General features: G+C 45.9%; 7 protein-coding genes, 2 long non-coding RNA genes, 1 other non-coding gene and 7 pseudogenes across 36 annotated transcripts, besides 15 other annotated features; 10 read left to right on the forward strand and 7 right to left on the reverse strand.

The window, feature by feature from the left end:
* Positions 39,200-45,735: a meiotic recombination region, noted in NCBI's record as "this region was identified as a recombination hotspot within the HapMap CEU population". NCBI's record gives the evidence for it as "EXISTENCE:nucleotide sequencing assay evidence [ECO:0000219][PMID:20981099]".
* Positions 40,631-44,849: a meiotic recombination region, noted in NCBI's record as "this region was identified as a recombination hotspot within the HapMap YRI population". NCBI's record gives the evidence for it as "EXISTENCE:nucleotide sequencing assay evidence [ECO:0000219][PMID:20981099]".
* Positions 40,851-40,866: a nucleotide motif, noted in NCBI's record as "nucleotide motif; similarity to the predicted 16-mer PRDM9 C-type binding motif, CCNCNNTNNNCNTNNC".
* Positions 43,415-45,114: a meiotic recombination region, noted in NCBI's record as "recombination hotspot mapped from sperm cells of men of northern European descent". NCBI's record gives the evidence for it as "EXISTENCE:polymerase chain reaction evidence [ECO:0000082][PMID:15885980]".
* Positions 43,708-44,992: a recombination feature, noted in NCBI's record as "meiotic double-strand break mapped by DNA meiotic recombinase 1 chromatin immunoprecipitation followed by single-stranded DNA enrichment and sequencing in the germ cells of some male individuals with the PRDM9 A/A and PRDM9 A/C genotypes". NCBI's record gives the evidence for it as "EXISTENCE:chromatin immunoprecipitation-seq evidence [ECO:0000229][PMID:25395542]".
* Positions 43,912-43,947: a nucleotide motif, noted in NCBI's record as "nucleotide motif; similarity to the predicted 16-mer PRDM9 C-type binding motif, CCNCNNTNNNCNTNNC".
* On the reverse strand, positions 52,588-68,767 carry HLA-DPA1 (major histocompatibility complex, class II, DP alpha 1). Of its 4 annotated transcripts, none has more exons than NM_001242525.2 (6): positions 68,699-68,767; positions 61,490-61,612; positions 57,660-57,905; positions 57,038-57,319; positions 56,657-56,823; positions 52,588-53,366 (listed from the first exon to the last, which is right to left on the reverse strand). In NM_001242525.2, the coding sequence occupies exons 2-5, from the start codon at positions 61,587-61,589 to the stop codon at positions 56,669-56,671; spliced, it is 783 nt and encodes a 260-aa protein (NP_001229454.1). In that variant the 5' UTR covers positions 61,590-61,612; positions 68,699-68,767; the 3' UTR covers positions 52,588-53,366; positions 56,657-56,668. The 4 variants fall into 4 exon arrangements, with proteins under 4 accessions (NP_001229454.1, NP_001229453.1, NP_291032.2 ...); NM_001242524.2 differs by having other exon boundaries at positions 61,490-61,688; NM_033554.4 differs by lacking the exon at positions 68,699-68,767 and having other exon boundaries at positions 61,490-61,668.
* On the forward strand, positions 64,009-77,715 carry HLA-DPB1 (major histocompatibility complex, class II, DP beta 1). The gene is made up of 6 exons (NM_002121.6): positions 64,009-64,160; positions 68,691-68,954; positions 72,969-73,250; positions 73,798-73,908; positions 74,238-74,261; positions 74,558-77,715. The coding sequence occupies exons 1-5, from the start codon at positions 64,061-64,063 to the stop codon at positions 74,255-74,257; spliced, it is 777 nt and encodes a 258-aa protein (NP_002112.3). The 5' UTR covers positions 64,009-64,060; the 3' UTR covers positions 74,258-74,261; positions 74,558-77,715.
* On the forward strand, positions 67,417-67,928 carry RPL32P1 (ribosomal protein L32 pseudogene 1; annotated as a pseudogene).
* HLA-DPA2 (major histocompatibility complex, class II, DP alpha 2 (pseudogene)) lies at positions 79,501-81,333 on the reverse strand (annotated as a pseudogene).
* Positions 91,712-95,163, reverse strand: COL11A2P1 (collagen type XI alpha 2 pseudogene 1; annotated as a pseudogene).
* Positions 100,535-117,132, forward strand: HLA-DPB2 (major histocompatibility complex, class II, DP beta 2 (pseudogene); annotated as a pseudogene). Its single transcript, NR_001435.2, has 5 exons — positions 100,535-100,634; positions 104,976-105,239; positions 115,837-116,117; positions 116,653-116,763; positions 117,084-117,132. The product of NR_001435.2 is annotated as a major histocompatibility complex, class II, DP beta 2 (pseudogene) (transcript).
* Positions 104,598-105,200: an enhancer, noted in NCBI's record as "H3K27ac-H3K4me1 hESC enhancer chr6:33084356-33084958 (GRCh37/hg19 assembly coordinates)". NCBI's record gives its function as "activates a minimal SCP1, AML or CMV promoter by ChIP-STARR-seq in naive H9 embryonic stem cells {active_cell/tissue: H9 hESC(naive)}" and the evidence as "EXISTENCE:reporter gene assay evidence [ECO:0000049][PMID:30033119]".
* Positions 105,804-106,406: an enhancer, noted in NCBI's record as "OCT4-NANOG-H3K27ac-H3K4me1 hESC enhancer chr6:33085562-33086164 (GRCh37/hg19 assembly coordinates)". NCBI's record gives its function as "activates a minimal SCP1, AML or CMV promoter by ChIP-STARR-seq in primed H9 embryonic stem cells {active_cell/tissue: H9 hESC(primed)}" and the evidence as "EXISTENCE:reporter gene assay evidence [ECO:0000049][PMID:30033119]".
* A 1,633-nt stretch (positions 117,133-118,765) lies between the features above and the next one.
* LOC105375021 (uncharacterized) lies at positions 118,766-131,453 on the reverse strand. The gene is made up of 5 exons (NR_190905.1): positions 131,243-131,453; positions 127,646-127,768; positions 122,099-122,256; positions 119,216-119,361; positions 118,766-119,118 (listed from the first exon to the last, which is right to left on the reverse strand). It is a non-coding gene; the product is annotated as an uncharacterized LOC105375021 (long non-coding RNA).
* HLA-DPA3 (major histocompatibility complex, class II, DP alpha 3 (pseudogene)) lies at positions 119,216-119,362 on the reverse strand (annotated as a pseudogene).
* On the forward strand, positions 131,343-136,834 carry HCG24 (HLA complex group 24). Its single transcript, NR_138084.1, has 3 exons — positions 131,343-131,613; positions 132,873-132,965; positions 135,234-136,834. It is a non-coding gene; the product is annotated as an HLA complex group 24 (long non-coding RNA).
* COL11A2 (collagen type XI alpha 2 chain) lies at positions 150,713-181,538 on the reverse strand. Of its 16 annotated transcripts, XM_017010250.2 has the most exons (67): positions 180,602-181,027; positions 180,178-180,325; positions 177,339-177,488; positions 176,997-177,207; positions 176,381-176,543; positions 174,646-174,837; positions 173,720-173,797; positions 173,011-173,073; positions 172,164-172,343; positions 169,130-169,189; positions 168,983-169,024; positions 168,687-168,749; positions 168,277-168,351; positions 167,738-167,824; positions 167,450-167,506; positions 167,250-167,303; positions 167,092-167,145; positions 166,939-166,992; positions 166,698-166,751; positions 166,454-166,507; positions 166,327-166,371; positions 166,151-166,204; positions 165,681-165,725; positions 165,431-165,484; positions 165,200-165,244; positions 165,011-165,064; positions 164,740-164,784; positions 164,452-164,505; positions 164,278-164,322; positions 164,035-164,088; positions 163,593-163,700; positions 162,546-162,599; positions 162,184-162,237; positions 162,030-162,074; positions 161,892-161,945; positions 161,720-161,764; positions 161,521-161,574; positions 161,367-161,420; positions 161,079-161,132; positions 160,549-160,656; positions 160,308-160,397; positions 160,069-160,122; positions 159,732-159,839; positions 159,486-159,593; positions 159,290-159,343; positions 159,133-159,186; positions 158,829-158,936; positions 158,576-158,629; positions 158,345-158,398; positions 158,066-158,119; positions 157,850-157,903; positions 157,402-157,509; positions 156,974-157,027; positions 156,725-156,778; positions 156,538-156,591; positions 155,818-155,871; positions 155,445-155,552; positions 155,283-155,336; positions 155,089-155,142; positions 154,739-154,846; positions 154,532-154,585; positions 154,190-154,225; positions 153,950-154,003; positions 153,568-153,835; positions 152,871-152,983; positions 152,286-152,492; positions 150,713-151,837 (listed from the first exon to the last, which is right to left on the reverse strand). In XM_017010250.2, exons 2-67 carry the CDS (start codon positions 180,257-180,259, stop codon positions 151,697-151,699), a joined length of 5,211 nt encoding a protein of 1,736 aa, XP_016865739.1. In that variant the 5' UTR covers positions 180,260-180,325; positions 180,602-181,027; the 3' UTR covers positions 150,713-151,696. The 16 variants fall into 16 exon arrangements, 15 of the variants coding, with proteins under 15 accessions (XP_016865739.1, XP_047274139.1, NP_542411.2 ...); XM_047418183.1 differs by lacking the exons at positions 180,178-180,325; positions 180,602-181,027 and adding an exon at positions 181,044-181,156; NM_080680.3 differs by lacking the exon at positions 180,602-181,027 and having other exon boundaries at positions 180,178-180,486.
* Positions 151,919-152,420: an enhancer, noted in NCBI's record as "H3K4me1 hESC enhancer chr6:33131677-33132178 (GRCh37/hg19 assembly coordinates)". NCBI's record gives its function as "activates a minimal SCP1, AML or CMV promoter by ChIP-STARR-seq in primed H9 embryonic stem cells {active_cell/tissue: H9 hESC(primed)}" and the evidence as "EXISTENCE:reporter gene assay evidence [ECO:0000049][PMID:30033119]".
* Positions 181,607-188,872, reverse strand: RXRB (retinoid X receptor beta). Of its 6 annotated transcripts, none has more exons than XM_047419239.1 (10): positions 188,261-188,684; positions 187,188-187,435; positions 186,327-186,380; positions 185,781-185,960; positions 184,453-184,625; positions 183,926-184,055; positions 183,589-183,721; positions 183,382-183,485; positions 182,964-183,069; positions 181,607-182,848 (listed from the first exon to the last, which is right to left on the reverse strand). In XM_047419239.1, exons 4-10 carry the CDS (start codon positions 185,791-185,793, stop codon positions 182,701-182,703), a joined length of 807 nt encoding a protein of 268 aa, XP_047275195.1. In that variant the 5' UTR covers positions 185,794-185,960; positions 186,327-186,380; positions 187,188-187,435; positions 188,261-188,684; the 3' UTR covers positions 181,607-182,700. The 6 variants fall into 6 exon arrangements, with proteins under 6 accessions (XP_047275195.1, NP_068811.1, NP_001257330.1 ...); NM_021976.5 differs by having other exon boundaries at positions 183,382-183,473; positions 186,327-186,483; NM_001270401.2 differs by having other exon boundaries at positions 186,327-186,483.
* Positions 185,676-185,876: a silencer, noted in NCBI's record as "fragment chr6:33165434-33165634 (GRCh37/hg19 assembly coordinates)". NCBI's record gives its function as "represses an EF-1alpha promoter that drives an FKBP-Casp9 reporter gene in an ReSE screen in K562 erythroleukemia cells {active_cell/tissue: K562}" and the evidence as "EXISTENCE:reporter gene assay evidence [ECO:0000049][PMID:32094911]".
* Positions 187,620-187,711, forward strand: RNY4P10 (RNY4 pseudogene 10; annotated as a pseudogene).
* Positions 188,413-188,914: an enhancer, noted in NCBI's record as "H3K27ac hESC enhancer chr6:33168171-33168672 (GRCh37/hg19 assembly coordinates)". NCBI's record gives its function as "activates a minimal SCP1, AML or CMV promoter by ChIP-STARR-seq in naive H9 embryonic stem cells {active_cell/tissue: H9 hESC(naive)}" and the evidence as "EXISTENCE:reporter gene assay evidence [ECO:0000049][PMID:30033119]".
* SLC39A7 (solute carrier family 39 member 7) lies at positions 188,886-192,456 on the forward strand. Of its 3 annotated transcripts, none has more exons than NM_001077516.2 (8): positions 188,886-188,957; positions 189,261-189,675; positions 189,764-189,932; positions 190,091-190,144; positions 190,282-190,446; positions 190,579-190,719; positions 190,929-191,125; positions 191,560-192,456. In NM_001077516.2, exons 2-8 carry the CDS (start codon positions 189,265-189,267, stop codon positions 191,830-191,832), a joined length of 1,410 nt encoding a protein of 469 aa, NP_001070984.1. In that variant the 5' UTR covers positions 188,886-188,957; positions 189,261-189,264; the 3' UTR covers positions 191,833-192,456. The 3 variants fall into 3 exon arrangements, with proteins under 3 accessions (NP_001070984.1, NP_001275706.1, NP_008910.2); NM_001288777.2 differs by having other exon boundaries at positions 189,261-189,407; positions 189,780-189,932; NM_006979.3 differs by having other exon boundaries at positions 188,886-189,675.
* Positions 188,915-189,416: an enhancer, noted in NCBI's record as "H3K27ac-H3K4me1 hESC enhancer chr6:33168673-33169174 (GRCh37/hg19 assembly coordinates)". NCBI's record gives its function as "activates a minimal SCP1, AML or CMV promoter by ChIP-STARR-seq in naive H9 embryonic stem cells {active_cell/tissue: H9 hESC(naive)}" and the evidence as "EXISTENCE:reporter gene assay evidence [ECO:0000049][PMID:30033119]".
* Positions 189,417-189,918: an enhancer, noted in NCBI's record as "H3K27ac-H3K4me1 hESC enhancer chr6:33169175-33169676 (GRCh37/hg19 assembly coordinates)". NCBI's record gives its function as "activates a minimal SCP1, AML or CMV promoter by ChIP-STARR-seq in naive H9 embryonic stem cells {active_cell/tissue: H9 hESC(naive)}" and the evidence as "EXISTENCE:reporter gene assay evidence [ECO:0000049][PMID:30033119]".
* Positions 192,504-193,386: an enhancer, noted in NCBI's record as "H3K27ac-H3K4me1 hESC enhancer chr6:33172262-33173144 (GRCh37/hg19 assembly coordinates)". NCBI's record gives its function as "activates a minimal SCP1, AML or CMV promoter by ChIP-STARR-seq in naive H9 embryonic stem cells {active_cell/tissue: H9 hESC(naive)}" and the evidence as "EXISTENCE:reporter gene assay evidence [ECO:0000049][PMID:30033119]".
* HSD17B8 (hydroxysteroid 17-beta dehydrogenase 8) lies at positions 192,674-194,850 on the forward strand. Its single transcript, NM_014234.5, has 9 exons — positions 192,674-192,739; positions 192,921-193,138; positions 193,240-193,356; positions 193,466-193,558; positions 193,659-193,744; positions 193,847-193,931; positions 194,153-194,195; positions 194,394-194,468; positions 194,657-194,850. Exons 1-9 carry the CDS (start codon positions 192,688-192,690, stop codon positions 194,671-194,673), a joined length of 786 nt encoding a protein of 261 aa, NP_055049.1. The 5' UTR covers positions 192,674-192,687; the 3' UTR covers positions 194,674-194,850.
* Positions 193,387-194,267: an enhancer, noted in NCBI's record as "H3K27ac-H3K4me1 hESC enhancer chr6:33173145-33174025 (GRCh37/hg19 assembly coordinates)". NCBI's record gives its function as "activates a minimal SCP1, AML or CMV promoter by ChIP-STARR-seq in naive H9 embryonic stem cells {active_cell/tissue: H9 hESC(naive)}" and the evidence as "EXISTENCE:reporter gene assay evidence [ECO:0000049][PMID:30033119]".
* A 1,003-nt stretch (positions 194,851-195,853) lies between the features above and the next one.
* On the forward strand, positions 195,854-195,963 carry MIR219A1 (microRNA 219a-1). The gene has a single exon (NR_029633.1). It is a non-coding gene; the product is annotated as a microRNA 219a-1 (primary transcript).
* Positions 195,964-196,518: 555 nt separating this feature from the next.
* Positions 196,519-200,735, forward strand: RING1 (ring finger protein 1). Its single transcript, NM_002931.4, has 7 exons — positions 196,519-196,663; positions 196,784-196,919; positions 197,645-197,805; positions 197,934-198,149; positions 199,177-199,566; positions 199,748-200,021; positions 200,317-200,735. The coding sequence occupies exons 2-7, from the start codon at positions 196,842-196,844 to the stop codon at positions 200,416-200,418; spliced, it is 1,221 nt and encodes a 406-aa protein (NP_002922.2). The 5' UTR covers positions 196,519-196,663; positions 196,784-196,841; the 3' UTR covers positions 200,419-200,735.
* ZNF70P1 (zinc finger protein 70 pseudogene 1) lies at positions 203,593-204,202 on the forward strand (annotated as a pseudogene).

Here is a 229,032-nt window from a genome sequence, read left to right on the forward strand (position 1 = left end):
ATTATTGAAAAGCACTTCATGAACTCCTAGCTTTGCAGGTAGGAGAGAGAACCTGGGAAAGGCACATTGTTTCCATGGTTTTGGACCAGAAACTATTTGCCATCTCTGCTCACATTCCATTGGCAAGAAGTAAACAATGACCCCACATAGGCGCACGGGGATGGAAAAATGTACGTTACCTATGTGTGCAGGAAGATATAATGGTTTGGTGAGCACATGGCACTGTCTTTGCTGCATTCTGATTGTGTTTATTGTGAATATTGATGCACTTGGGCTTGTTTGTAATACCTTATTTATTTCAATATTTCTATTTTTTAAAGTTTTTTTGTTTGTTTGTTTGTTTGTTTTTGAGACGGAGTCTCGCTCTGTTGCCAGGCTGGAGTGTAGTGGCATGATCTGGGCTGGCTCACTGCAACCTCTGCTTCCCGGGTTCAAGCGATTCTCCTGCCTCAGCTTCCCGAGTGGCTGGGACTACAGGTGCATGCCACCATGCTTGGCTATTTTTTTTTTTTTTTTGTATTTTAGTAGAGACGGGGTTTCACCGTGTTGCCCAGGCTTATCCTCCTGAGCTCAGGCAATCTGCCTGGCTCGGCCTCACAAACTGCTAGGATTACAGGCGTGAGCCATCACACCCGGCCAAGTTTTCTTTTTTAATCTTCATTGCCTTTTTTTTTTTTTAAGTGTTACCGATACCTTCTCCATCTTCCCTCTGACTGGATAAGAACTTTAGCATGCTTTCAAATTTATTCACATATTTTCTCCTTCACCAAATTATTTGGTCAACATTACTTTTCATATCTTTTGGCACCTTCTAGAATGCGTTCTCTGATTAGAATTCTTCTTCCAAAAACTTTCAGATGTGGGAATTTGCATAGCAAACCTTCTAAAGTCTTGTATGCTTGATAATTTTTTAAAATTATACCAGCACTTTTGAATAAAGTTTAGCTGTGTATTACATACTATTTGAAGTATTTTCCCCTTTAATATTCTAAATAACATCATTCCAAATTTTTTTTTTTGCATCCAATGTCACAGTTAGAAAATCCCATGTCAGTCTTTCATGCTGGAATCTTCTAGAATTTTCTCATTGTCTTTGATATTTTTAAATTTTGCTAGTGTGTCTAGAGTGGGTTTTTCCTTCTCTCTGTAAGACATTATGGATCTTCTCTATCTTTTAATTCTGGGAATTCATCTTTTTATTTCTTTAACTATTTTTCTCCTCTATTTTTTGTCTTTGTGAAACTCATATAATCTATATTTGGATAATTCTCTCCTCCTTTTCCCCTGACTTTTCTATTGATGACTTCTCAATTCTTCCCTCTTTTGTTCTGAACTAGCTCCTCAGTGTAGTCCTCCATCTTTCTGTTTTGTTTTTCAGTTGCATCTCTCCCACTATTTATCCCATTAATGTGGCTTTTACTTTGACTATTATATATATTTTTTACACCTAGAACTTCTAGGTGTTTTCCCTATATTCTCTATTTTTTCATATTATAATAGCTTCTGACTTTTAAAGTGCACTTTTAATGCTCATTTTAAGCGGCTGGTCTATATTTTCTACCACTTCTTTCAAGGACATAGATGGTCCTGTTTGCTGTTTTTCTTTTGAGGTGTCGGCACTCCCTAAAGGTATTATTTTGACCCACTAGTGGCCATCTGTGTTGGTGTCATGTGTGTAAAGAGAAAGGAGGGCCAGCTGGAGTCCTAGGCCAGCGCAAAACCATAGTCACTACCCTTTGGGTGTCACTTCAGGTCAGGACTTCAGGGTGGGAGCACTAGGAGGCGTAGGGAGCACTGATAGCTGGGGTGGCAGAGGAGGCAATGACTAGGGCAGTCCCCAGCTCCTCCCACTCCAGCAGGATTTCAGCTTGGATTTTCTCACCCACCCCTCAACAGCTGGACAGGCAATCAGGATCTTGCCATCGTTTTTTGCAGCAGGGAGCAGGCAGTGATTGCTCAAGGCCAACACCGGGGAGGCAAGAGCAGAAGGTTCCAGGAACCTTCTCATAGCCACAGCCAGCAAGCAACCCAGTTCAGAACACCTTTCAGTCTCACCAGGGCTTCCTCATTATTTGTTTTCTTGGAATGTATATGTATGGTCCACATTCCCTCCTAGATGGAAAGGGCCTGTAAGAAGGGATCATGGATGATTGAATCTTTGTTACACAATCTTCCTTTTCCCCCTAAACGCTAGCACGTTATTAAATAAATAAGTCAATGATAACAAATAAAAGTGAATAAAGTGGATAACCCTGACTCTAGGGAGAGGTACTGTTATTGGGACTAGAGTCTAATAATGAGGCAAACACAGATTCGACAAAAACTTACTAAAGTGTCCTTTAAAAATGACACAAATCCAGTTGTTCTAAATTGTCTAAAATGCTGACTTTGAGGTAAAGTTGTATCTGTCATGTTCTTTGGAGCATGACAAGTTCAGGTAGGTGTTGGGGGATATTCTTCATTAAATACATGTTTATAGGACACCTGATGTGACTTAGGCACTGTGTGCTGCTCTGGGAGCACAGAAGAGCAGGACATGATCCCCTTCCTCAAGGACTGTGCTGTCCTGTGCAGTAGCCACAAGCCACCTGTAGCTATTAAGCCAAAAAAAACTCTAAGTATAAAATGCCCTGGGATTTGAAGACTTAATTAAATGTATATACATAATCTCAGTAATTTCTATATTAATTAATGTTCAGTTTGCAATTTTTTGTATATTTGCGGTTTAAAATATGTATTAGATTAATCTCACCTGTTTCTTATTGCTTTTTAAATGTAGCTACTAGAAAATTTGAAATTGAATTAAGAGGCTCCCATTATATTTCTACTGGACAGCGCTGCTCTGGGTGCTCTTGGTTGGCTACCAGTTGGCCACTGGCTCCTTTTCTGAGATTTTTACATTTAAGTAGCCAGCTTGCCAGAGTCTTCAAGTCCTTTCCTGTTACTACCTAGATATTCCACCAGAGGGCGACCTTACCATTGAATTTTTCCATTCTGGACCTTAGATCTGACTGTTTGCTGGTGCATCGCTCTGTTTTAATCTATTTTGCTTTAAGTGCCGTGCTAGGCTTTGGGACCACAATTATGGTTCCTGCCAACAAGAATGGCTGTCTTGGAAGTCTGTACACAGAACTAAATACGTGGTGGAAAAAGGAGAAGGTCTATTAATGTGCAATATAAATGTTCATGTGGCCTGCAACTTTCTGGGGCAATCCTTTCCCTAGTAATTAAGCAGTTTCAAGTGCCTGTCTAATTGCAGGAATTCAAATGGCTCACTGCTGTCACCAGAATGTCTGATAATTCCTGGACAGAGAAGTGATGCAAATGTGTGCTTACGTATGGAGTTGATGGCATCTCCTGCACCAGCCTCCTGCCCTGGGCAGACTGTTGTGGTCATTTGGGGGCAGCTCCCCAGCACAGCAGATTTCTTGCTGGCCATCACTTTTCAAACTCTGGACTTCTGCCCTTTGGCTGGGAACTGCTCACTTCCCTTAGAACTTTCCCCTCCCGTCTCCTGACTTCTCTAAATGCCAGAGTTCCAACCTCTGTCTCCTGGGAAATTCTAAGCTAAAATCACTCTTCCTTTATATCTGCAGATAGTTTGAAATTTATACATCAAAAAAAGTAACTTTAAAAATATATAACTGGTCTCATTACACTCTGGAGCAACAATTCCAAATGATGGTAGGAAAACCCCAAAATTGGCCATCGAAAGGCATAGATACAGCCCTTCCTGTTTAAAAGAGGTATTTTTGAAAAACTTCAAATGTCTTCTGGGAAAGGCACAATCTTTCACGGTTTCTTCTCTTCCCCCTCTCCCTCCCCCTTTTGGGAATGACATCCTGGGGCAGAGGATGAACTTACAGAGCGTGCTGGCTGTGGGAAGCTGGGTCTAGGTGGCATTTTTTCTCTTTTCTGATGGTTCTCTGCCCCCAGTTCCTTGGCCTGTCCCCATCGCTCGCCAACATTTCCGTGGCTGGTCTAATCTGCGATCGATTATCCCTGACGAAGGCAGTGGGGCTCAGCCACCTTGCCTGCTGGTGGCCCCAGCGTGGCTCTGCTACTACTCACATCCTTCCAGTTTGGCGAGGCTGCAGCCTGATCCTGGGCCCGTGTGTTCTGGGCTGTGGCCCCTGGCTCCAGGCCAGTTCAAGCCTCTCCATGACCATCCTGAACACCAATTTACTGCACGTCAACTCACTAAAATCAACCCATCAACTAATCAGAAATTAATACATCAAATCATCAATTCCCCAATTTTATCAATTTGCCAAAAACTTGACTTTAAAGTTTTGTCCTTTTATATTGAATTTAATGGTTTTTACAACTTTTGAAGACTTCTGAAAATGTTGGTTAATTTGCCTTTCCTTTTGTTTTCATAGTAGCTTATAAGTAATATTCGATTTGTCAGATGTTGGTGATACAGGGAGAAGATGACAATGGTGACAGAGTGTTTTTCATCTTCCCAAGTGTCCTCACAAAAACAGAGAGTGCAATTGGGATAGCAAAGGAAAATATCCACAGGCAGTGTCTCTTTATCAGACCAGGGATATCCCTAGAAGATCCCGTGAGACTCTAGAATGTGTGTGGGTAGATCCAAGCTGTAGATCCAAGGTAGATCCTGTGGGCTCTAGTGCCATGTGGAGGTAGCAGAGGGTTGAGAGGAGAGGGTTCTGGTGTTTCTAAGATCTCAGGAACACAGAAGTGGCCAGTGAGTGCCCACCTCCCAAAAGAGGTGATCTCAGTCTAGAATGAATCCCCAGCAGAGAGCTCTAAGGACCTAGACTTTTGTAAATTTAGAAACTCCCTTTTCTCTTACCAATGTCTAATTTTTAAGACTATGACTTTGATATAGCTGTCAATATTCTGTTTTGGAATATTGTTTGCTTTTGGTCTTCTGTGATAAAAATCCAAATTTTCCCCTGGGTGAATAGGCATAAGGTCACATCTAAAGAAGTGCAAAAGGAAAACATTAAGACCTCTAGTAAATTAATGTTTTTATAATAACATATATCTCCATATGCTTCACAGAAACATGTAACTTCTGTCTATACAAGCTTTGGGTATTTCATTTATAATGAAATGGCGCATTAACGTGTTTTTCTAAATCAAAAGTCAATTTCCTCCTTGAGATTAATTACATCTCCAGAATATGAAAGCAGCTTCTGACACTATGTATTTGAAATAGCAATTTCCCATGTTTGCTATAACAACAATAAATAAATTGTTGTGTAATACACAAAAGGGAATTCTTAATTCTGCCCTAGGTAGGAGAAGCTAGAGAGAAGATGACGTTTGAACTGTGCCTTGGAGGATAAATACAAGTCTACTGATGCGGAGAAGAGGATGAGAGCCTTGCAAGGAGAGAAGATGGCCTGGGCAAAGGCACAGAGGCCTCAAAGTATATGGTGGGCAGGGGACTGCTGCATGGCCAAGTAAACGAGGAGCCGGAGGAGACGAGGCTTAGGAAACAGGCTGGTGTCAAATTGTGAAAGCCGCAGATGTCCTGCTAAGTAATAGGGTTGTGCCTTATCTATGATTAATGGCAAGCAGGCACAGTTTTTGCCTTGGAGCCCGGTGAAAGCAGGATTGACTTGAATTGATAGAAAGAGAAAAGAGGCAGCAAACCATTTAATTGATTGACTGATCAATTAATTAATTACCCGAGTCTCCTTGTGAAAGTTCCAAACCTTCTCACTCTCCTCTCACTCCACATTCAGTTCTACATAGCAGCAGGAATTCCTTGGCTCTTACTTCATCAAGAAAATTGGTCAGGCACACCCTTCATCAGCGACATTCTGACCATTTGGAGACCCTGGTTTCTCTTTCTTCTTCTTCCTGAAGTCTCAGAGGCTGGGGCTCTTCCTGCTCCAGGCTAACCCTGACCTCCAGTTATGCGCTCGAGACCTTCACTCCTGCCTCCACTGGGAGCTTGTCTCAGCTGTCCTCCCTTCTATCTCTCTGTTAACTCTAATCAGCCCCCTGCTGCCAGATCCTTCCCTTCAGTTTAGAATTTAGGCTCAAATCTTCCTTGTCCCTAATGCTCTTCTCATCTCCCTAGCTTCCACCCTCATCTTTCTTCTTTACTCTTCCCATGTTCCTTAAAGAAAATGTTACACTTCTGTGTTTCCTCTTTCTCCCCTCCCACTCATTCTCAGCCCCACTGCAGTCTGACTTCCTTGTCCATGACCTCAGTGGGACAGAAATTGATTGCCAAGGTCACCAAATCTTTATCTTTGTGGAGTTTTCTGCTGCTTTCATCACAGTAGATCATTCCACTTTCTTGAAATCTCTCCTTATTCAGATTTCAAGACATCACACTCCTCTGATTTTCCTGACACCATTCAGATCATTCATTCTGGGGCTTCTGCTCCTCTGGGAATCTCTAAATGCAGAGTGCCTCTAGGGATCTGTCCCCAGCTAACAATGTCTCCTTGATCAAACATTCATTTGTATAGCTTCAATTCTTAGTCATCTAATTATACCTAACATAGCAAAGAACAATCCTTGGCATCTACTAGGTGCTTAGTAGCTGTCACATCTTTTCTTCTTCTCAGACCTTTTGAATACAGCAACCTGGTCTTCTATTAATGGAGAGCAAAATCTAACCATTCCACCTCCTCTCTCCTCAGGGCCACAATTTTATTCTTCTAGATATCTCTTCTTTCTCTACATTAATCCACTTCTTTTTCCATTTCTGTACACTCACTTTCCTTCTTTGGCTCTCTTCATCTGATCAAAATGAAAAATTAAAAGATATTTCAATGTTTTTGTGTAATAGCTAATCTATTATAAAATATTTATATTCTTAGACATGCAGCTTTATTATGCAATCACAAATGTTTTACACGTTTGACTTTTCTCAAAACCAAAAATCAGTTTTTAAAATTGCTTTTTACCTATATGTGGTTCTTGCTTGATGAAAACAAGCAACTAGAAAAAACTGGTCTACTTCCACTCAAACAGTGTCTCCAACTATGTGGCTTGCCCGGCTACCAGACCCTTCTTGAGAAATATTCTGCCGGACACAAATGAACACTCTTAGTTCACACTGCCCATTGGCACACGAGGGCATGGAGAGTGTTCTCTATGGAGAAGTAGGTGCTTACAGCAGAAATAGCCTTCCATGAGGTTGCGTCGGTTCTGCTTTCACTTTCCCGTCTCATGCAAAGTGGCCCAGAAAACAGCAGCCCCTCCCTGGAACTATTTCCTTCCTTTCTCAGAGAGTTGCATCTCCTGCTCTCTGGAAAGTTTCATGAGGAAATGGATTGCCTCTGTTCTTGGTGAAAATTAACTCCATTACTAAGTTCTTAATCTTTTTTGTTTATATAGCTCTCATTCCAAAAGACAATCTCCCTGACTGGGCTAGAAAGTCATATGTTTGTAAATAATCAGAGAGAGGCCAAGGAAAAGGACAGAGCTGGCCACTGAGCCCAGAGGGCTCTGTTATCAATCCCATGGCAATTCACTGCTAGTCTTCTGCAAAAGACACATGACCCAGAGGAGACCCTCAGACACAAGGAAAGAGGAACTCTGTAGGGGACTTAGAGGCAATCTCTTTAATTGGAGGGGCTAAATAGCTTTCCTCTCATGGTTTGCAGCTCAGTGTAAGGCCAGGCAAGCTCCCAGGAGGCCATCCAGGCTGTGAGGTCCCTAGAGAATCTCAGAGACCACACCAAAGGGTCACTCCTGTCTTAGCAACTGAGTAGGAAGCATTGTTGCCACCAAACTGTACAAATCTGAGAAACTTAGTCAAGGAGGGAAGGGAGGACTTTGGGGCTTAGAGTTAAGCAGACTACTGCCCAGACAGGCGATGGCAAGGACAGGCAGAGTCCAAAGTGTCCTTTGAGACAGAAGCAGCATCAATGGTGTGGTGATAATCCAAGGACATGATAGAACTTCAGGGGATAAACACACACGGATTCTAGAGAAAAACTGTATACACGGCCAGCGTGGATTAGTCTCAAAGCCAAGGGGAGGTTTGATGGGACTGAGATGTCTTCATGAGGCCAACCCGGAGTGGGACTGCCCTCATTTCCAGAGGATTTAGTAAGTAGGTTTGGGCAGAGAGTCAGGCTGGGACCAGCTATAAAGGCTTTGCCAATCTGACTTGACTTAGTGCCATAGGAAAGTGAAGGCAGGAAACTGATGCTAATTGATTCTGGGCCTCTTGTTTTCTGCCTCAAAATAGAGAGCTCTGGGATTGAGGAGGGAATCATACTAGCACCATAAATGGTTTGAAGGGGAAAATGTGAAAACATTTTTTATATGTCATGTCAAAGTCCAGTCTTTCTGGAGCACAGCGTGTTTGTAAGGACACAGAGGGAGGTCAGGCTGAGGAAAGACTGTAGACAACTGCAATGCCAGGCTCAGGATGTGGGACTTTGCAGGCAGTGGAGAGACAGTGATGGTTTTTGAGGAGGAAGTGAGATGATCATGGTTGTGTTCTAGGATTATTAACCTGGCACTAGTGTAGCAAATAAATTCGATCTGAGGGTGGCAGGAAGGTTAAAGAAAAAATAAGAACAGCCTTAGCCAACTGCTTTGGAGAACAACAGGGTAAGCTCAGAAATGCCCAATTCGATACAATAATTATCACAAAAGGAGTTGCATTTGTAACGTACGTATTACTTTTTAATGTGCCTTTTCATCTGTCACATCATCTGGTGCCTCTGGTGTGACCTTCCAAGTCCATCCTCCTTCCTGACCCTATCCATCCAGGCTCAGCCCCTGGGAGTGTGCCCACTGCTCCTACAGTGCCTTCCACCACTGGTCCTGAGTTTTGGAGAAGACATAGGGAGATGACAAAACTTTAGAAACAACGGAAACAATTTAGGGAATGGGGTGGTCACTATGAGAGGAATAAAAGATGTCCACTGTAGACAGCATATATGGTGCAAGTCTATAATCTTGGAAAAAGTCAGACTACATTAATCTTGTTCACCAAATCCTGAAATACACAACAGGGAGAGTCTTTTAAACTTTGAAGATGGTAAGTTTAACATAAGTAGAAAAGCAGACTCTCTCATACCAAGGCTAACAAACCTATGGGAACCTGTTAGTCCCAAAAGTGAAATGTGTAAATTCTCAAAACATGTACATATATATATATAATCTACTCACACACACACAAGGGTGACAGAAACTTGAAGGACTGCTAAGAGAGCTCAAGGATATTTATGGCCTATTTAAACTTATGAAGCTTCTGTGGAGGAAATCTGTCCTTCTACACTTTGTCCCTGATGAAAGAGAGAAACCCTATGCTTACAGCAATATCCACCAGGAGTGATTTTGCCTCACAGGGGATATTTGCCAATGTCTGTAAACATTTTTGTTCTCACACTAGGAGAGGGGAGCACTATTGATATCTGGTGGGTGTAGCCCAGGGATGTTGGATGTTGCTAAACATCTTGGAATGCGTAGGACAGCCCCCAGCACAAAGAATTATTCAGCCCTAAATGGCAATGGTGCCAGGTTGAGAAACCATGGCTTAGGGTCATGCTCCTGCCCTAAAGTGCCATTGCTATTGTTTGCAAGTTTAATTATTCCAGGAGCTATACCTCTGTTAAGGACTGAATTTTATCCCTCCCCACAACTCGAAATTCCTATGTTGAAACCTTAACACCTAATGTGAATGCTTTGGAGACAGGGCCTTTAAATAGGTAATTAAGGTGAAACGAGGTTATCCAGGTGGGGCCCTAAGGCCCCTTATAAGGACTGGTGTCCTTATAAGAAGAGGAAGAGACACCAGGAGAGCAAATGCACAGAGGCCCTGTGAGGACACAGTGAGAAGGCAGTCATCTCCAGGCCAGCGAGAGAGGCCTCAGAATGGAACCTACCTTGCTGGCAACTTGATCTTGGACTTCCAGACTCTGAGAAAATAAGTTTAAGTTTAAGCCACCCAGCCTGTGGTATCTTGTTATGGTGGCCCTGGCTAACTAATCACCCTTTCTCACTTACCTTTAGCTCTTCCTTACTCAATAAGTTTCCACTGAAAACTAGATGCTGGTGTGGTCCCCCTGCCCGATGTGCACACGTGGCCCACTGCAGATGGACCTACACAAGTGGCGCTGGAACCCTGAGGGGCTGAGGGGACCCCGCGTCCAGGCCACCCAGGTGCGGGGTGAGGGGGCACCCCAACTTCCCTGGATCACATGGGCTGCGGTGGCCGGTGGATCAGGGAGGAGAGGCGCGGGGAGCTTGCTGCAACTCCTCACCAGGGCAGGAGGGAAGATGCCCCCCACCTCCTCTAGTTCACCCTCTGGATTCAAGTTTGTCAGCCCCTGCCGCTGAGATCAGGGGATGGCACCAGATAGAATTTTAATTCAAAAGGAAGCAGAACTTAAAGATTAAGAAAATTCTTAGCCTATCCATATTGTGAAAACTAAGAAATCATGTTCAGGACAGAACACCAGTGGTGTGTCTATGTAACCATCGGATGAGGAAATTAGTATGGATCAACCATCTCAGTGGAATCTGGGTGCTATTCATCAAGGCAATGAAAGAATGACCCAAAGACATTTCAGATCAGGGCTGCCACTCCTATCCGAGGTGCGGAATACAAGGGCATGAGGGACAGAATGATTTCAAAGGAGGGGCTGCAGGTACTTGTGGGGCTTCAGCACTCACTATCATGGGCCACCTTGAGGCTCTGCTCTCCACATTCCATCACAGGGCTCCTAGGCTACCCCAGGTATGGCTCCAACAGATCCTGGTTTAGTGAGTGCTGTGCTCTGAAAAGCTGTGCGGGCATGGTAACCTCCACCTAGATTTCAAAGGATGCTCTGGAAAGCCACAGTGCGTAGGCAGAAAGCCACCATGTGCAGGGCCACCATGGAGAGATTGCACTGCGCAATGCCCAGTGAAGCAGTAGGGTAAGGCCACCCCTGAGGCCCTAGACCAATTGAACCACTGGTATACAATTTCAGCCTGGGAGAGCCTCGGGCACCCAGCTGCCTCAGAGGTAGGGCCACCAAAGGGAGCAACTATGAGGGCAGGGCTGCACAAAGCCATGAGGCAGAGGCCACCTCCCCAGTGTGCCTGGAGGGCAGAACCTTGATTCAAAAAGATTATTCTGGAAACTTGACTTGCTCAGGACCTGGTACACTTTTCTTCTCTCCCATTTCTTCCTTTTGGAATAAGAATTTCTATCCTATGCCTGTCCCATCATTATATTTTGGAAGCAAATAGCATATTCGATTTCACAGCTGGAGAGCAATTTGCCTCACAATGAATCATACCTTGAGTCTCATCCATATCTGATTTATCCTCTTAACCCTTTTATGTGTATAGCTCAGTTGGGTAAATAATATTCACATTGTTGTGTGACAACTCTAGAACTTTTTTATATGCAAAATGAAACTTTATCCTCAGGGAACAACTCCCTATTTCCCGCTCTTCCCAGCTCCTGGAAACCCCCACTCTGTTTCTATTATTTTGACTTTAGATATCTCTTATAAGTGTAATCATACAGTATTTATCTTTTTGTGACTGGCTTATTCCACTTACCATAATGTTCATCCATGTTGTACCATGTAAGAGGATTTCTTCTTTTTTTAAGGCTGAATAATATTCCACTGCATATACATATATATATATATACACACCACATTTTCTTTATTCATTTATCTGTCAATAAACTTTTCGGTTGTTTACACCCATTGTCTATTGTAAATAATGCTGCAATGTACATGAAAGCAGAAATATCTTTATTAAATGCTGATTTTGTTTCCTTTGGGTATGTATCGAGACATGGAATTGCTGAATCATGTGATAATTTTATTTGTAAACTTTTTAGGAAATCTCATACTGTTTTCCATGGTGGCTGCACCATTTACATTCCTACCAACAGTGCACCAGGATTCCAGTTCTTGACATCCTCGCTAACACTTGTTATTTTTTTTGTTGGGTTGGTTTTGTAGTGGCCACCTTAATGGCTGTGAGATATCTATCTCATTGTGGTTTTGATTCATGTTTCTCGAATAATTAATGGTGTTACACATATTTTCATACACTTGTTGGCTATTTGTATATATTATTTGAAGAATTATCTGTTCAAGTCCTTTGCCCATTTTTAAACCAGGTTATTTGCTTTTTTAATTGACAAAGAAAAATCATATATACCTATCATGTACAACGTGATGTTTAAAATATGTATGCATTGTGGAATGGTTAAATTGACCTAATTAATATATGCATTATATACTTCTATGGTGAGAACACTTAAAACCTACTCTCTTAGCAATTTGCAAGAATACAATGCATTGTTATTAATTATATTCACCACATTGTACACTAGGCCTCTTGAACGTATTCCTCCTATTTGGCTGAAATTTTGTAACCTGGGACAAACATCTTTCCAACCAGCAGCATTTTCAGCTCCTAATAACCACCATTCTATTCACTATTTTTATTAGTTCAACTTTTTTGGATTCACATATAAATGAGATTATGTGGTATTTGTCTTTCTGTGGCATATCCACTTAACATAATGTTCTTCAAGTTCATCCATTTTTGTTGTGAGTGACAGGATCTTACTCTTTTTTAAGGCTCAATAGTATGCCATTGTGTGTATATACCACATTTTCATTATCCATTTATCTGTTGATACACACTTAGGTTGTTTCCATATCTTAGCTATTGTGAACAATGTTGCAATGAACATGGAGCATAAGTATCTCTATGAAGTGCTGATTTCATTTCCTTTGGGTGTATGCTCAGAAATGAGATTGCTGGATCACATGGTAGTTCTATTTTTAATTTTTTAAGGAGCCTCCATACTGTTTTCCATAATGACTATATAATTTACATTCCCACCAACAGTGTACAAGGGTTCCCTTTTCTCCACACCCTTGCCAGCACTTGTTACCTGCCTTTGGCAATAGTCATTCTAACAGTTGTGAGATGGTATCTCACTGTGGTTTTAATTTTCATTTCTCTGATTAGCTATGTCGAGCATTTTTTTCATATGCCTGTTGGCCATTTGTATGTCAACTTTTGAGAAATGTCTTTTCAAATCCTTTGCTCATTTTAAAATCAGGCTGTTTTCTTGCTATTGAGTTGTTTGGATTCCTATACCCCTTATCAAGCATATGGTTTGCAAATGTTTTGTCCCATTCCATATGTTGTCTCTTCACTCTATTGATTGTTTCTTTGGCTGTAAGAAAAACAAGGTTTTTAGTTTGATATAATCCCATTTGTCTATTTTTGCTTTTGTTGCCTGTGCTTTTGGGATTATATCAAAAAATTATTGCCCAAACTAATGTCATGGAGCTTTTCTTCTATGTTTTCTTCTAGTAGTTTTACAGTTTCAGGTCTTATGTGTAAGCCTTTATTCTGAGTTGATTTTTGCATATGGTGTGAGATGACAGTCTAGTTTCATTCTTCTACATGTGGATATTCAGTTGTCCCAATACCATTTATTGAAGAGACTATGCTTTACCCATTGTTGGTTCTTGGCACCTTTGTTGAAAATCAATTGACCATGAATGTGTGGATTTGTTTCTGGGCTATTTTGTCAATGCATCTGTTTTTATGTCAGTACCATGTTGTTTTGATTACTATGGCTTTGTAGTATATTAGTATATTTTGAAATCAGATAGTATGATGCCTCCAGTTTTGTTCTTTTTGCTCACAATTGCTTTGGCTATTCAAGGTCTTTTGTGGTTCCATATGAATTTAAGGATTTTTTTTTCTGTTTCTGTGAAAAATGTAAGGAAATTTTGATAGGGATTGCATCAAATCTGCAGATCACTTTGGGTAGTACAGACATTTTAACAATATTGATTCTTATAATCTATAAACACAGGATATCTTTCCATTTGTTTGTGACTTCTTCAATTTCCTTCATCAGTGTTTTATAGTTTTAAGCGTATAGGTCTTTCACCTCCTTTGTTAAATGTATTATTTTACTTATTTACTTATTTTTAGCTATTGTAAATGAGATTGTTTTATTGGTTTCATTTTCAGATAGTTCTTTGTTAGTGTGATGCTACTGATTTTTGTATGTTGATTTTTGTATCCTGCAACTTTACAAGATTCCTTTATTTTTTTTTCAGTACAATCTGTATTCTGTTGCAACTAGATTTCTTTATTACTTCATAGTTTTTAAGTGGAGTTATTATGGTTTTCTATTTATATAATCATGTCATCTACAAACAGTGACAATTTACATTTTTCCTTTCCAATTTGGATGATTTTTATTTCTTACTCTTGCCTAATTGCTGGCTAGAACTTCAGTACTATGTTGAATAGAAATGGTTAGAGTGGACCTCCTTGTCTTGTTCCTGGTCTTAGAGGAAAAAAATTTCAACTTTTCACCATTGAGAATGATATTAGCTATGAGTTTGTCATATATGACCTTCATTGTGTTGAGGTGCATTCCTTATTTGTTGAGAGTTTTTTTTTAAATCACGAAAGGATGTTGAATTTTGTCAAATGCTTTTTCAGAGTCTATTGAGATATTAATATGGTTAGTATTCTTCATTCTGTTAAAGTGGTATGTCACATTTTTAGATTTGAGTATGTTGAAACATCTTGCATCCTTGGAATAAAACCCACATGATCATGATAAAAGACCCTTTTAATGTGCTGTTGCATTCATTTTGCTAGTATTTTGCTGAGGATGTTTATAGGCTATTTGTCATTGTTGCTGCTGTTGAGTTGTAGAAGCTCCTTATATATTCTGGATATTAACTTCTTACTGAAAAGATAATTTGCAAATATCTTATTTCATATTGTTTTTCACTCTGTTGATTGTTTTCATTGATGTGCAGAAATGTTTAAGTTTGATGAAGTTGGATTTGTGTATTTTTTGTTGCCTGTTTTTGGTCATATCCAATAAATTGTTGCAAAATTTAATGTCATAAAGTTTTCTTCTATGTTTGATAGAACTTCTAGGAGTTTGATACTTTTAGCTCTTACATTTAGGTCTTTTATCCATTTTGAGTTAATTTTTGTATTTGCATATGGTGTCAGGTAAGAATCCAACTTCATTATTTTCCATGTGGATATCCAGTTTTCCCAACGCAATTTGTCGAAGAGATTGACCTTTCCCCATTGTATACTCTTGGCACCCTGGTGGAAGATCATTTGACCATATACTTGAGGGTTTACTTCTGGAATAGACAGTTGACATTGGGGTACTCAGAAAACAGCAAGAATCTAAGAGTGTTTGAGGGTCTATTCTTAGAAAAAAACCTTTTTCATACCTCATAATCTCTGCTTTTGTGAATCCTTTCTATCTTTGAAAACAAAATCCATACTTATTCATTCATTTATCATTCATTCATTTACTCACTTACTTAACTCGATTTTATTGAGCACTTAGTGGCAGGATTCAGAGTAAAGACCCCCCTGTAGGACTTACGTCCTTCAGTTATCCTCAGTTTTTAATGATTCATGTTTCATCTTAGCTCCTGTAACTCTTCCATATGGTCGTTCATTTACTGTACCCATAGTGTCCCGTATTTGCATGGGACTCAAATATATATGTCTTGAATCTAGACAAGGGATATTGTGTTTTAAGAAGTTATAACAATGAACAAATTCCATTCGCCCAGAGCAACTTTCTAATGGATTATATATATATATATATATATATTTTTTTTTTTTTTTTTTTTTTTTTTTTTGAGACAGAGTCTCGCTCTGTCGCCCAGGCTGGAGTGCAGTGGCCCGATCTCGGCACACTGCAAGCTCCGCCTCCTGGGTTCACGCCATTTTCCTGCCTCAGCCTCTCGAGTAGCTGGGACTATAGGCGCCCGCCACCGCGCCCGGCTAATTTTTTGTATTTTTAGTAGAGACGGGGTTTCACCGTGGTCTCGATCTCCTGACCTCGTGATCCGCCTGCCTTGGCCTCCCAAAGTGCTGGGATTACAGGCGTGAGCCACCACGCCCAGCTCTAATGGATAAATTTAAGACACAACTATAAGATGGGAGTGGCTGAAAAAGCAGGGACTTCCTAATGCCCTGAAATCATGTGATAACTTTTTATCTTCTCTAAGACTGTCTGGCATGGTTTTCTCTTCTATTATTTTTGACAAATGTGGTACCTCTAGGCGTGAGTTTTTCTTTCACTTCTCATTTCTCCAACCACAAATGCTGTCACAGGCCAACAGGGAGAATTCAGTGATACATCATACTCATCCCTGAGCTGTGATGTTGGCTCTCCACCTCTATCAGCCATCAGATTTTCATATTATCTTGCCTCTCTCTTCCTCTTTCCTTACACCAAACATTGATTCATCAAGGAGTCTTACCACTTTACTATACTTCCATTTCAACTCACACTCAAATTCATCACTGATAATGTCTACTTTATAAAATATTCCTTCAAAGCAGCCATTGGCCTAATCCCCAGATGATGCCATTGATCCATGACAATAGGGAGAATAATGTCTCCATCATTACTTTCTTCTCATAGTCTTTTAATTCCTTATACAGAGGCTAGTTTCAACTGCAGAAGTAACATGGGGTCCTTTGTCTATCAAACACTCCCCTTGTAACATTCATATCTGCTCTGGGACAGAAATCTGTCCTTTGGACACCAGAGTAGGAGGTTTAAGAAAGGCCAAACGTTGATACAATCCAACTGATGTAGAGTGATAAGGAAGGCAGTCAGGCAGCATGAGGAAGTGGGAGGATGGGAGTTACAGAGAATTTCTGATGTAGACAATGAGCTTCTTTTCTTTTTCTTAAGGGATTTCCACAATCCTCCACTTTGTGGTATTGGGGACAGTGGTAATGACAGGGTGGGAAGGGCAGAAGAGGCTTATTTCAAGAGGAAGCAGTAAAAGGTGGGCCTGTGAGGACCTGTTTAGCAGGCTTTAACATCCTATGTACAAGTCCTTATCTTTTGAAGTGCTCTCCTGATCCAGGCCCTGCTTATCATTATTCACAAATTTCAGTGTCTGAAATAATCCAGAAGGTGGACAATCAGACATCCACAGATTAATTGATGATTTATACTTATTCTCCCTCTCTCCCCACTCTCTCTCCCTTTCTCTTCTCTCTCTCCTCCTCTCCCTCCCCTCCCTCCCTCCCCCTCTCTCCTTCTCCATCTCTCCCTCTCCATCTCTCCCTCTTCATCTCTTCCTCCCCTTCCCTCCCCTCCCCTCTCCCTCTTCATCTCTTCCTCCCCTTCCCTCCCCTCCCCTCTCCTTTCTGTCTCTCTCAGCTCCAAAAAAGAATGATACAGAGATGCATAACACTCCTCTCTCTCCCATCTGAAAATTTAGGGATGGGGTGGGGTCCTAAGAAGCTAGCCTTAGAATCTCTTCCTCTTACTGTGGTTTCCTTAACCCTCCATCATCTCATAACTAATGATAAGTCTGAAAATGAGCTTCCGTATTAATTCTCATTATTCTGACAACAGACTCTAGAATCCAGCCATATTCTACTGTTTGGAGCCAGCCAGGGACTTTCCAAGTATTCACAGTGAAACACTGGCTTCCATGCCTGGGTCTCCCCACCCACTGCCTCTGCACTTGGTGCCTTTGAACCTCTCTTGTTCCTCTTGCCCTTGCTACTTCTGTATAGATCACAAGCTCCCTCCACACAGCTTCAGTTACACACATCCGTGCAGCAGGACCTTCTCAGGGGCTTAGTCTGCCAGAAACTAGTGACACTGCCTTTCACCCACTTTTTATTGGATAGAGAGAAATGTTACCAGAATTTCCCAGGAAAAGAGCTTCTTTGAAGTCTCTACATGCATTCAGATAAATCCTTTCCCCTGATATTTTCCCTCCATCCCCCTCCTCACAGCCCTGTTCAGAAGCCTGAACATGTCATGATGGCTGGGGCCTCAAATCCAGGGGACAATATGAGGTGAAGGTGAGCAAGGAGACAGTCTACAAAGAGGCCGTGGAAGCTGTCGGGGAAGGAGAATGTTCAAGTAGCACAGGCAATCAAACACTTCCTATTGCTCCAGGTGCCAAAGCAGGAATGAAAACCTGTCCCCTCTGTTGAATACTCTTCTTCTTCACTCCTAAAACTACACACCTGATGTTAGTCGTCAGCCCTCTTCTTATCACTCTACACCTGCTGCTCTGGAGAACTCATCCAGGCCTGTGGCTCCCTGCACGTCTACACTAGTAACCTCTGAATCCACGGTCTCCAGCACTCCCTCCTGCTCCCATCCCCAGGTGGCAGTCAGGTGCCTGCACTTGGCTATCTCAACATCAACATCACCCCAACACCTGTTTTTTCATGCATTCAAGGGAGATTTTTTTTCTCCCCAAGTTTCTTTCACCTTCCCTTTGGGGTTCCTGGAATAAATAATACAAAACTTGAGGTTCTCTTGTGATGCTGTTTGGAGTCGAGAGAGAGACAGAGAGAGAGAGATACCCCCAGGAGGGAGTTGTCCCGATTCTTTTCCATCACTCGGGAGCTAGCCCTACATCTAGTCTTACTGTTTGGAGCCTTATAAAAAGATCTCATGAGCAGCCCCCTGGGAATAGCATGTCTTTGTTCTCTGAGAGGCAATGATTTTTATCTGGACCCCACATAACTTTTCCCCAGAGAGCATCACAGTAAAAGCACATGTTTATCTTCTCTCCTTAACTTCTGACATCCTTAAATCCCAAGGAAGGGTATGGAGGGAGACAGATTGATGATTCTGTGTATTTGGGTAAACCAGGTTCCTGGCTAAAATCACTTAGTCAAAAATGCCAAGCATGGTCAAGGGAGAAGGGTTAGAGAGTCTAAAAGAATGAAATTTGGAGACAGGTAAACTTGAAATTTATTCTTTCCTTCACCTATTATTGTGTATGTGATTTGGGGTCATATTCTTAACTATAACTACCTATTGCCTCATCTTAGAATAAGGATAAATAATATCTATGTTGAAACACTGCTGTGAGCATTAGTGCTCAATAACTATTACTACTGTACTAATGCAGGTTCTTGATTTTAAACAATAGAATGCAAACTTGAATAATTAAGCAGAAAAGGCATTTATTGGAAAGGAACTAAATAGCTCATAGAGGATATGACAAAGGCAGGAGTTCTTCATAGTTGATATTGTATCTCCGTGCATTGAATCAGGAGACACATGATGTTGATTTGTTCTGTTATCAGTGATGCTAATTTTGACTACTTGATTTTAGTGGTAACTGACAGATTTTTTCAACCATAAAGTTACTATTTTCATTGCTTGATTTTCGTATATTAAACTTACCCTGTGATGCTAATTTTGACTACTTGATTTTAGTGGTAACTGACAGATTTTTCAACCATAAGTTACTATTTTCATTGCTTGATTTTCATATATTAAACTTACCCTATGTTCATAGAATAAACTCAACTTGGTCATTATTTTACCTAGTGTTATATTTAATTGACTAATAGATCTTTTAGGAGTTTTGTATCTGTGTTTAAAAATGAGATGAGCCTTACTTTTGCTTTTTTGTTTTTGTTTTTGCTTCATGCTTATGAGGATTTGGCATATTGCTGCATGAGTTGAGAAATGTTCCTTTATTCCCCCGTCTTTTGGAATCGCTTGTGTAAGGTTAGCAAATGCCTTCACTGAATATTTAGAAGAATTCACCCAATAAGATCATCTTTGCCTACAGATTTCTTTGTGGAAAGTTTTGTAATTACCAACTCAATTTCTTTAATAGATACAGGATTATGAAAATTTTTCTATTATTTCTTGAGTTCATTTTAGTAAGTGGTGTTTTCTAGAATATGTCTATTTCATCTAGCTTTTCAAATTTGTCAGCATAAAGTTATTTATAATATTTTCTATTGTAATTTTAATGTCTACAGGACCCATAATGACAGTACCTTTTTCATTCCTGATATTGGAATTTCATGCCTTCTGTCTTGTTTTAAAATCTTCCACAGTCTTGCTAAAATTTTATCAATCCTATTAGTCTTTTCAAAGAAACAAGCCTTTAGTGTTGTTGATGTTTTTCTACTGTATTATTATTTCCTATCAAATTATTTTCTTCTTTTATGTATATAATTCCCTTACTTTTACTTTTCTTGGGTTAAATTTGACATTCTTTTTCTAAGTATATGATTGATTTTCAGTATTTCTTTCTTTCCAATTAATTATATGCACTTAAGGTTGCATATAATTTTTGTCTAGACCTGACTTCAGCTTCATCTTATGTTATAATATTTTGTAATGCAAGTATAATTTGCAATATTTTCAATTTTCTTTCTTCCTTCCTTCTTTTCTTTTTCTTTCCTTTCCTTTTCTTTTCTTTCAAGACAGGGTCTCACTCTGTTGCCCTGGCTGGAGTGCAGTGGTGCTGTCATATCTCACTGCAGCCTTGGACTCCTGGGCTCAAGTGATCCTCCCACCTCAGCCTCCTAAGAAGCTAGGACCTCAGGCATGCAGCACCACACCAGCTAACTTATATTTTATTTTTCGTAGAGATAGGATCTCATCATGTGGTCCAGGCTGGTTTTGAACTTCCTAGGCTCAAGCAATCCTCTTGCCTTAGCCTCCCAAAGTACTGGGATTACAGGCATGAGCCACCACACCCAACTGATATTTTCAATTTTTTATTGTCAGGGATCTGATAATAATTAGATTTAATCTCTGATTATCTTCTTTGATCTATGGATTATTTTAATTTGTATTTCTTAATTTCTAAACTCTTCAAAATTTTTTGGTTATCTTTCTGTAATTGATCTCTAGCTCTGTTCTATTTTTGTCAAAGAACATTATAAAAGATAAAATACTTTGAAATATTGTATTCTTTTTCATTGTTTTAGTAGTTATGTTTTTCGAGAAATTTGTCTTTTTTTTTTTTGACAGGTTGCTATGTTGCCCAGGCTACAGTGCACGATAACCCCATACTCCTGGGTTCAGGCAATCCTCCTGCCTCAACTTCCCTAGTAGCTGGTACTACAGATGTGTGCCACCCTGCCCAGCACAAAATGTGTCCATTTTATCTAGATTATCTAATTGTTGGCACGCAATTGTACACAGTATTCCCTTATATTGTTTTTCATTTCTGTAAAGTGGTAGAAAGGTCTCATCTTTTATTCCTGATTTGAGTAATTCAATTCCTTTCTTTTTTTTCTTACTCAATCTAGCTAAAGTTTCCTCAGTTTTGATTCTTTAAAAGCAAAAACTTAGTTTTGTTGATTTTCTCTATCTTTTTCTATTTCCTAGTTCATTTATTCCCATTCTAACATTCCTTTCACTAGTTCTGGTTTGTCTTACTCATTTCTAATTTCTTTTCTTTTCTTTTCTTTTTTTGTTTGTTTATTTGTTTGTTTGAGACAGGGTTATTTTTTTGAGATGGAGTCTTGCTCTGTCACCCAGGCTAGAGTGCAGGGGCCTGATCTCCACACACTGCAACCTCCCCATCCCGGGTTCAAACGATTCTCCTGTCTCAGCCTCCCGAGTGGCTGGGGTTATAGGTGCCTGCCACCACGCCAGGCTAATTTTTGTATGTTTAGTAGAGATGGGGTTACATCATGTTGGCCAGGCTGATCTCAAACTCCTGACTTCAAGCAATCCACCCTCCTTGGCCTCCCAGAGTGCTGGGATTACAGAGTGAGCCACCGCACCCGGCCTCTTTTCTAATTTCTTAAAGTGGAAGGTTGTTACTGATTTGCAATTTTTCTTCTTTTTTAATGTAGGTATTTACAGCTATAACTTTCTCTTTTATCATTAAAATGTCCTTACTTTTCTCTAGTGGTATGTTTGTATTAAGGTCTATTTTGTCTGGCATTAGTGTAGCCACTCCAGCTTTCTTTTGGTTGCTCTTTACATGGTGTATCTTTTCCTGCCTTGTACTTTCAACCTCTTTGTAACTTTGTATCTAAGGTTTGTCTCCAGCAGAGAATATATAGTTGCATCATTTTTATTTTATCCATTCTGCTAACCTGTCTAAATTGAAATGTAATGTATTTATATTTAGTGTGATTACTGTAACATATTTTTATGTCTGCCATTTCATTGTTTATTTTCTATTTTTCTTATATCTTTTTTGTTCCTCTATTCCTCTATTACTGCTTTTTGTTGTGTTAAATAGACATTTTCTATGTATCATTTTAATTCACTTATCATTTCTTTTACTCTACATTTTTAGTTCCTCTACTTTTTTGTCTTAGTGACTACCCTACAGATTAAAATTAGCATATTAATAATCTAGTTTGTATTAATACCAACTTAATTTCAATAGTATACAAACACTTTATTTCTATACAGCTCTGTTCCCTACCCCCGTGCTGTTATTGTCATACAAATTATACCATTCTTACATGTGTGCCTATCAACACAGATTTATAAATATTGTTTGCTGAAGTTTTAAATTAAATAGGAGAAAAAGTCATTAAAAAGTACATTTATATTGTCTTTTATATTCACCTATTTCAGTTACCTTTTTGGTGTCTTTATTTCCTTACATGGATTTGACTATATTACACTATATTCTAGTGTCCTTTCACTTCAGCCTGAAAGTATTTTAGTACAGCTGTCTTGCTAATGATGAAATCTCTGTTTCTTTTTACCTGAAAATGTCTTAATTTCTCCTTCATTTAGAGTTTTTGGCTGACAGCTTTTCCCCTCAGCACTTTGAATAAGTCTTTCAATTGCATTCTAGCCTCCATGGTTCTCTTTCTTTCTCTTCCTTCCTTTCTTTCTCTCTCTCTCTCTTTCTTTTTATCTTCCTCTGTCTCTCTTTTTTATGTTTTTACTTTTTTCTTTTAAATAGGGATGGAGTGTTGAACTCCTACACTCAAGCAATCCTCCCACCTCAGCCTCCCAAAGTGCTAGGATTAAAGGCATGAGTCACCGCACCTGACCCTCCATGGCTTCTAATGAAAGATCATCTGTCAATCTTCTTGCTTGAATGTGATAAGTCATTTCTCTCTTAATGGTTTCAAGATATCTTTGTCTTCAACTTTCAACAGATTGATTACAATGTGTGTAGGTGTGGATCTCTTTGAGTTTATTCTACTTATAGTTCATTAAGATTCTCAGATATGTAGATTAACATTTTTTATCAAATTTGCAAAGTTTTCAGCCATTATTTCTTCAAATATTTTTTCTGGCACCCTTTTTTTCATTTTAGGACTACAGTTATACATATTTTGGTCTGCTTGATGGTGTTCTACAGGTCTCTGAGGATCTGTTCATTTTTCTTTTCCCATTTTTCTTCTTCTTCCTCAAACTGGATAATCAAAATTAACCTACATTTAACTTTGTTGATTATTTCTTCTGCCTTGCTCAAATCTGCTGTCAAGCCAGTCTGGTGAAATTTTCATTTCTGTTATTGTATTTTTCAACTCCAGAATTTCTATTTGGTTCTTTTCTTATATAATTCCTGTTGCTGTAGTCTCTATTGGGTGGTGAGACATCATTCATATGCTTGCCTTTAGTAAACATGATTTCCTTCCATTCTTTGAATATATTTTAAATGCTTATTTAATGTCTTTGTCTAGTAAGTCTAAATGCTGGGCTTCCTTAGAGACATTTTTTATTTATTAATTTCCCCCCTATGTACAGGCCATGCTTTATTATTTCTTTGCATGTCTTGTAATTTTTGTTGAAAACTAGATATTTTGTGTAATATAATGTGGCAACCCAGATAATGAGATTCTTCCCTCGCTTTCCCTTCTAGGGTTTGCTTTCATTGTTTGTTGTTGTTTTATTTTGTGACTTTTCTGAACAAATCTTGCAAAGTCTGATTCTTTGTTATGTGTAGCTATTACATTTTTTCTCAGTTAGCTTAGTGGTCACCTAATGTTTGAACAAAGGTTTCCTAAAATGCCTGGAATAAACATATCTCCTAGTCTTTCCTGGGGAGCTTTTTCTTTGTTTTGTGTTCCTATAAGAGAATACCTGAGATGAAGTAATTTATAAAGAAAAGAGGTTTATTTTACTCATGGTTCTGCAGGCTGGAAAGTTCAATATTAGACAGCTGATTTGGTGGCTTCTGCTGAGGTCCTTGTGCTGTGTCAAAACATGGCAGAGAAACAAAAGGAGAACGAGGTATATGTGAACAGGACAAAACAAGAGAGGCAAACTCACTTTATAACAACCCACTCTCAAGGGAACTTCATAACTAACCCAGTCTTTCAAGAAAGACACCAATCCAACTTAATGACCTAAGCACCTCTTAAAGGCACCATCTCCCAACACCACCAGATTGGGAACCAAGCCTCAAAATAAGTTTTGATGAGGACAAGCCATATTCAAACCACAGCAGGTTCTGTGTGCATGTTGGTGATACCTTCAACACTCAGCCAGACAGTTGACAACTCCACTTTACCCTTTATTTCCTCCTTGTACAGAGCACCAAGGCCAGTCCAAGAAGAAAGCTTACAATCTTCTCAGGTCTTTCCTAAGTATGCACCCCATCCTACATATGTACATGGCCTTCTAGATTTCCAGGAATATGATGGAAATAATCAAAGCCCCTTGGACATCTCATTTCCCAGATTTTCCCTTTAAGCTTTTTATTTAATCTCTTGTTTTCCTCAACTGTTATCCACTGCCTCAGGCAATTCGGTTGCCTTTAATTGTTTCCAATAAATATTTTCATGGAAAAGGATTTTTGCACCGGGCAAGTTCCCAATCAGGTCAAATGAGAACTACTTTGCAAATTGGGTATTCCAGGAAACCACCAGACAGGTAAAATAATGACAATTCTCTGATCACAAGATTTTGGAAAAGCCCCAGCTCTGTTCTGCTCCCTCCAGGCTGCTGATTTTCACCATGATTACAGCTTGTTGGTTCTCAAGTCTACTGCAGAACCCGAGAGGACAGAATGGGAATTGTACAAGTTAAAATGTCACAAAACTGTTCTTATTGAGATTGCACCATTTTTCTTTAGTAAATGTTCTCTGGATTGCTGCAAGACTTTGGTTAATTTCCAGAGTTCTGAAAGAGTTGATTTTTTTTTCAATTTTTGTCACTTTTCTTGTTGCTTTTATGGAGAGGAGAGTTTTTGGAGGTTCTTACTTTGTTATTTTTGCCAATATTGACCCATCTATAGGAGTTTTTAAAAATTTATATCATCATTTTTTAGTTCTAGAATTTCTATTAATTCTTTTCTATACATTCTATTTCTTTAATAAAATTTTTCATTATGATTTCTATTATCTTTTTACATATTCATTATAGCTATTATAAAGTTTATCTCTAATCCAATAATTAAGTTATTCATTATTTTTCTCAGTGATGCACTTTTCTTCCAGAAGGAATTAGCCCTATCCTCTGTTAGGCATATAGAGTAGAAAATGATCCTTATTTTAATCTGGAATGGATCTGACTTGAAGCAGAGTTTAAGCTTTTTCTGGCTGTCATTGTCTACTGTTTCACTGACATCCTGATCCCTTAAATTTGGCAGCCCCAGATACCATTCTTTGTCTCTCCATGGCCATAAGTTGTTTGCTAGAATTATCAGTCTGTTGCTCTGCCCTAAAAATAAGATAATCTTTAGGAGTAAAGCAACTGGAGAATGTTGGCTCCTCTCTTGTTATCTTCTTTTCATGATCTTGTCTTCTCAAGCTGTCATCACCTTGAGAGTTTTATGATTCCCTCAAGCGTATATTTTTTGTAGTTTTTTTTCCTTTGAGAGGGGGTCTTGCTCTGTCACCCAGGCTGGAGTGCGGTGGTGTGATCATAGCTCACTGCAGACTCAGCTTCCTGAGCTCCAGTATTCAAGCAATCCTCCTGCCTCAGATTCCCAAGTAGCTAGGACTATAGGCATGGGCCACCATGCCCAGTTGATTTTTTATTTTTATAGAGTCTGGGTCTTGCTATGTTGCCCAAGCTGGTCTTAAGACTCCTAGGCTCAAGTGATCCTCCTGCCTTGGCCTCCTGAAGTGCTGGGATTACAGGTATGAGCCACTGTGCCTGGCCTATTTTTTGTGTTTTATCTGGCTTTACTCATTATTATTGGAAGGAACATTAATATTGTACAAGCTATTCCATCATAGCCAAAAAGAGGAAGGCAATCTACGGTATTGTTTTTTATTGACAACTGGGGATAGAATTGGAAACTCAGGTCTTTCTACTAGTCTCTTCCTTCATAATCTCTTATTTCAGAAGTGGAAGTTGATATTGGACATCTTCCAGTAGCCAAGTGTATATATTGCATTAATATAGTATGGATCTGGGAGATAACCGAATGATGTGTTATGACTACCATAATCTACCACTTTGACCAGCAAACCATAGTCACTCCTTGTTGGGAGAATACAATGGATCAAACATACATTATGTCTGGGACTAGAAGAAAAATAATTTTATTCCTCTTCAGTTACTATACGGTAATCATTAATCTTAGATACTCCTAGAATTAATGACACTCATTAACCAGTTTATCATTGATGTCATTGTTGTCATAGTAAATTAGAAATGAGGGATTATCTTCATCAATGTCAGTATTTCAAGTAATACCAGCAAGAAATTAATAATAACCTGTATAGATGTGCTTGGGCAGATTCATTTGAGGCTGGGGAGAGAGAATAGCCAAGTACATCAAGTACATGGTCTGGTAAAAGTAAGGCGTCCAGTATGGCTAAAGTGTAGTGTACAATAGCGTGACAGAGAGTAAATGACTAGAATAATGAGTTGATGCCTTTTATTTACTACTTCTCTGCCTCTCACTGGGTAGAGAGGAGGTAAACAATATCAAATGTTGGCAAGTAACAATATCTTATTATGGCTTTACATTGAAGAATCAAGGCCTATAGTGATTAGTAAGCACATAAAACACAATATTGAGAGTTCTAAGATCATTAGTATAAGAATCAGTCATCCTTAGTTTAAACCTATCTATGTCCCTGATTAAGCCCGTGTAATAATTTAACTATGCATGGAGTGAATGTAAAGCCATAAATACATTTTCTACCTTGTGTATCCCCAACTTAACTTTCCCTTATTTGAATCTCTGAAATATCTATGGTCACTCTATTGCCGCCTAACAAGGGGCAAAATGTATGATGGATGAGAAGTCAGAATGAAGAAATACAACAGTCTTAACAATTTGCTGTTAAATTATCTTACTTTTTGCAGATTGTACAAAAATATATGATGTTAAAAGGCTCCTGCAAGAAGGGGTCCCGAATATTAAGTCTTTTTAGATTAAAGGTAAGTCAGCCTCTGTATAAGGACAATTTCATTCCTATACTTGCTCTTATTTTCTTTCCTTTTTCTCTGGATTTGGCTCTCTCCTATCTTCTTTTTCTTGTCACTCTATTTATTCATCTTTTTTTTGCCTATTTACCAACTGGTTGTAATTTAGAAATGAAAAATATGTATCTTAATATTTTGATGTATTCATTTACGTAATAATGTAAGTTCTGAAGATTTGGAATGTATAAGTGAAAATGTCATTATGCTTTGTTTCTGTAAAATAAAAACTAAACTACATGTTTGGGTTGGGGGCTTTGGTTTTTGTTTTTAGTTCTAAAATTTTTTGATACATTATATTTGAACATATTCATGGGTTATATGTGATATTTTGTTACATGCATGCAATGTAATGATGAAGTCAGGGTGTTTAGGGTATCTATCACCCACAATTTATCATTTTTATGCATTGAGTACATTTCAAGTCCTCTCTTCTAGTTTTTTTGAAAAATACTACACATTGTTGTTAACTATAGTCACCCTACTCTGCTATCAAACACTGGAATTTATTCTTTATATTAGTATAGGTTCATAACCATTAACCAACATCTCTGTATCTCCGTCCACTTCCTAGTCTCTGGTATCTATCATTCTACTCTCTACCCTGATGTGATCAACTTTTTAAACTCCCACATACGAGTGAGAACATGTGATATTTGTTTTTTTGTGCCTGGCTTATTTCACTTAACATTATGACGTCCACTTCCATCCATGTTACTGCAAATGACATGATTTCATCTTTTTAAATGGCTGAATACTTTCATTGTCTATATATACTACATTTTCTTTATCCATTCATCCATTCATGGACCCTTAGGTTGATTCCATATCTTGGCTCTTGTGAATAGTGCTGCAATAAAGAATGTGTGTATCCCTTTGATACATTACTTTCTTTTCCATTTGGATAAATACTAATTAGTGAGATTGCTTGATTGTGTAGTAGTTCTATTTTTAGTTTTTTGAGAAATCTCCATATTATTTTCCATAGTGGCTGTACTTACTTACATTCCAAGCAATGGTGAATAAGAGTTCCCTTTTCTCCATATCCTTGCCAACACCTGTGGTTTTTTTGTTTTGTTTGTTTGTTTGTTTTGTCTTTTTCATAGTAGCCATCCCAACTGGGGTAAAATGATATCTCATTGTGGTTGTTTGTTTTGCTTTTGTAGTGATGGGATCTCACTACTTTGCTTAGGCTGGTCTCAAACTCCTGGCTCAAGCGATCCTCCCACCTTGGCCTCTGAAAGTGTCGGCATTACAGTCATGAGCCACTGTGGCCTGACTTCATTGTGGTTTTGATTTGCATTTCCCTGATGATTAGTAATGTTGAGCATTCTTTCATGTACCTGTTGACCATTTATATGTCTTCTTTTCTTTCTCTTGCTCTCTCTCATTTTTCTTTTCTCAATGAAGAGAACAAATGCCTGTCTTCTTTTGGGAAATGTCTGTTCATGTTCTTTGCTCATTTTAAAAATGGGGTTATTAATTAATTAATTAATTAATTTAATTATTTATTTTTGAGACTAGATCTTGCCCAGGTTAGTGTGCAGTGGTCCCATAGTTCACTGCAGCATCAAATTCCTGGGTTCAAGCTATCCTTTTGCCTCAGTCCTTCAGCTGGGACTACAGGCTCATGTCACCATACCAGGCTATTTGGTTCTTTTTAATTTTAGTAAGAGACTGAAGTCTAGCTATGCTTCCTGGGCTGATCTTGAACTCCTGGACTCAAGAGATCCTCCTGCTGTAGGCCCCCAAAGTGCTGACATTACAGGCATTAGCCACCACACCTGGCCAGGATTATTTATTTTTTTACTATGAAGATGTTTGATTTCCTTGTATATTCTGGATATTCATCCCCTGTTGGATGAGTAGCTTGCATATATTTTCTCCCATTTAAGAGGTTTTCTCTTCACCCTGTAGATTGTTTCTTTTGCTGTGCAGAAGCTTTTTAGTTTAATATAGTTCCATTTGTCCATTTTTGGTTTTGTTACTGGTGCTTTTGAGATCTTAGTCATAAAATCTTTGCCTAGACCTATTTCCTGAAGAACTTTTTCTATGTTTTCTTCTAGCAGATTTATAGTTTCAGGTATTACATTTAAGTCTTTAATCTATCTTGAGTTGATTTTTGTATATGGTGAGAAGTAGGGGTCCAGTTTCATTCTTCTGCATATGGTTATCCAGTGTTCCCAGCACCATTTATAGAAAAGGATGTCATATCCCCAATGAATATTCTTCATAGCTTCATTGAATGTAAGTCAGCTATAAATATGTGGATTTATTTCTGGGTTTTCTATTCTGTTCTATTCTTTTTTAAAAAAAATTTATTTCTATAGGTTATTGGGAAACAGGTGGTGTTTGGTTACATGAGTGAGTTCTTTAGTGAAGATTTTTGAGACTTTGGTGCACCCATCACCCAAGCAGTATACACTGCAACCAATTTGTAATCTTTTATCCGTCACCCCCTTCCCACCCTTTCCTGCAGAGTCCCCAAAGTCCATTGTGCCATGCTTATGCCTTTGCATCCTCATAGCTTAGTTCCCACTTATGAGTGAGAACATACAATGCCTGGTTTTCCCTTCCTGAGTTACTGCACTTAGAATAATAGTCTCCAATCTCAAACAGGTCACTGCAAATGCCATTAAATCATTCCTTTTTATGGCTGAGTAGTATTCCATCATATATATATATTCCATCATATATATATATATATTCCATCATATATATATATATATTCCATCATATATATATATTCCATCATATATATATATATTCCATCATATATATATATATATTCCATCATATATATATATTCCATCATATATATATATATTCCATCATATATATATATATTCCATCATATATATATATATATATATTCCATCATATATATATATATATATTCCATCATATATATATATATATATATATATATATATATATATATATATATCAAAGTTTCTTTATCCACTCATTGGGTTACTTCCACATTTTTGCAATTGTGAATCGTGCTGCTATAAATATGTGTATGCAAGTATCTTTTTTGTATAATGACTTCTTTTCCTCTGGGTAGATACCCAGTAGTGGGATTGCTGGATCAAATGGTAGTTCTACTTTTAGGACTCTTTAAGGAAACTCCACACTGTTTTCCATAGTGGTTGTACCAGTTTACATTCCCACCAGCAGTGGAAAATTGTTCTCTGTTCACCACATCCTTGCCAACATCTATTATTTTTTGATTTTTTGATTAAGGCCATTCTTTCAGGAGTGAAATGGTATTGCATTGTGGTTTTGATTTGCATTTTCCTGATTATTAGTGATGCTGAGCAATTTTTCTTATGTTTGTTGGCCATTTGTATGTCTTTTTTTGAGAATTGTCTATTCATGCCCTTAACTCATATTTTATGGGATTGTTTGTTTTTTACTTACTAATTTGTTTGGGTTCATTGTAGATTCTGGATATTAGTCCTTTGTCATATGTATAGATTGTGAAGATTTTCTCCCACTCTGTGGGTTATCTGTTTACTCTGCTGACTGTTCCTTTTGCCGTGCAAAAGCTCTTTAGTTTAATTAAGGTCTCAGCTATTTATCTTTGTTCTTATTGCATTTACTTTTGGGTTCTTGGTCATTAAATCCTTGCCTAAGCCAATGTCTAGAAGGGTTTTTCCGATGTTATCTTCTAAAATTCTTATAGTTTCAGGTCTTAGATTTATGTCCCTGATCTACCTTGAGTTGATTTTTGTGTAGAGTGAGAGACATGGATCCAGTTTTATTCTCCTACATGTGGCTTGCCAATTATCCCAGCTCAATTTGTTAAATAGGGTGTTTTTTTACCACTTTATGTTTTTGTTTGCTTTGTCAAAGATCAGTTGGCTGTAAGTATTTGGGTTTATTTCTGGGTTCTCTATTCTGTTTTATTGGTCTATGTGCCTACATTTATACCAGTACCATGCTGTCTTGGTGACTATGGCCTTATATTATATTTTGAAATCAGGTAATGTGATGCCTCCAGATCTGTTCTTTTTGGTTAGTCTTGCTTTGGCTATGTGGGCTCTTTTTTGGTTCCATATGAAATTTAGAATTGTTTTTTCTAGTTCTGTGAAGAATGATGGTGGTATTTTGATGGGAATTGCATTGAATTTGTGACTGCCTTTTGCAGTATAGTCCTTTTCACAATATTGATTCTACCCATCCATGAGCATGGGATGTGTTTCCATTTGTTTGTGTCATCTATGATTTCTTTCAGCAGTGTTTTGTAGTATTCCTGGTAGAGATTTTTAGCCTCCTTGGTTAAGTATATTCCAAGCATTTTTTAAATTTATTTTCGGGAAACTATTGTAAAAGGGATTGAGTTCTTGATTTGATTCTCAGCTTGGTCATTGGTGTATAGTAGTGCTACTTATTTGTATACATTTATTTTGTAACCTGAAAATTTGCTGAATTCATTTTTCGGATCTAGGAGCTTTTTGGATGAGTCTTTAGGGTTTTTGAAGTATATGATCATATCATTAGTGAACAGTGATGGTTTGACTTTCTCTTTACCTATTTGTATGTCCTTTATTTCTTTCTCTTGTCTGATTATTCTGGCTAGGACTTCCAATCCTATGTTTTGTCTTTTTTTTTTTTAATTTGTAACTTCCCTTTTCTTTTTCTTTTTTTATTTTTATTATTATTATACTTTAAGTTTTAGGGTACATGTGCACAATGTGCAGGTTAGTTACATATGTATACATGTGCCATGCTGGTGTGCTGTACCCATTAACTTGTCATTTAGCATTAGGTATATCTCCTAATGCTAACCCTCCCCCCTCCCCCCACCCCACAACAGTCCCCAGAGTGTGATGTTCCCCTTCCTGTGTCCATGTGTTCTCATTGTCCAATTCCCACCTATGAGTGAGAACATGCGGTGTTTGGTTTTTTGTCCTTGCGATAGTTTACTGAGAATGATGATTTCCAATTTCATCCATGTCCCTACAAAGGACATGAACTCATCATTTTTTATGGCTGCATAGTATTCCATGGTGTATATGTGCCACATTTTCTTAATCCAGTCTATCATTGTTGGACATTTGGATTGGTTCCAAGTCTTTGCTATTGTGAATAGTGCCGCAATAAATATACGTGTGCATGTGTCTTTATAGCAGCATGATTTATAGTCCTTTGGGTATATACCCAGTAATGGGATGGCTGGGTCAAATGGTATTTCTAGTTCTAGATCCCTGAGGAATTGCCACACTGACTTCCACAATGGTTGAACTAGTTTACAGTCCCACCAACAGTGTAAAAGTGTTCCTATTTCTCCACATCCTCTCCAGCACCTGTTGTTTCCTGACTTTTTAATGATCGCCATTCTAACTGGTGTGAGATGGTATCTCATTGTGGTTTTGATTTGCATTTCTCTGATGGCCAGTGATGGTGACCATTTTTTCATGTGTTTTTTGGCTGCATAAATGTCTTCTTTTGAGAAGGGGTGAAAGTCAGCATTCTTGTCTCCTTCCAGTTCTCAAGGGGAATGCTTTCAACTTCTCCCTGTTCAGTATAATTCTTTCTGTGGGTTTGTCATAGATGGCTTTCATTAAGTTGATGTATGTCCCTTCTATGCCAATTTTGCTCAGGGTTTTAATTATAAAGCGATGGTAAATTTTGTCAAATGTTTTTTCTGTGTCTTTTGAGTTGATGATGTGATTTTTGTATTTAACTGTGTTTATGTGATGTATCACATTTATTGACTTGCATATGTTAAACCATCCCTGCATCCCTGGTATGAAACCCACTTGATCATGGCGTATTATCTTTTTGACATGCTGTTGGATTCAGTTAGCTAGTGTTTTGTTGAGGATTTTTGCACCTATGTTCATCAGGGATATTGGTATGTGGTTTTCCTTTTTTTCTGCCTATTCCCAGTTTTAGTGTTAGGGTGATACTGGCTTCATAGAATGAATTAGGGAAAATTCTCTCTTTCTCTATCTTTTTGAATAGTTTCAGTAAGATTGATACCAATTCTTCTTTGACTGTCTGATAGAATTCAGCTGTGAATACATCTGGTCCTGGACTTTTTCTTTTGGGCAGTTTTTAAATTATTATTTTAATCTCACTACTTGCTATTGGCCTGTTCAGAGTTTCTATTTCTTCCTGATTTAATCTAGGAGGGTTGTATATTTCCAAGAATTTGCCCATCTCCTCTAGACTTTCTAGTTTGTCTGCATAAAGGTGTTCATAGTAGCCTTCAATGATCTTTTGTATTTCTGTGGTATCGGTTGCAATATCTCCTGTCTCATTTCTAATTGAGCTTATTTGGATCTTCTCTCTTCTTTTCTTGGTTAATCTTGCTAATGGTCTGTCAATTTTGTTTATTTGTTCAAAGAACCAGCTTTTCATTTCATTTATCTTTTGTATTCTTGGTTTCAATTTCATTTATTTCTGCTCTGAAATTTATTTCAATTTCATTTATTTCTTTGCTATTTATTTTATTCTGATGGGTTTGGGTTTGGTTTGTTCTTGTTTCTCTGGTTCCTTGAAGGGTGACCTTAGATTGTCTATGTTGACTTTTTGATGTCTAGATTGACTTTTTGATGTAGGCATTTAATGCTATGAACTTTCCTCTTAGCACCACTTTTGCTGTCTCCCAGAGTTTTTGTTTTTGTTTTGTTTTGTTTTTTTGAGAGTTTCGCTCTTGTTGCCCAGGCTGGAGTACAGTGGCACAATCTTGGCTCACTGCAACCACCACCTCCTGGGTTCAAGCAATTCTCCTGCCTCAGCCTCCCGAGTAGCTGGGATTATAGGCACACACCACCACACCCGGCTGATTTTTGTATTTTTAGTAGAGATGGGGTTTCATCATGTTGGCCAGGCTGGTCTCGAACTCCCGACCTCAGGTAATCCACCCACCTCGGCCTCCCAAAGTGCCAGGATTACAGGTGTGAGCCACCGTGCCCGGCCTTCCTAGAGTTTCTGATAAATTGTGTCACTATTATGGTTCAGTTCAAAGATTTTTAAAATTTCCATCTTGATTTCATTGTTGACCTAAAGATCATTCGGGAGCAGATTATTTAATTTCCATGTATTTGTATAGTTCTGAGAATTCATTTTGGATTCAATTTCCAGTTTTATTCCACTGTAGTCTGAGAGGGTACATCATATAATTTTGATTTTCTTAAACTTATTGAGACTTGTTTTGTGGCCTACCATAACGTCTGTCTTGGAGGATGTTCCACATGCTGATGAAAATAATGTATATTCTGCTGTTGTTGAGTAGAATGTTCTGTAAATATCTGTTAAGTCCATTTGTTCTACAGTGATATGGTTTGGATCTGTGTCCCCACCCAAACCTCACCTTGTAGCTCCCATAATTCCCACGTGTTGTGGGAGGCACCCTGTGGGAGATTACTGAATTATGGGGGTGGGTCTTTCCAGTGCTGTTCTTGTGACAGTGAATGGGTCTCAGTTGATCTGATAGTTCTGAAAACGGAGTTGCCCTCACAAGCTCTCTCTTTGCCTGCCACCATCCAAGGAAGATGAGACTTGCTCCTCCTTGCCTTCCACCATGATTGTCAGGCTTCCCCAGCCATGTGGAACTGTAAGTCCAATTAAACCTTTATCTTTTGTAAATTGCCCAGTCTCAGTTATGTCTTTATCGGCAGTGTGAAAACAGAATAATACAGTAAATTGGTACCGGTAGAGTGGGGCACCACAGAAAAGATACCCAAAAATGTGGAAGTGACTTTGGAACTAGGTAACAGGCAGAGGTTGCAAGAGTTTGGAGGGCTCAGAAGAAGACAGGAAAATGTGGGAAAATGTGGAACTTTCTAGAGACTTGTTGAATAATGATATGGACAATGAAATCCAGGCTGAGATGGTTTCAGATGGAGATGAGGAACTTGTTGGGAACTGAAGCAAAGGTGACTCTTGTTATGTTTTAGCAAAGACACTGGTGGCATTTTGCCCCTGCCCTAGAGATTTGTGGGACTTTGAACTTGAGAGAGATGATTTAGGGTATCTGGCAGAAGAAATTTCTAAGCAGCAAAGCATTCAAGAGGTGACTGGAGTGCTGTTAAAAGCATTCAGTTTTAAAAGGGAAACAGCATAAAAGTTTGAAAAATTTGCAGCCTGACAATGCGATAGAAAATAAAATCCCATTTTCTGAGGAGAAATTCAAGCCAGCTGCAGAAATTTGCATAAGTAACAAAGAGCCAAATGTTAGTGCCCAAAACAAGTCCCTTCCGCTGCTTCCTCTACCCCTGTGTTTCCCTCAGCTTCTAAATGGACTCAGCTCCAGTTCAGGTCAGAATCTTCTCCCATGATCTACACCTTCAGGTTCCCCAGTGAGGTATGCATTCAAGGGTGGAAGATCCCCCTTTCCCACCTCCACAGTTTGGGCACTCACAGTATTTGGGATGTCTCCCAGGTCCTGCAGGAGCAATCTGCTCCCTTCAGAGGGTCTGTGGGTTCTCTCAGCTTTCCCAGTCATTCCTGCAATAGGTCTGGAGCAAAAGTTCATGATGCAAGACTCCACAAGCTGCTCTGTCCATCCAAGTTGGAGGGGCAATGTATAATGCCTCCCATCCACCATGATTCTGTCCCCTATTCTGTTGTATTCTATTGGTCTATGTGTCTGTTTTTTATACCAGTACTCTACTCTTTTGGTTACTACAGCCTTGTAAAATGTTTTGAACTCAGGTATTGTGATACTTCCAGCTTTGTTCTTTTTGCTCAGGATGGCTTTGCCTATTCAGGATCTTTTATGGTTCTATACAAATTTTAGGATTGTTTTTTATATTTTTGTGGAAAGTGACATTGGTATCTTGATAGGGATCACATTAAATCTGTAGATTGCTTTGGGCCATATGGTCATTTTAATGATATTAATTCTTCTGATCCATTAGCATGGAATTTCTTTCCATTTGTTTGTGTCCACTTCAATTTCTTTCATCAGTGTTTTGTAGTTTGCCTTGTAGGGATCTTTCATCTCTTTGGTAAAATTTATTCCAAGTATTTTATCATATTTTTTGTAGCTATCATAAATGGAATTCTCTTCTTCATTTCTTTTTCAGCTATTTCATTGTTGGTGAATAGAAATGCTACTTATTTCTGCATATTAATTTTGTATCCTGCCAAGTCTACTGAATTGGCTTATCAGTTCTAAGAGTGTTCTGGTGGAGTGTTTGGTTTTTCTAACTATAAGATTATTTTGGAACTTGCTTTATGAGCTCTTGCCAGGAAGATGGCAGATAGGAGACAGGGCTGATGTGCAGCCCCCCTTGGATAGATAGAATAGTACTATGTTGAGTAGGAGGGGTGAACATGTGTATACTTGTCTTTTCCCAGTTCCTAAAGAAAAAGCTTTCAACTTTTCACCATTCTGTATGATGTTAGCTGTGGGTTTTGTCACATAGAGCCTTTATTATATTAAGGCATGATCCTTTTATGCCTAGTTTGTTGAGAGTTTTTATTACGAAAAGGTGTTGAATTTTATCAAATGCTTCTTCTGCATTTATTGAGATAGTCATATGGATTTTGGCCTTCATCATGTTGATGTGATGTATCACATTCATTGATTTGTGTATGTTGAAATATCCTTGCATCCTTGCTGTAAATCCTACTTGATCACATTATATTATTGTTTTGATCTACTGTTGGATTCGGTTTGCTCCTATTTTGGTAAGTATTTTTCCATCTGTATGTATCAGGATATTCACCTGTAGTTTTCTTTCTTGGAGCATCCTTGTCTGGGTTTGCCATTAGGGTAATGCTAGCCTCACAGAATGAGTTTGGGAGAATTCCCTCTTCTTCAACTTTTTGGACCAGTTGGAGGAAAATCGGTGGTGGTTCTCTGAAAGTTTGGTGGAATTCATCAGTGAAACTATATGCTCTTGGATTTTTCTTTTTTGGGAGATTTTTTATTACTGATTCCATTTCAGTACTCAGTATTAGTCTGTCCAGATTTTCTTTCTTCCTGATTCAATCTTGGTAAGTTGTATGTTTCCAGAAATTTATCCATTTCCTCTTGTTTCTCCAGTTTGTTACCATATATTTGTTCATAATGGTTTCTGATTATCTTTTGTATTTATGTGGGATCTGTTGTAATAGCTTCTTTTTCATTTATGATATGGTTTACTTGGGTATTCTCTTTTCTTTTCTTGGTTAGTCTAGTGTGGGGGTTCAGTCAGGATGGTGGGAGAAATTGTAAAATTATAGGATATAGACACAAACCTTCTTGGAAGGCCGGAAGGTATTTGCAAAAGTCTCAAGATAGGGTTATGGCTGAAAGCAGCGTAATCCTTACCTTGAGTTAATTGCTTGGGGCACAGATACAAAGGAACATTTATCTAAATAGCTTGTTTACTCATGTGGTCGTAAGACCAACATTTGTTCAACTGCAGATGCATAATTGCTCTCTACTTGGGGGGGTCGGCAAACAGGTCAATTGCCCTCTAGTGGTGTGAACAAATGCGAGCTTTGCTGGTTGATCAGGGCCATAGATGCAACTCTTTACAGCACCTTCCTTGGTGTCTGTGTGTGGCCTGGACCCTCAGCTGAACTGACAAGCAAGATATCTGTGTCAGTGTACACCTCTCATCCATTACTGGGTCAGGGTCTGTAGGTCAGACTACCACAGCTGGTGCCCCGCGTGAGGAATGCTGCAAGGGGAGATTGATGAACCCCCTGAAAATGAAGGTGAAAAAGGAACTGCGCAGTCAGTGAGTAATCAGTAAGTCATTGGTACTTGCTTGGGATTTCCAAGTTCGGGGCGGGGGATTGTTCAGGCTAAGGTTTCATCATGGGACAACAGTTATCAGCTCAACAGAAACAGTATATAAAAGTATTGAAATGGCTGCTTAAAGCTAGCAGAGCCTCAGTTTCACAGGTTTAATTAAGGAACCTAATGCAAACTGTTGTATCCCATAACCCATGGTTCCCCCAAGAAGGCATGCTAGACCTAGAGCTCTGGGAACGAGTGGGAAAAAATCTTAAGCAACATCATGTTCAAGGGTAACGGGTCCCAGTATCATCTTTAATGCTATGGGCCTTAGTAAGGGCGGCTTTGGTCCCATTATACACAGAAGAGCCTAAAAAGGGGAAGGACAAGGCACCATCATGTATTTTACCACCCGCAAGTTCCTCAGCCCTGATATCACCAGGCCAAAATAACAAAGAGGAAATGGAGGTTTTGCCTGAGCCCCCTCCTCCAATAGATAGGAAAAAAGACAGGAGACATGCTCCAGCTGTGGGACCTTGTCTTAAGCAAGTGGCATTAGAAGGGGAGCTCTTAGCCTGCCTGGTAATGCAAGACCGACAAGGCAATCAGGTACATGAACCCATTTCTTTTAATGCTTATAAGGAGCTAAGAAAAAGCATTAAAGAAAACAGAGCTGCTAGCCCATTTATGAAAGGAATGATTGAGGCCTTGGCAGACCACTTTTCTATGACCCCATGGGACTGGGCAATGCTAACTAAAACAACTTTGGAGCCTAGCCAATACCTCCTCTGGAAGGCAGAATATGATGAGCTGTGTGAACAACAAGCTAACCAGAATCAGGTGACCGGGCAAGACCTAACAGCTGCTATGCTCCAGGGGAAGGATCCCCATGCCTATGTACAACAACTAGATTTTGATTCCCCAGGCCTAAAATCAAGTGTCTTTGTGTGCTCTCAGGGCTTGGGACTGAATTCCTGAAAGTGGAGTTTAGCAGGGATCTTTTATAAATGTTCAACAAGGGCCTCAGGAGCCATTTGTTGAGTTTTTCAATTGGTTAACCCAGGCAATTAAGAGACAAATTAGTCACGCCCAGGCTGCTGATATCTTATTGTTGCAATTGGCTTTTGAAAACTCTCATGTGGATCACCAGCAGGCAATGCAGGCAATCAGAGGAAAGGCAGCCACAGTCGGGGAACTTATATGAGCATGTCAGCTGGTGGGAACTGAGACACACAAGCCAAAATATTGGTTATGGCATTAAGGCCTCCTAAAGTGAAAAGGGAGAGAAGCCAAAGTTGTTTTCTATGTGGAGAGCCAGATCATATGAAGAGGGAATGCCCCCATAATAGAGACGAAGGTAACTCAGGGAAAGAACCCCCTTCTATATGCCCCGGATGTAAAACGGTGAAACATTGGGCAAATCAATGCAGGTCAAAATTTGATAAAAACAGAAACCCCATAAGTAACCAGGTGGGAAACTTCATGACGGGCTGGCCCTAGGCCCTGCTTCAAACTGGGGCAATCCCAGCAGCTTTCCTCGGTCTGATGGAGAGCTCACAGTCCTCTCTCTCAGAGCAGCCACCACTGGGAGTGCAGGACTGGACTTACTCTGCCCCAACAAATCAGTGCTGAAAGAAGGAGAAGACCCTAAAAGGGCTGCATACGGGATCTGGGGCCAGCTGCCTCCAGAAGCAGTGGGATTAGTCCTAGGGCGGTCTAGCCTGTCCAGTAAAGGAATTAATGTGCTCACTGGGGTAATTGGTAGTGATTACCAAGGTGAGATATTGGTTATGATGGAATGTAAAGGTCTGAATATTCTTCCCCCTGGATCAAAGATAGCTCAGTTACTGATTTTGCCATACTGGGTCCCCAGTGCCCACGGAAAGGAAAGGGGAAAGGAAGTTTTGGGAGCACAGGAGCCACAGGAGTATATGGGAATCAATTAATCACTGATCAGAGACCCATGATTATCTTAAAAATTGGAAATAATAATTTTACTGGCTTATTGGACACAGGGGTGGACGTTTCAATCATTAGTGATCAAAACTGGCTAGAAATTTGGCCTTGGGTCACTCAGAAATAAAAAATTGTCTGCATCAGGGAAGCACACAGAGCCAAGCAGAGCATGCACTCCCTAACCTGTTGCAATTCAGAAGGAAGAAAGGCAGTTATACAACCCGTAAGCATGCGCATCCCTGTTAATCTTTGGGGACAGGATTTATTAGCCCAATGCGGGAGGGGTGACTCTCAGCCCCCTTTATAACAATGGCCACTGTTATTATTCCTCCCCTACCCCCGTCGTAGCTCTCTCAAGATCCAATTTGAGTAGAACAGTGGCCTCTGAAGGGAGAGAAATTACAAAAAGCCTGTGAATTAGTTGAAGAGCAATTAAAAGCTGGGCATGTAGAACCATCTATTAGTCCTTGGAATTTGCCCATTTTCATCATTCCCAAAAAGTCTGGGAAATGGAGATTTTGCATGACCTATGTGCTGTTAATGCTAATTTGCAACCTATGGGACCCCTTCAACAGGGCCTCCCATCCCCTGTGGCGATTCCTCGAGATTGGCCTATAATCATTATTGACTTAAAGGACTGCTTTTATATGATTCCCCTAGCAGAACAGGACAGAGAAAAATTTGCATTTACAATACCAGCTATCAATAATGAAAGGCCAGCTTGTTGATTTCATTGGAATGTGCTTCCTCAAGGGATGCTAAACAGTCCTACCAACTGTCAGTATCATGTAAATCAAGCTTTGCTCCCAGTAGAAAAGAATTTCCTAATTGCAAGATTATTTGTTTTATGAATATTTTACCAGCAACCCCAACAGAGCCAATACTTTTAAATTTATATACCTCTGTCATAAAGAATAAACAGCTAAGAGGTTTAATCATTGCACCTGAAAAAGTACAACTTTCTCTCCTTGGAAATATATCTTGGGTACATGCTAACTTCCTGGTCAGTAAGACCTCAAAATGTTAAATTAAATACTAGCAACTTACATTCCTTAAATGATTATCAGAAATTACTAGGTGATATCAACTGGCTCTGCCCCACTTTAGGCATTCCTACTTATAAGCTGCAAAACCTGTTTTCTATCTTAAAGGGCAATATAGCCCTGAATTCTCCCAGATATTTAACCCCTGCAGCAAAAAGGGAAATTGAGGAAATAGAACAAGCCATCTCTCAGAGGCAACTAGATCACATAGACACCCATTATTCCATCCAGTTGTTTATTTTCCCCACCAAACACTCCCCTTCAGGATTAATAGGACAGATGACCCCAAGACTGCACTTTCTAGAATGGATTTTTTTTTGCTCACATACCAGGACTAAAACACTCTTTCCCTATATTCAGTTAATTAGTAAAGTCATATATTCAGGCCTCAAACAATGCAGTCAGTTGCTAGGCTATGATCCTGATATCCTGAAATCATCAGGATTCCTTTAAGTAAAAAGCAATTAGAAGCAGTTTTGTCCCTATTGTTAGATCTGCAAATAGCTCTCTCTGATTACACAGGACAAATAGAGCATGTTCTTCCTGCTGATAAATTCCTTCATTTCTTATCTCATACTCCTGTGATCTTGCCTACAAAAATAGTTCATTCCTCCATACCTAATGCTTTAACATTGTTTACTGATGATTCAGGCAAACATGGAAAGGCAGCAGTCTGGTGGAGACCACATAATTCACTCACTCGATCTGGGTTTACTAGCATTCAGAGAGGTGAGATCGGGGCCCTGATATTGGCCTTGGAAACTTTTTCTACTCAGCCATCAATATAGTTAGTGATTCTGCCTACTTTATTTATTTATCGCAAAATCTTGAAGCAGCCGTAATTAAGTCCACTCTGGAGCCCGCCCTGTGTGCTCTTTTTCTCTGATTTCAGCAATTGCTAAATCAATGTACACATCCTACTTTTATTACACACATTCGAGCCCACAGCTCTCTGCCTGGCCCATTGGCTTATGGCAATGATCAAGCAGACCTTCAGGTGATGACATCACTGCTTGATCAAGCCACCCAATCGCATCAATTTTTCCACCAAAATTGGAGAAACTTATCTAAGCAATTTCAACTTACCCAGAGACTGGCTAAACAAATTATCCCACAATTCTCAAATTGCCAGCTAACAGGCATGTCTCCTCCTTCAAAAGCTGTTAACCCTAGAGGATTAGAACCTAATCAGTTATGGCAAACAGAAGTTACATCCCTGAATTTGGAAAACTAAGATATGTACATGTATCCATTGATACTAACACTCATCTAATTAGTGCACACGCTCTTCCTTGGAGAGTCCACTCAATATGTCATTAAACATCTTCTTTCAACTTTTGCATGTATGGGGCGGCCCATAAAAATTAAAACTGATAATGGTCCAGTTTATGCCAGCTCACAATTTCAACAATTTTGTCACACGTGGAATATCCAACGTTCCATAGGCATCCCGTATAACCCCCAAGGACAGGCCATAGTAGAACGTGCCCACTCCAGCCTTAAAAATACGCTCAAAAAACAGAAAAGGGGGAGTATGGGTAAAGACCCTGCAACACTATTGGCACAAGCCTTATTTACCCTTAATTTTTAAAATGTAGATGACAAATTTCAATCAACTATAGAGAAACACTTTTTGCTAAAACCTCTCAAGACATAAAACCTGCAGTTTTATGGAAAGATGTAAGCAGTAATGTATGGTGTGGTCCAAATGAATTGTTAACTTGGAGAAGAGGGTATGCTTGTGTCCACACCCTCTCAAGTCCTCTTTGGATTCCAGCACGATGCATCAAACCATACCATGACATGGCTAGGACCCAACCCGGTACCAGAAATGAAGGAACTAACCCTGCAGGACCCACGGTCCCGGATGATGCAGCTTCCGTGGATGACACAAACCCTAGACATTACTGGGGAATGCTGAAGAGGACAACTCGGGAGGCTGAATGAACCCTGCTCTGGACACAAACACCATTCACTCCAGATAATTTGCTCCTTGCTATGATTTCTGTTGTACATTGCAACTCATGTAGGGTATTGATCCTTTTTATGCTCGTGCTTTGTCTGCAACCTGTTCCTGCTACACTCTATTGGGCTCATATCTTAGATCCGCCTTTCTTTCACCCTGTCACCTAGGCAGACACTCCCTTCCCAACTTTTAATAACATAACTGCTTGGCTAGGAGGGATAGATTTACCCCCAGTGGGGTCCCTCGATAATGGCACACATTGGACTAAGGTGCCAGAAACACTGCATATCACTCCACTATCCTCCCACTGTGTGTAAGTTATAAAGATTATAACCCTTACTGTGTACCTGCCCAAACACAATTATGGCTACATCATGGCAAAAGAAATGCCTTTAAAGTCTTAGCTGCAGGTAGCTTCAAATCAGGTAATGCAATCAATGACTCTTTCCCAAACATTCCTTCCTGTGCTAAAGAACAAAGCTGGGAAAGTAATGGATTCCACTTTAGCTGGGAGGTCTGTCACGGGGAATAAGCTTGTAGCCTTCAGCTAGGCCATTATAATACCTTAGACTGGAGCCCCCACGGCCATTTTCAGGGCATCCTTACTGATGTCCTCATCCATCATGGTGTCAATCACAGTTTCGTAGCCTCATCACGTTCCCCTATGATTTGGGCCAATAGGGGGGATGGGTTATCCCATACCCCAAGTAAAGTCCATGCTACCCAAGACATTTTATGGTACCTGAGACATCTTAGCACCTCCTTTTCACCTGGCATGGACATATCATAATTCCAGTGGCAAATACACTATAACCTTTATTCATAATCACACTGATCAGTGCCTAATTTACACTACCCATACATATATTTTCCTTATGGGAACTGATATTTCCATTACACCCCAAAACTCCTCATTTGTGACCCAGGTGCAGAAACAGGCTTGGTTTGCCTCATGTATCACTAATTATAATACATCTAATTTAAATATTACTAGTGTCATGGTATTAAGGAGACAATCTGAGGCATTCCTACCCAGTCAATTTGACATGCGATTGGCAAAGTTCCTCTGCCCTTGCCACCTAAGAATGTGCCCTGTCCTAGGCCAGACCCAAAAGATACATAGGCACACTTACAGCCTTTATAGTCTCAGCCACAGTCATCCTAGCAACTGCTAGTGTGGCTGTAGCAGCTATTACTGAATCAGTACAAATAGGTGCTTTTGTAGATAATTTGGCCAGAAATGTGTCTAATGAACTTCTCTTACAGCAGGGTATAGAGCAAAAGATTCTTGCACGTCTGCAAGCCCTTGAGGCCCTTGAGGCTGCCCTGGAATATATGGGGGAGTAACAAGATGCACTGGTATTCTAACAGCAACTAAACTGCGACTGGGCGCATAAACATATCTGCGTCACTTCTCTATCATAGAATCAATCAATACATAGTTGGGATGAAGTGAAACAACACCTCTGGGGAACATTTCATGACAATTTAATAGCAGATGTAAAGCAACTTCAAACTAAAATTTTAGAATCCCTTCCCACTATAGATCTACACACCCAACAAACAGCCATATGGAAGGGTGTGCAAGATCATCACTCCTGGTTAGACCCCCGCTCCTGGGGTTCACTCTTTGACTGGAAAAGAATATTGCTAATTATTCTCATGATTGTCTTATGTTATTTGCTAATTCTAGGATGCAAAGCCGGAATGAAAGCGATGACTGCCTTGCCTGACAGACGTGTTGCTGCACACATCTGTACACTTCAGTCAACAGAAGAGCGTGTGCACTTATTAGATGAGTGTTGGTATCAATGGATACATGTACATATCTTAGTTTTCCAAATTCAGGGATGTAACTTCTGTTTGCCATAACTGATTAGGTTCTAATCCTCTAGGGTTAACACCTTTTGTGTTAGAACCTGTGAAGTAGAAGTAACTCAGAAGTGCTCCTCAGAGAGTAGACAGCTCTTTCTCTAACCGTTTCCAGCTCAGTAGAATTTAGAAAGGCTTCTAGGAGGCCAACCAGTCTTTTTGATCCAACATTGAATTGTAAAACCGGATATGGAAGCCAAATTTCACAGTGGATCTAACAAAGTAGCTAATGGGTACTATGCTTCTGAGAACCTGAACAGGCATCTGAGAGCTGTAACTAGAAGAAAAGTAAAGACTCCGGACTCCAGCACCAAGCAGGTTTTCCTTAGCAATTTACAACCTGAAGCTCCAAGGAAAAACTATTTTAGCATACACCAAAACTATTCCCATGTGCCAACAGGTAAGGAGACTTGTACTTATATTCTGTTTTATTCTTCTCTAACTCGTTTCTGTGCACTATTTCTATGTTTTCTCCTTAGTTTTACCTTGCCTGGGTTTGCCCATTTGTTATTCATATCTATTTATCAATCCCAAAATACTAAAAGGATCCAGGCAGGGCAGCTTTAATTGGTGGCTGCACAGAGTGCTACTTCCTGTGAGGCAGCAATTCTAACCCTAGTTGGCATACACTTCAGATTTTCTCAACAGCAGAAGATGTAACCTTCCCAAGAACCCACTTCAACCCTCAGTTCTCTCACTTCTATGTCCACGTGACACTCTGATACATTTTCCCACTATGAAAAGAACTGTTCTCTTGATAGCATGCCATACCTCTCCCTTCTCTGCAACTCACTCAGGACAATCTCAGTACCTTTATTACCTGGTCACAAGTGAGGATGCTTCACACTCAAATCTCATTGGCTGGAGGGAAAGTCATTAAGCAGAAGTGATAATTCTTGTCATCACAGCTTTCTCCAAACCTTCTCCATCGGCATTTTACTCTCACTCTTAGAGCTTAGCTTCAACCATCAAACAGACAGTTGAGTGTTCAACAGTCCCTTTATGGGACAGATTTTTTTAGTTGACTGTGTATTCTAACCCTGAGCAATGGGGCCCCTGGCTAAGAGAGAGAAGGGAAAGCAGAGAGGGAAGTGTTGCAATGCTACCTTTTCAGAGAGGAAATAGAGACAAATAGTTTTTATGGGTGTAATACACAGCCTCCACTGTCCCACAATAAGAGCAATTGAGCTTAAATACCAAAAAGGGCTTTTCTATGTGAGCTGAAAACAGAAAGAGAGAGCAAATGGGAGGATGGGCTGGAGTAATCTTGTTTGAAGTTCTCTCATCCTAAGGAAGAACCTTTTCTTCCTCTGTCATACACGAGTGCTTAGGGCTTACATAAGCCCCATCTGCACGCTGCTAGGAGCAGATCATCCTACTCAAGACAATAAAAAAGGAATCATCATGTACCTTACATATTTAGAGATACGTGCGTACACTTTTCTCATAAATAAAGCAACACACCCCTGCCTGACCTCCTAGGACCTCCATAGTTGAGGTATAGTTATTTGGAGTCAGAGATTCTTAAACCAATCCTGGTTCTGCTTTTTTCACTTCACCAAACCAAACTTGACCAGATTCTTTAATGGCTCCAAAATCACAACCCTTTGAACTATTTTACTCCTGTTTTCCATTTTCCTTTATACCTCTGTCCAGGTGGTACAGATTTTTCTTAAAAATCTATGTCTGAGTGTACAGAGCTTCAAGTAAAGTTCAAGAAGGGAATAGGAGATCTATCACCTTCCTTATTACAGAAATATTGCTGATATTAATGCAGGCTAATGTTATATTAAGTCCCTTGACAGGTATATCAAACTATTTGGTCTTATCCAGTTGGTGGTCAACCAGATAGTTATAAGTGAGATGGAGAGACAGGTCATTCTCTTCCCATAGCCCTCTCTTCCTTACCCTATTTACCCCAAAACGCTGAGGCAGGAAATAATGCATACTCCTTTGTGCACTGCTCCTCCATTTCCCATTTTTAAATGGAGACATACTTAAGGCATAATCTTCAGCCCTTTGCTCATCTCTCTACACTCATTCTCCTGCAGATCTCAGTCACCCTCATGGCATCAATCATGATGCCACAGAAAAACCCATTAGTGTATAGTCTCTGGCTTCATCTCAGTATATGTACTGGGCACATCCGTCTGGATGTTCCGTCATTACCTCAAACTCTGTCCTTAATTTTTTTGTTAGAAACATCTCTTCTCTACAAACCATGCTTTGTGTTCAGCATGCTCATCTGGCATCCAGTTTAAGAAGGATATCTTCTGGCCATGATTTGATTTTTGTATGAAAAAAATCTTTGTTGTAGAAATCAGCATACTATTTTTTTTTTATTATTATTATTTTATTGATCATTCTTGGGTGTTTCTCGCAGAGGGGGATTTGGCAGGGTCACAGGACAATAGTGGAGGGAAGGTCAGCAGATAAACAAGTGAACAAAGGTCTCTGGTTTTCCTAGGCAGAGGACCCTGCGGCCTTCCGCAGTGTTTGTGTCCCTGGGTACTTGAGATTAGGGAGTGGTGATGACTCTTAAGGAGCATGCTGCCTTCAAGCATCTGTTTAACAAAGCACATCTTGCACCACCCTTAATCCATTCAACCCTGAGTGGATACAGCACATGTTTCAGAGAGCACAGGGTTGGGGGTAAGGTCACCGATCAACAGGATCCCAAGGCAGAAGAATTTTTCTTAGTACAGAACAAAATGAAAAGTCTCCCATGTCTACCTCTTTCTACACAGACACGGCAACCATCCGATTTCTCAATCTTTTCCCCACCTTTCCCCCGTTTCTATTCTACAAAACCGCCATTGTCATCACGGCCCGTTCTCAATGAGCTGTTGGGTACACCTCCCAGACGGGGTGGTGGCGGGGCAGAGGGGCTCCTCACTTCCCAGTAGGCGCGGCCGGGCAGAGGCGCCCCTCACTTCCCGGATGGGGTGGCTGGCCGGGCGGGGGGCTGACCCCCCCACCTCCCTCCCGGACGGGGCGGCTGGCGGGGCAGGGGGCTGACCCCCCACCTCCCTCCCGGACGGGGCGGCTGGCTGGGCAGAGGGGCTCTTCACTTCCCAGTAGGGGCGGCCGGGCAGAGGCGCCCCTCACTTCCCGGATGGGGTGGCTGGCCGGGCGGGGGGCTGACCCCCCCACCTCCCTCCCGGATGGGGCGGCTGGCCGGGCGGGGGACTGACTCCCCCACCTCCCTCCCGGATGGGGCGGCTGGCCGGGCAGAGGGGCTCCTCACTTCCCAGTAGGGGCGGCCGGGCAGAGGCGCCCCTCACCTGCCGGACGGGGCGGCTGGCCGGGCGGGGGGCTGACCCCCCCACCTCCCTCCCGGAGGAGGTGACTGCCGGGCGGAGACGCTCCTCAATTCCCAGACAGGGTGGCTGCTGGGCGGAGGGGTTCCTCACTTCTCAGACGGGGCGGTTGCCAGGCAGAGGGTCTCCTCACTTCTCAGACGGGGCGGCCGGGCAGAGACGCTCCTCACATCCCGGACGGGGCGGCAGGGCAGAGGTGCTCCCCACATCTCAGACGATGGGCGGCCAGGCAGAGACGCTCCTCACTTCCCAGATGTGATGGCGGCCGGGAAGAGGCGCTCCTCACTTCCTAGATGGGATGGCGGCCGGGCAGAGACGCTCCTCACTTTCCAGACTGGGCAGCCAGGCAGAGGGGCTCCTCACATCCCAGACGATGGGCGGCCAGGCGGAGACGCTCTTCACTTCCCAGACGGGGTGGCGGCCGGGCAGAGGCTGCAGTCTCGGCACTTTGGGAGGCCAAGGCAGGCTGCTGGGAGGTGGAGGTTGTAGCGAGCCGAGATCACGCCACTGCACTCCAGCCTGGGCACCATTGAGCACTGAGTGAACGAGACTCTGTCTGCAATCCCGGCACCTCGGGAGGCCGAGGCTGGCGGATCACTCTCGGTTAGGAGCTGGAGACCAGCCCAGCCAATACAGCGAATCCCCATCTCCACCAAAAAAATACGAAAACCAGTCAGGTGTGGCGGCGCGCGCCTGCAATCGCAGGCACTCGGCAAGCTGAGGCAGGAGAATCAGGCAGGGAGGTTGCAGTGAGCCGTGATGGCAGCAGTATCGTCCAGCTTCGGCTCGGCATCAGAGGGAGACTGTGGAAAGAGAGGGAGAGGGAGACCGTGGGGAGAGGGAGAGGGAGAGGGAGAGGGAGACCGTGGGGAGAGGGAGAGGGAGAGACACTATTTTTTAAAATATGGAGAGAAGATATTCTGGTGGCTGAAAGTGTGGTCTGGTGTCAGATATAAATGTGCAAATGCCTTCTTGCTGTCCTGTCGGTCTCAGTACATTCACCTTGTAGCTGCTGGAAATATCGAAGGTTCCTTTTTTGTTTGTGTAAACTCTAATTTCTATCAAGGTGTCATGGACTTTTAAAATTAGTATTTCATTACAAATGTCTCAGCATTGGTCAATTTTTGCCAGGACCATTATTGATCAAGCAAATAAATTCAACAGCCATTAGGAAAAAAAAAGAAGGCCATCTTCTTTTTTCAATAAATGTATTATATAGTTAATAGTTTCATTTATATAGAATGCATAGAAACTGTTCACAGAATGTCCAGCATTTTGTATTTTTGCAGTAGGGAACATTTCTTCACTGAATTCCACTTTCACATTAGATAATTTAATAGTTTTATGGAGAAAGTAAAATGCCCGCCCCCCTCCCCCACCCAAAATTGAAAATTTCAGTTGTTGGTTTTCATGGACACACCTTATCAGGTAATTCCTTTTTATTCCTAGTTTTCTAGGACTTTTTATCATGAATGAGCAAATGCCTTTTTCTGCATCCATTTACATAATTACATAATTTTTCTTTGTATTCTGTTAAGATGTGGAATCACATTGATTTTTTGCATGTTAAACATGCCTTCCATTCCTGGCATAAACTTTTATGATCATGTTATATCATCCTTTTTAATATATTATTGAATTCAATTTTAAAAAATATTTTGTTAAACATTTTCATGGCTATGTTTGTGTGTCTTTAGTTTCCTTTTCTTTTAATGTCATTGTTTGATGTTAGTATATTGGACTTGTAAATTATTGGGATGTGTTTTCTTCTGCTCTTTTGTTGAAAGAGTTTGTATTGAGTTTGTATTGTTTCTTCCTTAAATGTATAATAGAATTAATCATACAGACATTAAAAGTATTATGACAGTATTATGACAGAATACTATGGATTAATCAATGAAGCCATCTGACCTGGAAACCATTTGGCCTTCTCTGTGAGAAGGATTTTTAAAATTACAAACTTAATTTCTTCCATTGACAGAGATTTCTTCTTGATTTAGTTTTGGTAATTTGAATCGTTCAAGAAATGTTTCTATTTCATGTTGTTAAAATAAAAATTTTAGAGAAGTTGAATTTAACAGAGTTTATTTAGCAAAGAACAATTCATGAATTGGGGAGCCCTCAGAACCCAGAAAGATTCAGAAAGCTCTGTCCAGCAACATGTGAAGGCAGTGTTTATAGATAAAAACAGGAAGTGATACTCAAAACCAGCCAATTTATTACAGCTCAGTGTTTGCCTTATATGGGCATGGCGTGATGAGGCATTTGCCTTATGGGGGACATAATATGATCACTTGGCAGCCTGTGATTGGCTGAGACTCAGCTATTTATTACAACACTCTTAAGTTAGGCTGTAGTTTGTTTGCATAACGCAGTTATGTTAAGTTGGGTTAGTTTGCTATGTAGGAATTTAAGATATGGAGAAAGCTTTACACCAAATTTAATTTAATTTAACAATGTAAATTGTCAAATTTATTGTCATTTTTGTTTATTGGCATTTTCATAGCATTCTGTCATAATACTTTTAATGTCTGTATGATTTGTTGTGACGTACCCACTTCCATTTCTGATATTGGGGATTTGAGTCTTATCTCTTTTTCTTGATCCATCTACCTAGAGATTCATGAATGTATTGAGCCTTATTGAAAACCAGCAATTGACTTTGTTTATTTTCTTTATTGTTTGTCCATTTTATTGCATTTATTTCTGATCTTATTAATCTTGGGATTCATTTGACTTTTTTTTTCTAGCTTCTTAAGATGGGAACATAGATGGTTGATTTTAGAGTTTCCCTCCTTTCCAATTATGTAAAGTTATAAATTATTCTCTAATTAGTGTATCATACTAATTTTGATAGTGTGCTTTCATATTCACTCAGTTCAAAATATTTTCTAATTTTCCTTCTGACTCTTTTTAAATCCAGGTGCTGTTTAGCAGTATACTTTTTAATTTCTAGGTATTTGGGACTTTCAAGGTATTTTTCTGTTATTGGTTTCTAATTTAATGCTATTGTGGTCCGAGAATGTATTCTGTATGATTTCAATAGAGACATTTATTTATTTAGACATTTATTTATATGTGTTTATGACCCAGTGTATAGTCTGTCCTGTGGAATATTCTTGAGCATTTGAAAATAATGTGTATTCTGCCACTATTGGGTGGAATATTCTACAGATCTTGATTAGATCACGTTGGTTCATTGATAATGTTATTTAAATCTATCATGTCCTCATGAAGTTTTTTCCTAAATATTTTATTGTTTACTGAGTGCTAGAATACTAAAATATAATTGTGAATTTGTCTATTTCTGATTTATTTTTATCATTTTTGGTATAATGTGATTTAAGACATATTTTCTAAGAACAAACACATTTAGGATTGTTATATGTTGATAATAAAATGATCCTTTTATCATTATGAACTATCCTTCTTTCTCCTTGGTAATATTTCTGAGTCTTATATTTCTGATATTAACACAGCCACCAATACTTCCATGGTTGGCATTATTTTCGTTTTTTTTTTTTTTACTTTAAGTTCTGGGATACATGTGCAGAATGTGCAGGTTTGTTACATAGTTATACATGTGCCATGTGGTTTGCTGCATCTATCAACCCATCATCTAGGTTTTAAGCCATGCATACATTCGGTATGTGTCCTAATGCTCTCCCTCCCCTTGCTCCCCATGCCCTGACAGACCCTGGTGTGAGGTGTTCCCCTCCCTGTGTCCATGTGTTCTAATTGTTGAACTCCCACTTACGAGTGAGAACGTGTGGTGTTTGGTTTTCTGTTCCTGTGTTAGTTTGCTGTGAAGGATGGCTTCCAGCTTCATCCATGTCCCCACAAACAACATGAACTCATTTTTTTATGGCTGCATAGCATTCCACGGTATACATGTATTTTCCCATTCTTTTACTTTTTACCTGTCTTTGCCTTCATATTTAAAGAGGGCATTATGTAGAGAGCATGAAGTTGGCCTGTAGATTTTTTTGTGCATTCTGACAATCTTTCCCTTTTCATTAGAATATTTAGGCCATGTGCATTTAATTCAATTATTAGTATGGTTGTTTTAAACTCTACCATCTTACAGTTTGTTTTCTTTTTGTCTTACCAGACTTTCCCTTTTTTATTTCTTTATTTTGAATTAATTATGCTTAGTGTTCTATTTTATCTTCTCCATTGGCCTCTTGGCTATACCTCTTTTTTTTTCAATAGTTATCAGGAGCTTAAAATATTCATCTTAATACATTCTACCTTCAAATAATAACACACCACTTAACATGTATAAGAAACTTACAACATTATACTTCCATTTCTCCCTTCTATTCTTTGTGCCATTGTCATCATATTTTACTTCTGGGTATGTTATAAACCCCCAAATAATTTTTACTTTAAACAATTCCTTTTTTAACTTAAAAAAAACTAGAGAACATGTTTTTATATTTATCTGAATTTTTACCATTTCATGCTTTTTTCATCGTAATATCTAATGAACACTCATAAAGAAACAAAATCCTTGCTCAAATAAGATATTTTTCTTCATAATCATCACTATTCTCAAACCTTTGAAAGCTCTGGTAATCATGATTTAAGTTCTCCCACATGGAGTGACTATGGCTGGTAAAAATTGCAATGAATTAGGGCATTTTAAAAATTTTATTTCTTGGCTCTTAGTTTATCATGTAGAAAAATCCTCCATGAAATATTGCTATAATTACAATACAGCCTTGGGAAGGAAGCTCAGGGGCTGTGAATGGAATCCTAATCTGCCTGAAATCTTGATCCAGACAGACCAAATCTCTTCCCTCAGAGACTTCAAACACTGCAGTCTTCAAACTACATCCAAGAAAATCTTCATCCAAGTAAAATTTCCCCCAAATATCCTTTCTCTACCCCACCCTATCCTGTAGTTAGGGAAAAACCCAGGACTGAATCAATATCCTCAGACCTTTCCGTTCAAGTGGGATCAGAACCTTTAGTAACCACATCGGCAACAGAGGTTGAAACCACACCTTCAAGAAATAGTATTCACATGTGACCTGGTCCTAGACTTCCAGTAAGAATGACTCAGAGTCTCCCCGCTCTGAAATACTGAAGTATTTATTGGTCTTAGGGTATTCTCGGGAAGGTGACAGTGAGGGGTTCTTCAAAGGAGAACAGAGGATAAAAGGCTCAATGAAAGGATAATCTCCATATTAGTGCTACCAAAGTGTCATTAATTTCTATTTGTTGGAAACTTTACTAAGGAATGACTGCTTTGAGGTAATGGATAAGGACAGAGCTTGAAGGGTCAGCAATTCAGTCAGCCACTGGAGTAGTTTTCACATGAAGTGAGAAGAAAAGCTGAGATGGAGTTTGTAGGGCAGCTGGAGTTCAGATCTCTCCTAAGTCCTCTTCTGTTCAGATATTTTGTCACCTGCAGCAACACACACAGTTATTGTCATTCCTGGGTTCAGTACTGTAAGCCCGGACCCATCTTCCCCACTCCCTTTGCACCCGAGCTTCCCATTTCTCTGCCCTGTTCAGGTCCCAGGGAGAAGGTGGTCATCCCTGCACATGCCCTGGTCCTCCAGGTGAAGAGCACATAGGAGCCAAGGAGTTCACGAAAGTCATTGAATTTCACCCTCAAACCCCAGCTGACTGTGAGGCCATCCCACATGCTTCATGTCTCCAAAATATACAGACAAGGGGAAGGGCCACATTACTGAGGGCAGAGAAGAAGCTTAACCCTGGAATGAGAATTGGAAGGGACAAATATCCAAACCATATCAATGACGGCAATGAACGAAGGATACTTGCTCACATTGTGTATACTGCTCTTTGAAAGGATTTCAAAAACCAAGGTAAATTTTCTAAAATGACCTCTGTTGAACATCTGACAGCAGTACTTCCTCCTTCCTGAATTCTTTAATTCCTTGGCTCATGTGACAGCATATTCTCCTAATTCTTCTGCTTCTCTGCTTCTCCATTTTTGTTAAATACTCCTCTTTGGATGTTTTGTTAATCATGTATCTTTGCATTAATTTTGCCTTTTCAAGATATTTCATTAAAATATGATTTATTACTGAGTTCTTTTGGTATCCCCCAAATTTTGCACCTAAGCCAGGTGCATCCCCTACATCACCCTAGTCCCAGCCCTCTTTTCCATTCTTCCTCTTAACATCTGACATTCTACATTCACTTCACTCTGTTACAAATCATTATAGATATAATTATAAATGTGTGTGAACTAAGAAAAATAAACAAGAATTTGTCCTACTGGATACTAACACACACTACAATGTCATAGTAATCAAAATACTAGGACACTGGCACAAGAAGAGACAAACAGAACAGTGGAACAAGATGGAACTCAGACACAGGCCCACCTATAATGGGAGCTTTCAGTATAGCAAAGGAGACACTACTAACCTATGGGGAAAAGGTGAACTATTTAGTAGTTGTGGGAACACACTGGCCCATTATATAAAGAAAAATAAAACATGATCCCCATCAAACACAAAGATGAATCCCAGATGAATTAAAGTAGTAAATGTGAAATTTAAAACTGTAGGAGATGTTTTAAGAGTATCTTTGATATCTCAGTATAGGGAAGACTTCTTTTAAAAAAGACACACAAACAAAAATACAGTTGATGGACTTCATTACAAAATATTAAGGATTTCTCTTCAATAAAGGAAACCAAGGAGACAGTTGCCAGAAGTCAGATTAGAGGAAAACATTTGCAATGCCTAAAACTGACAAGGGACTACTAGCAGGACTATATAAGGATCACCTGCAAATCAATAAGAAAATGATGGAAGCACATAGTACAAAAATGGACAATGAATGTGAACAGGCAATTTATAGAAAAGGAACCCCCAAGTGGCTAATCAGTCCTAATTATAGCCCCAATTATTAGTAATTAAAGAAATGCAAAATAAAACAGCATATTTCTTTATGCACATGAAATTGGCAAAAGTTAGAAAACTGGATAATGTCCAGTGTTGAAGTCCATTTAGGAGTTGCAGGACAATTAGAGTACTGACAAAGGAAGTTCAGATGAGTACAGCCATTCTGATGAGAAGATGAGCAGTGTTTAGTCAAATTAAGGAGCTGCATCTCCAGCAACCCTGCAACCCCTTTCTAGGATACATACATTCCAGGGATGCAGGTCAGGCCCACATGTATATGCAGTTCCATGTGAGATACAAGCATTGCTTGCAATAGTAGAGAACCAGGAATGATCCAGGTATCCCAGGAGCAATGTAGATATGTGGATTAATATGATTTGGATATTTGTCACTTCCAAGTCTCATGTTGAAAATTGATCCCCAGTGTTGCAGGTGGGGCCTGGTGGGAGGTATTTGAATCATGGAGGAGACCCTCATGAATGGCTTTGTCCCCTCTCCGGGTAATGAGTGAGTTCTCACTCTATTAGTGCACATGAAACCTGGTTGTTAAAAAGAGGCTGGCACCTCTTTCTATGTCTCTTTCTCCCTCTATGACCATGTGATGCACTGGCTCCACTTGCCTTCCACCATGAGTAAAAGCTTCCAGAATCCCCCAACAGAAGCAGATGCTAGTGCCATGTTTCGCGTACAGCCTGCAGATCTGTGAGCCATTTAAAGCTCTTTTCTTCGTAAATTAGGTAACTTCAGATATTCCTTTATAGCAATGCAAAATGGACTAATGCATGGACATATAAAGTAAAATACTATGGAAGATTTGGAAGAAACAAACTGGATGTACAAAATTAGATCTATAATTTAATGCCATTTTGGTTAATTAAAAATACATGTACACTGGACACTACTACATATTACAGAGGATCTATGCAAATAAAAGGAAACATCAAATTCATTAAAATGTTTACCTATGAGGTAGGGGTAAGAGGTTAGATATGGGAGTAAGGACTGGAGATAAAAGGGACCAAATAAATCAAGGGAGAGAGAGAGAGCTCGGAGGCACCAATGATGATCATATAATGAACTGAGAAGTTCTTAACCTTTTGTACCTGAGGTCCAGCATGAATAACAATAATAATAATGAATTAGATGTGGTCATCTGCATGGAAGTTCACTGTCTAATGCTAAGAGAATTCCCAAAACATATAAAAATATAAAGCATGGTGAGTGTTATGATAAATAGAAACCTGTAAGATCTCTGGAGGGGCATTTTTTGTGTGAACATTGCCATGGAATGAGTCCAAGTAGAGACAGTAAGTAGTTACAGGCACCCACCACACTGTGTTGTAATTATGTATAGAAATATAGATCTGACTCCATTATTTGGCAATGGACTCTGGAGAATTTGAACTTGGTCTTTTCCTTCACAAAATAGGGTGAATAGGACAGTGGATAAACAGTCTTGGATCCAGACTTTCTGGATTGGAAGCTAGCCCTACTACTTCATAGCTGTGGGAACTTGATCAAAGTGCTTAAAGTCTCTGTGTATGTAAAAAGATGTAAGTATCTCTCATGTGAAATAGTGAAAATAATAGTACCTACCTCAAAGACTATGTGTGAGAATAAAGTGAGTTAATAAATGTAAATCCTCAGAATAGCGCCTGACCATATTAACTACTCAGTTAGTTATCGGTGTTGTTGTTGTTATGTGGCTGAATGCTTTTAACCCATTAGAAGATCAATGAACACTTATCAGATTGAATTTTTCCTCCCTTCCTTACATTCTACAAATCCTAGGGCCTCCTCTTTACATTCCCACCTTTACAGTATTTCACAGGGTCCCCTGGGCCCGGGGGTCATGGCCAGAACGCAGAGACTTTATGATGAGGACGGTGCCCACGATGATGCCGACTAGGCCCAGCACCAGGCCCAGGGCACAGAGCACAGTCTCCGTTGTCTCAGGCATCTGGATTGGCTCTTGGGCCTCTGGGGGAAGAATGAAGAGATAGGGTCAGGAGGTGCAGTGAGGGTGGTGATGGCCTGGGATGGTTGTGGGAATTGAAGGTTATGGACCAGTTAATTGGATGTTAGGACGAGGAGAGGACTGAGACCCAGCCAGTGCGGAAAGCTGGTGCAGAGGACACCAGGTCTTTGGAATAGAGGATGCCAGGAGATTATGGAGAGAAAAGCAGTTGCATACCCCAGTGCTTGAGGAGCGGCTGGTCCAAGCCCCAGTGCTCCACCCTGCAGTCATAGAAGTCCTCTGCTGAGGGCACAAAGGTCAGGTAATGGAACTTGTGGAAGCTGTAATCTGTTCTGGGCAGGAAGAGGCTCTCAGCGACACCCTCAGTGACCAGCTCCCCGTTGCACAGCCACGTGACGTTGAGCACTGGTGGGAAGAACTTGTCAATGTGGCAGATGAGGGTGTTGGGCTGGCCCAGCTCCACAGGCTCCTTGGGAAACACGGTCACCTCAGGGGGATCTGGAAGGAGACAGCACCAGGTTAGGCCCCTCTTCTGGGATGAATCACAAAGGCTCCACCTCTTAGGGGAGGGTGGTCCTCTACCTCAGCCTTAGATTTTATGGCAGCTCTGAATCACAGAGAGGGGTATCACACCACTGACCAGCCTCACTCTGCTCACCTTTCTCTCTCCTGAGAAGAGAGGATGCAAGCCCTTGCTGTAGTGGGATCAGCCCATGGCCACTAGGGGAAGAGGATCACACAGCAGGGGGCACTTAGGCTTCCTAGTCTGAGGGTGGCAGAGAGGCCCTCTCATCCCTTCCAGTTGGGCTACAGAGGAAGAGGCAAAGATAGGGCGTACCGTTGGTGGCCTGAGTGTGGTTGGAACGCTGGATCAAGGTATTCAAGTTGTTGTTCAATATAGCAATGTTAGCCAGCCCGCCCTGAGCCTCAAAGGAAAAGGCTTGGCCAAACTCCTCCAGATGCCAGACGGTCTCCTTCTTGTCCAGATCCACATAGAACATCTCATCTTCATCAAATTCAAACATAAACTCCCCTGTTGGTCTATGCGTCTGTACAAACGCGGCATAAGTTGACACATGGTCCGCTGCATAAAGACAGTAGAGAAAAACACGACAAAATGTCAGTTTGAATATGCAAGTGGTCAAAGCTAGAGAATGAATAAAGACTTATGAATATAAAAAGGAAGAAGGTAAGAGGTCAAAGGAAGGACATATGGGGAAGAAGAAGGAGCAACACCATAAAGGAAATAATACAGAGCAGATGAGCAGTTATAAAAAGAAAGGAGCAAAGAACAAAATGAAAAGTTTATCACTGATAAGTCAAGCTGCTTCCTGGTCTTTGAAAGTCTGGGCATCCTGACCCTACACAATAGTAATAGTAACAATGACAGCTAACATTTGTTGAGCACTTACTTGTGCCAGGCATCCTTCTAAATACTTTACATATTTCACTCGCTGAATTGTCACAATAACCCTATGAAGCAAATACATATCATACATTTTACAGGTAAGGAAATGCAGGGAAGTTACATATTAATAACTTGCTAAGGTCATACGGCTACTGGCGGAACTAGTAGAGAGGTTTTCTCTCCCATTAAGATCTTAATTTTTCTATGACACAGATGTAAAATTGTTTTTAGAGTCATGGGGGTGGGGGAATGGACATTTTCTTTTTCTTATTATAGAAAAGGTAGAAAAAAATACAAAATTGAGAGGAAGAAGAAAATATCCTTCAAATTTTAGGGCTCTTGACAGTTTTAAAGTTTCTGTCTTAGTTTATGAACATGAAACTGTAGAATGTATAGCTTTGTTGATAATATTTTTCATTTGGGGCATATAAATTCAAAAGTACAGTACAGTTATTTTGGCATTTGTTCCAAACTTTTGTTTCCTTTTTAAAAATATTTCAACATTTATTTTATGTTCAGGAGTACATGTGCAGGTTTGTTGTATAGGTAAACTCATGACTTGGGGGTTTAGTGTACAGATTATTTCATCACACAGGTACTAAGCATTCTAAACTTTTCTTACATTTATATTTTGATTTTTGTTTTAGAGGCCAACTAGAAATTATTGCTGAGTTTGGAACACCTGTAGGATTTAATTTATTTTGTTTCTTAGTCTTTATTAGTTTGTAAGAATTAGCAAAGATAAGAGGATAAAAGCAACTATTATCATGAAAGAAAACGATGAATGTGTATGTGAAAGTCTGGGTTTAGAATGATAAATGCATCAGAGTGAGAAGGAACTACGGGACTCTTCTGCTCTCACCTCCCAACTCACAGATTTCCCTGTGAGTTTTCAGCCCTGACATGTGGGGACCCAGTCTGTGCTTGGCCACTTACAGTGACAGGAGAATGACTCCTTGCCACTGTAATTGTAAGTGTCTAGAGGGTATGACCTGTGTCTTATTTTTCACTGAGAATGACTCCCTGACACAGTAAGTGGCCAAGCAAAGAGTGGTATTTGAAACTAAACAAAACAAATCCTATAGGTATTTCACTAGGAAACTTAGCTTGCTCCTCAGTTTAAAGGACTCAAAGGACTCATCAGGAAAAAGAGGGTAAAATAAAAAGACACAAAGTCCTCTAGCAGTTATTGGAAACTCATCTTCTTAATACATGAATGTCCCTTGTACTTTTTAAAATGCTTTTTAAAAAACACTTTCACAAGTTCTGCAGTCCAAAGATCAGCCAGCTATGGAACAGATTATTTTTCTTCAAAATATCATTTCCATTCAGACAAAAATATGTATTAAAAGACTACTATATGTCAAACACTGTTAGATGCTAAATACCCAAATAAAAATAATACATACGTCCTGTTCTGCAGACGCGTATAAGTCACAGAAGGAAACACAAGTGACAGGACAACAGCAGGTTCAGAAGGATAAGTGCAGATACGTAGGTATACACAAGATGCGACCAAACAGCACATCAGGGAAGGCTTCCTGGGGAACAGATGGCTTCAATGTAGGCATTCAGAAAACAGGGCAAAAGCCACTTCTCTCAGGGAAGACAGCCTGACCGGGAGAAGATACTGAGTTTACTGTGGGGCTATTGCACTTAGAAGACCTGAAAGTCATCTAAGGAGAAATAATACATAGATATTTGTGGATTATGGGTGGTCTCAGGAGAGGAATTTAGGCCATAGAACTGAGAGTCATTAGTGGCAGGTGCAGGTTAAATAAGATTTTCCAGGAAGAGTGCCAAAAATCAGAATTGCCGAGATCTCAGGGTATAATGAGAGAACATGATAGTTAAGAGGTGGTTTAAAAGATGATAAGGAGGATCCAGGTAAACAGGAGAAAAATAAGGACAGGGTAGTTCATCAGAAAGAAGTGGATTATAGTGCAAATGTTATTAGTAACTCAAGTCAGAGGCACTGAGAAGAACCCACTGAATTTGACCTTCTGTAGAGGTTCCTGATGGCCAAGATGAGAGGATCCTCAGGGATGTACCAGAGACAAGTCAGAAGCTTAGCTCCACGTGTGAGGACACAAAGAAAGTGTCTCTGGGACAGGATGCAGACTGAAGGCAAGGTTGTTTTTTATCAGTTGGTTTGCACTTATGTTTTTAAGGTAAATGACATGTTTAAATGTTAAGAGACTGGGCAGGGAAGCCCTGAAGAGACAGCTGAGCTCATTAGGAATTTCTACCAAGAATACTAAAAAGTATTTGCATCTATGAAGAGAAGCCTATTGTGGTGTTTATTATAACATAACATTAGAAATAACTCAGGTGACCGCGAACAGGGCAATAGATACTTCTGGTTCTACCCAGCCTGACCTCCTCTTTATTCTACACATCTTAAATAAAACTGTCTGAAGCCAGTGTGCATCTTGTACGTTATGGATTCTAACCTTCCCCATCACTAGATTTTGGAATGACAGCATCATGCACAGGCTTGATGTCATTCTCCCTGATTTCAGCTACAGGAAAAAGGAGCATTCACTACGGTCCATCTCTGGCTGAGTCCTTGCAGCTATCAAAAGTCTAGGCCTCCCTTGCAGTCCTGAATCTCTCAGAACCCGAATCACAAGGCTATCAAGACCATGCAACCCTGCTGTCTTGAGAGAGGAAAGCTTGTGACCACCCACAAAGACCCAGGAAGAGCCCTAGGGTCCTAGAAGAGAGGGAGGATACAGAAACACTCTTTGCACTTCGTCTCCTAATGCAGAGTCCATAGCTCGGAGTTCCTGTAAAGCAGCCACAAAAGATAGAGGCTGGGGATCCCAGAGAGATAGGAGGGCCCTGATAGTAGGTCACTGTGTGCAGGAATCTGGGGAAGGCAGTGTATGACCCTCAGAGCTGGGTCTGGACTTCAAACTTGGCTCGTTGATCTGCTGTGTAACCTTGGAAAACTTATTCATCTTTTTGAGCTTCAGTTTTTTCAAAATAATTTCTAAATAAAAGGAATAATTTCTAAATGAATGGAATATTATCTTCATTGAAGATTCCTGTGAGATGTAAATGGGGAAAGAAACTATGCAGGAGTCTCATAAATTCTGGCTGTTATTGCTGTTATTATTATGAGGGCCAGAGGGAACATAGACTATGAGGACCAGATAGATCAATGAGCCCCTAAAATCTGTGATCCCTGAAGCAGCAATTGATGTGAACCACCCCATCACTCACCCCGACGCTCCTGCGTCCTCCTGAGCACTCACCCTTGATGGCCCCAGCTCCTCGGAGACTCAGCAGGAAAGCCAAGGAGAGGGCTCTCAAGATCACAGCTCTGATATGGAACATTCTGTCTTCAGGGCGCATGTTGTGGGGTCTATAATTGATGACTGTGAGCACAGGAACAGTGATGAGGAACTGAGGCCGAGTGGAGGCAGATGAGACTGAAACTGTGGGCCTCTAGCACTGGAAATGGGTGGAGAGGAATCAGCATGGCTGGGATTCACCTATCAGAGAAATCATAGAGCTGACATTCTCTGTTGCTGGGTAAAGAGGACGCTGGAAGGTGCTGGGGAAGAGATGGGAGAATTTTAGGTACCAGCGTGGTCAAGAGAGCTCCAGTTCACAGTTCATTTTCAGAGTTAGAGAAAGAGATGTAAAAAGATAAGTTACACCTTCTTCTGACGGCAAATGTTTTCCATTATGTTCCTTCTCCCGAGCCCCACCCCCATCCCAGACAGTCAGATGATCTTTGATGTTTTTTGGTCACTATATTTTAAATCATGTTTTATGTTATGTTGTCAATATTTTACAAAAATATTCTGCTGATAATTAAGAATGAATGTGCTATCTAATAAAATATATAATTAATCTTTCTTTCAGGTCCACCTCCCTGAGATACCTCCTTTTTATTTAATCATTTCTGCAGAAGTGTTATAATTTCTATTTAGAGGTTTTAATTAACTTGAATGAAGTTGATCTTTAATTGTTTATCTATTCCTGGTTACCTTTGTTAGTGAAATTTCTAGATAATTTTTATTTTTCAGATTTCTTAGTATTTGATTTTTCCTGGTATTTAAACAGTGTAATAACATTTTTATCTTTAAATTACTAGTCTTGTTATTTCATTTTCATATAAGAATACCCAGGACAGCATTACCTGTGGTAACAATGTGCGCCCATATTTTGATCTTGTTTTTAAGAAGGGTTTCTCTAATGTTTTTCTGTTACAGGTAATGTTAATTTTTTATTTTATATTCTCTTTACCATATTTAAGAAATACTTTTCTAGTCTCATTTTAAATATTTCAATTTTGAGCTATTTATTTGATACTCATAGAGAAGGTCACAAAACATTTACTATTTAATGTAATGATGAAGTACATATATTACGTTAATATTTTATCTTATTTGTGGTAGCCTTACCTTGCATAAATAATAATTACTAACAGATTAGGACATGAGAGATTCTGTTATTAGTGCTTTGCATGCATTACCTCATTTAAACCTCATATTAAACCTGAGGGAGGTATTATTAATGTCTACTGTAAAAATAAATTACCTGAGACATCGAGGAAGTATTTGTCTAATTATCTATGGCAGGTAAATGACAAGGAGAAAAGTCCCACCCAGGCAGTTACTAAAAAAACTGAGTTTTTCTCCACAATCCTCTCCTGGCCCCTTAATCCTACTAGACACCTTCTACTACATAATTATTTTCTTCTCTTGCATTTTACATGCTAGCCTTCTATTTACATTTTAATATTGATTTAAAGAAATGATGCCAATTTGATTTTTTTTGAAATTAGAATTGGTGGTCCAACAGGATCACATTTATAAGTGTCTAAAGTAAGAAGTAATGTTCTTTGAAAGTTTGTAAAAATATTCACTCTAAACAAAATAGAATCAGATGCTTTGAAGGAGGTGGGGTCTTTGATGATTTTTTTTCACTTTCTTCCTTATTTACCAGTCAATTTATATTCTCTATGGACTTTATTTTTCCAAAGCAATTTCAGACCTATTGATCTCATTTGATCTTAAGAGCTTTGCTATAAGGCAGGTTATATCATCCCCATATTGAAGACAAGGAATCGAAGTCCAAGAGAGGCAGTGTCGTTAAAGCTGCATATTTACATGGTAGGGTAGGTGGTGTGTCCACGCTCCCAGTGTAAGGTCCCTAGACTGAGCCCTCCTGACCCTGATGACAGTCCTGTGGAAGAACCTGGTAACTCCTGCACATCGCAGGACTCACAGACCTCTGGGAGAAAGTAAATATGAATGGGTGCTAATCTTAAACACACCCTTGGACAAAGGCAAGACAGACAGACTCAGACCTCATTTGAGTTCTGAGATGGGTACTCTAATCCCTCTAAGTCATGCCACTGAATGACCTTTTACACACTAAGATAGCACTTTTTCCACAACAGACCATGTCCTGTGGGTGTGTGAGGTGTGGCAGAATTGGGGAAATGATAATCCCTGTAGATGGGCCAGCAGAATATTTGAGATCACCTTCAGAGCAAAGAAAACGCATAATCTCCCCAAACATCATGACTTATCTGACTGGTTAAAATGAGTATCACTGTCTTTCCTCCGTCATCTTAAGTGCATCACAGGCTTTATATTTTCAGACCTTTCATACTAACTTTCTGCCTAGTGAGCAATGACTCATACAAAGCTCAGTGTCCATTGGTTCTTTTCTCAGACTCTGTCCAATCCCAGGGTCACAGAAGACTACTTGGGTTCATGGTCTCTAATATTTCAAACAGGAGCTCCCTTTAGCGAGTCCTTCTTTTCCTGACTGCAGCTCTTTTCATTTTGCCATCCTTTTCCAGCTCCATGATGGTTCTGCAGGTTTCTGCGGCCCCCCGGACAGTGGCTCTGACGGCGTTACTGATGGTGCTGCTCACATCTGTGGTCCAGGGCAGGGCCACTCCAGGTAAGAGCCGAACTGCCATTCTTGGAGGGTCTGGCTCAGGGAACAATTCCTAGGGGACGTTATCTTTAAGGGATCAAATTCTGAGACAGGCTGCGGGGGCTCCTGCCCTAAGGCAGTGTCCTCTCTTCCCAGCTAGAGAAAGAGGTTCATCCCCTATAGGATAGCTTGCTACCCTACTGGCCTATTCTCTCTCCAAGGACATGGGTACAGTAAACAGAGAGAGGTGCCCAGTGGTCAGTGTCTTTGGGGAAAATGGGACCAAGAGGTCCTGGATAACCTTGGACAGACAAGGTTTGCAGAGAGAGAAGTTGGCAAGTGCAGGCTCCTGGGCGTGTTCATGTCTGCATCCAGCCTGGAGGGGACTCAGGCAGAGAGCCCTAAGCTGGAGTGTCCAGGCTCTGAGGATCACTGAGGATTCAGTGCTCACGAAGAATGCCTCTTATTCCCCAGGGTGGAGCAGGAGCCCACATCCCTTGGACAATTAAGGAGAGAAGGGAGGGAGGGGGATAGGTTTTAGCCCCTGAAGGCATTCTCATTAAAGGTACTTCTCCCAGCCTCCCCAGAACTTGGTTAGGGTACTAGAGTGGGTTGCGACTTGTAGGAAGAATGAGATGAGGTTGTGTGGGTGCATGACAGGGATTGAGTGTAGGTTATCAGACAGCCAAGGAAGCAGTAACCAAGTGAAAAATCTCTTCTTCCTGCTGCCTCCCTGTGGCTGGTGTAATATTATGGCATCTATGATCCATTGTTTTTCTCTCAGGATACTCTCAGGATATTTCTTTTTATATATATATATACTTTAAGTTCTAGGGTACATGTGCACAACGTGCAGGTTTGTTACATATGTATACATGTGCCATGTTGGTGTGCTGCACCCATTAACTCGTCATTTACATTAGGTATATTTCCTAATGCTATCCCTCCCCCCTCCCCCCACCCCACAACAGGCCCCGGTGTATGATGTTCCCCTTCCTGTGTCCATGTGTTCTCATTGTTCAGTTCCCACCTATGAGTGAGAACATGTGGTCTTTGGTTTTTTGTCCTTGCAATAGTTTGCTGTGAATGATGATTTCCAGCTTCCTCCATGTCCCTACAAAGGACATGAACTCATCCTTTTTTATGGCTGCACAGTATTCCATGGTGTATATGTGTGCATTTTCTTAATCCAGTCTATCACTGATGGACAGTTGGGTTGGTTCCAAGTCTTTGCTATTGTGAATAGTGCCGCAATAAACATATGTGTGCATGTGTCTTTATAGCAGCATGATTTATAATCCTTTGGGTATATATCCAGTAATGGGATGGCTGGGTCAAATGGTATTTCTAGTTCTAGATCTTTGAGGAATTGCCACACTGTCTTGAGATACCATCTCACACCAGTTAAAATGGCGATCATTAAAAAGTCAGGAAACAACAGGTGCTGGAGAGGATGTGGAGAAATAGGAACACTTTTACTCTGTTGGTGGGACTGTAAACTAGTTCAACCATTGTACTCTCAGGACATTTCTAGTCCAAATTTACACCAACACTCTGAGAGGAAGGACTGCAAAGTAGGTACCTTAGTTTTCCACTGACTTCCACTTTTCCTGCTTACACCCTTCCTCCTAGACCTCTCCACACCCCTCCTAGGACACACCTAGAAGGTACTGACATCATGTCACCTCCTCATCTTTCAGGGTAGCAAGGTTGGAATCTCCTGAATACAGCCCCTCAAGCCCTAAAACCTCTTATCTATTACCTTGGGTTCATTGTCCAGGAAGGGGAGGAGAACTTGAACTTGTAGTCACAGAAGGGTGCTGAGAACTAACCAGCAGGACGGCTCAGCCCTGGGAACTGCAGAGGGGTGAGGCTGGGGAGAGAGGAGGCTGGAGCAGCACTGGTGACACTGAACAGTGTCAGGAGGAAGTGACGGATGCAGCGCCCCCATCCCATAGGCAGAGCTGTCATGTGGGATGAGGGACAGTGTTGGGAGCCACCAAGGAAACCCAGAGGTGGGGGAGCAGAGAGCAGAAGGGGGCATGTGATGCTGGGCAGTGAAAGGGAGGACGGGCAAAGGCTGGGTTGAGGTTTGTAGGGGGAATGAGATGAGGCAGTGGAGCCATGTGACAGGGACTGAGGGTAGATTACTGGAGCTCCCTGCGTAGAATGAATGTTCAATCAAAACCTGCTGGAGGGAGAGCTGGAGCCATAGGGGAGTGGGTAAAGTGGGCAGGGCTGATTCCACAATTCCCTGCATGCTCCCCCAACTCCACACACATCCCCAACCTCAAACAGGGCACAAGACCAAAGGGCTGAGGAGCCAGGCTATAGCTTAAAGAGGCTGGGGGAGAAAAGCTTGGCTGAGACAACCCATAGGGAGCTAGAGGTTTTTAATATATCCTATTCTGAATAAGAGACGAATTCATTCAGATCAGTGGTTTCAAACCGTGCTCTGGGCAACTCAATTGCTAAGGGTTCCACAAACAGGATAAAGTTTCTTATATACAAAAAAAAATGAAGGTTTCAAATTACACCATAAAACCCCTCATTGCTTATGTCTACTTGGCAGGTAAAATTCCATTTCAAAAGTTAAATGTACTTAAAAAATTACCTAAGACTGGGTAAATTAAAAAAATTAAATGTTGCAAAGAAAAAATTCAAAATTCTTATTCTTGAATGAAAAACGTTCTCTTACTGGTGATTGAGGAGGAGAAACAAAGACTAACAAATGAAAATGGGAGAATCCACACTCAGAGTGGGGCAATTGAACAGGCAGGGGCGGATGGATGGCAGAGGAGGAGGAATCTGGACTCAAGGAGCTGGGGGGCTCTGGGCCTGGAATTTTAGGGTCTGGGGCCCAAGGCACCAGGAGAAGAGGCAGGTCAGGATATCTGAGTCAAGACCTGGGATCTTGCCTTAGCAATGACACTGGAGACTAAAGGTGGACTCCATGGTGCCCTTGAGCCCAGCCCTACCCCATCTCCACTATCCTCTGCCACCAGCTGTGCAACTTCTGCTAGGGGTGAGGTTAATAAACTGGAGAAGTTAATTTGTGGAGCATGAAACAGATGAGCAGAACAATCACAGCACCTTAATTTCCCCAGTGTGCCCAAGAACAGAGCAGGCCTGAAGATACTCAAACAGAAACAAACATGTGCCGTGTCACTGATAATTCTGTGTAGACACACACCTGCCAGACACTGCTCATGGCACTCCCTAGGAAGAACAGCATGTGGGAAAGGCTGCCAAAATTGTTCATGTAAAAATTACATCAATGCTGTCTTCCTCGGTGCTGCCTATGCAGCTGGCAGCCATCTCTTCCTCCACATCATGGCCTCCCTCAGACTCCTCATGAAGGATAAGATCCTCAAAAAGAGGACCAACAAGTTCATGAGGCACCAATCAGACTGAAATGTCAAAATTAAGCATAACTGGCGGAAACCCAGAGGTCTTAACAGTAGGGTTCGTAGAAGGTCCAAGGGCCAGATCTTGATGCCCAACATTGCTTATGGGAGCAACAACAACAACAAAAAAAACATGCTGCCCAGTGGCTTCCAGAAGTTTCTGGTCCACAGCCTCAAGGAGCTGAAAGTGCTGCTGATGTGCAACAAATCTTACTGTGCTGAGATCGCTCACAAAATTTCCTCCAGAACTGCAAAGTCATCATGGAAAGAGTCACCCAGCCGGCCATCAGAGTCACCAACCCCAGTACCAGGGTGCACAGCTAAGAAAATGAGTAGAAAGTTCATGTCCACGTTTTGTGTGTAAATAAAACCATAAAAACTGCCAAAAAAAATTACATCAATGCCTCTAAACCCAAAGGACTCTACCCCCACAGGTCCCTGGTTGTTGTGGTGATTTTCATTGTGTAAAATACTTTCCACATCTTTTGACACCAAGTCTTTCTGCAGCCATGTTTGAAAATTAACTTTCAGGCTACAGAGTCTTTCTTATACCAAAGTTGAAGAAAGTTTTAAGAAATATATTTCTACATCTCCTACATGCAAAACAACAGGAGCAAGTTGAGGAATTCTCAAGAAACTGGTCGAGAAGAGAGAGCGCTTAGCTATGGAAAAGAGAAAGAAGGAAGGGAGGGCTTCCTGGAGGAGGTGGCATTTGAACCAGGACTGACATCAGGATGGAAATGTCAGTCAGGGAGTTAAGTAGGGGGAGCAGCTCCGCCCTCCACGTCCCCAGCTCCTCCCGCCCCTGTTTTTTCTCCCAGTGACCCCACGTGAAACGTCTCCGCCTCCTCCAGCCACCAGCAGAAGGGACTGCCTTCCCCTCAGTGCTCGCCCCTCCCTAGTGATCACTCAGTGCCCCTGAGCTCATTCTTTTCAGTAAATTCTCTCTCTGCGTGGTGAGAAAACAGGCCTGGAGAGGCTCTGCGACCCGCTTAGGACCACAGAACTCGGTACTAGGAAAACTCCTATTTTAAAATCCAGCCCTGGGTGGGAAGATTTGGGAAGAATCGTTAATATTGAGAGAGAGAGGGAGAAAGAGGATTAGATGAGAGTGGCGCCTCCGCTCATGTCCGCCCCCTCCCCGCAGAGAATTACCTTTTCCAGGGACGGCAGGAATGCTACGCGTTTAATGGGACACAGCGCTTCCTGGAGAGATACATCTACAACCGGGAGGAGTTCGCGCGCTTCGACAGCGACGTGGGGGAGTTCCGGGCGGTGACGGAGCTGGGGCGGCCTGCTGCGGAGTACTGGAACAGCCAGAAGGACATCCTGGAGGAGAAGCGGGCAGTGCCGGACAGGATGTGCAGACACAACTACGAGCTGGGCGGGCCCATGACCCTGCAGCGCCGAGGTGAGTGAGGGCTTTGGGCCGGCGGTCCCAGGGCAGCCCCGCGGGCCCGTGCCCAGGGCGCAGGAGCAGCCGGGTTGGCCTAAGGGACCTTAGTGCCGGGCGGAAAGGGGACTTTGGGTTGGGGATTCATGGGGGGAGCCCATCTGGAGCTTGTCAGGGGAGCGAGCGCGGGGACCTGGACTGGGCTGAGCATGGAGTGAGGAGGACGAGAGCAGAGAGACCCCCGGGACTTCATCAGGCCTGGCAGCTGACTGCATGTGGGGTGAAAAAAGGAAGCCACAGGACAGCGCACAAGGGTATGGTGTGGAGATGGAGGTGGAGATGGCACAGCAGGCCACACAGAGAAGAAACCTACAGGGAGGTAGCTGGGTTTGAGGTGCTTGAGGGGCAGATGGGTGGTCTGATGGGCAGGTAGACAGAAGGGTCTGCAGCCGGGGAGGAGACTGAGATACATGAGACCATCCAGGGAGAGGGGACCCAGGGGGAAGAGCAAAGGACCGGATCCTGGGAACTGGACAGTTGTGATTTGGCCAAGACAGAAAAGCCTGTGAAAGAGACCAAAAAAACCCAAGTGCAGTGTGAGGAGAGGCCCGCAGAGAAGAGTCTTGGAAGCTGAGGGGAGGTGACCTCAGCAGCACAGTGGACAGCGGTGCCAGTGACTTGGGAAGGTCAGAAAACAGAAGATGGAAAGTGGGTTTGGAAACCAGGGAGACCTGGGGAGAGCAGGTTGGCCGCAGCGGCAGGAGCTGGAATGGGAGGGGGTGCATGAGGCTGAGTGTGGCGCATCCTCCTCGGGGCTGAGATGGATTTTACTTGTCTTGGGTTCCCCACGGCTGTCACAGGGCAGTGTCTCAGTTCATTCGTCTTTTTCCTTCAGGAAGTCTGGGTGTAAAGGGATGGAGAGAGGTGAGGTGTGTGCAGTAAGAGGATTTCTCAAGGATGGGACAGGAAGGCCTTGGAGCTTTGGCTTCCTCCTGTGAACTTGTGGGGTGGGGAGCCTGGTGCACCAACCTGAGGGACTTGAGGGAGTAGTATCAGGATGTGGGATTGAGCCCTGGACCTTTTTTCTAGAAAGAGGAAAAAAATGAAGGGAGGAGGAGGAGGAAGCTGGGGAGATCACACCTTTGATTTTCTTGTTCCTGGAAAGTGAAAGGAAGTTCACCTGCTATGAGTGAGAAGGTGGACACACTGGGTGGGGATGAGGTGAGTGACATGAGCTTAGGAAAGTTGCTGAGGTAATTGGTTGAGAGAGGTGTTCAAATAAAAATAACGCAATTGGCAAAAACTGTTACTAAGACTTTGTAGAGGCACCAATCAGTGACATGGCAGCATTTTCTTTCACAGTAATCAACTGCCAGATTGCAGACAGCCCTGATGCCAGCCTAAGGAGTGTGGGTTTCTCCTCCAGGCCCGCAGGTCCCCAACCTCACTCCTCTGAAGACTCTTCTGGAGATCCTCTGTGATGCACAGATCTCCAGACTCAGTGCCCCCAGACTCAGATTCCCTGGGTGGGGAGGTCTGGGGATCTCTGCTTGTAATCAGCTCCCTAGAGGTTCCCATGTAGCCAGATAAGTATTGTCAGAACACTGAAGATTTTTGAAAAATGAAAAAGAGAAGGTTGGAGATGTGTCTTCAGAAGACTACTAAGGGTGCTGGCTAGAGGAGGGACCAGAGGCAGGGAGATGAGGTAGGAAACTGCTATTATTTGTCAGGGAAATTGCAATCAAGGCATGAGTTAGAACAGGGAAAACACAGAGGCAAGGGAGAGGTGGAAGGGGGAGGAAAGAAGTAGTGACAATTCCAGGGTGGATGTCCACCCAAATCTAGAAGTAATTGAGCAAATGTTTTCTGGGCATTAGAGAAGGCAACTAGAACAAACAGGAATCCTTGCCTTGGTGAAATGTATTTGAACTGGGTCAGAAATGAGGCCATTGGGTATCAGGCCTTAACTCCAGCGCACCCTGGAGGTCACTGATGTGGCTCCAGGCTGACCTGCTCCTGTCAAAGAATATTGAGCAAGATGCCTCTCGTGGAATGTTCTGGGACCTTAAAACAGATACCCAAGTATTCCCCCTGATTTCATGGTTCCCAGAAGCTCTATGGGGAAGAAATTGTAGGTAATTCACAACTGAGATTTAGACATAAGTTGAATAGTGTAATGGACATTGAGTTAACCGAGGTAATGAAGTAGTGAGACACAGGTGCCCCTGAAATAAACTCACATTGAGGGAAGAGGCTGACAATGTGGATCAGTCTGAAAACAAGGCAAAAATACAATAGGGAGTAAGGGTTGTGTGTCAGTTCAAGACTGTACTTTTACCTGGCCCAGCGCCATGTTAGGGTATTTGTGTTCTCCAGGAAGTAGAAAGGAAAGAACTGAGTGATTAGGGACCTAGAAGACTAATTTGAGACATTCCTCTTGATGAGCTGTTCTCTAGGGTAGTCCTCTGAAAGAGCTGTTCTCTAGTGGATCTCCCTGAATGAACTGTTCTCTAGGAGCACTTGACCCTTTTCTGTGTTTGTTTTTTGTTTTGTGTTTGTGTTTGTTTTTGAGACAGGTTCTCACTTTGTCTCCCAGGCTGGAGTGCTGTGGCACCATCATGGCTCACTGCAGCCTCAACCTCCTGGGCTCAAGTGATCCTCCTGCCTCAGCCTCCCATGTAGCTAGAACTACAGATACACGTACCACCATGTCTGGCTAATTTATTTTTCTTTTTAGAGATGGGTTCTCACTATGTTGCCCAGGCCGGTCTCAAAACCCTGGGCTCAAGTGATCCTCATGCCTCAACCTCCCAAAGTGCTAAGATTATAGGCATGACCACCATGCCTGGCCTTTTCTGCTTTCTGAGGAGGAAAAAGGTACTGGTGGCAGAGATCCAAAAGAAAAGTTGCCAGTGGCAGTGTGGAAATTCACCTGAGAACAACAGGACAAGCTGGGGCACAAATGCAAAGATGCAGAGGGAGGCAACACCTGGTCATCTGTGAGACCTTCATGGGACCTGAAGACGCAGCACAGAGGAGGAACTTGAAAAAGGACGGGATTTCTACTACTCAAGCATGTAGGAGCTCAGGATATTCTGTAAATATGAAGATTTTGAGTTTTTGTAGGTGAGGTAAAAAAATACATAGGTTTTTTACAGAATAAGACATGTAAAGCTCTCTTCATTTTCTTTGTATTTTCATGAAGTTATTAGATTCACAGGCCACCATAATGCCATTGTCTGTATATCTTAATTTCAAGATATTATTTGAGTAAATTTTGCTTCCTTTGTATCAAGATAGAACTTTGAAAAGGTAGGTAATTTCACAGTTGATCAAATATTCTTTGCCCAAATTACTTTTGGTTAAAATTTCTCCTAAATGTGCTACAGAGTGCAAACTCTGTCTCCCTGCCATTCCGCTATATACTTACTAACTATTATTTTATTCAAGATCATGCATGCTCTACTTGAAGGTCTATTTCTATCTTTTCAATGCTACCCTTACCCACTAGCCTAATCACATTATTCCTATTTTCAACATCTAGGAATCAATTACATAGTGAACATGCCTAAGAAATAATAATCTGGGCAGATGCAGTGGCTCAGGCCCGTAATCCCAGCCCTTTGAGAGGCCGAGCGGGTGGATCACTTGAGGTCAGGCGTTGGTCAAGTGCTCCTAGAGAACCAGGCTGACCAACATGGAGAAACCTTGTCTCTACTAATAATACAAAAATTAGCCAGGTGAAGTGGCAGGCACCTATAATCCCAGCTATTCGGGAGGCTGAGGAAGGAGAATTGGTTGAAGCCCGGAGGTGGAGGTTGCAGTGAGCCAATATTGCGCCACTGCATTCCAGACTTGGCAACAGAGTGACACTCCATCTCAACAAAAAGAAAGAATGAAAGAAAGAAAGAGCGAGATTATGTCTCAAAAAAAAGGAAGGAAGGAAGGAAGGAAGGAAGGAAGGAAGGAAGGAAGGAAGGAAAGAAGGACAATCTCAAATTCTATTTCATTATTTTTCTTCCACGCTCCTAGTCCAGCCTAGGGTGAATGTTTCCCCCTCCAAGAAGGGGCCCTTGCAGCACCACAACCTGCTTGTCTGCCACGTGACGGATTTCTACCCAGGCAGCATTCAAGTCCGATGGTTCCTGAATGGACAGGAGGAAACAGCTGGGGTCGTGTCCACCAACCTGATCCGTAATGGAGACTGGACCTTCCAGATCCTGGTGATGCTGGAAATGACCCCCCAGCAGGGAGATGTCTACACCTGCCAAGTGGAGCACACCAGCCTGGATAGTCCTGTCACCGTGGAGTGGAGTGAGTCTCTGATGACCCTCTAGACCCCACCTCTGAAGAGCAGGGGACTCTCTGGCTCTGGGGTCCACTCATCTTATCTTCTGCATCTATACCCTGGGGCCATGTCCAAACCCCATCTTTCTTCTATACCAGCTCCTGAGCATAGTTTGAAGCCAGGGAAATGGAGACTTCCTGACCTTGGCTTAGGGGTTCCTGAAGATTCATAGTTCTCCCCCTTGTCAGAGAATCTAGGGACACTGACTGGTCTCGAAACCCTCACACTTAGGAACTGACCTCACACATAGGAACAGTTCTCTTCCTTCAGCATTTTAGCCTCTTCTCAGGCATTTTGAGAGGCAACTTCCAGAATCAGCATTTGCCACCTTGTTGAGGTCACACCCCTGTTCCAGATATGAGGGTGGCTCTTTCTGAATTTCCTCTTAGCAAGCTTTTTCCGCTGCACTGTCCTCATCCCGATATGCTGCATCAGGCTCCAGAATCTCAGACAGGACATGAGTAGGGATGCAGCTGGTGGAGGTGACACTAAACCTGGGTCTGTCCTTCCCAGAGGCACAGTCTGATTCTGCCCGGAGTAAGACATTGACGGGAGCTGGGGGCTTCGTGCTGGGGCTCATCATCTGTGGAGTGGGCATCTTCATGCACAGGAGGAGCAAGAAAGGTGAGAAAGCCTGCAGGGTGAGCGGGACTTACCTTCCCCTGGCATATTCACACTTATTCCACGATGAGGGGTTTGACAGAAAAGAAATGTCAGAAAGCTCTAGAGGCCACTGATATCAGATAATCGGGGAACAAACATGACCTATAGCGAGAGAGGGATCCCAGGCTGGGATCTTAATGCAGCCAGATGCATGAGGTCCCAAGTACTCAGGCTCCTGCGGAGCGTCCATTGAGTGATGGGCAATGGAATTTGGTGGGATGGAAATGTTTCTCTAATTATCTGAGGTGGTTTCAATGGCTGATTATATAACCTTTCGTCTTTCATTTCAGTTCAACGAGGATCTGCATAAACAGGTAATATTCCTGCTTTGATTTCCTTGTGGGGTGGGTTGCAGGAGGATATGAGTCCTTTCTGTGCATTGTAACACTGAGGCTCCTCCAGGAAGGGAATCTCAGGCATGAACCCCTCTTTCAATGTCAGCCTTCAGGCAAGTGGGGAAAGAGCATTGCTTGGCTCCATTGCTGAAGGAAGCAGAGATCAACTCTGTTATTTATCAGCCTGAGACGCATCCTCTCACCATAATTTTTCTCTCCTGGACTTACAGGAAGGAGGCTGGCAACCTGGGATAACTTGTCTTTTACCCCCACAGGGTTCCTGAGCTCACTGAAAAGACTATTGTGCCTTAGGAAAAGCATTTGCTGTGTTTCGTTAGCATCTGGCTCCAGGACAGACCTTCAACTTCCAAATTGGATACTGCTGCCAAGAAGTTGCTCTGAAGTCAGTTTCTATCATTCTGCTCTTTGATTCAAAGCACTGTTTCTCTCACTGGGCCTCCAACCATGTTCCCTTCTTCTTAGCACCACAAATAATCAAAACCCAACATGACTGTTTGTTTTCCTTTAAAAATATGCACCAAATCATCTCTCATCACTTTTCTCTGAGGGTTTTAGTAGACAGTAGGAGTTAATAAAGAAGTTCATTTTGGTTTAAACATAGGAAAGAAGAGAACCATGAAAATGGGGATATGTTAACTATTGTATAATGGGGCCTGTTACACATGACACTCTTCTGAATTGACTGTATTTCAGTGAGCTGCCCCCAAATCAAGTTTAGTGCCCTCATCCATTTATGTCTCAGACCACTATTCTTAACTATTCAATGGTGAGCAGACTGCAAATCTGCCTGATAGGACCCATATTCCCACAGCACTAATTCAACATATACCTTACTGAGAGCATGTTTTATCATTACCATTAAGAAGTTAAATGAACATCAGAATTTAAAATCATAAATATAATCTAATACACTTTAACCATTTTCTTTGTGTGCCATCACAAATACTCCTTAACCAAATACGGCTTGGACTTTTGAATGCATCCAATAGACGTCATTTGTCGTCTAAGTCTGCATTCATCCACCAGCCTAGGCCTCCTGTCTTAATTTTCATACAGACAGAAATGACTCCCCACTGGGGAAAGAGCAAAGCAATACATGTAGCACTCTTTTTCAAACACTGGTCTTTTTTTTTTTCTTAACAATCCAACATTGTTATGTGTTTTGCGTCTCATATTGACACCTTTTGGTCAAGGTAGAGGACATGTTTGTTGTAAGCTTTCTTTTTCGTGTAGAGGATGGATTCTTCACTCCTGATACACACAATCAGTGCACAGCAGCTCTCTTATACATCCAGTTGATGCCTTCAGTCTCCCTGGCTTCTTACAAGCATCTTCTGGGCCTTGTGTGTCCCTGGGCACCTGTCCCTGGTCAATTCCCGAAAGCTACTGTGCTCCTCTTGCCCATCTCCCCTTGCAAATAATATCTTCCATCGGGGGACCGGCTTCCTCCAATTTCAGGAGAGGTGGGGCTGAAGGCACAGACTTGGGCGTCACTGGCACAGATATAAGTAAATACAGCTGGAGTCTGCAGAGAGGCTGGACTGAGTCAGGGAGTCAGGAAAGAGAAGCCACACACAAGGACAACCAATCATGTTTCTCATAATCTTCTTAACCTAGGGAATAGGACACAATCATTTTTTCTTTTTAAAACATCTTTATCCCTGATCAGCCTCATTTCCTCAAAAACTATAAAGGAAAATGCTGCTGACTTGTTTTTGCGTAGTAATTTCAGCTGTCACATAATAAGCTAAGGAAGACAGTATATAGTAAATAAGGACCCTTTATCTGTCTTATTTTCCCTTTTGGCTTCACAGGAAACTTGTGAGAAACCTATGCAGCATAAAATTAATATGATTTCAATCCAGGGATTCAACGATGGAAGGAGGTCATGAGAATAGCAGAAAGTCTTCAAATCGAGATCATTATGAAATCCTCAGACCCAGAGCACATAAATCCTACCCTCAGAGTCACTGAGCAGTTAACATTACAAATTACAAACCATATCCAGTCAGAGTCATTCTCTTTCCTGCTTGTCTCCTGTACTCATGTTACAGGTTAGGGCAGTACCCCGAGTGGAGTGAACAATCTCTGGACTAACACTTGTCAGGATCAGAAGCTGAGGTATCTGCACCCACATTACAGGAACAGGATATGTGCTCCTAGGGAACTGAGGGTGTCAGGAGATGAGGAATGTCCCTGGAGTCACAGAAAGAAGGTATCAGATGTGTCTCACTCTGACATATGCAGGTGTTTATGAAACTCTGGGATTTCTAAGGAAGGATGCAGTGCAGAGACAGGTCCCAGAGGAGACAAGAGCTGAGAGACCATCCAAACTGGGACCACCTTGTCACTAGACTTCAAATTTTCAATATTGATAGAGTGTTTTCTAAGAGTCAGGCCCTTTGCTGAGTGCTATGTGCAGCAGGATCAAAGGCAGCCAGGAGGTAGAGGAGTCTTGAGGTACATCAGTCATTGGAGTTGAAGAGCAGAGATTCAAAGGAAAGTTGGAACTGGAGCTTTAAAGGAGATGTGAAGTGGGTGACTCAACCTCTGACTCAGAAAAATTGATACCTGCAGAAGAAAAAACCCGGCGGGCTTAGGACTCCCAGCTGAGTGTTGTATCCTCCATCCCTTTCCACCTGGTCCCTTCATTTTCTACCCCTCACAGTTCCCTAACGAGAAGGTGGTCCACCCAACAGACAACACTGCCTCAGATGGTTATCAAGGGGTACCCTAAGAAGAAATCATCTCACCCTCTCTTTGTCCCCATTTGTCAAGTAGCAGTGAGGCCGAGCCAGGGGATGGTGAAAGTGGAAGGAGGTGGGAGTTGGGCATCGGGTGTGAAGATGCTCTTGAAAGGGGTTTTAATAACCACTTGCTACCAGGCCAGTGAACACTTACCATAGTTGATGCCTTTTGAGCATGTTGCATTGTAAACTGTCCCTGAAATTACTGTGCACTTGGCTTATGGGATGAAACATCCTCCTAGTTCTTTTGTCTCTCAGCTTCTCTGAAGTCTCATTGAGCACCTTCTCTTCAATTTCTTTTACACAGTAAGAATAGGATCAGCTGTGCTAAACTAACAAATACCCAGATATCCAGGTTTGGCTCATGTTACACGTCCAAAGTAAGTCATGCAGGAAGCTCTGCTCATCATCGTACTCAGGAAGTCAGGCTGACAGTCTTTCTCCTGCACATCTGCTCCCAGAACCTCCCCAGCAGAATGAAGGGAACCTAAGAATTTATTCACTGGCTTTTAATGATCCCTCCTAGAAAGAACACACTTCTCGCATTTCATTTTCCAATGTAAATCATATGGCTGCAACTAACTTCAAATAAGTGGGAATACTTGAAGGTGGAAAACATTTAAGAAGTACACACTAAATAAATAATAAAATACTTCTACAAGAGATATTTATGGAGGACCTACTGTGTACCAGGAGCAATGCTAGGCATTATGGATATCAGCAGCCTTTGGCTCCTGAAAAGCTTACACACTACCTCCTGGCCTAAGGAGGGGCACAGGGATGCTGGCAACAGTCTATTTCTTCACCCGGGTACTAGTTACATGGGTGCTTGCGGTGATAACCATTCAACGTACATTCTATTGGTTTGTGTGTTTCTTCCAAATGTCCCCTAGTTCACAATAGAAAGGGCTTAAATAGAGAAGTAAAGGAGAATTTGGGAATTTGAAGCAAAAGCAAGAAGCCACTGAATCAAGCACAAATATTGAGCTTTGATAAAGATTGGAATAAGAAACATAATAAATGAGACAAGAAATAGGACTTTTGCAACTGAAGTGTAATTAATAAACAAAAAGCCAAACTGAGAAACTGTCCCAAGGACAATATGATCGAGTAAACAATAGAAAATGTAAAGGACAAGTGAAGAGAAATGAAGGATAGAAACAGACATCTGACATCTTAATAATTAGACGTCTAGAAAGTCAGGGAAATAGTGGAGGAAGAGGAAATAACTGAAAACATAATAGATGTTTAGTCTTTATAGAAAGATGAAATAAGTTCATTCAAAATGCTGCATAGAATGTCAGACTGTTAAACAATTTTGTTAGAGTAAAATGACTGTAAACAAATGAGCTAATTATGTGAATTAAGAGGATGGAAAAGCAGAAAAACAGCAAAAAGAAAATACATGTAAATAATAAGGACAAAAGCTGAATTCAATGAAATATAAAAATAGAGAAGATAAAATCAAATTTTGAGGCAATGAAAACTTTAATGAGACCTCTGGCAAGACTCCTAAGGAAAATACAGGAGATTCAGAACGAAAAGGGTAAATGACATTTATACACATTTTAAAATGCAAAATCTTACGACCAACTCTATACATATAAATTTGAAAATTTAGATAAAACGGATACGTTTCTAGAAAGATATAAAGGTCAAAACTACAGGAAGAAATAGAAAACTAAAATAGAGTAGAGAATATCAAAGAAATTGTCATGGGAAGCAAAGAATCGCCTTCCAAAGGGCCCTGTCCTGATCTTATTGCAGATGAGGGTGTCCTCCCACATTTCCAGGAGCAGATCATGCCTCTTACACGTGTGATTCTAGAACATAGAATGGAACAGAATTTTTGAGATCATTTTATGAGGTTGGTTCATTTATATTTCCAGAGCCAGCTAAGAATAGTACAGGAGAACAGGATTGTGGACTAATTTTAGCCATGTCACTGAATCCAACAGTACATTATAAAAACAATACGTTTTGACCAATTTTAGATTTATTCTAGGAATGCAATGATTCTTCAGTGTCAGAAAATATATAATGTGGTTAACACATTAGTGGACTCCGCAAAATTCATATTAATTTAAACTGAATTCAGCTCAAGACATAGACAGAATTTAATCAATTTCATGACATGTTAAAGGTAGTGAACCAAAAATCTATAGCATATATATTTCAAAGAAATGAGGTGGATTGCCTTTGAGATTGTGCAAAAGATAGGATGTCCTTCGTTGCTGGAAATGTTTAACATAGCATTGGAAGTTCTGAACATCACTCTGCGGGCAGAAGAAAATTAAGGCTGTGTAAAATGTAGGAAGACAGATAGTGACTGCAGATGAAATAATCTAAATACTGGACAAGACTGCAGCCACTGCAGGCCCAAAGCCTGGGTTTAAATCCAAGCTTTGCACTTTGAAGCTGTGTGGTCTTCACCTCTCCCGGTGTCTGATTCCTGCTCTGTAACATGAAATAAATAAGAACCAACCTCCAGATGTAAATAAGTGAACACATGAGAAGCACTTAGAATAGTGCCTAGAACATAGTAAGCAACTCAATGAATGTCATTTCTCATTACATTTGTTAATGTTTTTATCCAGCCCAATGGCAGTAAAACATCAATGCTCAAAGAGCCCCTGGTGAAGTGTTTCTCTTTCCCACTCTTCACCCCTAACTTGTTACCTCGTCTTTTCCACTCTGTCCCTAATACACCTATAGGATGACTCATAGGAGCCCCTGGACCCGGGGATGCTGTCAGATCGCTTGGTCTTTGAGACAATGGTGCCATTAAGGACCCCCGCCAGGCCCACCAGCAGGCCGAGGGCACAGACCAGCATCTCCATGGTCTCAGGCACCTGGATTAGTTCATGGACCTCTGGGGCACCAAGGGAAGACAGAGTTATAAGGTACAGAGAGCAGGGGCTGGCCTTGGATGTGGGAGGTGTTGGGTATTCGAAACCATGAGATGGTGAAATTTGGATAAAGTGACCATAAAACATGGGATTGAGGAAGGCAGGTGCTGAGGGGCGATGGGCCCAGGAAATAAAGGTGGTGCCAAGGCCGTGAGGGCAGAGGGAGGGCGCTCCATACCCCAGTGCCTGAGGAGAGGCTGGTGCAGGCCCCAGTGCTCCCCCTGGAGGTCACAGGTGTCCTCGGCCATGGGAACGAGGGTCAGATAGTGGAACCTGTGTAATCTGAGTTTCTTGCTGGGCAGGAAGATGGTCTCTGCAATACCCTCAATGACTGGCTCCCCATTGCGCAGCCACGTGATGTTCAGCACTGGTGGGAAGAACTTGTCAACATGGCAGACGAGGGTGTTGGGCTGGCCCAGATCCACAGGCTCCTTGGGAAAGACGCTTACCTCGGTGGGGGCTCCAAAAGGGGATAGAACCCAAGGAGCCTACTGCCATTGGCTGATTCTTAAAGGTTCCACCACCCCAAGTCCTATATTCACCAGATTAGGGGCCACCTCTCCCAGGCCCATCCTCCTGCTCCCCTAGGGCTCCTGGACAGGGTCACAGCTTCTCGTGCTCCTGACCTGGCCCCCTCAGCCCAGCCTTTCTCTTGAGTAAGAAGAAAATGCCTCCTCCTCTGCTGTCCTAAGAACCCAGCTGTGTGGACCCAAGATTTCTCGCTCTCAGGGAAGGGGCTCATTCATGAGTGGGCATCATGGCCTCTAGTTCTATGTGTGGCAGAGAGGCCCTCCCATCCCTCCAGCTGGACTCTAGAGGAACAGGCAGCTATAGGCAGTGCCATTTGTGGCCCAAGTCTGTTTGGACCATTGATCCGGGTGTTCAAGTGCTTCCTTGCCATGACGATGCCAGCAATACCCCTCTGAGAGGAACAGGCAGCTATAGGCAGTGCCATTTGTGGCCCAAGTCTGTTTGGACCATTGATCCGGGTGTTCAAGTGCTTCCTTGCCATGACGATGCCAGCAATACCCCTCTGAGCACCAAAGTCAAAGGTGTGAATAAACTCTGGTAGAGGCCAGACCATCTCCTTCTCATCCAGGTTCACGTAGAACTGCTCCTCCTCATCAAATTCAAACATATACTCCCCAGAGGGTCTGTGCGTCTGCACAAACTCCGCATATGTTGACACATGGTCTGCTGCATGAAGGAGAAGATGGAGAATGGGTGAATACGTAGGATGCTACACAGAATGCAGGAAGCAAACAGGTAACAGGAAGGTTATTGGGAACATGAAGGAATAACACAGAAAATGAGAAATGCAAATGAAAGAAAAGAAAAGGAGTGAGAAGAAACAAAGACAGAAATGACCCATGGACGATATAGGTTGTTTCCCTTGTCCCTGAAGACTTAACATCCGTCTATGATAATGGTAATGCTGAATACAGTAAGATAATATTTATTGGGCACTTACTATGTGCTAAACTTACTCATTGAATCTTCACACCCCCATGTAGAAGAACTTATTTTCCATAGTAGGGAACTGACCCCAGAGGTAAAGTAACTTGTCCAAGTCACACAACTCCTGGTAGAAACAATATTGAGTAGTCCTCCTACCTCATTCCTGTAGGATCTCAGAAACCCTACAGGACAATACATTAAAAATTACTGATATAGCCATAAAGCAAGGCAGGGAAGTGGAAGGATGGAATAAATATTTCAGAGTGGAACAAAATCGTGAAGGACATGAAAATACCTCCAGAGTCTTAGTGACATTTATAGACTTCAAGTTACATTCTTACTTTTAGAAGAAAAATGATACCTTCTATAATTTTATCCACAACACTTACATTTTAGGCAGAGTAAATTTAAAAGTATTATCATTCACATAACATTCACAAAATTGTCTTGTGGAGTGTAGTTTTCAAGTGTAGTTTCACCTGGAAATACAAGTTGTTGGCATTTGAAAGACCTATGGGATAGTATCTTAGCTTTACCTGATACATAAGAAGCAGCAACTGGTTGATAACAAAAAGTGAATTATTATTACAGTGAATTACAGAGAGTTTAGGGTTCGGCCTGGAAGAGGAAGTGAAGCCAAATGACACTGCATGGTTGGTGGTCCCTAAGTGAGGATTTCCCCTCCCAGCCCAGCATGGGGAGAACCAGTCCTCTACTTAGATGCATAGTGTGACAGCAGGTTCAGTGCCGCACACGGATGGTGAGGGTCCCCCACTGAGTTTAGGGTCTAGAGGATTACTCACCTACAGAAATGAATCCCAAAGGAAAAAGAAAAATACATGGTGTATAGACTGGGCTACACAGATGTAATTGGTTCAGCTTAGGTTACTTTGTATTTATTATATTTACAAAATCTGAAAACTAAAGGTTGGCACATTTTGAAGCAAATTCCACACTTCAAATGTTAATTTTCATTCAGTTAATAAATGCTTTTTGTGAACTTTCACTCTCTAGGTAATAAGGATGAAACTCTAAAGATGGGAACTTTGTCCTTAATCTACTTGAAATTCAAGAATAAAACAGACAAAGAAAAGATGATTGCTACATGTGTGGTTTGATCACCACTGAGTATCACAAGGTATACACAAGAGCTACTCAGGAGCAAAATTAAAATACGATTTAGGAAAGGTTCCTAGGGACAGTGTTCACCTGCAGATAGCAAAACAGAGAAAGGGGAAATGGCATTTCCAGCAGGAGAAGCAGGCTCAGGAGCAGAGAGGCATGAAGTTGCAAGGAGAACTGCAGTTCTTCAGTGTGACTGAAGCCAGGGGAGATGTGGGCCAGGCAGCACTGTAACCTGCCTTGTGTGCTGATGGCAAGTGTTTGCATTTTATCCCACAGGACATAGGAAGTTGTGAAGTATCTTAAGCAGGAGAGTAACACGGTCAGATTTGTGTTTGGATGGGGCACCTGTAGGAAGGATGGGCTGGAGGAGGCGGGACTCAAGGCAAGACCAGTAGCACTTTTAAGCCCTCTGGTGGGAAGTAATGAAGGCGTAGGCCAGGGCAGGAACATGGGGTGAGGAGGACAGCAGATGGATTTGATGGCAGTAATGACATGAGAGGCCACAGGAATCACTAAATCACATGCCAGAAGTAGGGATATGAAGAAGTCGAGAATAACCACGCAACGTGGAGAATTGTGGCATCCGTGCCTGCAAAGGTGATAATTAAGTGATTGAGAGAAGGTAAAATTTTCTGTTTGAGACATACTGAATTTAAACTTCTAGGGGAAAACATACAGTTGATTTGAAGGCAGTGAAATAAATGGATGAGTGTCATGCTACATTAGGTTAGTGACATAAACTGGAAGGAGGCTCATGGTGGGTGAAGTTCTAATTTTGGGTCAGGTCACTCAAGAAAAGTACACAAAGTCAGGATAGCAGGGATCTGAGTGTGTGCTCCTGCATCCAGACAAACACAGACATGAAGAAAGAGGCTGAAAAGCAGAGGACTAGAAATTGGTAGGAAAACAGAGAGGAAGTGGGTTCATAAAAGACAAGAGACAGGAGAAAACTTCCAGGAAAGAGGAGAGGGGGCATCTCAAACACACTAATGACACACATAAGACAGAAACAGAACAGTGACCACTGGCTTGAGTTGTATAAAAGTCATTAGTTGCCACCCTGAGAGGAGCATCAGAGATGAGGGAAAGAAAAAGAGAGAGTACATTGGGTTGAGGACTGAATGAAATGGGAGAAAATCGATAATAGGCTGGGCACAGTGGCCCATACCTGTAATCTCAGTGATTTGAGAGGCCGAGACAGGAGGATCACTTGAGGCCAGGAGTTTGAAAGCAGCCTAGGAAACATAGTGAGAGTCCATCTCTAAGAAAACAATTTTGGATTCCCTGCCTTCCATGAGCAACACAGCAAACATAAGCTCTGCAGATGTGCTCAGACTTGAGCCTGACTCACTGAAGAGAGTGTGGTGCTGCCAGGCCTCAGACACCAGATTATAATCAACCTCTTCCCAGGCCCTGCACAGGAGAGGCCCACTCTGTGGGGCATACAGTGCCCAGGGGTGGTACAGGCCCTGCAGAGACCACAGACTGTTCACCTGACAAGAAATATCTTGAGGAACTCACTTCACAGATCCCTCAAGAAAGGAACCACTGCAGGAGAATACCCAGAAAATCGAAAGAATTCACAGATCCTTTTAAAGAAGGGAGGGGCCACTGCAAACTCCACCAGACAAGTGAAAAACTGTGCGTTCCCAAAGCGTGAGAGGGGAAAAACCTGCCTCCGGACCCATGTCCCCACTGGGGAACTCGAAAATCCAGATTACAGGAAAAGGATTTAACTTTACCTAGACCTGAAACAGATTTAGCATGAAATACAAAAGTACGCCGGGCGCTGCCGCTCACACCTGTAATCCCGGCACTTTGGGAGGCCGAGGCGGGCGGATTACAAGGTCAGGAGATTGAGACCATCCTGGCTAACACGATGAAACCCCGTCTCTACTAAAAATACAAAACAATTAGCCAGGCGTGGTGGCGGGCGCCTGTAGTGCCAGCTACTAGGAAGGCTGAGGCAGGAGAATGGCATAAACCCGGAAGGCGGAGCCTGCAGTGAACCGAGATCGCGCCACTGCACTCCAGCCTGGGTGACAGAGTGAGACTCCGTCGCAACAAAAAGAAAAAAAAAATATATATATATGGTAGATGCAGCAGTGAGAAGAGCCTTGTAGGCACGCCCAGTCTTTAGCTCAAGCCCAGGGAAGCCACCCCTGACTATATCTCACAAGGGCCCTGGGGGAAGGCAGACGGCAAAATTTGGAAGGGGTCACAGTGTGAAAGGAGCGTCCAACTGAAATTTGTTATAATTCTGACTGGGCACAAATCCTCTGGAGCAGAATCTGGGGGCGAACGGAACTGCTGGAGAAAGAGCAGAAGTTACTGCCAACATTGTGGGCAGACAGGGAGGCACATGGCCTGAAAGCTGTGCTTGCTTTCTCAGCAGGAAACTTATAGCCTGGAGTGAGGTCTGAGTCCATCCTGAAGGCTGCAGGGAGATAAATTCAATGCTGTTAGTGTGGCACAGCAGGAGCAAAACCTGCCTCGCCAACTGCATGGGAGCTGGGTGAAGCCTATTGCTACCAGGTTTCCCCTACTTCTCTGGTGACAGAGGCAGCCATAATGCCCTCTGGAACATAATTCCATTGGCTGGAGAAAAACCCTCCGCCCCATCCCTCACAGTGGCTGCCGCAAGCCCCCCGCCCGAGGAGAGTCTGAGCTCAGACCTGCCTAACCCTGTCCACACCTGAGGGCATTTCTCTACCCACCTGGTAGCCAATCACAAAAGACGTAAACTCTTGGGAGCTTTATGACACCACTCATTGCCTGAGAAACTGAATATTTATCTTGGCCAACTTAGGGCAAGCTTATATCCACCTTCTACTATTGTAGCTGGTGCCCTCTTGAAAGCACCACATCCTGGCTGGAGGCCAACCAACTCAGGACATTACAACAATTCACGACAGAATAACTGCTCTAAGAAAGGAGAAAACAGCTAATTCCACTGGCTGAAAAATCTTGACTAACCAGTGGTCTTCGGTCTGTTCACATGACAACTGCACTGCTAGCATAACCAGCATTTGAGAAAGCCACCACACTAAGTCTATCTACAACCAAGGATTCTCACAGAGTCTACTTCACTCCCCTACCACCTCCACACTGGACCCCAGCAATAGATCCAAACTAAGAAGAAATCTCTGAATTGCTAGATAGAGAATTCAGAAGGTTGATTTTAAGCTACTCAAAAAGATACCAGAGAAAGGTGAAAAACAACTTAAATAAATTTTTTAAAAACACAGGATATGGATTAAAAATGCCCCAGGGACGTAGATATCATAAAGAAGAAACAATCCAACTTCTGGAAATGAAAGACACACTTAGAGAAATACAAAATGCACTGGAAAGTTTCAACAATAGGATCCAACAAGTAGAAGAAAGAACTTCATAGCTCAAACAACAAGCCTTTCGAATTAACCCAGTCAGACAAAGACAAAGAAAAAAGAACTTTAATAAATAAACAAAGCCTCCAAGAAATTTGGGATTATGTTAAATGACCTAAGAATGATTGGCATTCTTGAGGAAGAACAAAAATCTAAAAGTTTGGAAAACATATTTGAGGGAATAATCAAGGAAAACTTCCCTGGCCTCGCTAGAGATCTACACAACCAAATACAAGAAGCTCAAAGACCACCTGGGAAATTTATCACAGAAAGATTATCGCCCAGGCACATAGTCATCAGGTTATCTAAAGTCAGGACAAAGGAAAGAATCTTAAGAGCTGTGAGGCAAAAGCATCAGGTAACCTATAAAGGAAAACCTATCAGATTAACAGCAGCCTATAAGCCAGAAAAGACTGGGGTCTTATCTTTAGCCTCCTCAAACAAAATAATTTCCAGGCAAGAATTTTGTATCCAGCAAAACTAAGCGTCATAAATGAAGGAGAGATAAAGTCTTTTTCAGACAAACAAATGCTGAGAGACTTCACCGCTACCAATCCAGCACTACACAAAATGCTAAAAGGAGTTCTAAGTCTTCAAACAAAACTCCAAAATACACCAAAATAGAACCTCCTTAAAGCATAAATCTCACAGGGCCTATAAAACAGTAATGCAAAGGAAAAAAATAAGGAATTCAGGCAACAACTAGCATGAGAAATAGAACAGTACTTCACATCTCAATATTAACACTCTCCACTTAAAAGATACAGAATGGCAGGAAGGATAAAAATTCAGCAACCAAGTATCTTCAGTCTTCAAGAGTCATCTAATGTGTAAGGACTCACAAAAACTTAAGGTAAAGGAGTGGAAAAAGATATTCCATACAAATGGAAAACAAAAGCAAGCAAGAGTAGCTATTCTTATATCAGTCAAAACAGATTTTAAAGCAACAACAGTTAAAAAAGACAAAGAGGGACATTATACAATGATAAAAGGATAACTCCAACAGGAAAATATCACAATCCTAAACATATATGCACCTAACATGGGAGCTTCCAAATTTATAAAACAATTATTACTAGACATGAGAAATGAGATAGACAGCAACACAATAATAGTGGGGACTTCAATACTCCACTGACAGTACTAGAAAGTCATCAAGACAGAAAGTCAACAATGAAACAATGGACTTAAGTTACACTAGAAGAAATAAACTTAACAGATATTTACAGAACATTCTACTCAACAACTGTAGAATATACATTCTTCTCATCAGCACATGAAACATCCTCCAAGATAGACCACATAATAGGCCACAAAACAAGCCTCAACAAATTTAAGGTAATCAAAATTATATCAAGTCCCCTCTCAGACCACAGTGGAATAAAATTGGAAATTAACTCCAAAAGAAACCTTCAAAACTATACAAATACATGGAAATTAAATAATTTGCTCCTGAATGATCTTTGGGTCAACAGTGAAATCAAGATGCAAAATTCTCTGAACTGAATGATAATAGTGACACAACTTGTGAAAACCACTCGGACACAGTAAAAACAGTCCTAAGAGGAAAGTTCATAGCATTAAATGCCTATATCAAAAAGTCTGAAAGAGCACAAATACAAAATGTAAAGTCACACCTCAAGGAACTAGAGAAACAAGAACAAACCAAACCCAAACCCAGCAGAAGAAAAGAAATAACAAAGAGAGCAGAAGTAAATGAAATTGAAACAAAAAAATACAAAAGATAAATGAAACATGAAGCTGATTCTTTGAAACGATACATAAAATTGATAGACCATTAGTGAGATTAACCAAGAAAAGAGAGGATCCAAATAACCTCAATTAGAAACAAAATGGAAGAAAATGCCACTGATATTACAGAAATATAAAATATCATTCAAGGCTAATATGAACACATTCACAGGCACAAACTAGAAAACCTAGAGAAGACAGATTCCTGGAAATATACAACCCTCCTAGAATAAATCAGGAAGAAATAGAAACTGTGAACAGACCAATAAAAAGCAGAAAGATTGAAATGGTAATTTTTAAAAAACTGCCAACGATAAAAAATCACAGATTCACATGGACTCACAGCTGAATTCAATCAGACATTCAAAGAAGAGAATTGGTACCAATCCTACTGAAACTATTCCAAAACAGAGAAGGAGAGAATCCTCCCTAAATTATTCTATGAAGCCAGGATCGCCCTAATACCAAAACCAGGAAAGGACATAATAAAAAAGAAAACTACAGACCAATATCTCTGATGAAAATAGATGCAAAAATCCTCAACAAAATACAAGCTAACATAATCCAACAGCATATCAAAAAGATCATACATGGTGATAAATTGGGTTTCATGCCAGGGATGCAAGGATGATTTAATACACACAAGTCAATAAATGTGATAGATCACATAAACAGATTTGAAAACAAAAATCATATGATCTCAATAGATGCAGAAAAAGCATTTGACAAAATCCATCATCGCTTTTTTATTAAAACCCTCAGCAAACTTGACATACAAAGATCATAACTTAAGGTAATAAAAACCATCTATGACAAACCCACAGCCGACCTTATACTGAACGGGGAAAAGTTCAAAGCATACCCCCTGAGAACTGGAACAAGATAAGGATGCCCACTCTCACCACTTCTATTCAACATAGTACTGGAAATCCTAGCCAGAGCAATCAGACAAATCAGTAAATAGGAAGTCAAACTGTCACTGTTCACCAATGATATGACTGTATACCTAGAAAACCATAAATACTTATCCAAAAAGCTCCTAGATCTGATAAATGAATTCAGTAAAGTTTCAGGATACAAAATCAATGTACACAAATCTGTAGCACTGCCATATACTAACAGTGACCAAGCTGAGAATTAAATCAAGAACTCAACCCCTTTTATAGTAGCTGCAAAAAAATAAAATACTTAGGAATATACCTAACCAAGGAGGTTTACTGGGGGAACCAGCCCCCAATATTTCAAAGTATGTTCTTTTCTATTTTCCCTAAGTGTGGGCCAGTCTGAGAAATAAAGAGAAAGAGTACAAAAGAGAGAAATTTACAGCTGGGTCTCCGGGGGTGATATCACATGTCAGCAGGTTCCATGATGCCCACCTGAGCCGCAAAACCAGCAAGTTTTTATTATGGATTTCAAAAGGGGTGGGGGTCTATGAATAGGGAATGGGTCACAGGGATCACATGCTTCAGAGGGCAGTAAAAGATCACAAGGCAGAGGGCAAAACTAGAATCACTGATGAGGTTCCACATCCCGCTGGGCACACATTGTCATTGATAAACATCTTAACAGGAAACAGGGTTCGAGAGCAGAGAACCAGTATGACTAGAATTTGCCAGGCTGGAATTTCCTAATCCTAGCAAGCCTGAGGGCACTGCAGGAGACCAGGGCATATTTCATCCCTTATCTTCAACCATGTAATTCAGACACTCCCAGAGTGGCCATTTTAGAGACCTCCCCCGGGAATGCATTCTTTTCCCAGGGCTATTCCTTGCTGACAAAAGAATTCAGCGATATTTCTCCTATTTGCTTTTGCAAGAAGAGAAATATGACTCTGTTCTGCCTGGCCCTGCAGGCAGTCAGACCTTATGGTTATCTCCCTTGTTCCCTGAAAATTGCTGTTATCCTGTTCTTTTCAAGGTGCCCAGTTTTCATATTGTTCAAACACACATGCTTTACAAACAATTTATGCAGTTAACGCAATCATCACAGGGTCCTGAGGTGACATACATCTTCAGCTTACAAAGATGACAGGATTAAGAGATTAAAGTAAAGACAGGCATAGGAAGTTATAAGAGTATTGATTGGGGAAGTGATAAATGTCCATGAAATCTTCACAATTTATGTTCTTCCACTGTGGCTTCAGCCGGTCCCTCCATTCAGGGTCCCTGACTTCCCGCAATAGAGGTTAAACACCTGTACGAGGAAAATTAAAAACACTGCCGAAAGAAATTATAGATGACACTAACAAGTAGAACCACGTCCCATGCTCATGGAAGGGTAGAATCAACATTGTGAAAATGACCATACTGCCAAAAGCAATCTACAAATTCAATGCAATCCCCATCAAAATGCCATCATCATTCTTTACAGAGCTAGAAAAAAACAATCCTAAAATTCATATGGAACTACAAAAGAGCCCACATAGCCAAAGTAAGATTAAGCAAAACGAATAAATCTGGAGCATCACATTACCTGACTTCAAAATATACTGCAAGGCTATAGTCACCAAAACAGCATGGGAATGGTATAAAAACAGGCACATAGACAAATTGAACAGAATAGAAGTCCCAGAAATAAAACCAAATACTTACAGCCAACTGATCAAACAAAAACATAAAGTGGGGAAAGGACAGCGTATTCAACAGATGGTACTGGGGAAATTGGCAGTCCACATGCAGAAGAATTAAACTGGATCCTCATCTCTCACCTTATACAAAAATCAACTCAAGGTAGATCAAAGACTTAAATCTAAGACCTGAAACCATAAAAATTCTAGAACATTGGAAAAACTCTTCTAGACATTGGCATAGGCAAAGAGTTCATGACCAAGAACCCAAAAGCAAATGCAAAAGAAACAAGATAAATAGATGGGACCTAATTAAACTAAAAAGTTTCTTCAAAGGAAAAGAAATAATCATCAGAGTAAACAGCCCACAGAGTGGGAGAAAATATTCGCAAGCTATACATACAAAAAAGGACTAATATCCAGAATCTACAAAAAACTCAAACAAATCAGCAAGAAATAAACAAATACTCCCATCAAAAAGTGGGCTAAGCAGAGGAACAGACAATTCTCAAAAGAAAATATACAAATGGTTGACAAACATATGAAAAAATGCTCTACATCACTAATTATCAGGGAAATGCAAATCAAAACCACTATGTGATACCAACTTACTCCTGTAACAATGGTCATAATTTAAAAATAAAAAAAAAAATAGACGTTGGGGTAGGTGTGATGAAAAGAGAACACTTCTATGCTACTGGTGGGAAATTAAACTAGTACAACCTATGGAAAACAGTACAGCGATGCCTTAAAGAACTAGAAATAGATCTACCATTTGATCCAGCAATCCCACTACTGGAGGAAAAAAGCCATTGTATGAAAAAGACACTTGCACACACATGTTTACAGCACCATGATTCACAATTGCAAAAATATGGAACCACCCCAAATGCCCATCAGTTAATGGGTGAATGAAGAAAATGTGATATATATATATGTGATATATATATATGTGATCTATATATATATAGATCTATATATATATATATATATATAGATCACATATATATATATATGATCTATATATAGATCACATATGATATATATGTGATCTATATACCTTAGAATACTACTCAGCCATAAGAAAGAATGAAATAACATTTGCAGCAACCTAGGGGGAATTAGAAACCATTATTTTAAGGGAAGTAACTCAAGAATGGAAAACCAAATATTGTATGTTCTCACTTATAAGTGGGAGCTAAGCTATGAAGACACAAAGGCATAAGAATTATATAATGGACTTTGAGGACTTCCAGGTATGAGTAGGAGCTGGGTAAGGGATAAAAGACTACACACTGGATACAGTGTACATTCCTCAGGTGATGGGTGCACCAAAACCTCAGAAATCACCACTAAAGAACTTATCCATATAACCAAACACCACCTGCTCCCCAAAAACTATTGAATTAATTTTTCAAAATGATTTTTTAAAAAACTTTTATTGGAAGGACCCTCCGGAGTTCTGAGGAGGAGGCCTGAGCATATGTGGGGAAGGCACAGATGAACACATAGGAGGGATCTCTAAGAAAACAATGGCCACCAGGTCACTGCTAGACTCACCACAGGGCCTTCTAAACCAGGGGGCCCCTCCACGAGCATACCCTGTGGAGTCAAAGGTTAAAACTCACAGGTGACAGGGCCAGCACACTAAACCCCACTTGCTTCTCCTCTTTCCACCACCTCAGCCCTGTGACCAGCATGACTTACAGGTTCCAGCACTGCAGGCTCTCTCTTCTCTCCCTTCAGCCCCCGGGGCCCATGGGCAGCCTAAGGGAGACACACATGTAACCCCAGTGGGGCCCATGAGCAGCCAGGACACCAGGCCTGCCCCCATCTCAACTCCAACCTCGATTTTGGGTCCTCTGGAGACCAGACCAGCCCTACCCACAAGCCCCACAGGCTTCCTCTAAATACTTCTGTTCACAAAACTCTCATGCCTGCCAAGGAGATCTCAGGGTTCCCTGCACCCCAGTTCTCAGTCCCACCTCAGCAAACACAACCTCTCCAAATCCTGAAGAGCCTCTTTCAGAAAGAGGACTTTGAGTCTTTCAGTCTTTCTCCAAAAAAGAAAAGGTATATGCCCTTATGCACAAAATTTTATTTAGAATTTGAAGGAGTTCAAAAATGTAAAAACCCTGCACAGGTTAAGTATCCATACTCCAAGTAAATTTGGAGAGCATTTCCCAGAGATATTCCAAACTCAGGCCTCATAACTGCCTTTTGCAAAACATACAGTTCTTGGGCTCAGTTATCCAAGCCCCAGAGCAGCCCCCTACAATGCACCCCACAGTTCCTCTCCCAGCAGGATGCTTTGCCCTTCTTCTGGCCCTCATGTACACTCCAAGCCAACCAGTTCCCTCCCTTGCACACCTCCATTCAGATGCCTGTTCCCAAATCCAGGCCATAGCCAAGATAAGGGTGGGGAGAAGGTGAAACATTCACCACCACCCCAACTCCCCAAAACAAAGATCTTCAGAATGCCCCTCTCCACCTTCATCCTGACAGCAATGATCCGTTTCAAAATTCTCCCAGATCCCACATCAACCCCAAAGACCCAGACAGCAGCATAAAGGAAAGGCAGCAGAAGCTCACGGGTGCCAAGAGCAGGAGGTGTGGGATGCAGCAGCAGGGTAGAAAAGGCAGCCATAACTGCAAGGCAGGCAGAAGATGTAGCAGAGTAGACAGGAAGCAGTCCAACTGACAGAGAATACTGGAAGATATGAGAACAACTAAGGGACACAAAATAAAATGACAAACACTTGGATGCAAGAGTGATGCCAGGGCCAAGGAAAATTAAACATGGCCAAGATGGCCACAAAACAAACTGGACAAACAGGAAGTGGCTGTACAGACAGGAAGCAGCCAAGAAAAGAGGATCTGGGAAGTGAACCTTCAACAATATGGCTACCATGACCCAGAGTGAAAAGAAAGGCACAAAACAGGTACAATGGGACTCCTGCAGAGGGAATTATGCATGCAAGGCTTAGTGGGTAGATGAGCGGGAGGTACAGAGTAGATGGAATCAGATGAGTGAATAGATAGATGGGTGGAATTGAATACATGGTTGAGTGAACGGTTGGATGTGAAGTGAGTGGGTGAGGAGATGGGTGCATGAGTGTATTGAAGGAGAGAGTGGTTGAGTTCCAGGAAGGATAATGGATAGATGGGTGGCTGAACAGATGCATGCATCCTTGTATGCATGGGTAGATGGGGTGTGTGAGTGGGTGGGTGAGTGAATAGATGGATGGATAAGTTGAAGAGGACAGATGAACAAAAGCATAGTCGAATAGATGTGTGTAAAGAAGGGGAGAGTCATTAAGCAGGGGGAGGATGGACAGGTGAGTGGATATAAGCCTTCATGCATGAGTAGATGGGTAAGTTTGTGATGCATAGGTGGGTAAATGGTTGCGGGAGTGGGTGGTGGATGTGTGCGTAGGTGGACTGGTGAATGAGTGGATGGATGGGGTGGATGAGGAGAGAGATAGGTTCAAGGGATGGATAGATGGAGAGATGAAGACTGAAGGATAGAATAAGTGGCTGTGGACAGTCCTGCCACATAAGTGGACATCTAGTTATTCTGCAGAGATCAGCAGTCCTGAAGATAGGAAATGCAAATCAAAATTCACAAGAAAAAAAATGAAGGCTTAGGAAATAGGAACATTGCATACTGGGGCCAGAAGAGGAGTGGGCACAAAATAAGGGACCAGAAGTCACTCCTTTCTCTGATTTTTGTGGTAACCTCAAAGACTTTCTTCATCTGGGATACAGGCACCAACAATTATCACCCCACAGGTGTCCAACACTGGACTAGTTCTTCAGGGGAGAGGCCGGGTGACTCACATCTTGCAGTCAACAATGAGGGTGACAGACTGGCCCTTCATGGCCATAGCCACAAGGTGCCACCTGGTCATGGAGTGAGAGGTTCAAGTGACTGACTGAAGCAGGGGCGTCAACAGGGTTGGAGATCTGTTGATGAAAGTTGAAACCAATGACGATGAGAGCAGTAATCACAATAGCTGCCATTTATCAAGTGCTTACAGTGCAACAAACACTGTGCCATCACTTTCTCACTTGTTTGTGCCAATTCTATTTACTGTCCATCCTAAGATGTAGAAACTGAGGCTCAAAAAATTTAAGTAACTTGCCCAAGGTACAGGCTAACACAACTTGCAGAGAAGGATGCACTCTAAGCCCAAACTCTGGGCTAGAAGTGACTGAACTTTGGGCAGTGCGTAGGTGTGTTGTGGCCAAAAGAAGGAACAGGGTTTCACAGTTTAGAGCGTACAGGTTCTAGGGCACTTTCTCACAAAAGTGTGGGCCAGGCAGACCAGAGGAGCAAATAGACTTACTTGCCAACTACTAGGGTGAGGCCTCAGAAGACGGGCTAAGCAGGTTGAAGTCGTCCAGTCTGATCCTCATACAGGAAGCTGACAAGTTGGCCTGGCTCCAGGCTCAACTGTTGGACACCTGGGCACTGCAGAGAATCAGGAGGGGAGCTTGGAGACCAGGACGGGTCCAGAAAACAGTCAGGAGAAAGAAATCTTTAGGAAATCCTCCTGGTACCCGAGAGAAATACACACAGAGTGAGAGGCAAAGAGAGCCACCACCCCTTTCCTCCTGGTGTCTGATTCCAGACCCCACCCCATTACCTCCCTCACCGTGTCACTACACTTAGGAAGAGGTAGAGGGTGGGTGTGCTGAGTTGGGCAGTTTATGACACTCAGTAGATAGACAGATACCCCTTGCCCTCCAGACACCATCAGGGAAGTAGGGGAAACTCAGGCCCAGGAGCAAATCCACAGGGGGTGCACCTGGGAGAGTCCATGAGGGTCAGGGGAAGGGACACGCCCTCAGGAGGGAATAAATGGGGGACTTTGTCTCAGAAGGGAGTGCAACTTGCACTTGTGGTCACAGAGGGCTGCTAAGAACTCCTCAACAGGACAGTTCAGTTATGGAAACTGGGAAGGGGTAAGACTAGGAAGAGAGGAGGCTGGAGAAGTGTGTGATGTCGCTGAACAGTGTGCAGCAGGAGGGAAGGGGTGCAGATGAGAAGAGAACTTGAAGGGTCAGCAATTCCATCAGCCTTTGGGGTAGAGAGCACATGAATTGAGAAAGAAAGCTGAGATATAGCTTGTAAAACAGCTGGAATTCAGATCTCTCCTAAGTCCTCTTCCTTTCACATATTTTGTCACCTGCCTCGAGACACACACAGTTACTGTCATCCCTGGGTTCAGTACTGTAAGCCCAGACCCATCTTCCCTGCTCCCTTTATACCTGATCCTCCTATTTCTCTGCCCTGTTTAGGTCCCAGGCAGAAGCTAGGTGGTCATCTCTGTGCCCTCTCTGGTCCTCCAGGTGAACAGAACTTAGCATTCAAGGAGTTCCCTAAAGTCAATTAATTTCACCCCCAAACCCCAGCTGACTTTGAGGGCATCCGCATGCATCATGTCGCCAACATATCCTGACAAGGGGAAGGGCCACATTTCTGAAGCCAGAGAAGAAGCTCAATTCTGGAATGATGGGGATGAAGGAGAAATAATTGCTCACATTATGTAAAACTGCTCTCTGAAAGGATTTCAAAACCAAGGTAAGATTTCTGAAATGACTTCTGTTGAACTTCTGACTCCACTCTACTTCCTCCTTCCTGGAAATCTTTACCTCCTTGGCTTATGTGCCAGTATATTCTACTAATTCTTCTGCCTCTCTGCTTCTCCATTTTCTTTGAATAGTTCTCTTTTGACATTTTGTTCATTATATATTTTCCATTAATTTAGATTTCTTAAGATATTTCATTAAAATATGATTGACTTTTATTACTGAGTTCTTTTGGTATCCTCCTAAATTTTGCACCTAAGGTAAGTGCATCCCTAGTCCCAGCCTGGCTTTCCACACTGTCTCTTAATATCTAACATTCTCTATTTATTTCATTCATTTCATGTAAATAATTGTAAATCCTTATAGATAGAATTATAAATGTGTGTAAACAATGAAAAATTGAAAACAGAGAGAATATATCCTATGTCCTACTGGATATTAACATATACTACAATGTCATAGTAAAAAAATAGTATCAAAAGCCTACTATATGTCGAACATTGTTAGATGCTAAATATTCAAATAAAAGTAAGACATAGGTCTTGTCCTCCTGATGTTTACAGTTCACAGAAGAGAACACAAGTGACAAGACAACAGCAGGCCCAGATGGATAAGTGCAGATATGGGGCAGGCACAAGATGCTGCTGTCAAGGCATCAGGGAAGGTTTCCTGGGGAACAGATGGCTTCAATGTAGGCAGTCCGAAAACAGGGCAGAAGCCACTTCTCACACAGGAGGAAGCAGGTTCAAAAGTGTGGGCCCAGTGTGGCAATGACATATCTGAAGAACTTCAGCTGCTTCAGTATGAATGGAGCCAGCTTTGGATGTGGAACAGCAGCAAGAAAAAAGGAAAAATAGACAGGCAGGGGCTGGATCATGACAGATGTTACATGCAAAGCTCAGGAGTGGCTACTCTGTCCTGGAAGTCATAAGGAATCATTGAAGGATTTTAAGCAGGAGAGTGATGGCGCATTTGCAATTTAGGAAGATCACTACGGCAACAGTGGGCAGCATGAGTGAAAGAAGTTGGTTCAAGAGGCAAGACTAATAGTGCCTGAACAAAGAGTGAGGAAATGGGCATAGGAGTAAAATGATGGAAGAAGAGGACTTAATTTGATTGACATTAAAGGGATTATTGGTGAGTGATGTCGGTGGCATCCGACTTAGAAAACTCCCAGATAACTCTTATTCCTAGACTGGCCAATGCAATCATCTCTTTTGTGTGTGTGTGTGTAAGTGTGTGTCACTTTTCTAAATTATTTTGATTGACAAAAATTATTTATATTTATCATGTATAATATGTTGTTTTGAAATGTATGTACATCATGGACCGGCTACATCAAGCTAAAGAACTTATGGCTCACCTCACATACTTATTTTTTGTGGTGAGAACACTTAAAATCCACCCTTTTAGCAATTTTCAACAATACATTGTTAGCAACTATAGTCCATGTTATACAATAAAACTCTTAAAATTATTCCTCCAATCTAAATGAAATGTATCTTTTGAAATGTATCCTAAATGAAATGAAATGGATGTATCCTTTGACCAACATCTCCCCAACCCAATGCAAACATCTTGATTCCATTCATTAAAAAGGGTAATGAGAGAAGACAGCCTGACTGAGAGAAGAGACTGAGTTCAGTGTGGGGCTATTGCACTTAGAATGTCTAAAAGTTATCTAAGGAAAAATAATATGTAAACATTTTTGTATGATGGGTGGTCTCAGTAGAGGAGTTTAAGCCAGAGAACTGAGAGTCATCAAGCATAGGTGCAGGTTAGATGAGCTTTTCCAGGAAGAGTGCCAAAAATCAGAAATGCAGGGATCTCAGGGTATGATGAGAGAACATAATAATTAAGAGGAGATTTCAAAGGATGATAAGGAGGATTCAGTAAATAGGAGAAAAATAAGGACAGAGTAGCTCATTAGAAAGAAGTGGATTATGGTGCAAATATTATCAGTAACTCAAGTCAGAGGCACTGACAAGAACCCACTGGATTTGACCTTCTACAGAGGTTTCTGATGGCCGTGATGAGAGGATCCTCAGGGGTGTACTGGAGACAAAAGTCAGAAGCTTAGCTCCAAGTGTGAGGACACAGAGAGAGTGTCTCTAGGGTAGGATGCAGACTGAAGGCAAGGTTGTTTTTTATTAGTTGGTTCATGGTTATGTTGCTTTTTTCCCCCGTAGGTTATAGTGGTACAGGTAGTATTTGGTTACATGAGTAAGTTCTTTAGTGATGATTTGTGAGATTTTGGTGCACCTATCACCTGAGCAGTATCCCTTGCCCCCTCCCACCTTTCCTCTCAGGTCCCCAAAGTCCATTGTATCATTCTTATGCCTTTTCATCCTCTTAGCTTAGCTCCCACATATCAGTGAGAATATATGTTTAGTTTTCCATTCCTGAGTTAGTTCACTTAGAATAATGGTCTCCAATCTCATCCAGGTCGCTGCAAATGCCATTAACTCATTCCTTTTTACGGCTGAGTAGTATTCCATCATATATATATCACAGTTTCTTTACCCACTCGTTGATTGATGGGCATTTGGGTTGGTTCCATGATTTGTGATTGTGAATTGTGCTGCTATAAACACGTATGTGCAAATATCTTTTTCATATAATGACTTATTTTCCTCTGGGTAGATGCCCAGTAGTGGGATTGTTGGATCAAATTATAGTTCCACTTTTAGTTCTTTAAGGAATCTCCTCACTGTTTTCCACAGTGGCTGTACTAGTTTACATTCCCACCAGCAGGGTAGAAGAGTTCCCTGATCACCACATCCACACCAATATCTACTGTTTTTTTATTTTTTTATCATGGCCATTCTTGCAGGAGTAAGGTGGTATCACATTGTGGTTTTGATTTGCATTTCCCTGATCATTAGTGATGTTGAGCATTTTCTTATGTTTCTTGGCCATTTGTATATCTTCTTTTGAGAATTGTCTATGCATGTCCTTAGCCCACTTTTTGATGGGGTTGTTTGTTTTTTCTTACTGATTTGCCTGTGTTCATTGTAGATTCTGGATATTAGTCCTTTGTCAGATGTATAGATTGTGACTACTCTGTGGGTTGTCTGTTTATTCTGCTGATGGTTCCTTTTGCCGTGCAAAAGCTCTTTAGTTTAATTAAGTCTCAACTATTTATCTTTGTTTTTATTGAATTTGCTTTTGGGTTCTTGGCCATGAAATCCCTGCCTAAGCCAATGTCTAGAAGGGTTTTTCCAATGTGATCTTCTAGAGCTTTTATAGTCTCAGGTCTCAGGTTTAAGTCCTTAATCCATCTTGAGTTGATTTTTGTATAAGGTGAGAGATGAGGACCCGGTTTCATTCTCCTACATGTGGATAGCCAATTATCCCAGCACCATTTGTTGAAAAGGGTGTCTTTCCCCACCATATGTTTTTGTTCGCTTTGTCGAAGATCAGTTGGCTGTAAGTATTTGGGTTTATCCCTGGGTTCTCTATTCTGTTCCCTTTGTCTATGTGCCTATTTTTATACCAGTACCATGCTGTCTTGGTGACTATGGCAGGGAACGTGAGCTTTTTCCCCGCAATCCTATACTGGCCCCTTCTACTGCATAATTATTTTCTTCTCTTGAATTTTACATGCTAGTCTTCTATTTACATTTTAACATTTATATAAACAAATGATGCCACTTTTACATTTTCTTTATTAGATTAGGAGGTCGTACAGGATCACATTTATAGGTCTTTAAATTAAGGAGTAATATTCTTTGAAAGTTTATGAAACTATTCAGTATAAACACCACAGAATCAGATGTTTTGGAAAATGTAGGGTCTTTTATGACATTTTTTCATTTCTTCCTCATTCACTGTATAATTTTTAGTCTCATTTTTCCAAAGCAATTACAGATCCGTTGATCTAATTTGACCTTAAGAGCCCTGCTGTAAAGGCAGGTCATATCATCCCCATACTGAAGACAAAGAACTGAAGTCCAAGACAGGCAGTGTCCTTCAAGCTGCATACTTCCATGGTAGTGTAGGTGGTGTGTCCATGCTCCCAGGTGTAAGGCCCCTAGACTGAGCCCTGCTGACCCTGATGACAGTCCTATGGAAGGAGCCAGTATCCCCCGCACATCTCAGGACTCACAGACATGTGGGAGGAAGAAAATATGAATGTGCACTAATCTGAAGCACGGCCTTGAACAAAGGCAAAACAGACTCCAGGCCTCATTTTCAGTTCTGGGATGGATACTCTAATCTCTCTAAATCATGCCACTGAATGACCTTTTACACATTGAGATAGCATTTCTTCCACACCAGGCCATGTCCTGTGGGTGTGTGAGGTGTGGCAGAATTGGGGAAATGATAATCCCTGTAGGTGGGCCAGCAGAATATCTGAGATCACCTTCAGAGCAAAGAAAACACATCATCTCCCCAAAACTCATGACTCTGACTGGTTAAAATGAGTGTCAGTGTTCTCCATCTGTCCTCGTAACAGCATCACTGGCTCTATATTGTCAGATCTTTAATACTAACTTTCTGCCCAGTGAGCAATGACTCATACAAAGCTCAGTGCCCATTGGTTCTTTTCTCAGAGTCTGTCCAATCCTAGGGTCACAGAAGACTGCTTGGGTTCATGGTCTCTAATATTTCAGACAGGAGCTCCCTTTAATGAGTTCTTGTTTTCCTGACTGCAGCTCTCTTCATTCTGCCAACCTTTTCCAACTCCATGATGATCCTGCAGGTTTCAGGGGGCCCCTGGACAGTGGCTCTGACAGCATTACTGATGGTGCTGCTCATATCTGTGGTCCAGAGCAGGGCCACTCCAGGTAAGAGCAGAGCTGCTATTCCTGGAGGGTCTGGCTCAGGGAACAATTCCTAGGGGACTTTCTCTTTATGGAACCAGACTCTGAGACAGCATGTGGGGCTCCTGCCACGGCCTAGTGTCCTTCTATCACAGCTGGAGAATCAAACTCACCTCCTATAGGATAGGTTGCTATCCACCAGGTCTATTCTCTCTCCAGGAACATGGACACAGTAAATAAGGGGAGGTGCTCAGGGGTCAAGTTGCTTGTCTATGGGGAAATGGGGCCAAGAGGTTCAGGATAACCTTGGACAGACAAGGTTTCAGAGAGAGAGGTTGGCAAGTGCAGACTCCTGGGTGTGCTCACATCTGCATCCAACCTTGAGGGGACTCAGGCAGAGAGCCCTTAGCTGGTGTGTCCAGACTACAAGTATCACTGAGGATTCAGTGCTCACAGAGAATGCCTCTCATTCTCCAGGGTGGAGCAGGAGCCAATGCTCCCTGGACAATGAAGGCAAGATGGGAGGGAGGGGGACAGGTTCGAGCCCCTAAAGGCACTCTTGTTGAAGGTATTTCTCCCAGCCTCCCCAGAACTTGGTTAGAGTATTAGGATGGGTTGAAACCTGTCAGAAGAATGAGATAAGGATGTGTGAGTACGTGAAAGAGATTGAGTGTAGGTTATCAGACAGCCAAGAAAGCAGTAACCAAGGGAAAAACCTCTGTCTCCTGCTGTCTCCTTGTGGCTGGTGTAATATTATGGCTTCTATGACCCATTGTTTTTCTCTCAGGATGTTCTTACTTTTCTGGTCCAAATTTACACCAACACCCTGAGAGGAAGGACTGCAGAGTAGGTGTCTTAGTTTTCCACTGACTTCCACCTTTCTGCATAGACCCTCCCTCTGAGACCCTTCCACATCCACCTAGGACACCCCTAGAAAGTGCTGTTCTCATGTCACCTCCTCATTTTCCAGGGTAACAGTATTCGAATCTCCTGAGGACAGCCCCTCAAACCCCAAAGCCCCTCACCTATTACCTCAGGTTCATTGTCCGGGAAAGGGTGGACAAACTGCACTTGTAGTCACAGGGGTGCTGAGAACTAACCAGCAGAATGGCTCAGCCCTGGGAACTGGAGAGGGGTGAGGTTGGGGAGAGAGGAGGCTGGAGCAGCGCTGGTGACACTGAACAGTGTCCAGCAGGAGGTCCATAGCAACAGTGTCCATAGGCAGAGTTGTTTGTAGGATGAGGGGTGGTGTTGGGAAACGCCATGGAAACCCTCAAGGTGCGGGGTAGCAGAAAGCACAGGAGGGAGCGTGATGATGGTGGGCAGTGAACAGGTGGACGGGCAAAGACTGGGTTGAGGTTGGTAGGGGAAATGAGATGAGGCAGTGGAGCCATGTGACAGGAACCGAGGGTGGGTTACCAGAGCTCCCCGTGTAGAATGAATGTCCAATCAAAACCTGCTGGAGGGAGAGCTGGAGCCATAGGGGAGTGGGTAGAGTGGGCAGGGCCAATTCCACAATTCCCTGCATGCTCTTCCAACTCCACACACATCTCCATCCTCAGAGCACAAGAGGAAAGGCACAAGGAGCCAGGCTGTGGCTTAAAGTGAGAGAGGGGAGGGTGGAGAAAAGCTTGGCTGAGACAACACCTAGGGAGCAGGAGATGACACGGCAGGTGAAAAAACCAGACTCCTGGAGGCAACACCCTTTTGTCTCTGACAAGCTTTAAAATGGGCTTTTTACAGCTGAGTTTCTTACCTCACCCCACCCACTACCCCAAGCATTAGGGCCACACTCCCGAGTCCTCCTGTCACACCAGCTGGGCACTTGCAGAAGCTCATTGTGCATTTGAGTCTTTGGGTACTCACTCTTCTGTTAATCTAACTCCTCAAATAAAATCCCTAGCACAAAAGAGAGGGGGGAAGATCCAGTCAGCAAACAGCCAACAAACACTTTTCAACCATTAAGATCTGGTGCCCATGGAAAGTCTTCTTGAGGTTTTCCAGTAGCTCATAAGCTGATCCAGTTCCTCTTTCATATGCATTTATTTAGAATTTTGCTCCTATTCAAACAGGTCACACAGTGAAAAGAGGAAGGGAACTAAGATAGATTGAGCAGTAACAGATACAATACTATGTATTTGACATATGTGAGCTCATTTGGTTCTCACAGCAGTTTTGCAAGGTAAATAGTATTATTACTATTTTGCCTTTCAAGAAATGGAGAGTTAGAAGGTTGTTTCTTGTCCAAGATAACTTAGTAATCAGTCGTAGTGCAAGAACTGGAATCCCTACCTGTGACATGTTCCTTTTCTTACCCATATGGACTCCATTATATCTTTCTGCAATTATATTTTAATATAACCTATTCTGAGTGAGAGATGAATTCACTCAGATCATTGGTTTTCAAATTGTGCTCTGGGTAACTCAATTGTCAAAGATTCCGCAAACAGGATAAAGTTTTCCATATACAAAAAAAAAATGAAGTTTCAAATTCCACCATATACTCATCACTTATATCTGCTTTGCAGGTAAAATTCCCTTTAAAAAGTTAAATGTTGCAAAAGAAAGTTTTGAAATTCTTACTCTTGACTAAAACATGTTCTCTTATTGGTGAATGAGGAAGAGGAACAAAGACTAACAAATTAAAATGAGAGGATACACACTCAGAGTGGGGCACTTGAATAGGGAGGGGCAGACTAAAGGGGCTGGGGGCGATGGGCCTGGGTGTTTAGGGGGCTGGAGCCCAAGGCACTAGGAGAAGAGGCGGGTTAAGATATCTAAAGTCCTGGGATCTTGCCTTAGAGATGACACTGGAAACTACAGGCCGAGTCTACGGTGCCGCTGTGCCCAGCCCCACCCCTTCTCTACTGTCCTCTGCCACCAGCTGTGCATCTTCTATGAGGGGTGAGGTTAATAAACGTGAGTTGCTAATTTGTAGAACATGAAACAGGTGTCCAAAACAAACCTTAATTTGCTGTGTGCAAATCACAGCACCTTAATTTCCCCACTGTGACCAGGAACAGATCAGGTCTGAAGAGGCTCAGACATGTGCTGGGTCATTGCTACTTCTGTATACACATGCACCTGCCGGACACTGCCCATGGTGCTCCCTAGGAAGAACTGCAGGTGGAAAAGGCTGCCACATTTCTTTATGTAAAAATGACACCATCAATGCCTCTAAACCTAAAGGAGTCCAGTCACTTAGCTTTCTGGTTGTTCTGGTGATTTTCATTGATTAAGATATTTTCCAGGTGTTTTGAGATCAAGTCTTTCTACAGCCATGTTTGAAAGTGAAAATTAACTTTCAGGCTATATAGTCTTTCTTATGGCAAACTTCAAGAAGTTTTAAGAAATGCATTTCTGGCCAAGTGCGGTGGCTCACGCCTGTAATCTCAGCACTTTGGGTGGCCGAGGAGGGCAGATCTCGAGGTCAGGAGTTCGAGACCAGCCTGGCCAACATGGTGAAACCCCATCTCTACTAAACATACAAAAATTATCTGGGCGTGGTGGCGCACACCTGTAATCCCAGCTACTCAGGAGGCTGAGGCAGGAAAACTGCTTGAACCCTGGAGGCGGAGGTTGCAGTGAGCTGAGATTGCACCACTGGACTCCAGCCTGGGCGACAGAGTGATACTCTGTAGAAAGAAAGGAAGAAAGGAAGGAAGGAAGGGAGGGAGGGAAGGATACTCCATTGAAAGAAGAAAGAAGGAAGGAAGGAAGGGAGGGAGGGAGGGAGGAATGCATGGAAATGCATTTCTGCATTTCCAGCATGCAGAGATGTCCAGCATGCAGAACAGCAAGAGCAACTTGAGGTATTCTCAAGAAACTGGCAGAGAAGAGAGAGAACCTAGCTGTAGAAAGGGAAAGAAGGAATGGAGGGCTTCCTGGAGGAGGTGGCATTTGAGCCAGGACTGACATCAGGATGGAAATGTCAGGCAGGGAGTTGGGTAGGGGGAGCAGCTCTGCCCTCCAGGTCCCCAACTCCTCCTATCCCTACTGTTTCTCTGCCTGAGGGACCCTCCCCCTGATGAGATTCTGCTCCTCCCTGAGACGTGAAATGTCTCCCCCTCCTCCTCCAGCCGCCAGCAGAAAGGGCTGCTTTCCCTTCAGCGTGCGCCCCTCCCTAATGATCACTCAGCCACCCTGAGCAGTGAGTCTCATTCTTTTCAGTAAATCCTCTCGCTGCGTGGTGAGAAAACTGATGCCTGGAGTCTGTGACCTGCCTAGGACCACAGAACTCGGTAGTAGGAAAAATCGTATTTTTAAATCCAGTCCTGAGTGGGAAGATTTGAGGAAATAGCTAATATTGAGGAGGGGGGTGTTGTTGGGAGTGGCACCACCCCCATCTCTCCCTGCTCTTCACAGAGAATTCCGTCTACCAGGAACGGCAGGAATGCTATGCGTTCAATGGGACTCAGCGCGTTGTGGACGGGCTCATCTACAACCGGGAGGAATACGTGCATTTTGACAGCGCAGTGGGGGAGTTCCTAGCAGTGATGGAGCTGGGGCGGCCCATAGGCGAGTACTTCAATAGCCAGAAGGACTTTATGGAACGGAAGCGAGCCGAGGTGGACAAGGTGTGCAGACACAAGTACGAGCTGATGGAGCCACTCATCCGGCAGCGCCGAGGTGAGGGCTGTGAACCAGGGCTCCTGGGGCAGCCGTGGGGGCCGGGCCCAGGGAGTAGGGGCAGCCGGGCCGGCCTAAGGGACCTTAGTGCCAGGAGGGAAGGGGACTTTGAGCTGGGGATTGATGGGAGGAGCCCAACCGGAGCTTGTCAGGAGGGTGAGCACGGAGATTGGGCTGAGCATGGAGTGAGGAGGATGGAGGGAGAGAGACCCCTGGGACTTCATCAGGCCTGGCAGCTGACTGCATGTGGGGTGAGGGGAAACGAGGCCACAGGACATCGTGCAGGGGTGCGGTGTGGAGATGAAGGTGGAGATGGCACAGCAGGCCACGCAGAGAAGAAACCTGCAGGGAGATGGCCGGGTTTGAGGTGCTTGAGGGGCCAGATGGGTGGTCTGATGGGCAGGTGAGAGAAGAGTTTGCAGCGGGGGAGGGGCCTGGCCTACATGAGACCACCCAGGGAGAGGGGACCCATCGGGAGGAGCATAGGACTGGATCCTGGGAACTGGACATTGTGATTTTGTAACGGCTCCATTGTCTGGGGTATATACCCTGGTTCTTTGTCATGGCCGAGAAAATTCACGACACAGACACACGTGAGGAGTGGGTTTGGGAGTGGAAAGTTTAATAGAAAAGAAAAGAGAGAAAAAATCCTTCCTCATGCTGAGAAAGTGGGTTGCCCAAAAGAGGGTCTGCGGTTTGTGGTGGAATGCAGTCGGTTTTGTACAGAGGTTGAGGAGGCGGTGATTGATTTACACAGCGCTCAGGGAATTGGTTTGACCAGTTGTGTCATTTACATAGCCCACGAAAAGACTGACTCTCCCACCCTAGTCTTTTATTATTCAAATACGGTCTCCAACTGGTGGTGGACAGGATACCTGTACATGTGGTTTTACCTGGAGGCTGCCATGACACCTGTAAACGTGGTGACAAGGAAAAGAGAGTGGGAACCGCCATATTGGATGTACCTGACTTCCAGGTACAGCTGCCAGCATTTACATATAAAAGCTTCTAGTTTGCATATCTATGCCTGAGTTTTCAGGCTGCTTCCTGTTAGAGAAGAAATGGTTTGGGGCTGCTTTTTATTAAAGGAAAATTCCACTGAGAATTTTTACCCTTTCTAGCTGCCTAAAAATAATTTCTTAATAACTCCTGTATTATTTCCTCCCTCAGGAGACGTAACCATAACTGCTGTTAGGGGGTGTTGGACGACGATTCTTTCTGGCTACTTCCTGCTGAAAAGGGGCGTCGTGTCGGGGGGCTGCAGTTGGGGCTCCTCCTGAGGTTGATCTAAGGCTTCTTGGAAGAATGGCATGTCCATGTGTGGCTTTGTTTGCAGCACCATTTGAAGTTTGATTGCTTCTAGGCAAAAAGAGATAAATTTTACAAGAAGGTTTAAAATATAGGGTTACCATATGAGTATTAAGATTACCACCTATAGACTGTAACTATGGCAGTAGAGTTTGATACCTGTTACACCAATGGATTGTAATACTGGTTTGTCTCCACTAGATGTCGCTGTACATTACCAGAAACGTTAATATAAAAGCATCATTTCCTTTGAGAAAACATGTTTCCCCCTTGACTTGCTATTAGGGCATAATTTTTGGTTTAGGCCATTCTTTATAACTTATGATATGATTGGGAGAAAAACGTTATTGGGTGGCTAAAATAACTTTGGTGTTAATCTTGGCAATTCCTTTCCTTTAATTATTAAATTTCTTAATTATTAAATTCTTTCATGACTTTCACAGACCCTCTTACAATGTACTCAACTTTCTGACTTGTCTTAAACAACCAGTCATTTCCTTTTAGGACAAGAATTTACTATACAAGATCCTTTCTTATATAAAATCCCTTTATTTGTAACCTTCTTTCCATAGCTTAGAGTGCACCATTTACCAATCTTCAATAAAAAAGTCCTATCAAACTTAGTGATAGTAAAATTTTCATGCTTACTTCTTGTCTGTAACTATTACTCCTGCTATAAGCAAAACAAACTTGACCAAATCCTTCCTGCAATTATTAATTCTGTCATAAAGATGATAATTAGGCAAAATATTACAGGAATTAGAATTTTACAACCAGAATTCCACATTGTGGGTGCCACAGTATACAGTTCTATTGCAAATAACAGCATGATGATAACAATTCCCACAAAAGTGACGTAGTAAATAATTTCCATTTAAAACTTTACTTGCCAAGATATAATGTTTCCCTTTGGGGATTTACAAAGTAACAAATGCAGTCCCATGTATAATTAAAATCTCTCTGCAAATATGCATTAAAAAAAAGTTCTAATACTGAGCAGTGAATTTTGAGAGGAAAGGTAGAAATGATAAAGAGTACCTGGTGAGGTAGGATTGGCGCTAAGGCGAGTAGCCCTCACTCATTTACTTACCTTTTATGATTTTCAGCTTAAGATCTTCTATATCTCCACATTGATATTCAGGATGTTCCTCTGGGCTGTCAAAGGTTGCTCCCTCAGCTTTTCAGGCTTTGACTTGAGTGTGATATATTCAGAGGTTGATACTTGTAACTTTTACTGCTGGGGGGGTTGAAAGAAGAATTGTGTAGGGCCCTTCCCAGCCTGGCTTAGGGAAGGAGAGAGAGATGAGTTTTCACCAATACCAAATTTTCTGGTGGTCCAATTTCCTGGGGTTGGCCTTTGGCTAGTTGTGTCAATTTCTGTTGGAAGTGAGCTAGAGAGGTTACATTTTTAAACAACTTAGAGGTTTTCTGCCTGAAAACAATCTCTGAGCACACTGATGATAAGTTTTATCCTTTCCTATGTGAAAAAGCTTGGTGAAGGATTTTAAGGACTTTCCATTGACTGGAGGCCAGTAAATGGAGTTTGTCATCCTCAGGGCTGGAATACCCTTAAGAAGTGGCTTATTTTATTTCTGCAGGGGAATACTGAGGTTTAATTTCTTTTATGGAGGCTTCCGAGATTAAAAGGGCTTGAAGTGTGTTAATGCCTTGAGGCTTCCCTGCCGCCTGCTTAGCTCCCTGCTCAGCTAACCTATTTCCTTTGGCTACTTCATCTGTTCCTCTTTGATGTTCCCTATAATACATTACTGCTATTTTTCGTGAAAGGAAAACTGAGGATAATAACCTGTTAATTTCCTGGTGATATTTTATAGGAGATGCTTTAGTGGTAAAAGAATGTCTTTCCTTTTAAATAGCAGCATGAGCATGGAGAACTAAGAAAGCATACTTGGAGTCAGTGGAAATGTTAGCTATCTTTCCCCTGCTTAATTTAAGTGCACTTGCAAGAACTATTAGTTCAGCTAATTGAGTGCTTGTGTCTGGGGAGAGACATTAGAGTGACTATTGCTTGTCCTGCCTTATGTATTTCTTGCTTTACCTGCTGTTTGTTAGCTAAAGTCTCCCCTAGAGGACAGTAATCCTGCTACATTATGTGGGGTGTAAACAGTTAAATTATTTCCTAGGGTTAATTTGGAGGCTTTTTTGACTAGTAGAGCCACCGTGGCAATGGCTTGGAAGCATGTGTAAACAATAGGTCCTCCTAACTGCAATTAGGAGGTTGAGAAAAATATTGGAATAGAGTTTTTCCTGAGACACCCCTTACACTCACGCTATGGGAAGAAGAGAGGCCTGGATTAAAGAGGAGAAAAGAGAGAGAGACTGGCTCGAGTGTTTAGAAGGAGGTCTAGTTTCCTTCCTTCAATTTCCAGAATCACCTGGTGGCTCCCGTGCTGTAATGGCAGTTTGAGCCACTGGAGCTGGGGTTTGAGCCCCAGGACCCATCAGTCCTGCTGGACCATCTGTGAGACTGGTTCTGACTCCAGTGACCTCCGTCTCCGGGGGCAGTTTGATTTCCAGTGGTCTCCACCACAGGCTGGATAGGGTTGAGGTGGCTTCCTCTTGCTGTTTGGGCACTCCTTTTTAAAATGCCCTGGCTTGCCACACTGATAGCAACTAGCGGATGCACCTCAGAAATCTTGGACTTTGCAAGCTTGCAAAGCTGCTACTAGAGCCTCTGTCTTTCTCCTGAGCTTTCTCTCTTTCTGGGGGGCCTCCTCCTGGTCCCTATTATAAGTGGCCACCCTCAGGAGGTTCCCCAAGGTGCTATCTGGTCCTATAGCGTGCTTCTACAGTTTCCTTCTAATATCAAGAGCTGCCTGTGTAATAAACTTGTCTTTACAATGAGCCATCCCTTGACTGAATTAGGGGCTAAGGAAGTGTGCTCTATTAGTGCCTCTCTCAGCCTTTCCATAAAAGCTGCAGGATTCCCATCTGGCTTTTGGTCTATCATAGACAGTTGAGAGGAATTAAGAGGTCAGGCCTTAGTTCTTCATAGACCCTCTAATATGCATATTTTAAAAATGCTTCCATTTCTATTCATTTGCAGAGCTACTGGGGTCCCAGTTGGGGTTGTCGAGAGGAACTGCTTCCCTTCCTACTGGGAATGGTGTTTCTGTTATTTTTTTCACTTTCCCTATCTCTTTTCTTCCCTTTTGGTGTATTATAGGAGATATGTTGCTCATCTCCAAAATTATCTGCTGCCTGCAGAGCTGCCTGCTTTTCAACTGCGGTTAGAGTTTGGTTTAGGAGCAGCATAACATCCTTCCATGTGAGGTGAAACACCTGAGTTAAATTCTGGACAGCTTCTATATACCTATTGGGGTTATCAGAAAATTAGCATAAGTCTTCCTTTGTTTGCCTAAGGTCCTGTAATGAAAAGGGAGCTTGAGGTTGAAGGGGGCCAGCCCCTCCACACCTGTGGGTATTTCTCATCAGGTGGGACGAGAGACTGAGAAAAGAAATAAGACACAGAGACAAAGTATAGAGAAAGAACAGTGGGCCCAAGGGACCAGTGCTCAGCATACAGAGGACCTGTGCCGGCTCTGGTCTCTGAGTTCCCTCAGTATTTATTGATCACTATCTCTATCATCTCAGTGAGGGGGATGTGGCAGGACTATAGGGTAATGGTGGGGAGAGGGTCAGCAGGAAAACATGTGAGCAAAGGACTCTGTGTCATAAATAAGTTTAAGGAAAGGTGCTGTGCCTGGATGTGCACATAGGCCAGATTTATGTTTGACTTTACACAAACATCTCAGTGCAGTAAACAGCAGTATTACCACCAGCATGTCTCACCTCCAGCCATAAGGCGGCTTTCTCCTATCTCAGTAAATAGAATGTATGATCGGGTTTTACACCGAGACATTCCATTCCCAGGGATGAGCAGGAGACAGATGCCTTCCTCTTATCTCAACTGCAAAGAGGCCTTCCTCTTTCACTAATCCTCCTCAGCACAGACCCTTTATGGGAATCAGCCTTGGGGACGGTCAGGTCAGGTCCCTTCCCACAAGGCCATGTCTCAGGCTGTCTCTCTCAGTGGGGGGAACCCTTGGACAATACCCAGGCTTTCTTGGGCAGAGGTCCCTGCGGCCTTCCACAGTGCATTGTGTCCCTGGGTACTCGAGACTGGAGAATGGCAATGACTTTCACCAAGCATACTGCCTACAAACACATTTTTAACAAAGCACACCCTGCACAGCCCTAAATCCATTAAACCTTGAGTCAATACAGCACAGGTTTTCTGCGAGCACAGGGTTGGGGCTAGGGTTACAGATTAACAGCATGTCAAGGCAGAAGAATTTTCCTTAGTACAGATCAAAATGGAGTTTCTTATGTCTTCCTTTTTCTACATAGACACAGCAACAGTCTGATTTCTCTTTACTTCCCCCATATTGGCAACCCTAAATAAGGGGAATTCTCAGATGGTTCCCTTGGAAATTGCCTTTCTAATTCTGGGGGATTATTTTCTATAGGCCTACCTGATATGCCTATTTAAAAAGCTGGGCTGATCTTACAGTGCTTGCAAAGGTTTAGTAAAAAAGCCATGCCCTTGTGCAAAAGAAAATGAGTCACTTTTCTCTTCAAAGTCCTGAGGTTAAAGGAGTTCCAGTGTTTCAGAGTGCACTCCAGAGGGGTGCAAGCTGAAGCTGGTCTGTCACCCATCTAGAAAAAGAAGTGAGAATAAAAGTATCCTTTCGTCCCCATTCTTTCATTGTGACCCAGGGTGGAGGAGAAGACAGTGGAAGTGTCCTCCCTACTGTTTTCTCTCCTTGGTTCCTGGGTCCTGGCAACGTGTTAAATGTACCACCCATGGTTGTAGGCGTGGTCCTCCAAGCCGTGGAACTGGATAAACTAAGTGATGGGATTAACCATACTTTACCCACACAACCTTAGCTTATCCACCTTATGTGATCCCCTTTGACGTCCTAAATTTGTGTGATCTGCCTGGCTCCCAGAAAAATGGATCTCCAGAGAGACTATGTCATCTTTGGGTAGGCTCCTTTAACGGAGGCAGTGTGCTAGATTGCCTGCCATTACGGCCCATGCTAAGACATTTACCCTTAGCAAAATGGCTCTGGTTAACTTCCGAACCTAAAATCCCCTTGCTAATTAAGTACTATCCTAATTGGAGACGGAAATGAACGTAGGAACCTAATGGCTGTTTTTCCTGCTGATGAGACAGTATCAGAACTAAAATTTCACTACAGAGGACATTTTACTCCAAACTGTTGAAGACAGTGCTTTCTCGTTCACAGAAGAGGCTTTTCTAGCGGCACGAAAGAATTTGGAAGCGGCAGTGTTACGGTAAAAAACCGACAAGGTGCCTGATGAAGAGGATTTTTATTTCCACTAGGTGGTGCTGTTGGCTTAGCACTACCATGTGCTCGCCAGAGAGGATAGAGAGTAACAGTTACTGCCTGTGGCATTTGCCGATCTTCCCTAACAGGAGTGTTTCCCTGAACTGTAAAACTTCCCGCAAATTGCACACACAGAGAGAGAGGACAGGAGACATAGTGACCACGGATACAAAGGAAAGGAAAATTTTGCAACGGGTTAGCTGGAGATCCATTACCAACACCTGGACAGGCTGTCGGAGGCTGCGTTCAGTCCAGAAGCCTTTGAATAACACCAGGGTGTGCCCTGGCCAGAAATTTTCAGTTGCCCCAAGACTTTCCCAGCCTCATGCGATGGTGAAGTTCTCCATGAAAGGAAACTGGTATGAAGAGATTCTTGAGATTAAAGAACAGATTTGACGTTTGCTCTATACTCACCACTCCGATGTTTCTATCTTCCATTCTGATTTGGATCCCGGATGAGCTCCCAAAATGAAACAGCTCCACTGTCTAGGGTATATACCCTGGTTCTTTACCATAGCCGAAAAGAATTCACAGCACGGACACACACAAGGAGTGGGTTTAGGAGCGGAAAGTTTAATAGAAAAGAGGAGTGAGAGGAAAAGCTTCCTAATGCTGATAAGGCAGGTCACCCAAGAGAGGGTCTCCTGTTTCTGGTGGAAAGCAATTGGTTTTGTACAGAGGCTTGAGGAGGCAGTGATTGATTTACATAGGGCTCAGGGGATTGGTTTGACCAGGTGTGTCATTTACATAACCTGCAAAAAGACTGGCCTTCCCACCCTAGTATTTTATTATACAAATGCGGCCTCCACCTGGTGGCGGCCATGATACCTGTACACGTGCTTTAACCTGGAGGCTGCCTTGACACCTGTAAACGTAGAAGGGAAAGAGGGTGAGAATAGCCATATTGAATTACCTGACTTCCAGGAACAGCTGCCAGCATTTACATAAAAGCTTCTAGTTTGCATATCTATGCCTGAGTTTTCAGGCTGCTTTCTGTTAGAGAAAAAATGGCTTGGGGCTGCTTTTTATTAAAGGAAAATTCCACCCAGAACTTTTACCCTTTTTAGCTGCCTAAAAATAATCTCTTAATAACTCGTGTATTAATTTGGCCAAGAGAGAAATCCCGTGAAGGAGACCAAAAAGCACCAGTGAGCCTCTCACTAAACAAGGACCTTTGTCCTAGAGAAAGAGGAAAGAATGAAGGGGGAGGAGGAGGAGGCTCAGGAGGTCACACCATTGATCCCTCTGTTCCTGGGAAAGTGAAAGGAAGGTCATCTGATAAGAGGGAGAAGATGCACACATTGAGTAAGGATGAGGAGAGTGACATGGGTTTAGGAAAGTTGCTGGCGTAATTGGTTGAGAGAGGTGTCCAAATAAAAGTAATACAATTTGCAAAATCTGTCACTAAGACTTCATAGAGGCCCAAATCAGCGACATGGCAGCATTTTCTTTCATGGTAATCAGCTGCCAGATTGCAGAGACCCCCTGATGCCAGACTAAGGAGTGTGGATTTCTCCTCTAGGCCAGCAGGTCCCCAACCTCACTGCTCAGAAGACTCTCCTTGAGATCCTCTGTGAAGCAAAGATTCCCCCAGACTCACTGCCTAGAGATTCAGATTCCCTAGGTGGGGAGGTCTGGAGATCTGTGTTTTTAATCAGCTCCCAAGTGATTCCCATGTAACCAGATAAGTGTCAGAACACTGAAGATTTTTGAAAATCTTCAGAAATCTTAAAATGACAAGGCTGGAGGCCGGGCGCGGTGGCTCACGCCTGTAATCCCAGCACTTTGGGAGGCCGAGGCGGGTGGATCATGAGGTCAGGAGATCGAGACCATCCTGGCTAACAAGGTGAAACCCCGTCTCTACTAAAAATACAAAAAATTAGCCGGGCGCGGTGGCGGGCGCCTGTAGTCCCAGCTACTCGGGAGGCTGAGGCAGGAGAATGGCGTGAGCCCGGGAGGCGGAGCTTGCAGTGAGCCGAGATTGCGCCACTGCAGTCCGCAGTCCGGCCTGGGCGACAGAGCGAGACTCCGTCTCAAAAAAAAAAAAAAAAAAAAAAAAAAAAAATGACAAGGCTGGAAATCTGTTTTCAGAAGACTGTGAAGTCAGTTGGAGAGAGCAGGAACCAGAGGCAGGGAGATGAGATAAGAAACTGCTATTATTGTCCAGGGAAATCATAATAAGGGCATGAATTAGAATAAAGAAAAACACAGGGGTAGGGGAGACGGAGGAAAGAGGAGGATAGAAGTTCTGGCCATTCCAGTGTGGATGCCCACCCAAATCTAGAATTAACTGAGCAAAGGCAACTAGAACAAACAGGAATCCTTGCCTTGGTGAAATATATTTGAACTGGGTCAGAAATGAGGCCACTGGGTATCAAGCCTTAGCTGCAGCGCCCCCTGGAGGTCTCTGATGTGCTCCAGGCTGACCAGCTCCCGTCAAAGAAGATGGAGCAAAGTGCTTCTCATGGAATGTTCTGGGACCTTAAAACAGACAACCATATATCCCATGACTTTCATGCTTCCCAGGACACCTATGGGGAAGAAGTTCCACTTAATCTACAGTTGGGATTCAGACATGGGCTGACCAGTCTGATGGATGTTGAGTTTATGGAGGTGGTTGAAGTAGAACGAGAGCCAAGTGCCTCTGAAATAAAATCACATCGAGGGAAGAGGCTGTGAATGTGAATAATCCTGGACACAAGGCAAAAATGCCATAGGGAGTAAGGGTTGGGGGTTAGTTAAAGACTGTTCATTTACCTGGCCCAGGCCCATGTCAGTGTATTTGTGTTCTCAAGAACAGAGTAAATAAGGACCTAGAAGCTCTGATTTGGAACATTCCTGTAATTGAGCTGTTCTCTAGGGGCAGTTGGCCCTTTTCTGCCTTCTGTGGAGGAAAAGGGTACTAGTGGCTGAGGTCCAAAGGAAAAGCTGCAGGTGGTAGCGTGGAAATTGATCTGTAAGCGGCAGAAAAAGAGGGGGCAAAAATAGAGAGGTGCCAAGGCACAGCCAACACCTGGTTATCTGAGAACCTCAATGGATGTGACAACACAGTGCAGAGGAGGAACTTAGGGAAAAGGATGGGATTTCTACTATTTAAGCATGTAGGGGCTCAGGATATTATGTAAATAGGACGATTTTGAGTGTTTGTAGGCGAGGCCAAAAAATCCATAGGTTACTTGCAGAATAAGTCACGTCAAGCTCACTTTATTTTCTTGATATATTTATGAAATATAGTTATTGGATTAATAGACCATGAGAATGTTGTTTATATATATATTAATTTCAAGAAATCATTTGAGCAAATTTTTCATCTTTTGCATCAGGATAGAGCACTCAAAAGATAAGGTAGTGTCGCTGCTGATTAAATATTCTTTGTCCAAAGGCTGTTAATCAGTGGCTGATAGATAAGATTTCTTTTAAATGTGCTACAAACTGGTAAGTTTGTGTGCCTCCTATTCTTCTCAATACTATTTCTATAGTTTCAATACTCCCCTTATCTGCTGACCTAATCACATCATTCCTACTTTTTTTTTTTTTTTTTTTTTTTTTTTTGAGATGGAGTTTCACTCTTGTTGTCCAGGCTGGAGTGCAATGGTGGGATCTTAGCTCATGCAACCTCTGCCTCCGGGGTTCAAGCGATTCTCCTGCCTCAGCCTCCTGAGTAGCTGGGATTACAGGCATGCACCACCACACCCAGCTAATTTTGTATTTTTAGTAGAGACAGGGTTTCTCCATGTTAGTCAGGCTGGTCTCGAACCACCTGCCTCAGCCTCCCAAAGTGCTGGGATTACAGGTGTAAGCCACTGCGCCTGGCCATCATTCCTATTTTCAACATCTAGAAATCAATTCCATAATGAGCATGTCTAAGAAATAATAATCTCAAATGCTATTCCACTTTTCCACTTCGCCACTCCTAGTCCAGCCTAGGGTGAACATCTCCCCTCCAAGAAGGAGCCCCAGCAGCACCACGACCTGCTTGTCTACCACGTGACAGATTTCTACCCAGACAGCATTCAAGTCCGATGCTTCCTGAATGGACAGGAGGAAACAGCTGGGGTCGTGTCCACCAACCTGATCCGTAATGGAGACTGGACCTTCCAGATCCTGGAGATGCTGGAAATGACCCCCCAGCAGGGAAACATCTACACCTGCCAAGTGGAGCACCCCAGCCTGGACAGTCCTGTCACCGTGGAGTGGAGTGAGGGTCTGATGACCCTCTAGACTCCACCTCTGAAGAGCAGGGGACTCTCTGGCTCTGGGGTCCACTCATCTGGTTTTATGTGTCTATACCCTGGGACCATGTCCGACCCCATTTTTCTTCTATAGAAGACACTGAGTGTAGTTTTAACCTGGGGACAATGGAGACTTGCCTGCCCCCGGCCTAGGAGGTCCTAAGGATTCATAGTTCCTCTCCTTGTCCAAGAATCTAGGGATGCAGACACCTTCCTGAACTGACGTTACACATGGGAACTGTTGTCTTCCTTCAGCCTTTTAGCTTATTCTAAGTTATTTTGAGAGGCAACTAATTGAATCTGAATTTGTCTGTTGTTGAGGTCACACCCTCTGTTCTAGAATTGAGAGAGTGACTGTTTCTCAGTTTCCTGTCATGCAAGGTGTATTCCCCTCGCTCTCCTCGTGCCAATATTCTGCATCAGGCTGCAGGATCTCAGACAGGACATGAGCAGGGGTGCAGCTGCTGGAGGTGACTCTGAACCTGAGCCTGTTCTTCCTAGAGGCACAGTCTGATTCTGTGCAGAGCAAGATGCTGACAGGAGCCAGGGGCTTCATGCTGGGGCTCATCATCTGTGGAGTGGACATCTTCACGCACAGAAGGAGGAAGAAAGGTGAGAAATCCTGTGAGGTGACCGATACCCACCTTTCTCCTGACTTGCTCACCCTTCTTCCATGATGAGGGGCTGAGACAAAAAAGCAATGCCAGAGAGCTTGCTGAAATCACATAGTCAGGAAACAAAGACAGCTTCTAAGGAGAGAGGAATCCCAGCCTGGCATCTTAATGCAGCCAGATGCATGAGGTCCCAGTTACTCAGGCTCCTGCAGAGCGTCCATTGAGTGATGGACAATGGAAGTATGATGGAAACGTTTCTCTAATTGTCTGAGGTGGTTTCAGTAGCTGAATACATTCTCTTTCTTCCTTTCATTTCAGTTCAACAAGGATCTGCATAAACAGGCAATATTCCTGCTTTGATTTCCTTGTTGGGGGAGTTACAGGAGGACATAAGTCCTTTCTGTACATTGTGACACTGAGGCTCCTCTAGGAAGAGAGTCTCAGGCCTGAACCCCTGTTTCAACCTCAGCCCTGGGGTGAGTGGGGAAAGAGCATTGCATGGCTCCATTGCTAAAGGAAGCTCAGATCAACTCTATTCTTTATCAGCCTGAGATTCAGCCTCTCACCGTTATTTTTCTCTCCTGGGACTTAAAGGAAGGGGGCCAGCAACCTGGGATTACTGTTTTTTACCTCCACAGGGTTGCTGACCTTGCCTAAAAGACTAATGTACCTTGGAACAAGCATTTTCTGTTTCTTTAGTCCCAGTACCTGCTTCGAGGACAGACCCCCAGCCTCCCAAGAGGATGCTGCTGCTGAGTAGTTGCACTGAAGCCAGTTTCTATCATTCTGTTCCTGGATTCAATGCATGATTTCTCTCATGGGGCCTCCAACCAAGTTCCTTTCTCCTTAGTGCCATGAGTAATCAAAACCCAACATGATTGTTTTCTGTTAAGAATATACACCAAGTCATGTCTCATCACTTTTTTTTCTTGAGGGTTTTAGCAAACAGTAAGAGTTAATAAAGAAGTTCATTGTGGTTTAGACATAAGAAAGAAGAAAACCATGAAAATCCATCCAAACTATTGTATAAGGTGGCCTGTTGGACATAGACCTCTCCTGGATTTACTATATTTCAGTGAGCTGCCCCATCCTCATGTTTGGTGTCTTCATCCATTTAGGTCTGAAACCACTATTCTTAGCTATTCAGTGGTGAACAGACTGCAAATCTGTGTTATAGGGCCCATATTAACATAGCACTGATTCAACATATAACTTACTAAGAGCATGTTTTAGCATTACTGTTAAGAAATTAAATAAGCATCAGAATTTAAAACGATAAATATAATCTAACACACTTTCAACACTTTCTTTGCATGCCATCACAAATACTCCTTAACCAAATGTTGCTTGGCCTTTTGAATGCATCAAGTAGACGACATTTATCCTCTAAGTCTGCATTCATTCACCAGCCTAGACCTCCTGAGCTAATAATTCATACAGTGAGAAACGCCTCCCCATTGTTGAAAGTGCAAAGCAATAGGTGTGGCACTCTTTCAAACACTGATCTTTTTTTTACAATCCAAAATTTTTATGTGTTTTGCATTTCATATTAAGTTACTGTAAATCAAGGTAGAAGACATGTTTGGTCTAAGCTTTCCTTTTCGTGTAGAGGATGGATTCTTAACTCCTGATACACATAATGAGCACTCAGTGGCTCTCTGATACATCCAGTTGTTGGCTTCCTTCTCCCTGACTTCTCACAAGCAGCTTCTGGGCCTTGTGTGCCCCTGGGCGCCTATCCCTGGTCAGTTTACCAGAGCTACCCGTGTTCCTCTCACTATCCAATCAGAGTCATCTCCTTCCATTTTTGTCCCCTGGACGCATGCTGTAGGTGTCAGCCGTACCCAGAGTGGAGTGAACAATCTGCAGACTAACTCTTGCAGGATGCAAAACTGAGGTATCTGCACCCATAATGCACCTGTATCCTACAATTACAAGTCCAGGATATGCATTCCTAGGAAACTGAGAATATAAGGAGTCACAGAAAGGCATCAGATGTGTCTAGCTCTGACATACACAGGTATTTATTGAACTCTGGGATTTCTCAGGAAAAATGCAGTGCAGAGAAAGGTCCCTGATGAGACCACAGCATACAGACCATCCAGTGTGGGCACCACCTTGTCACTACACTTTAAATTCTTCATATTGATTGAGTGCTATCTAAATGTCAGACCCTTTGCTGAGTGCTAGGTGCAGGAGGATCATAGGCAGCCAGGAGGTAGAGGGGTCTTGGGGTACATAAGTCATTGTGGTTGAAGAGCAGAGATTCAAAAGAAAGTTAGGCCTGGAGATTTAAAGGAGACCGAAGCTGGTGACTTCCTTATGTCAACTTCTGACTGAGAAAGTTTGACACCTGGAGTAGAATAAACACACTGGGGTTAGGACTGCCAGCTTAGTGTTTTGTCCCCCATCCCTTTCCATCCCTGGTCCCTTCATTTTCTGCCCCTCACAGTGTGAATAAACTCTCACAGATGCCAGACCATCTCCTTCTTGTCCAGGTGCACAAATAACTGCTCATCTTCATCAGATTCAAACATATACTCCCCAGAGGGTCTGTGTGTCTGCACAAACTCTGCATACGTTGACACATGGTCTGCTGCTTGAAGGGGAAGAAGACTGCAGAATGAGGAACACATAGGAAAGTACACAGAATACAAGAAGCAAGCAGGTAATGGGAAAGTTTTTAAGAATGCAAGGGAATAACACAGAAAATGAGAAATGCAAAAATGAATGAAAAGAAAAGGAATGGGGATAAACAATGATAGAAATGACTCATAGAAGATTTCAGTTGTTTCCCTGGTCTCTGAAGACTTACACAACCCTCACATCATTCCAATAATGATAACACTGAACACAATCAGAAAATATTCACTGAACATGTACCATGTGCTCAACTTATTCATTGAATCCTCACACTTCCACGTAGAAGTGTTCAAAGAAGGCCAGGCGCGGTGGCTCACGCCTGTAATCAGCCGGGCATGGTGGCAGGTGCCTGTAGTCCCAGCTACTCAGGAGGCTGAGGCAGGAGAATGGCGTGAACCCGGGAGGTGGAACTTGCAGTGAGCTGAGATCGCGCCACTGCACTCCAGTCTGGGAGATAGAGCGAGACTCCTTCCCCAAAAAAAAAAAGTGTTCAAAGAAAAACTTCTGGCCAGGCACGGTGGCTCATGCCTGTAATCCCAGCACTTTGGGAGGCCGAGGCAGGTGGTTCACTTGAGGTCAGGAATTCAAGATCAGCCTGGCCAACATGGTGAAACCCCTTTGTCTCTACTAAACCTCTTTGTCTCTACTAAAGATACAAAAATTAGCCAGGCATGCTGTCTGTAGTCCCAGCTACTTGGGAGGCTGAGTCAGGAGACTCACTTGAACCGGGAGGAGGAGGTTACAGTGGGCTGAGATTGCGCCACTGCACTCCAGACTGGGTGACGGAGTGAGACTCTGTCTCGAAAAAAAAAAACAGAAAAAAGAAAAAAAGAAAAACTTCAGCTGAATTCAATATAAAAGAGTCAAATTGAGCAATGAACGATTCGTGAATCAGGCAGCCTCCCGAGGCAGAGTAGGCTCAGAGACTCCATTGCAGGCATGTGGTGGAAGATTTATGGACAGAAAAAGGAAAGTGACATACAGAAAACAGAAGTGAGGTACAGAAACACCCAATTGGTTACAGCTGGGTGTATCCTTATTTGAACACAGTTTGAACAGTTGGCTACATATGATTGGCCGAAACTTGGTGATTGACACAAGTGTAGGCTGTTTACACCTCCACTTGTTATAGTTCACGATGTACAGAGAAACCTTTAGGCCAAACTTAAAATATGTAAGGAGGCAGCTTTAGGCTAAACTTGATTTAACAATTTTCCTCTTTTGGTAATCTTCTCAATTTTTAGAGATTTACCAAAACTTTAGTCATCGATGCCACTATCACCATTGTAAATGTACTTATTTGGTCTTGAAACCCCCTGGGAAATAGCAGAACAATGAGTTTTGTAAGGGGGAACAAGGATTTCAGGTTATTTTATTTTATTTTAATTTTATTTTTGTAAGGGTTACCTCCTTTTGTTGGAACGTTCTGTTTATAGGAGAAAAAAACAAAACCTGGTCTGTTTTAGGATCTATGTGTTTCCTTAAAGTCTTAGTTTAATCATGTCACATTTAGCACAAGTGACTCCATTTTGGTTTGGTCTGGTCTGTTGGGGCTTAGTGCATTTAGCCTTTCATTAAAGTCCAAAACAATGGCCTCCCATGATTTTGTTTAAAAATGTCCCCTTTTTGGTCAGGTTCTCACTTAGGTGAGAATGTGACCAAAGCTTAGGGCCTTAGCGCCACTCTCAGTTACCATCATTTTGGGTTTCCAGTCTCAACACATCATTCATAGGTTAAAATGCCATCATGGTCACACATTTCTTTCAATCTTGTCATTCTAGTTGAAGAGAGACAATTTGACATTCTAGAGATGGCTGCATGCAAACATTTAAAACTTTCGAGAGAATACAGTGCACCAGGTAGACTACTATTATGACTATCAGGAGGATAATACCAAGAGTTTGGAGTATGCTCCTTACACAGGGTCCCCATAAACCAAACCACCCAAAATTAAATAGATCAAAGAATGAGCTAAATAAAGAGTTTACTCATTTAAGCAGTCTCTTCATTAATTACCTACAACTGAATCTCTGTACACCTGACGTGATGTATTTCTCCATAGGCCACAAGTGCCAGCAGCTGCACAGATACTTCTCTGTTTAGCCAGTAAGTAATCTACAGCAATCCTACTATTAAGCATAACTTTCACAAAAGAATGTAAAATCTGTTGTGTAACCATCGCCCTTACAGTAGACTCTGTTTAGAGCCTATCATGAGGGATACATTTCTAATCATTGCCTGTTTTACTCCAAATCATGGTAAAAAGGACCTAAGGAAAAATGCCCTTCTAGAAGACTGAAGGCCTCCTGGCAATGTTCTCTTTAACCCATGATGTGGAATAGGGGAGTGAATCAATGTTCTGTTTCTGACTGATTATGAGGCAACCTATGTACCATTAAAATTTCTCACCTACACTGGGCCTTCATCTTTCATCTATCAAGGTGTGAGGTTATCCATGTATAAGGCTGGCTGCAAAACCCTTCACCAATAAAAGTATACCTACCCCATAAGTGCACACAACAGACCCCCTTTTCACTTCTACTGTTCATAGAGGCATCAGCAAGGGAAAAAATACTCAGAGATAAGAGCCTCCATATAGCAGAGAAGTCTTGATCTGTGATCTTGGTGAAAGCTGTTCACATCAAGGATACCATCTTCTTCTGGGAAGAAACTTCCCTGGTTAGCTTTACCTTACGGGTTCCAATGGGTGTATATTTCCAAGAATGTGGAGGGATCCTTCTCAGTTGTGAGATCATGAAGCCAAAGTTCACGGTTCTGATGTTTACTGCAGTGTGGATGGCAAGGGCAGTCTTTCTCTGATGTTCTCAGAAGATCCAATCTTCAGGTTCTAGATTGTGAAGGGGTTGATTGTCCTCAGTCAGTGAACCATAAAAAGCTTTCTTTACCTGGTGAAAATACACTGTGAAATAATAATCTACTGTTATAACATCAGTTCACTTGTATAGGAAAGCTTTTACACAACCAGAAAACATGCATTGAAAATGACAATTGACTGAAATCTCTTCATAAATGTTTAAATGGCTCATGAGGTAGCAGAATGTACCTGAAGCTTTGATTGTCTTCCCAGGAATATGGGTTTGGCAAACCAAACATTGGTCATAAACTATTTTAGCAATTTAGAAGTCACCACACCAATATGCATTTAACTTGGATCATTTTATCTTTTCCATGATGAGTCATGGAATGCAGAACTTTAAATTATAAAAGCTTTAAAAGCTCAGGAAGGATAAGGCAGCCACCTTGGTTCTCCATGAGTCCATGCTTGACACGGTTGTTTCTCCAATTGAGGTGCATAGCACTGATAACTGATGGGTTATCATAGGTAATTTGAGTTAGACCACAGAGTTTCTTCAAATTGTGTATCTAAACAATTTCAGTATTGGGTGATTTAGCATGAAAGACTTGCAAAGTATTTTCTTGGTATTCAATTAATTTGTGTTCTACTTGGGATGGCAGTTTTATAAACCAGTCAGTCTTTTAAGCTCCAGGAAGCAGGAGAATGGCGTGAACCTGGGAGGCGGAGCTTGCAGTGAGCCAAGATCGTGCCACTGCACTCCAGCCTGGGTGACAGAGTGAGACTCCGTCTCAAAAAAAAAAAAAAAGCTCCAGGAATTCTTACCCAGTAAAAATGATATGATTCTAAAGTTATCAGAAACCTGTAATCAAGAATACTTTTTGGGGTCCTTTCCATCCTTTCAGGAACCTCCTAAAAGACACCATATTCTAGAATTGTGCCTACTTGTGAAGTTTTCAGAAATTGCACCAGCATTAAGCAATTAACTGTGGAAATGACCTTCCTTCCTTCCCTCCTTCCTTCCTTCCTTCCTTCCACTCTCTCTCTCTCTTTCTTTCTTTCCTTTATTTTGAGACAGAGTATCACTCTGTCACCCATGTTGGAGTGCAGTGGTGCAATCTCGGCTCACTGCAACTCCGCCTTCCAGGCTCAAGCAATTCTCATGCCTCAGACTCTCCAGTAGCTGGAACTGCAGGTGTGCAGCACTGCACCAGGCTAATTTTTGTATTTTTAGTAGAGACTGGGTTTCACCCTGTTGGCCATCCCCAAAAGGATATTTAGCCTTAGATTTTGAGAGGGATCTATCTGCTTTTGATTCCTGGTGTTTCAGGAGGAAAACCGAGTTATATCCCAAAGCAGGATCGTAGTGCCTCCTCTGTTTTTCCCAAGGAGTCCCAGGCTGTTAGAAGTTACCTTAGGTCCTCTCATGTGTGCAACAAAAGTGGCAAGAAGACAAAATGGAGAAAAACAATTCAGTTGGCTAAAAAGAAAAAAATAATTAAAAAAAAACAAAGATCCAAGAAGAGAAAAAACCAAAAGGCCCTTTAAACATACCTATAGCTTGGATATCCACTTTTAATTAAGCTGACTTTTAACTATAGCGCTCTTTCTAAAAAAAAAAAAAAATTATTTGATTGTTTTTAGAGACGGAGTCTTGCTCTCTTGCCCAGGCTGGAGTTCAGTGGTTCAATCTCAGCTCACTGCAACCTCCGCCTCCCAGGTTAAAGCGATTATCCTGCCTCAGCCTCCTGAATAGGTGGGACTACCAGTGCGAGCCACCACATCCAGCTAATTTTTGTATTTTTAGTAGAGACAGGGTTTCTCCATGTTGGTCAGGCTGGTCTCAAACTCCTGACTTCAGGTGATCCATCCTCCTTGGCCTCCCAAAGCGCTGGGATTGCAGGCATGGACCACTGCGCCCAGCCTAAAATAATCATTTTAAATCTCTTATTACTTGACTTTAGCCAGGCCAAACAGCCAATATGTCTGGCTTTTGAACTTTACCAAAGGTAATCTCCCAGGTGAAACCAATAAGCTTTAACAAGGTTATGACTTAACCACAAGTGTACGAAGTATTTTCAAAAAGGTAGCAAGCAATTTTTACAAACTCTAGAATTTCCAAACGTAGCTCAGAGAAAGGAAAATTCAAGACGAGAGTCAGAAGTTGTTCATGAGGGGAAGAGAATCAGCAAATAGCAAAGATCAGAAAGATATCAAACCAAACAGGTCTCATTCCCTGAGCTGGAATTGAACCCTGCCTGGCTGCCATCATAAGATGGCAAAGCTTAGCCACTAAGCTACACCGTTGGTGGTTTCCATTGTTCCTCCCAGAAGGAGGAGCCTAAGAGCAGCCAATTTTCAGCTTGCAAAGGCTTTTAACTGCTCAAGATAATTTTTAGAGCTAACTATGACATGAACTCCAAAATTCCTGTCCTCCAGAGGGTGGAGACCAAAAGAAAGTACCATCATGTGATTATAAGGTCAAGCTCCCAATGACATAAAACAAGATGACAGGGAAACCTTATCCAGTGTTTTTTTGTTTCAGGGACCCGCAGTTTGTAACTGACCAGTTTGCCAGGCTGGCTTGAACAGCAGACTTCTGGGAGTCCTAGGCCCACATTTTATCCTATTTAACCCCTTTTATGACCAAATGACACAGAAAGACCAATTCATAGCACAAAGTACACCAGGTTTGCTACAGCTTAAGATTGGCTCACAAATACCTTTTTTTTTTTTTTTTTTTTTTTGAGACGGAGTCTCGCTGTCGCCCAGGCTGGAGTACAGTGGCGCGATCTCGGCTCACTGCAAGTTCCACCTCCCGGGTTCACGCCATTCTCCTGCCTCAGCCTCCCGAGTAGCTGGGACTACAGGCGCCCGCCACCTCGCCCGGCTAATTTTTTGTATTTTTAGTAGAGACTGGGTTTCACTGTGTTAGCCAGGTTGGTCTTGATCTCCTGACCTCGTGATCCACCCGCCTCGGCCACCCAAAGTGCTGGGATTACAGGCGTGAGCCACCGCACCCAGCCTCACAAATCCTTTTTATCATTAATTAAAACTTTGCAGAGGAGACAGTGATTTTTACTACTCCTACAACCGTTTCCACACAGAGAGAGGCCAGAAGCCTGACTGCTAAGAAATTCTTACCCTTTTGCCAGCATGCCAGGCTTCTGGGTTCCCTCTTTCTGAGTGGCCCTAGCGACCCTGTTAGCTGCACATAGCCTGGGGGCCAAGCCACAACACAAAGGAAAATCATCTTTTCTGATTTCAGGGAACCATAGGCAAAAGCCTCTCAATTTTGTAAGATGCTGCCCAAGAGATTGCATGAGGGAACTGAATTAACATTTTCCCTTCCAGCCACAGCAAAATACATGTGACAAAACATAGACATTAGCCACTCTGCTTAGTGCCCAATATTGAACTGGTAAGGCTTAAACTTGCCCCTGGTGGGGCTCTGCTATCTTTAATCTATTCAAAGTGGGGTGGAATGGCCTCCAGCCAGAAGTTTCAACATGTGATCTCTAGACAAGATATAATAGAAAGCTGGAAAAAGGAGGCCGGGCGTGGTGGCTCACGCCTGTAATCCCAGCACTTTGGGAGGCCGAGGTGGGCAGATCACGAGGTCAGGAGATCGAGACCATTCTGGCTAAGACGGTGAAACTCCGTCTCTACTAAAAATACAAAAAAAAAAAAAATTAGCCAGGCGTGGTGGCGGGCGCCTGTGGTCCCAGCTACTCCGGAGGCTGAGGCAGGAGAATGGCATGACCCTCGGAGGCAGAGCTTGCAGTGAGCCGAGATCGCACCACTGCACTCCAGGCTGGGTGACATAGCAAGACTCCGTTTCAAAAAAAAAAAAAAAAGAAAGATAGAAAAAGGAAAGAAGAGAAAGAGAGAAAGAAAAGCATTGTCTGCAGCAGGGTGGGGAAGGCAAAGAGTTCAGGGAGGACAGAGAAGGACCCACCTATTGCAGTGACACTAAATTAAAAGTTCAGGGCCAGGTGCGGTGGCTCATGCCTTTAATCACAGCACTTTGGGAGGCCAAGGTGGGCGGATCACCTGAAGTCAGGAGTTCGAGACCAGCCTGACCAACATGGTGAAACCCTGTCTCTACTAAACACAAAAAATTAGCCAGGCATGGTGGTGGGCGCCCGTAATCCCAGCTACTCGGGAGGCTGAAGCAGAAGAATCACTTGAACCCAGGAGGCGGAGGTTGCAGTGAGCTGAGATTGTGCCACCGCACTCCAGCCTGGGAGACAGAGTGAGACTCCGTTTCAAAAAAAAAAAAAGTTCAGGCAGCTGCTTGTCAGTCATGAAGGATCTTTTCCAGCCATCTCATCAGCTCTCAAGTTTCCTGCTTTGGGGAGAAAAAAGTTCCCCATGTCCCATGATCCTGTACATGCCTAATCCTGTCACACACAGCCATCAGCAAAAAGCGCAAGGCAGATTTAATTTTTTAAATCAATTAGTTGTTTAAGCTTTTTAATTCTTTTTTGTAAAGTCTTTAAATGCAAATATTGAAATTTTTTAGAAGCTTCTGCATATCAATAGGCATCCCTACATGAGACTGTACATGAGACTAATTTGGGAGCCCTCATTTTCAAATGCACTTCAGTGCAGTGTTGTTCTTTTGGAATGTTCTACTGCAAGTTATCTTTAGTAAAAAAAAAAAAAAAAATTTTATTTGAGACACAGTCTCTGTCACCCAGGCTGGAGTGCAGTATTATGATCTCAGCTCATGGCAGCCTCCACCTCCTGGGTTCAAGTGATTCTTGTGCCTCAGCCTCCCGAGTAGCTGGAATTACAGGCACATGCCACCATGCCTGGCTAATTTTTTTTTTTAATTTTTAGTACAGACAGGGTTTCACAGTGTTGGCCAGCCTGGTCTCAAACTCCTAGCCTCAAGCAATCTACCCACCTTGGCCTCCCAAAGTGCTGGGATTACAGGTGTGAGCCACCACGCCTGGACAATTTCTGTAAGGCGTTGCTCCTTCCAGGGCCTAATACTTATGCATGTATAATCCAGAAGGAACTCAGTTCTTCAGAAATTCAGTATCACATTTTTTACCTCAAATACTGGCTTTGCTCTCAGGTCCCTTGTTCAACTTAGCCAATGATTTTTTTTCCTACCTAAGTGCACAAGAAAAATAAAGGAGTAGAACATAAAAATCTCTGTGAATTTCCAAAAGCCAAATTTTACACCTTTGCAATATTGCCATTTAATACTGGTTTCTTTCTGATCCAGTTAGATGTAAGAGGTCTCTAACCGGATCCAAGCCAGTTAATTACTGGAGCCAATCCGATCCTGGACTCAGTTCAATTTCTTTCGCGACTTTCAAACCCAATCAGGATCAGAAATTTACTCAAAGAAACTCAGAGAGCTCAACACACAAATCTGTGGAGCTTCGGAATCTGCAAGAGAACTTACCACGATCCCCAGCTGCTCCGAGAGAGAAAGAGACACAATGGGCCTGGAGGGTACCTCGCTAGGTCACTCAGCACTTCTGGGGGTCATTAGAAGCTCTACTTCCAACCCCACTTCTGACACCACCTGATAAAAGAAAAACTTCAGCCGAATAAATTTTAAATGAGGTTAATTGCGCAATAAACAATTCACAAATCGGGCAGCCTCCCAAGCCAGAGTATGCTCAAAGTCTCCAGCACAGCTGCGTGGTGGAAGAAAGTTTATGGACAGAAAAAGAAAAGTAACATACAGAAAACAGAAGTGAGGTACAGAAACAGCCAGATTGGTTACAGCTCAATGTTTGCCTAACTTGAACACAGTTCAAACAGTTAGCTACATATGATTGGCCAAAACTCAGTGATTGGCACAAGTGTAGGCTATGGTCTGTTTACACCTCCACTTGTTATAGTTCATGATGTACAGAGAAACCTTTAGGCCAAACTTAAAATATGTAAGGAGGCAACTTTAGGCTAAACTTGATTTAACAGAGGAAATTATTTTACATATTGGGGAACTGACCACAGAAGTAAAGTAACTCACCCAAGTCACACAACTCCTGGTAGAAACAAAATTGCGTAGTCCCCCTACCCCATTCCCATAGGATCTCAGAACCCCTACAGGACCAGACATAAAAAATACTGATATAGCCACAGAGAAAGGCAGGGAAGTAGGGAGATGAAATAAAAATCTTTCAGGGAAAAAAATAATGAAGGACATGAAAAGACCTCCAGAGTAAGTCTTAGTGCTATTTATAGACTTCAAGTTATGTTCTTACTTTTAGAATAAAAATGGTACCTTATATAATTTTATCAAAACACTTTCATTTTAAGTCATAGTAAATTTAAAAATGTTGTCATGCACATAACATTCACAAAATGTTCTTGTTGAATGTATATTTTCAAGTGTAGTTCTACCTGGAAATAAAAGTTGTTGCATTTGAAACACCTATGGGATAGTATCTTAGCTTTACCTGATGTATAAGACGCAGCAAAAGGTTGACAACAAAAAAGTCTATTACTATTACAGTAAAAGAATAAAGATGAGAGAGCATGGAGTCCAGCCTGGAAGAGGAAGTGAGGCGAAATGACACTGCATGGTTGTTGGTCCTAAGCAAGGATTTCCCCTCCAAGCCCAACACGGGGAAAACCAGTCCTCTCCTTGGATGCGTCAAGTGACGGCAAGTTCAGTGTCACACACGGATGTTGAGGGTCCTCCACTGAGTTTATGGGCTAGAGAATTACTCACCTACAGAAACGAAGCCCAAAGAAAAAACAGATGAAAAACATGATATACAAGCTGTGCTACAGAGATGTCGTTTGTTCACCTTAGGTTACTTTGTTTTTATTATATTCACAAAGCCTAAAACTAAAGGTCCGTGCATTTTAAAGCAAATTCCACCTTCAAATGTTAATTTTCATTCTGTTAAATAAACACTCATTGTGAATTTTCACTCTTTAGGCACTAAGGATGTAACTCAGAAGACCTGGGCCTTGTCCTCAAGCTGCTTGAAATCCAAAATCCAAAGAGACAAAGAAAAGAAGATTGCTACATGTGTATTTTATTTTGTGTTTTTTAATCTTTTATTTCCATAGGTTATTTTGATCACCACTGAGTACCATAAGATATACACTGGAGCCACTCAGGAGCATAAAGAGGGCATTTTTGAAAAATGAGATTTAGGAAAGGTTCCTAGGGATAGTGTTTACCTGAGGTTAGCAAAACAGAGAAAGGGGAAATGACATGTCCAGCAGGAGAAGCAGGCTCAGGAGCAGAGAGGCATGAAGTTGCAAGGAGAACTGCAGTTCTTCAGTGTGACTGAAGCCAGGGGAGATGTGCGCCGGGCGGCACTGTAACCTGCCTTGTGTGCTGATGGCAGGTGTTTGCATTTTATCCCACAGGACATAGGAAGTTGTGAAGCATCTTAAGCAGGACAGTAACATGATGAGATTTGTGTTTGGAGGGGGCAGCAGTAGGGAGGATGGGTTGGAGGAGGCTGGTTTGAAAGCAAGACCAATAGGACTCTTCAGCCATCAGATGGGAAGTCATGAGGGTGTAGGCAGGGGCAGGAACATGGGGTGAGGCGGACAGCGGATGGGTTTGAATGGCAATAATGAAACGAAAAGCCACAGGAATCACTAAATCATGTGCCAGAAGTAGGGATATGAAGGAGTCCAGAATACCCAACGTGGAGAACTGGGGCATCAGTGACTGCAAAGGTAATGAAAAATGAAATAATCGAGAGAAGGTAAGATGTTCTGTTTGGAACATGCTTAGTTTGAATTTCTGTGGGAACAAATGGAGTTAATCTGAGGATAGTGAGCTAAATGGTTGGGTCCCAGGGTACACTAGGTTAGTGACACAGACTGGAAGGAAGCTCATTATAAGTGAAGTTCTAAATTTGGATCAGGTCACTCAAGAAAAGTACATAAAGTCAGAATAGCAAGGGTCTGAGTGTGTGCTCCTGCATCCAGACAAACACAGACATGAAAAAAGAGGCTGAAAAGGAGAAGACTAGAAAGTAGGAGGAAAACAAAGAGGAAGTGGGTTCATAAAAGACAACAGACAGGAGAAAACATCCAGGAAAGAGGAGCGGACGCATCACAAACACACTCATGACACACAAGAGATAGAGACAGAGAAGTGATCACTGGTTTGGGTTGTATAAAGGTCACCCTGAGAGCAGCATCAGAGACATGGGGAAGAAAAAGGGAGAATGCAGTGGGTTGAAGACTGAATGAAATGAGAGAGAGTCACTAACGGGCTGGGTGTGGTGCCCCACACCTGTAATCTTAGTGCTGTGAGAGGCTGAACAGGAGGATCACTTGAGGCCAGGAGTTTGAGACCAGCCTAGGAAATACAGTGAGACTCCATCTCTAAGGGGAAAAATATATATATATATATATATATATATATATAATTATCCAGGTGTAGTGACAGACACCTGTAGTCCCAGTTACCCAGGAGGCTGAGGTGTGAGGATCCCTTGAGCCTGGGAGTTCAAGGTTGCAGTGAACTGTGATCACGTGATTGCACTCCAGCCTGGGCAACAGAGCAGGACCCTGTCGAGAGAGAGAGAGGAGAGAGAGAGAGAAAAGAAGAAGAAGAAAAAGAAGAAGAAGAGGAGGAGGGGGAGGGAGAAAAGGAAGGAAGGAAGGAAGGAAAAAAACCCACATTGCAGACTCCTATTTGAGGAAGCTGACCTCTACAATCTACGAGAGAATCTCCAGAGGAGGTTGCCAAGCCCTGGCTCTTCTCTCTTCAGCGAGAGGACGTGGGGGAAAGGAGACATTTATGAATCTCTTTGAGTCTCAGTCTTTTCATTTCTAAAATTGTGTTAATAAAAGCCTTTCTGAAAATGGTGTTGTGAGGAAGGACATGAGGTTTGGCACTTAGGGGGTGTTCAGTAAATGGTGGTTATTATTGTTAGAATGAGAGAAAGCAAAAGAGAGCCTCAGGCAAAACAGTAAAGAACAGAGAAAACAGAACAGGAAAGAAAACAGCATCTGTGGGCTCCAGAAGCGCCCAGAGCCCCCACCCTCCCTCGCCCACCTGCGCACTCACCCCTGATGGCCCAGGTTCCGAGAGGCTAAGCAGGGCAGCCAGGGCCATGGCTCACAGGAGGATCCTGGCTCTGCGCTGGCTCCTTCAGTCTTTAGGGTGTATTGCAATGGCCACTGTGCGCCAGACCCCAAGGAGAAAATGAGGCGGCGCAGGGACGGAGGAGCTCCGAATCCAGCACTCCTTTCCCTACCCCTGTCCAGGGAGAAAGGCTGGAGATGAAACAGCCTGATGGGGCTCAACCAACCAGAATACATCAGAAGGGACGCCTCTGTGGCTGGGGAAGGAAGATGCTAGAGCTGCTGGGAGGAAGTGGGAGAATTGTCAGGCACCAGCATGGCCCAGGAAGCCCCTGACTACTGCAGAGTGTAGGGGTAAGTGAAGAAAACGAAAATTAGGACATCATAATCGCCTTCTTCTTAATGAGGAAATACATTACGCAAGTTGGGATTTTTTATTTGTAGTTACTTCTGTGAATGGATGATATTTCTTCACAATTTTACATTGATTCTTTGCATCATAAAGGAATTAATTTGTTACCATTTGATATTATATTGACTCTTTTATAGCTATGATAATTTTGGAGAAAATCTTTGATGTTTTCAAACATATAAGGAGAAGGAAATAATATTTAATTATTTAATTAGTAATTATTATTTTATTTCTTCTTCATATAAAAATGTGGTGAGGCTGGGCGCACAGCTGAATGAAATTTAAAAGAGTCAGCTGGGCATGGTGGCTCATGCCTGTAATCCCAGCACTTTGGGAGGCTGAGGCGGGTGGATCATCTGAGGTCAGTAGTTAGAGACCAGCCTGGCCAACATGGTGAAACCCCATCTCTACTAAAAATACAAAAATTAGCTGGGCATGGTGGCACGTGCCTGTAATCCCAGATACTCGAGGGGCTGAGGCAGGAGAATTACTTGAACCCAGGAGGTGGAGGTTGCAGTGAGCCGAGATCACACCATTGCAGTCCAGCCTGGGCAACAAGAGCAAAACTCCGTCTCAAAAAAAAAAAAAAAAAAAGAATGTGGTGATACAAAGAACCCCACTTTAAATTTTATGTTTAAGAACAATTTCTTTTTCTCCTTTATTTTCTGTGTGTGTGTGTGTGTGTGTGTGTGTGTGTGTGTGTGAGAGAGAGAGAGAGAGAGAGAAAGACAGACAGGGTCTCATTCTGTTAACCAGGCTGGAGTGCAGTAGTACGATCTCAGTTCACCATAGCCTGCACCTCCTGGGCTCAAACAATGCTGCCACTCAGCCTGCCCAGTAGCTGGCACCACAGGCACATGCCACCATGTGCCTGCATGTTAATTCATGTACTTCCTCTTTCCCAAGTTCTCTAGTTTATAGCATGTCCTTTCCTGAGGAACATAAATCACATGTTATTGTCTGCCTTTCATCCTGAGAGGAAGGAGATAATCACATGGCCATTTTATGCTTGAAGGATTTGGTGATCACTGGGTCCAATGAAGAGCCTCAGGATGAGTCAGTGTGGTTTTACCCAGGCATGGAGAAATTAACTTCTTGATGATGATCAAGTCTTCTTATTAAATAGGAGTGCAACTGATAGAGGATCTTCTTACATTTGCTTTATTTCATGGTGCTGCCCAAATTCATGCTGTACCCTCAGCAGCAAGGAGTGGGACCATTACTCCTGGCGTTCCCAGATGGAACAGACACCAAGCCTGGCTTTGCCACTGAACACAATACAGGACTGATAAAGGTCAGTTCTTAGGAATATGCTTCCCAAATGTAGAAATCAACATAAGATCCCAATTTTAAATAATAGGTATAATAGCATAATATATTATTTTATTTTATTTATTTAGAGATGGAGTCTCACTCTATCACCCAGGCTGAAATGCAATGGCATGATCTCAGCTTACTACAACCTCTGCCTCCAGGGTTCAGGCGATCCTCCCATCTCAGTCTCTAGAGTACCTGAGAGCTAATTTTTTGTTTTTGGTAGAGATGAGGTTTTACCATGTTGGCCAGGCTGGTCTTGGACTCCTGAGCTCAAGTAATCCACCCACCTCAGCCTCCCAAAATGCTGGGATTGCAGAAGTGAGCCACCATGCCCAGCCGCATAATACATTATCGTTCTCTTTATATATAATTTGTACTAAGTTATAGATACACACTTATTCCATAACTCTATGTTCACCAGATCACCTCTTGCAGGTTGTACAGTGAAAACACATCCTTAGTTTCAAAAGATGTGTGTATACCAGATTTTTCAGACATAGGCTTGGTTTTAGAATACAGTTTACTATGATTTTTGTAATTCATCTTAATTGATGTTTAATACCGAGAGAGAAGTCATATTGTCTCCAGTCATTTCATGTTATGATGTGCCACTAAGTCCAAATTTTATATAATAGTAATCAGGAGGCTGGGCACAGTGGCTCACGCCTGTAATCCCAGCACTTTGGGAGGCCAAGGCAGGCAGATCACCTGAGGTCGGGAGTTCAAGACCAGCCTGACCAATATGGTGAAATCCTGTCTCTACTAAAAATACAAAAATTAGCTGGGTGTGGTGGTGGGCGCCTGTAATCCCAACTACTTGGGAGGCTGAGGCAGGAGAATCGCTTGAACCCAGGAGGCGGAGGTTGCAGTGAGCTGAGACCACACCATTGCACTCCAGCCTGGGCAACAAGAGCAAAACTCCATCCCCCACTCCCAAAAAAAAAAAAAAAGTTATCAGGAAAACTTATAGTTGCTACAATATTATTAGATTAATACGAATTTTCAAAAATGGCAGAGCCTTAACCAAGCTTAAAGAGTTTTTCTTTCTTAACTGAACTTCTTGGATGTGACTACATGAAATTTTGATGAAATATGGTCATAAATTATGATGACAAGTTAGTTTTGGGGGATTTTATATATTACCAGATACCAATGCCAGAGGAAGAGCTATGTTAGGGGTCCTCAGAGCCACCCCAGGTGAGATGATGCCCTAGGAGGACTCACAGGGCTCATCATATGGTCCTACTCAGGGCTCTGATTCATTACAGTAAAAGGATGCAAAGCAAACTCAGCAGAGGGAAAGGCACACTGGGCAAAGCCTAAGAGAAACCAGGCTCAGGCTTCCAAGGATCCTGTCCCCCTGGAGCCACACAGGACACACTTAATTCCTCCCACAAGGAGCTGGGATGCCATGTGTAAAATATTGTCTACCAGGAAGTTCGTAACAGACCAGCACTAGGGCCTTTGGGGGCTTTGGGGGCCTTTGGGGGCCTTTGGGGGCTGAAGAAGTCAGACTTCTTCAGAGAAACAGAATTTATTGGATATATATAGGTAGATAGATGAGTGGGGATTTATGCTGGGGATTCACTCCCTCAACTATGGAGGCTGAGGAGTTCCACGTTAGGCCTTCTGCAAGCTGCTGAGACAGGGGAGCCTGTAGCATGGCTCAGTCCAAGTCTGAAGGGCTGAGAACCGGGGGAGCTGGTGGAGTAACTCTGAGTCCAAGACCAAAAACCTGGGGGGCTGCTGGTGCAAGTCCCTGAGTGTGAAGGCCAGAGAACCTGGAGATCTGATGTCCAAGGGGAGGAGAATATAGGACTCCCTACTCCAAAACAGAGAGAGAGTGAATTCACCTTTTTTCTGCCTTTTTGTTCTAGCCAGGCCTTCGGCCGACTGAATGATGCAGTGAGCTGAAATCACACCACTGCACTTCAGCCTGGGCAACAGAGTGAGACTCTGTCTCCAAAAAAAAGAAAAAGAAAGTCATATATTGGTACAGAAGATACTCTTAAATCCTACTTTTCTGGAAATATTGGTTATTATAGAAGATATAGGACTAAATTCATTTTAAAATTTTTATTTTGAAATTATTATTACAAATGTTTTATGAATCATATTAGCATATAGGCAAGTTTTGGAAAGCCAAAGTTACAAACCAGGGATTCAGATGAGTGTTCTGTGAAATTTTTAATTTTTGCAGAACACCATGAGAAATTACACATTTTCTATTCTATATTTCTTGTAGGAAATAGAGGCTGCCCATCTCTCAGTGCCACATATGAGAAAGGGAAGTTGTCATTTTATATATCCACTGTCAAGCATCTTGGTAAAACAGAAGAAAGCAGGCTGGGCCTGGTGGCTCATGCCTATAATCCCAGCACTTTGGGAGGCCAAGGAGGGCAGATAGCTTGACCAGCATGGGCAACATGGCAAAATCCTGTCTCTACAAAAAAATAAAAAAAAACAAAAAATAAATGTAGTCCCAGGTACTGAGGAAGCTGAGGCAGGAGGAACACTTGAGCCTGGGAGGTAAAGGCTTCAGTGAGCCGTGATAATGCCACTGCACTCCAGCCTAGACAACAGAGTGAGACCCTGTCTCAAGAAAAAGAAAAACAAGAGGGAGGCAATCTACTTTATACCCAGAGAATTTTACATGCAAGGAATTTGACTATGAATAAGCCTCCATTGCTTAAGAGAGACTTCACTATTTGGGATTTTAAGAAAGAAATACACAAACAAGCAAATCTCATCAGCAGAGGACTGAGAAACCAGTGTTTATAATACCCAGTGATTAATGTAATATTGTCTTCAGTCATCATTAAAAGGGACTTAGTTTAAAAGTCATTTCGATTGATCGCCAACTCAGAGTCCTCAACATTTCACCTTTTGCTTTATGAAAAGAACTAGTAGATTAATTTAGAGTTTGACAAGGAGAAGCAGGTCTCCCTTGATTTTCTGTTTGGCCAAGAATTTATCCTAACATGGTACCATCAGAATACTGTCAGAAAGCTGTGAGTCAACTCAGATTTCTCACCATTGAGTCAAGCCGTGAAGCCAGCTGTCTTGGGGGTAAGGATTTCCATACAGAAACACTGTAAGTAAATAATTTAGCACTTGTTTCCTATTCCTTTTTATTGGATAACTACAGAGAATTAAAACTGTGGGTTGTTTTGAATTCACAAAAGAAATGTTTTAAAGCTTTCGAGGAAAAAGCCAGATTATCCATTGCAAAGCATCGAAATTCAAAATCATGTTAAGGCTATAGAGAAATAGGATCCTATCCCCACCTAGTGGCCAACACTGAAATCTGGGCTTAGAACAGGAAACAAGGGAATTTGTCAACAATTTGGGAATACTCCAGCATTCTTTACAAAAAAAAGTTAGAGAAAAAGTTAAGCACACAAAAAACACAAGTCAAAATAAATACGACCAAATACATAGGTTTTGGCAGCACATAGATTTCTGTGGTTTTGCTATGCTTTTAGCAGCGGCTGTAAAAAGCATTGCACACTAAGCATTGCTAGATTGCCAAACAAACCTAATTACATTTTTTGTTTGGTTTTTTGTTTTTTTCAAAACCTCCTAACCTCTGTGACCTAATTATGTTTTTAATGAGTTGATTGTAAAAACTAACATCAGCGAATACAAAATTTCAGTTAGACAGGAGGAATAAATTCAAGATATGTACTGTACAACATGGTGACTCTAGTTAATAACAATGTACTGTGTACTTGAATATTGCTAAGTGAATAATTTTAAGTGTTCTCACCCAACACAAAAAATATGTAAGGTAATGCACATATTAATTAGCTTGATTTAGCCATTAAACAATGTGTGTGTGTGTGTATATATATATATATATATATATATATAAACATCATATTGTATACCATAAACAGATTCAATTTTTGTCAATTAAAGAATTAAATGAATACATATATTTTTGTTGCACAGATGTATGAGAGATTGATCAATAAAGATTCTAAAATATTTGTTAAAAGTTACAAACTGAGGGAAAGCCTTCGACATCGTATTTGCAAGAAAGAAAGTGTACATAGTTAGACAGTCCTAGTATCTGTAAAGTGGGTGTGATCATCGGAGAGCAATCCCTTGAGCAGTGCTGTCCTATACAATGTTCTGCTGTTAGGGAAATGTTCTGTATCTATCCAACCGAGCCGCCACTAGCCACAGGTGGCTCTTGAGCACTTAAAATGCTAGCAGCTGGTGAGACGAAGGGGCTGAAGTTCTCATTTAATTTCAAATTAAGGCAGAACCGCCTATAAGAGAAAGTGCTAAAGAATTGGAAAAATGAAAAAGAATTTGAGAACCCAGTGGGAATGGAGCTAACGTGTATGGTCATGGCTCATTAGATTTGGGGATATCGGAATCCCAACAGCACAATGGGCTCATTAGAAAATTAACAAGGTTACAAAACAGGTTAAAGGAAGTATCAAAAATAGTCCAATTTTAGCAGATACAGAAGCTGCAAATTTAGCAGTAGTTTTGGCAAACCCTCAATTCATGTAATTTAACAGTGCTAGGGACCAAACCGAAGGGGAATGCCAAGACAAAAAGCTTATAAACGTTAAGAGCTCATTTCTCTTAGAACATACAGAAACAGGGCACTTCCACACCTTCGATTCATTCTCCAAGCTTAAAGAGCTTTGCCCTAAAACCAGATCCTCTCATACGATGGGACAAACAGCCCCAATGTTCTTCCCTCCAGATCTGTTCCAACCTGTGTCTGGAGACACTCTGCACTCACGTTAAAACAGTTTAGACAAAGGACAATGTTTAGGAATTCCAGAAACTTTGGGATATAACATCAATGGCAACTTTTAATTAGGAAAACCCAATCTAATAAGAAGGGCTATTTTGAATACCAGGGTATGTGGAGGGGAAAGTATGAAGGTGGAAGGTTATGAAACATTAATGGGAGATACAGAGAACCAAGAAAGCTTCTATGGTGATTTCTCCTGCCCCTGGGCATGTTATCTGAACTTACGATTGCAACTGTGGGAGCTGGAAAAGCTCTTAAGAACCTCTAGAATTCCACTTCCCCACAAAACAACGTAATATGAAATAGTGACAAATCCCTAGGAGAATATGTAAAATAACAATTATGATAACATTGTTGGAGAAATCTGAGATAAAGAGTAGGACTCTTTAACAACTCATTTTGGCCAGTCAAAAGGGAGGTGGAGCTTGGAAGTGAATTGTGAATTACACCGATATTAAGAAAAGCAGCTAATTCTGAAGTAGTATTAAGTGGCAGTGACTATTCTAATCACTTTAAATATTTAACTCAATTATGAAAAAAATGTGATTAGCACTGTACATGATATTATTTCCTTAGTAGAAGATCTTGCTAAATCAACCCTTGATTAGCATTCATGCATCAATCTGGCTGATGTATCCTTTTCAATCCCAATAAATTATATTCACCAACAGTCTGCCTTCACTTGGCAGCCCCAACCTTTACTAAGTTGCCAGAGTAAATTCTCCCACCTCCGAGGTACAATCCATTGAGCAAAATTTAAACAGCCTAAATCCAATTCAAGAATTAACATTGTTTTATTATCCTAATGACACATTAACCAGGAGTGACTTGAAAAAAGCTGTGTCCATGAGGAAACTTTTTGGGGTAATAGAAATATTATCTTCATTGTAGTAGTAGTTACACAATGAATATGTTTGTCAAACTCATAAACAACTGTACAGCTATGGTTTCACTGTATTTAAATTATATCTCAGTAAACCTGATTTTATTTATTTATTTATTTGTTTATTTATTTATTTATTTATTTATTTTTGAGATGGAGTCTCACTCTGTTACCCAGGCTGGAGTGCAGTGGCGCAATCTTAGCTCACTGCAACCTCCCCCTCCCAGGTTCAAGCAATTCTCCTGCCTTAGCCCCAAGTAGCTGGGATTATAGATGCGCACCACCATATCCAGCTAATTTTTGTATTTTTAGTAGAGACGGGGTTTCACCATGCTGGCCAGGCTGGTCTCAAACTCCTGACCTCAGAAGATCCGCCCACCTCAGCCTCCCAAAGTGCTGGGATTACAAGTGTGAGCCACTGTGCCTGGCCTGAACCTGGTTTTTTTTAAAGCAACTGCATCAAAAACCTCTGTCTTCCATTATTAATTTTATGAGTTAAAAGAAACAGACTATAAAAGAGCACAAATTTTGGTAAAATTTTGGGGAGAAAAATTCTGCCCAAGACCAGGTAAAAGCCTTTGTGCTTGAAAGCCCCCAACTTGAAAAAGAGGAACAGAAATTAATTGGCGTGTTTGAATTATGAAGACTGCATATCCCACATCTGTATTAAACTTGGGTCTCTTCATTGAATTATGTGGGTCCTTAAAAGAGCCTCAGAGCTGTGCTGTCTAATATGGTAGCACTAGCTAGCTACCTGTGGCCATTTAAATTAAATAAAATTAAAATTGAATTTCAAATTGAGTTTCTTAGTGCACTAGCCATGTTTCAAGTGCTCAATAGCCACATGTGAATAGTGGCCACCACATTAAATTGCATAAATGTAGAACATTTCCATCATCACAGAAAGTGCTCACAGACTTAGAGGCCAAACTGTCTTAGAGGCCAAACAGGTATATAGACCACTGGAGTTTAATGACTTAAGTATTGAATACAAAATTAGGTGGCATATGTCTCTGAAAATTCAATTGGCTGATATTTCTAACCATTAAAACCATCTTGAGATGGCCAGGTGCAGTGGCTAATGCCTGTAATCCCAGCATTTTGGGATGCTGAGGCGGGTGGATCACCTGAGGTCAGGAATTCGAGACCAGCCTGGCCAACGTGGCAAAACCCTGTCTCTACTAAAAACACAAAAAAATTAGCTGGGCATGTATCTGGGGAACCCACCCCTAATATTTCAATGCAGGTTCTTTCTATTTTCCCTAAGTGTCGGCCAGTCTGAGAAATAAAGAGAAAGAGTACAAAGAGAGGAATTTTACAGCTGGGCCGCCAGGAGTGACATCACATATCAGTAGGTCCATGATGTCCACCTGAGCCACAAAACCAGCAGCTTTTTATTAAGGACTTCAAAAGGGGAGGGGGTGTACAAACAGGGAGTAGGTCACAAAGATCACATGCTTCAAAGGGCAATAAAGATCACAAGGCAAAAGGCAAAGCAAAGATCACAAGGCAAAGGGCAAAATTAGAATTACTGATGAGGGTCTATGTTCAGCTGTGCACATATTGTCTTGATAAACATCTTAAACAATAGAAAACAGGGTTCGAGAGCAGAGAACCGGTCTGACCTCAAATTCACCAGGGTGGGGTTTTTCCCCACCCTAGTGAGCCTGAGGGTACTGCAGGAGACCAGGGCGTATTTCAGTCCTTATCTCAACCGCATAAGACAGACACTCCCAGAGCGGCTGTTTATAGACCTCCCCCCCAGGAATGCAATTATTCTCCCAGAGTATTAATTATCAATATTCCTTGCTAGGAAAAGAATTTAGCGATATCTCTCCTACTTGCACGTCTGTTTATAGGCTCTCTGCAAGAAGAAAAATATGGCTCTTTTAGCCCAACCCCACAGGCAGTCAGACCTTATGGTTGTCTTTCCTTGTTCCCTAAAATCGCTGTTATTCTGTTCATTTTCAAGGTGCACTGATTTCATATTGTTCAAACACACATGTTTTACAGTCAATTTGTACAATAGTGGCCCTGAGGTGACGTACATCCTCAGCTTGTGAAGATAACAGGATTAAGAGATTAAAGTAAGACAGGCATAAGAAATTATAAGAGTATTACTTGGGAACTGATAAATGTCCATGAAATCTTCACAATTTATGTTCAGAGATTGAAGTAAAGACAGGCGTAAGAAATTATAAGAGCATTATTAGGGAAGTGATAAATGTCCATATTAAAATGAAATCTTCATAATTTATGTTCCTCTGCCTCGGCTCCAGCTGGTCCCTCCATTTGGGGTCCCTGACTTCCCGCAACAGGCATGGTGGCAGGCACCTGTAATCCTAGCTACTTGGGAGGCTGAGGCAGAAGAATGGCTTGAACCTGGGAGGCAGAGGTTGCAGTGAGCTGAGATTGTGCCACTGCACTCCAACCTGGGCGACAGAGAAAGACTCCATCTCAAAAAAATAAAATAAAATTAAATTAAATTAAAAAGTCTTGATCCACGTTGCAAATATCCTAGTGGTGTACTAACAAAGCCAGAGGCCTCCTCAGACAGCCAGACACCTCAGAGGCAGACATATATGCAGAGGTAACTAATGGTGGCCTCACGAGGAAAGGGGGCAGCTACTCCATGAGCACAAGCTCTAGATACTTAGCCTTCAAATACTTCAAAAAACAAAACAATCCCTCGGGGAGAGATTTCCGAGCAAAACAAAACAGCCCATTTGTTTTTAGACTCCTGCTATAATGCTTTGCCTAAAGGTATTGGCCAAGGCGGGTGGATCACTTGAGGTCAGGAGTTTGAGACCAGCCTGACCAACGTGGTGAAACTCCATCTCTACTAAAAATACAAAAATTAGCCAGGCATGGTGGCACATGCCTGTAATCCCAGCTACTCAGGAGGCTGAGGCAGGAGAATCGCTAGAACCTGGGGAGCGGAGGTTGCAGTGAGCTGAGATCCACTACTGCACTCCAGCCTGGGTGACAGAGCAAGACTCCCTCTCAAAAAAAAAAAAAAAAGAAAAAACGAAAAAAAAGAGGGGTTGTCCTTATTTCCCCTTTCTCCTTCAGCTGACTGGAACACAAACATGAAAGCTGGAATTCAAGCAGTCATATTGGACCTGAGAGAGAAGAGCTATGTTGAGGCTGGTGGAAGAAAAAGATAGATAGAAGGAACCTGAGTCTCTGACACTTAAACACTACACCAGCCCTAGGGTTGCATGTGAGAGAGAAATGAACTTCTATCTTGGTGGAGACACTGTTGTTTCCAGGGTTTTCTGTTTCTCACAGCTGAAGCTAATCCTAACCAAGCAGAACAAGCACAAAGTCATCAAAACATAAACTGGAGTTTGCAAAGCACATGTCACTTCCAAGCATCAGATACAGTAAAATGATGAGATGTTTTTCCCAAGCCCTGGCTCAGGACCCTCCCTAACAGCTCCCCGACAAGCCCTTTGTCTTCTTAGTAATCATGCCTTGCATGGTGCCTTTTCCAACATCATGCCCCTCCGTGGAGCTCATTAGTAAGGAGCAAGTGAGATTCTTTTTATTTATCTAATCAGTGAATTCCAAAAACTGACAAACAGGATAAAGAAGGAATACCAGCCACTGTTATGAATGTCAATAAGACATTTGTTCAGTTCAGGACCATCTCAATTTCAGAAGGGACCTGCATAGATTTATTTGCAGTAATAAATCAATAACAATTCAGTGGCAATTATACTTCCCAGTTTCCCACACTGCATCTATAGCTTCCAGGTACAAGTCTTAGTATCTTCAAAGCATTTGCAATAGCCATAAAATGGCTCTTTCATGACAGCAAAGTGGTGGCAGGCATTTCTACAGCTAAGGGGTGCCGAACACGTCTCATGCGTCTTTTCTTTATTGGTGAATGTCATGTTTGACAGTGATGTAAATGGAACAGCTATTATGAAAAACGTGCTTATAGTTTAGCCAAAGAAAATATGTAAGGGTAACATTGTAGGAGGGTGGAGTGTAAACATATGAAGAGTCTGGAACCCTGATGGCATCATTAAATGCTCAAACCAATGCTGGAAGCTGTCATCCTCAGATTTCTTATGAGAAAAATGAATTCCTGTTTATTTTAGCCCCTGTTTTTTGGGTTGTCTGGGCCTGCACTTGCAAGCATTTCTGCTGGATGCAGCAGGTCCCAGGAGGCCCTTTCAGACCTAGGGCATTTGGTTGCCTTTCCCACTCTGTGCCTTTGCTTATTTCTTTTTTTTTTTTTTTTTTTTTTTTTTTTTTGACAGAGTTTCACTCTTGTTGCCCAGGCTGGAGTGCAATGCCGTGATCTTGGCTCACCGCAACCTCTGCCTCCCAAGTTCAAGCGATTCTCCTGCCTCAGCCTCCTAAGTAGCTGGGATTACAGGCATGTGCCACCATGCCCGACTAATTTTGTATTTTTAGTAGAGATGGGGCTTCTCCATGTTGGTCAGGCTGGTCTCGAACTCCTAACCTCAGGTGATCCGCCCGCCTCAGCCTCTCAAAGTGCTGGTATTACAGGTGTGAGGCACCACACCCGGCCATCTTTGCTTATTTCCTTTTTTTTCTTTTCTTTTCTTTTCTTTTTTTTTTGAGACAGGGTCTCATTCTGTCTACCAGACTGGAGTGCAGTGGCATGATCTCGGTTCACTGCAACCTCTGCTTCCCTGGTTCAAGTGATTCTCCTGCCTCAGCCTCCCCAGTAGCTGGGATTACAGACACGTGCCACCACACCTGGCGAATTTTTTGTATTTTTAGTAGAGACAAGGTTACACCATGTTGAACAGGCTGATCTCGAACTCCTGACCTCAAGTGATCCACCTGCCTTGGTCCCCCAAAGTGCTGGGATTACAGGCATGAGCCACTGCACCTGGCTGCTTATTTCTTACGGGATCTCTCCAGTTTAGAGCAGAGGTTCTCAACACAGCCTGCACTTTGGAATTGCCTGGGGAAATTTTACACAAGTCCCTTTGCTCACGCCCCAAATGGGTTGAATCCAGATCTCTAAGGGTGAGCACAGGTGGGCATGACTATTTTTAACAGTTCTTCTAGATTAGTGATTCCCAATTTTTTTAAATCTCAATTTGAAAAAAATCTCTCAATGTTTTAAGAGTATAAACCCCTTAAATTACTGAAAACACTGAAAAGCTTTACTTACAATATTGTTATTGATATTTACTGTATTCAAAATTAGAACTGAAAAAGATTTTTAACATGTATTAATTCTTTTTAAGATAGCAATAACAGGCAAGGCTCAGTGGGTCACACCTGTAATTCCAACACTTTGGGAGGCCAAGATGAGCAGATTGCTTGAGCTCAGGAGTTGGAGACCAGCCTGGACAAGATGGCAAAACCCTGTCTCTACAAAAAATACAAAAATTAGCCGGGCATGGTGGCTGGCGCCTGTAGTCCCAGCTACTTGGGAGGCTGAGGCTGGAGCATCGCTTGAGCCTGGGAAGCGGATGTTGCTGCAGTGAGTTGAGATCGTGCCACTGTGCTCCAGCCTGGGCGACAGAGCAAGACCATCTCAAAAAAAAAAAAAGCAATAATAAACCACTTTTGTATATGCTTAAATTTGTCCATAATAAAAGTAAACAAAAAGGACTTTAAATAAATTACGGAAAATGTAGATCTTTAAAGAATTAGAAGACCATCAGCTTTATTTGGATCATGAGTCAAACACACACACACACACACACACACACAAAACCTACAAAACAATCTTGGAAATCTGAACACTGACTGGATATTTGATGACAACAGGAATGATTATTAAAATTGTGGTAACAGAATTGTGATTACATTTTAAGAGTAAACCAGTAAAATCTTTAACAAAGACACAAGGAGGGCCCATGGATCCATTATGTACAGTAGCCACAGTGCCTAGGGCCCACAATACTCCCATGGCAATGTTTACATTTCTTTTAAAATAGAAAAAAAATTAAGGTTGAAGAAAATATTTTAATATATAATATTAATATAGTTGCCTGTGTATCAACACAATCATAAGTATGATTTCAAATTTATTGTTTAGAAAAGTGCATAGGGCCCGCAGAAGTCACAATGCAGCCCTGGATATAACGGCCATGAAAGTTTATGTGCTGAATCACAAAGTGGCAAAATATGAACTGGCAGAGATGTCGGCCTCTGAGGTTAGAGAGGTCATGGCCACAGCTGCTGAATGTGACTTTGGGTTGCCCATCCAGGAGATTGGGTGGCAGGGAGAGCAAATGTGATCATGAAGGGGCTGGTTGTATCACGCTGGTCAAATGCATACAAAGGAGTCTGTTTAGACAGAAGCGAAGAAGGGAAAGCAAGCGGACACCTCCTGGGGGCCTCAGGATCCCACATTATCTGGAAACAGTGCCCCCAACACCCCTCCACCTCCACCAAAAGGCATCCTACATACCTCTTGGTTGGTACACTGGGCCCTCAGCCACAGAAAATTGGTTCTCAGGGACAGAGATAACCCAAGCTAAGCCAATCAGATTGTCTCTCCATGACTTTGAACCATGGGGCCCAGAGACACAGAGGTCAAGAGCAGCTCTGCTGAGCGGTGAGTATCCACACTCCAGGGACAAAGTCCATGAGCCCCTGAGGTTCCCAGAACTGCTCTCAGTCTTCCCTATTGAGTCAACTCTGTCTTCAAATCCTGAGAAACCCAATATTTTTACAATCAATTCCTTTTGGAGCTTAAGCTATTCTGAATCAGATTTTGCGATTTGTAACAAGAAAATAATAATAGTAAGTATAGAGTTTTAACAGCACTAAAATCAAAAGTGGAAAAGGGACAGCAGCATGCCCCAGACACCCGTGTGTCAGCAATAACCAAGACATGGAGATGGAACCAAGACAGCTTGTCAGGTCCCTCCCCTCACTTTCCATTGCAAAGGCTGTCAGTAAAGGGGGAATTATTCCTTTACAGAGCAAGTATTATCCCACTTTGCAGGTGAAGAAACTGATGCTGAGGTTAAGTGTGCAACTCAGAAGCAAAGCATCCCTGACAAGCTAAGGGAAGGAGAACTCTCAGTTGGAAATACAGAGAGGCCCGCTGCCAGCTAGAATCAGTGCCACCTTTGGCCCTAAGTCTGCTCAACCCACCCAAAACTAGACCACCTGCCACTCAAACTCTTTTGTCTGAGTCCCTCTCTCCCCAGGGCCCCAATCAAACAGGGTGCTATTTCTCATCTTCTCCCTAACCCTAATGTCTCTGAAACATGTTTGTTGGGTTTGGGGTTTGTTTGTTTCTATAGATTTGCAGTTCTAAAAGTAAGGAAAACCTGCAGGTATTAATACAAATAACCACAACTGGGAAGGGATGGAATTATAAGAAATCTCTCCCAGCATTAGTAATACCAGTATGCCTTATTTCATGAGGAGAGCAGGCCGATTACCTGACCCAACAATATAGCCCAGGCCCGGGGGAGATGTGAACACAATGAGGAAGATATCTCTATGACCCACATTCTTTGGCCTGAGGCTCTGCCGGAGTCCAAGCCTGTTATAGGTGAAGTGGCCAAGACCTGGAACATGACCTTTACATGAGCTGCTGTACAGCCAGTGTGGCTTTTATCTGTTGTACTTTGGGAAATCATCCATGCCTCAGGAACCAAAAGTCCTTCAACCTAGAGTAAGGCGTTTTTAATAGAAAGAGAGGCCAGATAGGCCAGGCGCGGTGGCTTACGCCTGTAATCCCAGCACTTTGGGAGGCCGAGGCGGGTGGATCACGAGGTCAGGAGATCGAAACCATCCTGGCTAACACGGTGAAACCCCGTCTCTACTAAAAATAAAAAAAAATAGCCGGGCGTGGTGGCGGGCACCTGTAGTCCCAGCTTCTCAGGAATCTGAGGCAGGAGAATCGCTTGAACCCGGGAGGCGGAGGTTGCAGTGAGCCGAGATTGTGCCACTGCACTCCAGCCTGGGCGACACAGCGAGACTCCATCTCAAAAAAAAAAAAGAGAGGCCAGATAATCCCAGCACTTTAGGAGGCTGAGGCAGGGGGATCTCTTGAGCCCAGGAGTTTGAGACCAGCCTCGGCAACATGGAGAAACCACGTCTCTACTAAAAATACAAAAAATTAGCTGGGCATGGTGGCACTCGCCTGTAGTCCCAGCTACTCAGGAGGCTGAGGGGGAAGAATCACCTGAGCATAAGAAGTCAAGCCTATAGTGAGCCATGATTGCACCACTGCATGCTAGCCTAGGCAAGGGGAGTGAGACCCTATCTCAAAAACAAAAAACAAACAAAAAAAGAGAGGCCAGAGCGAAGTACACAAAATGGATTGACCTGCTCCTGCCAACTGAGGGAAAGCCAGACAGGGTGATATGCTGGCTCTCGCTGAAGCTGAGAGCTGTGTTCATTCTACCATCCTGGCCGTGTGGGGAGAGCCCTAAAGGAGAAGCCCATGTAGATATCCTTGGTCTTTATTCAAGGACTAGCAGGACAGGTCTTCCCTACTGAGATGGCAGTCTGCTGTCAGTGCCAGTTCCCATGAAACTACTCTGAAGATGAAAGAAAAGATAACAGAAGGCCAGTTATAAGCACTTAAGGTGACTTCTGCTTACTCTAGGTTTGAGTTGAGAAACATAGCTATGGCCTACACATGTACAGTCTGTGAACTGCACAGCTCGACAGAAAGAAGCTCCAGTGTGGCCCTGATGCTCCCTGCTGACCACACCACACTTGCAGGAAAATGGGCTAAACAACCACAAAACAAGGTGGCCACCAGCTACTACACAGAAACTTATTTCTGAGGCAGCTGGAGCCCTTTGTTTGTTTGTTTGTCTGTTTGTGATGGGGTATCTCTCTGTCACCCAGGCTGGAGTGCAGTGGCAAGAGCATAGCTCACTGCAACCTCAAACTCCTGGGCTCAAGTGAACCTCCTGCCTGAGTCTCCTGAGTAGCTGCAACTACAGGCACATGCCACCATGCCCAGCTAATTTTTAAATTATTTTTTTGTAGAGAAAAAGGGCCGTGCGTGATGGCTCATACCTGTAATCTCAGCACTTTGGGAGGCCGAGATGGGCAGATCTCTTGAGCCCAGGAGTTCTAGACCAGCCTGGGAAACAGGGCAAAATCCCATCTCTACAAAAAATACAAAAACTAGTGGTACATGCCTGGAGACCCAGCTACTCGGGAGGCTGAGGTGGGAGGATGGCTGGAACCCACGGAGGTCGAGGCTGCAGTGAACCTTGATCTTGCCACTCCACTCCAGCCTGAGTGACAGAGACCCTGTCTCAAAGAAAGAGAGAAAGAGAGAGAGAGAAGGAGTTTTGCTTTGTTGCCCAGGCTGAGAGCCTTGTTTTGACTCACTCCCTCCTCTGTCTCATCTCCACCCCCACCTGCCCTGGTCCATTCAAAACTACAAACCTCAGCATGCAAGACAGCCAAGGGAGGGCAAGAACAGCTCTGTGTAGCCCATGGCCTTCTAGGATATGTGGTGCTCCCAGGTACAGTGATATAAGTGGTCTGTAAGTTATTTTTATTTTATTTCACAAGTTATTTTTTAACCATAAGTTACAGATGCTAAAAATATAAGCCCAAAGCTGAAAAGCAGCTCCAAGGGTGTGACAGGCCAGAGGACCCACCCCACAGCCCTCCCTCTATACATGATCTCCCACGCGGTGGCTCACGCCTGTAACCCCAGCAGTTGGGAGACCGAGGCGGGAGGATCATGAGGTCAAGAGATCAAGACCATACTGGCCAACGTGAGGAAACCCCGTCTCTATTAAAAATACAAAAATTAGCCAGGCGTGGCAGTGCACACCTGTAGTCCCAGCTATCCGGGAGGCTGAGGCAGGAGAATTGCTTGAACCTGGGAGGCAGGGGCTGCAGTGAGCCGAGATGGCGCCACTGTACTCCAGCCTGGGCGACAGAGCGAGACTCTGTCTCAAAAAACAAAAAAAAACATGATCTCCCTGTGCGCCCCATCCCAAACCCTCCTCTCCTTCGCCACCATGCCAGCGCACAATTCCATCATATCACTTGCCTTTTCAAACACCATCTATGACTCTTAGTTTTTGGGTTCAAGTTCAACTCCTTCCATAAGCAGTCAATACTTTTCAGAATTTGGCCCCTCCAACAAGAGTTTATGTTCTGCCCCAATCAAACCCAAAGTAGTTCCCTAAAGCCTCTGCCTTTCTCTTCCCTATCTCCTCCCACCCCACCCAGAAGCCTCCATTGCCCACCAGCCAATGGAGACACTGCCACTACCCACAGGCCCAGAGGCCTGGGCACTTGCCCTGTTCACACCCAGCCCCACCCCAAAACCCCGCCTCTACAGCCCTGCCCTTAAACCCCTCCCACCCTTCCTTAGAGCCTGGCTCTAGCTTTCTGGAGGGGAGGAAGAAGTTAGCTGCCAAGAGAAGGCTGTGGGCCTGGCCTCCTCAACAGCAACTTGGCACAGACTCCCTCGTGAAACTGTTAGATGGGGTTGGTTGGCAGCACTGTGTAATTAAATAGGCTTTTGTGGATTGGCCTGGGGACTTAGCCGCCGTATATAAATGTTATTCGAGTGACTGTACAGCATTGTTTCCATGCAGAAAAGCCCTCGGAACTCAGAGCATCTGACCAAACGTGACCTTTGGGAAAGTCCTCTTGCTGTTCGGGGGGCGACCTCTGCGGGTTTGGCTCCAGCTGCAGAAAGAGCGCCAAAGAAATCTCAACTCCAGCCCGGCTAGGCTGGGAGTGGGTGCGGGAGAAACAGATGGGGGGCACCTATTTAGATCTGATCTTCTCTTAATGTGACCCTGAGAGGGAGGGAAGGGGGTGTCTGAAGCCCCTGGGCCTTGGATATTGAGATGGAGAGCATGGGTGATCCCAGAAAACCTATCCACCACCGGACCCCTGACAGATGAGATCAGGGGCTTCTTCCTCCATTCGGCCTTCGGGGTCAGGGGGTTCAGCGGGTGACAAGGGAGAGGCGTCTGAGGGACCGGGATTATTCAGCTGACCCGGTGCGGGGCCGCGTTCTCAGCGCGGGCACTAGGGGGCGGCAGAGGCGGAGGCGCCAGCGCCGAGGAGAGGCTTCCACCCTCGAGAAGTTTTTCCGCGCACCCGCCCGGGCCAGAGTGGCCGTCTAGACGCCCACGTGGGGCTTCCTGCGATCGAGAATGGGTTGGGACCGGGACGGCCAAGCCGATGCTGTCGGGGACACGCTGGGAGGAAGAAGTACGGGGAGGAGGGGCGGGGGCGCAGCCTACCCGGGCTCGGGCTCGGGGTGAAGGGCAGCCCTGCCAGGCCCGCCCCGAGGCCGCGGATGCGAAACCGGGACACAAAGGCACGCACTCTTGATTCTGGCGCCCGCGAGGAAGAGGGTTGAGGAAGAGGAAATTGGGATGAGGCCCTGGAACACGTTTTAATGCAGCGCCCTGACAGGCAGGAGCCAGGCAATACTGCTTGGGAATGTGAAGCCCCATGGGCACCAGCTAGGGGGTCCCGGCTGCGCGGCCAGCCTTGGAAGAGAGGACTTCTTGGACACCTAACCCGGAGGGAGCAGAGCTTCTGAGTGCCCAGGAGAGGGAGGCTAGGGAAGTGGGGGACAGTCAAGAGTGGGGGGACACAGGCAGGGACTGTGCGACTCCACCCAACACAAAGACTCAACGAGTATGCACGTGACTACACGTGAGTGTGGAGGGCTTGGCCACAGCCCTGTCTTCATGACAGCACAGCACAAGGCTGATGGGGAGGGATAAGGTGACCAGAGGTACAGATGCAGTAAATGTCTTGGAAGTGGGCCTCAGCCTCCCCATTTACAGAGATTAGACTGGGCTATGTAGCACCGTCCCACCCACACCCAGAAGCAATCGCACACCCGTGTCAGAAACTGGAGCCATAGGGACCCCAAACCCCTACCTGGTGTCCCTGGGGCATTGTTTGTAATTTTATGCTAGTCACCCAGGCTTTGTAAACTCTGGGCCCTGACACCCCAGCTGGACAGGGCTTGCAGGGTATCTGGATTAAGCCATACAATTCTGGTAACCACTTAGCTGGGAAGAGGAAGCATCAGATGGGTGTCGGGGGAGACTGAAATAACAACACAAGCAGTGACACAGACACCTGGGAGGAGACAATCACATTATTTAACCATCAGTCAGCATGGAAGCTGGGCACAGGGTCCTGGGAGTCCCTTCCATATGCCACACATTAACCCTTTAATTGCAGGATCAGGGAAAGTGAGGGGTGCCCAGGGGAGGGACAGGGGTGGCAATGAACATACTCAGTGGCTCAGGGCCATGGCAATTTACCAGCCAATATAGAAGAATTTTAATATTCCAGCCATCTGCGGGATGCAGCCCTGCACACACCCCACACTATTCCGTTTCTTCCCTGGGGGAGCATCCTGGCCCTCAAGTAGCAGGCAGTGCCTGCCAAACCCAGACCAAGTGGAAGAGACAGTGGGCACATGGGCCAGGCAGCCAACACCTGTGGGTTAGAGAGCCCCACCCTGGCAGAGTCAGAGCCCTGAGGCCAGGGAGACCACATATTCCAACTTTCACAGTGGGTGCGACAGGTGAGGTGGGAGGAAGGTGGGAGGGAGGTGGGGTTCAGCCCTGAAACCCCCCTACACACAGTCACTGAGGAAAGTCCTGACTCCAGGATGTGGGTGCCGGAGCCCACCCCCGAGACCCCTGTCTTCAACATCTGCTGATTTTTGTTGGCGTTTCTCTTTTTTGTTATTTTGCTTTCCACACTTTAAATAATTAATACAATTACTTTTAAATACAAAATACGCCATGTCCTTTCTCTTCTCTTCCATTTGTTTGGGGTGATTGGGAGGTGAGTTTTAAATAAGGGTCTCAGCTCTCTAACGGGTAACAGGCTCCAGGTGGGAGGGCCAAGAGCCCCAGATGCCACTCCTCCCGTGGGGTGTCCAGGCAACCACTTCACCCCTCCCCTGGCCTGCCCCGACTGAGGGCTCTCCACGCCCTGGCCCAGGGCTCCCTAGATAGTGAGGAGCCCTCTTGGGAGGTGGCACAGAGCTGATGTTGTGGGATTCCAGGTGGGCCTGGTTCCGAATGGACAGGATCAGACAGAGACGGTCCTATCCCATGAAGCAGACAGGCCCCAGCAGCACCCCTCCCCGCCTCGGTGGGGCTCCCAGGTCTGAGAAGGAGGCATCCAGCACTGGCAGCTGCTCCAGCACAGGCGTTCGCACCTCCAGCACCGTCCGGCCTTGCTGTGTCTTCAGGGGGAGACAAGGAAGAAAGTGTGAGCAGGATGGAGGCACCCCCCACCCTCTAACCTCAGGCCCAGGCTCACCTCTCCTCTGAGCACCTTGGCCCCATCAGGGTGACTCAGGATGTACAGACTGGCAGTGTCTATGTGCCCATGCGTGTGTGTTTGCTTCTCCCCCACCGTGTGCCTCTGCTGGGCAGCCATGTGCCAGTCTGTGTACACGTCTGCATTAACCTGTGTGACGCTGGTGTTTGTACCCAAGTGAACCTCACCCGATGGCTTCCATCCTTTCCACCTTCCTCACCGGCTTTTGAGCTCCCTCAGGCATCCCTGACAATCCAGCAGGACGGACTCCTCCCTGCTCCCCCTGGGTGCCCTGCCCAAGGGGTCTTCCCACCTCCTTCCTCCAGCCTGAGTCTGAGATCAGCCCCCAACCCAGCTCTTCCTGTTCCCACCTGGCAGCCATCTCTGAATTCTTTGACATAGGGGCTAGTCTCCGGGCTCAGCTCATCCTCATTGGCCCCACGGAGTCTCAGGGGACCGTCACGGGCTGCTCCAGAGCAGGGGTAGGAGACGTCCTGGTGGGCTGAGACGCTGAGCAGCCGCAGGAAGGTGAGCTGGACCACACCCACTGGGGAGCCCTCTGAGTCCACGTAAGAGAACTGGAAGGAGAGAGAGGGCTGGCCTCAGAGGGGGAGAGAGAGGGCTGGCCTCAGAGGGAGACAGAGACGGGCCTCAGGAGCATCTACGGCACCAGGACAGCTGAGCCAGAGTCATGAGCAGGGAATGGCTGGAAGGCAAGGGCTGGGAAAGAAGTGAGGGGCTGAGTGGGAGCCAGGAGACTGGGGGTACACGAAAGGCAAAGTGAGCATCAGAGGACCGGTGAAAAGGAAAAGAAGAAAGAGCTAAGAAGTGGAGAAGGGGTGGCAGGCTCCGGGGGGGGCAACAGCCAGGGGACTGTCACCAAAACCCAGAAACCACTAAGCCCTGAGGGGGTGCACTATGGGGCAGGGGAGGGGCAGCGAGGGGCCAGCTCTCACCTGCGTGACGTCATCCCTAGGCGTCACACAGGTCTCACCCCCTGCTGTGAAGTTGCAGAAAACTCGGAAGGCATCCCGAGCACAGCCCTGGTTGGGGTCGACCCAGTACTCTCCTGTTGGGTGAGGGAGAGGGGAGGTCAGGGCCACCTAGGTCCAGGCTCCAAGATGCTCTTTGCCCCCACATTCCCTCTTCCCTCCCAGCCCTCCCCATCATGCTCTTAGTCTCCTGGTCCTCCTCCCTCCCAGAGCCCTAGAATCTAGCCCTACTGCTGGATTCTACTGCAGCATCCTACTGCTGCAGCCCACTTTCATCACGTGACACCTCTGCCCCCAACAGTAACCCCAGGCCCTCTGACTGGAGGAGGTCCGAGTATGGACAGCCTCATACTGGGACAACATGTGGTTGCAGGCGCTCACACAGATTCATCTGTTCAGGTGCAAACAGGTGTGTGCACGTATGTATGTTTATCTGCTCCTGCAGACACTGGGCTGATAACCAACTGGTACACACTGACCCAGATCAGTTGCTAAAGTATTGGGATACTTCTGACCTGGTTAGTAAATAGCTGCAGTTCCCAGCCCCTCAGCCCTCACCCTTAACCCAACACCTTCACCAAGACTCCCCCAGCATCCATTCTGCTTGTTCAGTACCCATGCTGTTGGGGAGATGTTTGTGCACCCTGAGGCTAGCACTGACCATCGGGAAGCTCTGGGTGGCACAGCTTCAGGTCCTGGCAGGTGCGAGCAGGGCTGTCCTGGGTCCCTGTTGGCCGCCTCATCTGCTCGATCTCCTCCCGCAGGGAGTCGAGTGAGCCAAAGATCTCCTCCAGCCCCCCAGGACTGCCGGGGGCTCCCCCGGTCGGTATGGCCTCATCTTCCTGCATCAGACGGCTTCCATCCACCGAGCGCCGAGTCTTCTTGGGCATCTGAATGGGCAGTGGCTGGATCACCTCGCCTGGGGGACCCTGGGTGCAGGGACAGATGGAGAGGGCAAGAGACAAGGTTGGTGTGAGGGTGAAGTGTGGCAGCAGTGGAGCAGAGGGGTACGGCCCTGGGAGCAGCCCTGACTCCTCACTCACCGGGTGTCCTGGAGGGCCCTGCACACCCTTCTCTCCCTTGGGTCCGCCTGGGCCCTGACAAGGAATAAATCAGGTCATGGAGGGGTCAAGAGGTCAAGCATGGATCAAGGTCACAGAAAGATCAAATCAGCCTCCTGGCTGGAATAAGGGGCTCCTTGGGGGGAGTCTATTTGTCCTGGAGAGACATCATCAAGTCCAGAGGGGGTGGAGCAAAGGTCAGAGCTGAAGGGGGTCACTCACTGTGGCTCCTTTGGCTCCTTTGGGGCCAGCAGGTCCCTGTGAAATGAGGAACAAGAAAGAGACGGTCACTGCAGGGGAAGGACAGGACTCAGAGGAGCGGGGAGGCAAGGTCCCAAGTCCACAGGAGCCTCGGGTTACTACAGGAGGGGCAGTCTTGTGGGAATACTAGGACATTCAGAGCCCTGGAAGTATGGGGAGGAGGTACTGGTGGTGACAGGACAAATGGGGGACCCTGAGGACTATGCTTGTTAGGCTGGTAGTTCCATGGAAGTCGTTGGGAGGCTGTGGGTGGGCAGCAGAGGGGTTTAGGGGATTTTGTGGAGGAACAGAGGCAGTACTCACGGGGAGGCCGGGGGGACCTCCAGGACCAATGGGGCCGGATGCTCCTGGGATACCCTAGGAAGGGTAGTGGCTGGTTCAACTGGGTCCTCCTCCCACACCCTCCTGAGCACCTGCTCGCTTACCCACAGCTGAGTCCCAACTCCAACTCCACCCCTCTCCACCCCACTCTCAACCCCCACAACTTCCGGGACCATGCCCTCTACTCACCATCTCACCCTTCTGCCCAGGGGAGCCCTGAGGCCCAGGAAGTCCCCGATCTCCCTTCTCTCCCTGCTCACCCGGGGGCCCAATCAGTCCAATGAGACCTGGGTGGCCCTAGAGAAGGGTGCAGGCAGTCAAGAGAATGCAAAGAGGAGTCATGTGGATGGGGGAGAAGGGCCAAGAGGACATGGAGAGGGAGCCGGGCACAGGGTCCGTGAGTGGCCCTCACTGAGCAGGGACTCCCTGGGACTGGCTGCCGGAGGCCTGAAGCAGAGCAGTGGGCACTTGGGTCCCACAGGTTTCAGGGGCGAGGGTGATGGGAGAGACACCTGGCCACGTGTCTGTCTGTCACTCACCTTCTCTCCCTTGGCTCCAGCATCGCCCCGGAGACCAGGCAGCCCTGGGGGTCCCTGTGGAGAGATGGGAAGTCATTCTCTTAAGGGAGAGGTGGGACCAAGTTCTCCCCAACAGCCTCCACTTCCTCCAGGGCTTCAGCTCTGTCCCAGGGCACTGCCCTCACCCCTCACTCAGCCCAATCCCAGTCACTCACCACAGGACCTGGGGGCCCAGCCTGGCCTGTAGCTCCAGGTCGGCCTTGCTGACCCTGAAGATTTGAGGGGGCCACAGGGGTCAGGAGGAGCATCCCCACACTGCACCCCTCCCATGGCCCCTCACTCCCACCCCAGCCCAGCCCTTCCCTGCAGTGACTCACCACTGAGCCTGGGAGCCCCCTCAGACCATCAGGGCCAGGTTTCCCTGCTGGGCCTGCAGGACCCACCGGGCCTGTCTTCCCCGGGGCACCTATAGCGCCAGGATCTCCCTGAAACACACACAAGGAATGTGTCCTGAATGGCAGAGGAGTGGGGTGTGGGCAGGGGGCAGAGGGTCCAAGGTGGGAGGCAGGAGGCAGGGAGGAAGGGCCAAACTCTAGGAGCCCCTAGCGCAGGAACAAGTACAGGGAACGCCTGTCCCCATAAGGGCCCAACATGGGAGAGGTGGAGATGGGGTGGGCATCTGGAGACGGAGGCATCTGAGGGGTGGGAGGCGGAGGGGATGCTCCAGCACTAGGGCAGCCTGTCCCTCACCTTGGCTCCCTTCCCTCCTTGTCGCCCCTCGGAACCAGGCGAGCCAGCAGGACCCTGCAGGTGGAGTGGGAAGGAAGAGCACATGAGGCCGTGGGCAGCCAGGCTCAACTCTTCCCCCTTCCTGTCCTAGACACACACATACACATGCACACACACACGTGCATACACAGGGACACGCGCCGAGGGCCGATTCACAGATGTGCAGAACAGATACAGCTGTGACAGTTGTGAAAATACTGGGTAGTCTGTACATTTGGTGAAGGGCCACTTGCCCACACCCTACCTGGTGGCCCGTCTCCTGCCCCAGAAACTAAAAAGGTTCACCCCTGGCCCACAGAAAAGCTGGCCAGCCCCTCCTCCAGTTTCCATTCTGCTTTGTCAGTAACCACCACTACCCCTGGTGAAAACATACACACCAGAACCCAGGAACAAACATGCCCGAGATACCGCACACCCATCAACCCACCAGCTCCTGCACACACACTCGCCCAGTGCAATGAGATACCGCATACCCTTAAACCCACCAGCTCCTGCACACACACCCTGCCCCGGGCAATGAGATACCACACGCCCTTAAACCCACCAGCTCCTGCACACACACACACCCAGGGCAATGCAGACACCAGGCACCTCCCCACCCATCCCACCTGCCATTGCCCAGCCTCCACCCACACAGCCCAGGGACTGCCTCCCAAGGTCTCAGGGGTCCACCTCACTTACTCGCTTTCCAAGTGGCCCTGGGGGTCCATTCTCCCCGGTGGGACCAGGGGATCCCTAGGGAGAGAGGAATTGGGGTGGCTGAGTGTTTATCCTCCAGCCAAGGGACCCCTCAGGAGTGGGGCACAGAAGAGGGGTAAAGAGGATGAGGCTTGGGCTCAGGGGGGTGGTGGGGTCACCAGGCACTCACAGGCTGTCCTGGCTCACCATCCTCGCCTCGGTCACCCTTAGCACCATCCTGGCCCTGCAGAAGTGAAGCAAGGTCAGAGGTGGGCCCCCAACCTGGCTGGCATCACCTCCAAAACTGTCAATACCCCATCCCCTTGCCCACCCTGCCATACCCCCGGCTTCCCAATACCCAAGCCCAGCGGCCACACAGAGGACCCCCCCATAGAAGCCCCACCCTTTTTGCCCCTTCCCTTCTCTGAGTAAGACTCACCCGAGGGCCACCTTCTCCAGGGGGGCCAGGGTCACCAGGAAAACCAACAGGACCCTGATCCAGATGGAGAATAAGAGTCAGGGTCACAGCTCCCTAAGCCCACCCAGCACAGACGCCCACAGGCACACGCCACTGCCTCTCTAGAGGCAGTGCCCACCAGTACCCCCCAGGAAGAGGTCTCCTGCACCCCTTTCCCTACCACGTGCACTGCGTGTTGTCTAATTCCTCAAGGTATTAACTGCAGGGCATCTCTCACTTTCTCTCCGGATCCTAGACCCCAGGCATCCCTCTGGATGCCCCATTCCCAGAGCATCCCCCAAACTCCCGGGCTCCCCACACTCCAAGATCCTCCCTCACACACACCCATATTCCCAGGTCTGTCATTCACAGGGCCTGAGAGGACTCAGCCCCCACTGCCCCAAACTCACAGGGTTCCCTTTGGGGCCATCATCGCCTGTGGGGCCTTTAGGCCCTGGTGGCCCTGGCTCTCCTGGCTGCCCCGACTCTCCTTTCTCTCCACGTTCCCCGCGTGGACCCTGCAGAACAAGCGGAGGACACAGATGGCCCAGGGAATCTTGAAGATCAGGGATGCAGCCTCTGCTTCCGAGACACCTTCAGCCATCCCCTACTCCCCTCAGTGACAATGGGACATACACAGAAAGTCAAGCCTACAAGGGGAGTTCCCTAGTCCCCTTCCCTTCAAGAAAGGGGAAGAAGGGCTCACTCAGACCAGGGATCAGGCCTCATAGAGGATGGCAGGGAGCAGAGACTCTTGCTGCAGAGGAGTTCCAGCTCAAGGAGGTCACAGGAAAAGTGGAGGCAGGGTTGAGGCGGGTGACGGGGACTGGGGAGTAAGGCCTTGGAGCTGTCACTCACCTTGACACCTGGCTCGCCCTGGATCCCTGGAGATCCTGACTCTCCTGGTTCCCCCTGCAAAGAGATTAGAGTCAAAAACCTCCTCTCCTTCCCCAGCCAAAAAATTCTGATATTCCCCACATCTCATTCTCTTTTGTCTCCCCACCCAAAATTGGCAGAAATCCAACTCCCATCCCCCACTTCCATGACTGGTCCACTCACCCCCTTCCCAGTTACCTTCTCTCCAGGGGGACCCAGGTTCCCAACACCTCCTGGGGGACCTTGTGGGCCCTGGAAGAGGAACAGAAATAGGTGTCATTGCTTAGGATGGAGGTGCCATTTCAGGGGCAAAGTCCCAGATGAGCAGCCCAAGGTTACAGCAGTGAGGCAGTGGAGGCCTCCCGGGAGTAAGGGCTTCTCTTGGCCCCTGAGACGATACTAGAGTTTATGGTCTGGGAAAGGGAGGCAGAAGACCAGACACATTGGTCTCAAGGGACAGGGGCTGAGATGACTCACATCAGCGCCATTGGGTCCAGCTGGACCTCGAGGTCCTGGGGGGCCAGGTGGTCCCTGGGGGAAACAGATACACCACAGATGAGGAAGGGAAGTGAGATGGCTGAGCATGAATGGTGGAGAGAGGAGGAGGAGCAGCCAGGCCAGGGAGTTGGCAGTGGGGTGTGGGGTGGGGGCTGGCCAGGGAGGGGGGTGACTAGTATGGTGGCTAGGGTCAGTAGGGGTCACACTCACCATAGGACCCACATCTCCTGTTTCTCCCTTCTCCCCAGAGGGGCCTGGCAAACCCTGTGCAAGTATACAAAACATGGGCCCAGGTGACGACCCCACCCAAAGCACAGCCCTAGGCAGATAGGCCCCACAGTCCCCTCCCCTCAGACTCCGCAGGCCCTCCAGTCTGCATCGGCAGGCTGCTGGCAGAGTCTGGGGCAAAACATCACCCCATCCTGACCCCACCTCTCAGCCCCTGTCCTATCCCCCAACACACCTGTAGGCCAATGGGTCCTGGGGGCCCATTGAATCCTCTTGTTCCTTCATCACCTTTGGCTCCAAAGTGTCCCTGGGGTCCCCGAGCTCCGGGCTCCCCATCTGCTCCCTGCAGGGTTGAGGGAAAGCAGAGACAAGGACACAGGGATGGGTCATGGGTCAGGTGTTCTCTATCCACAAATACCACACACAGCTGGGTGCCAGGCCCAGAGCCCCTGCTCCCACTCCCAGCCACAAGGGCAGAGGGGAGCTGAGGGAGGACCAGAGGCTGCTGGGCCTTCGGTGGGGGTGGAGGGGTCACTCACCGCTGCTCCAGGCTGCCCCACAGGACCAATGGGTCCAGGGGGTCCAGGAGGGCCCTGGGTAAGAGAAGAGAGTCAGAGACACCAAAACAGGGAGAGAGATCAGGTGGGACTGAGGTTAAAGGCCAGGAGGTCAGAAGTCAAGGTCATGGACACTTACATGTTCACCCTTGTTCCCTTTGGTGCCCTTCTGTCCGGGGTCCCCCACCTCACCCTGGGAGGAGAAGGCAGACAAGATATTAGAGAAAGGTGATGGGTAGAGTGGGAAGGATGACATGACAGGGGCCAGGGGTCATGCCCAGGTCAGCCATCTCATCTGGAAAGAAGATTGGTCGGGGTCTGTGGGGTCCCCTCACCTTGTCTCCATCCTCTCCAGCCACACCTGGAGGCCCAGCAGGACCAGGAAGCCCCACAGGACCCTGCACTCCATCTCGGCCAGTCGGGCCAATGGGGCCCTTCTCACCCTGTGGGACAGGAGGAAGGAGTCATGGCCTGGAGGTGACCCTCACCCTCAAACACCCCACAGGAAACTTGTCATAGCCCATCAACCCTAGGCTCACAGACCCCTCCCCAGTACCCCTCCCCAATACCCCCACACTCACTGGGACACCTTTCTCTCCTGCTGCTCCAGGGGGACCCTGCGGGCCTGGGCGCCCTGGCGGACCAATGGGTCCCCCTGATCCTGCTGCACCTCGTTCCCCAGGGGAGCCCTGAGAAAGCAGATGGTCAGACCCCCAGGAAGGAGACACCAGCCCGCCCATACCAGAGAACCTCAGACCACAATTCCCAAAAGCTCCCAAAATCAGATGCATTCTGGCTGTCCCTGGACAGCCTCTGCCCAGCCCCACAGCCCCTGGTGGTATCAGAATGCCACTCCCACCCTTCCTCACCCACCCCTTTCCCGGGTCCTTCCTACCACTTCCGGAACCCCAGACTCACTGCAGGGCCAGGGGGGCCAGACGGACCTTCATTCCCCTTCAAACCAGGTCCACCCTATGAACCAGACATTTGGGGAAGATGAGACTTCACGAAAAGAGAAGGGTGAGAGCTGGAGAGGGAAGACAGGCTCCAAAAGATGGAAGTGGGGAGTGACATGGAGGGGGTCAGGGACAGGGTCGGGGTGGGGACTCAGGATGCTTGGTGCTTGTGACAGGCAGGGGTCTGGGAGTCACACTCACAGCAGTGCCTGGGAGGCCTCTCTCTCCTGGGAATCCCCTCAGACCAGCAGGACCATCCTTCCCTGGGGCCCCAGGGGGACCAGGGTCACCCTAAAAGGAAAGGAGAGGTGATGAGCCACAGCCATGCTCCCAAATTAAACAGAGAGCTCTCCAGCCCCCCCTCAAATCTCCAACTACCTGTTCCTTTCAGCACCCCAATCCCCAGCTCCCCCACTTCCCCTCTGCCTGGCCCCTCACTGACCTTTGTTCCTTCTTTTCCAGCTGTCCCAGGTAGTCCCTGCTCTCCAGGGGGCCCCGGGGGGCCTGGGTGACCTCTCTCCCCCATAGGGCCGGTTTCTCCTGCTGCTCCCTAGACAAAAGCAGAGAGAGTTCCTGCTCTCAGGCCCTTCATCTCGCTGTCTGCCAGAAGAGCCCACCCTGGCCACCCTAAAACACTCCTTCAGAACCCCTTTATCCCTGCCCCAAAGCTCCTGGGAAATTCCCCGGCATTCCTGGGCCACTGCTGGGTTTTCTCCTGCCCCATGTGGAGTAACTACACCACCTTGTGTCTCTGTTGGGGAACTGCCTCTCCTGGGGGACAAGACGATGAGAATGCGCCCCAAAACAGACTGAAGTTCAGGACCCCTGCCTGAAATCCCAGCCCCCACCATTGACCCCAGCCCCAGGAGTCTGGGTCAGGTGGACCGGGGCAGGGGCGTGTGACCGAGAGAAGAGGGGCAGACAGACTAATGCTAGGGTCAGGGGTCCATTCTCTCCTAGGGACAAACCTACCTGAGGTCCCACCACTCCTGGAGGACCAGGGGGGCCGGTCTTCCCTTGGAAACCCTAGGCGAGGAAGAGAGGAGAATGCAGTGAAAGCAGGTGTGGGCGCTGTGGGGCAGATTCCCAGGAGGAAGGATCCCAGGCAGGATCACACCAAGCCCTGGGCCCTGGGTCTGAGCAGCACCAGGGCAGGCTCCACTCTGCCAGGAGAACGTCCCTGTGGGCTTTCCAGACAGCTCTGGGGTTAAAGGGTCTGATGGAGCCCCCTGAGAATGGGTAGCCAGGAGCATCACTCACCACTTCTCCTCTTTGGCCTGGGTGTCCCGGCAGCCCATCCTTCCCAGGGGGGCCCTGGAAGGGGTTCAGTTGTCAGGTGAACTCTCAGCTGGAAAGCAGGTAGGGAAGAAGGACTCAGAGAAGCGAGGTGGGTCAGAGCTCGGGGTCAACTTACCGGGGGTCCTTTCGGTCCAGGAAACCCGTTGGGACCCTGAGGTCCAGGGAGGCCCTAGAGACAGAGGTGGGGGGAGTCAGGAGAATGGGGGCAGGGGCTGAGTGGGGGAACTCAGCTTCCTTCCTGGGGTGAGGAGGGAGCTGGCTCACCCAGGCTCCCTGGGGACCTCAGGGGAAGGGGACTTTCGATCCACACTCACCCTCTCTCCAGGGGGCCCATGGGGGCCATCACCACCAGATGTTCCCTGTGGGGGGAAACAGAGTCAAGGAGTGGGAAGAGCTGCTTTCCAGCTGTCCCCGAGGTCAGGATGTTGAGGGAGAGCTGGGGCTGAGTGGGCAGGGGGCAGTTGGAGCCTTGTAGAGACCATTCACCTTAGCTCCAGACTTCCCAGTGGCACCTCGGGGTCCCCGCTGACCCCGTGGACCCTACAGAGGGAAGAGGAGTTGTCAGAGAAACCCAAATGCCCCCCTCTGGACCTTGAGCCACCTGTTTCTCTCCCCTGCACTCACCGTGGGGCCCCGTTCTCCCCGAGGCCCTGACTTCCCCGACAGGCCCTGGTGGGAATGAAGCAGAGAGAACATTACCCAGGGTGAGACTCCCCACAGACCCCCTCTACACCTCTCCAGCCCTTCCCTTCTCACGCCCTCCCACCCCCCAGCTTACCCGGGCTCCCTTCTCTCCACTGGCACCAGGAAAGCCAGGAAATCCTAGGGACCCCTGGTGAGAACGGAGAAGGGGGGAAATTGAGAAGTTATGAAAGGTAGGGTTCAGGAAGGGGCAAAGGGGGTCAGGAGAGGCCACAAAGGCAGTGGCCAGGGAGACCCGAGCTCTGCCAAGAACTAAGTGGCCTTGGACAAACCCCTGCTGCTCTCTGGGCCTCTTTCGGTCATCTGTAAAATGGGGGTCAGCTAAATTCCCTCTGGGGTCCCCCACTGCCCTGCATCTGTGCTTTCTGGAATCAGGGATCAGGGAAGCGAAGAGGAGGAGGGAAGAGGAGGAGGGGCACGTATGGGGCATGGCATCACCTTGGGTCCCTGACGTCCAGGATAGCCAGGCAGACCAGGAACACCCAGCTTGCCCTGTGGAGGGACAGGAAGCAGTTAGGAGTGAGAGGAGGCCCAGATGCCACTCCACCCCTGGAGACCTCAACCCTCACATATAACAGCCAGCCCCCACCCAGCAACACACCCCACACACCCCAGCCTCTAGCCCCTCATTGCTTGCCCCACAGCTGCCTGACTTTTGTTGTCTCTCCTTCCCGTGAGTGGATTTTCCCCAATTCTAGTGCTGGGATCCCACCTCCCCTGCGCCTACAGAGGTATCAGGTCCTTCAGGGTCACTGTGATCTAGCTGCTTCCCACATGTCAACCTCAGCTCCATCTACCCCATGAGGGAGGTGGGATCTACCCCAGCACCCACTCCTGCTTCACCAAGACCAATCCCCCTGCAGGCCCTTTGCCCACCACACCCCGACTCCCGTGCATGCCCCCTTCCCCAGAGGCTCCAGGGCTCATCCTGCCCAGGCAGCTGCAGAGCAGGGCTTAGAAGCAGAGATTCTGAAGCCAGACTGCCTGGGCATAACCCCTGGCTCTGCCCTTCACTGGCCATGTAATCAACAAGCATCCCTGTGCCTCTGTAAAACCTCAGCAAAACAGTACGTCACATGCCTACCTCATAGGATAGATAGGACGCATCAGCACAGCACCTGGCACAGGGCAAGTGCTGGGGAGAGTCAGCTCTGGAGACCACAGACCTCACTGCTATTAGACTCTCTCATCTCAGAACTCCTGCTGCTTGGAGTCCGAACGCATGTTCACTCTGCCTTGAAGCAACAGCTACTCTCTAAGCTTCGTCTCCGTCCAACTCTTCGTGTCAGGGACTTTTCCCTGACTTCTTATATATCCCCTCTGCCCATCAGCAGCTGAGAGATGCCATTTACACAGACAGAAGTATGACTAATGCATGGCCATCTTCAACTGACTGGCTGACTTCAGCGGCGGGCACCCATGCCCATCCTGACCCCAGTGCCCACACCCCCAGAGGACCCAGGCACAGAACCCTCATCCCATCACCTTCTCGCCCATGAGCCCTGGGGGCCCAGGGTCTCCAGTCGGTCCAGTGCGTCCCTTTGGCCCCTCAGGACCATCCTCTCCCCTGGAACCAGGGACTCCAACTTCGCCCTGTGTGAGAGGGAAGGACAGGTGAGTGCTGGGGACTGGAGGTGGGCTCTGGGCCCAGAGGAGAAATGGGCAACAGTGAGGCTGAGGAGGGCTAGAGGGGTCCCAGGAGCCACTGCAGGACAGGAAGCCCACAGGGTAGGGATAGTGTAGTGATGGGAGGGCAGGCATGACACAGACCATGGGGCTATCATCCTGTAGGGGTCAGGCTCCCAAGGGAACACAGCACTGGAACTGTGGAGTCTGGAGACTCAGGAGAATAAACCGGTGCTTGGCGTCTCCAGAGTGGAGGCTCAGTAGAACACGGAATTGGGGCCAGTGTGGGGTCTCTACTCACCCTGTCACCTTTCACGCCTATGTCACCTTTGAACCCAGGAAAGCCATCCTCACCCTGAGAAAGATAGAGGTGAGAGGGCACCACAGATGACAGAGGGCTGGGGTTCTAATGGGAATTCTGAGAACATAGGTGGAAGCAGGGGCTCGGGAGCTGGACGGCAGTGCGGGGCAGGCTGGAGGGAAGGCAGTGAAGAGAGGAGATGGCAGGACTGAGGTGCTGGGAAGCTGGGGGCATGGTGCTCACCTTCTCACCCTTATGACCCTTCAGACCCCGAATTCCGTCCACACCCTAGAATTAGAGAGGGGATAGAAGTAGACTGATCAGGGGATGGAGGTGGGTTGGAAGGACCAAGCTCCTAAGACCCCATATAGCTCCCCTGACCACAGCCCTTTGTCTCCCAGCCTGGTGGTCAGTTACCTTGACCCCTCGAGGTCCTGGGTATCCTAGAGGTCCCTGAGGTCCAGAGGGACCCTGGAAGATAAAAGAGAGGCATTTATAAAGGGGCCTCAGAGTGTCACTGTGGGGGCCTCCAGGGGTGGAAGAAATGGAAGTAACAACATTGCTGTCTGGGTAGGGTTACGGGGCACAGGAATTGAGAATGTGGCAGAGCCATATGAATAATGAGACAAGGGAATCCCAAGGACTTTGAGGCTCTAGAGTCTGAGTGGAGACTCCCTCAGGGGATAAAGACATGGAAGATCTCACCTGGTTTCCTTTGGTTCCAGGGGGACCTTCCTTCCCTGGGTGACCCTGGGAGTAAGGGATAGAAAATGTGACCAGTGGCCCCTGTCACCCTCTCTGCACCCCTCCCTACACTTCTTCCAACCCAAATTTCCTGTGACCTAGTGAAGCCAACTGTCCATGGACAAGCACCACCAGTGACCTTTCAGTGCAAGGGTCACTAAAGGAGCTCTGAGGTCATGCACTGGGGTGGAAGGCCAAGGGGAACTGGATTCGGAAGTGGGGTCCCACTCACCGGGGGTCCGTCTGAGCCAGGCATGCCGGGGAGCCCTGGCTTCCCTTGAGGACCCTGCAGGAAGACAAAGAGGCTCAGGGTCACTAGAGGGGTCATGTCTGGACACAGACAAAATCCCAGCAGACATTTAGGGTTCTCCCTACATCCCCACTCTAAACCCCCTGTCCTCCAAATCACTTAGTCACTTACCTTCTCTCCATGAGGGCCGATGGCACCCTGGGGCCCGGGAAGACCCTACATACAGGGAAAGAGAAGTCACAGGGGCCTCCCAGGGTCTCTTCTATCCAGCCTCCCGGATTCAAAGCATGAGCAACAAGGGCCTGAAACCCTTAATTTCCTGTATCCTTCCAGGGTCTCACCCATTGTGGAAGCCCAAGGGAAGTCATGAAAATTGGGGAACGGAGTAGGGGCACCGCTCACCTGGGTCCCAGGGGTGCCCTGTTGTCCAGGAGGTCCTGGCTCTCCCTGGGGTCCCTAGAAACAGGTGACCAGGCACAGGTCAGAAGGAGATGGAGATAGAACACATTTAGAGCATGGAGCTGAGTCCCAGCAGCGATAGCCAAGAAGGCAAGAGCAGGAAGCAGGCAGGGGTCAAAATGGCGGCCAACAGGATGCTGGCAGGGACCTCGGGGGATAAGAATGGGGGTGGGATCTCCTATCCATCACTCACCAAGCTCCCTTTGGGGCCCTGGGGACCATCCATGCCTCGGACGCCCTGAAACACAAGATGGGTGTGAGCAGCCTGAAGGTGGCCCGGAGGGACCTGTGGTTTTCAGAGGCCCGGCCATTCCCGAGGGTGTGACGGTCAGACCTCCAATCCATCCCAAACCCAAGCAAACACAGCTGGCCCAGGCCTGCAGTGTGTGGGACTGTGGATCTGTGGGCTTGTGGGCTTTGGTTTTGTTTTTCTTGAAGATTTATTTCCTATGCCCAGAGCCCTCAGGGCACCACGCCACATGGCCCTCCCTGTGCACGGGGAGCGAATGCTGAGGCAGGGCAGTGTGGGGCCAGAGCAGGGGGAGCTCACAGGGAATGGGAAGCATGCCGAGAGAGGAGAGGGAGCAGGAAGGCAGCTAGAAAGGTGGAGAGTTGGAGAGGTCAAGGGGTCACCTCAGGGTCAGAAGTCAGGGAGTCACTTACAGGGGGTCCAGGAATACCAGGTGGGCCTTTGGGGCCAAGGAGACCTCGAGGTCCCTGCATTCACGGTGAGGGGAGGAGACGGCATGAATGGATAAAACTGTGTCCCTTTAGTGCTCATGTCCCCCTCCTGGCTTCCCCAGAGCCCCCTCCCCCAGCACCAGCCCTTGGACACTCACCGACTCTCCAGGCAGCCCTCGAGGCCCAATCTCCCCGTCATCTCCCTGGAGGAGGAGGACACGGTAAAGCTGCTGTGCCTTCTAGACCTCCCCTGCACCCAGCCCCTACATTTGCCACTACACTTACCCTCTCTCCATCCTCACCAGGGGGACCAGGAAGGCCCTGGGCACCAGTATCACCCTGCAAAATGGGGGAACTCATAAGAGGGGCTTCAGAGCCCCCAACACAGGCAGACACCGAACCTCTGCACTTAGCCCATCCATTACTTTCACTGAGCTCCTGCCAAGCCTCCAGCCTCCCTTCCCTACCTATCCTCACTCCCATAGAAGATCTATCCCCAATTACAACACACACCCACTAATGTACTCACCCTATGGCCCTTCTCTCCAGGGAGCCCTGGGAGTCCATCAAAACCTCGGTCACCCTAGGAGGAGGAAGGATAGCCAGAGTGAGGACACGACCCTGTCCAAGCCCACCCCTCCCTACTGCACCCTGAGCTGGGGGGGTGCTGATCCTGGGGAAGCCTGGAGAACTAGGTCATCCCCAAGAAACAACTGAGCCCAGCGTGGGCTGAAGGCTACAGGCTTCAGGGAGGGGCCCAAGCCTGTTACCTTCACTCCAGGATCTCCAGGCATCCCTCGGGCTCCATCAGCACCTGCCCGGCCCTGGGAGAACAAGGGAAGTGTCAGAACAAGCAGGGCCGCAGTCCCCTACCCTGCAGGCCCTGTCTCCCCACAACACCCATCCACCCCTGGGGCACTCACCCTTCGCCCAGCCTTGCCAGGAGGGCCTGTGAGGCCCTGAGGTCCTCTGGGGCCCTGGTGAGAGGAGAGATGGGGTGGGGTTAGGAGGCATAGGGAGGGGAGTGAGGGAGACTGAGCTGGTGAACAGATATGGGGGTGCAGTGGAGGAAAGTGGTCACCTGAGGTCCTAAGTCTCCAGACTCTCCTTTCAGGCCAGGGCTCCCAGGTTGGCCCTGGGAGAGAGAAGAGAGGATGGCCGTAAGGAAGGACACAGCCAACAGTGGCCTCGGAGTGTTCCCCAAAAGAAGCCCCTTTCCAGAACTATCCACACCCCACACACAATTAAAGCATCCTCCACCCGAGCACCCTGCTCACTCACCAAGGGTCCAGGGCGCCCTGTGTATCCCATGGGGCCAGGGGGTCCACGGAGCGCCAGCTAGGGGAGCAGGGGGACAGCAGAGCTGAGGGACAGGCAGTGGGAACCCCCAGCCCCAGCACTCTCCAAATTCACCCTTCCTCTCCTGATCCTCATCCACTGCCCAGGATTCTCCCCAACCTCCCTGTTAACCCCAAACCAACCCAGGCCTCCCCTGCCGCACACTCACTCCAGCCAACCCTTCCAGTGCCCCCCAGAGCCTTCCCTTTCCAGGGAAGCAGCCCCACTCACCCTCGCCTGCTGCAGGATCGCCTGGGCCTGAGCCTCCTGGGCCGCCACCACAGGGCCCTTGTCACCCCCACCACTGCCAAACCGGAACTGAGGTCAAGGAGAGAAGGTCCAGGTTCTCTTCCAAGAAAGCCATGGGACCCTCCCAGCCAGAGGCTTTCTCCAGCGTTTCTGCCCCTTGCCCCAGGTTCTGCCCATCCAGCATTTCCCATGGCTTCCAGATAATCACTTAGAGGATTCCAGAAACTCAACTCCTGCCCTCCTCCACTGTCCAGCCTCTGCCTCCAGAAAGACTCTCTTTTGGTTCTAGAGCTCCTGAAATATAGGCTGTTCTGCCCAGTCCTAGAAGACTGGTGTTTTGTTCTAGGTCACCTAATGAGGCCCCATCTCCCCAACCCCAAAGACGAATCCCTTTGGAGTGATGATCTTTGATGATCTTTAGAGACTCCTCCATATCTTTCCTGCCCATCTGGTTCTTGGTAACATGACACAATTCCTTGTCTTCCCCATCAGCATGTTCCAAAACCCAAGAGACAACTCACTGGGAGCATGAGAGATGTGCCAGGAGGACCAGGAGCCCCATCTGATCCAGGGAGCCCTGCTCGGCCAGGGGGGCCCTGGAGTGGGAAGAGAATGCAAAAGATGGGGTGAAAGATAAGGGGACATCAAGATCTTAGCATGATTTTGAAATATCCTCTTCAACAGAATAAGTGTAGATTGCTCTAGCTCTTTCCTGAGTCTCCCACCCCCATGGGGAAAATTGAGGGTGAGAAACCAGATCAGCACCCTCCCCAACCAGAGTCTGCCCTCCTTTCTGGTTGCTGGGAAGCACAACCATCCCCTCATTCATTAACAAGCCACCTAACAGGAAATTACTGGGCATGGTAGCCCCCCGCTTGGATACCACTAGCTCCCCCGAAGCTCCCCCGTCACATGGAGGACACCCCCTTACCCTCTCTCCAGGGTCTCCAACTGGGCCTGGGTTCCCCTGGATGCCAGGGGGACCAATCAATCCCTGAGGAACAAAAGAGTAGGGGTCAGGTGTGGGCATTCAGACAGGTGTGGACACTCAGCCTGTGGCTGAGGAGTGGTCTGTGCAGAACAGATCTGGGAATCTGGGAAGCGTTGATTGGAGGGATGCTCCCGAGTTCTGAGGAGGAGGCCTGGGCATATGTGGGGAAGGCTCAGATGAGCACATAGAAGGGGTTTCTAAGAAAAGAATGGCCACCAGGTCACTGCTAGACTTACCGCAGGGCCTTCTGGGCCAGGGGGCCCCTCCACGAGCATACCCTGTGGAGTCAAAGGTTAAAAATCAGAGGCGACAGGACCAGCACACTCAACCCCACTTGCTTCTCCTATTTCCACTGCCTCAGCCCTGTGACCAGCATAACTTACAGGTTCCAACACTGCAGGCTCTCCTTTCTCTCCCTTCAGCCCTCGGGGTCCATGGGCAGCCTGAAGGAGACACACATGTAGCCCCCAGTGGGGCCCGTGAGCAGCCAGGACACTAGGCCTTTCTCCATCTCAACTCCAACCTTGATTCTTAGATCCTCTCGAGACCACTTCAGCCCTACCCGAAAGCCCCACAGCCCTCCCCTAAAACTCCCTCTTCACAAACCTTTCAAGCCTGCCAAGGAGACCTCAGGGTTCCCTGCCCCCCCAGTTCCCAGCCCCACCTCAGCAAACACAACCTCTCCATCTCCCTGAGAGCCTCTTTCAGGAAGGTCCCCAGAAACTTCCAGTGTTTTTGTTTGTTTGTTTGTTTTTCTTTTTTTTTGAGACGAAGTCTTGCTCTGTCACCCAGGCTGAAGTATAGTGGCGCGATCTCGGCTCACTACAACCTCTGCCTTCCAGGTTCAAGTGATTCTCCTGCCTCAGCCTCCCAAGTAGCTGGGATTACACTGGGATTACAGATGTGCACCACCATGCCCGGCTAATTTTTGTATTTTTATTAGAGATGGGGTTTCACCGTGTTGGCCAGGCTGGTCTCAAAGTCCTGACCTCAGGTGATCCGCCTGCCTTGGCCTCCTAAAGTGCTGGAATTACAGGCGTGAGCCACCACACCTGGCCCCTTTCAGGGATTTTAAACCACCCACCTTCCCAAACCCTCTTCTAGAGGACCCTATCCCATCTCCCAAACTCCCTCCCTAGAACCTTAAGAAACCTTCCACACATTTACCCCAATACATCATAAAAGAATCTCTCTAAGATTGTGGGTAGATTTTTATTTGGGGTAAGAGGAGGGCATGGACCCACATGAGAACCTGATAAAAGCTAGGCCGGGCGAGGTGGCTTACGCCCATAATCCCAGCACTTTGGGAGGCGGAGGCAGGCAGATCACCTGAGGTCAGGAGTTTGAGACCAGCCTGACCAACATGGTGCAACCCCGTCTCTAATAAAAATACAAAATTAGCTGGGTGTGGTGGCACATGCCTGTAATCCCAGCTACTTGGGAGGCTGAAGCAGGAGAATAGCTTGAACCCAGGAGGTGGAGGTTGAAGTGAACCAAGATTATGCCATCGTACTCCAGCCTAGGCAACAAGAGCAAAACTCCATCTCAAAGAAAAAAAAGAATCTGATGAAAGCTGTGAGTCTTTCTCCAGAAATGAAAAAGTATATGCTATTATGCACAGAATTTTATTTAGGATTTCAAAGGGTTCACAAGTTTAAATATGCCCCAAAGGTTAAGCATCCATACTCTAAGTAAATTTGGAGGCCAGGCACGGTGGCGCACGCCTGTAATCCCAGCACTTTGTGGGGCCGAAACAGGCAGCTTATTTGAGGTCAGTAGTTTGAGACCAGCCTGGCCAACATGTGAAACCCCGTCTCTACTAAAAATACAAAAAATAGCCGGGCGCAGTGGCACATGCCTGTAACCCCAGCTACTCGGGAGGCTGAGGCAGGAGGATCGCTTGAACCCAGGAGGCAGAGGTTGCAGTAAGCCAAGATCCTGCCACTGCACTCCAACCTGGGTGACAGAGTGAGACCCTGCCTCAAAAAAAAAAAAAATTGGAGAGCAGTCCCCACTGAATGCATTGCCCTTCCTCTGGCCCTCAAGTACATTCCAAGCCCACCAGTTCCCTCCCTTGCACACCTCCACTCAGATACCTGTTCCCAACTCTAGGGCCAGAAACAAAATAAGAACATGGAGAATGGGAGACATTCACCACCACCCCAACTCCCCCCAACAAAGATCTTCAGAATGCCCCTCTCCACCTTCATTCTGACCAAACAGCAATGATCCGTTTCAAAATTCTCTGAAATCCCATATCAACCCCAAATACCCAGAGAGCAGCATAAAGGAAAGGCAGTAGAAGCTCAAGGGAGGCAAGAGAGGGGAGGTATGGGATGCGGCAGCAGGGTAGAGGAGGCAGCCAGAACTGCAAGGCAGGCAGAAGACGGAGCGGAGTAGACAGGAAGCAGTCCCACTGACAGGGAATACTGGAAGATATGAGAACAACTAAGGGACACAGAACAAAATGACAAACACTTGGAAGCAAGAATGATGCCAGGGCCGAAGAAAATTAAACATGGCCAACATGGCTAGAAAACAAACTGGACAAACAGGAAGTGGCTGAACAGACAGGAAGCAGTGAAGGAAAGAGGATCCAGGAAGTGAACCTTCAACAACAACATGGCTACCGTGACCCAGAGAGAAAAGAAAGGCACAAAACAGGTAGAATGTGACTCCTGCAAAGGGAATCATGACAGTGAAGGGTAATTCTTCCAGAAAACACAAACATCAAGGCTAGGACACACAGGAAGTAGCCATGAGAAATATCGAGGCCCACAATGGAAACTTTATGATTTAAATGACCTGAGACATACAGGAAGTGGCTTATTGTCAAAGGAAATTGTCACAAGATAGCATGAAAAACTAGAGCCAGAACAGAAATAATAAATCCTTTGCAGTCCAACCTGACACAGTTACCAAGATGGATGCCACAGCTGGAGAAGGCAGGAAGGGACAGATAATAAGTGGCCTGTAGGTTAAAAAAAGGTGACATAGGAAGTTAGATCGTTTGGTAGAAACATGAACAAAAAATTATTTCACCAAGAAGAAATGATAGAGAAACACTGAAAATGGACACAAGGTAGTAGTTTATTGACCAAAAGCTTTATGAAATCCAGCTTCAGTTAGACAGGAAGTGATCAAGAAAGACAGGAAGTGGCTACATATTTTTTTTTTTTAATTCCCAATTGCCCTGAGCTTCAGAAGTATCCACAAGAGTCACAAGGTAAGACATTTGGCAAAGGAAGGCAGGTAGTAATCTTTTCAAGCAACATATACATCATATGTGAACAGAAAATGACAAGTCACAGATGGGAAATAGCTCACAGCCAACAGCCAAGGATCGAAACCAACAAGAAGCAATTCTTGTAGCTCCCACTGGTAGTCAAGAATGAAAGAGAAGCTCCTTTCACTTACGGCTCCTGAGTGGGCTGTCTCCGCAGAGAGGGCAGGGCCAAGCTCTGTCTCCTCACGATAATCATCCCCATAGCCATAGGTGTAATCGTAGGGCCCTTCAGGGGGGTCTGTGCCACCCTCCCCATATTCCTCTGCCTGGAACCTGTCGGCTGTGGGGGGGACCTGGAGATCTGTCTGCTCCTTCCCAGGGATGGGGAGGGAGAGGGGTAGATGGGGATGTTAGGGCTGAGAGGAGGCTTACCCTGGACCCCAGGGTGTGACAACTTCTAGCCCAAAGGATTCCAAGGTTAATCAGAACTGGATTTTTTCTCCCAAGAATAGCCATGGGAGTGGTTGTATATAAATGGAAGGGCCATCAAAGGCCAAAAATGGGGAGAGATGTCCAGAAAGTGGGTCCAGTGGGAAGAAGTGGTGGATAAAATGAAGGGTGGCCAGAGGACTGGATGCAGAGTGGACAGTCCATGGACACAATGACAGACAAAGGAGTCCAGGAATGACCAAAGAGATAGGGAAGACAAAAGGTGACAACACTGGACAGAAAGTGGCTCCCGGGAACAGAAATAGGACATAGAAAGTAAGACCATTAGACACCAACATGGAGACGAAGTCACTCAGGAATCAAAGAATCATGGAAGGAGGCCTGGATACTGAAGGGAACGGGCTGGACTTAGAGAGTCAAGCAGGCCCATAGTTCTAGAGTGACCCAAAGACAGAGGCCATCGATGGAAATGAGGAAGAACCCTCCGGCCAGAGGAGGGGCTGGTCCATCAAGACGTCATGGGCTGAGGGGAGTGAGTCACAGGTGCCCACTGCCCCCAGATGGGGTGAGGGTGGGGCATAGAGTTACCTCCTCAAGGGGTGGCAAGAGGCTCGACTCCAGGATTTCTTCCTCTTCACCTGGGGTGGGGTCCTGACCCCAAGGAGAGAAGGAGAAGAGTAGCACGGGGTGGGAAGGAAGGAGAAAGGTTAGCAGAAGGGAGGCAAAGCAGCACCTGTCCCCCGAGGGCAGGGTCTGTCTGTGCTGGGGGATGGGGGAAATCTCAGATCTTGCAGCCCCTTTGGAGGGGGATAGTTTGGGGAGAGTGAACCTCCAAGGTCATAGAGGTTTGGGGGCAGAGATCTGGATGCCCCGGCTCTACCTGCCGGTAACTGCTGCCTCTGGTCCTGGGGCGGGGCCAGGCAGTGGGGGAAGCTGCCCTCCGAGCTGGGCATCGGGAAAGGGGAGGCTGCTCCCATGCTGGGTCAAAGCCTGCAGTTGGAGAGGGCCTCCGGCCTGGTGAGGGGGACGCCTGCCAGGTCATTGACCTCTTGGCAGGTGGGGTAGGCTTTCAGGGAGGGGTCCGATGCCCCCTAGGGGAAGGGGGAGGCCTGTGGTGGGGGCTCCCAGGGCGCTGCAGCAGAGAGACAGGGAGGGGGCAGGAACTAAGTAAATCCCCATAATCTAAACACACTGTGCCTCTCCCCACGGCATGGGGGAGGGGAGGAAGGTGTCCTAGGAGATGATTGCTGGGGGTGCTGGGAGAAAGGGAAGAAATGAAGGGGTCCCTTGAGTTTACCTGATAATCAGGGGTTGTCCCCGTAGTCATCACATCATAATAGGGGGGCTCGTAGTCATAGTAGAGAGACTCAGTGGGCTGGGATTGGGGGGTGGGCATAGACAGGAAGGGGATGGGGTAATTGGAAGGTGTGGGGTGAAGGGCGGGAGAGGGAGATATAAAGATGGTGTGGGAGTTGGGAAACGGGGGAGGTGTGGAGTTGGGAAACAGAGAGTTGAAGATGAAAGGAGAGGTTGAGGGTCAGGAGGGAGGTGGGGAGAGGTGGAACAGAGGGAAGGGGTTCCACATGTGGGGCAGAAGCAGACATGATTAAGAGATTGACCCTCTGATCTTTAGACCACTGACCCCAGAGCCTATCTGTATTCTAACTCTCCAGACCCCATCCAACCCAGGCTCCCTTCCCTTCCCTTCCCTTCCCTTCCCCCTACTACCTCCCCTTTTCCTGCCCCTCCAGGTAGGTGGGGGCCAGAGACTGGGTTCCCCACTCCCACACTTCTGCAGACCCACCCCTCCTTTGATATTCCCTCCATCCCTACTCCTTCCCATTCCTCCTCCTTGGTCTCACCATCCCGACTGCTTTCTCCTGGCTTCAGTCCCCTCTCCTACCTGCCTCCCCAGCTCTCACCCCTCTCCCACTGTCTCCCAATCTCTTAATTCAAAGAAGGAAGGGAAAACCCAGGGACACAGTTCCAGGAAGACTGGAAGAGGAGACGCAGAGCAGGGAACACAGCTCCCAGCCACAAATTCTTCATAACAACTCTTTTTATTTTTAGATGAAAATAAAAAGGCTGATGAATGAGGACTAGGAGGAGGGGGTGATGGGAATAGGGAGATGAGGGTGGGGAGGACAACTAAGGAGGAGAGATGCCTGGGTGTCTTCCCTCTCTGGGGTGTGCTGCACTTGGGGGTTCTCCCAGCTCCCTCACCTGGCTCTGGGGTTCCTGATTTTGTGGCCTGTGAAGTCTTGATGGTTGCTGCTGTGGAGATCTCTGGGCTCTGTGAGGCTGTTGGTTTTGGGGTCTTTCCCTCTGGCCCCCCTCGCATTCCAGCTCCTTCTGTTCACATGATTCATAGGCTGCCTGGACCCCTGGGACAATGGCCAGCTCCTGGACATCACCCTGCAAAGACATGAGAGAGATGGAGCGGAGAGATTCAGAGAGAGGCAGAGGGTATCATCCGGGAGAAAGAGTATAGGAGGCCAATCCTAGGTAAAACCCTAAGATGGGAGAAGGTCACTGTCAGTCCTCCATATGCATAGCCCTTTTCAGTTTTCAAGGGATCTCATAGGACCTTCATAACAACCAGGAAAGTTGGCAGAACAAGGATCTTTCTTTCTACCCATTTTTCAGATACGTTCCATTCAGAAAAGCCCAAAAAGGCAATGACTGCCCCAAGGTCACCCAGAGTGGCAGAATCAGGACCAGATCCCAGGCCTTCCAGAATTCTTTGCCTCCCCTCTGCGCTTTGTGGCAATGCATGAGCCCTTCCACAGTGGCTTCCAGAGACAGGGCTCAGCTTTAGATGCCTTGGCCTTCCAATGGCAGTGATGATGAGAATTCTCTGGACCTCTAGAAATGGAGTGGGGAGAACCCATTCCTGAGTTCCAATGGCATTTACTTTTGCCCACACATGGTGCTTAGCATACTCTCCATTGCACCGTAATTTAGGGATGTTGTCTCATTTCCAGAGCCCACCTGGGAGCTCTTGGGGGTGATAGAGACTTTATATTCTCTTCTTTGTTCTCCTTGTCCAGCAGGTATTCAGAAAATGTTGACTGGCTTGGAGGGTGAATGGAGGGATGGGTGAATGGAGGGATGGATGAATGGATAGATGAGTGGATGGGTGGCTGGGGGCTTACATGCATTAATGAATGGGAGCATTGATAAATAGTGAATGAATAAATGTACGTATGGGAGGGTGGACTGGTGGGCAGATGAACAGGGGTTACAGAGTAGATGGAAGCAAATGGGTGAATAGGTAGATGGGTGAACTTATGTGGGTGAATGACTGGTCGGATGGGAAGTAAGTGGGTCAGGAGATGGGTGAGTGAGTATATTGAAGGAGGGAGTGGTTGAGTTGGTGGAAGGATAATGGATAGATGGTGGCTGAATGGATGCATGCATCCTTGTGTGCATGGGTAGATGGGGAGGGTGGGTGGGTGAGTGAATAGCTGGATGGAGGAGTTGAAGAGGATAGATGGGTGGAAGCATAGATGGGTGGTTTGAAGGGGAGAGTGGTTAAGCAGGGGGAGGATTGACAGGTGGGTGGATATAAGCCTTCATGCATGACTAGGTGGGCGTGTGATGCATAGATGAGTAAATAGATGGGGGAGTGGGTGGTGGATGTGTGCATAGGTTGGCTGAGGAGTGAGTGAATTGATGGGTGGGTGAGGAGAGAGAGGGGTTGAAAGGATGGATGGATGAGGGAACTGATGAAGACTGAAGGACAGAGTAAGTGGCTGTGGACAGTCCTGCCATATAGGTAGGCATCTAGTTCTCCTGCAGAGAACAGTAGCCCTGAAGATAGAAAATAGAAATGAAAATTCATAAGAAAAAAAAATGAAGGCCTAGGGAATAGGAAGATGACATGCTGGGGCCAGAAGGGTAGTGGGCACAAGATAGGGGACCAGAAGTCAATCCTGCCTCTGATTGCTCTGGTTACCTCAAAGACTTCTTCATCCAGAATACGGGCACCAAAGATGATCACTCCATGGGTGTCCAATACTGGACGAGCACTTCGGGGGAGAGGCCGGGTGACTCGCTTCTTGCAGTCAACAATGAGGGTGACAGACTGGCCCTTCACAGCCACAGCCACACGGTGCCACCTGGAAATGGTGGAAGAGGTTCAAGTGAACTCTTGGCTGACTGAAGTAGGGGAGTCAACATGGTTGGAGAGCAGTGATAAGAGTTGAAGCCAATGGTGATAAGAGCAGTAATAACAATGGCTACCATTTATTGAGTGTTTACAGTGCACCAGACACCATGCCGTCACTTTCTTATTTGTGCCAATTCTATTTAATGTCTATTTTACAGATGTAGAAACTGAGGCTCAAAAATTTTAAGTAACTTGCCCAAGGTACAGGCTAGTTCAACATGCAGAGAAGGCTGTACACTCTAAAGCCCAAACTCTGGACTAGAAGTGACTGAAGTTTGGGCAGTGGGTAGGTGTGGTGTGGCCCAAAGGGTCTCAAGGGTTTCACAGTTTAGAGTGTAGGGGTTTGGGGGCACTTCCTCCTGAAAGTGTGGGCCAGGCAGACCAGAGGAGCAAACAAACTTACTTGCCATCTGCTAGGCTGAGGCCTCGGAAGACTGGCTGAGAGGGAGGTTGAGGCCGCCCAGTCTGGTCTTCATACAGGAAGCGGACAGGTCGGCCCAGCTCCAGGCCCAGCTGTCGGACACCCTGGGCACTGTAGAGAGTCAGGAGGGGAGCTTGGAGACCAGGGCGGGTCCGGACAACAGTCAGCAGAGAGAAATCTTTGGGAAATCCTCCTAGTAACCGAGAGAGATACACACAGAGTGAGAGGCAAAGGGAGCCGCCACAACCCCTTTCCTCCTGGTGTCTGATCCTAGGCCCCATCCCATTACCTCCCCCCAGGCCTACCCCACCATGTCACCCATACCTGGGAAAAGCTGGCGAGTGGGTGCACTGAGCTGGGCAGGTCGTGCCACTCGGTAGGCCACATCAGCTGGACAGATGCCTTTCGCTCTCCGGACACCATCAGGGAGGGAGGGGAACCTCAGGGCCCGGAGCACATCCACAGGGGGTGCACCTGGGAGAGTCCATGATTATCAGGAGAAGGGACATGCCCTCAGGAGGGCATAAATAGGGGACATTTGGGATCTAGAACTCAGCTTTCCAGGGCTCAAACTCCCTGCAAGGGAAAGGTCACCTCACCCTCACTTGCTTCTGAACAGTACCTGAATGGATGGGAAATGCAAAGGTACCTGGAGGCAGGGCAGCATCAGCTGGCATTCAACCCCATGACACTCCTGCCCCTGTCTCTCCTAGCATCTGCCTCTCTTACGCTCTCTCTTTGTCTTTTAGCTTATGAATCTGTCTCTCTCTGTACTCTCTGAATACTTCTCTCAACTCTTCATCTGTCTCCTGTCTCTCTCACTCTCTTACTCTCTCTGTCTCTTTATGTTGGTCTTTCTGTCTCTGTCTCTTCTGTCTTCCTCCATTTCTCTCACATTCTGTCCATCTTTTTCTCTCCCTCGCTCTCACTCTCTTTCCATATCTCTCACTCTCTGGGTCTCTGGCATCTGTCCCGTCTCCAGCACAAACAACATCTGGGCAATCGATCATCCTGGACACAGGAGGTGCAGGGGGGCCACGAGGAAGAGATCAGAGAAGCAGCTCTATGAGAGGGGCTTCAAGCAGCTACAGATCCCAGGTTTGGGGGATGGGGTGGGAACAACCCTGAGCATGCTGAGGAAAAAGATACAAGAAAGCTCTCCCAGGAGTCTGTGCCTCCTGGTTTAGGAGATGAGTTGGGGAGGGGTGGAGGAATGGGGGGCAGGGGCTGAAGCTGCCACGAGGAGCCGGAACAGGTCCAGGGCCCTGAGCCACACATCTGTGGATCCCATCAGAGTGCTTGCCCAGAACCCAGGCAAGCTCCCCACACCTGGAACCTCAATCCTGTCTCACCACCCCCACCAACCCCACCACCTGGGACCCAAAGATTCAAGATCCAGCCCACCAGCCCTGTCTAACTAGAACTCAGCTTCCTAGGGCTCAAACTCCCTGGAAAACAAAAGATCACCTTGCCCTCACTTGCTCCCCTATACACATACTCTTCACACCATCAGCTCCAGATTGGAAAAATCCCAAAGAGAGTTCCAGCAAAACTTTCATAGAAGTGTGGGGCAGGGCAGAGGCCAGAGCAATCAGGAGAGTGGAGCTGGGTGGGGTGGGTGAGGTGGGGCGGGCAGGCAGAGAAAAGGCCCTTTGAGTCCAGGAGCCGGGAAACCACGGCCTTCCCCCCCAACCCCCACCTAAGCCTGGCCCCTGCGCGTGTGGCAGCTCCGCAAACACCAACACACAAGGGCCGCTTTGAGAGACGAAGGGTGAGTGAGACAGAGACACAGAGACTCACAGAGACCCCAGGCCAAGGAGACCTCGGAGGTCCCCACCCTCCACCAAATCCCAAGGGAGTACAATTCGATCATATGGACAACCTACCCACAGGTCCGCCCACCATCTTCCCACACCAGGCCACATACTTGCCCCCCTGTATCCAGCCTCATCTGCCCCACAGGCTCTCCACTGGTAGCCCCATTACCCTCCACCACTCTACCTCTGGCCCCCCAAATGCCTTATTCTCTAACCTTAGGAATTCTACAGTAACTCATTTCCCTAAAGTCCCATCTCTACCCACTCAGCCCCTGAAATAAGAAACAGTCATCTTAGCCATCCCCCTGCCTCCATGCCAGAGGATCCCTCTTCCCCCTAAGAAAGACTCCTAGAGTCTACAGGCACCATACGCCTCAATTTCCTGGCCCTGGGCTTCACTGTCCTCACATCTTGGAAGTTCTTCCTTCTGTAATCTAATCTAAATCTTTTGTGCTGCCATTCTGACCATTTTCTCTCTAAAGCAGAGAAGAATTGAATAGTCAAGTTAAATATAAATCAGCCCTCAGTGTCTCCAGAAATGGGCTTTTTCCAGCCTGCTGAGGACCTGGTGCTCACAGCCCCCTCCTTGACATCAAATCCCCTTTCCTAGAAGCCAGGAATTCTGGGTCCTGGGAAAAAGAAGGAAAAGATCAGGGTTGTGGGCACCAGGGTCCCAGGGGAGCCTGGCTGGCCAGAGGGAGGAGGGGCTAGGCAGGAATGCAAAGAGTTGGCTCTGGCCTCAGACACCTGATCCTGGCCTGTCCGGAGGGCCGTCCTGTTGGCAGCCAGCCCCAGTGCTCCCCAGAGCCAGCTGCGTGGCAGCATCGAGGGCACAGGGAGGGGGAGGGGGACCCTGTCCAGGAGGCCAATGAGACAGGTAGTCAAGGCTTCCTTTCTTTCTGGGCTTACTGGGCTCTGCTCTGAATCACAGGTGCTCACCCCTTATCCCAGAGATATCGACAGAAAGGCCATAAGACACACACGCCTCACCCATCAACATTGGCGTCTACCATCCCCACACCAGCAATGACTGGACCGGGCTGGCCCTGGCCATCTTCAGCTCTTCCCAAGGACTCAAGACAAGCATCCATCCCCATTCAGGGTCTCTAAAGTGGTCCTCCACCTTTCAGCCCTATCTGCCCTCCCCCAGTCACTTCAAGGACAAAGAGATTCCTACCCTGATGCCAAGGAACACAGGTGTCCTGCCCTCCAGCCTGTAGCCTTGAAGCCCCAAATCTCCTTGTTAGACTCAGAAGCTGCTGCCCCAGGCATCAGCTGGCCCCTTCCCAGAGACACTCAGAGCTCCAGCCTGACTCCGAGGACCCAGGCATCAGGACTCCTCTTACCTGCCCAGCCTGGGGCCGCGCTCAGCCCCAGCACCAGAGGTAGGAGGAGGAGGAGGCGATGGCAGCGGCTGCACCGCTCCATGGCTGAGAAGCCGAAACGCCGGGTCCCAGGGACCCAGGTCGGCCTGAGACGCTGGATGCCCTGAGGCTGACAGAAGACAGGGAGCAGACTATGAGCCTCAGACGCCGGGGTCCCAGGGAGGTCAGAGGCTGCGGGCAGCGACAGCTGTCAGCGGCCCAGCTCCATGCAGCAAGGCGCCGTCGGGGCTCCCGGCACTGCTCCCTCCTCGGTGGCTGCCGCTTCTGTGTGTCCCCGGCCACCCTGGCGCCCAGAGCCCCCACCTCGCCCCCGCCCCCGGCCCGGCCCCCGCCTCCAGCCGCCCGCCCACAGCCACCGAAGGGAAACCCCACCCTCAGTCTCCACCTGGGGAGGGAGGCGGGAACCCTCCCTCTATCGCTCGCTCTCTCCTGCCCCTTGTAGGTCTCAACGGCCTGTACCCTAAGATTCTCTTTTCGGGAACCCCAATATCTTCCCTAGCCCCTTCCTTTTCTAGGACCCAAACGTCCAGTCACACACACTCCCTCCCATTCCCTCCCTCTTGGGGGCCCAGAGCCCCCTTTCAGCAGAGGCCTGGGCGGGATTTAGGGCACAGTGGGAGGGGGAGAGGCGGGCCTGGGGGTCGCAGTCCCCACCCCACCCATAATCAGGTCTCCATAATTACTTCCCTCACCCCGCCCCGTGTAATTACAGAGCCGGGCCGGGGCGGGGGTATTTATAGACAAGGCTATAGATAGCGACGAACTGGGGCGGGGGATGTGGGGGAAGGTGTTCTACGGAGAGCAAGAGGCCAGAGACTGGGACCCACCGACAAACACAGGATAGTCAGGTCCAAGGAGATGCAAATGGGGGACGCGGTTAGGGAGTCCCAGAGCCGAGGTAGAGGGGGAGCAGTGGTAAGATGAGCGAGCAGTCGACTCTGGTTGGAAGGGTCCAGGGAAATGGGGTCACTCGGGGACGTGGGCCGCCTCCGGGCGGGCAACGCCTGAGAAGCACGCAGCGCTCGGCGCCCAGTGCGCCCCCACGAGCGGGCACGGCGCCGGGTCTGCCCGGAGCCCGCAGCGCGCCCGGAGGGAAGGCCGCAGCGAGCCGAGGCGCCGCCGCCCGCTGGCGCGGAGAGGGCACGAGCGAACAAGGCGCCTTTGAGAATCCACCGCCCCCCCTTCCTCCTCCGGCCGGCCCCGCCCCCAGCCTGGCACACCCTCTCCCCCCCTCCCCGACAAAGCTTGCCTTGTGTCCCCCACCCTGCGTGCACCTCTTGGGCCCCACGGAACCTCGGCGGCGGCGTCCAGGGATCGCGTCCGGAGCTCCCAACCGGATACCCCCCCCAAGCCCGAAACGGCGCTGCCCATCCTCATACAGTCACCTCAGTCCAGAAAACAGCGATTTTAATTTGAAAGCGATTTTATGTATGAGAGGGGAAAGGAGCCCCAAAGAGAAGGGACGCAGGGCAAAAATCATGCAGCCCCAGCACCCCACCTCTGCGGGCTGGCCACCTCCCCTCAATTCTCAGGCCAGGATCCTGTGTCCCCAGCCTATGCTATGTGCCCAGGGCTGGAGGAGAGCTGTAAAGGGAAGGCCTCCGGGACTACACTCGTGAAACCATCCCCTGTGGGGGCCCTGTCCTCACAGCCCAGGCCCCTTCCCCAAGTTAGACAGGAAGAGATAGGGGGGGCGGCGGGAAGCTGGGAAGGCTAGTGCTTGGAGAGCCCTAGGGACAGGCCATTTCAGGGCCCTGCCTTTCCCAAACACCCACCTCCACCACTGGCATTTCTTAGTCAACCTGGGAAAGTACAGTACTTCTTTGAGTCTAACTGCAAGTCTCTATCCTCACAGGAAATTAAAAATAGCAGATCGGTTCCTACATCTCCACCAGCCCCTTCACCACCACCACCACCTTTTTTATATTTCAGTCTGACTGCAGAAGGAGGTGAAGTGTAAAAAGAGACTCTGGACAGTGACAGGGCCCCTCCCTCTTCCAGAGAGGCCCCCATCTGCCAGGTTTGAGAGGAGGAAGGCCTGTCAGGGCCCTACTCTCATGTCCATCAGCTTGGGAGGCCTGCCCCCCAGTATCCACCTCTGGGGGAGTTCCCCATTTCCACTCTTCAGATGGGAAGCAAAATGAGGCAAGATGAGAAGGAAGCAAGGTCCTGGAGGCAAGGCCAGTGCTTTGTGCTGGGGGAAGGACAGAGGGTGAGAAATCACCCCAAATCATGGGAGAACCCGACAAATTCAGAGACTCAAGGCCACCGAAGAGAGACAACCAGTCCTCACAGGTATCTGGGGTCCCTTCCAACTTGGGATATCAAGCAGATCCCTTGGAGGGTTTATGTTCTTGGTTCTGCCCTGTACTTCTCACCCCATCAAGGTTCTGGGAACATGGCCCCCCACCCTGCCCCAGGGCTTGGAGTCCCTCTTGGATGTGTGCTCCTCCAGTGTGAGAAGCACCACGTCTGGGTCTGAGCTCAGGCCAGTTGATGGGGAGCCTCAAGCATCTCCATGAGGAAGGTGTCGATGGGGGTGTCACCAATGAGCTTGAAGAAAAACAGATGCTCTAGACACTTAAGGCCAATGGACCGGAGGGCAGGAAGACGTAGCAGCAGCTTGGCAAACCTGGGGTGGAGGTGGGAGAAGGGGATTGAGAGCTGGAAGCACACGGGCCCTGAACACATCCTCATAGCACTCCCCACCCCCAAGGGAGCCTCAGTGCCCCCCAGCCCCATCTCACCGTCCCTGCTGCTCAGGGTACTTCTGTTTGCAGTAGGTCTCCAGTGATGCATACACTTTCTCCCGCAGGACCTCCACCTCACTAGGGTTGGAGAGGCCCTTGGCATCTGGGATGGCAGGGAAGAGAGGAGGAAGAGAAATGAAGACAAACCAAATCAGGATGGCCATGCAGATGTGAGCCACAGGATGCCCCTTTTGGGCTGCACTTGCTTGCCCTTTACCAGAGGCCTGGCAAGGGAAGCAGGGCCCACTGGGTTTGTGGGATGGATCCGTGGATGTGGGTTTTTCCTCGGCCAGTTGGGAGATTTCCAGGTTGAGGGTCTTACTGAGGGGGATAGCTGGGTAACTTAGGAGTCTCGGAGAAGAGGAGGCTCCAAGGTTGCCTTGGCCTTGAGAGACAAAGGTAATCCTCCTCTTACCTGGATTAAACAGAATGATTGCCCTCAGGCAGCCAAGCTCTGTCTTGTCCATCCTCATGTCACGCATTTTGGACACTAGCTCTGTCAGCACCCTGGAGAGGGACCTGCAGGTCACTCAAAGGTCACAGCTCAGCCAGCCTTGGACACGGACCAGCCTATAGCCCCACCCCCTCTATCTACATGCCAGCCTAGCCGAGGGCCACTGACCGATCAAAGATGGCTCCTACTCCTGCTGAATGGGCTGAGTTGCGGTGCACGTGAAGACCTGTGGCAAGGAGGATGCCATCTCGAACATCAATGGATCGGTGTGAGAAGGAGGCAATGAGGAGTTCATTCCAGCCTGGGTGGGGCAGCAAGGGTCAGGAGCCAGAAATCAGGCCAAGGGATTCAAAGCACATCAGTGGAAGAGAAGGAGAAAAGAGGTGGCGAGGTCAGCAAGTTTGGCTCCCTGGGTACGCAAGGTAAGGCCACTGGGGTCACTAAAGATCGGGAAGTCAAAGAGGGGTCAAATGTCAAGAAGTCAAAGGGATCCAAGGTCACTGACCTGCCCGCAGCAATATGACCTGATCATCCAGAGGCAAGGAGGAAAAGTGTGGGATCCTCTTCGCCCACTCAACAAGCGTGAATAGCTGTTTGTCAGCTGCCTGACAGATGTTAGTCACAGGGTCATTTGGCTGCAGGGGACGGGGGTAAGAGTTATGGAAGATTTTGAGATATGCTGGGAGCCCCCTTGTAAGAGGCTTTTGACACCCCCTCCTTACATATAGTCTTCCTGTGAGCCCCATCCAAACCAATCCCTGTAAGTGAGTCTTCTCTTCTGGCATTAGTGCAAACAATTATTTATTTGGGACATGCCTATGGTTCTGCCAGTGGGTTGTTTGGGGAGTGGAGACAGAAGGAGCTATCACATCCACCTCAGATGTTTGAAAGACCTTGTTTGGCAGCACCTCCAGTCCCAAGTAGTGTTAGGAAGGTTATGAGGGGAAAGGAGGGGGAGGGGATGTAGAACAGACCTAGACTGCCTCCCCCAACCCCCATCACGAAGGAGAGTGGATTGACCCCAACACTCACGCTGCTGCCGCTACCCCCGGTTCCCCCAGGACCCTCAACGCCCTGGTCACTCTTCTGTTCCACAGCAAGCTCTGCCTCCAGGATCCTGTCCACAGGCATCTCCTCGGGGGCTCCCCCAGCCCCCTCCCCATCCCCATCCTTGTCCTTTCCCCGCTGACGCTCCTCCTGTACCGCTGCAGGGGGAAGGGGGAGAGAAAAAATGGAAAGTCAGCAGCCAGCCATGAAGGGGTTCCACAAATATCCTTACGGCCTCATCAGGATCTCATGGCCCTTGGGAGATATTTATAGGAATTGGGGAAGTCACTAGAAAGGGTGGACTGGGGGCAGCCCTGAAGGAAGGGTTATAAAAGGGCAGGTAAGTCAGTCGGGAAGGGTGAGGTAGGTAAAAGAATTAGGGAGGAATTTAAATGGAGAGCCTACTACATGGTTAAAAAAAACATGCCAAGATTCAACCTGAGAAAGCTGATTGAAAAAAAAAATTTTTTTAAATAAAATATGCCAAGAAACATGCTAAGCACATTTTACCATTCACTCAATTATCATAATGATGCTGGAAGCATTTATTCTCATTTTTAAGATGAAGAACTCGGGGTTCAAAGAGATTAGTTTGCTTAAATTCATATAATACATGGCAGGTCATACAACTGACTCTAAGTGTGTCTGAGTGCAAATCTTGTGCTCTTCTGACTCAACAAATAGGCAGTGAAAGGAGCACTGGCCTAGGTCTTTGAAGATGTGGGTTCTGATCCCAAACCTGCCTGCCACTCCTTTGTTGCATGACCTTGGGAAAGCCAAGCCTCAGGCTCATCTTCTCTAAAGTGGGTGTTTTGACCAAGATATGCTCTAAAGTGTCTCTCAGAATCCTAGGAATCTGACTTAAGAAGATAAGATGGAGACACAGAAGAAGGAAGGGAAGCCCTGAGGTCTTCAGTAAAGTCTGTAAGCTTAAGAGTGCCCAGTCCCAGGAGTTAGAGGAAAGATCACAGATAACAGGAGACAGAGACCAGAGAAGGTCCATGGAATCAGAGGAGGAACCACTCAGGTTAGAAATGGGGAGACAGCCCATCATGGCTAAGGAAAAGTTATCCTATCCTAGGATCAGTCTAGGGAGGGGTCATATGTGCAGGCCACAGAGGCCTAACCATTAAGAAGGAAACTCAAGGGCCAGAACAGGGTAACAGGGAGGAGAGCTGCGAAGGGAGAGAGAAATCAAATATCGCCCTCTAGAGGAGAGAGAGCAGTCCACCCTTCCAGAGAGGTACACAGTCTGAGTGGGATAAGGGAGAAGGGCATGTGGTCTAAGACGCCTGGGCAGGGCGGGTCCTTACCCTCCCTCTTCATGCCAGTGGCCAGGCACTTCTGATAGCGGCAGTACTGACAGCGGTTCCGCTGGCGCTTGTCCACTGTGCAGTCTTTGTTGTCCCGGCAAGAGTATGTAAGGTCTTTGCGGATGGTGCGTTTGAAGAAGCCCTTGCAACCCTCACAGCTGTAAACCCCGTAGTGTTTGCCTACAGGGAAAGGGGAGGAGCAATAAGAAGGTTGCATGGAGACACCTTCACCATTTAGTCTGTTTCCAATCTCCCCCTAGCAAAACTTAAAGTCCTCCCTGTTTGCCAAATACAGAGATAGGGAACCAGGAGCTGAGTGATGATCCAGTCCCAGTCTCCTCACTGTTCAGAAACCCTACACGCTGCTTCCTTTTCCCTCTGACCTTCCCCCCAATCGCGTCCTACATCTCAGCTTCAGCTTCTTTACTCCCATCAGGCCTCCCCCAGGTCACTTGCTCTGACCAAACTCCATAAGCCCTGGGAATCCCACAGGTGATGATACATGGCCCAGACTCTCCCTCTCTGTTCATCCTCTGAGCCACATACCTGAGCTTCTGTCCCCGCAGATTGCACATAGCCGTTTGCCAGCCCCAGGGCCACCTGGAGGGGGTGGACAGTGCAGGCCCCGGACCCCTAAGACTGGTGGCTTCACATCTTCAGGGGGGCCAGACCCACCCCCAGGGAGTGACACTGTTGAGTTAATCTGGGATGGGGGAAATAGGGAAGTCACAGGAAGACTTATTGGGAAGCAGAATGTCACAGAAGTGATGGAAATCATTCCCTACCACTAAGCAAGGCCCTGCAATGCACATTCCAGAGGCTGTCATTTACACTGCAGTCTATGTGAAAGGCCATCCCTGGAGCACAACCCCAAAGTGAATAAACAGGCCCCCCCTGAAATTGTGCAACACAGTGACCCTGAAGGGCAGGTGTCTTGGGAAAGCAGATGGGATCAAAAGGGCAGAAAATCAGATAGATGAAAAGGACATCAAGAATATCAGAATTAGCCGGGCGTGGTGGTAGGCACCTGTAATCCCAGCTACTCAGGAGGCTGAGGCAGGAGAATTGCTTGAACCCAGGAGGCAGAGGTTGCAGTGAGCTGAGATTGTGCCACTGCACTCCAGCCTGGGCAACAGAGCAAGACTCCATCTCAAAAAAAAAAAAAAAAAAAAACACACACACACACACAAAAACAAAGAATATTAGAGTTCTTTTAGGGGAGGAAGCATGCACTGAAAGATCAGTCACCTCAGGAAAGGCAAGGGGTCTCATAAAGACCACAGGCCTGACAAGGTTAGAGGATTGGAAGGTCAATGGGCCATGGGGAAGTTCACACAAGGATCTGGGGTTACAAGGAAAACAAGAAAATGAAAGTGGCCAGGCAGTAAGTTGGTCACAACCTCTCACCTGGGGGCTGCTGACAGGCCCGGAGAATCCTGGGGGAGCTGGAGGGGGCAGACCAGGGGACCCCATGGAAGAACTGATGACTGGAAAGGGAGAGCCCAGTGGGGGTGGTGGCATCGGGGGTGGGGGTGGGGCCCCAGAGCCTCCAAGGGATGGAGCTGTTGAAGGGGGTAGGGGTGGCCCAGGAGGAGAAGGGGGAGGGACTCCCTGGGGAAGGGGATTTGGGGAGGAGCTGTCTGGGCTTCGGGAGTCTGAGGGAGGGGTATGTACAGGCACACAGACACACAAGAGACAGAAGAGACAAAAAAAGAAAATGAGTCTTCAAACATCCAACTAGAGACTTTAATTCTCTAATACCCCACCGTGCCGGACCCAGCCCACTCCACCCATCCCCAAGTTCAGAGACACCCTGCTGTCAAACAACAGTGTAACTCCGGCTGGTCCGATGGTAGTGGGTTATCAGAACTTATTAACATTTGTGTCACTAAAATTGGTATACAACCTCCCACTGCTATATTTGACTGGCTAAAAAAACCCAAAAACAGCGTAACTCCTCATTGTGGTGAGAGGAGGGAGTTGACAAGGAGAGGAGGATAGTTCAGGTGAGGAAAATTTTCCAACCAATCCATTTGAATGAATACCAGGTCATCCCAAAGCCACACCTGTCTCGTGGGTGGGGCAGCACGTGGGGTAGACCATCGAGCCCCTCTATTCCCAGCGTAAAGCCAGGTAGCCAGAGCGTGCAAGGGAAAGAGACAGGCAGGAGAGACCCCTCCTAAGACGCAGGATCTGCCTGTAAACGCCCAAAGTCCTGAGGTTTAAGAGGAATCGTGCCCTTCCCAGGCCCGCGACCTCCGGTGCCCAAGGCCTCAAGCGGTCACAGCTAGGAGGGCGGAAGCTCCCCTTCCCCGCCCCGCCCCGGGGGGGAGGGTGCTAAGGCCCTCGGGAGGGAGGGGACGCGTGTTTACAAACAAGGGGGCGGGAGCGCAAGGAAAAGAGCACCGGGGGAGGGTGTGGGGGAGGGGTCGCAGATAAAGCGGTCACTGGCTCGCCTGCCCTTCTGCTGGGGCACTCACCCCGCCCGCTGTCGCCCATCCCGTCCCGTCCAGCCTCCCCTGGCTCCGGCTCCGGGGTTTGTTGTTCTCCGCCTGCCACCGCCGCCGCCGCCGCCGCTGCGGGATCCAGCCAGGGCCGTCGCCGCCGCCACCGGGACGCGACCCCACAATGCATTTCTTTTCGCACCCCCACCGGCCCACACTGCCCTGCGGCATGCCGCTGAGGGAGGAAGGGCGGGCGAGCGGCCCAAGACATGATCCCTGGCTGAGAGTAGGGATACCGAAGAGGTCCCAGGGATTCCCAAGGATTGATCGGAGGATTAGCTGAGCACGAGGAAGCCCCTGAGAGAAAGACTCTGGCCTGGATTGGGTCGAATTAAGCCCGTCGCTCTGCTCAGTACCAAAATGACAGCGCCAATGTGGCAGCCATCTTTGTACAGACGGGAAGTCTCGGCGCGAGTTCCCGCCCCCTCGTCTAGTTGGAAACCGAGGAGGCGGTCTCCTCCGGCCTGTTAGCCCGCCTCGCCCACCCTCCCCTCAAATCACCTCCACACTCGCGCATGCGTGTCAGTGCAGGATGGATTCGTCGCTACCGGAGTGCCGCCATATTGGTAAAGGCATTAGGGCGAAGGTGGAACGGAACTTCCTGTTCTCGCGGGATCTAAAGGCGGGACTGCCACGTCCAAGCAAACCGGGAAAGGAGAGGATCCCGGAGCCGGTGAGAATTCTCTGTTTTTTCTCTACCATCCTTTCCAGGCCTTTTCCTCACCTAATGAGTCGTAGAGACGAGGGCCCAGAGAGTCTGTAAAGTGGCTGGTGAAAGATTAGTGTCCCAGGGCCCTACATCCGGGAGGTGGTTCGGGATAAAGAGAACTAGTCTTGGGAACAATGTAGGTGGGAACTTAAGGGAATGGGAGAGCGGCCCATAGAGGTGGACGGAGGGCGCGATTGGAGTAAAGCGGACCCTGTGTAGGTATAGAGTTGAGTCAAGTGGAGTCACTGCCTCTGTCCCTCTGGTCAGCGTGATGGCCAGAGGCCTGGGGGCCCCCCACTGGGTGGCCGTGGGACTGCTGACCTGGGCGACCTTGGGGCTTCTGGTGGCTGGACTCGGGGGTCATGACGACCTGCACGACGATCTGCAAGAGGACTTCCATGGCCACAGCCACAGGCACTCACATGAAGATTTCCACCATGGCCACAGCCATGCCCATGGCCATGGCCACACTCACGAGAGCATCTGGCATGGACATACCCACGATCACGACCATGGACATTCACATGAGGATTTACACCATGGCCATAGCCATGGCTACTCCCATGAGAGCCTCTACCACAGAGGACATGGACATGACCATGAGCATAGCCATGGAGGCTATGGGGAGTCTGGGGCTCCAGGCATCAAGCAGGACCTGGATGCTGTCACTCTCTGGGCTTATGTGAGTCTCCAGGGGATGGGAGAGAGAAGGGCTGGTTCTGGATTGTTGGGAAACTCCACAGTACTTGACCTTGACTCTCCCTCACCAGGCACTGGGGGCCACAGTGCTGATCTCAGCAGCTCCATTTTTTGTCCTCTTCCTTATCCCCGTGGAGTCGAACTCTCCCCGGCATCGCTCTCTACTTCAGATCTTGCTCAGTTTTGCTTCCGGTGGGCTCCTGGGAGATGCTTTCCTGCACCTCATTCCTCATGCTCTTGGTAAGTAACCTCTGACTTCTACCTCAAATCTAACCTATTTCGTTCTTTGGAGGAAAAGGGTTCTTTCTCCTTTATGATCCCTGACCTTTCGATATTCCCCCAAATACACACTCATTGTGTCAGATATTCCCTCATCTGGTTTTCCCCCCTTCTTCCAGAACCTCATTCTCACCACACTCTGGAGCAACCCGGACATGGACACTCCCACAGTGGTGAGGAAGAGACAGATGGGGATGGGAGTTGGGGTGCTGGGGAAGGTCCGTCTCTCCCTATTCCTCACCTCCCGCACTTGAGGAGGAGGAGTCTGGAATGCACATCTCCCTTAATGTCTCAATGCCTCCATTCCCAGGCCAGGGCCCCATTCTGTCTGTGGGACTGTGGGTTCTCAGTGGAATTGTTGCCTTTCTTGTCGTGGAGAAATTTGTGAGACATGTGAAAGGAGGACATGGTCACAGTCATGGACATGGACACGCTCACAGTCATACACGTGGAAGTCATGGACATGGAAGACAAGGTGAGCCCAGGAACAACTTTCCTGAAAGCTGACTTGCCTGCCTCAGAATCTCCTCATCTTATGGCCCTCAGGAGGGAGAGGACATGTTGGAAGATCTGTTCTCCACTCTGACCAACTCTTTTCTTCCCTCAGAGCGTTCTACCAAGGAGAAGCAGAGCTCAGAGGAAGAAGAAAAGGAAACAAGAGGGGTTCAGAAGAGGCGAGGAGGGAGCACAGTACCCAAAGATGGGCCAGTGAGACCTCAGAACGCTGAAGAAGAAAAAAGAGGCTTAGGTAAGGGCCAGAGTTGGTGATAAATTTGGGCAAGGGACATCATCACAAATCACATGGAATATGTGCTGTGGGTAATGGCAGGTATCTGAGAAACACTAAAGGACTGGGTGTAAAGTGGTCTCTGAGGGGAGGTGTGAGAATAGCTGACCAAGACTGGAACAAGTGGTGATGGAAGCCTCTGATCATTTTCTCTTCTTGTCCTGTACAAGACCTGCGTGTGTCGGGGTACCTGAATCTGGCTGCTGACTTGGCACACAACTTCACTGATGGTCTGGCCATTGGGGCTTCCTTTCGAGGGGGCCGGGGACTAGGGATCCTGACCACAATGACTGTCCTGCTACATGAAGTGCCCCACGAGGTCGGAGACTTTGCCATCTTGGTCCAGTCTGGCTGCAGCAAAAAGCAGGTTGGTGATGTCTGCCAAACACAGCTGCCTCAAACCCTTTATCTCTCCTCACTCACCCTAAACCCAAACAGCCTCTTATTAGTTCCAAACAATTCATACTGTCATTGACAAGTCCTCTAGAAATGAGGGGGAAGAAGTTCTGGTTACTTTGTCCTTTAGCTCAGTATTTCTTAAACTGGTCTATAAACCATCTGAATGGTTTAGTGGAGTCTTACACACACACGCCTACTCAATCAGAAAGTCTGTGGAAAGGACCTCTGATCTCTTAAGATTTTTCAGAAATTGTCTATTCTAGACTGCTCCCTCTTCTCTTTTTATTTTGATGTTTAGTTTCCAAATCCATGTCCCCTATACCTATACCCCACCAGCCACTTCTAAACCACTGATAATCTTTAGCTATTGGTGAGTGCCTTTTTCTCTTTTCTGCCCATCAGGCGATGCGTCTGCAACTACTGACAGCAGTAGGGGCACTGGCAGGCACAGCCTGTGCCCTTCTCACTGAAGGAGGAGCAGTGGGCAGTGAAATTGCAGGTGGTGCAGGTCCTGGCTGGGTCCTGCCATTTACTGCAGGTGGCTTTATCTACGTAGCAACAGTGTCTGTGTTGCCCGAGCTGCTGAGGGAGGCATCACCATTGCAATCACTTCTGGAGGTGCTGGGGCTGCTGGGGGGAGTTATCATGATGGTGCTGATTGCCCACCTTGAGTGAGGGGTGGATAAACTACCCCTGCCCCAAACCTCTACCCCTAACTCCAGGTCAGGGGTGCGTAGAGGTTGGGGGCCCTGGCCAGGGACATCTGCCAAAGGAAGGAACTGTAGCCTGGGAGAATGGTTACTTTGGCATTAGGGCCTTCAAGGGCTGGCAGTCTTACAGAGGCTGGAGCGGTGAGAATGAGAGGCCAGAGGGACCATAGTGTTGGGCACTGTCTGACCATGTTGCATTTGGAAGGCTAAATGGGGCCATGAAGAAGGCTGGAAGGGACAGGGGGTGATGGCAGCCTACCTGGTGTCCCCTACCCCACCTGTTCTCGGAGAACCAAGTTGCTACACAGGAAGTTCTCCAAGGTCCAGTTTCCTTTCTCCCACCAGTTGGTGGAGGCTTCAGGGAAGACCAGAGTCCTGGACAGAGAGGGTAACAGGAGGAGTCGGGGATAAACATCAAACATCAATCGTGTGTCCTGATTTGGGAGTGATTGGGGGGATGGGGTGGGAGAGGGTTAGTTGGTATTCTCATGGCCTGATTTTTTTTGTTTCTATTCCTTTTATATCACTGTGTTTGAATCGAGGGGGAGGGGTGGTAACCGGAAATAAAGACCTCCGATCTTCCGCCCCACATGCAGTCTTTGTCTTTTTGGGGGGAATGGGGCCCCTTGTCTTCTCCACACCCGGGGCCCCTAAGCAGCAGTGTCGGGCCACGCCCCCTCGGTGGGAGGTCGGCCTGCGCTGGTGGCCGCAGATGGCCTAAGGCTGGCGGGCCTTTGATTGGCCCCGGCTTTGCCCTTGCCACGCCCCTCTGCGCTGGGATTGGCTTAGTGCTGGGATTCCCACCCACCCACAGCCCGCCATGGCGTCTCAGCTCCAGAACCGACTCCGCTCCGCACTGGCCTTGGTCACAGGTTGAGGGGGTTCTTTCCCCGGGCGGTTTGGGGTATTGGAGTGAGGTCAGGGGCGTGCCCTTGGAGTGCGCGGCCGCTGTGACCTCTGGCCCCTTACCCACATTTTACTTTCTGCCCTGTGACCTCTGATCCCTGCCCTCTCCTCCCCGTGCCCGGTCCGGCGTGTTCTGTCCTACCTCAGGTGCGGGGAGCGGCATCGGCCGAGCGGTCAGTGTACGCCTGGCCGGAGAGGGGGCCACCGTAGCTGCCTGCGACCTGGACCGGGCAGCGGCACAGGAGACGGTGCGGCTGCTGGGCGGGCCAGGGAGCAAGGAGGGGCCGCCCCGAGGGAACCATGCTGCCTTCCAGGCTGACGTGTCTGAGGCCAGGGCCGCCAGGTGCCTGCTGGAACAAGTGCAGGTGAACGCTAGGCCACTTTCCCCCTCTAAAGCTCTGATATTGCCTCCACTGCCCCGGCTTTTTGTGGGGGGTTTTTGATGCGTAACCTCCCCCTCCCATAGGCCTGCTTTTCTCGCCCACCATCTGTCGTTGTGTCCTGTGCGGGCATCACCCAGGATGAGTTTCTGCTGCACATGTCTGAGGATGACTGGGACAAAGTCATAGCTGTCAACCTCAAGGTGGCGATCTCTGAACCTGCGACGTTTGGCCCCCTTAGCCTGGGGAGGGAGTTGGAGGAGGGCTGTCACCCCAGCTGATCTTTTCTCCCTTGTTACCCTTTCCCGCCAGGGCACCTTCCTAGTCACTCAGGCTGCAGCACAAGCCCTGGTGTCCAATGGTTGTCGTGGTTCCATCATCAACATCAGTAGCATCGTAGGAAAGGTCAGGTTGAGTTGGACGAGGTCAGCCAGCCAAGTGGTATAGAGAGGAGAACCCCTCCTTGAGACTCCTGACTCATTCCACATCTCTGACTCACCTATAGGTGGGGAACGTGGGGCAGACAAACTATGCAGCATCCAAGGCTGGAGTGATTGGGCTGACCCAGACCGCAGCCCGGGAGCTTGGACGGTTGGTCAGATGCTTGAGGGTGCTGGGGAGCACCTGGGGGGTCTGAGGGAGGTACCAGCATTCAGCCCTCTCCAGAATCGGCAGCCACTCTCCTTCCCACAGACATGGGATCCGCTGTAACTCTGTCCTCCCAGGGTTCATTGCAACACCCATGACACAGAAAGTGCCACAGAAAGTGGTGGACAAGGTAGGAGGCTGTGGGTGGAGGGCAGAATCATTCAGAGACTCAATCTCTCTGGGCTTCACAGAGAGAGAGAGAGAGAGAGAGAGAGAATACTGGGCACAGTTCCTGGCAAACATTAAATATTCAATGAATGTATGAGAAATGAAGACAAAAAAGGGTCACAGACTCAGTCTTCAAAAAAATCCATAAAAGAAGCTTTCACCCACATGAGTATTTCCTTACAGATTACTGAAATGATCCCGATGGGACACTTGGGGGACCCTGAGGGTGAGCACTGAATGTAGTGGGGTCCCTGGGAAGGGGGCCTGAATGAAGAGATCCCCAAAGTTTGGGGATTTTCTAGGGGACTGGTGGTTGGTGTCTGTGGAGAGGTTTGTGGGGAGGGATGTCTTTGGTGGGAGATTATGGCTGTTTTGGGTCTATGGGAGTGAGCAGAATTCTGCCCTCTCCCCACCATTCTCATAGATGTGGCAGATGTGGTCGCATTCTTGGCATCTGAAGATAGTGGATACATCACAGGGACCTCAGTGGAAGTCACTGGTATGAGGCCAGCATGGGGAGGGAGAGGGCAGAGAAGTAGAACCCAGACTATATGAGAAAGCAAGTAAGGGGAGTCTGGAGCCACTGGGAAGGGCAGAGGTTCCCAAGGCCAGGGACAGAAGTGGGTACCCCCTAGCCCATTTGTGTCTCCACCCATGCATCTGTCCAAATGTTTCTGCCCCTCCCAGGAGGTCTTTTCATGTAACTGCCTCAAGGACCCTGGACTCTGCTCACCCCCCCACCACTCTGCCTGGCCTCCTGCTGATGAGGACTCTAAGTTCCCAGGATACAAAAGGGGTGGCAGTGTATGGTTCAGGAATGCTGAATATGGGAAGCAGGGGTGCTTGTGACCCTAATAAATTCCAAGTCCTCTTCCCTGCCACCTCCGGCTCTTCTTGTGTCCAAGCCCTCAGACCCTTCCCCACCTCCCCCTCCTTTCCCTTTCCCGAAGGATTGTTCCCTTTCTCTGCCTGGTCTCCCAGGGCAACCCCCGCCGCCGGGTGTGAGAGGAAAGAGTATGTGTCACTGTGTATGCGTGACACTCCGGGTCTTTTTGAAGGGAGGGGTTCGTGCGTCACCCCTTTCCACTGGTTCTGCAGCACCAGTCCCCTCCCCCCAACTCCCTGGGTTCTTATGGTCCCCAAGGGTGATTTGTTCATGGCCCCATCTTGGTGTCCAGTCTGGCCTTGAAAGGGGGTCTTGGAACAGGTGGCCCTCCCCCACCCCTCTCCTTTCTCTGAGTCCCCCCCTCCCCTTTCTCTCCACCTTACAATAGCTGCAGCCGGCCTGGGGTCGGATGGGGGGGATTAGGGGAGGGGGCCAGGATTAGGGGAATGAACCAGCCGATGAAAGGGGCTGGAGAGAGCAGGAGGGAGGGGGCTGGGAAGAGGAGGAGGAAGGGGAGGGGGGTCTGCGCTAATCGACTCTGGCGCCCACATAAGGACTGGCCACGGACTGAAGGAGAGGACAGGGAAGTAGGGGGGAACTGGGGTGGGGGGCGAGGGCACCCACTGCTGCCTTGTCCCAGGGACAGGCCACCCCCTGGCAGCCGCAGCCCAAGTCCGGGAGCCTCAGCTCGGGCGGGGACAAGATGCCCATCAGGGTCTCTAACTGCCCCCCACCCCCTCGCCCTGTATCCCTCTCATTCCCTACACTCAATGGGGATCGCTCTGCCCCTTCCTCTTCTCTTTCCTCCCCATCCCCTTCGTTTACTCTAGAGTCCTCGAAGAGGCTTCTGCCCACTTCCCACTCCAGACATTCTGCCCCTGTGTACCCCACCCACACGCGCACCCCCCCTTCCCAATGGGAGCTCCATCTTGTGTATGTCCCTGTTTCCGCGTGGTGTCTCCATTCCCCCTTTCCTCCCGTGCGCCTCCCTCCCTTCCCCGCCCCGGGCCGCGGCTCCTGATTGTCCAAACGCAATTCTCGAGTCTATGGCTCCGGCCGAGAGTTGAGTCTGGACGTCCCGAGCCGCCGCCCCCAAACCTCGAGCGGGAGAGCGGGTCGGAGGGTCTAGGGAGAGCCAAAGCAGAGGGTGGAGGGAGTCCCCAGGGTGGTAAGGGGAATCCCGGGCACATCGGGACCTAGGTGTGTTCTCAGGACTAGAAGGCTAAAGCGGCAGATCTTTTGCAGCCTTTTCCCCCGGGATCCTGGAATGGGGGTTACGGAGAAGTGAGGGGGGTTGATCCCCAGAGTCGCCAGGGTACGCAGAGTGGGGGAGGTAGCCCTTTTCACGAGCCCTCTGTCCCCTCCTGGGGTCCCAGATATTCCAGGCCCCGGCCCCCCGGAGCTGAGGCCCCGCGTGGGGGCCTCTGGAAGGGAACCGAGGCTAAGGTTGTTGGCCGCGCGACGGTGCTGGGCCGGGGGCGGAGACCGTGGTTCCCTAAGTGGCGCAGAACTCCCGGGACGCAGGATCCTCACGCGGGACGAGCCCGTCCCGTGGGCGGGAGAACCGCGGCGTCCACGTCCCGTCCCACCCGCGCCGCGAATGGTGGGTGACGTCTCCGCCGGCGGGGGGAGCGGGTGTAGCGGAGGAGCAGGCGGAAGTGACGTAGGGCCCCAGCGCCCGGGCCATGGCGGCGGCGGTGGCGGGAGCTGCTGTCTGAGCAGCGGTTGCGGACCGAGCGAACTTGGCCCAGGAGCCCGGGCCTAGGGAGAGGCGCGGCGGCGGCGGGAGCGCGAACGGCTGGAGCTGGGTGAGGGGCAGTGCCGGCGCGGGGGCGGGAGCGGGGGCGGAGAGGGGCGCTTCTGGAGGGGCGGGGTCTACGCGAGGGGCGGCCCCCCTGACGCCCTCCTCCCCTTCCCCCCACCCCCAGCCTTCTTCGCCTTCTCCTCGGCTGTGGAGCCCTGGTGGGGGGTCTGCGCCCGGTCACCATGACGACGCCGGCGAATGCCCAGAATGCCAGCAAAACGTGGGAACTGAGTCTGTATGAGCTGCACCGGACCCCGCAGGTGACAGGCATTCTCCCTTTCAGGCTTACCCCCTCCCCCAAACCCTTATATCCACAGACCGCATCACACAGCTTCTTTTCCGTAATTTGCTCTATTCTGCCTTGCCTGGCCCTACCTTTGAATCACCTTAATCTTTCCAAAGCACTTTCGCATTTAGCTCATTTAATCCTCAAAACAGCCCTGCCAGAGAGGTGGAACAAGTATTATTATCTTCATTTGAAAGATCACAAACACAAAAATTACCTTCCCTGTTCCTCATTCAGTGTCATAAGTCAGTGCACATAAGACTCACTTTGGGAGTTTATTAAAAGCAGAGCTTCATGCCCCCCAACATTCTGATTCAGTAGTGAATTGGGTTCTCAGAATCTGAATTTTTAACAGGCACCCTATGGGGTTCTAATACAGGTAGCACCAGGACTTTAAAAAATTTTGTTGAATAGTTTTTCCCAACCACAGATTTGTGCCATCTTCACTCCTAGGCCACTTAGCCACCTCAGATCCTCCTATTCCAAAGCTCCTACTCTTAGTTAATGGACACTAAAGTCTGTCTTTTCTCCATTTGCTCCAAGTCATCAGTCCTTCTCTTTCTCAGAATTCTTGTCTCCTATAGAGACCAACATGGGTCTTCTCACTGTATTTCTCAAAATTCTTATTTTATGGGCTGCTGTTTCTAAAACCCCTTTCCCTCTAACCCACACCACCTTTCTACTCACTGATGCCTTCAGGAAGCCATAATGGATGGCACAGAGATTGCTGTTTCCCCTCGGTCACTGCATTCAGAACTCATGTGCCCTATCTGCCTGGACATGCTGAAGAATACGATGACCACCAAGGAGTGCCTCCACAGATTCTGCTCTGACTGCATTGTCACAGCCCTACGGAGCGGGTAATAGGAGAGACATGTTTGAGATGAGATGAAGGGGTACAAAGTTAGGGCCCTCTCACTGGTCTTGGTTCAGCCTAGGCTTCAGTTCCCTTGACTGACCACTCAGGGCTTCCCTTCTCCTACCCCAGGAACAAGGAGTGTCCTACCTGCCGAAAGAAGCTGGTGTCCAAGCGATCCCTACGGCCAGACCCCAACTTTGATGCCCTGATCTCTAAGATCTATCCTAGCCGGGAGGAATACGAGGCCCATCAAGACCGAGTGCTTATCCGCCTGAGCCGCCTGCACAACCAGCAGGCATTGAGCTCCAGCATTGAGGAGGGGCTACGCATGCAGGCCATGCACAGGTGTGAGGGTCAGGAGAGAAGCAGAACTGATGGGATGGGTCCGTGGGTCAGTCCTTGTTGCCTGCTAGCTTCTAAGCCTCAGCATCCTAGGAGCTGACCACAGACTGATCATTAGGGCTGGAAATCATGGGTGTAAATTGCAGTTTCTTAGTAAACAACTGGCCCTGCTCTTCTTAAGAAAAATATAGGGCTGGGCACAGTGACTCACATCTGTAATCCCAGCACTTTGGGAGGTGAGGATGGGAGGATCACTTGAGCCCAGGAGTTTGAGACCACCTTGAATAACATAGGGAAATCTCATCTCTACAACAAATTAAACATTTAGCTGGGCATGGTGGCACATGCCTGTAGTCCTACCTTCTTGGGAGGCTGAGGTAATAGGATCACTTGAGCCTGGGAAGAAAGTGGATGTTGCAGTGAACCATGATCACACCACTGCACACTGCACTCCAGCCTGCTGGGCGACAGAACAAGGCCCTGTCACAAAAAAAAAAAAAGGAAAAATGTAGTTTACCCCATGACTTTCTAGAAGTTAGAACAGTAGAGCGATTTTGAGAATAAGCCCCGGATTCATACTGCTGGAAGTTAAATCACCTCCTAGGCCAGCATCTCTCAGTCTTTCATGTGTATCCAGATTACCTGTAGATCTTCAGATGCAAACTGTGATTCAGTAGGTCTAGAGTTGGGCCCGAGAGTCTGCATTTCACAAGCTCACAGGGGATGTGTATGCTGCTACCGCACTTTGAGAGGTGACAGCCTATGATCACTAACAAGTTACTTAACCTCTCTAAGCCTCAGTTTCCTCAGCCATAAAATAGAGGTAATATAATTACCTGTGTCATAGGATTCATTGTATTAGGTAAGGGGATTGGTGCAAAACACTTAGTATACTGAGTGCTTAGCACATTGTGTTTAATAAATATTAGGTATCGTCATTAGGATTTTTCTTATCTCTTAATTCTCTGAAGTTTAAAGTCTAAGCCCTTTATCCTGGATGCCTTCTAACCTTAACCACTTGCTTCTACAGGGCCCAGCGTGTGAGGCGGCCGATACCAGGGTCAGATCAGACCACAACGATGAGTGGGGGGGAAGGAGAGCCCGGGGAGGGAGAAGGGGATGGAGAAGATGTGAGCTCAGACTCCGCCCCTGACTCTGCCCCAGGCCCTGCTCCCAAGCGACCCCGTGGAGGGGGCGCAGGGGGGAGCAGTGTAGGGACAGGGGGAGGCGGCACTGGTGGGGTGGGTGGGGGTGCCGGTTCGGAAGACTCTGGTGACCGGGGAGGGACTCTGGGAGGGGGAACGCTGGGCCCCCCAAGCCCTCCTGGGGCCCCCAGCCCCCCAGAGCCAGGTGGAGAAATTGAGCTCGTGTTCCGGCCCCACCCCCTGCTCGTGGAGAAGGGAGAATACTGCCAGACGAGGTGAGGAGCCCTGTCTTTCCCCAGCCACTGAGAAACCAAAGATCACCTAGATTTCCATCAGAAGTGGGCTTTGCCCAAACCCAAAATACCACCCCAACCCAGAATCCATTTTGGAAAGCCCCTACCTCCAGTCCTCATCTGAGGCGCTCTGGCTCTAAGCCTGTCCTCCCTCCCATTCCAGGTATGTGAAGACAACTGGGAATGCCACAGTGGACCACCTCTCCAAGTACTTGGCCCTGCGCATTGCCCTCGAGCGGAGGCAACAGCAGGAAGCAGGGGAGCCAGGAGGGCCTGGAGGGGGCGCCTCTGACACCGGAGGACCTGATGGGTGTGGCGGGGAGGGTGGGGGTGCCGGAGGAGGTGACGGTCCTGAGGAGCCTGCTTTGCCCAGCCTGGAGGGCGTCAGTGAAAAGCAGTACACCATCTACATCGCACCTGGAGGCGGGGCGTTCACGGTGAGAGCTTCTGAGGGCAGTGGTAGAAGAGGGGAGAGGAGGGAGGGTGGTCTGGGCCACATAGAACCATGAGCCTGGTCTAACTCATCAGCACTCTTCCCCTATACATCCTCTATCTCTTTCTATGTCCCCTCTCCTTTCCCATCATCCATGTCCTTTTTTGCCTTATCGCTTTTATTATTCCTTTTTTCTTTCCTCCTCCCTTGGTCACCTTTTGCCTCTCATTCATTTCCTTTTCCATCTTCTCCAACTTTCCTCTCTCTTTTCCCCTCTCTCCCTTTTACCCCCTCCTCAGACGTTGAATGGCTCGCTGACCCTGGAGCTGGTGAATGAGAAATTCTGGAAGGTGTCCCGGCCACTGGAGCTGTGCTATGCTCCCACCAAGGATCCAAAGTGACCCCACCAGGGGACAGCCAGAGGAAGGGGACCATGGGGTATCCCTGTGTCCTGGTCTATCACCCCAGCTTCTTTGTCCCCCAGTACCCCCAGCCCAGCCAGCCAATAAGAGGACACAAATGAGGACACGTGGCTTTTATACAAAGTATCTATATGAGATTCTTCTATATTGTACAGAGTGGGGCAAAACACGCCCCCATCTGCTGCCTTTTCTATTGCCCTGCAACGTCCCATCTATACGAGGTGTTGGAGAAGGTGAAGAACCCTCCCATTCACGCCCGCCTACCAACAACAAACGTGCTTTTTTCCTCTTTGAAACCTGCAGTTCTGTGTGTCTGTTTATCAGGGGTGTACAAGAAAAAGAAAGGAAAATAGATTGGGGAGGGAGGCCTAGAAATAATGTAAAATCAGCCTTGGAAATGGGGAGAAAATGTCGGGTTATTCGAGATATGTCGTCGGAAACTCCAAATTAGCAAATATGTATGAAAATAGGAACCATCTATGAAGCTGGAAGAGAGGATAAAAAACAGAGGTGCCAAGTTAGACCCCAAACTTTCCCCCCTAAAACCTGAGTCGCCCAGGCTGAAATCCAGGGTTTCAACACCAAAGGGAAAGCAGGAAAATGGCTCAAAAGAGAAAGGGATGTGTGTAGATGTGGGAATGACCGTGATGTTTGGAAGTCACTGCGAGCAGCCGGTTTCTATAGCTGGAAAGAGGGAGGGAGGTGGAGAGGACTGCGGAGAAGCTCCCTGTTCGACATCCCAGTCCCCGGGCCACCTCCCAAAAAAGGGCAGGCTGGGCTGCAGACTCGGAGTGTGAGTGCACAGCCTTTGCCCGCCGGGCAGCGGGGCTGAGCGGAGGGAGGGTCGCCTGGGAACACTAGTTCTGTGCTCGTCCAGGCAGCGGCTGAGAGCAGAGGAGTGGGGGCATCAAGGAAAGCCGCGGCTGCCTTACTGGCCTCGAGTTCCGCGAGCGGGGCTGGGCACCAAGCCTGAGGCTGGGGGGACAGGGGCGCACGACTGCACTCCCGGTCCGGGGCAGTGCAGGTATTCGGGGAAGAGGAATCGCCTCTCCAGAACCGACTGCTGTTCCTTCCACCACCCGTAACCTCTCTGCCCCTCACTTCCTGTTTCCTCTGCTCTGGGTACCCCCAGCCCCTCTGGCCCCAAATTCCTCCCCCATGCTCAGTTCTCTGTCTCACTGGCAGAGGAGCCGGCCGTGTTTCCCCCTAAAGCCCGCTTGGCCCTCCCAGTTCCGCAGCTGCGCGGCCCGCCCGCCGATCCCATGGCTCCCTTCTCCACCCTTGGGATTTCTCGTTTGTTCGCCTCCTCTCCGGTACCCTCAATCCCGTAGATGCAGGTGGGCATCCTCCAGCCCCAGCAAGTACTGCGGACCAGTTGGGCTGGCTGGCCCCTTTCCTGCAGAAGCAGACAACACCCACTTCTACCCTCGTAGGAGCCCCTTTCTACACTCACTTCCCTGGAACCCGTGATCCTGACTCCCCTCCTCCCGGACCCCAAGCATCCAGGACGTGTACGGTATAAGGGGAAGTTGTAGTGGGAGGCAGGTGGGCGTTGTTCCTGGAGTTTCAGGGTAGAGAAGCAGGTGGGGAGGAGTTGGGTGAGATACAGAGGTGGAAGCCAAAAGTCTGGAGTTAACCTGACTTCTCTTCTGGCTCCAGGGGCTGCCGGGATCGTCTGTCCTCACCCTCCTTGTCCTCCCCAGCCCTAACCACCCGGCAGCCTCTTCTCTGTCTCTGCTGCCCGTCCTGCCTTCACTCTGAAACAGCCTGCCCCCTCCCGGGTCCCCAGTCCTCACCTTTGCCCCACACGCCCCCCTCTCTATTTATCACATTTCCTTTCGTGTCCCCCTAACCCCATCGCTTGGTGCGAGTGCTCTCTTGCCCTCCTCTCCCCATGACTGAACCTCACAGACATGGCTGTTTATTTAGGTGACACCATGTGGGAGACACAGAGGAACCCATTTCCATCCTGGCTCCACTGGGGCATTTCCTTTCCAAGTCCTTCAGTCCCTCCCAACCAAGCCTATGTTACTGGGTCAGGCAAGGTGAGAGATATAAAGTATGCAAAAGAAAACGTTACTATTTTGTTGAGGAACAAGATACATGTGGAATAGTTGACAATGCAGAGGAACAGGGTAGAGGAAGGAGGGTTGATACAGTATTAGAGTCAGACAAACGTGGGTTCAAATCGGCTCTGCCACTTACAAACTGAGCCACCTTGCACAAGGCACTGGGTCTTCCCTCTGTTTCTTCACCTGCAAAATGGGGGAGAGTAACAGGTTGCCCTGAGAATTGAGAGATAATACAAGTAAAGTTACACGCCTAACAGATCAGTGGCTCTCCCAGTGTGGATCCCAGACTAGCAGCATCAGCATCGCCTGGGAACTTGTTAGAAATGCAAATTCTTGGGCCCCACCCCAGATCTGCTGTTTAAGAAACTGGAGATGGGGCCAGCAATTGCATTTTCCCAAGCCCCCAAGTGCTTCTGATGTTCACACAAGGCTGAGGACACTGAAGAAGATGCCCCACAAAATGTTACGGCCTTGCCTTATACTATAAAGAATGGCAAAGGGCCCGTGTAGGGGTGCTCTGTGACTCCCAAGCAGGAGGATCACTGCAGGCCAGTAGGGAGGTGAGGAGCGGCCTCACAGAGGAGGTGGGACTGGGCTGGGGAAGGAAACAGAGAAGCCTTTCTGCAGTGGGTGAGGGAGATGGGGGGAAGCTCCCTCTCCCTTACCCTACCTACCACCCAGCACGATTTTACCTCTCAGGCTTCTCAGTCTCCAAAGCAGAGCAGACCATGTATCTGAACGCGGAAGCTGAGCTCTGGAGCCCAGAGCCTCAGGGCCCTGAGGGAAGGTTCCCCCAGGAGACCCCTGCCCAGGCAAGGCCTAACTCTGAGGGCCCTGTCCTTGCCTGGCAGCCCTCAACACCCTGGGAAGCTGCTCACAGGAGGCTGTGCTCTGGGCTTCTCCACCTTCACAGTCCACCTCAGCGAGGAGGGAGGTGCCGCTGAAACCGCCAACCACTTCTTCAGTTGGGTGTGGGGCTTAGCCTCTCCTCTCCCACCTCTGTCTCCTCTGCTTCCTCCTCCCCCATGCTGCTCTCACCTCTCTCCCCTCTCCCTGCAGGCTGGGAGCAAAGGGAGAGGAGGAGGAGAAGAGAGGACAGACCCAGCCCTCTACCTACTATGGCACTCCTTTACCTGCCAGCTGTCACAACCAACCCTTCCCCAACTCCCCTACCCGGGACCCCCATCTCCACCCACAAATCCACTCAAATTTCCTGCCTGGAATGTGGAGTCTCTTCCCACTGCTCTCACCTCTCTCAGCACAGCCTGGGCAAGGGGCCCTTCTCCTCCCCCTAATATAGGAAGTACTTCAGCCAAGGGGCCCACCTGACCCTGTGCGAACACTTTCACACAGGTGATAGGCCCTACTCCTGCAGAAAGTGTGGCCACAGCTCTTGCCACAGCTCACACCTGGCCCAGCACTGCGGCACACACCTGCCTGAACCCAATCACTGCCACCAGTGTGGCAAGGGCCTCTCCCCAAGGCTCCAGCCCGTTGCAGCCTGCCACTCTACACACAGGCAAGCAGCCTTACGTCTGTGCCACCTAAGCCTTCTTGTGGTAGATGAGGGTGCTGGCCCCCACTCCAACCTGCAACACCAGCAGCAGAACCATACCTGGGGGCGTCCCCATCACAGTGACCAGTGAGGCAAGGGCTATGGACATTGCTCAGGGCTGGTGCAGCACCAGCAAGTCTGCAGAAGCAAAGGCTGCAGGCATGGTTTCTGATACAGCCCCAGGCTGGTGCAGCATCACCAGGGCCACATCAGGGACAGGCTCTACTGCTTGCCTCTGTGGCTGTGGTTTCACTTGGAACACCCACCTGCCATGACACCAGGCCTCATATGTGGAGAGGAATGAGATGAACACAGTGGGGAGGCAGGGAATCAGAGCCCCTGTGGCTGCATCACCGCCCCCAATCTGCAGCGCTCTATGAGGGTGGCAGGGCAGCCTCAGAGACAGACTTCCTCCACCTGTGGGAGGCATAACAGAGCAGAGATCCACCCACTCCCAGCCAGGGTGACCTTCAGAGCAACCATAAGGGGTAGCTCGAGTGTCTCGCCTGAACCCACTCAAAGCTGGAATGGCCAGGTCCACTTCACTCTAGACCAAAGTGCCAAGTCCTAAGGGAGCTCCCAAGCCAGGAACTTTTCTCTGGAGAAGAATCCATACTTCTCAGGGTCTTAAAAAATTTTGTTTTTTATATAAATAAGAGGTCCTGGGGCACTTTTCCATCTCCTGTCCTCCATCGGAGAAATTTCACTAGGCTGTCTCAGACGTGCTGTTGTCGTGGATGGATTAGACTCCTTGGGACTTTCTTGAAGGGTCATTTTAAAGTGATAGCTTAGGCTGGGCATGATGGCTCATGGCTGTAATTCCAACACTGTGGGAAGCCAAGGTAGGTGGATTACTTGAGGCCAGGAGTTCAAGACCAGCCTGACCAAACCTGGCAAAACCCTGGCTATACAAAAAACACAAAAATTAGCAAGGCGTGGTGGCCCATGCCTGTAATCCCAGCTACTCAGGAGGTTAAGGCATGAGAATCACTTGAACCTGGGAGGCGGAGTTTGCAGTGGCCGAGATCACGCCACTGCACTCCAGCCTGGGCGACAGAGTGAACCTCTATCTCAAAACAGAACAAACAAAGAAAAAAATGCCCTTAAGAGTTCTTTTATAAAAATAAAAACAGAAAAAAAATAGATAACTTAATTTCCAGAGATCTCCAGGACAACCCCCTACCATCAAATCCTAGTCCCCCAACTAATCCCACCCAACCCCCAGAGGCTACTGGGTTCTTCCTGCCTCAGGTGTTCACACTACACCCGGCGCCCCTATTTGATGAGCCATCTTCCTGTGCCTACTCCTTGCTTCACCAGGTCCTGTTCTTACGAGTTTACTGTTACTCTTCATGTTATAGGGTAAGTGAGACCTTATTCTTGTATTAACTTGCCCCAGAGTATACTCTTTGGAACTCGGCAATATTTCTCCCTATGATGTACCAAGGAGGTTGATTACTGACACATGCTAGAAGAAATTAAATACGCTTAGTGGTCAAAGGATTACTTGAGAGACTGCTAATCATTTCCACCCTTTCGGGAAATGTGTATTGAGTCTACCATGTGTCAGGAGTTGTTCTGGGACCTGGGTATCATAGTCATGTGGCATAGCCCCTGCCTTCGAAGGATTTGATGTAGGGGCGGTTTAGAATGAGCATCTCAATATTGAATCCAGCACCTAGTCCTATCCATTTTATCTGCTCTAATATATCTCAAGTCTGTCCACTCGTTTTCATCCCTCCACATCCCTGGGCTAGCCACCATGTGGACCATGTGGCCTTCTCTGAGTCATTGCAGTAGCTGAAGAGGCTGGGAATGGCCTTCTCTACAGTATGACACACACCTAAGAGGGATCCTTTAAAAATGCAAATCTGATTGTTTCAGTCAGCCTCCTTAAACCTATTCAGTGGTTTTCCATTGATCTTAGGTTAAAGACCCAAGTCCTTAACCTGACCTCTAAGGCCCTGCAAGGGGTGGCCCCTCCTCTCCAGCCTCATCTCCCACCACACCCCCTCACTCGTGTGCTCCAGTTGCTGTCCACCTTGTGCTTCCTCCTGCACAGAGTCTCCAGGGAGGCTGGACCCTCTGTGGAACGGCTCCTTCCTCTGTTCCTCTCCTCTTAGCTCCTCTTCATTCTTCAGGCCTCACCTTCTCAATAGCCTCAGGGAAGCCTTCCTGACCTTCTTTTCAGGGTCAAATTCTCCTGTTATGAGCGCTCACACTAAGGTGTACCTTTCCTCAGAGGCACTTGGCCCTGTTGGAGTTCTACATTTGTTGATGATTATGTACAGACTGATGTCTGTCTGCCCCATTGAATGTAAGCTCCCTGAGGGCAGGGACTATGACTGCAGATGCTCACTCTTGCCACTCCCTGGACCTAACACTGGATACTTTATAAATAGTGGTTGAATAGATGCATTCATGGCAGGATCTGGGCAGGAGGCTAGATATTTCAGGATTTCAGAGGTGATGAATTAAGGCCATGATTCTCCCTCCTGTAGCTGCAGCCCAAGAATCCCATGTGCTATTACCTAACACTGTTACTTCCTCCTTAATTCCTGGCATCATTCAGGTCCACAGCCCTGCCTTCATCCCAGGCTTCCTCCATCTTGCCTGTGAGACCCTCTCCCTCTTTAACTTTTTAGTTCCCCTTTCTGGTTTTGCCTCATTGACTTCAGAAGCCAGCATGGAATAATGTCGCAAGACCCAGGATCCAGAACTGGAGGCCAGGTGCAGTGGCTCACTGCTAAAATCCCAGAATTTTGGGAGGCCAAGGCAAGAGGATTGCTTGAGCTCAGAAGTTCAAGACCAGCCTGGGCAACATAGTGAGACTTCGTCTCTACAAAATATTTTTTCAACTTTTATTTTAAGTTCCGGAGTACAAGTGCAGGATGTGCAGGTTTGTTACATAGGTGAACATGTGCTATGATGGTTTGCTGCACCTGTCAACCCATCACCTAGGTATTAAACCCGGTATCCATTAGCTATTCTTCCTGATGCTCTCCCTCCTGCCACTTCCCCTTCTGACAGACTTCAGTGGGTTATTGTTCCCCCCACCCACATGTGTCCAGGTGTTTTCATCGTTCAGCTCCCACTTATAAGTGAGAACATGTGGTGTTTGGTTTTCTGTTCCTGTGTTAGTTTGCTGAAGATAGTGGCTTCCAGTTCCATCCACATCCCTGTAAAGGACATGATCTCATTCCCTTTTATGGCTGCATAGTATTCCATGGTGTACGCATACTACATTTTCTTTTTTCTTTTTTTTAAGGTGGTGTCTTGCTCTGTCACCCAGGCTGGAGAGCAGTGGCACAATCTCGGCTCACTGCAACCTCTGCCTCCTGGGTTCAAGCGATTCTTCTGCCTCAGCCTCCCAAGTAGCTGGGACTATAGGCGAGTGCCACCACACCCTGTTAATTTTTGTATTTTTAGTAGAGACAGGATTTCACCATGTTGGCCAGGCTGGTCGTGAACTTCTGACCTTGTGATCTGCCCACCTCGGCCTCCCAAAGTTCTGGGATTACAGGTATGAGCCATCGTGCCCGGCATTTTTTTTTTTTTTTTTTTTTTTTTGAGATAGAGTCTCACTCTGTCACCCAGGCTGGAGCGCATTGGCACAATCTCAGCTCACTGCAACCTCTGCCTCCCGGGTTCAAGAAATTCTCCTGCCTCAGCCTCCTGAGTAGCTAGGATTACAGGCATTTGCCACCACACCTGGCTAATTTTTTTGTATTTTTAGTAGAGACAGGGTTTCACTATGTCGGTCAGGCTGGTCTCGAACTCCTGATCCACCTGCCTCAGGCTTCCTAAGTGCTGGGATTACAAGTGTGAGCCACCACGCCTGGCTGCATACTACATTTTCTTTATCTAGTCTTTCATTGATAGGCATTTGGGTTGACGCCATGTCTTTGCTATTGTGAATAGTGCTGTAGTGAACTACAAAATATTTAAAAATTAGCCAGGTGTGGTGGCTTGTGCCTGTAGTCCCAGCTACTTGGGAGGCTAAGGTGGTAAGGTTCGTTGAACCTGGGAGTTTGAGGCTGTAGTGCTCTATGATTGAGGCTGTGAATAACCACTGTATAGTGAGAACCTGTCTATTTCTTTTTTAATCTTTTTAATCTAGCTAACTAGGAATAGAAAGTAACTTCCAAAGTCAAGACAAGGATACCAGTTTTTACTGTTTCTATTCACCTTTCTGCCAAGAAGTCTGAAGTGACACAAGAAGAAAAAGAAGAAATAAAGCCATCACTATACATAGACAATTACTATACATAGATTGCTTACTATACAAAGAAAATTCACAAGAACCTACCAACTATTAGAAATAACAATTTCCTTGCCGGGGGCAAGGAGAATACACAAACATCAATATCCTTACACCACAGCAATAAACAGATAAAAGATTTCATTTTAGGCCAGGCATCGTGGCTCACGCCTGTAATCCCAGCTCTTCCGGAGGCCAAGGCAGGCGGATCATGAGGTCAGCAGATCGAGACCGTCCTGGCTAATACAGTGAAACCCCGTCTCTACTAAAAATACAAAAAATTAGCTGGGCGAGTTGGCAGGCACCTGTAGTCCCAGCAACTGGGGAGGTTGAGGAAGGAGAATGGCGTGAACTCAGTAGGCGGAGCTTGCAGTGAGCCGAGATTGCGCCACTGCACTCCAGCCTGGGCGACAGAGCGAGACTCCGTCTCAAAAAAAAAAAAAAAGAAAAGAAAATACCATTTGTCATAACAAAAATCATAAGATACTTAGGAATAAATATAACAAAGTCTGTGTATGATATTTATGGAGAAAATTATAAAGTTTTATTAGAGAACATAAAGAAGATATAAAAGAATAGGAAGAGATCCCCTACTCACAAAGACGGAAGTTTGATATAAAGCTGATAATTTTTCTCAAATCTAAAAATTCAGTACAATTCTAAGCAAAACTCCAATCAGATATTTTATGGAACTTGACAGACTGTTCTTAAAATTCTTTTTTTTTTTGAGACGGAGTCTCACTCTGTTACCGAGGCTGGAATGCAATGGCGCGATCTCGGCTCACTGCAAGCTCCACCTCCCAGGTTCAAGTGATTCTCCTGGCTCAGCCTCCTGAGTAGCTGGGACTACAGGTGCGCACCACCACGCCCGGCTAATTTTTTTGTATTTTTAGTACAGACGGGGTTTCACCATGTTGGTCAGGCTGGTCTTGAATTCCTGACCTCGTGATCTGCCCGCCTCGGCCTCCTCAAGTGCTGGGATTATAGGCATGAGCCACCACACCCGGCCTTAAAATTCTTATGGAAGAGTAAATGGCCAAGAAAAAACAAAACTTGAAGCAGAAGAATATGAGATCCCTTGCCTAACCATATGTCACAAGTTTACTGGTTGAAACTTAGAGTGATTAAAACAGTCTAGTCCTGGTATATGCACACATAAATAGACCACAGTACAGAACAAAACTTTTTTGAATCAGATCCTAATAGGGTTTGGATCTGTGTCCCTCCCTCTCCAAATCTCATGTCGAATTGTAATCCCCTTTGTTGGAGATGGGGTCTGGTGGGAGGTGATTGGATCATGGAAATGGATTTCCCACTGGGTGCAGTTCTCATGATAGTAAGTTATCATGAGACCCGGTTGTTTAAAAGTGTGTGGAGGCCAGGTGCAGTGGCTCTTGCCTATAATCCCAGCACTTTGGGAGGCTGAGGCAGGAGGATCACTTGAGCTCAGGAGGTCAAGACCAGCCTGGACAACATGCTGAGACATCATCTCTACAAAAATACAAAAATAGTAGCCGAGCATGGTGATGCATGCCTGTGGTCCCAGCTACTCAGGAGGCTGAGGTGGGAGGATCGCTTGAGCCCAGAGGGTGGAGGTTACAGTGAACTGAGATTGTGCCACTGCATTCCAGCCTGGGTAACAGAGCAAGACTCTGTCTCAAAAAAAAAAAAAAAAAGCGTGTGGCACCTCTTCCCTCTCTTCCTCCTGCTCCAGCCACGTAAGACATGCCTGCTTCCCTTTCACCTTCCACCATGATTGTAAGTTTCCTGAGGCCTCCCCAGCCATGCTTCCTATACAGCCTGTGGAACTATGAGCCAATTAAACTTTATAAATTACCTGATTTCAGGTATTTATCTATAGCAGTGCAAGAATGGACTAATACAGACCCTCAAAGATATGAGACTTGGCTATAATGGAAGTGACATAAATCAGTGGGAAAGTTCAATGGTTTTGAGTTAACTGGCTATCCAAACAAACACACAAAAAATAAATTCTACATTACATCCTACCCAGAAGTAAATTTCAGGTAGCTAGAGTAAAAAGCAAAACTGAAAACTATTCAAAGAAAATATAAGATCACATATTGATGATATCAGAATAGAGAAGGATTTCTTATACAAAATTTTAAAAGTACAAAAGTACAAGCAGTTAACAAAATGAAGAACACTATATGATTATATCAATAGATGGGGGAAAGGCGTTTGACAAAATTTAACATCCTTTCATGATACAAATTCTTAGCAAATTAGGTATAGAAAAAGTGTATCTCAACACAATAAAGCCCATATATGACAAACCCACAGCTAACATCATACATAATCATGAAAAGTTAAAAGATTTTCCTCTAAGATCAGGAACAAGACAAGGATAACCATTCTCACCATTTCTATTCAATATAGTACTAGAAGTTCTAGTCAGAACAGATAGGCAAGAGAAAGAAATACAAGACATCCAAATTGGTCAATGTTGACCAGGTTGGCCTCGAACTCATAGCCTCGCCTCCCTGTGCACCAGGACAGCTGGCTTGAGCCACTGATGCTCCCTAGGCATCCAAATTGGAAAGAAAGAAGTTAAATTGTCACTTTGTAGATGACATGATCTTATATAGAGAAATCCCTAAAGATACCACCAAAAAAACTATTAGAACTAATAAATTCAGTAAAGTTGCAGGATACAAAATCAATATTCAAAAGTCAGTAGCATTACTGTATACTAATAATGCACCAACCAAAAAAGAAATCAAGAAAGCAATCACATTTATAATAGCATCAAAAATATATACTTAGGAATAAATTTAATCAAAGAGGTGAGAAATCTGTACACTGAAAACCATAAAGCATTGAAGAAAGAAATTAAAGACACAAATAAATGGAAAGATATTCCATGTTAATGGATTGGAAAGATTAATATTGTTAAAATGTCCACACTACCCCAAACTGTAGATTCCATCCAACCTCTATCAAAATTCCAATGACATTTTCACAGAAATAGAAAAAAAATCCTAAGATTCATATGGAACCACAAAAGACAAGGACCAAAATGGCCAAAGCAATCTTGAACAAAAGGAACAAAGCTAGAGCCATCACACTACCTAATTTCAGAAGCTGCCACAAAGCTATAGTAATAAAAACAGCATGGTTCTGGAACAAAAACAGACATATAAGACCAGAATAGAGGCCAAAAATAAATCCACACATTTTATGGCCAACTGATCCTTTACAAATATGCCAAGAACATACAATGGGGAAAGGACAGTCTCCTCAATAAACAGTCCTGGGGAAACTGGATATCCACATGTAGAAGAATAAAATTTGACCATATCTCACCTCATATACAAAAATCAACTCAGGCCAGGCATAGTGGCTCACATCTGTAATCCCAGCACTTTGGGAGGCTAAGGCCAATGGGTTACTTGAGGCCAGGAGTTCGAAACCAGCCTGGCCAACATGGTGAAACCTACCAAAAACACAAAAATTAGCCAGGGGTGGTGGCACACACCTATAGTCCCAGCTACTCAGGAGGCTAAGGCACAAGAATTACTTGAATCTGGGAGGCAGAGGTTGCCAAGACCACACCACTGCACTCCAGCCTGAAGAACAGAGAGAGACTGCCTCCAAAAAAAAAAAAAAAAAAAAAAACTACTCAAAATGAATTAAAGACTTAAACATAAGATCTGAAATGGCGGGGTGCGGTGGCTTACACCTATAATCCCAGCACTTTGGGAGGCCAAGGCAGGTGGATCATAAGATCAAGAGATTGAGACCATCCTGGCCAACATGGTGAAGCCCCATCTCTACTAAAAATACAAAAATCAGCTGGGTGTGGTGGTGCACACCTGTAGTCCCAGCCACTCAGGAGGCTGAGGCAGGAGAATTGCTTTTCTCCTATATTTTCTTCTAGTATTTTTACAATTTCAGATCTTTTTTTTGAGATGGAGTCTCGCTCTGTTGCTGGGCTGGAGTGCAGTGGCATGATCTTGGCTTCTTGACATTGGTCTGGGCAATAATTTTTTTGGACAAATGAGATTGCATCAAATGAAAGCTTCTGAACAGCAAAGGAAACAATCAACAGACAACCTACGGAAAGGGACAAAATATTTGTAAACTATACATCTGATAAGGGGTGAATATTTTTATAAGAAACTTAATAGCAAGAGTTGTTGAAAACCAAAAATCTGATTTTTTTTCTTTAAGTTGGGGTCTCACCCTGTTGCTCAGGCTGGAATACAGTGCCGCAATAATAACTCACTGCAGCCTTCAACTCCCAGGCTCAAGCAATCCTCCCACCTCAGCTTCCCAAGTAGCTGGGACCACAGGCACACCCCACCGTGCCCTGCTAATTTTTAAAATTTTTTTGTAGAGACAGGGTTTCCCTATGTTGCCCAGATTTATCTTGAACTCCTAGGCTCAAGTGATCCTCCTGCCTTGGCCTCCCAAAGTGCTGGAATTACAAACATAAGCCACTGCATCCAGCCAAAAATCTGATTTTACAATGGGCAAATGATCTGAAAAAACATTTCTCAAAAGAAGACACATAAATGGCCAACAGGTATATGAAAAACAAATGCTCAATATTGCTAATTATCAAGGAAATGAACATTTAAACCACAGTGAGATATCACCTCATACCTGCTAAGATGGCTCTGATAAAAAAAATAAAAATAAACCAAGAGATTACAAGTGGTGGCAAGGATGTGGAGAAAAAGGAACCCTCACAAACTGTTGGTAGGAATGTAAATTTGTACACCTATTTTGGAAAACAGAATGGAGCTTCCTCAAAAAATTAAAACTACCATGTGATCCAGTAGTTCCATTATCAGGTATATTTCGAAAGAAATGAACTCAGTATGTTGAAGAGATATCTGTATTCCCAAGTTCACTGCACCATTATTCACAATAGCCAAGACATGGAAACAACCTAAGTGTCCATCAATGAATAAATAGAGAGATTATGGAACATATACACAATGGAATACTATTCAGTCTTTAAAAAGAAGGAAATTCTGTCATCTGTGACAACATGGATAAAACTAGAGGATATTATGCTAAATGAAATAAACCAGGCACAGAAAGACAAATACCATGATTTCATTTACATGTGGAACCTAAAGAGTCAAACTCAGCCAGGCATGGTGGCACGTGCCTGTAGTCCCAACTACTCGGGAGGCTGAGGCAGGAGGATCTCTTGAATCCAAGAGTTTGAGGCTGCAGTGAGCTGTGATCAGACCTCTGGACTCCAACCCAGACAACAGAGTGAGACCCTGTCTCAAAATAAATTTAAAAAAATAAATAAATAAAATAAAATTGCAGAAGCAGAGAATAGAATGGTGGCTGCACAGGGGCTAGGGGGCGGGGGGCGGGTGTGGGCAGGGATTGGAGAGCTTTAGTCAAAGGATACAAAATTTCAGTTAGGTAGAATAAATTCAGGAGATCTATTGTATAACATGATGACTAGAGTTAATAACAATGTATTGTATACTTGAAAATTGCTGGCCAGCTGCAGTGGCTTATGTCTGTAAACCCAGCACTTTGGGAGGCTGAGGTGGGTGGATCGCTTGAGACCAGTTCGACACCAGCTTGGGCAACATGGTGAGACCCCATCTCTAAAAAAAATAGAAAAATTAGCTGGGCGCAGTGGCTCATGCCTGTAATCCTAGCATTTCGGGATGCCGATTGCTTGATTGCTTGACCCCAAGAATTCAAGACTAGCCTAGGTAACATAGTGAGACCCTGTCTCTACAAAAAATTGAAAAAATTAGCAGGATGTGGTGGCACGTGCCAGTAGTCCCAGCTACTTGGGAGGCTGAGAAGAGAAAATCACTTGAGCCTGGGAGGTCCAGGCTGCAGTGAGCTATAATCTTGCCACTGCACTCTAGCCTGGGCGACAGAGCAAGATCCTGTCTCAAAAAAAAAATAAAAATAAAAATAATTGCTAGGAGAGTACATTTCAAATATCACGTTTAAAATGATAGTATGTGAGATAACAGATACAGTAATTACTCTAGCCATTACACACACACACACACACACACATATATATACACACATCATGTTGTTACACCATAGATACAATTTTTATTTGTCGACTATAAATAAATGCACAAGCAATAAAGGAAAATATTGATACATATGACCACGTTAAAACATTTTTAAGCTTTTATAAGAAATCACATAGGCCGGGCGCGATGGCTCAAGCCTGTAATCCCAGCACTTTGGGAGGCCAAGGCGGGTGGATCACAAGGTCAGGAGATTGAGACCATCCTGGCCAACATGGTGAAACCCCGTCTCTACCAAAAATACAAAAAAATTAGCTGGACGTGGTAGTGGGTGCCTGTAGTCCCAGCTACTCGGGAGGCTTAGGTAGGAGAATGGCGTGAACCCATGAGGCGGAGCTTGCAGCGAGCCGAGATTGTGCCACTGCACTCCAGCCTGGGCGACAGAGCAGGATTCCGTCTCAAAAAAAAAAAAAAAAGAAATCACGTAAAGTAAAAGACAAGCCACAGACTTAGAGAATATTCACAATCTACATAAACAACAAAGGATTATATCCAGGATTCATAAAGAAGTTGCAGATCCATATGAAAAGGACAACGCAAGAGAATATGAGCAAAAGCTGTGAATAGGTGAGTCACAAAAGAGAAACCTAATGGTCAATAAACATAAGAAAAGATGCTCAATTTAACCAGTAATGTAGAAATGCAAATCACAGCGCGAGTTACCATTTTACACCCACAAAATCACCAAAATTAAAATTATTCTAACACTGTTGACAAAAATGTGGGACAATAGGAATGCATATATTTTGTGTTGAAGTGTAAACAGATACAACAAATTTGAAGAGAATTTTGGCACCAGTTAATGCTGAAAATGAATATTCCCTATGACCCAGCAATCTTGCTTCTAGATCTATTCCTTAGAAAAACATTTCTACACATGCACAAAAAGGCGAGGATAAAAATGGTCATTGCAGTATCAGTTAATTGTCAAGAAGAAGTGGAAATAAGCTAACTGTTGTTAAGTAAAATGGATAAATAAAGTATGGTTTGTTCTTATAATGGGATACTATACAGCAGTTAAATGAATTATAGACATATTTAGCAATGTAATGAGTAAGAAACTTGCAAAAATGGATGTTGTATGATATTATTTGTGTGAGTTTTAAAATACACAAAACAGTGGTATATGTTTAGGAAAGCAAACATTTTTTAAAAGTGCAAAGTACGCATGGGAATAATTCCCAACAACTTTAGAATGATAATTACTACAAGGAAGGAGAGAAATGGGATGGGCGTTAACCGAATTTGTAATCCATTTTTTTTATTTTTAATTTTAAAGAAAAGTGATACAAAGCAGGCGATGCAAAGGTGAGGATTTGCTTAACTGGGTTGCTGTGATCATGAAATGAGCCAATCAATGGGACAGTGCTGAATGAAAGTTGTTGCCAGTCTCTTTAGAAGGGTACAATGATGGTGGCTGTGCAGGTGGAGAGATGTGATTTCCTGACCTATTCTCTCCTCCACCCTGTGTTGAGTCTCACGCCTCCTATTGGACGGTATAAATTGGTATAAATCTTTTTTTTTTTTTTTTTTTTGAGACAGAGTCTCACTGTCACTCAGGCTGGAGCGCAGTGGCATGATCTCAGCTCACTGCAACCTCCGCCTCCCAGATTAAAGCGATTCTCCTGCCTCAGCCTCCTGAATAGCTGGGATCACAGGCAGCCGCCACCATGTCCAGCTAATTTTTGTATTTTTAGTAGAGACGGGGTTTCACCATGTTGGTCAGGCTGGTCTCAAACTCCTGACCTCGTGATCCGCCCGCTTTGGCCTCCCAAAGTGCTGGGAACAGGCATGAGTGACCACGCCCGGCTGATATAAATCTTAACAGCTACATGCCCCAATTTCCTCACCTACAAAATGTGTGTATTCAAAGTGCTACCTAATAGCATTGTCGTGAGAGTAAATAAGTTGTGTGAAGTGCTTTAGAACACTTACCTGGCTTAGAGTAACTGCTCTAGGCTACTGTTTTTGTTGTTGATGCTGTTATTATGGTTGTTGTTAGGTATCACCTCCAGCTGCATATAAACTCTTTTTTAATCTCAACTTCTAAAAATCTCATAAGAACCTTACTTGGCAACGAAAGTGCCCCAAAACTGAGAAGACCCAGACTCTTCCTTCAATGATCTAGATCAATTTGCACCTCAAATTCCTGTAAGGGCCAGGCAAGTAATGTGCCAAGTGCCAAGGGAAGGCTATAACAGGCTGGAGGGCACCCTCCCCTCCTAGAGGGGCAGCAGCTCCTGGTCCAGCGTTGCCGCATAGGAATTCAGAGCTGGCACTGCCGTGATAAATTGAAAATCTCAATTTTTCTGTAAAATCACTCTTTTTATTTTTCCTTTTTTTTTTTGGCAGGATCTCACGTTGTCACCCAGGCTGGAGTACAGTGCCATGATCCCAGTTCACTGCAGCTTTGACCTCCCAGGTCCAAGTGATCCTCCCATCTCAGCCTCCCAAATAGCTGGGACTACAGGTGTGTGCTGCCACACCTGGCTAATTTTGTATCATATACATATATATATAAACATACACATACACATATGTATATATACATGTATACATATGGGTTCAAGCATTCTTCTGCTAATTTTTTGTATTTTTAGTAGACGTGGGGTTTAACCATGTTGGCCAGGCTGGTCTCGAACTCCTGACCTCAAGTGATCCACCCGCCTTGGCCTCCCAAAGTGCTGGGATTACAGGCATGAGCCATCGCACCCAGCTAATTTTTTTAGTTTTTGTAGAGAGATGGTCTCACTATGTTGTCCAGGCTGGTCTCAAATTTCTGAGCTCGAGTGATCCTCCCACCTCAGCCTCCCAAAGTGCTGGAATCTCAGCCATGAGACACGGCATCTGGACAAAATATAAATGATAATGAATACACATCAATATTTTAAATCAAACACATTTAGATAAAGCTGACTTTTTGCCTGCTTTTTTTTGAAATTTTGGGCTGGGCCCAGTAGCTCACACCTGAAATCCCAGTGTTTTGGGAGGTCAAGGTGGGCAGACTGCTTGAGCCCAGTGTTTTGAGACCCCCCTGGGCAACATGGTGAAATGCCATCTCTACAAAAAATAGAAAACTTAGCCGGGCATGGTGGCACACATATGTGGCCTCAGCTACTCTGGAGGCTGAGGTAGAAGGATTGCCTGAGCCTGGGAGGTTGAGGCTGTAGTGAGCCATGATTGTGCCACTGCACTCCAGCCTGGTGACAGAGTGAGACCCTGTCTCAAAAAAATATATACATATTTATTAATTTTTATTATGTATTGCTATGGCATAAATGTTTGTGCCCCCCTAAAATTCATAAATTGAAACCTAATCCCCAATGTGGTGATATTAAGAGATGGGGCCTTTAGAAGGTGATTAGGTCATGAGGGGCCTGTCCTCATGAATGGGATTAATGCCGTTATAAAAGAAGCCCAGGCTGGGTGCGGTGGCTCATGCCTGTAATCCTAGCACTTTGGGAGGCTCAGGCGGGCTAATCATTTGAGGTCGGTAGTTCAAGACAAGCCTGGTCAACATGGAGAAACCCCATCTCTACTAAAAACACAAAAATTAGCCAGTCATGGTGGCAGGCATTTGTAATCCCAGCTATTCAGGAGGCTGAGGCAAGAGAATCACTTGAACCCTGGAGGCAGAGCTTGCAGTAAACCGAGATCACGCCACTGCACTCTAGCCTAGGTGACACAGCGAGACCCTGTCTTAAAAAAAAGAGGCCCAAAGGAGCTTGTTTGCCCCTTCCACCCGTGAAGATGCAGCAAGAAGGCGCCATCTATGAAGCAAAGTGTGCCCTCACTGGCTACCAAATCTGCTGGCACCACCTGCTTGGACATTCTAGCCTCCAGAACTGTAAGCAGTGTTTATTATTTATAAATTGCTCAGTGTAAGGTATTTTGTTATAGCAGTCTGAATGGACTAAGACAGATAGTTTTATAAAAATTAAACTACAGTTGGCATTTTGTATCTGTAGGTCCACACCTATGGATTCAACCAACTGAAGAATAAAAATATTTTTAAAATATATATGGCCAGTCCGGGCGCGGTGGCTCACGCCTGTAATCCCAGCACTTTGGGAGGTCAAGGCGGGTGGATCACAAAGTCAGGAGATCAAGACCATCCTGGCTAACGCGGTGAAACCCCATCTCTACTAAAAATGCAAAAAAATTAGCCGGGCATGGTGGCGGGCACCTGTAATCCCAGCTACTTGGAAGGCTGAGGTAGGAGAATGGCGTGAACCTGGGAGGCAGAGTTTGCAGTGAGCTGATATCCTGCCATAGCACTCCAGCCTGGGTGACACAGCAAGACTGTCAGAAAGAAAGAAAGGAAGGAAGGAAGGAAGGAAGGAAGGAAGGAAGGGAAGGGAAGGAAGGAAGGAAAGAAAGAAAAAATAATACAAATAAAAAATACAGTATAACATATATTTATACAGCATTTACATTGCGATAGGCACCATAGATAACCTAGGGATGATTTAAAGTATGTGGAAGAATGTGCATAGGTTATATGCAAATACTATGCCATGTTATACAAGGGGTTTGAACATCAGTGGGGGTTTTGGAATCAATCCCTGGTGAATACTGAGGATGATTGTATTCATAATCTCGTATTCAATGTCCATCTATTACAACATAAAGAATCAATATCATACTTCACAAGAGTTATATCTAGACCTACATGTATTCAATTTTTTTTTCAATAGGCTTTTGGGGAACAGGTGGTGTTCAGTTACATGAATAAGTTATTTAGTGGTGATTTCTGAGATTTTGGTGCCCCCATCACAGGAGGAGTGTACACTGTAAATGTGTAGTTTTTTATCCCTCACCACCCCTCCCACCACATGCATATAAATTTAACAGTAATAAGGATTGTTTAATACAGCAACATGTTCCTCAGCTATCCTTTGCAACTGTTGTAAATGCAGCACAACATACATCCATACCTCTAAAACAAAGAGAAACAAGAAAAACCACACTCAACACTATTGGGAAATGATACTTTGTCATGCTATTTGAGAGGTAATATTTAACAAGCTGGTTAAAGTGATTTCACTTACATGTTTCCACTGCTTAAATCCTCCCTACACTCCAAAGCAGTACATGCTTCAGAATCCAGGCAGAGGCACAACCTCAGATTTTCACAGAATTGGCTATAGTCATCTTTTGTTTCCAGGATACAGGGCAAGAGATTACAGAAGTCACCATTCCCCAGGGCTTGAACGGCGTTGATTACAAGAGCAGATGTGTAAGATTTCAGGTTGTGCTGTTCCAGCACTGACAGCAGATCAGTGACAGAGGTGCCCAGGTGTCATGTAATAAATGTGTGTGATAAGTTGTTTGTGATAGGTGAATCCCCCTAAAGTATGTGGGCCAGGGCAGGGCCCCTGTGGTTCAGATCTGAGGATGATACTGCTTCTGTGGGAAGATCATGACTTCTGTTTCAAATATGCTAAGTTAAGCTGGGCACCGTGGCTCATGCCTGTAATCCCAGCACTTTGGGAAGCTGAGGCAGGTGGATCACCTGAGGTCAGGAGTTTGAGACCAGCCTGGCCAACATGGTGAAACCCCATCTCTACTGAAAATACAAAAAGTTTGCCGGGTGTCGTGGCGGATGCCTGTAATCCCAGCTACTCCGGAGGCTGAGGTAGGAGAATCACTTGAACCCAGGAGGCGGAGGTTGCAGTGAGCCAAGGTCTTGCCACTGCACCCCAGCCTGGCCAACAAGAGCGAAACTCTGTCTCCCAAAAAAAAAAAAAAAAAAGCTAAGTTAGTAATACCTTTGGGACATCCAAGTAGGGATGCCAGGCAGGAAGGTGGTCAAATCTGGAGATTTGAGGCAAGAGATAAATTTGAGAGTAACCAGCTGATGGGAACTGAAGCCACAGGACAGGTGTGATCCCCTAGAAGGAAAGGGTAGCATAAGAAGAGGAGGGTCCAGGACCGACCTCTCTTGATGAACTCCAATATGACCAGGTGATTTCAGTCAAAGGCGGAGTGAGCCGGCTGAGGGGTGGAAGAGCAGCCGATGGAGGGATGGGAGGAAGCCAGAAGAGGCCAAATCCTGGAGGCCAAAAAACGACAGTGTTTCAAGAAAGAACTGGCCAGCAACGTCAGCTACTAGTGGCAGTTCAAGTAAGAAGAAAACGAAACAATGGACTTAATGACATAAAGTTCATTGCAAAAAAACATTTGAGTAGCAGCAAGGTAGAGATAAACACCAGCCTGAAAGGGTCGAGCAGTGAGTGGAAGTGAGAGAATTTTGCCCAGTTTTTTTATTATGAAAAATTTCAAACATACAGAAAACTTGAAAATATAATACAATATTGTTTGTATGTCGATCATTTTACTTAGATTTAACAATTGTTATTTATACATATATACAAATATTTATATATTATATATATACAAACATATATATATACACACACATATATATATGGTTCTTTTTTTTTTTTTCCAAGACAGGGTCTCACTTCATCGCACAGGGTGGAGTGCAGTGACCTGATCATAGCTCATCTCAGCTTCAAACTTTTGGGCTCAAGCGATCCTCCCACCTCAGCCTCTCAAGTAACTGGGGCCACAGGTGCATGGCACCATGCCCGGCTAATTTTTAAATTTTTTGTAGAGACAAGGTATCGCCTTGTTGCCCAGCTGGTCTCAAACTGGACTCAGGTGATCCTCTTGCTTTGGCCTCCCAAAGTTCTGGGATTACAGACATGAGCCACAGTGCCAAGGCCTATATACGTCTTTGTGGGCTTGTTTTTAGTTTTTTGTTTTGAGATGGAATTTCGCTCTTGTTGCCCAAGCTGGAGTGCAATGGCGCGATCTCGGCTGTACGCAACCTCCGCCTACTGGGTTCAAGCAATTCTCCTGCCTCAGACTCCCGAGTAGCTGTGATTACAGGCATGCGCCACCACGCCAAGCTAATTTTGTATTTTTACTATAGATGGGGTTTCTCCATGTTGGTCAGGCTGGTCTTGAACTTCCGACCTCAGGTGATCCGCCTGCCTCAGCCTCCCAAAGTGCTCGGATTGATTACGGGCATGAGCCACTGTGCCCAGCCCTTTTTTTTTTTTTTAAACATAGAAATTGTTGAGTGACTACTAAAACATTCTTGGACCATATGAAAATATAGGAAAGCATGTGCTTCACACCTAAGTACCTCAGCATGCATCTCCCAAAAATAAGGAGATTCCATAACCACAATACGTAATCACAGCTAAGAAAATAATGATCATGGCCAGGCACGGTGGCTCACACCTGTAATCCCAGCATTTTGGGAGGCTGAGGCAGGAGGATCACAAGGTCAACAGATTGAGACCATCCTGGCCAATATGGTGAAACCCCGTCTCTACTAAAAATACAAAAATTAGCCGGGCGTGGTGGTGCATACCTATAATCCCAGCTACTTGGGAGGCTGAGGCAGGAGAATTGCTTGAACCCAGTAGGGACAGGTTGCAGTGAGCTGAGATTGCGCCACTGACCTCCAGCCTGGTGACAGAGCAAGACTCAGTCTCAAAAAAAAAAACAAAATTAGAAAATAACGATCATTTCTTCACTTCATCTGATAGCAGAATATACTCAAATATTCCCCAGTTAGCCTCAAAATGTCTTTTATATATATATTTATATATATATATATCTTTCTTTTTAATTTCTTTCCTTCCTTTCTTCTGTTTTTCCTTCCTTCCTTCCTTCCTTTCTCTCTCTCCTCCCTTTCCTTCCTTCCTTTCCTTCTTTCTTTTTTGACTGGGTCTCACTGTCACCCAGGCTAGAGTGCAGCAGTGCAATCACAGCTCACTACAACCTCCACCTCCCAGGCTCAAGTGATCCTCCCACCTCAGCCTCCTAAGTAGCTGGAACTACTATTTAGGTGTGACCCACCACACCTGACTAATTTTTGTATTTTTTTTTTTTTGTAGAGACAGGGTTTTTCTCTGTTGCCCAGGTGGGTCTTGAACTCCTGAGCTTAAGTAATCCACCTGCCTTGAACTCCTGAGCTCAAGCAAAGTGCTGGAATTACAGGCGTGAGCCACTGCATCCAGCCTATGCATATATTTCAAATCAGGATCAAATCAAGGTACATGCGCTGCATGCATTGTGTTCCTCTTGGAGGGGTGTGGATCTGGTGACAGATGGTTGAGGGAGCTCACCTCTGATGACTTTCATTTTCTCTGTGACATAAGAGGGAGGTCATCAAGTGAGCATGAGGTGAGAGACAGAAGAGCCTCAGAGGTTCAAGGATCAGGGAGGTTTAACGTAGCCATTGACCAGAGTGATGTGGTTGGGCCACTAAACAATTCTGGGAGCCTCCTTAGAGTTCATGATCATGAGTGAGGAGTGGGAACCATTTCCTGATTGTGTGATTTCCCCCACCACCACCAACAGTTCTTGGCTATCAGAGTAAAATCCTGAAGAAAACAGATCACTGGGCTCATCCAGGGTTGGGGTTTTGCCACTTGGGTACAAAGGATGAAAATACAGAGGGGAAGGGGAGTTGGCGACATTGTCCAGAGAGGTGTTGAAATGAAGGGTTGTGGAGTTGAGCTGAATAGGGAGGGGCTCATAAGCTGGAAGACGGAAGGCATCATTGATCCAAAGGTCCTAGGAGACTGAAAATTGGTTGCGAGGAGGGCAGACAGACTGATGGACAGACGGTTAGGAGGTGGGGGCCAAGAGCAGGCTGCTTGACTGATTCTCAAGGAGGGGCTCTTTCAGGTGATAAGGTCCAGGGTATGACAATGAGAATGTGTGGCCGAGTTGGAGAGGAGAAGATTCTTGGGGATTAAGTGGCCAGGTTATTGAGAGGTCAAGTAGGGAATGGATCCTCCAGGTGGACAATGAAGTCTCCCAGAGGGAGGACTCAATGCAAAGACAGACGGTCAGCTGGGCCAGCGTTCCCCTGAGTGAGGTGGAGGGGTCTGGCAGACAGTAGCAGTGAGAAAGGAAGAGGAAAGTTTAGCCTAATTGCAGTGCCTGGAAGGCCGCGGGTTATTTTAAACTAGAGTTGGGGGCTGGGGGAGGAGTAGTCCGGAGGCAGCAATCTGAAGCCAGGAGAGCACCCTCAGCTGTAAGAAAATCAACAGCTCTCATTTCAGAAGCCTGCAAAGGAGGTAGTGCCCTCAAGGGAGAGTTAAATTTCACTTAACGCCAGGAAGTGGAGGGAATGCTCCAAGGAGAAGCTAAGGGTATGAGGGGGGCTACAGTTTATTAGAGGGCACAGGCAGGTTAGGGAGGGGGAAAGTGGAGGGCTGAGTCAGAGCCAGAAGGTACAGAGTGTCATGGAGACACAGTGCAATAGAGTAGGTGGGCTTGGGAGTTTATGTTTTCACTATGAAATGATAAAAACAAGGACAGGAGGCAGGCTGGATTTCACCCAGTTAGTTTCTTGGAAGCTGTAAAAAGTGGCGTTTAAGAATGTAGCCTTGGCCAGGCACGATGGCTTATGCCTGTATCCCAGCACTTTGGAAGGCCAAGGCAGGCGGATCGCTTGAGGTCAGGAGTTTGAGACCAGCATGGCCAATATGGTGAAGCCCCGTCTCTATTAAAAATGGAAAAAACAGCCAGGAGTGGTGGCAGGTGCCTGTAATCCCAGCTACTCGAGAGGCTGAGGCAGGAGAATTGCTTGAACCCGGGAGGCGGAGGTTCCAGTGAGCCAAGATCACGCCACTGCACCACTCCAGCCTGGGGGACAGAGCAAGACTCGTCTCATTAAAAAAAAAAAAAAAAAAAGAATGTAGCTTCAGGCGGGGTGCAATAGCTCACGCCTCTAATCCCAGCACTTTGGGAGGCCAGGAGTACAAGACCAGCCTAGCAAACATGGTGAAACCCCATCTCTACTAAAAAAAATACAAACATTAGCCAGGTGTGGTGGTATGCACCTGTAATCCCAGCTACTTGGGAAGCTTAGGTAGGAGGATGACTTGAGCCCAGAAGGTGGAGGTTGCAGTGAGCCAAGATGGTGCCACCACACTCCAGCCTGAGCAACAAAGCCAGACCCTGTCTCAAAAAAAAAAAAAAAAAAGAAAAGAAAAGAAAGAAAAGGAAGGAAGGAAGGAAGGAGAGAGAGAGAAAGAAAGAAAAGATAAAGAAATAAAGAAAGAAAGGCAGGCAAGAAAGTGGCTTCTAAAGCAGAACTGGCTGCATTCCAATTCCAGCTTTGTCATGCACTAACTGTCCTGTCTATAACCTTGGCAAGGTCTCTGGGCATCAATTTCCTCTCTGTAAAATGGGGATAACACTAGTACCCACCTCACAGGGTTGCTGTGACAATTCAAAGATGCAATGTGTTAAATGTTGATATGGTTTGGATCTGTGTCCCCACCAAATCTCATGTAGTCCCAGTGTTGGAGGTGGAGCCTGGTGAGAGGTGGTTGGATTATGGGAGTGGATTCTCACGAATGGTTTAGCACCATCCTCCTGGTGCTGTTCTCATGATAGAGAGTTCTGGCAAGCTCTGGTTGTTTAAAAGTGTGCCGCACCTCCTCCCTCTCTCTCGGCTCCTGCCATGTGAGAAGGCTCGCTCCTCCTTTGCCTTCTGCCATAATTGTAAGTTTCTGGAGACCTCCCCAGAAGGCAAGCAGATGCCAGCATCATGCTTCCTGTAGAGCCCACAGAACCATGAGCCAATTAAACCTCTTTTTTTTTTTGAGATAGGGTCTTGCTCTGTCGCCCAGGCAGTGGCGCAATCACAGCTCACTGTAGCCTCTACCTTCTGGTCTGAAGCAATTCTCCCACCTCAGCTCCCCAAGTAGCTAGAACCACAAGCACATGCCACCATACCCAGCTAAGTTTTGAATTTTTTATAGAGACGGGTTTTTGCCATGTTGCCCAGGCTGGTCTCAAACTCTTGAGCTCAAGTGATTAACCCTCCGGCCTCAGCCTCCCAAAGTGCTGCTAGGATTACAAGCATGAGCCACTGTGCCCAGCAAACATCTTTTCTTTTCTTTTTTTCCGAGACGGAGTCTTGCTCTGTCACCCAGGCTGGAGTGCAGTGGCATGATCTTGGCTCACTGCAACCTCTGCCTCCCCGGATCAAGTGATTCTCCTGCTTCAGCCTCCCAAGTAGCTGGGATTACAGGTGCTGGCCACCATGCCCGGCTAATTTTTGTATTCTTAGTAGAAACGGGGTTTCACCATATTGGCCAGGCTGGTCTCAAACTCCTGACCTCAAGTGATCCACCTGCCTCAGCCACCCAAAGTGCTGGGACTACAGGCATGAGCCACCGCGCCCGGCAACCTCTTTTCTTTATAAGTTACCCAGTTTCAGGTATTTCTTTATAGCAGTGCGAGAAGGGACTAATGCAAATGTTTACAACAGTGCGCAAATATTTATAACAGTGCTTGGGCTGTCACCTCAGACACACTTGGTGGAGCCTTGCAGGCCCAGCAGAGCAGCCTCTTTGATTACCTGAACCCTGCCCCTGGCTAGGTAGGAAACATGAAGTGGATGATAATGATGACTTGATGAGCAGTTGTGAATGCATAAATTATATGGAGACACTAAGGACTGCAACAGACAAGAAGATCTCAGTGACAAACGGGTTATTTAGGGCAGCAGCCAACTGACTCCCACAATGAGTGGGATCTGGACAAGAAGGCGTGGTTTCCCAAGGCCACTGAAGGTTTCATTGCTACATACCCAGCCAAGTGTGGCTTTTCTAATGGTGGGGCATCTAGCTCTCCTGCAAATGTACAAAATGTCAATGCTAGGAATGCAGAATTTCTGCAAAGAAAACCCCCCAAACCCACTGATCCTAAAAACAGGGGAGATAAAAGAAAAATGGAATGAGGATAATTTCATGTTGAAGAAGACAGAAATACAAATGTCTATATATCTGGTTTGCCTCCAGGAGAAATCCTCAGAAGACTTCAAAGTCAAGCTTTATGAAGATGATCAAAGAAATCTTAAAGGAGATGCGCTTTGCTGTTACTTGAAGAGGGAATCTGTGGGCCTTCCATTAAAGCTTTTGGATGAAAATGAAATTAGAGGCTGTAGGCCAGGTGCAGTGGCTCACGCCTGTAATCCAAGCACTTTGGGAAGCTGAGGCAGGTGGATCACCTGAGGCCAGGAGTTCGAGACCAGCCTGGCCAACATGGCAAAACACCGTCCCTATTAAAAATACAAACATTAGCCGGGCATGGTGGTGCATACCTGTAGTTCCAGCTACTCAGGAGGCTGAGGCAGCAGAATCGCTTGAACCCTGGAGGCAGAGGCTGCAGTGAGCCGAGATCATGTCATTGCACTCCAGCCTGGGCAACAAGAGTGAAATTCCATCTCAAAAAAAAAAAAAAAGAGGTTACAAGAAGAAGCTGTCACTACAACAAAAGCTGTTGGTCTGGGGATCTGCAAGGGAGCTGGGCCATCCAGAAGGTACCATAAGCAAGTTGTCATAATCAAACATATGTTTCATCCTATGGATATTTTTGGTTGTTTTGTTTGTTTTCTGAGATAAGGTCTCACTATTGCTCAGGCTGGAGTACAGTGGCGTGATCACAGCTCACTGTGCAGCCTCAACCTCCTGGGCTCAAGGAATCCTCCTATCTCAGCTTCCCAAGTAGCTGGGACCACAGGTGTACACCACCATTCCTGGCTAATTTTTTTAAAAAAATTTTTGTAGGCCGGGCATGGTGGCTCACACCTGTAATCCCAGCACTTTGGGAGGCTGAGGCGGGTAGATCACGAGGTCAGGAGTTCGAGACCAGCCTGGCCAACGTGGTAAAACCCTGTCTCTACTAAAAATACAAAAATTAGCTGGGCATGGTGGTGGATGCCTGCAATCCCAGCTACTCGGGAGCTGAGGCAGAGAGTCGCTTGAACCCTGGAGGCGGAGGTTGCAGCGAGCCGAGATTGCACCACTGCACTCCAGCCTGGGCGACAGAGTGAGATTCCGTCTCAAAAAAAAAAATTTTTTTTTGTAGAGAAGGTGTCTCACCATGTTTCCCAGGCTGGTCTTGAACTCCTGGGCTCAAGAGATCTGCCCCTTGGCCTCCCAAGGTGTTGTAGTCACAGGCATGGGTCACTGCACCCGGCCCATCCTGTGGATTTTAAGGATGATGAGTTGGTGCTAAATGAGCTCAGAGAACTTTCAGTGCTCAACATTGAGACCAATGAGGAATGTTTTGTTTGACAGACTCATGGATGGTGTGGACTCTGTGTTCTGGAGGAATGCAGAGGAAACGGATTATTATATTCAAGTCCTCCTTGGAAGGTGGTTTGTTGACCCAGACATGGAATAAGGTTACAGACTATTAGGTTCAGGGGACCTCAGGAAAAAGGAGGAAAATCTAAGGGGATGGGAGGCTTTCCTCAGTGCCTGTGAGGCCAACAGACACTTTCAATCTCCAATGTGTGTATGCTTCAGAAAGGGCAAGATGTTGGCTGTCCTTTCACTCTCCACCAGCTGAAATGTGGTCTCTTCCCATTATCGCCATTCTGACCACTCTTCCCAAGTCACAGACACTTCTCAGATGCCAAACCCAAAAGGCGTGGCTGAATTCATTTGCATCAACTCAGGCAATGAATTTGGGAGGAGAGTTCGCTTGTCAGAACGTAAGAACGTCACATTTTGCAGTTGGTAATGTGGAGTCTAGGGACCCTTGGAATCACTTCCCTAGCTGATCGCCAGCACACCCTCTTTCATTCATTCAATCACACTTTAGCTTAGGTGCAGCTGGGAAGGGACTTCGCGGATGTAATTAAAGTCACAAATTGGTTTATCTTGAGGTAATCCAAAGGGAGACTGTGCAGGAGAGGTCTGACTCAATCACATCCAAAGCCTTCAGTGGTGGCTGGAGAGGAGAAAACACATTTCTGCACTTAGGAACCTCCTTTCTCACCTCAATTCTAGCAGCTCAGATGAGGTGTCAGCTCCCTGCAGGCTCTGGATGAGTCCGTGGGGCCACAGAAAAAAGAACTGCAGAAAACTCAGGAATAAAAATGGAGACAGTGACACTTCCAAGTAAAACTACTAGAAGTCTTCAGAAAGTAAGGCAAGAAAAGGAAACTTGAGGACCAGAGAAGCTGCCAGGCCAGTTCATTAAGCCTTGGCTTGACCAGGAAATCCAGTGTTTTCTTGAAGGATGGAAAATCTGGAGATGAAGAATGGGAATCATGTACTGTCAAACGCAGTTGCCAAGGGGTTCAAGCCCAGGGGTGTGAAGAAGAGCTGAGACCTGCCTACAGATGCCAAGATTGCAGGGCTCATCCTGGACTATTAATGAGACCATCCAGAGGCCAAGGAGCTTACAGGGCTCACCTTTGGGGATACTGGCCCAGCAGTGCTGCAGATCCTACCCTGAGTAGAGTGACATGAGAACTGGGCTGGGGGAGTTGAGGAGAAAAGGAAGTCTCAAAGGCTCTGTGTGTTTGTGTGTGTGTGTGTGTGTGTGTGTGTGTGTGTGTCTGTGTGTGTGTGTGTAAACTGGAAATGGTTAAACTCCCCTGTGTGCAGTGGCATACCAAGCAGGGTGGAGTGGGGGGAGGAGGCTACACTGCAAGGGGTATTTTGTCACTAACATTTTTTTATAATTGCTGGTGCGCAGTATCAATAAAAAGTTGGCTTCAGGCTGGGCGCAGTGGCTCACACCTGTAATCCTAGCACTTTGGGAGGGTGAGGTGGGCAGATCACCTGAGGTCAGGAGTTCAAGACCAGC

Source organism: Homo sapiens, chromosome 6, assembly GCF_000001405.40.
Source record: "Homo sapiens chromosome 6, GRCh38.p14 Primary Assembly".
Taxonomy (NCBI): Eukaryota; Metazoa; Chordata; class Mammalia; order Primates; family Hominidae; genus Homo; species Homo sapiens.

What these genes read in the sequence shown, in the direction of transcription:
- HLA-DPA1 (NM_001242525.2), bottom strand. Translation starts at nt 61,589, where the DNA reads ATGCGCCCTGAAGACAGAATGTTCCATATCAGAGCTGTGATCTTGAGA. An exon ending in AGGAGCTGGGGCCATCAAGG is followed by an intron (nt 57,906 to 61,489) that starts GTGAGTGCTCAG and finishes GTCTTTATGCAG; the next exon opens with CGGACCATGTGTCAACTTAT. An exon ending in CCACACTCAGGCCACCAACG is followed by an intron (nt 57,320 to 57,659) that starts GTACGCCCTATC and finishes GTCTCCTTCCAG; the next exon opens with ATCCCCCTGAGGTGACCGTG.
- HLA-DPB1 (NM_002121.6), top strand. Translation starts at nt 64,061, where the DNA reads ATGATGGTTCTGCAGGTTTCTGCGGCCCCCCGGACAGTGGCTCTGACG. An exon ending in CATGACCCTGCAGCGCCGAG is followed by an intron (nt 68,955 to 72,968) that starts GTGAGTGAGGGC and finishes CCACGCTCCTAG; the next exon opens with TCCAGCCTAGGGTGAATGTT. An exon ending in TCCTGTCACCGTGGAGTGGA is followed by an intron (nt 73,251 to 73,797) that starts GTGAGTCTCTGA and finishes TGTCCTTCCCAG; the next exon opens with AGGCACAGTCTGATTCTGCC.
- COL11A2 (XM_017010250.2), bottom strand. Translation starts at nt 180,259, where the DNA reads ATGGAGCGGTGCAGCCGCTGCCATCGCCTCCTCCTCCTCCTACCTCTG. An exon ending in CACTCGCCAGCTTTTCCCAG is followed by an intron (nt 177,208 to 177,338) that starts GTATGGGTGACA and finishes CTCGGTTACTAG; the next exon opens with GAGGATTTCCCAAAGATTTC. An exon ending in CTGGAGACTTAGGACCTCAG is followed by an intron (nt 167,146 to 167,249) that starts GTGACCACTTTC and finishes TCCTCTCACCAG; the next exon opens with GGCCCCAGAGGACCTCAGGG.
- RXRB (NM_001270401.2), bottom strand. Translation starts at nt 188,495, where the DNA reads ATGTCTTGGGCCGCTCGCCCGCCCTTCCTCCCTCAGCGGCATGCCGCA. An exon ending in CCGGGGGTAGCGGCAGCAGC is followed by an intron (nt 184,056 to 184,452) that starts GTGAGTGTTGGG and finishes CGTCCCCTGCAG; the next exon opens with CCAAATGACCCTGTGACTAA. An exon ending in AATCATTCTGTTTAATCCAG is followed by an intron (nt 183,070 to 183,381) that starts GTAAGAGGAGGA and finishes CTGCCATCCCAG; the next exon opens with ATGCCAAGGGCCTCTCCAAC.
- SLC39A7 (NM_006979.3), top strand. Translation starts at nt 189,265, where the DNA reads ATGGCCAGAGGCCTGGGGGCCCCCCACTGGGTGGCCGTGGGACTGCTG. An exon ending in ACATGGACACTCCCACAGTG is followed by an intron (nt 190,145 to 190,281) that starts GTGAGGAAGAGA and finishes CTCCATTCCCAG; the next exon opens with GCCAGGGCCCCATTCTGTCT. An exon ending in TCATGGACATGGAAGACAAG is followed by an intron (nt 190,447 to 190,578) that starts GTGAGCCCAGGA and finishes TTCTTCCCTCAG; the next exon opens with AGCGTTCTACCAAGGAGAAG.
- HSD17B8 (NM_014234.5), top strand. Translation starts at nt 192,688, where the DNA reads ATGGCGTCTCAGCTCCAGAACCGACTCCGCTCCGCACTGGCCTTGGTC. An exon ending in TCATAGCTGTCAACCTCAAG is followed by an intron (nt 193,357 to 193,465) that starts GTGGCGATCTCT and finishes CTTTCCCGCCAG; the next exon opens with GGCACCTTCCTAGTCACTCA. An exon ending in TCAGTAGCATCGTAGGAAAG is followed by an intron (nt 193,559 to 193,658) that starts GTCAGGTTGAGT and finishes ACTCACCTATAG; the next exon opens with GTGGGGAACGTGGGGCAGAC.
- RING1 (NM_002931.4), top strand. Translation starts at nt 196,842, where the DNA reads ATGACGACGCCGGCGAATGCCCAGAATGCCAGCAAAACGTGGGAACTG. An exon ending in GTCACAGCCCTACGGAGCGG is followed by an intron (nt 197,806 to 197,933) that starts GTAATAGGAGAG and finishes CTCCTACCCCAG; the next exon opens with GAACAAGGAGTGTCCTACCT. An exon ending in CGCATGCAGGCCATGCACAG is followed by an intron (nt 198,150 to 199,176) that starts GTGTGAGGGTCA and finishes TTGCTTCTACAG; the next exon opens with GGCCCAGCGTGTGAGGCGGC.